Source organism: Nyctereutes procyonoides, unplaced genomic scaffold (genome assembly GCF_905146905.1).
Source record: "Nyctereutes procyonoides isolate TBG_1078 unplaced genomic scaffold, NYPRO_anot_genome, whole genome shotgun sequence".
Taxonomy (NCBI): Eukaryota; Metazoa; Chordata; class Mammalia; order Carnivora; family Canidae; genus Nyctereutes; species Nyctereutes procyonoides.
In genome coordinates this window covers 8386669-8668850 of record NW_026575131.1, presented here as the reverse complement: position 1 = coordinate 8668850, position 282182 = coordinate 8386669, and the positions used below count along the sequence as shown (strand labels likewise).

General features: G+C 46.2%; 11 protein-coding genes and 1 pseudogene across 31 annotated transcripts; 7 read left to right on the top strand and 5 right to left on the bottom strand.

The window, feature by feature from the left end:
• Positions 1-2030: 2030 nt before the first annotated feature.
• On the bottom strand, positions 2031-32950 carry LHFPL4 (LHFPL tetraspan subfamily member 4). The gene is made up of 3 exons (XM_055344079.1): positions 32514-32950; positions 6829-7065; positions 2031-4019 (listed from the first exon to the last, which is right to left on the bottom strand). The coding sequence occupies exons 1-3, from the start codon at positions 32917-32919 to the stop codon at positions 3919-3921; spliced, it is 744 nt and encodes a 247-aa protein (XP_055200054.1). The 5' UTR covers positions 32920-32950; the 3' UTR covers positions 2031-3918.
• Positions 32951-85477: 52527 nt separating this feature from the next.
• MTMR14 (myotubularin related protein 14) lies at positions 85478-131944 on the top strand. 5 transcript variants are annotated; one of them, XM_055342782.1, is made up of 19 exons: positions 85478-85743; positions 87500-87648; positions 92868-92976; positions 100100-100175; positions 100483-100543; positions 102047-102166; positions 103213-103286; positions 108375-108445; positions 109060-109134; positions 114786-114852; positions 116093-116178; positions 116459-116535; positions 116800-116836; positions 119080-119150; positions 119899-119957; positions 120131-120269; positions 120989-121165; positions 128114-128269; positions 131345-131944. In XM_055342782.1, exons 1-19 carry the CDS (start codon positions 85588-85590, stop codon positions 131526-131528), a joined length of 1944 nt encoding a protein of 647 aa, XP_055198757.1. In that variant the 5' UTR covers positions 85478-85587; the 3' UTR covers positions 131529-131944. The 5 variants fall into 5 exon arrangements, with proteins under 5 accessions (XP_055198757.1, XP_055198755.1, XP_055198760.1 ...); XM_055342780.1 differs by having other exon boundaries at positions 102044-102166; XM_055342785.1 differs by having other exon boundaries at positions 102044-102166; positions 128119-128269; positions 131345-131483.
• LOC129521411 (60S ribosomal protein L13a-like) lies at positions 97650-98455 on the top strand (annotated as a pseudogene).
• A 1329-nt stretch (positions 131945-133273) lies between the features above and the next one.
• CPNE9 (copine family member 9) lies at positions 133274-151313 on the top strand. Its single transcript, XM_055342779.1, has 21 exons — positions 133274-133379; positions 133914-133954; positions 134069-134115; positions 134216-134319; positions 134808-134844; positions 135063-135065; positions 135344-135420; positions 139039-139102; positions 139216-139319; positions 139765-139869; positions 141304-141345; positions 141658-141733; positions 141837-141890; positions 142289-142350; positions 143079-143125; positions 143979-144160; positions 144414-144541; positions 148114-148216; positions 148801-148858; positions 149253-149326; positions 150932-151313. The coding sequence occupies exons 1-21, from the start codon at positions 133312-133314 to the stop codon at positions 151115-151117; spliced, it is 1662 nt and encodes a 553-aa protein (XP_055198754.1). The 5' UTR covers positions 133274-133311; the 3' UTR covers positions 151118-151313.
• A 2497-nt stretch (positions 151314-153810) lies between these two features.
• Positions 153811-169406, top strand: BRPF1 (bromodomain and PHD finger containing 1). Of its 10 annotated transcripts, none has more exons than XM_055342773.1 (14): positions 153813-154191; positions 156141-156749; positions 160351-161310; positions 162151-162313; positions 162726-162857; positions 163274-163420; positions 164204-164513; positions 164842-165165; positions 165485-165769; positions 166264-166411; positions 166987-167123; positions 167226-167344; positions 167678-167832; positions 168543-169405. In XM_055342773.1, exons 2-14 carry the CDS (start codon positions 156151-156153, stop codon positions 168724-168726), a joined length of 3663 nt encoding a protein of 1220 aa, XP_055198748.1. In that variant the 5' UTR covers positions 153813-154191; positions 156141-156150; the 3' UTR covers positions 168727-169405. The 10 variants fall into 10 exon arrangements, with proteins under 10 accessions (XP_055198752.1, XP_055198744.1, XP_055198748.1 ...); XM_055342775.1 differs by having other exon boundaries at positions 153814-154191; positions 163274-163402; XM_055342774.1 differs by having other exon boundaries at positions 153814-154191; positions 164845-165165.
• A 1837-nt stretch (positions 169407-171243) lies between these two features.
• On the top strand, positions 171244-176522 carry OGG1 (8-oxoguanine DNA glycosylase). 2 transcript variants are annotated; one of them, XM_055344542.1, is made up of 7 exons: positions 171244-171509; positions 172164-172362; positions 172930-173109; positions 174726-174907; positions 175745-175895; positions 176032-176081; positions 176383-176522. In XM_055344542.1, the coding sequence occupies exons 1-7, from the start codon at positions 171372-171374 to the stop codon at positions 176467-176469; spliced, it is 987 nt and encodes a 328-aa protein (XP_055200517.1). In that variant the 5' UTR covers positions 171244-171371; the 3' UTR covers positions 176470-176522. The 2 variants fall into 2 exon arrangements, with proteins under 2 accessions (XP_055200517.1, XP_055200516.1); XM_055344541.1 differs by having other exon boundaries at positions 172115-172362.
• Positions 176523-176646: 124 nt separating this feature from the next.
• CAMK1 (calcium/calmodulin dependent protein kinase I) lies at positions 176647-187661 on the bottom strand. Of its 2 annotated transcripts, none has more exons than XM_055344539.1 (12): positions 187273-187661; positions 185020-185134; positions 182808-182939; positions 181513-181587; positions 181289-181427; positions 180360-180486; positions 180190-180265; positions 179377-179489; positions 178703-178781; positions 178519-178606; positions 177033-177150; positions 176647-176924 (listed from the first exon to the last, which is right to left on the bottom strand). In XM_055344539.1, the coding sequence occupies exons 1-12, from the start codon at positions 187604-187606 to the stop codon at positions 176842-176844; spliced, it is 1479 nt and encodes a 492-aa protein (XP_055200514.1). In that variant the 5' UTR covers positions 187607-187661; the 3' UTR covers positions 176647-176841. The 2 variants fall into 2 exon arrangements, with proteins under 2 accessions (XP_055200514.1, XP_055200515.1); XM_055344540.1 differs by lacking the exon at positions 187273-187661 and adding an exon at positions 185393-185496.
• A 10834-nt stretch (positions 187662-198495) lies between these two features.
• TADA3 (transcriptional adaptor 3) lies at positions 198496-209894 on the bottom strand. The gene is made up of 9 exons (XM_055344447.1): positions 209759-209894; positions 208842-209074; positions 207200-207450; positions 206975-207080; positions 205567-205708; positions 205373-205476; positions 203837-203946; positions 200898-201083; positions 198496-199033 (listed from the first exon to the last, which is right to left on the bottom strand). Exons 2-9 carry the CDS (start codon positions 209046-209048, stop codon positions 198841-198843), a joined length of 1299 nt encoding a protein of 432 aa, XP_055200422.1. The 5' UTR covers positions 209049-209074; positions 209759-209894; the 3' UTR covers positions 198496-198840.
• Positions 209895-210521: 627 nt separating this feature from the next.
• ARPC4 (actin related protein 2/3 complex subunit 4) lies at positions 210522-221970 on the top strand. The gene is made up of 6 exons (XM_055344452.1): positions 210522-210655; positions 214253-214371; positions 215576-215687; positions 217489-217584; positions 218514-218684; positions 221026-221970. Exons 1-6 carry the CDS (start codon positions 210653-210655, stop codon positions 221029-221031), a joined length of 507 nt encoding a protein of 168 aa, XP_055200427.1. The 5' UTR covers positions 210522-210652; the 3' UTR covers positions 221032-221970.
• Positions 221971-225198: 3228 nt separating this feature from the next.
• TTLL3 (tubulin tyrosine ligase like 3) lies at positions 225199-252489 on the top strand. Its single transcript, XM_055344453.1, is given in 16 exon segments — positions 225199-225313; positions 225485-225576; positions 227746-227914; positions 228055-228152; positions 229256-229384; positions 230301-230415; positions 231397-231495; positions 232779-232974; positions 236812-236960; positions 241274-241517; positions 242691-243126; positions 249172-249316; positions 250305-250545; positions 250718-250847; positions 250850-250976; positions 250979-252489. Coding segments are annotated over 15 exon segments (2412 nt in total). The 5' UTR covers positions 225199-225313; positions 225485-225528; the 3' UTR covers positions 251065-252489.
• An 80-nt stretch (positions 252490-252569) lies between these two features.
• Positions 252570-260025, bottom strand: RPUSD3 (RNA pseudouridine synthase D3). 3 transcript variants are annotated; one of them, XM_055344449.1, is made up of 9 exons: positions 259880-260025; positions 259429-259568; positions 258411-258455; positions 258177-258276; positions 257350-257457; positions 257186-257270; positions 256841-256964; positions 254572-254711; positions 252570-253591 (listed from the first exon to the last, which is right to left on the bottom strand). In XM_055344449.1, exons 1-9 carry the CDS (start codon positions 260002-260004, stop codon positions 253400-253402), a joined length of 1059 nt encoding a protein of 352 aa, XP_055200424.1. In that variant the 5' UTR covers positions 260005-260025; the 3' UTR covers positions 252570-253399. The 3 variants fall into 3 exon arrangements, with proteins under 3 accessions (XP_055200424.1, XP_055200425.1, XP_055200426.1); XM_055344450.1 differs by lacking the exon at positions 254572-254711 and having other exon boundaries at positions 253452-253591; XM_055344451.1 differs by lacking the exon at positions 252570-253591 and having other exon boundaries at positions 256841-256995.
• Positions 260026-264654: 4629 nt separating this feature from the next.
• Positions 264655-280582, bottom strand: CIDEC (cell death inducing DFFA like effector c). 4 transcript variants are annotated; one of them, XM_055342590.1, is made up of 6 exons: positions 280514-280582; positions 278434-278511; positions 277320-277473; positions 270269-270427; positions 269992-270179; positions 264655-265142 (listed from the first exon to the last, which is right to left on the bottom strand). In XM_055342590.1, the coding sequence occupies exons 2-6, from the start codon at positions 278484-278486 to the stop codon at positions 264980-264982; spliced, it is 717 nt and encodes a 238-aa protein (XP_055198565.1). In that variant the 5' UTR covers positions 278487-278511; positions 280514-280582; the 3' UTR covers positions 264655-264979. The 4 variants fall into 4 exon arrangements, with proteins under 4 accessions (XP_055198565.1, XP_055198566.1, XP_055198567.1 ...); XM_055342591.1 differs by lacking the exon at positions 280514-280582 and adding an exon at positions 278903-279038; XM_055342592.1 differs by lacking the exon at positions 277320-277473.
• Between the last annotated feature and the right edge of the window lie 1600 nt (positions 280583-282182).

Genomic DNA, 282182 nt, shown 5'->3' with positions numbered 1-282182 from the left:
GTTTATCTGAACCTCAAGTTTATCTGGGGTGGCAATGTGCCCCATTGAAAGATTACATTTTAGCTAGGTGTGCAATGTGACCCAGTCCTATAGGATTTCCAGAAGTCTCCGTCAAATGCAATGTGGACCAAGTGACTAGAACTCCAGCAGGCATCGTGGGCCGTGGAGTGTCCTTGAGACTGGAAGCCAGGGTTGAAATTGGCAGTGCAGAAAGATAGAAGCCTGGGTTCCTGATAACGCTGTGGGCCATATCGGTCATGGTCTGGCTACCTCCAGACTTAATATGAAAGGAAAATAGACTCTTGTTAAGCCACCGTGGTAGCTCTGTTAATATGCAGCCAAACCTGATGCCAATGGTAGACTCTCAACCCTCTCCGTCCCCGTGGGGTCAACTCAGAGAAGAAGCAGCCAGCATAGGTGATATAAAGTGTTTCTTTATTTGAACATCATTCCACCTGCACTGAAGCTCAAATCCAGCAGCAGCAGAAGGGGTCAGGACCAAAATAAATGTTACCAAACTGGACAATGAACAGCGAGGACACATTCAGACAGAACTTACTAATGGGGTGTAGACGACACCAAGCTATCCTAACGACACACAGCACAGGCCCCTGAGGTCTGCTGGTCAGAGCTCTGGGAAGGACTGTCCCCCTTGTTCCCTTCTCAGGAAACTCCAGGCCCACCTGAAGGCTAGCCCTGAGCCAGGCAGGGACCTACGTAAGTTTCTTGTGCTGGGAAGGTCCCAGCTTCTCCAAAGAGAGGGTTCCCTTGTCTCAATCACACTGGAAGTTGGAGAAGGCTGATTCCCCTGCTGTGTCCAAGCAGAATCTCAAGGAGGCCAAGGGATTTCTCTGCAGCCTCATCTGATATCTCTCAGCTTAGCCAGTCCAGGCCTGAAAAGGATTAATCCTACCCATGGTCCTTACCCCCTCAGGAAAACAGTGTTTTCCTTAATGGGTAACATGAAAGTTTTCATATCTTAGAGGCCCAGGACTTGACCAACCAGCGCTCTCAACCACCTCTATGTTGTGGCTGCTTCGGCCTCTCCTGAAAGTCCCCAGACGAGAGCAGAAACCACCTGTTAGTGCCAGGCCCTTCCAGTCACAACTGCACTGCTCAAAGCTCAGCTTCTTTTGAGAACCAAGAGTCCTAGAGGCCATGCTGAGGTGGGAACAGGTGATCTCTGCATCTGTCTCCTCCCAAAGGCAAAAGCCAAATTGCCGGGGTTGGCTAAGGCAAACCACAAACCTCACCTTGTCCACGACGACGGCTTCCTTGCCCCCAGAGAGCCATCAGAGTCACAAGGTGGTGGCACATCAGCCTCACGTGGGGCCCCTACCTGAAACATGTTTCTGGCTCTGCTCCCGCCTCTGCTGAAGCTTCAGGACAGGGCTATGGTTTGGTGCTCGCTCCAGCCTCCCTTCCTCCCCGGTGTTCTCCCGGCAGGCACTCCTTCAGCCGGCCCAACCCGGCTCTTCTAACCACACTCCCGGGTTCACCTCGGAGCTGGCCCTTCCTTGGCAAAGGCAACAACTGGCTGGTGCATGGCGATGGGTGGAGGCACTCAGGACCCCCTCAAAGGGGTTAACCTCCCTCTTCCCTCCCACTAACCCGCACTCTAGTGGCACCCCTACCCCAAAGGGGTGGGCAGTGGCCTGGGCCTCTGAGCGGTGGCTCTGACCTCCCCCCAGCACAGGGCTCTGGTGCCACCCACCCCTGCAGCAGGGCATCCATCCCTCAGTGTCCTGCTCCTCTGCCCAATGCAGCTCCCCTGCACCCCAGTCTGCCATCCACAGCTCACCCCTACATTTGCCTCCCTTCCCTGTCCCTATTCCTTTCATCTTCCCAGCCACCTTCCTCTCCCACCCCAGGCTCTCTGCATCACGGTCCCCTCTCCTCTCCTCTCTGCCTTTCTCCACCCTCTTCCCTCTCCACTCATTCTCACTCTCTCCACCTCAGGCTTCTCCCCCTTCCCCACCACTGGCTCCCTCCCACCCCCCACCACCCCTGCCCCCCTACAGCCTCCCGACACTGGGCTTTGGTTTGGATCTTTGAAGAACTCACTTCTGTCCCCTGCCTCCAAAGAGGCTCCCCTGACCCTCCCATTCAGCACAGCCCAGCCCTGCAGGTAGAGCCCTGGGGAGGCTAGGGGAGCACTGGGCTGGGGCCAGAGCACCAGGGGAAAGGTGTTTGCTCAAGAGGAGGGAGGGTGAGGACTTAGTGAGTTCCAGGTTTCAGGAATCCTACCAGGACCCAGCATCTGATTCCAGTTAGGGTCCGGATGGGGGTCTCACGCAGAGGATTTCTAGGGTCTGTCTTGGAAACCCTCTCAGGTCCAAGTCCTATGGAAATGAACACAAGATTGGCAAATACATGGCACTCGCTGCTTTTCTCCCCTCCTTTGGCTGAGACCCACATAGGAAATGATGACAACAAGCTTCCCCATTGGACCTGCAGAGGTCTCACGCTCCTGCTACACAGTGGATCACCACTTCCCCCCGGTACTCGAAGACACAAGCAGGCACACTAGATGAGGCCAACATGCCGCCTGAACCGGGGACTGGAAGGGGCTGTCCACACCCCAGGCCAGATGGCTCTACCACCAGGTCCACCAGGCAGTGAGGGGAGTTCAGAAACACCTGGAGTCTCCTCCATTTGCTCCCGGCCAAGGGGGAAGGAGATGCCCCCACAGTGGGAGGGGAGGGAGAAAGAAGACTCCTCTTCTGCTCTCCTCCACACACACACACACACACTCTCACGCTCACACACACACACACACACACACACACACACACTCATGCCTCAGCTCCAAGCACTGCCCATTGGGCTGCAGACCCTGGGCATAACGCAAGGCGAGAGGTGGGCAAGGAGGAGGAAGTGGAGGTGGGGATAGGGTTACAAGGCCTGGGGATGGGGGACAGGGGGTACCCTGTTCAGAGGTGACCTGCAAGTTCAAGTTATGCAGAAAAAGTATCAAAGAGGCAAGACAGTCTCTGCCCTTGGCAGATGCCCGGATTGGGGGCATGAGAAGGGGCAGAGGGGTGATGCATCCCCTAATTCCCCACTCTTAGGCCCCCCTCCCAAACCCCCAACCCTGACAACAGGGCCAAGAAGTCTGTGCTGTACAAAACAGGCCAGGGTCAAGGGTCCAGTCACTGGTGAGACATCCCAGCAGGGAGAAGGCCAGGCCAGCCCCGGGTTGAGCCCCTTCCAGCCCCAGCTGCCATGGTCAGACGCCACGGAGACAGGAGTCAGAGCGCCTCCTCCCACTGCCTCCAGAGCCTGTCTGTCCTCAGACTCTGGGCTGCCCAGGGCCCCCGTCAGCAGCTGAAAGGGACACGCTGTGCTTTCCCCCTCAGTGCAGCTCAGACTCCTTTGGGAGAGGTGAAAACAGGCTGGCGCGGGCAGCAGAGAGGCCCCGAGGAGGCTGGTGGTGCCTGGAGCTCTGTGATGATGTGATGGAACCATCATGGGTGGGGGGGGGAGGGGGATAGTAAAGAGTCCGGTCCACCCTGGGCCAGTGTCTTGAATAAGTTTCTGCAGGAGGCAGGGACCAGAGGAGGCAAGGATGCAGCCAGGCAGGAGCCCTCCAGACTGCCAGGGCCTGGGGAACAGAAACCACAGCGCCTCTTCCCCTGGAGACTCTGCAGGGGCCCCAGGCCGGGCTAGGGAGGAAGGGAGAAGCCCAAGGGCCCAGGGCTCCAGCTCCCTTAGGTCAGTTGAGGGAGGAGCAGAATCAGGCCCTCCCCCATGCTGCATCCCAGCCCCAACCTCTTCAAAGCCTGGAGCTACAGGCAGGTAGCAGGTGAGAAGTCAGTCCTGGATGGGATCTTCCCTCGGAGCTTGAATGAAGGGATGAGAGGGCAGGCAACGGGACAAGCTGAGGACAGGTCAAGTCCTGGGCTGTGATCTTAGCCCTCAGGGTCCCTGTGAGTGAGCGACGGGACAGGGGAGGACTCCCCATCCGGAGACATCACCCCCTGGCCGCAACACGGAGCTTACTGTAGAGCCCACAAAATCTACGAGAGAGAGAGAGAGAGAGAGAGAGAGAATTGGTGAAAGTCAGAGACTACCAGGGCATTGGGGCTCCCCTCGGCCACTCCTCAGGGCTGAGCTGGGCAGGGGAGTGAGCTGCGCAGACTCGGAAATCCAGCCAGGCCTCTGGTGAGTTGGATGGTCCTGAGTAGGCCACTCGAACCTTCTGAGCCTCAATTTCCTCAACTGTACAACGGGCATAAGAGCCTACTTCATAAGGTGATTCTGAGGTGTGAAAAAGTCATAAATCATTGCAGCTAAGGACTTTCCATAATGTTTAGTGCATAGTAAATCCTGGAAATGATGGCAAGTTATTTTAGTGTTTACTTTTGTCCTGGAGGTCTGGCTCAGAACTGAATTGTAAGGCTCTCACCTTGAGTTTCCAGTGAGGGATGGAGAACCTCCCAACCCCCGACACTGAAGGAAGACAAACTGGGTCTCCTTCACATCACTTTAAACACTGAGCTTGGGCACTTTGCAGAGAGAGGAGAGGACACTGGGTGCGCCCACCTCACACCAGTTACATTCCCAAACCCCTTCTTCACAAGGCCACACGGCTCTTAGTCATGCACTTCCAGAAGCTGCCACCAGAGGGCAGGCCCTGACCTCACAGCAACACCACAGAAGCCATGGGGTGGTCAGGGTCTCCAGGGAGACAGGAGCCTCAGAGAAAGACAGGTGAGCAGCCCTAAAGGCTCCCCCTCCGCCACTAAAAAAGGCCCTAAAATAGGAAGCAGGGCAGCAGCATGGAAGAGCCTGGCCTTCCAACTTGGGACCTGGGTTCAAATCCTGACTGCACTGCTTCAGTGACCTTTGAGTGAGTTACTGGGCCTCCACAGACCTCACCTCTCTTATTTGTAAAATGATGGTCATGATGCCTGCCTGGGGGGGGGGGGGTGTCTTGAGGAGTGACAGCTTCTACTGAGTATTCACCAAGTGCCCCTAAATAGACACAGTCTTTCTTCCTCGTTGGACAGGCCTGCAAGGTGGTACCGTTTCCATCACCCTCATTTGAGGAAGGACAGAAAAGTAAGGCTCCCGAAGATGAAGTCCTCAACTTGCTTCCAGCACAGTCTGCCTTCAGTCCAAGGGCTCCACCACAATACTAAATCACCTCCTGCCAGATGAGATAAAAACCCTCACTGCTATTAGCCCCATTTTATAGATGAGACTCCAAGAGAGGAATGCAATTAATGGAAAGTGCTAAATATAGACCTAGCACATGCAAATAGCTCGAGGCAGGGTGTAACTATGAAAACCACTACTCCTATTGCTCACGGCAGGGAACGCATATCCAGGCAGACGGGTGTCTGTCCACCGAAGACGGGCTAGGCCCCCCTTGCTCTGGGGGCAGGGCGGGCCCCTGACCCAGAAGACCAACCCTCCTTTGGAGAGCGATCTGGCACTATTGTTATAATACTACGTGTGCAATTCCATTTCTGGAAACACACCAAGAAAGCACTGTGTAAAAGAAGGCATAGACAAAGATGTCCAGTGTAGCATTGTCGGTGATAGTAAAATCCTAGAAACCTCCCTTAGAGTCCCTAAAAGGAAAATAGTTAAATAGTTACAGTTCCTCCATCTGACGTAATGCTAAGCACTGGATAAAAAGGGTTCTCCATAAAAGGATAAAGAAAGATCTTTAAGACATGCTTTAGGGTTGGGTACAAAAAGCAACCTTACAAGGGATTTGTTTAGGATGATGCCTACTCTGTGTTATATTAGCATATGACGCTTACTGTATGTTTTATAAAAGGACATATAATGTATGTACATGTATAGATGAACATCTGATAAGTTAGCCCACAGTCTCTGGCCTCAGGTGTAGATTTTTTTTATGGGATTTCAATGTTACTTGATATATACAAAGTTGGTATGTAATATGCAAGGTATAAAGCATCCTGTAACACCTGTGTGGGCTCACCGAGCAAGAACTCCACCAATATTTTGTACATGCCTGCACACCCCCCATCTCAAGCTCCTGGCCTCCCCTCTTTTTTTTTTTTTTTGGCCTCCCCTCTTCTATCCCAACCACAGATAAGCATCATCCTGTCTTCTGTATATATTGTTTTTTTTAATATTTTTTAAAATTTATTTATGATAGTCACACACAGAGAGAGAGAGAGAGAGAGAGAGGGGCAGAGACAAAGGCAGAGGGAGAAGCAGGCTCCATGCACGGAGAGCCCAACGTGGGATTCGATCCCGGGTCTCCAGGATCGCGCCCTGGGCCAAAGGCAGGCGCCAAACCGCTGCGCCACCCAGGGATCCCTATATATTGTTTCTTTATTCAAAAAAAAAAATAAAGACAGTATAGCCATAAATATATTTATGATTAAACCATACATTAGTTAGCGTTTCTTGGTTTTTGATTGAGCTTCATAAAAATATCACTCTGTCATGTTCTGGAGTTTGATCCCCACTGCCCCATTCCCCACCCCCGTCTCAATATTGTTTCCAGGATGTATCCATTCTGTTACCTATAACTGCAGTGCCTTCATTTTCAGTTATACCCTATTCCATGATATGAATATATCACTATTTATCCATCCTCCTGTCAGTGGCCATGTAGGTTGTTTTTTAGTGGTTTGCTATTTTGAAACCACTGCCAAGAGCATTCTTAACCGTTTCTCATGAGTTTCTACTCATAGTTGGGATTGCTGGGTCCCAGGCATGCAGATGTTCGGACTTGAGCAATAACGTCAAATTGCTTTTAAGGTGGTTGGACTGTGTGCACTTTTTCCAGTTTTTGGATGACATCCCCCCACCCCCGCCCTGCCCCGGACGTGCACTCGCCTTTGTTCTCCTGCTTGAGCTCCTCCTGCAGCAGGTCTGTTTGCCGGTTGCCCAGCACGAAGGCGAGGAAGGAGAGGATGAGGGCGTTGAGGATGCCGATGATGGCCAGGATGTACGCCCAGCGCACCGAACAGTCCCCCAGGGAATACTTCCCAGTCTTGGTCCCGCACATGTCCCGGATGGTCTCGGCGTCCCAGCCGTCGGGGAAGATCATGCAGCCCAGCACGAGGCACAGAGCTGAGGGGGCCGAGGCCGGTGCACCGCCATGGTCAGGGAGGAAGAGAGAAGGGGTTGAGTACTCCCCAGAGCCAGGGCCCCCGCAGGCCGCGCCCTCCCGCTCCTCGGCCAGTCAACCGGCCTGTTAACCGCTTCCCTTGATCTGGGCTGGCTTCTTGCCTCGGAGAGAGCAGAACTTTCCAGGGGCCCATTATGCCTCCCATCAAACAACTCCTCCGGGAAGCTTTCCTCGAAATACAAGAAAAGAGCAATCCATGATCACCTCTCTCAGCTCCCTTTAGCAAACTGACCATGCTTATTCCCTCCCATCCTCATCATTCTTGATTTTTGTCATTCATTCAACAACTATTATTGAGCTCCATTTCCTTTTCTTCAAGACACTGGACACACATTCTCATTCACGCAACTGAGCACTGTGTTCAGAGCATAGACTGGGGTAAGGTCTTTCACCTACTCAGTGTACGACTTTGGGGATTTGGCCTGTTGGTGTCTCATCATGGAAATCATGGTTACCACTACACGGGGTGGTGGCAAGGATCGAAGGATGTGTGTAGGACACTCAGCACAGGGCCTCGCATTTCCTCGCTGAAGGCCCACTGGGTGCCAGGCACTATACAAGGCAGCAGCAGGGTGTGTTACTTGGGCTTTACCCTCACAAAGCTCGTGGTTAGTGGAGGAAATGTCCATTAGGGCAAAGGAGAGGGCTGGGGCCCCAATCCTGATACAGCTTTTTTTCTAGAGGTGTGACCTCAAGCCAGTTCTTTCCCCTTGGAGCCTCAGCTCTCTCATCTGTAAAATGGGAATAATGACAGTATTCAAGTGATTGTAAAGATTACAGGAGGCAGCAAATGTAATTGCCTGACCTAGTAAATCCTGGATAAATGTTATTATTACCAAAACTAGTCATAATGATAAAAATAATAGTCACACAAATAAGGAGGTTGGAGCTTAGTGTCAGATGGTGGGGGAGGGGAGAAGAGGCGAGGCCAAGAAGCGCCTTCTATTGAAATAAGCCCCTGCTTGGTTCCCCCACCTTGGCGTCCACTCAGTCTCTGCTTAGTGACCCACCTCTGCCAATCCCAACCCACTTAGTACAGGTAGGCTCTTCCCAGAGCCCAGTCTAGTAGGTGGGACCAAGTCTGAGCCAATCAGCACATTGCATTCCTCTGGTGACCAACTGGCTCCGAGAGAAGTGCACGCCCCACACAGCCAATCACAGCCAACCGAGCTCAGTAAGCAAGAGGGGCAGTGACCTTCCCCTGCTGCCTGGCGGTGAGCAGCCTGCCAGTGACCTATGAGTGTGTCTGCGGCTCCATGTTGCCCTCTTAGTGCTTGACAGCCCCACTAACAACAAGGTGACTGTCTGAGACCCTAAGGTTCCACACCAGGCCCATGGGGTGCTTAGCCTGAGTTTTAGATGATAGTGATGACAAAGAGGGGATGGTGGCCAGTTCTGCCCTCAGTCTATGAGGTCCATCTAGTTGGGGGAGGGGACGCCCTCGTTTTTGTCAGGTCTCTCCCCCTCCTACAGTTCAAGGAAGTGTTCCCTTAGGCCCCAGACCCATCTGCCAGTGCGCTGGGGCCCCTTGCTCTAACGTTTGGACTCCTGTGACCTCCCCTGCCGCCCTCCCGTGACACGACAGTGTCCCCCACATGCCTAGGTTATGCTCCTCATCTGATGCAGGGATCCCCCACAGCACTGTGATCACACACACACACACACACACACACACATTTAAGGCTTCCTCCAAGGTGAATCCAAGCTAGAGTACAGTGAGCTGCCTGGGGGCTGGGAAGAGTTCCTGGCAAAGGGGATGGCAAATGCAGGAAGCCCGGGGGGGTGAGAATGAGCTTGGGGAGCTAAAGAACTTGATAAACTCGAAGGTGCACTTTAGACACCCAAACGGAGAGGGAAGCTCTGGGGGAAATCGATACCAGAGATGCGAGATGTGAATTCGGGAGCTGTGGGCAGGTAAGTCCCGGGCTGCCGGAATTAGGGAGGGAGACAGAAGGCTCGGGACTGAGCCCTGCGGCGCAGTATGAGGTCAACCCATCCGTTCCACACCCCCACCCCCACATCCTCGACATTTCTGCAAGGCCCTCCAGGCCCCAGGCGGAGACCGCAGACCGGAGACCGGAGGAGGGTCCAATGCCCGGGAGGGAGGGGGAAGGGGGGAAGGAGCGCCCAGGCGGTCCGGGGGCTCCCGCCCTGTGGCTCCCGCCTCCCCAGAAGGCGGGGGAGGGAGGAGGAAGGGAGCCCGAGAAGGGGCCACCCCCACCCCCCAGCTCTCCGCCCCCCTCCCGCGTGCCGCGCTTCCTCTCCCTCGCGGAGCATCCCCGTTTCCATGGAGACTGCATCCCGCCGGGCTCCCGGGGGCGGCCTCTGGGCTCCGCAGCCCCCGCCCAGCCCCCCAGGAGTTCCCTTCCCGGCCGCCGGCTCTGCGGGCTCCCGCGCCTCCCATTCCTCCCCTTCAGGGCCACCCCTTTATCTTCCTCGGTCTTTGCTCTTCACAGCCCTTCGCTCTCTCGAGGGCTGTCTCGATCGCGCTCAGGTGTGGCCTCCACCTCTTCCCCTCAGCAGGCCTCCTCCTCCTCCTCTCTCCCTGCCTCTCCTCCTCCTCTGGATCTAGCCCCTCGCCCCCTCCTCTCTCTCCGGCTCTTCCTTCTACGCTGCACGTGTAAATCCCGAGTATGTGCCGAGCATTGTGCAAGGTGTGGGGACGCTGGAGGCGAGGTCCCCAGAAGAAGAGGTGTGTGTGTGTGGAAATACAATCAAGCCAACAATAGAATAGTTATGCATGTCAAGGAGTGCTAGCAAGGAAGCAGAGAGGGGCTGAGACCCGAATCACAGGGTGCTGGGAGACGGTGGGGGTGGGGCCTCTCCATCTCTCCCTCGACTCTCTGCCTCCTCTGCTCTGCAGCGTTGTAGGTGGTGGCGGTGGGACCCCAGAGGCTGCTCAGGGAATGGGAAACACCCAGAAATCAAGCAAAATGGAGTGGGGGAGGGGAGCCTATCAGATGGTTTCCCTGGACCTGGGGTAAGAGAGGAAGAGATCACAAGGGACAGCCTAGAACAAGGAAGTGACCCCGGGGTTCAACCATCAGGAGCTGGCAGGTTTCAGCACCCTCATGTCCTAGATGAGGAAACTCAGGCTGAGGTCTTTGCAGTCTGAGTTCAAGTCTCTTTTGGAAAACACAGACACAGGTGCAGGGTGCCCTGTGGAGGAGGGCTTCTCAATGGGAACATTTTTGACACTTGACTTTGTAATTCTTCAAGATGGCTGGGGGGGGGGGGGAGCTGTCCTGTGCCTTGTGGGATATTGAGTATCCTTCCCCACCTCTATCTGCTAGATGCCAGGGGCACCACCACCATGTTTTTTTATTATGACCCCCAGTCATAATAAAAAATAGTATCTGACCTCCAGATATTGCCAAATGTCCCCCAGGGGGCAAAAGTGCCCCTGGTTGAGAACCACTGGTATAGGGGAAGGCACCCTCGGGTGGGGCACCTCTATCCATTACCCTACAGTCCACTGATTTCCCCTGCTCCAAGCGCTCTGAAAGTGTTGCGACAAAATTAATAATAGGAATATTCATCATAATGAAGGATGTCTGGGTGGCTCAGAGGTTGTGCATCTGCCTTTGGCTCAGGGCGTGATCCTGGAGTCCCAGGATGGAGTCCCACATCAGGCTCCCCGCAGGGAGCCTGCTTCTCCCTCTGCCTATGTCTCTGCCTCTCTGTGTGTGTTTCAATAAATAAATAAAATCTTTTTTAAAAAAAGGAATATTCATAATGTGATACTAATGCTAATAAATGGTATTGAGTGCCTAACTGTGCCAGGATGCAGAGCTCCTGACATCATGATCTTGTTTAATGCTGCAACAAATCTATATGATGGGAAAAATCATCATCCTCATTTTACAGAGGAGAAAACAGGCTCAGAGGAATCAAGTATCATATCCCATGTCACAGAGCTAGTCAGTGGTGGGATCTGTATTTAAACCCAGACAGGTCTTTACTTAACATTTTTCTTTAAATAGACTCACTTTTTAACTTAGAGGCATTTACTTAAAAAGTAAGCTTTATATCACTATCATAGAAAAGGAAACCAGGATCATTTGCCACAAATAGAAGGAAACTATAAATATAATGAAACCAAAACAACGTTCTTAGATTCTAGCTGGATACTTTTGCCTGCCAAATGCTCTGAGCTCGTTCTCTCTGTTTAAGAGACTTAATAGTGTGAAAGGAGTTAAAGATATACTAGCACCAAACCGAGCCTTTCTCCTTGAAGCCATGAGACACAGTCCACCTTGCATGGCCTCAACAGGAAGCTAAACTCCCATTCTTCGCTTCCCACCCATTCACTGGGTTGCTTTAGGCAAAGTCAGTTTACATCTCTGGGCCTTATTTTCTTCATCTGTAAAATGGGGGTCATGACATCCACCCTACTCATTTCATAGTGCTTTTGTGAGAATCAATTGGCAGGTGAGAAGAGATATATAAATTATTACTGGTAAAAAATAATTAATTAATTAATTACTGATGAAGTGGGGAAGGCAATAAGCTTAATTTTTACACATAATCATGATGGAGACCAGTACTTTGCTACAATGTCTTCCTTACTATTAGAAGCCCCAGTTTTTAGCTGAGAACTTGACCCTTGAATACAGAGACTGCATTTTCCAGCTTTCTTTGCAGCTACATGACTAGGCCACATGGGATGGGTAGGTAAAAATGCATGCCAATGTGTTATGTGTCCTCAAGGAAAATAACTTTATATAAACAGATTTTTTTTTTAAAGTTTTTTTTTTTTTTAAATCTTTATTTGCAGGCTCCATGCACCGGGAGCCCGATGTGGGATTCGATCCAGTGTCTCCAGGATCGCGCCCCGGGCCAAAAGCAGGCGCCAAACCACTGCGCCACCCAGGGATCCCTATATAAACAGATTTATAAGGATGCTAGAATGTGCTCTTTGCCCCTTTTTCTTAATCCATTCCTCCACCCTGTAGCCTAGAAGGCAGAAGGGATGTCTAAGGCTCTCACATTCATCTTCAACAATGAGAATGAGGACCTCACCCCACCTGAGCACCTGGGTGGCTCAGATAGTTAAACCTCCGACTCTATTTCAGCTCAGGTCATGATCTTAGGGTCATGGGATTGACCCCCACATTGGGTTCCATGCTCAGTAGGGAGCCTTCTTAAGATTCCCTCTCTCTCCCTCTCCCTCTGCCCCTCCCCCACTCATGTATGCTATCTCTCTCAAATAAATAAATCTTAAAAAAAAAAAAAAGAGAGAGAGCTCTTGACTTCAGGGCTACCATACCAGCTCTGAACCACCGAACTCTTGGGCATCTGTTTAACATAAGAGACTAGAACCTGGGGTCATTAGACAATTATTTTGTCATTAGACAATTATCACATGCAGCCAAACCTGGTCCTGTTACAATAATGTGTTATTCTTTTTTAGGTCTGTATCACATGCATGTATTGGGCAAACAGCTTTTATCTATGTGTCCTTGGACAAGTCATTTCACCTCTCTGAACTTCAGTTCTGTCATCAGAGAAATGGTGATATTTACTTCTCAAGGCCACAACATAGACTGGGTGGTCGGCAGCATCACTGTGATGGGGGTATGCCTCGTGGTCTATGGCGTGTGAAGGTGGCTCATACACTCTGCTTGGAGAACAACATGGCAATATCCATACAAATCCTAAAGGTACTTATCCCTTGCCTCAAATGTATCCCATGGCTGGGCTTGTGCATGTACATGAAAGGTGCATACAGGGTATTCACTGCACCACCGTCTTTATAAGAGAGGATGGCAATGTCTATTAAGAGGGAACTGATTAAATAAAGTATGGTATATCCATGCCACGGAATACTACAAAGCCATTAAAACAAGTGGTGAACAATCGTATATGTTGTGGAAAACCTGAGACGTATTAAGAAATTTAAAAAGCCAAGGCACACAATACAATGTAGAGTATGATCCCATCTATGGTTTTTAAGAAGGATGTACATGCTCTGGAACAGCCAGAAGGAATGAGCAGCTCTGTAAGGAATGACACAGCAAACATTCTGAACGTGACATCTGCTGCAAAGAGCAATTGTACTTTTGGGGCACCTGAGTGGCTTAGTCAGTTAAGGGTCCAACTCCTGATTTCAGCTCAGGTCATGATCTCAGGGTCCTGGTGTTGAGCCCTGCATCCAGCTCCATGCTGGGTATGGAGCCTGCTTCCAATTCTCTCTCTCCTTCTCCCTCTCCCTCTGTGCCCCCTCTCCCCGCCCTAAAAAAATAAATAAAGCAATTGTAATTTTATTTATTTTTTAAATGTTAAGTAGGCTCCATGCCTGGGCACCCGGGTGGCTCAGTTAGTTAAGTGTCTGTGTTTGGCTTGGGTCATGATCCCAGAGTCCTGGGATGGAGTCCTATGTCAAGCTCCTTGCTCACTGGGGAGGCTGCTTCTCCCTCTGCCCCTCCCTGCCACTTGTGCTCTTTTCTCTTCAATAAATAAATAAAACCTTAAAAAAAAAAAAAAAGGAGGCTCCATGCCCAACATGGGGCTTGAACTCTGACCCTAAGATCAGGACTCGGGTGCCTCATAGGAAGCGCTCAGTCTCATAAGATCAAGACTCACATGCTCTACCCACTGAGCCAGCCAGGGACCAGGGACTTGTTATTTTAAAAAGTCAAGCATGTAGTCAGTGTTTTCCGTGTTTCAGGCATTGCTCTAACTGCTCTATGTTTATTAATGAATTGTTATTCCCATTTTATAGATGAAGAAACAGGTCCGGAAAGGTTAAATGATGTGCCCAAGGTAACATAGCTAGAGATAACACAGCTGGGGTCAGACCCAGCCCATGTATGGCAGGGCCATGCTCTGAAGCCCCTCTCCTCTCTGATCTATGAACAGGTAGAGATCGTGCATGGGCACACTCCTTCATGGTTCAGAACAGCAGACGGTGGTCTACATACAGTGATGTTATTCAGCCTTAAAAAGGAACGGAATTCTGACACATGCTACAACATGGAGGAACCTTGAGGACATTGTGTTCAGTGCAATGTGCTAGTCACAGAAAGACACTGTAGGATGCCACTTACTTGAGGTCCCCAGAACAGTCAAATTCACAGAGACCGGAAATAGGATGTTGGTCGCCAAGGGCTGAGGGAGGAGTATGGGGGATTAGTGTTTAAAGGGGACAGAAAGGGGCGCCTGGGTGGCTCAGTTGGTAAGCGTCTGCCTTGGGCTCAGCTCATATTCCAGCATCAGGTTCCCTGCTCACTGGGGAGTCTGCTTCTCCCTTTGCACCCTCCATGCTCTCTCTCTCTTTCTCTCTCTCATAAACAAGTAAATAAATAAAATCTTTATTTTTAAAAATATTTTATTTATTCATGAGAGACACACACACACACAGAGAGAGAGAGAGAGAGAGAGAGAGAGAGAGAGAGGCACAGACACAGGCAGAGGAAGAAGCAGGCTCCATGCAGGAAGCCCAACACGGGACTCTATCCTGGGTCTCCAGGATCATGCCCTGGGCTGAAGGTGGCACTAAACCACTGTGCCACCTGGGCTGCCCTAAACAAAATCTTTAAAAAATATAAAAAAGGGACAGAGTTTTACAAGATGAAAAAGAGTTCTGGAAGAGAGAGAGAGGGATGTAGTACACAATATTGAGCACTTAAAAAATTGTTAAAATGGTAAAATTTATGTTCTGAGTACTTTACCATGAGGGAGTGAGAGGAAGAAAGTCAGTAGAGGGGAATGCAGAAAATGACATAATATATTCGCCTCATGAGTGTCTACGTAAATGCACAGAAAGAGATTGGGGGGAAAATGGAAATTTAATTTATAAGAGTGGTGGCCTCTGGGCAGGGAGGGGGTGGGGACTTTAGCCTCTATGAAACATTTCAGCTTTTCAGAATGAATGTCTTCATATATTACTCATGAAATTTAAAAACATCACTCAAGATATTGATTTTTTCAAAGAACACACATATAAGCTTGCATATCTATAAACGTTTATAGAAGTATACAGAAGCAATTTAATGGTGGATACTTCTGAGAGGTGGCCTGGGAAATGGGCAGGAAGGGAGGGGGAGGGGGGACACTTCATTCTGTGCCATCCTGTACTGTTGAAAGTGTCTAACATCTGCATATAATATTTTTATAACAAAAACTATATTATTATGTTCAATCCTTTTCCATCTATGCCAGGCCATATGAAATCCTCTTAAGTTTTAAAAAAATAATTAAGAAACTAAAAGACAGTTAAAAAGAAGAGTGACACTTGAGTTTTGGTAATGAAACCTGAGTGAGACCAGAAGTAGTGAAGAATTAGTAAGAGCAAATATATGATACACTCAGGTGTTTATTTTCTTTAAAGCTTGTGCTGTAAGTATGCTTTTATAGAAAGCTTTTTTTTTTCCTTAAGTAGGCTCCATGATGGGCATGGAGCCCAATGTGGTACTTGAACTCGTGACCTAAGCTGAAATCAGGAGTCAGATGCTTAACTGACTGAGCCACCCAGGGGCCCCCATATAAAGCTTTCTAATGATGCATTTTATGCGCAGCTCTTGTAATACTGTCTCATTATAACACTGTTACACCACCCTCAAAGGACATCTGCTGAGCTGGACACTCCAAAAGGGAGGCCTCTGTTTTTGTTCAGTGGCCTCTTCCATAAGGACACACCACAGCTGCTACCCTTTCCTGGGGGTCAGACCAGCTGTCCCCAGGGCTATCTGTCCCCAGGACTCCACAGAGGCTTGCTATAGACTGAACTGTGTCTCCACAAAATTCATATGTAGAAGCCTTAATCCCCAGTGCGATTGTATTTGGGGGGGGTGGGGCCTTTGGGAGGTAATTAGAGTTTGGTGAGGCCTCCTGATGGGATCAGTGCCCTTGTAAGAGAAGACATCAGAGAGCCTGCTCCCTCCCCCCACTGCCCCCACCCTCACCCTCACACCAGAGCAGGATCTTGTCTGAGAAAGAACAAACTTGCTGTGTGCAACAATTTGCTGCATCTTAGAACCATACAATTGAGAAAAAGTGTGATCCCATTTATATACAAATCAAAGGCCGGGGCAAAACTAACCTACAGGAAGAAAAGTCAGGATAGTGCATACCTTTGGGGGCAGTGATTGGAAGAGGACATGAGGATTCCTGATCTGTGTACTATTTCTATAGGCATGTTCACTTTGTGTAAATTACTGAGTCATAGAGGTGACAATTTCTGTACTCCTAAGTGTGTTATACTTTCCGTAGAAGCTGACTTTAAAAAGGCTACATACCATAGTGTGTAAGAAGTAAACATCAGAAATAACCAATAGAACACTGGTTAGAGCACATTCATGCAGTGGAGCACCAAGCTGTCACGAAAGAGACGAAGGAAGCCCTTTATGTGCTGATGTGGGATGGCATATGGGTGTGCTAAGTGCAAGGCAAGGTGCAGAGTAACAGACGTGGTGCAGGGCTAGCACTCTGTAAGGAGTGGGGAAAGTGTGTGTGTATGTGTACGTGTGTGTGTTTGCATGGACATCAAATATTTCTGGAAGTGTCTACAAGACACTGATAACCTTGGTGACTTTTTTTTTTTAAGATTTTATTTATTTATTCATGAGAGACACAGAGAGAGAGAGAGAGAGAGAGGCAGAGACACAGGCAGAGGGAAAAGCAGGCTCCATGCAGGGAGCCCGATGTGGGACTCCATCCTGGGTCTCCAGGAAAACGCCCTGAGCTGAAGGCAGGCGCTCAACCCCTGAGGCACCCAGGCGTCCCAACCTTGGTGACTTCTAAGGAGAGGAACTGAGTGGCTGGAGGATAGGAGGGGATGGAGACATTGCACTGAGAACCCGCTGCACATTTTGGATTCAGAAGCATGTGAAAGAGTTACCTATGGAAGCCATAAGGCAGGCAGGAGTTGACTACTACTAAGTGACTATTGCCAGAGATTCTCACTCGGAATTAAAGCAACAAAGAATGGCAATGCACAGATCAAATATAACTCTCGGAAATAACGGATTAATCACAAAAACATAAAAATGAAAGTCCCTAAACCTCTTTTGACTGATTTGCCAATTTCCGAGAACTTATCCTAAGAAAACACTCATGGATATGCTCTCAGATTGAACTACAAGGATGTCTGTCACATTGTTACTTAAGAGAAAAATGAGGGGCACCTGAGGGTGTAGTGGGTCACGCATCTGACTCTCGGTTTTGGCTCATGTCCTGATCTCAGGGTTGTGAGCTCAACCTGTGGCTGCCCAGCACCCCCTACACTTAGAGCCCAGCACGGAATCTGTTTGGGACCCTCCCTCACTCTCTCCGTCTGCCCCTCCCCACTGTACACACATGCTCTCTCTAAAATAAACATAAATCTTTAAAAAAAGAGAAACAAGAGGAGGAGAGGGAGAAATAATAAAGGAAGAATGGAGGGCAGCCCGGGTGGCTCAGTGGTTTAGAGCTGCCTGCGGTCCTGGGATCGAGTCCCTGCATGGAGCCTGCTTCTCCCTCTGCCTCTCTCTCCCTGTCTCTCTCTGTGTCTCTCATGAATAAATAAATAGAATCTTCAAAAAAATAAAGAATGGACAGAAAGAAGCAGCTTAACATCCAGGAATATAGGAATAGAGCTCTCTCCTACCACTCAGCTATGAAACTCTAATATAAATTTCCTCAGGTAGCTCCTGAGGAAGATTTAATGATATAGAAAATACTTATGATATGTTAGGTTTCCAGAGGCTGCAAAAACAAACATAATATCATTTCACTTTGGGGGAAAAAACACTTACTTAGTTATAGCAAATAGTTCTGTAGAACTTACCATGCCAGGCACTATAATCTTTACATTCCCTAGTTCATTTAATTTGCACAATAATCTGCATTATTATTTTCTTTTTACAGATGAGGATACTGAGGCACAGAGAGGTTATCCAAGTTATCCAAAGTCACACAGCTGTTAAATTGCAAAATTAGCCAGCAAGTTTGAACCAGCAAGAGTCTGGCTCCAGAGCCTGCTCGCAACCAGTACTTTATATTGTTAAGAGTGTAGGCCAAGCAGTTAAGAATGACTGATTCTGGGAGTGTGAGATTTTGCTCATTTCTAGTTCCTAGTTTTCTATGAAAAACAATGATAACTTTACAAAGCAGTACAGCTCTTGGAAAAGGGGAGGTACACAGAGAAGCAATCCAGCACAGAACATATGGCCAGCTGCCTGTGTCCCTGGGGGGGGGGAGGGGGCTACCTGTGTCCCTGGGGGGGGGCCCTCCCTGGGGGTAAGGAAAGGATCAGGCTGCATATGGGGCTGAGAGGAGCCCAGTGAAGAGTCTGTGTCCACACTGAGACCACAGCTTTCCAAGGGACTGCTTCCCCATCACCCTGTGCACTCGGAGCACTAGGGAAAACCTCCAACAGAATGAGCCCCTCTAAGGGACGGAGGGTGTCTATAGGCCCCTTGCTACCAAGTCTGAGCACTGGCTCTGCTCCCCAGGGCAGGTGCTTCTATTACAAGGGAGACTGAGCATCTCCTAACAGTCACCCCCAATCACTGGATTTGTAGATCCAGGCCCAACCTGAGTGCCTGTCAGCCTGAGATGCTGGCGGTCAGGAGCCCTGTGCCTGGGCTTACCCCCCCCATCTAGCACCCAGATACTCGGAGGCACCCTGACCCCCCCTTCCCCTCACCAATCCAATCCATTCCCAAGGCCTACTGGCTCAACCTCCAAAAATATCCAGAATCTATCTGACCTCCCCTCCCCATCTCCACTGCACCCATCTGTCCAAGCCGCCATGATCTCCCTCCTGGATGACCACCGTGGCCTCCTAACTAGTTCTCAGCTCCCACGCTTATCCCATCATCAGCTGTTCTCTGCTCAGTATCCATGGAAATGGATGGTACCACTCCCCTGCTTAGCGCCCTCCAAAAGCTCACCCCATACACTCAGAATAAAGTGCTGACACAGGCTGCCCACCTTCCCCTCCAGCCATTAGGCTTCCACTCCCTACCCGGGGGCCACATTGGCCTCCTTTCTGTCCCTGAAAACATGTTAAGTTCAGCTCCACCTGGAGGCCTTTGTACTGACTGCTCTCTCTTCTGGGGGTGAATTCAGTCCCCAGTTCCTGGTTCCTGATTCTCCCATGGCTCTCCCTGCAGCCTATCCCATCCCTCCAGCTTGGACCAGGCCCTTCCAGAGGGTTCTATCCCTTCTGGGCCCCCTCTGGCTCTTCTAGGCAGGTGTCCTTTCAAGGCCATCCTTCTTGGTTTCTCAGCTACTAATCTGAGCAGCTGCTCTGGCTCCTTTTCCGGTTCCTCCTCCACCTGCCTATTAAAGGTCGGTGTTTCTAGTCTCTCCCCTTCTCCCAGCACACATTCTCCACGGGGCAATTTCACCCACCCTCAGACTCATTCGATGATGCCTCACATCTCTGTCTCCAGCTGAGACCTCTTCCCTAAGCTTCCAGTCCGAATAGCCAATTGCTTGCCAGACCTTTCCTCTTGCACATCCCAGAGGGCCTGCCAACTCAGTGTTTCCCAAACTGACCTGACCTTCCCCTGTATGTATGGGAATGTCAGTCCAGAGACCCAAACATCCAAGGAGGAAACCTGGAGTCATCTGTAACACCTACCTGGTCCTCACCCCAGAGAGCCCCTAGTCTCCTAAACAGGTCTTCCCTCTTCCCCCCTCCTCTCTCTGTACCTCTTAACAGGACAATGGGCTCCTAGCCTCCCACCAAGCCTCCATTCAGTCCACCCCTGCAGCAGCCACCCTATTCATCTTTCTAAGCCCAACTTCTAGGCCCTGGTAACTCTCAAGCCTAAAAGCAAATACCCAAGTGGCACCCAAGTGGCTCAGTCGGTTAAACATCAGACTCTTGATTTTAGCTCAGGTCCTGAATTCAGGGTCATGAGATCCAGCCTTGCATGGGGCACAACACTGGGCGTGGAGTCTGCTTGAGATTCTCTCTCCCTCTCCCTCTATCCCTCCCTCTTGTGCTCTCTCTCTGTTACCTTATTTTATAGATGAGAAAACTGAGACTCAGAAATTGTGTAACCTTCTTAAAGACAGTTGATAATGCCACACTTAGCATTCAAATTCAGGTTGTCTGACCACTGAATATGCTGCCTCCAAAGGAGTGGGTGGTAGAGCTAGAACTTAAATCAGATGTCACCATTCACTCATTCAACAGACACTTAGTAAGCACCTACTATGTGCCAGGCACAGACTCCTGGTCCAGGGCTCTCATTATACCATTAAACTTTTCTGGGATTAAAGTAAGGTTGGTAATGATGAATAACAAACTGGGAATGAAAAGAAAAAGACACAAATAAGAGGCTTTCTGAATAATAGTTCAGCTCCTGTCCTCTTAACTCCTCCAACTCTTCCAACCTGTCCTCCCCATTGACAGCTGGATGTGATATGTCTCCCCCTGCTTAAAACATTTCAAGTCTGTTCTAGGTATCACACAAAACCCAGGATGGAACTGACAATTTGATTATGAGAAAAAACAAATTTCACTATGGGGAAAACATCCAAAGACAAAGTCAAAAGATCAACTGGGAATCTTTGTAACTTGTATCACAGAAAAAGAGCTAACTTTCTTAATATACAAAAAGTTCTTTTTTGTTTTAAATATTTTATTTTTAAGTAAGCTCTATACCCAGTGTGGGGCTTGAACTTACAACCCTGAGATCAAGAGTTGCATGTTCTACTGACTGAGCCAGCCAGGTGCCCCACAAAAAGTTCTTATGTATCAAAGAGGGAAAACACCATTAACTTGATAAAAAAATATATATATATAGTTATTATTATTATTACATATATATGAGCTGACAGTTTAAAGAAAAGATATATATAAAAGGTGCTTGACTGGGACACCTGGGTGGCTCAGCAGGTTGAGCATCTGCCTTTGGCTCAGTGTGTGATCCCAGAGTCCCAAGATAGAGTCCTGCATCGGGCTCCCTGCATGGAGCCTGCTTCTCCCTCTGTGTCTCTCATGAATACATAAATAAAAAATCTTTTAAAAAATAAAATAAAAGGTGCTTGACTTCACTCATAATTAGAAAAGGGCAAATTATTACTATAAGAGTATTTTTTACCCATCAGGTTGGCAAAAATATTTGATAACATACTCAGTTGAAAAGGAAGTGGGGGGATCCCTGGGTGGCGCAGCGGTTTGGCACCTGCCTTTGGCCCAGGGCGCGATCCTGGAGACCCGGGATCGAATCCCACGTGGGGCTCCCGGTGCAGGGAGCCTGCTTCTCCCTCTGCCTATGTTTCTGCCTCTCTCTCTCTCTCTGTGTGTGTGACTATCATAAATAAATAAAAATTTTAAAAAAAAGAAAAGAAAAGGAAGTGGGGTAACAGGTCCTTTTATACATTGCTGCTAGGAGTTAACTCTGTACAACATCTAAAGAGGGGACTATGGCTGGATCTGTCAAAATTGTAAATATACAGACCATTTAATCTAGCAATGCTGCTCTAGGTCTTTTTTATTCTTATACTCACATATGTGTCAAATTATTTATATACAACATTATCCACTGAAATATTGTTATAGTAAAATATTATAAACATAACTATTGATAAAATAAAGGATGACACATCTATGCAAAAGTATATTATGCAGCTCTTTTTTTTTTAGATTTTTTTATTTATTTACTCATGAGAGACAGAGAGAGAAGCAGAGACACAGGCAGAGGGAGAAGCAAGCTCCCTGGAGGGAGCCTGACGTGGGACTCCATCTTGGAACCCCGGGATCATGCCTTGAGCCAAAGGCAGATGCTCAACCACTGAGCCGCTCAGGCATCCCTATTATGCAGCTCTTAAGAAAAAGTAGTTCATTATACACTAAAATAGGATAACCCTAACAAGAGAGTGATAGTATGTGATATCTAGATTAGAGCATAAAAGGCAGTGTGATGGCAAAAACAATCGTCTAAAAGGAATACATCTGGAGGACTCATACTTCTCAATTTGAAAACTCACTACAAAACAGCAGTCATCAGGACAGTCTGGTACTTGCATAAGGACAGACACAGATCTATTCCACTGATCTAGTGGAATGGATTAGGGAGTCCAGAAATTAACCCAGATATCTATGGTTAATTGATTTTTGACAAGGGTGCCAAGACCATTCAATTGAAAAAGAATCATCTTTTAAATAAATGGTGCTGGGACAACTGGATAGCTATATGCAAAAGAATGAAGTTGGACCTTTACCTTACTCCAAATATACAAATATTAACTCAGATGATCAGACACCTAAATGTAAGAAGCCAAAACTATAAACTCCTTGGTAAAAACAGAGGTAAATTTCTTGTGCCCTTAGGGGCACCTGGGTGGCTCAGTCAGTTAAGTGTCTGCCTTCAGCTTAGATCATGATCTCAGGGTCCTAAGATGAAGCAGTATGTTGGGCTCTGCACTCAATGGGGAGTCTGTTTCTCCTCCTTCCTCTGCCCCCACCCCCACTCATGCTCTCTCTTGCATGCTCTTTCACAAATAAATAAATAAAATTTTGGGCAGCCTGGGTGGCTCAGCAGTTTAGCACTTTCTTCAGCCCAGGGCCTGATCCTGGAGACCAGGGATCGAGTCCCATGTCAGGCTCCCTGCATTGAGCCTGCTTCTCCCTCTGCCTGTGTCTCTGCCTCTCTTTCTGTGTCTCTCATGAATAAATAAAAAAAATCTTTTTTTAAAAATGTTTTTAATAAATAAAATCTTAAAAAATAAATAAATAAATAAATTAAATCTTTAAAAATAATAAATAAATAAAATCTTAAAAAAAAATTTGTGCCCTTGGATTTGCAAAGGATTCTTAGGTATGACACCAGAAGCACAAGCAACACAAGAAAAAAAGAGATAAACTGGATTTTGTATAAATTAAAAACTTCTGTGTTTCAAAGAAAACTATCAAGAGAAACAAAAGACAGCCACAGAATGGAAAAAAATATCTGCAAATCATATATATAAGGGACTTGTATCTAAAGTATACAAAGAACTCTTACAACTCAATAATAAAAAGAAAAATAACCCAATTAAAAAATAGACAAAGGATCTTAACAGATAATATCTCCAAAGAAGGTATACAAATGGCCGATAAGCACAGGAAAAGACTCTCAACACCATGAATCATTAGGGAAACACAAATCAAAACCACAAGATACCAGTTCACACCCAGTAGGATGCCTATTATTTAAAAAGTCAGATAACAACAAGTGTTGATGAGAATATGAATAGGAACCCTCATATACTGCTATTGGGAATGTACAGTAGTGCTGCCACTTTGGAAAACAACCTGGTAGTTTCTCAAAATGTTAAATACAGAGTTGCCATTTGAGCCACCAATCCCACTCCTTCCAAGAGAAATGACAATGTACATCCATGCAAAAACTTGTACACAAATGTTCATAGCTGGAGATTCCTCAAAGAGTTAAAAATAGACCTGCCCTACGACCCAGCAATTGCACTGCTGGGGATTTACCTCAAAGATACAGATGCAATGAAACGTCGGAACACCTGCACCCCAATGTTTCTAGCAGCAATGTCCACAATAGCCAAACTGTGGAAGGAGCCTCGGTGCCCATCGAAAGATGAATGGATAAAGAAGATGTGGTTTATGTATATAATGGAATATTACTCAGCCATTAGAAATGACAAATACCCACCATTTGCTTTGATGTGGATGGAAATGGACAGTATTATGCTGAGTGAAATAAGTCAATCGGAGAAGGACAACATTATATCGTCTCATTCATTTGGGGAATATAAAAAATAGTAAAAGGGAATAAAGGGAAAAGGAGAGAAAATGAGTAGGAAGTATCAGTGAAGGTGACAGAGCCTGAGAGACTCCTAACTCTGGGAGACGAACAAAGGTGGTGGAAAGGGAAGTGGGCAGGGGGTTGGGGTGACTGGGTGACAGGCACTAAGGTGGGCACTTGACGGGATGAGCACTGGGTGTTATGCTATATGTTGGCAAATTGAACTCCAATGGAAAAAAAATGTTCATAGCAGCACTATTCATAATGGCCAAAAGTTGAAACAACCCAAATGTCCACCAACTGATGAATGAATAAACAAAATGTGGTCTTCTCCATACAATACAACATCATGGCCATAAATGGCCATAAAAAGGAATGAACTACTGACACATGCTATGACACGAATGAACCTTGAAAACATTATGCTAAGTGAAAGGAGTTGCAAAGACTGCATATTGTATGATTTCATTTGTTTATTTTTTTTAAGATTTCATTTTTAAGTAATCTCTACACCCAGCATGGAGCTCAAAACCACAACCCCAAGATCAAGAGTTGCATGCTCCACAAACTAGGCAAGCCAGATGCCCCTGTATGATTTCATTTATATGAAATGTTCAGAATGGGCTAAAATAGACATTAAGTAAATTAGTGGTTGCTTAGAAGCTGGGTTGGTTGGGTGGGGGAGCTTTGTGGGGTGAGACCTAAAGAGTATAAGGCTTCTTGAGATGATGAAAATATCCTACAGTCAACTGAGGTAATGGTTGTACAACTCTATGAATATACACTTCATATGGATGGCATGGCATATGAGTTATGTCACAATAAAACCATTACCAAAAAAGAAAAGAAGAGAAGAAAAAAGAAAAAAGGACAGTGGGCAGTGTAGCTTCTTCCTTTCTCTCTCTTTCTAGGATCATTCATTCCGAGGTCTCCTGCAAACGCATGAGAGTGCTTAGAACTGGGCCCTCAGCCCCACGCCGCCTTAGATTACCACAGCCCCCGCTGCGGTCTTGGTTGTAACTTCAGGAGCAACCCTGAACCAGAACTGCCTGTCTATGCTGCTCCCAAATTCCTATGACTCACAGAATTGGAAAAAATAAATACCTGTTGCTTTAAGACACAAAGTTCTGGGGTAATTTGTTACACAGGTATAGATAACTAATATACCATTTAAGTAAAAAAAAAAAAGTTTGCATTTGTTTGTATATTTATGAGATTTCTTGAAAAAGATACTCAAGACACTGGTGACAGTGGTTGCCCCAGAGAACTCTGGGAGGATCTTTGGGGAATGGGGACAGGCAGGAAGACTGGTGATGGCTGATCATATACCTTTTTCCCCTTTTGAATTTTGTATCACTTACATGTATTAGTTATTTCCCAAAGAAACCCTTCAACAAATATAAGCTGATAAAGTCCGTAAACTCCGGATAGTGGCTGGGAAGCCTCCACAATCTAGCTTCCCCTTCTGAACACTCACCACTCCCTGCCCTAATTGCTGGTAGTCCCCAAAACACACCAGGCTATTTCCTGACTTCATGCCTGGGATCATACTGTCTCTTCTGCCTGGCTGCACTTCTCTTTCTGGCCCATCCTCTCAGACTCCGTTCAAATGCTGGAACTTTTTGGAAGACTTCCCTGGCTGTCCTTAACTGTGTCAGATGTCCCCCTTGTGCCCCCAGAATACCCTGTGCTTGATTCAGTAATTTCACATGTCATGCACAGAGAAGTGATGATCTTTTCTCTCCTGCCTCTCCCATTGCCCTTTGAGCTGTGTGGCAGTGAGGACTCTTACTCTGGATTCCTAGAGCCCAGCACAGTGCCTGACACACAGAGGAGGCTGTCAGTAAAGGACCGATGTGAGAAAGGAAGGGTGTAGGGAGGGAGGATGGAAAAAAGGAAAGAAGGGACAGTCAGGGGAGGAAGGAAGACAATGGAGCAGGCAAAGAAAGAAGTCCCTCCTCCCCCCAGTGTTCTCAGCAGGTCATGTACATACAGAAATGTTACTGGATAAATAAACTCCCAAGCCAAATCTGAAACAAACTCCCAAAGAAATGGGGAGGAATGTGGATAAATGCTTTAAGCTGAAGTGACACTGCTGCTACCAGCCCAGAGACACCTGCTGATCAAGCACACATCTGGAAGGCTGGAAGGTACTCGCCTCACCTTGGGATCTCAGCCCCCTGCCACCATCCCCAGCTTCGGTCTCTCACGCTACCTTCCACGTCCTATTCCCTGCTGTGACTCCGGCATCCAAGCAGGGCCTAAAGCACAGTAGGCACTCAGTACTGAAGGAATCACAGTCAGAATCATCTCCCTTCTGTGGGTCAAAGAGCCTCACTTTGTGATATGAACTTTTGACTCTACTTGCTGGGACTAGGTTTTTTTCACCTGTAAAATGAGGCAGTTGAGCCAGCCAATTGGCAAGACTCTTTTCAGCTGACAGTTTATGACTTTTTTTTTTAAGATTTTACTTATTTATTCATGAGAGACAGAGAGAGAGAGAGAGAGAGAGAGAGAGAGAGACAGGCAGAGGGAGAAGCAGGCTCCATGCAGGGAGCCCGATGCGGGACTCGATCCCCAGTCTCCAGGATCACACCCTGGGCTGCAGGCGGCACTAAACCGCTGAGCCACCTGGGCTGCCCAGTTTATGACTTTTTAAGGCCTTTGATCATCCCAGCAAGCCTGACCTCTTCCACCTGAGCAACAGGAGTTCCTCACAAGCTGCTCTTCCCTTAGACTACGTCACAGGAATGACGTGACCATTTATTGAATGCCTACTGTACACTGGGAACCACACTCAGGGCTTTACATCCATCATTTTGTTGATTTCTTTCTACCACCTCTGAGGTAAGTACAATAATCTCCCCCAGGACTCCTGGCTGGCTCAGTCAGTGGAGCAAGTGACTCTTGATTTCAGAGTTGGTTGTGAGTTTGAGCCCCACGTGGAGCGTAGAGGCTACTTAAAAATAAAATCTTTAGTAATAATCATCATAATCTCCCTTTTACAATAAAGAAACTGAGATGTAGAGAGGAAAACCCACTTATCCAAGGCCACACAGGTGGGAAGGAGCAGAGAGAATTCTAAGTCCTTTGCTCTTTTTTTTTTTTAAGATTTTATTTATTTATTCATGACAGAGAGAGAGAGAGAGAGAGAGAGAGAGAGAGAGAGAAGCAGGCTCCATGCAGGAAGCCCGATGTGGGACTTGATCCCGGGTCACCAGGATCACACCTGGGGCTGAAGAGGCCGCTAAACCGCTGGGCTACCGGCGCTACCCTAAGTCCTCTGCTCTTTTTTTTTTTTTTTATGATAGAGAGAGAGAGAGAGAGGCAGAGACACAGGCAGAGGGAGAAGCAGGCTCCATGCACCAGGAGCCTGATGTGGGATTCGATCCTGGGTCTCCAGGATCGCGCCCTGGGCCAAAGGCAGGCGCCAAACCGCTGCGCCACCCAGGGATCCCAAGTCCTCTGCTCTTAAACCACTACTCGGCACTACGCCTCTGGACTCTCAACCAGGCTTCCAGCCCAAGTCTCTTCTCGAGCCAGCGACCTCCCCTTGACTAACCTCACCCAGCCCACAGGTAAACACTGAGTATGAAGAGTGGACGGTTGTACCTTGTGATCTGTGTATTCCTCTCCCCAGTTCTAGTTTGGTTTTAAAAGCAGGTACTAGGGATGCCTGGGTGGCTCAGTGGTTGAGCACCTGCCTTCAGCCCAGGGCGTGATCCCAGGGTCCCGGGATCAAGTCCCACGTCGAGCTCCCTGCATGGAGATTACTTCTCCCTCTGCCTGTGTCTCTGCCTCTCTCTCTGTGTGTCTCTCATGAATAAATAAATAAACAAATAATCTTTAAAGGGGGAAAAAGCAGGTGCTAGATCCATTTAGACTTGTGTTAAGTTGCAGCTTCACTTTTCACTAGGTGTGTGACCCTTGGGCAAGTTACTTTAACAAGATGAACATGAAATGCTGTAAAGAATATGAAAATGTCTAGCCTCAAAGCTGACACCTTGTGTGTTCTCACTAAGTGGGCAAGACCAGGTAGCAGAGATACCTGGAGAAGCTGGCCCCTAACTCCATGAAGAGAAACCTGGGTTTTCTACCTCTCTACTTAACATTTGAGTCTTATATCAAAAACCTCCTGCCACTGCTCCCATCACTAATGCTCCTCTATAAATCCTTCATAAATCCCCAGGCTTTTGAGTCAGACAGATCAAGTTACCATGCTAGTTCCCCCATTTACTGTCTGTATGACCTTGGACAAATGACTCCTCTTTGAAGCTCAGTGTTTTCATCTGAGGAAAAGATGAAAAAGAGTAATTTTCTATTACAAAAGAGTAATAATGGTAGGTACCCCATAGGATCATTGTGAGGAGTAAATAATAGTATGCACATCAATGTTTAGCACATGGTCAAGCATAGAGAGAAGGCTCAGAAAATGTTAATTATTTTTCCTGAATAATAACAACAGCTGTAGTAACTCTGAACTGCCTGCTGATTAAAGACCAAATTCCCAACCCAGTATTCAAAGACTTACACACTTGTAGCCCCATCATTCCTTCCTCACCTCTCCTCCTTCTGCTCCCCTATATGGATGTCACACTTAAGCCAGATGTGGCTTTCTTACCTCTGTGTCTCTGCCCATGATCTTCCTCTCCATTCACAATGCTCTCCCACACTTCAAATCTGTCCACATCCTCACCTCCCACTCAAGCCTCACCTCCCAACTATGGGGCCGCCTCCTCAATTGCCCTGGGTTTCCCCAGCACTTATAGCCCAGCATATATTAGTGTCTAGACCCTCCAGAGTGAGGCTTCTGTCTGCACCTGTCTTACCAGTGGTCATACCTGATTTCTCTTTTCAGAACTTGACCTTTTTCCACTGTCAGTCCAGGTGCTCCAGGGATGGGAATGTGGCTAAAGCCTTGGACAAAGTCACATTGATTAACTAAGAGGTGAATCCTTGGCTAAAGCCTGGGTCAATGAGAATCAGTCCTGGATCTTTTGCTGGAACCACTAACAGATGTTCTTTTTCCACAGGCATTGACAAGCTAAAGCAACATAAATTCAGAGCTGCTAGTAGCATTTTTATCACCTTTAAGAGAGAAGTGGACTTTAAAATGAGCTGACACAGGGGAACCAAGAAATGGAGACAGACATATTCTTAATGGCATTATTTGAGAATTTGGATCCATCCATGCCTGAAGCAAGCACCCCCTTTTTTAAAAAAATTATTCATGAGAGACACAGAGGCAGAGACATAGGCAGAGTGAGAAACAAGCTCCCTGCAAGGAGCCCAATGTGGGACTCAATCCCAGGACCCTGGGATCATGCCCTGAGCCAAAGGCAGACACTCAAACACTGAGACCCACCCAGACATCCCAAGATATTCTTTTTATAAGCTTTTATTTTTAAGTAATCTCTATACCCAACATGGGGCTTGAATTCACAACCCTGAGATCAAGAGTCCCATGCTCTACTGACTGAGCCAGCCATGCACCCCTGAAGCAAGATACTCTTGACTTTTAAGTTATGTGAGCCCAAAATCCTACCATCCCTATTTTATTTTATTTTTATTTATTTAGGCAATTTTAAGTTGGATTTCTCTCACTTGCCATTGAAAGAATGCTGACCATTATAGAGATTCAACCAGATGGTAAGCTTCCTGAGAGTGGGGATCGATCGCAGCGTATAAACCTAAATCCGGGATCCCTGGGTGGCGCAGCGGTTTGGCGCCTGCCTTTGGCCCAGGGCGCGATCCTGGAGACCCGGGATCGAATCCCACGTCGGGCTCCCGGTGCGTGAAGTCTGCTTCTCCTTCTGCCTGTGTCTCTGCCTCTCTCTCTCTGTGTAACTATCATGAATAAATAAATAAAATCTTTAAAAAAAAATAAAATAAACCTAAATCCTTGGGGACCAGGATGATCTCAGTATTATAGCACCTAGCACAGCGATGATCACAGAACAAGTAAAGAATAAATAGAGGAATAAGTATCTCTGAATTTTCCTAATTGTCCAGGGCTCTACACTTAGAAGAGTCTAAAATACTTGAATAAAAGTTTACTTAAACAAGAATTCTAATTCTTATCTAATATAAACAAGGCCCTTTGCTGCTCTGCAGCTCCCCTGAGAATGACTGATTTCTTATTTTCTAAATAGAAAGATCTTGGTGATAGAGTTGTTTTAGGAGACACCCAGGGCTGAAAGAGATACTTTGAATCCACTTATGTAACTGATTAGTCTCCCACTGTAAGGATGACAAAACTGAGATTTAAGCTAAAAACTGTTGCTTAATACTGCAGGGTAGGGACGCCTGGGTGGCTTAGCAGTTGAGCGTCTGCCTTTGGCTCGGAGTGATCCTGGTCTGGGGATGAGTCCCGCATCGGGCTCCCGGGGCGAGGAGCCTGCTTCTCCTTCTGCCTATGTCTCTGCCTCTCTCTGTATGTCTCTCATGAATGAATGGATGGATGAATGAATGAATGAATGAATGAATAAATAAATAAATAAATAAACAAAATCTTAAAAAAAAAATACTGCAGGGTGAATCACCTAGGCAGAGTCGGCCAAGACCCCGTCCCATGACTCGTAGTCCAGTGCTCTAGCTTCTGTCCTGATGTCACTTCATTAAACAAAGTGAATTGGTCACTTACCCAGAGAACTCAGAAATCTCTAAGCAGAATGGAATAAACTGCTCAACTCTGTTAACTGGCCTCCTCAGCCCTCAGGTGTGGGAAAACAATACAAGGGAAAGAGCACTGGACCAGGAGTACTCCCTTACTGGCTATGAGACTTTGGATAAAACCTTCTCTCTAGTCTAAGTCTCTTATCTCTAAAGTGGGGGGAGGGGAAGGTGGGATTTGAAGGAGCTGATCTCTATGATCTCTGAAATTCTGTAATTATATGGGGTTATTGGGACACTTCACCAAATCCCTAAGACTAAACCCACATAAATTACAGAGAGTTGGAAGGCCAAGAGGTCAGCAACCCATATGCAGACTCCAAATTAAGGGTGAGGAATTGAGGATTCCAGATGAGTATACATTCTTTCCAGCTTGCCTTTGGAGGAAGAATAAAATGGAAATATGTAAAGTCACCTTCTGGGTACCACTGAGAAATATGGAGACATACCCCCACACTCTACAATTTCTCCTTTCTCAATTTCAAAGATCCTAAAAGAACCATATCTAAGTAGATGGACTGAGGCAGATTTGAAACAAGCTCATTAAAATGTCCTCATCTGAATTAACACTGCTTTCTTCAAAGTAGTCCTTTTGAAAGTTTGGGAAATTCTTCCAATGGGGCAGGAGTTCCTCCCTGTATTTGTAAAAGTCCTCTTGGGGAAGCAAACTAGCCTCATGATTTTGCTCTCATACCTTGGCTTCATCCCAAGTGACAATTCTCAATTTGTTCACTATTGTATTTTCTGCACTTGGCCCTAAGTGACTTCCAGTCATTTCCAAAAATCATATTCTTCCTTTAAAAGATGGAGGTTCCCCTCAATGATGATGTTCAAGAGAACACACCCCACATTCCAAAGACTACAATGTTCTAAGCAGTGGAGTCATCAGCAAGTGATATAACACCTCCTGCAGGGAGTATCTTTTGAAGAGGCCCACACTTGTTGAATGCCCTGAGGTGCTTATTGTGAAAGACCATCTCTACTGCAAAGATCATCATATTTTCCCTTCTCTTTCTCATCCCTAGAGCGCTCCCAACTTTACCTAACCGTACCAGCCGTCCTCCCCCATTCCTGCTATATCTTGACCTCACTTTCCCCAGCCCAACTCTCTTTCCTACCCGCAATTAGGCAAATTCCCAAGTTGCTGAATCCTCAAAATCTGCCTTCGATCAAAAGATGGGTGGGGGGTGAGGACTCTAATGGATCCTGGAATACTGTCTCAGCAGTTCTTCTTCCCAAAAGGCCCTTCTCTAGTTCTTAGGGCAAGATGTCTGCCCTATCTAAACATTTCAAAGGGCTCAGGGATTTATTACCATTAGGCATAGCACCAGAACCCTCCCTGCACTGGGTGGGGGTAGGGGGTAGAGACCTGCCCTGTGAAGACCCCCATGTTGCCAAGTGCTGTCAACCACCCGCATTTCAAATACTGGATAGACACTACTAGACACGCATATCTTCGTAAGCTCCTTTATCTTAATACAGAACTTAAAAGTTTACAAGATACTCTTTCATTCGCTCTTGGAATCCTCTTCATTGTTTTACAGATGGGGAAGCCTAGCCTCAGGGAAGTAAAGTGAAACACCCAAGTTGATAATGTCAGCAAGATAAAGGTCAAAGTCAGATCTCTGGATTCCCCCCATCTCATGCTCTTTTTGATACAACAGAAATTGCTCACTCCTAGAGTAGCTCCTCATTCAGATAATAATTTCCTGTAGGACAGCCAGAAGAGACTCTCAGAGACCCTCATAGACTCTAACATAACACCAACCCATCAGTAAATGCAGTCTGCCCATATCCAAGCACGCAAACTCAAAGACCCAGTCCTACGGTTCTGCCTCCTGCCCCAAGGTGTCTCTCTCATAAATCCCCTACCTAGTGGCTTCTGAGGGTCAGCCAAGGAGGTGTGTCTTTAGCCAGAGGAGTAGAATCTCTCTGACCCCTCCACGAAGGGGTCCTGGAAGGAAGGAGCCCCGTCCTCGGCACCTGTTCTAGGGGTCCCACCCCCACCCCTCCCCTACCTGCCAAGAGCTGCATCCAGGCGCAGATCTTGTAGACCGTGGCCGTGTTGCAGAAGAAGAAAAGCGCAAAGCAGGTGATACAGCCGAGGATCAGCACCATGGAGAGCAGCACGAAGAAGGCGGCTGCCTTGAAGGCGCCGGACGGGATGGTGCTGAAGTCGGTGAACGAGCCTCGGCAGGTGAGCTCGCGGCCCGCCAGCCCGCTGCCCACACAGTAGTGGAAGAGGCCGAAGTAGCCAGGCTTGGGGGTGCTCACGCTGTCGCCCACCCAGTAGGGCTGGATGAAGACCACCACGTTGATGATGGCGAAGCAGATGGTGAAGATGGCCCATAGCACGCCGATGGCCCGCGAGTTCCGCATGTAGTGCTCGTGGTAGAGCTTGGAGGCCTCCTGCGAGGGCAGCATGGTGCCCGGGGGCGGGGCCGGCGGCGGCGGCGGCGGCTGGCGGGGGCCGCCGGCCCGGGACCGACCGACCGCCGGGCTGCGAGGCTGACGGGCGGGAGCTGGGGACGCACGCGAGAGGCGGCCCTGAGCCAAGAACTCTCGAGGGCGGGGCCTGGGGCCTGGGGCCTGGGGCCTGGGGCCTGGGGCCTGGGGCCTGGGGCGGCGCTGGGGGGACGCGAGGGCAGGACGGGGGAGGCAGGGGGCGTCCTGAGTGCTGGGGCGGTGGGGCCGGGGGCAGCAAGCACCTCGGGGGGGGCTTCGGGAGAGGACCTGTGAAAGTTGGGGGGCTGGGTGAGGGGGATGGGATGGGGATCTGGGAGCTGGCAGTGGGGGCTGGCTACAAAGTAGTCACGGAGGTGATGGGGAGGGGGCTTGGGGGCCGGGGCTGGGAGAGTAGGAAGGAACCGTGGGGAGCTGGAATGGATGGAGGCTGAGGACCGGTATCGGGGTTGGCAGAGGGGCTGCAGAGGGAGCCTGCAAGGGAATTTGGGGCTGGTACCGGGGGTAAAAGGAGGTTTGGTGTTGGGTGTCCAGAAAGGCGCTGTGGAGGGGGCTGGTGCTTCTATGAGGGACAGGAAGGGGATACGAGGGTCTGGCACTGGGGGACCGGGAAGGTGATATGGGGGCTGGGACGGGGAGGGCGAGGTGGGGGAATCGGGGTGAGGCTAGGACTGCAGGGTCTGAACGCGGGGTGGGGGTCTAGGGGTCCCCCAGAAGGCAGGACTGGATGTGGGTGCAGGGAGCCCCGGACTGGCGGGCCAGGGCTGAGGAGAGAGGGTTTCCAGGCCAAGGGTACGAGGGCTGGGGCCGGCAGGCAGCGCGGGCCTCGGGGGGCGGGCGGGCGGGCAGGGGCTCTCCCGCCAGCGCCGGCAGCGGCCGGGCCGGCGCAGGGCCGGGGGTGGGGGTGGGGGTGGGGGCGGCTGCCCCGCGCGCAGGCTGCGGCCGCGGGGTCGGGGTGCGGGGAGACCAACCTGCGCGCGGTCCGGGGCCGCGGGTCCGGGACTGGCACGGCCTAGGCGCCCCGGCTCGGCGCTCGCAGCAGCTGCTGCCGCGGCCCAGGAGGCGGCCTCGGCGCGGCCTCCATCTTGCTCGGGTTCTCCCCGGGGCGCGCTCCCGCGCCGAGGCGCGCGCTCTCGGGCACCCGCGCGGCTCTCCGGAGGCGCGCTCCCGGCGCGGGCGTGCGGGCGGGCGGGGCGTGCGGGCGGGCGGGGCGTGCGGGCGGGCGGGCGGGGGAGGGGCGGCCCGGGTTCCGGCACCACGGGGAGGGCTGGGCACGGTCCCAGGGGTCCCCCACGCGGTCGGCCCTCTGCCTTGGGGCACCCCCTTCTTCCAGCCGGAGCTGAGGGGCTTGTGGGCCCCCGCAGAGCCCGTGGGAATGGGGGAGGGGCCGAACCGAGTATTATCTGATAGGGCTCGAGCTGATCTCCTACTCCCAAGTTGCCTTCCCTACAGCCTAAACAGTGCCTCGGGTTGCACCATTACGCTTCCAGCCCTTTAGGGACTGGAGGCGGTGAAGGTTCCCAGAGTCTCCTTGGAAACTGCCAACACCCCTTGGAGAGGGAACCCCCTAAACTGTTAGCATCCCACGCCCGCGATAGGGATTCGTTGGCCCCCGGCGTAAGGAGTTGGGCCTGGACCTCGAGACCCAGGGTGAGTATCCGGGACAGGAGGGAAGGAGGCTGGGAACGTGCTGGTTTCCCTCCCTACACTCTTCCGAGGGCCTGGCATGAAGTGAGCACATCATTAAGATGTGCTCTAAAGAACAGGGCGTCCAAGCCCGGGCTCAAGGTCAAGCCCAAGAACACCCTGGGGGCAAAGGAGCCAGTGTGGGTCATTTCTTTCCCTGAAGGGGAATAACTTTTGGCTTAGGATCTGCCAAGATGATCAGGGTTGGCATCCAGACAAACTCTGACAATTATTTACTACCTCTGTGACCTTGCACTTAGGCTCTCTGAACCTTTGTTTCCCCATCTATAAAGTGGGCAGATTAAGCCCCACTTCACAGGCACGTGGAGGTAAGGGGCAGGTTTGAAAAACAATCTCTGTCAGTGCGTTCCAAATACTGAACCCTACCCAGGGTCAATCTGATGAAATTTGCATCTATCTTCAGAAAAAAATAATAATAATAATCATGTAAGGTTGCCAAATGTCTTTTCCAGAGGGAGGGACACTGTTCTTTTTTTCTTTTTTCCCTGAGATTGTCTACTTCCTGCTTTCTTAGTGTAGAACTTCCTTTTTTAAACAAGTGTTGATGATAGTTAATTTTTTCTTTAGTTAAGTTTGTTTGATGATAGTTTTTTTTTTAATGTCCTCATTTTGGCAAAATAAAAAATAAGCAGTGTTATTTCTATCCCAAAATTTATTTTATTTCTTAGCAAAATGACTTTATTAAGAAGGCTTTGAAGTAAAAAAAAAATAAAATTCTTGATACAATTTTCCAAACTCTTAAGTCAGCTCAGCAAATATATAATCAGTAATTTAGCTGTATAAGATTAAATGTCCATTTTTTTAAAGATTTTATTTATTTATTCATATAGACCGAGAGAGAGAGAGAGAGAGAGAGAGAGAGAGAGGCAGAGACACAGGCAGAGGGAGAAGCAGGCACCATACAGAGAGCCTGAAGTGGAACTCGATCCCAGGTGTCCAGGATCACGCCCCGGGCTGCAGGCGGCGCTAAACCGCTGCGCCACCGGGGATGCCCTAAAAGTCCATTTTGATTTAAAACAAAACGTATCTTAGTTCTTTAAATTTATTCCATAAAGTACATATTTCCCTATAAATTCCCTTCCTTGATGTGGTTTCTTCTTTCCCTCTAGTTGTGGAATTTGTTCTATCAGTCCTCGGGTTGATTTCCTGGGTTTTCAGAATGATTTGACAGTTATCTAGTTGTGTTCAAAGGACAAGCCAAGCCTAGGTTCCTCCTACTGTGCTGCCATCTCTCCATCTCAAATTTTAAAACAAAATTATGAGGCTCATAAATGGGCTCCACAATTTGGGCAACTCAGACCCAATATGTGAAGTCATATCATGTGAGCACAGAGTGCTCAATAAACTTGGTTTCCCCTTTCATCGGCTCCTTGCAGAGGGCATCTGGCTGTTTCCTGAGAATCCGAAGATCTTGGAATCAAGGGTCTATGGAGAGAGTTTCATTCCTCACCTTCCCCCACCTTGGCCATTGAAGAACAGAGGCCAAAGAGGAGACTGCCTTGAACAAAGAGGTGGATTGATCCTGCCAATTAGACTGATCAACCTAATTCATTTATGCATCCATGCAATAAATAAGGGAAGGTCTCCTGTAATGTGCCGGCACAGCATTATGCTAGCCCTGGGATGAGATGGTGGGTAAAACAGATGTGGCCCCTCCCCTTCTAGAGCTCACAACTTAATGGGGAGATGGAAGGTACTGGGAGGAGGATCAGGGAAGGGGTCATCCTCAAAGTTTCCTTCTGTGGATGCTCCTAGTTTGGATACTGTTCAGAACATGAGTTACTGGAGCCAGAAGCTCCATCTTTTCTCCTTACTCTGCTATGAATTATCACCCCCCCCCTTTTTTTTTCTATCCTGCTCTGCCAAATCAGGCAGTCCAGGGGAAAAAAAAGCACAAAAGTCCACTTACCACTCTCTCTTAAGGGAAGAACTGGGATTCTTACAAAGTTGGGCCTTTAGTTCCTCGTTGGTTGCTCTATTCTAGCTCTGCAGAGCAAGCCACCCTGTAGACATCTGCCCGCCACCCATACCACCTCTGACATTTTACTCCATTCCCCCTCACTCAGTCCCTGTGTTTGGTGAGATTCAACCCACCACCACCATTTTCCTCTTCTCTAGAGAGGGCAAATGATCAGGCCTGGGCAATGAGAATACTCCATTGTTCTAATCAAAATGACTGGTTCAGGGGTAGGCCCATAAGCCAACCCAAATAGTTGAAACTGATATCTAGTTTGAGATATCTAGATTGATATCTACTTAAGATTGATATCCTGCAGTTTGCAAGAGAGAGGTATTGTCTTTCTGTTGAGTTTGTTGAGCTGAGTGAATGGTAAATTTCAGCTAATGGGAGCCATCTTTGACACCCTAAGGAGATACTTTGTCTAAGAATAAAGTGAACACATAGGAAGGTAAGATATGGAGAGAGAGAGAGTTCTGATGACATAGTTTGAACACCTGGATCCATCCATGCCTGAAGACCTGCTTCTGGATTGTTCTATTTGGTGAGCCAATACATTCAAGTTTTGCTTAAGCCAGTTTGAGATGTGGTTTTGTCACTTCCAATCAAAATCATCCTACATTACTCAACTACATCTCCCAAAAGAGAGCAGGGCCGGTATAATAGATTGTTTATATTGTGAAAGAATGCCTGTCAGGCTACTCCTGACATAGTGGAATAAAAGACCAGAATTTGAGGTCCATCTCTGCCACTGGACGATGATGCTAATCCTCAGAGCCTTATTTTCTTCCTTTGTAAAATGGAGAAAAACATACTTTCTACCTACAGATGTTGTGAGAATTAAAAGAGATAATGGATGGAAAGGAGCTTTGTAAACGGAAAATGGCTTTATAAATGTAAAGGATTGTCATTAAATTTTAATAAGTGGCTTGCCCAAGGATTAGAAATAGCAGCAGTATCGGAAAAGCACTTGCTGAGCTGTGAGTAGGTGGCACAGAATGTCTCCTTGTTTTAAAAACTAACCTTGGAGCAGTTACAGAAAGAAAGATTGAGAATGCTCTACAGAAAGAGCTTCTCTTTGACCCCAGGGAACGGCCAGACCAGAATGGAACATTTGTGGAAATGAGATGGGGATTATAGACCATAGGGCAATGATGATGCTGGACTGAGCACCTGGATGAGAAGAGAAGCCCCCAGGCCAATTCCAGCCAGTATCTTAGTGAAGAAAGAGTTGTAACTTGCTGGGTACCCTTATGCCTAAATTAAGTGTTCAATTACATTGAATGTTTAATAAGCTCTTACAACATTCTAGGTCCCCTGATCTTCATTTAACATGTATTATCTCATTCAGTCGTCACGATAGCCCTGTAAGATAGTGTTTGGAGCTAAACCATATCCCTCCCCCGAAAAAAAACACATATGTTGAAGTCCCAACCTCTAGTACCTCAGAATGTGACTGTATTTGGAGACAGAGACTTTAAAGAGGTGATGAAGGAGGGGCAGGCACCTGGCTGGCTTAGTTGGTGGAGGAGCTTGTGACTCTTGATCTTGGGGTTAAGAGCTTGAGCCCCACATTGGGTGTAGAGATTACTTAAGAATAAAAAAAAGAATAAAAAGTCTTTGAAGAGGTGATAAAGGTAAAATGAGTTCATCTGGGTGGACTGTAATCCAGCATCACTGGTATGCTTATAAGAGGAAATTAGAACACAGACAACACAGAGACCACAGGATGACTGCAGAGGACAGAGAAAGAAAGTGGCCATATACAAGTCAAAGAGAGAGGCCTCAGAAGAAACCAAACTTTCTGACATCTTGATCTTGTACTTTCAGCCACCAAAACTGTGAAAATTTTAACTTGTCTTGTTTAAACCACTCAGTTTGTAGTATTTTGTTATGCCAGCCCTAGCAAACCAATACAGGTCGGTACTATTATATGCCCATTTTGTAGAGGAGGACACTGAGGATGAATAACTTGCCCAAAGTCACACTTCTAGCAATTGGGAGAGTTGGGATTTAGCCTCAGGAGGCCTGCTCCAGAGCCCACATTCTTAATTACTGTGCCATATAGATCATTCTGAAGAGTGGACTCAATTCTTCTCAATTACCTTCGTCTCCTTTTTATATTCCTATCATTTGGTTATGAACATATATGCACTGGTATCACTATCTGGGTTTTAAGTCTAATTTCTGCAAATTACTAACTGCTTTTAAGCACCAGTTTCCTCATCTATAAAGTGGGGATGATGATAATAGTATTTCCCTTGAGCGTTTTCAGGAATGTTGAATGAGATATTGTGCACATAAAGTGCTAAGCACTTGCAAAACATTGAAAAGCTATTTGCTATTATTATTGCGTAGCTAGAAAGTGGGAGTTCCAGGATTCAAACCTGGGACTAGCTTGGCTAAAGCTACTAGTGCAATCAATCAATCAATCAATCTACTAGTGCATTTAACTCTCACATTGAACTGTCTGAAGTTCCTGAGCCCTTGCAGAGAGGCACCAGATTTATGGAGTCAGATCACCGGTAGTTGTATTCTAATTCTGAGTAGTATGTTATGTTTATTCTTTGAACGTCATTTTTCTAGTCTATAAAATTGAACAACTCCTTAACCTCACATGGTTTAAATGAGGTAAAGTATGTAAGATATTGGTCACACAACAGATGTTCCTAAACATTAGTAGAGAGGATTTTGTCTTTTGTAGGAGGTTAGGTTTTAAAACAAATGCAGTTTGGGGTGGGGGATGGTGCCTGGCTGGCTCAGTAGGAAGAGCACACAACTCTTGATCTTGAGGTTGGGAGCTCAAGCCCCATGCTGCATGTAAAGATTACTTAAAATTTTTAGAAACAAATGTAGTTGGGGAGAAATATGGTGTAAATTACCCTTTAAAAAAAAAAAAACCTTAATTTTCCATGAAGTACTATAAGCAAGTTTTCATGTATACCACCCCATCCTGTAGTTTTTAGGTACTAAAGTTTCAAAAAACTGAGATAGACTAAGGAAAATGGAGGGAAAAGTCCATTTTCAGGGGCACCTGAGTGGCTTGGTCAGTTGAGCATGTGCCTTTGGCTTGGGTCATGATCTCGGGGTCCTGGACTCGAGCCCTGCATCTGGCTCTCTGCTCAGCAATGAGTCTGCTTTTCCCTCTCCCTCTGCCTCTGTGATCTCTCTTGCTCTCACTCTCTCTCAGATAAATAAATAAAATCTTTTTTTTTTTAAAAAAAGCTCATTTTCAGATATGGAGACATTCAAACCATTCTGCCATTAACATAGTATTTCTCTTTTAAAATAGGGGTATTTTGGGCAGCCCCAGTGGCTCAGCGGTTTGGCGCCACCTTCGGCCCTGGGTGTGATCCTGGAGACCCGGGATCGAGTCCTGCATCAGGCTCCCTGCATGGAGCCTGCTTCTCCCTCTACCTGTGTCTCTGCCTCTCTCTTTCTTTGTCATGAATGAATAAATAAAATCTTAAAAAAAAAATAGGGGTATATAGAAAATTGTAAAGAATTCATATTTACTTGTAGAATTTACTCTTTATAAAGTCTCTAAAATATTACTACACAAAACAGGTTAATTTATGCTTGTAAGGAGTAAAATAAATCATGTAGCCACCTCTTCAGGAATCTATGGAATTTGTCTGTCCAGCATTTCCTTTTTCTTTCTTCTGATAATATTCAGCTTCTTTTAAGAAACTGGCTCTCCTCCCCTCTCTGGGCAGGAGTAGATATTGGTCCCAGGCCGGCCAATCATATTATCTTAGTTAGCTCAGCAGGTATTATCATAGACCGTGTGACTTAAACATGAAACATTTCTTTCTTACAGTTCTGGAGAATAGAGATCATGGTGCTGCATGGTCAGATTCTGGTGAGGACTCTCTTCCCAATTTACAGATAGCCATCTTCTTTCTGTTTCCACATATGGCAAAGAAAGAAAGAGAGCTCTAGTCTCTTTTTAGGAGGACGTTAATCGTATCAAGGGCTCTATCCTCACAACCTCATCTCAACTTAATTACCCTCCAAAGACCCTACCTCCTAATACCATCACAGTGGAGCTTAGGGTCTCAACATATGAATTTGGGTGGGGAAACAAACAAGTAGTCTGTAATACTGCCCCACCCACTGGCTTTAATCATTTGGTCTCAGGATGGGCACCTGAGCCCATCCTGGTCAAAGGATTTCTTTGGGGAAATAGAGGTAGGGGTGGGGCAGAGAGAGATGTTTGGTTCTCCATTCCTTGGATCATAAGCTGTAAAGATGCCACCTTTAGGTTGTAAATTATCACATTCACCATCCCATTGGGGAGCCTGAGGAAAGTAAGGCCAACATGTACACAGAAGGTGGATTGAGGGATACCTGGGTGGCTCAGATGGTTAAGCATCTGCCTTGGGCTTAGATCATGAACCCAGGGTCCTGAGATCAAGCCCCACATTGGGCTCCCCACTCAGAGAGGAGTCTGCTTCTCCTTTTCCCTCTACCTCTCCTCCTGCTTATGCTCTCTCTGTATCTCTCTGTCTCAGATAAATACATAAAATCTTAAAAAAAAAAAAGTAGGTTGAAAGATGGAGAGATTCTTGTTTTTTTTTAAGACTTTAATTTTTAAGCCATCTCCACATCCAAGGTGGGGCTTGAACTCACAACCCCAAGATCAAGAGATACATACTCCACTGAACTGAACCAGCCAGGCACCCCTGAAAGATGGAGAGATTCATAATATTGTTTGAGATCCTATTATTGAAGTTATACATGTCTTTACATGATTCTTTTTAAACCCCCCCCCCTTTTTTTTTGTCTACAATGGTTTGAATTACCTTTCTCTTCAATGTTCCTTCCTCCAAGAATCCTAATAAAAACTTTGTCTTGGGGCACCTGAGTAGCTCCGTTGGCTAAGTTTCTGACATTTTATTTCAGCTCAGGTCATAATCTCAGGGTCATGAGATCAAGCTTAGCATGGAGTCTGCTTGAGATTCTCTCTCTCCCTCTCCCTCTGCCCCTATCCCTGCTTGTACACACTCTCTCTCCCTAAAATAACTAAATAAAAACTTTTTTAAAAAACGTTTCTCTTCCTCTCTCAATATCACACTTTATTTCTTGCTTTTTTTAAAAAAGATTTTATTTATTTATTCATGAGAAACACAGAGAGAGGCAGAGACACAGGCAGAGGGAGAAGCAGGCTCCCTGCAGGGAGCCTGATGTGGGAATCAATCCCAGGACCCTGGGATCACGACCTGAGCCAAAGGCAGATGCTCATCCACTGAGCCACCCAGGGATTCCTATCCTTTGCTTTTTGACATGAGAATTAATCATTCATTCCTTCACTCATTCACTCAATAAATATCAGTAGCATCTCATATTTAATAGGCCCCATAGGGACACAAAAATGAAGACCCATCCCTGCCCTTGAGGAGCTCACCATCTAGAGGAGGAACAAGGGAACAGATGGGGTATAATTAGTATAACAGAGGTTTCTCAGAAATTTGGAGAACCATGTGAAGGGGCTCACTGGACTGTGATCTTGAGTGAGTCACCTAAACTTTCTGAATCTATAAACTTTTGTTTCTTTTTTTTAAGATTTTATTTATTTATTCATGAGAGACACAAGGAGAGGGAGAAGCAGGCTCCATGCAGGGAGCCCGATGTGGGACTTGACCCCGGGACTCCAGGATCACACCCTGGTCCAAAGGCAGTGCTAAACCACTGAGCCACCAGGGCTGCCCTAAACTTCTGTTTCATCTATAAGGAGGCCATCATAAAAAATACTGTTTCACAGATGATTTAAAAATAATGTGCTCTATACTTGAAGCAAACTAAAAATGTGAATGGTTCATATAATAACAAGATGCCTCAAAAAAAAAAAGATGCCTGAATAACTGTAGCATACCTTTCCTCATAAGCATCTGTATTATTCAGAACTCTTGGGTTGCAAATGACAAAGACCCAACAAACTGGCATAAGCAAAAATAGGTTCCAGTAGAATCTAACTGCTCACATGATAGGGTTAGAAATCAGCCTCTTCCCTGCTTTACTGTCCATCCTTGGCTCCATGCCTTGTCAAGATCTTGCCAACTTATGGCAAGATGGCTTTGCTAACTTTGTGATTTAAAAGAAATGGTCTATGTGATATTCATATTTTGAAATTTGTGGAAAATCCCTTTGAGCCCTAATACATGGTCAGTTTTCATAAATGTTTTCTGTGTGCTTGCAAAGAATGTGTATTCCCTATTAATCAAAGAAGTTGGGATGCCTGGGTGGCTCAGTGGTTGAGCGTCTGTCTTTGGCTCAGGGCCTGATCCCAGGATCCAGGATCGAGTCCCACATTGGGTTCCCTATGGGGAGCCTGCTTCTCCCTCTGCCTGTGTCTCTGTCTCTCTGTGTGTCTCTCATGAGTAAATAAATAAGTCTTTTTAAAAATGGAAGGAAGTTCTGTATGTTTATTAGCTATAGCCTGTTAATTGTCTTGTTCACATTTTAAGGATCATTACTAATTTTTTTTTTGTCTGAGAAGTATATTAAAATCTCCCATTCTGATTCATGAAAGGACATGAGAGAACTTTATGGAATGATGTTAATACTCTATATCTTGCTGGGCATTTAGGTTACACGGGTGTATGTATTTCTCAAAACTCAGCAAATGCATACTTAAGATTTGTGCATTTTGGGATGCCTGGGTGGCTCACTGGTTAAGCACCTGTCTTCAGCCCAGGGCGTGATCCTGGAGTCTCGGGATGGAGTCCCACATTGGGCTCCTCACAGGGAGCCTGCTTCTCCCTCTATGTCTCTGCCTCCCTCTCTGTGTCTCTCATGAATAAATAAATAAAAATCTTTTAAAAAATGATTTGTGCATTTTGTCACATGCAAAATTTATTTCAAAAGAAAAATTTGCAACTAGATAGTCAACTTCAGTTAATAGTCTTTAAGGGAAAGGATACTGACTGCAACTTACTTTGGAATGTATAAGAAAATAAGATGGGTTGATACACGGATAGAAAGAGAGATGGTGGGCAGCCCCGGTGGCGCAGTGGTTTAGCACAGCCTGTAGCCCAGGGCGTGATCCTGGAGACCCTGGATCGAGTCCCACGTCAGGCTCTCTGCATGGTGCCTGCTTCTGTCTCTGCCTCTCTCTCTCTCTCTGCGTCTCTATGAATAAATAAATAAAATCTTAAAAAAATTTAAAAAAAATAGAGAGACGGATAGTTATGTGTAAAAGCAAATATAGAGTAAATGCTACTGGTAGGACTTAGGTAGTAAGTACAGGCATGCCTTGTTTTATTGTACTTTGCTTTATGTCATTTTGCAGATACTGCATTTTTTACGAACTGAAAATTCGCAGCAACCCTGCTGTGAGCAACTCTATTGGCACCATTTTTCCAATAGCATTCGTTTGTTTCGTGTGTTTATTTCACATTTTGGTAATTCTCAATATTTCAAACTTTTCATTATTATATTTATCATGGTGATCTGTGATCAGTGATCTTTGATGTTACAACATATGCAACAACAAAGCCTGGATGACAACCCAATTGTTTATAACATGGTCTGTTGTTGTTGTTTAAAGATTTTATTTATTTATTTGAGAGAGAGAGAGAGAGCACGAATGGGGGGTTGGGTAGAGGGAGCAAGAGAAGATGATTCCCTATTGAGCAGTGAGCCAGACACAGGGCTCTCCCTCTCCCCTCCACTCTCTCTCCCTCAAATAAATAAATAAAATCTTAAAAAAAGAAATGGAGACTGGAGATGTGACTGAACTGTTGAAATCTCATGGTAAAACTTTAATGCACAAGGATTGCTTCTTATAGATAACGAAAGAACATAGTTTCTTGAGATGGAATCTAGTCCAGGTGAAGTTGCTATGAGGATTCTTCAAGTGACAACAAAAGACTTAGAATATTACATAAGCTTAGTTGATAATGCATCAGCAGGGTTTGAAAAAATTGACTCCAATTTTGTTAGAAGTTCTACTGTGGGTAAAATGGTATCAAACAGCATCACATGCTACACAGAAATCATTTGCGAAGGGAAGTGTTAATAAATGTGGCAAACTTCATTGTTTTATTTTAAGAAATTGCCACAGCCACCTCCACCTTCAACAACGACTCCGCTGATCAGTCAGTAGCCATCAACATGAAGGCAAGACTCTCTACTAGTAAACAGATTAAAAAGGTCAGGTGATGGTTACCATCTTTCACCAATACAGTAGTTTGTTTTTTTTTTAAGTAGTTTTAATTAAGGTATATGCATTGTTTTCTAGGCCTATCTATTTCACACGTAATAAACTATAGTATAGTATAAACATAACTTTTATATGGATTGGGAAACCAAAAAAATTATTTGACCCCCTTTATTGCAGTATTTGCTCTGTTGTGGTGGTCTAGCACTGAATCTGCAATATATCCAAGGTATGCCTGTATTTGGGTGAGATTTTTTCAACAGTGTGAGATTCTTTTAACTTCCATCCAGTACGTTTGAAATTTTTCATTAAAAAATGTTGGAGGAAAAAAAAATGTTGGAGAGGGGCACCTCGTGGATCAGTCAGGAAAGCATCTGACTTCAGCTCAGGCCATGATCCCAGGGTCCTGGAATAGACCCCCTGAATTGGGCTTTCTGCTCAGCAGGGAGTCTACTTCTCCCTCTCCTTCTACCTCTCTCCTCTGCTCATGCTTGCTCGCTCTCCCAAATAAATAAAATATTTTATTTTTAAGATTTTATTTATTTATTCATGAGAGAGAGAGGCAGAGACATAGATACAGGGAGTAGCAGGCTTCCCACAGGGAGCCTGATGTAGGACTCGATCCCAGGACCCCAGGATCACACCCTGAGCCAAAAGCAGATGCTCAACCACTGAGCCACCATAACATCTTTTTAAAAATGATTGTTGATTTGCCAATTTCTCCTTGTGAGTCTGTTGATTTTTACTACATATATTGAGACTGAGTTATTAGATTTTTTTAAATAGATTTTATTTATTTATTCATGAGAGACACAGAGAGAAAGAGAGGCAGAGACACAGGCAGAGGGAGAATCAGGCTCCATGCAGGGAGCCTGACGTGGGACCCGATCCCAGGACTCCAGGATCACGCCCTGGGCCGAAGGCGGCGCTAAACCGCTGAGCCACCCAGGGATCCCCCTGAGTTATTAGATTGATACTAGAATTCTTTTGGCTGTTACTTCCCTGGTGTATACTCTTTTACCTTCAGTCTTTCTGTTTCTTTATGTTTTCAGAGTATCTTTTGTAAGAATCAAAAAGCTTCAGAAAAGATATCTGTTATGGGAATCTCTGTCTTATAATAGGTAAAAATTAATCTGTTTACATGTATTGTGCTTATTGACCAATTTGAACTTATTTGTGCCAATTTTGTGTCTTACATTTACTTTACTTTTATACTGTACATTTATTATATTTACTCCACTTGTTTCTTTTATATATTTTTTTTAATTTTTTATTTTTTAAATTTATATATATATTGTAATATATTTTTTATTTTTAAGTAATCTATACACCCGACATGGAGCTTGAACTTAGAAGCCCGAGATCAAGAGTTGCATATGTTACCAACTGAGCCACCCAGGCACACCTACTTCTTGTATTTCAGTGGTCTAGTTTTCTTATCTTTTCGTTTTTCTTTAAGATGTATTTATTTGAGAGAGAGAGTGTGGGTGGGAGGGGTAGAGGGAGAGAGAAACTGAAGCAGACTCTGCCCTAAGCACTGAGCCCAACTCAGGGCTTGATCTCACAACTCAGATCAGACCTGAGCCAAAACCAAGAGCTGGACACTTAACCGACTGTGCCACCTAGGCGCCCTGGTCTGTTTTTCTTTATTCTTTTTTTTTTTTAAGATTTTATTTATTTATTCACAAGAGACACACACAGAGAGAGAGGCAGAGACATAGGCAGAGGGAGAAGCAGGCTCCATGCAGGGAGCCCAACGTGGGACTGGATCCCAGGCCTCCAGGACCATGCCCTGAGCTGAAGGCAGCGCTAAGCCGCTGAGCCACCTGGGCTGCCCCCTAGTTTTCTTTATTCTTGATTTTCCTTTTGTTGGTTTGGAAGATCTGTAATTCATACCTTGTGAGATAGTTCCCCATTTACCATTTCCTACGAGAATCCTCTTGTTTTTCAGTACTAGAACTCCACACTTTTTATCTTCGCATGCAACATTTTCTGTCCAAAATTTATGTAAGGAAATTTTGTATTTACATCCCCAAAATTCAGTGCAATGTTTTAACCAAAACTCATTGTAGAAAATATTTTAGATAATTTCCAATTGTTATTGGTACAATATCAGAATCAAGTGTTCTTTCCAAAGTGTGGCTTCCAGTCAACAAAAGGGGTGTGAAGTCAGAAGTGGTTGGTGCTGAGAGAAGCATAACTGTGTTATGCTATTGCATGAAAATTATTGTTTGCTAACAGCCGTATTATTTGTTTGGTGGTTAGGAAGCAATGGTTTTTGGATTCTGTGTATGTGGTAAAATATACAGTAAAAATGTATCCTTTTAACCACTTTTTAAAAGAGAAAGGAGCAGGAGAGGAATAGAGAGAGAATCTTAAGCTGACTCCACACCCAGCATGGAGCCCAATGCAGGGGTCCATCTCATCACCCTGAAATATGACCTGAGCCAAAACAAAGAGTTGGACGTTTAACTGACTGAACCATCCAGGCACCCAACCTTTTAACTATTTTTAAGTGTACAATTTTTTTAAAGATTTTATTTATTTACTCACAGAGACACACAGAGAGAAAGAGAGAGAGGCAGAGACACAGGCAGAGGGAGAAGCAGGCTCCATGCAGGGAACCCAATGTGGGACTCGATCCCCGGTCTCCAGGATCACACCCCAGGCTGCAGGCGGCGCTACACCGCTGCGCCACTGGGGCTGCCCTAAGTGTACAATTTAATGGCAGTAAGTACATTCACAACATTGTGCAACCACTACCACTTCCATTTCCAGAACTTTTTTATCATTGCAAACTGAAACTCTGTATCATTTAAACAATAACTGTCTATTTTTCCTATGTCCCCCAGACCTAGTAACTTCTAATCTACTTCCTATCTCTATGAATTGGCCTATTCTAGGTACCTTATCTAAGTGGAATCATACAATATTTGCCCTTTCATGTCTAGCTTATTTTACTTAGCATAACTTCTTTTAAAGATTTATTTGAGGAGGGGTAGAGGGAGATGGAAGGAAAATCTGAAGCAGACTCTGCACTGAGCAAGGAGCCTGATGCAGGGCTCAATCTTACAACCCTGAGATCATGACCTGAGTGAAAACAAGAGTCAGATGCTTAACTTACTGCACCACCCAGGCACCCTGTACATAATGTTTTTAAAGTTCATCCATGCTGTAGAGTGTATCAAAATTTTATTCCTTTGTAAGGCTAATATTCCATTTATGTATATATCACATTTTGTTTATCCACTTTTATGGTTTTTTTGTTTCTTGTAATCTCTATGCCCAATGTGGGGCTCAAATTAACAACCCCAAGGTCAAGATCAAGAGTCACATGGTCTACTGACTGTACCAGCCAAGTGCCCCTTATCCACTTGTCTGTTGATAGACATTTGTGTTGTTTCCACCTTTTGGCTGTTGGGAATAATTTGCTATAAACATTTGGGTACAAATGTCCTGCTTTTAATTCTTTGGGTATAAACCCAGAAGTGGAACGCTCTATCATATGGTAACTCTATGTTTAACTCTTTGAGGAACCAAGCTGTTTTCCACAGCAGCTACACCATTTTACATTCCAACCACCAATGTACAGGGGTTCTAATTTCTTCCCATCCTTTCCAATACTTTGTATTCATTTCTTTATATTTTATAATAGTTGTTGAAATGGTATCTTTGTTGTTTTAAAGATTTTTTTTATTTATTTGAGAGAGAGAGAGCACAGAGGGAGAGGGAGAAGCAGACTCCCCATTGAGTAGGGAGCCCAATGTGAGGCTCGATCCCAGGACCCCAAGATCATGACCTGAGCCAAAGGCACACGCTTAACCAACTGAGCCACCCAGGCACCCCTGAAATGGTATCTCATTGTGATTTTAATTTGCATTTCTCTAATGATTAGGGATATCTTTTTTTAAGATTTTATTTATTCATGAGAGACACAGAGGCAGAGACATAGACAAAGGGAGAACCAGGTTCCCTGGGAGGAGCCTGATGCGGAACTCAATCCCAGGACCCTGAGACCACACCCTGAGCCCAAGGCAGACACTTAAACCACTGAGCCACCGAGGCATCCTTTTTTTTTTAATTTTATTTATTCATTCATGAGACACTCACACACACACAGAGGCACAGACACAGGCAGAGGGAGAAGCAGGCTCCATTCCATGCAGGGAGCCTGACGTGGGACTCAATCCCAGGTCTCCAGGACCACACCCGGGACTGAAGGTGACGCTAAGCCACTGAGCCACCTGGGCTGCCCCCACCCAGGCATCCTAATTAAGGATATGTTAAAGATATTTTCGTGTGCTTATTGACCATTCATGTATCTTCTTTAGAGAAATGTCTAGTCTCTTCAATAAATGGTACTGGGAAAATTGGACAGCCATGTGCAGAAGAATGAAACTAGACCATTCTCTTTCACCATACACAAAGATAAAATGGATGAGAGATCTAAATGTGAGACAATAATCCATCAAAATCCTAGAGGAGAACACAGGCAACACCCATTTTGAACTTGGCCACAGCAACTTCTTGCAAGATACATCTAGGAAGGCAAGGGAAACAAAAGCAAAAATGAACTATTGGGACCTAATCAAGATAAAATGCTTCTGCACAGCAAAGGATACAGTCAACAAAACTAAAAGACAACCTACAGAATGGGAGAAGATATTTGCAAATGACCTATCAGATAAAGGGCTAATAACCAAGATCTATAAAGAACTTATTAAACTCAACAGCAAAGAAACAAACAATCCATGAAATGGGCATAAGACATGAACAGAAATTTCACCAAAGAAGACACAGACATGGCCAACAAGCACATGAGAAAATGCTCTGCAACACTTGCCATCAGGGAAATACAAATCAAAACCACAATGAGATACCACCTCACACCAGTGAGAATGGTGAAAATTAACAAGGCGGGAAACCACAGATATTGGAGAGGATGTGGAGAAAGGGGAACCCTCTTGCAGTGTTGGTAGGAATGTGAACTGGTACAGCCACTCTGGAAAACTGTGTGGAGGTTCCTCAAAGAGTTAAAAATAGATCTGCCCTACGACCCAGCAATTGTACTGCTGGGGATTTACCCCAAAGATACAGATGCAGTGAAAACGGCAGGACACCTGCACCCCGATGTTTCTAGCAGCAATGTCCACAATAGCCAAACTGTGGAAGGAGCCTCGGTGTCCATCGAAAGATGAATGGATAAAGAAGCTGTGGTCTATGTATACAATGGAATATTACTCAGCCATTAGAAACGACAAATACCCACCATTTGCTTCGATGTGGATGGAACTGGACGGTATTATGCTGAGTGAAATAAGTCAATCGGAGGACAAACATTATATCATCTCATTCATTTGGGGAATATAAAAAATAGTAAAAGGGAATAAAGGGGAAAGAAGAGAAAATGAGTGGGAAATATCAGTGACAGCGACAGAGCCTGAGAGACTCCTTACTCTGGGAGACGAACAAGGGGTAGTGGAAGGGGAGGTGGGCAGGGGGTTGGGGTGACTGGGTGATGGGCACTGAGGGGGGCACTTGGGATGAGCACTGGGTGTTATGCTATATGTTGGCAAATTGAATTCCAATAAAAAACATACAAAAAAAAGAGAACTTATTCACATCTTTTTCTTATTTTTGGATTGGGTTGTTCATTGTTGAGTGGTAAGAGTTCTTCATATTTTCAGAATAGTAATCCCTTATCAGATACAATTTGCAAATATTTTCTTCCATTCATGAATTGACTTTCATTCTCTTGATTAGTGTTCTTTGATACAGAAATGTTTTAAACTTCGTTGAAGTCCAATTTATCAATTTTTTCTTTTGTTGCCTGTGCTTTTGGTGTCATATCCAAGAAATCATTAGATTTCAATGTCATAAAGCTTCTCCCCTATGTTTTCCTCTAAGAGTTATATAGTTTCAGCTCTCACATTTGGGTCAATTGATCCATTTGAGTTAATTTTTGCTTATGGTATAAGGTAAGGGTTCAATTTGTTCTTTTGCATATGGCTATCCAGTTATTCCAGGACCATTTATTAAAAAGACTGTCCTTTTCCCATTGAGTGGTTTTGGCACCTTTGTTGAAAAGCAACTGGCCATATATGTGAGGGTTTATTTCTGGGTTATCTATTCTATTTTATAGGTCTTTATGTCTATCCTTTGCCAGTAATACATGGAAGCAATGGTCTAATCATATTAAATCTTAATGTGATAGATCGTTGCTTGTACGCAGGTGACACACTATATTTTATCTCTTTTGAGAAATTGTTTGGGGTTTGATGTTGAAATGTCATGAGTTATCATTTTTCCCATTTAACATAATGGGAACCAGGTTTCATTCCAGTCTGTTTTCACACAAAACATCTTATTCTAACAGATTACCGATGTAAGGCAAGAGATGCCTTTATTTTCTTTCTACCCTTTACTGGGCATCCCTACATTTTTTTTCATTTTTAAATTTAAATTCAATTTGCCAACATATAGCATGTATAGTATGCTCATCCCATCAAGTGCCCTCCTCATTGCCCATCTATCACTATACCACCAATGCCAACCAACATCATCCCTACATTTTAAAATATGTGCACTTAAAAAGAATAAAATAAGGGTGCCTGGGTGACTCAGTGGTTAAGCATCTGCCTTCCACTCAGACTCTGATCCCAGGGTTCCAGGATCAAGTCCTACATCAGGCTCCCTGGAGGGAGCCTGCCTCTGCCTCTCTTTCTGTAACTGTCATGAATAAATAAGCAAATCTTTAAAAAATAATAATAATAAAATAAAATATGTGCACATAATACAATATCTAGAGTAAATCAAGATCTCTATAATCCTCCTAAGCAGAAACAGATCTTAGAATATTTTAACGTAGGAGTGCCTAGGCAGCTCAGTTGGTTGTGTGGCCAACTATTGATCTCAGCTCAGGTCTTGATTTCAAGGTCATGAGTTCAAGGCCTGGACTAGGCTGCATGCTGGTCATGGAAACTACTTAAAAATTTTTTTTAAACATTTTTACTTAGAACCATATTCTCTGGGATGCCTAGGTGGCTCAGTGGTTGAGCGACTGCCTTTGGCTCGGGGCGTGATCCCGGGGTCCAGGATCAGGTCCCGCATCCAGCTCCTTGTGGGGAGCCTGCTTCTCCCTCTGCCTGAGTCTCTGCCTCTCTTTCTCTCTCATGAATGGAAAAAAATCTTGGGGAAAAAAAAAAAAAGGAGGGACGCCTGGGTGGCTCAGTGTTTAGCGCTGCCTTCAGCCCAGGACATGATTCTTTGAGTCCCACATCGGGCTCCCTGCTTCTCCCTCTGCCTGTGTCTCTGCCTCTCTCTCTGTCTCTCATGAATAAATAAATAAAATCTTAAAAAAACACATATTCTTCCATCTTTGTTGTTGTCTCTATGTATTTTTAGTTCCATCTTCTAACTAAAGCCCCCCAAAGTGTAAGTTTTTAAAATCAGATTTATTGAGCTATAATTTACATACAGTAAAATTCACTGTCTTCAGTATTAACAAATATATACAGTTTTGTAACCTCTGCCACAGTTAAAATCAGAACAGTTCCCTCATCCCCCCAAATCTCCTATTATCCCTTTGATGTTGGCTCCTCACCACACTCTAAACCCTGGGCAACTTGTTTGTTTCCTGTCCATATTGGTTTGACTTTTCAACAATGTCACATAAATGGAATCATACAGTGTGTACCCTTTGAGTAAGACTTCTTTAACATGGCATAATGCAATCTGCCATTCAAACGTGCTGTTGGGTATATCACTAGTTGGTTCCTTTTAATTGCTGAGTATTGAACCACTGCAGAGGTGAACCACAGTTTATCTATTTACCCAGCTGAGGGCCATTTGAATTGTTTCTACATTTTGACAATTATAAATAAGGCTGTTAGGGATGCCTGGGTGGCTCAGTGTTTGAGTGTCTGCCTTTGGCTCAGGGCATGATCCTGGGGTCCCAGATCAAGTCCCACATCAGGCTCTCCACAGTCTGCTTCTCCCTTTGCCTATGTCTCTGCCCCTCTCTGTCTCTCATGAATAAATAAATTAAATATTTAAATAAATAAATAAGGCTATTATGAGCATACATGTTTATATGAGCGTAAGTTGTTTTATCTCTGGTGGAAATACTTAAGAGTGAGATTGCTGAGTCACATGGTAAATATATATTCAACTTTATGTAAGAAACTGCCAGTTTTCCAGAGTGTACCATGTTGCATTTCCACCAGCAAGGTATAAGTGTTCCAGTTGCTCCACATCTTCACTAGGACATGGTATTTTTTGTTTAATTTGAGCCATTTGAGTGGGTATCTCATTAAGGTTTTAATTCATTTCCCTAATAACTACGATGTTGGGCATCTTTTCATGTACTTATTTTCTTCACTGAAGTGTCTGTTCAAATCTTTTGCCTACTTCTATTGAGCTATTAACTATCTCATAAAGTTTTGAGAGTTCTTTGTATATTATGGATACAAGTCCTTCATTAGATATGAGTTATGAAAATATTTCCTCCTAATTTGTAGCTCATTCTTTTATTCTTTTAACAATATCTTTTGAAGAGCAAAGATTCTTAGTTTTGAAAACTAATTTATCTTTTTTTACTTTATGGATTATATTTTTATATAATATCTAAGAAGTTTTTGCCTGATCTAGATAATAAAATATTCCTCTATGTTTCCCCCTGGAATTTTTAGAGTTTTTGCTTTTAATGTAAGCCTGTAATCCATTATTTATTTATTTTAAATATTTTATTCTGTTTTTAAAGATTTTATTTTTTCAAAGATTTTTGTTTATTCATTCATGAGACACACAGAGATTGAGGCAGAGACACAGGCAGAGGGAGAAGCAGGCTCCATGCAGGGAGCCCGACATGGGACTCAATCCCAGGTCTCCAGGATCACGCCCCAGGCTGAAGGCGGCGCTAAACCGCTGAGCCACCTGGGCTGCCCAGATTTTATTTATTCACGAGAGACACAGAGAGAGAAAGAGAGAGAGAGAGAGGAGGAGGAAGAGACACAAGCAGAGAGAGAAGCAGGCTCCCTGCAGGGAGCCCCGATGCAGGACTCAATCCCAGGACCCCAGGATCATGACCTGAGCCAAAGGCAGAGAGGCTCAACCACTGAGCCACCCAGGCATCCTGGAATCCATTTTTTAAAGACTTTTTTTATTTGAGAGAGAGAGAAAGAGAGGGAGCATGCCTGCAAGTTGGGGGAGTGTCAGAGGGAGAGGGAAAGAAATCCTCAAGCAGACTCCTTGCTGAGTGCAGAGCCTGGTGCACAGTTAAATCCCAGGACCCTGAGATCATGACCTGAGCTGAAATCAAGAGTTAGAGACTCAACTGACAGCCACCCAGCCACCCGTCTATAATCCATTTTGAGTTAACTTTTACTTGTGATAAAAGGTTAGGATTGAGGTTCATCTTTTGCATACTGATATACAATTGCCCTGGCAATATTTGTTAAAAAGACCATCTTTTGGGGCAGCCCCGGTGGCGCAGCGGTTTAGCGCCGCCTGCAGCCCGGGATGTGATCCTGGAGACCTGGGATCGAGTCCCATATCGGGCTTCCTGCGTGGAGCCTGCTTCTCCTTCTGCCTGTGTCTCTGCCTCTCTCCTCGCTCTCTCTGAATGAATGAATAAATAAATCTTAAAAAAATTAAAAAAAAATAAAGATTAAAAAAAAAAGACCATCTTTTCTCCTCTGAACAATCTTTGCACTTTTGTAAAAAATAAATTGAATCACAATGAGATACCTCTTCACACCCACTACAGTGACTAAAATTAAAAAGACAGATAATAACAAGTGCCGGTAAGAATGTGGAGAAATTGGAACCCTCATACATTGATGGTGAAAATGTAAAGTGCAGTAGCTATGTTGAAAACAATTTGTAAGTTTCTCAAAATGTTAAACATAGTGTTGCTATATGACCCAGCAATTCCTCTCCTAGCACAGGAGAACAGTAATTAGACCAGAACCTTAGATTTAGGGCACAGAAAGACTATAACAAGCCTAAGTATTGCTCCTGAGGAATTCTCAAAGACTAGCAGATGCCATGGAAAGGGATTCCCACATTGGTTCTAAACTTCCCATCTGGAGCTTTACATACCCTAAGCACACAATTCAACTTAATTTGGGGGCAACTGAATTCTCTCCATATGTTCCAAGCTCAAGTTCTTCCCAAGAGGAACAAAAACAAATGTACACAAAAAAACTTGTGCATGAATGTTCAGAGCACCATTATTCACAATAGCCAAAAAAAAGGAAACAACCCAAATGTCCATCAACTAATAACTACATGCAAAAAATATACATGCATGGTTATACAATGGAATATTATTCAGCCATGAAAAGGATGAAGTGAAAAAAAACGAAAAGAATGAAGTACTAATACATGCCACAACACAGATGGACCTTGAAAATAGTATGCTAAGTGAAAGAAGCTAGTTACAAAAGGAGTGCATATTGTAGGATATCATTTATATGAAATGTGCAGAATAGGCAAACCCATAGACACAAGAAAGTAGATTGATTAGTGGCTACCTAAGTTAGAGGAGTGGGTGAGTGAGTAATAACTCACCCATTGACTGCTAAAGGGTCTGAAGTTTCTTTTTGAGATTAAAACATTCTATACTTAGATTTTGATATTTGGTATAACCCTGTAAATATACTAAAGCCAAAGAATTATATGCTCTAAATAAGTAAATTTTATGGCATGTGAAATGTAACCAAATAAAGATGCCTAAAAAATAAGCTGATCACATGTTTGAATTGTTTCCTGAACTCATGTTCCATTGATCTGGATCTATCCTTTCATTAATACCAGTTTATCTCAACTTCTGTAGCTTTATATATATATATATATATATATATATATATATATATATATATATATATTTTAATATTTTATTCATTTGATGGAGAGAGCACCAACAAGGGGAACAGCAGAGGGAGAGGGAGAAGCAGACTCCCCGCCGAGCAGGGAGCCCAGTGCAGAACTCAAACCCAGGACTCCAGGATCATGACCTGAGCTGAAGTCAGATGCTTAACTGACTGAGGCACCCAGGTGCCCTGACTTCTTTCTGTAGCTTTATATAAGACTTGAGATAAAGTAGTATGAGTCTTCCAACTTTGTTCATCTTTTTCAAAATTATTTTGACTATTCCAGTTCCTTTACTTTTCAACTTAATTCTTAGAATTGGCTTGCTGATGTTTACCAAATTTCCTGCTAGAATTTTGAAATAGATTGTATTCAATCTATAAATCTATTTAGGAAGAATTGACATCTTAATGATATTGAGTCTTCTAATCTGGAAACAAGGTATAACTTGCCATTTGCCTAAGTTTTCTTTTATTTATTTCATCAGTGTCTTGTAGTTGTAGTTTTTAGCATACACATTTTATACAGCATTTGTTAGATTTATATCCATTTCATGGTTCTTTTTGGTGTTATTGTAAATAGTACTGTTTTTTGCATCAGAGATGAAAACTATATTTCTACTATATGGAAATACAACTGATTTTTTTATATTGACAGGTATCTAAGGACCTTGCTAAATTGCTTACTAGTTCTATTAGCTTTTTCTGTTGATTTGCTAGGATTTCAACAACCAGTGGGTCAAAGATGAAATCAAAATGGAAATAAACACATTTTTTAAACAAATGAAAATGGAAGTACAACATACCAAAATTTATGGGATATAGCAAAAGCTATCCTAAGAGAAAGGTTATAGTGATAAATACCTACATTAAAAATAAAGACAGATCTCATAGGGCACCTGGGAGGCTCACTCGGTTAAGCATCTGCCTTCAGCTCAGGTTATGATTCCAGGGTCCTGGGATTGAGCTCTGCATTGGGCTCCCTGCTTAGCAGGGGGCCTGCTTCTCCTTCTCCCTTTGCCTGCTGCCCACCTCCTTGTGTGCTCTGTCAAATAAGTAAATAAAATCTTTTTAAAAATAAAATAAAGATAGATCTCAAATAAACAATGTAACTTTACACCTCAAGGCACTAAAAAAACAACAACAAACTAAGCTGGGGATCCCTGGGTGGCTCAGCGGTATAGCGCCTGCCCTCAGCCCAGGGTGTGGTCCTGAGGTCCCAGGATCAAGTCCCGCATCCAGCTCCCTGCGGGGAGCCTGCTTCTCCCTCTGCCTGTGTCTCTGCCTCTCTCTGTGTGTCTCTCATGAGTAAATAAATTATTAAAAAAAAAAGAAAAAACAAACAAACTAAGCCTAAAGTTAGCAGAAAAAGGAGATAACAAAAATCAGAGCAGAAATAAATGAAGCAGAGAATGGAAAAGCACCAGAAGAAATCAACAAAGCTAAAAGTCAGTTTTTTTTTAAAGATAAACATTTTAAAAACTTTTAGCTAGACTTACCAATAAAAAAAGAGAGGACTCCAATAAATAAAATTAGAAATGAAAGAGGAGACAACTAATACCACAGAAATACAAAGGATCATAAGAGACTACTATGAAAACTACATGTCAACGAATTGGACAATCTAAAAAAATGAATAAATTCATAGAAACATACAATCTGCCAAGACTGACTCATGAAGAAATAGAAAATCTGAAAAGACCAATAGTGAGTAAGGATACCGAATCAGTAATCAAGACCGTCCTAACAACAACAACAAAAAGCCCAGGACCAGATGGCTGCTTGGTTAAATTCTACATTTAAAGAAGAATTAGTGTCAAACCTTCCTTAACTCATCTAAGAAGCTGAAGAGGAGGGACTACTACCAACCTTATTTTATGACAAGCACTACCCTGATATCAAAGCCAGATAAGGATAATACCAGAAAAGAAAACCACAGGCTAATATCACTGGTGGACACAGATGCAAAAATCATCAACAAACTATCAGCAAACTGAATTCCACGACACATTAAAAGGATCATGCATCATCACCAAGTGGGATTTATCCTTGGAATGAAAGGATGATTCAACACATGCAAATCAATAAATATAACACACTACATTATAGAATGAAAGATAAAAATTATATGATCATCTCAATAGATGCAGAAAAAGCATTTGACAAAGTTCAACATCTTTTCATGATATCTCTCAACAAATTAGGTATGGAAGGAACATACCTCAACTTAATAAAGGCCATATATGACAAAGCCACAGCTCACATCATTCTCGGTGTTATAAAGGCTGAAAGCTTTCCCTCTAAGATCAGGAACAAGTATACCCACTCTCACTGCTCCTATTCACCATAGTAGTAGATCCTAGCAGCGCAATTAGGCAAGAAAAGTAAATAAAAGGCATTCAAATCAGAAAGAAAGTAGTGAAATTATCTGCTGATGGTATGATCTTCTATATAGACAAATTCTAAAGACTTCCAAAACTGGGACACCTGGCTGGCTCAGTCTGTAGAGCATGCAACTCTTGATCTCAGGGCCATGAATTTGGGTCCCACATTGGGGGTAGAGTTTCCTTTAAAAAAAAAAGAGTCCAAAACATGTGAGAACTAATAAATAAATTCAGTAAAGTTTCAGAATACAAAATCAACATATAAAATTCAGCTGCATTTATATACACTGACAATGAACTATCCGAAAAAGAACCAAACAATACCACGTAGCATCAAAAACAATAAAATACCTAAAAATAAATTTAACCAAGGAAGTGAAAGATACCAAAAACTACAAGACATTGATAGAAGAAATTGAAGAAGACACAAATAAATAGAAAGCTATTGTATGGTGATGCCTGGGCTGCTGAGCATCTGCCTTTTCAGCTCAGGGCATGATCCTGGAGTCCCGGGATCAAGTCCCACGTTGGGTTCCCTGCAAGGAACTTGCTTCTCCCTCTGCCTGTGTCTCTGCCTCTCTGTGTGTCTCTCATGAATAAATAAATAAAATCTTAAAAAAAAAGAAAGCTATTGTGTGTTCATGGATTGGAAGAGTTAATATTATTGAAATGTCCTTGCTACCCAAAGTCCTCTGTAGATTCAATATAGATGTAGATGTATCCCTATCAAGATTCTGATGAGGGGGATGCCTGGGTGGCTCAGCGGTTAATCATCTGCCTTCGGCTCAGAGCATGATCCTGGAGTCCTGGGATTGAGTCCCACATCAGGTTTCCATGGAGCCTGCTTCTCTCTGCCTCTTTCTTTCTTTCTTTCTTTCTTTCTTTCTTTCTTTCCTTTCTTTCTCTCTTTCTCTCTCTCTCTCTCTCTCTGTCTCTCTCTCTCTGTGTGTGTGTGTGTGTCTCCATGAATAAATAAATAAAATATTTTTTAAAAAAAGATTCTGATGAGGATGTGGGAAAGCAGAAACTCTCGTTCATTGCTGGTGGGAATGCAAATCATACTGCCACTTTGGAAGACAGTTTGGTAGATTCACATAAACGTAAACATATTCTTACCATACGATCTAGCAATCACATACTTTGGTATTTACCCAAAGGAGTTGAAAACATATGTCCACACAAAAACCTGCACATGCAGGTTTATAGCGGTTTTATTCATAATTGCCAAAATTTGGGAGCAACCAAGAATGTCCTTCAGTAAGGGGGTGGATGTTATAAACTGGTAAATCCAGACAATGGAATACTATTCAGTACTAAAAAAGAAATGAGCTAGCAAGCCATGAAAAGACATGTCCAATCTTAAATGGACATTACTGGTAGTGAAAGAAGCCACTCTAAAAAAGGCTACATACTGTTTAATAACAATTACATGACATTTAGAAAAGGCAAACTATGGAGATAGTGGATTATACAAATACTCTACAGAGATATGTCACACTTTGTCTGGCAGGGCCTATGGATATCATCAACCCTAGACCACCTTTTTTTTTTTTAAGATGTTATTTATTTATTCACGAGAGACAGAGAGAGAGAGAGAGGCAGAGACACAGGCAGACAGAGAAGCAGGCTCCACGCAGGGAGCCCGACATGGGACTCGATCCTGGATCTCCAGGATCACACCCTGGGCTGAAGGCGACACTAAACCGCTGAGCCACCGGGGCTGCCCTAGACCAACTTTTAAAATCATTTCCTGGGCAGCCTGCGTAGATCCTGCTTTTCCTTTTGCCTGTGTCTCTGCCTCTCTTTCTCTCTATGTCTGTCATGAATAAATAAATAAAACCTTAAAAAAAAACTAAAATAATTTCCTTGGGGCTCCTGCGGGGCGCAGGCAGTTAAGTATCTGTCTTTGGCACAGGTCATGATCTCCACTTCCTGGGATTGAGCCCTGCATTGAGTTTCCTGCTCAGCAGGGAACCTGCTTCTTTCTCTCTCTCTCTCCCTCTGCCCCTCTCCACTGTTTGTTCTCTCTCTCTCTCTCAAATAAATAAAGTCTTTAAAAATATATTAAAAAATAAAATCATTTCTTTGCTTGGGATGCTAATCCCAAGGAGATGGAATGGATTCTGACCCTCTTTGCATCTTTGCATGTACCGCAGAGTTTAAGGATTCTTAGGTTAATTTTGTGACTCAACAATGACATCAAGGACCCAAGAAATTCCATCCTTCTCCCCTTCAATCCAACTGTAATATTCTTCATCATAGTTACAACCTGGCTGAAGCAAACATGGTGCTGCCTGGAGAAGAAGAAGGCATTTCTTTCCATGCATCCCTTGCTATCATAGTGGGGAACCTTTCCCAGAGTCCCTTTGCAGACTTTCCCTCAGGTCCCATTGGCCAGAACCTGCCTATAAACTATCCATGAGAGAAGCAGGAAAAGTGAATCTGGACATTTTCCAGTCTCTATACTGGGCAGTGAACTCTTGCAATGGTGAAGGAAGAACAGGTAGGAGGAGGAAATGACTTTTTAGTAGGCAACATTTCCAAACATTTCTGTGAGTGTGAACTTGGAGAAAAGATATTTTGTCATTAACTCAGTCTACCATATTGGCTGAACTCAGTATTACTGAATATGGTATTACTTTTACAATAAAATAGTACTAATTTATTTTTTAAAAATCTATCCCAAGAATCCAAGCTATTTTATTTTTTTTAAATGTTTTGTTTTTGTTTTTTTTTAAATTTATTTATTTATCCATGTGCAACACAGAGAGAGACAGAGGGAGAAGCAGGCTCCATGCAGGGAGCCCAACGTGGGACTCGATCCCATGTCTCCAGGATCACGCCCCAGGCTGCAGGCGGCGCCAAACCGCTGCACCACCGGGGCTGCCCAAATCCAAGCTATTTTAACTAACATCCTAGCCATCACCTCTAGCAAGAACCAAATCTATCTAAGCCCAACTTATTTGTTATTTTGTGCAATAAGGAAAAAACAAAATATTGGGGCTTTATAATACATTATTACCTTTAATCCTTTCAATGACCCAATGAGATGGGTGCCAATATCCCCATTTTACAGATACACAGATACTTCTGTTATTGCTGATCTGACACTCAGTCCTGGAACTGTTTTCATCCTATAATCCTACACATCCACTCTCATGACTCAGGGCAAGCTCGTCCACATCTCTCAAGAAAAGACAAGCACATCCTAATGGTTTTCAGTAGCTTGTGCCACTGCTTACACTCAAGACAGACACTGTTTCCAACTGTGGGGAGGATCTGAATGGTGGAATTGCTTACATAAAAGAAGAGACAAATCAATTAGTTTGTCAGATCCTTCCCCTCAGATAGTATGAATCCAGTGGATTCTTGTACAACAAAGCATTGTACCGCGGAATCTATAATGTCTTACTGCTTTCTGTGTTCCATTCTATGGTTCCAGAAGTGCTCATGGATTGCTTCTATATTTACAGGAGTTGCACATGGTATCCGAGAAATATTTTGCAGTATTGACAATTTTATTATTCTTAACTATACATGCATGTTTGCCTAGATGTAATGTGAGTGATATTGATACCAATTCTTTACATTGGCAAAGAGATGGACACTGGTGTTGCAACCAGAGTTGCAAATGATTTTACTTTTATTAAATTATTTAATCATATTTAATTAAATTTTTAAAAACTAATTTCAGGGGCACCTGAGTGGCTCAGTTGGTTGAGTACCTGACTCTTGATCTCAACTCAGGTCGTGATCTCCAAGTGAACTGGAGCCTCATGTTGTGGGATTGAACCCTGCATCCTGCACGGAGTCTACTTGTCCCTCTCCCTCTTCCCCTCCTCCTGCTCACTTGCTCTCTCCCTCTCAAATAAGTAAATAAATAAAATCTTTAAAAAAACTAATTCCAAAAAAAATAAAATAAAAAAAAATAAAAAAAATAAAAAAACTAAATCCAAATTGCTCTAAATAATTTTAATTGTAAAATTTAACATTCACTTAGTATAATTATATTTTGCCTTTTCATTTTAACAATTTTGCATATTTTAGAAGAAAAATAACTTGATAAAATATGAACAATTTAAAAATTTTAAATTATAATATTTTACATTTGCTTAAATTACATTTTGGATGAAAATATATTCAAATTCATATATTTTGAATAAATCTTTAACCCTATGATAGGATTACTGTCAATAGGACACATTATGTGAAAAACCTGACTTAAAAGTAATTAGTGATATTTCTGAAAGGACAGCAAGAAAAAGAAATTACTAGAATAAATACAAAATTATAGGGCAGCTCGGGTGGCTCAGCAGTTTAGCGCCGCCTTCAGCCCAGGGCGTGGTCCTGGGCACCTGGGATCAAGTCCCACACCAGGCTCCCTGCATGGAGACTGCTTCTCCCTCTGCCTGTGTCTCTGCCTCTCTCTGTCTCTGTGTCTTTCATGAATAAATAAATAAAATCTAAAAAAATAAAACAAAACACACACACAAAGTTATTTATAAATGATTTATCATTTTATTATTCTTCAAAACATCAAAAGTCTATAAACAACACACACAACTCACAATGATTAAGCTCAGTCATCTTGAATATTTTGTTGACTTTCAGTCTTACAAACTGTGGCTTTACACATATTTTTCAATTTTGACATTATGAAGGGATAGTGTCAAGGTAGGAGGATAGAGCATGTTTTATTAAACAGTTTCTTTACCTGATTTAACTGTTAAATATTTAAACACATGGTATAGGGGCCTCTTGTTCCAGGTTCTGCACATGTTCTGGGTAAAGCTTCTAGCTCGTTTCTCAGCTTTTGTCCTCACTCCAAATTCTCCACATGGAAGCCATGGGAGCCAGACAGTAATTGTTCCAAACAGGTATAGTTCAGGTTACTCCCCTACTGGAAACTCTCTAGCAGCTCCTTGTTGTCCTTTAAAAAAAGTCGAATTCCCAACAGAAGCCTGCAAGCCCACCCCTTCACGACCTGACTCTTGCTCACCTTTCCTGCCATTAATCTGCCCTTCTCACTCTCAGTTTTGCCTCTCCAAATTCTGAAAGCATCCCTTCTCCTTCTCAAATACACCAAGTTCATCCCTGCCTCAGTATCTTTTCTCTTGCAGAATGTTCTTCGCAGATCTTCATGCAGCTAATTCTTTCTCATTATTTAGGTCTCAGTTCAAAAGTTGTCTCCTTCAGGGGCACCCAGCTGGTTTAGTTGGTGGAGCATGTGACTCTTGATCTCAGGATTTGAGTTCAAGCCCCATGTTGGCCATGGAACCTACTTTATAGGTTTAAATAAATAAATAAATAAATAAATAAATAAATAAATAAATAAATAAGTAAGTAAAATAAGTAAATAAGTAAATAAATAAATAAAGTTGCCTCCTTCAAAAGTCTTTGCTTTTTTTCTTCCCACATCTACTGAGCAATTACTGCATGCCTGGCACTTTACTAAGTGCTCTATATCTGTTAACCCATTTAATTCTCCCAACAACCCTATAAGGCAGCTGCTTTATGACCTCAGAGAGTTTAAGTGATTGCTCAAGTCACACAGCTGAGAAGTGGTAGTGCTGGGATTTGAAACCAGTCTCCAGAGCCCCATTCTTAATCTTGGGCTGTTACTGTTCTGATCACCCAAAATAAGATAACGCCCTCCCTGTCCTAGTCATTGTCACATGACCCTGTCTTATTTCTTCATTTTGTCACTCTCTAAAACAAATTTGTTTGTCATGTGTTTCTTTGTGAAGATGGGGACTTTTATCATCCTTGCTTAGCACAATAACAGCAGAGCTGAGACTGGACCTGGCACACAGTAATAACTTGTATATATTTATTAAATAGGTTAATAAACAATTGAATGTAGCTTCTAAAAATAATACAAAACAAAAACTAGTCATTTTTTAAAATCTTGATTAGTTCAACATGTATGCTGAAGTTTTATTTATTTTTTTCAAAGATTTATTTATTCTAGAGAGAAAGAAAGCTTGTGTGCAAGTGGGGGGAGAAGCAGAGGAAGAGAATCTCCAAGCAGATTCCCTGCTGAGTGGGGATTCCCCATGCAGGGCTCAGTCCCATGACCAATGAGATCATGACCTGAGCTGAAACCAAGAGTCTGATGCTCAACTAACTAAGCCACCTAGGTGCCCCACTGTATGCTAAAGTTTTAATGAATAAAAGTATATCATGCCTAAGATTTCCTTTAAAATGCTCCAGGAAAACAGAAGTGTAGTATAGAGGAAATCAGATTGGTAAAATATTGACCATTGTTGAGACAGGGTGAAAGAGCCATTGGGGCCATGATACTACTGTCTCTACTTTCATATGTTTGAAAAGCTCTTTAATAAAAACTTTTGTAAAAGCGAGTTCATTATCCTTAGGACAACATAAACCCCAACTTTCAGGTCATAAGAACTTGGTTGGTGTCTTCTGGTAAGAAAAAGGAAAAAAACTAGATGTACTGAGTTTCTCCCGTCATGACGGCAAATGTTAGGGGATTCCAAGGGAGGCAATAACTAAACTCTTAAAGAAAGAAGAAAGTTTGTTACAGGCAAGATGACAGTGGATTGGGGTTCTGACTGATGAGTAGGAGTTCATCAAGCAATCAAGCATTCTAGTAGAGAGCACAGTCCATCCAAAAGCACATTAATATGTGCTTAACATATTGAAGTAGGAGACTTTCAGGGGCACCTGGGTGGTTCAGTTGGTAGAGCCTCTGATTCTTGGTTTGGGCTCAGGTCATACATGATCTCATGGTTGGTGGGATCAAGCCCTGCATGCAGATCCCCACTCAGCAGAGTCTGAGCTAATAGCTCATTCTTAGACTGTAATAGCTAATAGACTGTATTAGCTAATACAGCTAATATTATGCTATATCTTAACTGGATTAAAATTAAAACTTAAAAATGATTAAAAAAATAAAAAGGAATTGATTTGATCAATTTGGAGATTCTCTCCCCTGCCCCTCCCCCGAATTGCATACAAGTTCACTAGAATAAATAAATAAATCTTTAAAAAAATAAATAAAGGGCAGCCCGAGTGGCTCAGCAATTTAGCACCGCCTTCAGCCCAGGACCTGATCCTGGAGACCCGGGATCGAGTCCCATGTCAGGCTCCCTGCATGGAGCCTGCTTCTCCCTCTGCCTGTGTCTCTGCCTCTGCCTCTGTCTCTCTCTCTGTCTTTCTCTCTCTCATGACCAAATAAATAAAAAAATATTTAAAATAAATAAATAAATAAATAAATAAATAAATAAATAAATAAATAAACAAACAAACAAATAAATAGAAACTTCAGCAGGAAGTCTGCTTGGAGCAGGTTCTCTCCCTCTGCCTCATCCCCCACTCACTCTCGTATGCGCTCTCTCTCTCTAGAACAAATAAATGAATCTGTTAAAAAAAAAAAGTAGTATACTTTCTGCTGAACTGGGTTAAATATTAGGGAAAATTTATTATAGCTCATTACAAGACGATGAGAGGTCCATGGTTCCCGGGTTTAAGTCAGTGACTGTGTAATAACATCAAGAACCCAGGTTCTTTTCATGTCTTTAATCTGCTCTCTGAGGCAGCATTGACCTCAGGCCAGCTGCTCACATGGCTATAGACTAGTTGCTACAGTTCCAGGCATAACAACTTGCATGTGAAGAAGAAATGGCATCTCTTTCTACCAACAAGGAAACTTCTGTAGAAGCTCGCAGCAGACTTCCTGTAACTTTCCATTCTCCAGGAATGTGTCACCTGCCCAAATCTGAATCATAAGTGAGAGAACAGGGCCATCATGACTAGCTTAGAATGATCTTAATCCAGCTTTGGTGCTGGACATAGACACTGCCTCCCTTACAGCACAGAGCTTGTCAAAAGGCAGGGGCTACATTGGGAAGAGGCTTGATGGCAGGCAAAGAAGTCATGTCTTTATCTAAAAACAGTGGGGAACTATTACATTTTTATTTTTTTAAGATTTTATTTATTTATTTGAGAGAGACACTGTGCAGAGAGAGAGAGAAGACAAGAGAGCAAGCACGAGCTGGGGGGGGGTAGCAAAGGGCAGAGGGAGAGGGAGAAGCAGACTCCCCACTGAGCAGGGAGCCAAACATGGGACTTGATCCCAAGACCTCAGAATCATGACATGAGCTGAAGGCAGATTCTTTTTTTTTTTTTTAATTTTTATTTATTTATGATAGTCACAGAGAGAGAAAGAGAGAGAGGCAGAGACATAGGCAGATGGAGAAGCAGGCTCCATGCACCAGGAGCCCGATGTGGGATTCGATCCCGGGTCTCCAGGATCGCGCCCTGGGCCAAAGGCAGGCACCAAACCGCTGCGCCACCCAGGGATCCCTGAAGGCAGATTCTTAACCAGTTGAGCACCCAGGTGCCCCTCCAGTAAGTTTTAAAATAGGAATTGATTTTATTATTTACAATAGCCAAGATATGGAAACAGTCCAAGTGTCCACCAATTGATGAATGGATACAGAAGATATGGTATATGTATATCTATATATAATGGAATATTACTCATCCATAAAAAAGAATGAAGTCTTGCCATTTGCAATGACGTGGATGGAGCTAGAGAGTATAATGCTAAATGAAATAAATCAGAGAAAGACAAATATCATATGATTTCACTCATATGTGGAATTTAAGAAATAAAACAAGGGAAGGGAAAAATTGAGAGAAAGACAAATCAAGAAATAGACTCATCATTATAGGGAACAAACTGATGGTTGCCAGGAGTGAGGTGGGGGGGATGGGTTAAGGAGATGATGGGGACTAAGGGGTGCACTTATCGCGAAGAGCACCAGGTATTATATGGCAGTGTTGAATCACTATACCGTACACCTGAAGCTAATATCATGCTGTATCTTAACTGGACTAAAATTAAAACTTTCAAGAGGTCCTGTCAAGGCCTTTCTAAGTAATTATTTTACTCAACCTCTTGGCTAGGGAATGGTAACAGTTTCCTGTCACTAGTCTCAGGCACTACTTAGTCCCTCATATTTTCCTCACACCATTCCCACATCTTTGTAACTAATCCTTTTACTAGACTTTTATCATAAATTTACCCAAATTTGAAGTTCTATCCACTTTCTGCTGGGATACAAAAGTGACAAAAGACCATGCTTTCAAGAATCTCTTGGACAAAAAAAAAAAAAATCTCTTGGACAATCTGTAGAGAAGGTGAGGGGACTTCTTAGTCATTTGCTTCCTTCATCACCAGACAAGCTGTCACCCAAAGGACACAGTACTACTGGCTGGCTGCGGCATTCTCTTCCCACAAAGTAGTTTCTCTAACTCTCCACAAGGAATAGAAACAAAAGCATGAAATACCCTTCAGTATTTACCTGTTCCTCTATATCACTAAAATTTTCGTTTGATTGCTTCTTAATAATGTTTCTGTTAGAGGATAGAGGAAGCTTGCCCCAAAGGAGAAAGGAAAGTGCTAACTGGATGTCACCCCCGTCACTCGTGTTGGGATATAAGAGAAAGCAGCAACTTCAAAGGGGAGAAGCAGGGAGTTGGTGCAGTTTAGAGTATAGTGAGGAAGAATTTTTCTGTCTCAACATCCTATAAAGTGTTGAAACTGTGCCCCCAAAAAATATGTTGAAGTCATAACCCCCAGTACCTCAGAAGGTGACTTTATTTAGAAATAAGGTTGTTACAGAAGTAATCAAGTTAAAATCATGAGATCACTAAAACACGAAACTCCTAAAAGAAAATATAGGCAGTAAACTCCTCAACATCTGTCTTGGCAAGGATTTTTTTGGATGTGACACCAAAAGCAAAGACAACAAAAGCAAAAGTAAACAAGTGGGACTGTATCAAACTAAAAATCTTCTGCACAGCAAAGGAAACCATCAACAAAGTGAAACGGCAACCTATGGAATGGGATAAAATATTTGTAAATCATATATCTGATCAATATATAAAATATATAAAGCAAATCTTTTAAAAAAATCTTCCAAAAATCTTTAAAAAAATAAAATATGTAAAGCATTCACACAATTTGATAGCAAAAAAACAAGCAAACCAATTAAAAAATGGGCAGAAAATCTGAATAGACTTCTTTTTTCAAAGAAGACATACAAATGCAGGGAGCTTGCTTCTCCCTCTGCCTATGTCTCTGCCTCTCTCTGTCTCTCATGAATAAATAAATAAAATCTTAGAAAAAAAAGAAGACATACAAATGGCCAACTGGTCCATGAAAGGTGTTCAACATCACTAATCATCAGGGAAATGCAAATCAAAATTACAATGAGGGGATCCCTGGGTGGCGCAGCGGTTTGGCGCCTGCCTTTGGCCCGGGGCGCGGTCCTGGGGACCCGGGGTCGAGTCCCACGTCGGGCTCCTGGTGCATGGAGCCTGCTTCTCCCTCTGCCTGTGTCTCTGCCTCTCTCTCTCTCTCACTGTGTGCCTATCATAAATAAATAAAATAAAAAATAAAAAAAATAAAAAAAATTACAATGAGATATCACCTCACACCAGTCAGAACAGCTAGTTTCAAAAAAAGGAGATAACAAGTGTTGGCGAAGATGTGGAGGAAAGAGAACCCTCATGCACTGTTGGTGGGAATATAAACCTTTTCATCCATAAACATAAAATCTCTCTCCTTTAATTTGAGACTTCCTTAATTTTCTCAGCAAGATGTTTGTTGTTTCCAATGTTGGCAGATTTTCTTGGGGCTCTTTCTCCAAGGCTTTCTTCTCCCTGGTACTCAGCCACCCTAAATCCTAGCCACTTGATAGCCTCAAGCCCCAACCTTTGTTTTCTCTACCTATTCTATGCTTGGGTTCTATCCCATGCCTTGCAGTTTGAAAAGTGTCCTCAGGGAGAGAATCACTGGGAATGTGGGTCTCACCTTGTCAGCTTCTCTCCTCAAGAATCACTGCCTACATTAGCCACTCACTGCTGCAGTTTATACGTCGCCTAGTTTTTACAGTTAGGAATGGTGAGAAGCTAAGACTGACACCAGCTACTCCATCACAGATGAACCAGAACTTCAAAATAAGGGTTTTGAAATGTTGGTGTAGCAGCAACGGTCAGCGCACCGCCCATATCCCATATGCACTCATTCCTATTCATGCCAACAGCTTCCTTCTGAAAGCCCAGGGGCTTCCTCTGGATACAGAAACATGCCAGTGTCTGATCAGAAGGCTGATGTGCCAGGGAGTTAGAGCCCCTGGAAGCATCTATCATCCAATCCTGTCATGGTCTTCCAGAGGTACCCAGAAGAATCGAGCCTGTTTCCCACAGCAACCATTTGCTCATTAATGCATCCTGAAATGGCATTCTTTTATTTCATTTCTTCACTCCTCTATAGGTTCTTTTAGGGATCACGTCCTCATTTAACTACTTGCACTCAAACCCGTGTCTCATGGACTACTTCTGAGAAAACCAAAACTACTGTAGTTGGTCCCAGAAATAGGCCCTGGGAAACAGATCTTCAAGATAGTGTTAGCAAATTGTATGACAACGAATACCCCATTGTTAATGTGACAGGATGCTTTGTCATGCTGTAGCACCACGATTATACTTGTCTATAATGAATTGAGATGGAATGCTAGTGGAAGGTAGTGCACTAGCCTAGGAAATACCTCTGGTACTTGAAAGATACAAAGGCAGTTGTAATAATAAGGACTGAGCTATCATTTGGCTGTTATTCATTTCTAAAGAAGCTCTGAAGAAAGAAAATAAGCTCAAGCCATATAAGGTTTGATATATATAAAAGCCAGAGGGCCTTCTTGGCAGTACCTAAAAAGGCCCCTATTTTCTTTTTTTCTTTAAAGATTTTATTTATTTGAGAGAGAGAGAGTAAACGAGAGAGAAAGAGAGAGCCTGAGTGGGGGGAGGAGCAGAGAAAGAGGAAGAAAAACAGACTCCCTGTTGAACAGGGAGCCCGAAGCAGGGCTCAGTCCTAGGACTCTGGGACCATGACCTGAGGTGAAGGCAGATGCTTAACCGACTGAGCCACCCAGGTGCCCCAAGACCCATATTTTCTATAGTGAGAGGCCAGACTCTGCTCAAAACCAGACCCACTGGGCAGCCCGGGTGGCTCAGCAGTTTAGCGCCACCTTCAGCCCAGGGCCTAATCCTGGAGACCCGGGATTGAGTTCCATGTCAGTATTCCTACATGGAGCCTGCTTCTCCCTCTGCCTGTGTCTCTGCCTCTGTGTGTCTCTCATGAATAAATAAATAAAATCTTAAAAAAAAAAAAAAAACAGGCCCACAATTTGGTTAGGGTTAGAGTTAAAAAGAAGTTAAATTCTTATCTCTTCATGTTGAGATGTAGACATTTAGGTAGATTCACACTATGATCCGTCTGTGTCCCTCCAAAATTTACATCTTTAAATCCTAACCCACCATATGCTTGTATTAGGAGTTCGGCCTTTGGGAGGTAATTAGATCATGAGAGCAGAACCCTTATAAATGGGATTAGTGCCCTTATATCTAGAGAGCTCCTTTGCCCCTTTTGCCATGTGAGGACACAGAGAAAAGACAGCCATCTGTTAACCAGGGAGCAGGTTCTCACCAGAAATTGAATATTCTAGTGCCTTGATCTTGGGCTTCCCAGCCTCCAGAAATGTGTGAAATAAATTTCTTTTGTTTATAAACTATGCAGTCTATGGTAGTTTTGCTATAGCAACCCAAAGAGACTAAGTGTGCTAGAGAATCTTAAGTTTCAAACTCTCTGGAAACTTCTAAGTCAGCAGTGCTCCCCACAAACCACTGTTTATCCTAGAGAGAAGCTTCCACTGCCTGGAGACTGTAAACAGGACTCACCTGAGGTAGACTCCCATAAAATGATCCTTGTCCTTCTCCCACTCTGTCCCCTCATTGCTTCTCTCATCACTGCTTCTCAACCAGTAACTGTAGGGGTCTAGTCTCAGCATGGCCTGAGCAGGGTAGTGTCGCCTGTGCTTTGGGAGGAAAAAGGATTATTTACAAAAGAGCTATAGGTCTTGGCTAACATATACCAGCATCAACTGGGAGAACATGTCTGAGAATGGATCTTGAGGTTTCTAAACCAGGAAAAGATGACTATTAATATAGGAAAGAGATTATAGGTAGGAGGGTACTCTCCCATGACTCAGGATTCAACATCCTAAAGTCCATCCTACTCATTCCATGGGATCCAGAGAGCACCATCAACCGTTAATGAGCCTAACTACGATGACTCCCCTCCCCTTCTAGCACATAAGCCTCCCGAGTTCACCTCTTCTGGGAGCACTGAGTGACTATCTTCACAGGTTAGTACTTCCCTGCCTGACCTATAAATACATTTGGCACTTGTTTTGTTGATCACTGTAATGAATTCTGTTTTCCACCAATAGCTGCCTCTATAAAACTTGACCACCATTCCCCTAACCACCTGTTCAGGGCAGCTGGTGGCCTAACCAACTTTCTGAGTTGTTTTTGTTTTTTTTTTTTAATGAAAAAAAATAATGGAAGGATGAGTTGTGAGGCAGGAACACAAAATGAATTTGTAGGGATGAGTTGAGTGAAGAGTAATCAAAAGAGACAATGACCTAGAAAAAGTGAATGGAACTCCCAGCACCTGTCAGGAAAGAGCACATCCCCATCTGAGCTAAAATAATTGAGATTCAGATGAATCTGGGTATGTTTGGAATAGTCCTGTGCCTAGAAAACCCAATAACCCTGGCTTGGTTTTTTTTTTTTTTTTAATACAGTAGTACTATTTTCATTCCACTAAATTCTGAATGAGACAGGCAACCTCCAGTAGGGGTGTTATTGGCCTCTGGTTAATGCCAGTGTATATCAGAGGCACCCTGAGAGCCTGGTAAAGTGCAGGCTCTTGGGCCCCACCCCCAGGGCTCTGATTAGCTGCCTGGGGGTGGAGTTCAGAAATCTGCAATTTTTTAAAAAAGATTTTATTTATTTATTTGACAGAGAGAGAGAGAGGAGAAAGAGAGAGAGAGAGAGCACAAGCCAGGGGGAGCAGCAGAAGGAGAGAGAGAAGCAGGCTGCCCACCAAGCAGGGAGCCTGATGCAGGGCTTGATCCCAGGACCCTGGGATCATGACCTGAGTCAAAGACAGATGCTCAACTAACTGAGCCATCCAGGCACCCCCACAATTTTTAAGTAGTCTCCATGCCCAGTGTGGAGCCCAATGCAGAGCTTGAACTCACAACCATGAGATAAAGAAAGACCTGAGCTGAGATTAAGATTCAGTCACTTAGCCAACTGAGCCACCCAAGTATGCCTGGGAATCTTCAATTTAAACAAACTTTCCAACCGATCTAATACAAGCATCTGTGTTTCAGAGAATACTTTTTCACATTCCAATCATGCAGTTAGAACCTATGGGGCACAAGGTAGTAATCTCATGGAGAAGAAGGAGGTCTTATTGATCCCTGCATCCCAGCCTCATTACCAGACTTGTCACAGAACAGGACTCTTGGAGAATGTTTGATGAGTACTTGAGCTGCGGTCCCTGCTCAAATAGCCCTAACACCACAGAGTGGGCACCAAGGCAAGACAGTGTCCGGGGAAAGAGTGTGGGCTCAGGCCCAACCTAACTCGGATGCAGAGCTCCACTACCTTAGCTGTGTGCCCTTACTTCACACTTTCCATGCTTTGGTTTCCTTGAATGCAAAAAGGAGTCAGTTGAGGAGCAAATGAGTTACCCTATGAAAACATTACAAATTGTATACCTGACACGTAAGTAGGTAAGTACATTCCAAATACAAGTATAAACTATTAGCATCCTGATTAGTACTCTGTTGGTAGCTTCAGTAAACATCGCATATTGAACACCAATTATGTTTCAGGCACCCTGCTAAATGCTTCACCTGCATTACCACATATTGTCCTCCTAACCCTATGAGGCAGAGATTATTACACCTATTTACCAGTGAGGAAACAGGCTCAAGGGAAATAAGTTGTCCACAGTCACATATTGAGAGAGCCAGTTAACTGCCTCATGGCTATGCTATAGCAGCAGTTTTCAAAGTGGGGTTCCTGGATCAGCAGCATCACTAGAAATTTAGATATATAAATCTGAGGGCCCAACCCTAAACCAGCAGAATCACAAAATGCAAGTGTAGAGCCCAGTGCTTTTTTTAAAAGATTTTATTTATTTACTCATGAGAGACAGAGAAGCAGAGACACAGGCAGAGAGAGAAGCAGGTTCCATGCAGGGAGCTCAATGTGGGACTCGATCCCAGGACTCCAGGATCCATGCCCTGGACCAAAGAAAGGCACCCAACTGCTGAGCCACCCAGGTGTCCCGAGCCCAGTGTTCTTTAACAAGCCCTATAAGTGTCTGATTGAGTTCTGCTACAAAGTCACGGCTTATAAGTCCTATGCTAGGGGACTGTGGGTGATCTGACCAAACCAAATCATCTGCAGTTCTCAACATTTGGGAGGCTCACCAGGCTTCTCAGTCTCTAAATGTAGAAAATAAACTTAAGCAAGTGAACTTAACTGTACTTCAAGTTGCAGACATCAACTTGAACAGAGAAGAGTTGTTTTAAATGACTTTAAAACAGAGATTTAGGGGCTCCTGACAGGCTCAGTCAGTAGAGCATGCAACTCTTGATCTCAGAGTTGTGAGTTCCAGGCCCCATGTTGGGTGTGGAGCCTACTTGAAAAAAAAGAAAGAAAGAAAAGAAAAAGAAGCAACAAAGATTTAATGGGGAATCTTTAGTAAGTTATATCTTTTTTTTTTTTAAGATTTTATTTATTTATTTGAGAGAGTGAGAGAGAGAGTGAGCACAAGAGAGAGAGGGAGAAGCAGACTCCTCATGGAGCAGGGAGCCGGACGCAGGATTCTGTCCCAGGACCCTGGGATCATGACCTGAGCTGAAGGCAGACGCTTAACCGACTGAGCCACCCAGGTGTCCCAAGTGGGATATATCTTAAGGAAAAAAGAACTACAGAGCAAGCTAAAGCCGAATTCAGTAACCACATTATTGGTAATCATCTTGGTATTGCTATTTTAGAATGATTAAAAAAAAGACAACAAGTTCTACATCAAGTTATGTATGCTAAGCCCTCCATAACCATACCAAGTCTTTACTTAATTACAGTTTTGGATCTTCCAGGAAGACTAATGAAAAATTAAAGACACAAGAGGTACCTAAAACAAAGGACTCTAAGACAGACCTGACTCCTCCTACTCCCTCTATCCTTTACCTGAGCATTCACAGTCTCTTAATCCTCTCTCTGAATTGCCTTTCCACAATGAATAGACTAAAAAACCTTAAAAGCCTGCCAAGTTTGTGGTCTTACAGCTTCAACAGCTCCAAGGCCAGAAATTTAAAACACTTTGTCACCAGCTAGAACCCTTGCTGACCTGTACTGCTCTCACCTGCTTGTATCCACTGACCTTTCCCACATATTTCCTTAAACTGTTCTTTCCAACTTATCTCCCAACTCAGACAAAAGACCCAAGAGGCATAGCAACCTATAGTGGAAACCAAAACTAACCCTCAAGCAACAGCGACTGCCAGACAAAGAGTTCCAGGTGGCCCAGACCACCCCAACCAGTTTGAACTTAACCCCCACCCCCACCTGACTCACACTTGTGCAGATGGACCATGGAGTGACCCACAGAGTGGTGGACAGTATTTTACCTCATTATAATATTAAAATCTCTGTCCCAGGAAGAGCACAAGCCTCATTTACATAACATACAATATACATATAGGCATATTTCTTTAAGGTGCATAAACAACCTTATGCACACCTCTATATAGGAATGACAAAGCTCCCCTACCTAATAATCATCCTAATACTAAGTAGAAGGAACTCATTCACCTTTGTCCCAGTAGTCACGGCTTTGGAAGTTATTCCTCGTGATCTCCTTATTTGCTGCAAAATAAAGTTTTCTTGATGTGATAACCCACCTGTTTCTCTCTGTGACTCACCAAGGAGCAAAGTCACAGTAGTTAGATTTTATCTGGGCTTCCCCCATTGCACACATGTGGGAGTTCATCACTAAAATTCTGGCCCAGAATTCACTGCCTCATTTGCAGCTAGCCAGGACACTGGAAAAAAAGATTGCCCTTAAAGGTTTGAGCTAATCCTTCCACACCAACTTGAATGCCCCCATACCTACCTTTGAAGGAAGATTCTCTCCCCATATAGGCCCGTCCCAGGGTTGATGGGATTCCAAAGGATTTTCCAATAAACATACCTGTTATTCCCTCAAACGGCTAAGGGAAACTAAAATTAAAATTAATGGAAAATCTTGCCAAAATCTGGTGGATACCAGGGCCAACTCTCCACTTTGAACCCCGCTTGCTTTTAGGCTTCAGATGGTATCCTGGGAAAACAGGCAAAAAGCCTAAGGATGAGAATTCTTATTGGTGCTGGTCACCTGGATCTCTGGAGTCTGACTGAAAGGAATTGTGAATTTTCACACTGTGAAATTGTCTCTTCCTTTCCAAGTCTAGACACTTGGAACTTGGTTTGGGGGTAACCATTGGTTATCAATCCTTTCTTTCCCAGAGATAACTATTGCCTTCTTGTTTGTCTCAGTTTTTGTCCTGAGAACTTGGCTTGGCTGCCTGCTTAGGGCACATAGGTTGTCACATCTTGCAAGTACAGGCAGCTCAATAGTTAGGTTAGAAGCCAAAATTATGGCCAGACCAGAAATGTGGGTTGCAGGTAGGATCATACCAACTCTTGCCAGCTCTTGGGGGGATTGTCTAAGTCCTTTCTTTTGGCAATGTTTGGGAGTGACTCTGGTCCTGGGGAGGGTAGTAGCTATTGCACCCTCTTCTAGGACACTTCTTGCATCCATAAGGTTGTTCGATACTTTGTCCTGGATGAAACTTAACAAGATGTTTGAAAGGATTTAAGCAACTCCAATTCTCTGACAAATTAAAAAATGATTATCCTTGTCTTACAAATTGAGTTTTTGCAAGAACAGAAAAAGCCATCTATCCTTTTTTCTTTCTCTATTTTTTTAAGTTCAATTTTTTTTAATTAATTAATTTATTTATTTATGATAGTCACACACACAGAGAGAGAGAGAGGCAGAGACACAGGCAGAGGGAGAAGCAGGCTCCATGCACCAGGAGCCCAACATGGGACTCGATCCCGGGTCTCCAGGATCGCGCCCTGGGCCAAAGGCAGGCGCCAAACCGCTGCGCCACCCAGGGATCCCTGAAGTTCAATTTGCCAACATACAGAATAATACTCAGTGCTTATCCCCTCAAGTGCCCCCCTCAGTGCCTGTCACCCAGTCACCCCATCCCCCACCCACCTCCCCTTCCACTGCCCGTTGTTTGGTTCCCAGAGTTAGGAATCTCTCATGTTTTGTCACCCTTCTTTGTACCAACTTGAAAATCTTTCCTATTTATCTCAAAAGGCTCCTAGGTACTGTAAAAATTCTGGGTTTAGGGAACAACAGTCTTGTTTTGAGGAACTTGCATTCTTTGTCTTTGAAATATAAATGTTCTAAGTGGTCTTCTCTAGGAGCTGAGAACCATCTGTTTGAAATGCAAACCTTAGGAAGGTAATTCTTATCAAGAAGGAGGGAAAAGGAGGATGACTGGGTGGCTCAGTGGTTGAGGTATGCCTTCACCTCAGGTCGTGATCCCGGGGTCATGGGATAGAGTCCCACATCAGGCTTCCCACAGGGAGCCTGCTTCTCCCTCTGCCTATGTCTCTGCCTCTCTGTGTCTCATAAATGAATACATAAATAAAATCTTTTTTTTAAAAAAAAAGAAGAATCTTAAAAGCTTTTGTCACAAATATTACCAAAAAGTTTAAGCCATCTGAACAGGTAATCTTAACTCATTTCATCTGTCAGAAACACAATTTGGATTCAACTTTTTTTTTCTTTTTAAAGATTTTATTTATTTATTTGATAGAGTGAGAGAGAGAGCAAGCATAAGCAGAGGGGAGGGACAAAGGGCAAGGGAGAAGTAGACTCCCCACAGAGCAGGGAGCCCAATGTGGGGCTTGATTTCAGAACTTGAGATCATGACCTGAGCTGAAGGCAGACACTCTGCTGACTGCGCCACACAGGCATCCTAACTTTTATTTATAATGTGAATTTTGCATTATCAAACCTGTCTCATAGCTAAAATTTAAAAAATAAAAGCTAGGAGATCTCTGTTTGCATATAATATGGTTATGCATGTCTATATAAGTAGTTACAGATATGTGATTTATCTACCTCTGGACTGTGTTGCCAAAATTTATTTGTAGACAGTTCTATTTAATTGACTTAAAGAAAATCAAATATTTATATAAATCAAGTATACTCTCGGAAATATAGAAAACTAACTCAAATTTTTTTCTTTTTTAAAGATTTTATTTACTTATTTGAGAGAGAAAAGGAGAGAATGGGGGGGGAGGGCAAAGAAAGAGGCAGAAGCAGACACCCTGCTGAACAGGGAGCCTGGACTCTTAGATCATGACCTGAGTCAGACACTTAACCACTTAACCAACTGAGCCACCCAAGTGCCCCTAATCCAAATGTTTTTCAAGTTCATATGATCTAGATAACTTTGGGGAGGGGTAAACTAGTTTAAATTTGTTGGTTTAATTATTTTGTTAATTTTTTTAAGATTTATTTATTTATTTGAGAGAGAATGTGTGTGTGCATACACAAGCAGGGGGAGGGGCAAGAGAGGAAGAATCTCAAGCAGGCTCTGACCTGCTGAGTGCAGAGCCCAATGCAGGGCTCGATCTCACCATTCTGAGATCATGACTTGAGCAGAAACCCAAAGTTGGCCACTTAACTAACTAAGCCAACCAGGTGCCCCCTTGTTGGTTTAATTAAAACAGGCATGCCTTTAGAGTTAAAAAAAATGCCGACATACAATTTTTATTCTACCCAGGCTTACCAAAAGTCAAATAAATTCATGTTGATGTGGGAAACAAAGGCAGAAGACAAATTATGAAATTTCCTTACTACCTACAGCCCATTGACAAGTCCTTGAAATACTCAGAATGGCATTCCTCTAGGGACTCAATTCCCTCAATGTTAACAATTTGCTAACGGCAAAAGGCAATCTTAGCCCAATCCCCAGGATCCTGTAAGTCTATTTTAGCATATAAAAATTCCTTTAGGGGCACCTGGGTGGCTCAGTGGTTGAGCACCTTTGGCCTAGGTTGTGATCCTGGGGTCCTGGGATCCAGTACCACATTGGGCTCTCCACAGAGAGCCTGCTTCTCCCTCTGCCTAGGTCTCTGCCTCTCTGTGTCTCTCAAGATATCTCAAGTAAATAAAACCTTTAAAAAAATAAAAAATTCCTTTAGAAATTTCCTTTATCTCTAAACTCAAGATACGTGTTGGCAAACATCCCCCAAGCATATGGCCCTCCGATATATCTGAAGGGTCTCATGACTAAGGTTTTATTAGACAGTAGTAAATGACCTTTTCCCAGCTAGCCCTCTCAAGGTCCTGGAACTTTGCTTCCAAAATTCCTTAGAGACTTACACTATCCCTAACCTCCTCAATTTGAAAGCATGTAATGAGCCACTCATCATGACCCTAGTGCAGTTCTTTCTCCCCGTGGGTCTTGTCCCTGTGCTTTAATAAAATCATGTTTTTATCTCAAGAATTCTATCAAGATATCTCAAGAATTCTATCTTGGGCATCAGCTTCAAGCCCTAACATCTTTCTACATCAATATTATTTCTGTTACAGAATTTGTCAGCAAGAAAGATAACTGGGGTACCTGGGTGGCACAGCTGGTTAAATACCCAACTCTTTTTTTAAAAAAATTATTTATTTATTCATGAGAGACACAGGCAGAGGGAGAAGCAGGCTCCATGCAGGGAGCCTGACATGGGACTTGATCCCGGGTCTCCAGGATCACACCCTGGGCCAAAGGCAGGGGCTAAACCACTGAGCCACCCGGGGATCCAAATACCCAACTCTTAATTTCAACTCAGGTAGAGATCTCAGGGTTGTGATATCGAGCCCCATTTAAGATTCTCTCTGCCCCTCCCCCTGACCCCTGCTCCCACGTGCATACATAGAAAGAAAGAAAGAAAGAAAGAAAGAAAGAAAGAAAGAAAGAAAGAAAGAAAGAAAGAAAATCTTGCCATTTGCAACATAGATGGAGCTAGATTATAATCCTAAACAAAATATGTCAGTCAGAAAAAGACAAATACTATATGATTTCACTCATGTGGAATTTAAGAAACAAAGTAAACAAAGGAAATTGAAAAGTGAGGGGGATGGCAAACCAAGAAACAGACTCTTAACTATAGAGAACAAACTGATGATTACCAGTGGGGTTGATGGAGGGTGAGTGAAATAGACAAAGGGATTAAGGGTATATTTATGATGACCAGTGAGCAATGTATGGAATTGTTGAGGACACCTGGGTGGCTCAGTGGTTAAGTGTCTGCCTTAGCTATGGAATTGCTGATTCACTATATTGTACACTTGACACAAACTTCACACTGTATATTAACTATGCTGGAATTAAAATTAAAAACTTGAAAAAATAAGTTTCAATATCAAAAGTACACTAGTACAAAATAAGTATTTTGTTTTCTCTCTGTTAAAAGGAGAAAGTTTCGTTAGATTATTGGTCTTCTCTTAGTAAGAAATCACATGCAAGGGACGCCTGGGTAGCTCAGCAGTTGAGCGTCTGCCTTTGGCTCAGGGTATGATCCCAGGGTCCTGGGATTAAGTGCCACATCAGGCTCCCTGCAGGAACTCTGCTTCTCCCTCTGCTTCTCCCTCTGTGTCTCTCATGAATAAATAAAAACAAAATCTTTTTTTTAAAGATTTATTTATTTATTCATGAGAGACACACAGAGAGAGAGAGGCAGAAACACAGGCAGAGGGAGAAGCAGACTCCATGCAGGGAGCCCAATGCGGACTCGATCTGATCCTGGATCCCAGGATCACGCCCTGAGCTAAAAGCAGATGCTCAACCGCTGAGCCACCCCAGTGTCCCAATAAAAACAAAGTCTTAAAAACACACACACACACACACACACACACACACAAATTTTTCTTTACCTTTTAAGTGAATCTACCTGGAAAGTAAAGATTTTGTGTCTTACCAAAATAATTTACTGTGCTTCATGTTGTCTCTATCAGGTCTTTGATTACTGAAGAAAACCCAGTCTTCTCAATATATTTTTTAAAGATTTTATTTATTTATTCATGAGAGACACACACACAGAGAAAGGCAGAGACACAGGCAGAAGGAGAAGCAGGCTCCATGCAGGGAGCCCGACGTGGGACTTGATCCCAGGTCTCCTTCTGCCAGGTCTCCAGGATCACCCCCTGGGCTGCTGAGCCACCCGGGCTGCCCCAGTCTTCTCAATATTAAAAGAACTTAGGGTGTTTCGTTTTTAAACAACTATGTAACTTTCTGTATTTGCCTTCAAAAAGTCTTTGTCACTTTGATTCAATCGATTTATTTATTTTTTTTAAATACAGTTTTACTTGGGGTGCCTAGTCAGTTTAGTCAGTTGAGTGTCCTATTCTTGTTTTTGGCTCAGATCATGACCTTAGTTAGGGTTGTGAGATCAAGCCCCTTGCCGGCCTCTACGCTCAATGGGAAGTCTGATTGAAGATTCTCTTCTTCTGCCCCTCCCTCCACTTGTGAGCTCACACATACTCTCAAATAAATAAATACATTTTTTGGGAAAAAGTTTTACTTATTTAAGTAATCTCTACACCCAATGTGGGGCTCAAACTCATGACCCAGAGATCAAGAGTCACATGCTCCTCCAACTGACCCAGCCAAGCACCCCTAAGTGGATTTTTTTTTTAAGATTTTATTTATTCATGAGAGACACACAAGAGAGAGGCAGAGACACAGGCAGAGGGAGAAGCAGGCTCCATGCAGGGAGTCCAACATGGGACTCGATCCTGGGTCTCCAGGATCAGGCCCTGGGCTGAAGGTGGCGCTAAACTGCCGAGCCACCCGAGCTGCCCCTAAGTGCATATTTTTGACAAACTTCTCCCAAATCAAAATCTAAAAGAAGTTGTTTTTTTTAAAAAACCTTGAACTAACTTTGAGAATCTCAGAGGGTCCCTAGAACATCTCAAAAGATTTGTTCTCTCTTGCAATCAAACTAGGTTTGATTTATTAAATTGCAAAGAAGTGTAGGAAATGATGTTTAATCTCCTTGGTTTATATTTGTATGGGTGTGTTTTTAACAGAAGTGTTCCAGAACTTGTATAAAATCTGATAGACCCTGGCTTAATGTTACCATTTAAAATTTCAGGAATCATTTAAAAATTTTTTATGCCATTGAAATGAGCAAATTTTCTTGCTGATTCCATTATAATTATCATCAGATTTTTTTTTTCAAGTAGGCTTCATACTCAATGTGGGGCTTGACTCTGATATTAAGGGTCACATGCTCTACTGACTGAGCCAGCCAGGTGCCCTTAAGTATCATCAGATCTTTAAGCATAGGCATTTTAAAATCTTTTGTCATTTGCAGATAGTTATTAAATTACTCCAATGCTTTTGCAAGTGAGATTCATGAAAAGGACTCTACCAAGTACTGTTGACCACTGACACCACTGCCAAATTACAAAGTGTCAAAACTTGGGTGATTATTTCCCAACTGAAGAAGGTGCCACTTGACATCTGGTCCTGTGTGAATGTTAAAGACCTCAAAAGCAAATTAATTAGGAGGAGAAGCAGCTGACATCAAGGTAGACTGCTTCCTCCCAAGAAGTTGGATCAAAGACGTTTCTTTCCATTTCTCCCTCCCTTTCTGACCATCCTTTTCCTAATCCTTACACTATGAAGCTTTTTTTTTTTTTTTAAGATTTTATTTATTCATTCATTTGAGATACAAAGAGGGGCAGAGACACAGGCAGAGGAAGAAGCAGGCTCCATGCAGGGAGCCCAATGTGGGACTGGATCCTGGGACCGCGGGATCACACCGAGGCAAAGCAAACACTCAACCACTGAGCCACTAAGGCATCCCTGAAGGTCTCTTTGTTATGGTGTCTCTCTCAGGTGGGGGCCCCCAAATGTGGGGTGTCAATCAGGTAGAAGCCAGTGGCCTGGATGGTGAAAGGATTCACCTGAGCCAGAATAAAGGGGATAGAATCTTATTGAATATACTGCAAGGGAGTGGCAGTCAAGACAGCAGAGGAAAGACTGTCTGCAATGAGGCAGCAGGTGGGAGCTCTTTTTATTTCTTATTTATTTTTTAAAGATTTTATTTATTATTTTATTTATATATATTATTACATTATATTATATATATTATATTATATATAATATATATATATATATTATTATTATTTGAGAGAGAGGGACAGACAGAGCAAGCATGAGCAGGGGGAAGGGGCAGAGGGAGAGAGAAAAGCAGGCTCCCCGCTGAGCAGGGAACCAAAGCCTAAAGTGAGGCTTGATTCCAGGACCCTGAATCAGGATCTGAGCCGAGGGCAGACATTTAGCTAACTGAGCCACTTAGGCCTCCTGGGAGCTGTTTTCAAAGGTGGAAGGTGAGGAAGTATGGCGGCATGGTATTTTCCCTTTTTTGTTAACCATGCCTGGTTGTAAGTAGCCCATTGGCTCATAGGGCCTATGGCCATTTTGATGTGGGTCACCTGAAGGGGCCTGTCTGTATTGGGCCAGGGGGTCGATGTGGTCTCTTTCTACATTCCATTGCTCACCCCTATTTGCCTAAAAATGGCCTCTACATTTATGATTCTTTTTTCCGCCTTTTCCCTTCCCCTCACCTGTAAAGATTTGCTATGCTGCTAGTAATCCTACAGTTCTTTCTGCTTGTGACAGACTTCTTCCTGATTTCCAGTGCCTCAGTTTCTCTGGAACAAGCTTGCTCGATAAACACTTCTGTGGAAGTGGAGACACAGTTACATGAAATATGCAAAATACATAAACAAGCCAACTGGCTTAAAGAAATATTCTCAGTATTCTGGCTGGCTTGGATCATGAATATTATTTTTTGGTAATAATTATCACTGTCGGGACACCTGGGTGGCTCAGTGGTTGAACGTCTGCCTTTGGCCCAGGTCATGATCCCAGGGTCCCGGGATCAAATCCCGCATCAGGCTCCCCATGGGGAGCCTGCTTCTCCCTCTGCCTCTGTCTTATTTTAAAAAATCATTATTAAAAAAAAAAATCATTATTACTGTCTCCCTATACGTTACATTCTCCCAAAAGTTTTTTTTTCTCCCAAAAGTTTTAAATGCATGTGTGCAGCCATTGATCATCCAAAAATGATTTTTAACTGGAATGACAACAGAAAACAGGAGAACTTAACCAGTTCCAAGAATACAATCCTGATATCATCTTTTGTGAATACTATACTGAGACCTGAAGAGACAATGGTAACTGAGAGTTTATATTAATATGTTTTAAATCAAACGATTCAAGAGGATGATCAAAAAGGGAAACGGGTTAAGTAAATTCTTAGCCTTAAGATAGAACCATTCTGCCTACCAGGTTAACAAACAGAAACTCAGAACTTTCGTCTCCCTGTAAATGCTCTGCTTGACCAGAAACACAGTAGCTTTAGTCAGCCAATCCCCAAGCACCAAACCTGAAAGAGGACTTCAACCCACTCTATTGTGACCGCAAACTTTCGAATTGATTAGGTTCTTCTTTCCAGTTTATTTAAGATTCTATTTATTTATTCATGAGAGACAGAGAGAAAGAGGCAGAGACACAGGCAGAGAGAGAAGCAGGTTTCCTGCGGGGAGCCCAATATGGGACTCGATCCCAGAACCAAGACCCGAGCCCAAGGCACTCAACCACTGAACCACCCAGGTGCCCCTCCAGTTTATTTCTTAAGCAAAAGACTTTTGCAGGCAAAGTATCGGATGGTGGTAACCACAACTACCTCAAGTCCTCAATAAGGGCTGCCCCAGCCAGCCGGACCGCACCCATGACAATGATTGACCATAATTTTACTGTCTTAGGTATCCACCAACTTTTGTCCCACATTTTCCTTATATAAACCTGGAAGTTTTTGGCATGTTGGAGAGTCATTGAGATGCTAGTCAGCTGTCTTCCCTCTGTTGGTCCCGCTGAAGTAAATTCCTCTCGTTTCACTACCACTCAGTTGCTCTGCCTTTGGATTTTGTCAGTGGCCAGCCGCTGCTACCCCCCCCCCCATCCCTTTGCCCTGGCTACAAGCCAATTCGGGCTCTATACTCACTTCCTTGTTCTTTATCTATTTTCTATTTTTTCTCTTCCTTGTTCCTTATTTTTTATCCTATAAAAGCATCTTGCCTCCCACCCCATTTTGCAGTTCTCTGGACTCTTAAGAGGACCAGAGACTGCCTGCTTCAGGAGGTATTAATTAAGTAAAGTTCATTTGTATCACCTGTTAAAAAGAAACAACAGGCCCCATGTGGAGTCACTTTTGCTAAACACCATCAAGGCTTAAAACCTATCCTGGCTGCAGTTTCAGCTTCTCCCAGAATCTAATTTTAAACCAATTATTGGGGAATTTCCTGATCAGCATTAGTGAGGTAATCTGCACTTTAATAAGACCTCCCTGTCTTCCCATAAGGAAAGATCAACTGATGTACGATCCGCTCTTTTAACTTTCTTGTCCCACCTTCTGACTATAAAATCCTTCCATTTTGTACAGTTCCGCAGAGCTCCTTTCTACTTGTTACCTAGGATCCTGTCGGTTTCCTAAATTAGTTGATCAAAGCCAAATTTACTTGAATTTTGTTTTTTTAACACTCCTAGACTTTTTTTAAAAAAAATCATTTTGTAACACTACTAATCTGTTAGACATAAATACTGAAATATTCACAGATGAAATCATGAGATTTGCTATAGAATCACTCAACTGGATGAGGGGAAAGATGGATTAAACCAGATTGGCACGTGTTGGTCATTGCTCAAACTGACTAATGGATACGTGAGGGGGCCCTAATACTACTCTCTCCACTTCTGTGAATGTTTGAAATGTTGCATTAACAACAAGACAAAACAAACAAAACAAAGAAAAGAAAAAGAAAAGCACGGTGCTTTCCCATCCTAGAATTTCAACAGTCATGACTCCCGTTTCCTTCTTTGATACCACGGGCTGTCTATAGGTGCACGACAGTCGCAGGGACGTTGTGAGGAGCCGCGCAAAACTTGTCTCATGAAACGCAGTTTTATTTTTACTTACTATTATTATCACGACTGCCACACTAGTGAGAGTAGCCTCCGCGCGTGGCCGCCTCCTCGCCCTGTAATGGTGTATTCCAGCCTTCCCCGGGTTCATTCCCATAGTTCCTTCCTCCCGGTTCCCGCACGAACCCCCCTCCCGCAGCACCAATGGTTTAGCCCGGCTTCCCCAGGGGAAACCCCGAGGGGCGGAGGCCAGAGGTATCTGCGCGGGGCCGGGGCTCCCTCCCCCCAGACCACTTGGATCGCTCCTCACTTGGGGGCGGGCCGGCAGCCAGGGGGCGGGGTGCGAGTCCCGGGCTCCGATTGGCCAGGGCCGAAGTAAACATCCGGCGGGGTGGGGCGGGGCCGGAAGTGGGAAGGGAAGGCGGCGGCTGAGGCTGCTCGGGAGGTTCCGGACTCCGAGTCGGTGTCTCCAGGTGCCATGGGCAGGGCTGAGGCGCGCTGAGGGGAACGCGGGGCACCGAAGGGGACGCGGGGCTGGGCCATGGCGGGCGCTAGGGCCGCCGCCGCCGCCTCGGCGGGGCCGTCGGCTTCTTCGGGCAGCCCGCCGCCGCAGGAGCCGGGGCTCGGGGAGCTGCTGGAGGAGTTCTCCCGGACTCAGTACCGGGCCAAGGACTGCAGCGGGACGGGCGGCTCTAAGGTGAGTTTGGAGGTGTGATGACTACAAAGGGAAGCTCGTTGGCTTGAAAAGTTACGGAGGAGGGGCTGAGGTCAGAGGTCAGAGGAAAGAGAGGGAAGCTCCCAGGGTCTGGACCCGGAGAGTAGAGTTCGGGTTCAGAAACTGCAAAAGGGGAAACGAGGGTCGGAATGAGCCAAGGAAGGATGTCCTTTGGTGTGAGACAAAGGCGTTTGGTGGTGAAGGATCAGAGCTGAGGGAGCGTGTTCAGACATTAGGGGAAACTGACGGGGGTTATTCCCGTGCGTCAGTTGTGGATACAAAAGCCCCCAGGCTGAGATGGTTTAAAAAAAAAAAAAAAAGGAAAGTCTGAGGATTGCTCCGGGTGAGAGGTCACACATGGACCGAATGTGTTGCTTCCATATTCAGCCTTAGCATGACTTTACACTTAGGCCCGTCCCTTTCTTTCCCCTAAAAATTAGGAAACAGCCCACACTCACTCTATTCGCTTATCAGAAGTAAGTCTCGGTTCCTCTTTTTCCTACCCTTGGGATTCCCTTCAGTCTCCTTATCCAGACCTGGAAGGCATCCAGCCTGGTAAGGCCATTCCCATCCAAGGCACTGTTTGGCATTCAAATGGGAATCCTGAGGATCCTCCTATCTCTTATTCCCCATGTGCTTTTGGCAGGTTTAGCATCAGGCTTTTCAGTGGGATTCTGGGCCATGAAACTCTGGTTTGGCTTGAGGGGTTGTTGCTTGCTGGATTATCCTGCAGTTGGCATCCTGCTACTCTCTGGAGTAACCTAGGGAAAACTTCGGTAACGATGGGACTTTCCCACTCTCCAACCAACCAAGTGGTTTTCACAACTTAGCCTGAGGACCACCTATTTCAGCATTGTCTGGGGTGCTTGTCAAAAATAAAGGTTCCTGGGTCCCATCCAGTTCTACTGAGTCAGAATTTCTGAGGGTGGGAACCTGGACTTTGCATTTTTCAATAGGCTGCTTAATGACTCTCCTGCATCTTAAAATTTGAAAATTCCTAGTAAAAGCCACTATGAGTTTTTTCCTCTCCATTGGTCTTTTGAGTGGCGGCAGAGGGTCAGTGGCTTGCTGAGCCCCTCTTCCATCTTACACCCCTGAAGGTTAGGGTTAAGTTATACCTAACTTTCACTTCAGCTGGCCTCAAAGCCTCCCCAGGCTTCCCAGTCTCTTGCAGACTTGTGAAGATAACTGTGCATCTTACACCTTTTTTCTAGTGGACCTTTCCCTGAACTGTGACCTAAACAAGCACTTTTAAGGAGAACTGGTCCTTTTATTTGATAAATAAATGGAGTGTGGGGAGACAACCTTGTCTGTAGCTTTTACTCCATACACTAACTAGAGTGTCTAGGTACTTGTCTGTAGCTAGAGAATGGGGAGTAATCTGGAGTCAAGGGAAGATAATGGATTAATGCTAGTTAAAGTAACCTAAGAGTTCTTAATATTTTACGGATTGCGGACCACCTTAAAAATCTAATGAAAATCTAACCCTTCCCTTCAAATCTTAGCAGTTTCACTGCAACATTGAGTGGTTCAGAGACCCTCCCCAAAGCATATCGTATATAGATTAATGAACTAACATCTAGGGCCTGTGTCCCAGCAAAGTGTCTCTTCCTGGCATTAAATAATAATCACAGAGGCACATGTCATTCCCAGTGACCGCTGCAGGTCACAAACTGCCGAATTCTCATACTCAGAATTCCAGAATCTTCTTTATGCTCAGGTCTCCTCCTCTGTGCAGGTTGAGCGCATTGAGAAGAGATGTCTGGAGCTGTTTGGCCGAGACTACTGTTACAGTGTGATCCAAAATGTGAATGGGGATATCTGTGGCCACTACCCCCAGCACATCGTGTTCCTGGAGTATGAAAGTTCTGAGAAGGAGAAAGACACGTGAGCATCATGTAACTAGAGTGTGCCTGTCTGGGGAGGCTCTGACAGCTCATCCCCAGAGTCAGGAAGTCTGTAACTGGGTGGGGAACCGGGAGGGATAGACGCACTTTCCCCAGGTGTGAAAGAGTATTGGCGTCTTTGTTTCATTCAGGGTTTGATAAGTTGTATCGATGAAGCAGCATCGAATAGAATGAATGGTTGGAAGTCACAGTCCTGGACTTCTATTTCTCCCTCTACCCTTGGACTCACTGACCTAAGACAGCTTACTTCACACCCCACCATTCTGAACCGTAGTGTCCTTTTTTTAAGAGAGTGGGAGTGGGAGCAGCTATACTGTGTTGTTGACATGCTTAAGAGCACTTAACCATATGTAGAGCTTAGGAGCCTGAGGTCTCGAGTCAGACTACTTGGGTTTACATGCTGGCTGTGTAAGCAACTTGGGCAAGTTATTTTATCTCTTAGTTTTCTCATTAGTCTCTACCTCTGTTTAGAAAAGTGGCTAGTGTGATCCCAGATGATAAGTGGGGCTACTACAAGTCTGGCATGTTTATTGTAAGAGTTAAGAGTAAGAGCTACCATTTATTGAGGGCCTACCAAGGCCTGAGTGCTTTCTCTGGGTAACAACAGGTCATATAAAAGTATATAGAAAGCACCCAGCACAGGATAGAACCCAAAGGTAGTCAGTAAATGGTGGCATTTGTTTGACACTAATAAAATAATCACGGCATTGAGGTTCCAGGCTCATGCGATCTCAAAGTTTATTCCCTTAGTCTCCATGCTTGCTGCTGATTCTAAGAGAATCCAGGAGCTGTTGTTAACAGTATCTGTGAAAGCACGGCCCTGTAGATGCAATGTTGTGATGAGTGAATGGTTAATTCTGCCTGGAGTGTGTGTATTTGGGGAGAGTCCATGGTAGAAGTCCTCTTCAGCTGGAACTGGAAGGATGAACAGCAATCCTGACATGTCCTAAAAGACCAGTTTGTATATGGTCTTGATCATTAGGCCAAGGAGTGTGGACTTGTGGGTGTTAGTGGTTTTATTGTGCTAGTATCCCCTGAGCACTCACTAAAATCACAGATTTTAGGGCCCCTGAATCAGAATTTCCAGAATCTACCTTCTTAGAGAACTCCGTAGAGGAGTCTTAACATAAGCTATAGCTTGAGAACCACTGCTGTAGGCCACAGGGAGCCACAGAAGGCTCTCCAGAGAGGAATCACCAGAGGAGTTTAAGGACTAAGCCTTAATTTCCTTATCTGTAAAATGTAATGTCTATTAAGTGTGCCATCTCATGAAGTTGTGGTGGGGCTCACTGAGAAAAATGAACGTATTAGAAAAACAAATTGTATGTAGTTCATATAAATTGTATTATATCCCCAGTCGTATAATTGAAGAACTCCAGGGGTCTCTTAGCCTAAAGATTTGGGCTTTATTATGGCTCCGTTGTATATGGTTTCTCTTTCTAACTTCTTCCACAATTAGGTAGGCTTAACATCTGTATGCCCTTAAGCTAAAGTTTCTAAACAAGATCTTTTTCCTTGCCCTCCTCTTCAACCTATTCAGTGGTGGCTGATGGTTTTACCTTGGTGCCCTGATTGCATTCTGATATTAAACTCAACTGTGCTCAAGGTGGTGCTGCTTCAGCTAGACTATGAGCAAACCACCTGTGGTTTTAGTGACAGTGCAAAATCTGACTCAGTAGGTCTGGAGTAGGGTCTGAGTTTCTGCATTTTCTCACAAGCTCCCAGGTGATGCCACCCCACCATGTAGTAGAAGTACACTAAGGAACTCAATCTTGGTTGCCTCACAGAAGCTTTTCCTGGAAGGAAAACAGCTCAGTGCTGATTCTTAAGGAAGAGGAAATGAAAGTCAGCTGAGTGCCTGACACTTCACAGGTGTTAGGGTTTCATGCGCTAGCTCACTCAAGTCCTGCAACTACCCAGTGAAGTAGGTGGTATCACTTCCATTGTACCAAAGAGAAAGTTAAAACCCAGAGAAGTGGGACGCCTGGGTGGCTCAGTAGTTGAGCGTCTGCCTTTGGCTCAGGGCATGATCCTGGAGTCCTGGGATCGAGTCCCGCATCGGGCTCCCTGCAGGGAGCCTGCTTCTCCTCTCTCAGCCTGTGTCTCTGCCTTTCTCTCTCTCATGAATAAAAAAAAAAAAAAAAAAAAAAAAAAAAACCCAGAGAAGTAACTTGCCTTTCCCAGAGATCACCGAAGTAGTAAGCAGGTTGGTTTTAAAATTCGGGTCTTCACTCTACTCTGTGCGCCTCTCTGCCTTTTCTTTGCCACTGCCACCGTTCTTTTACCAGCAGGGTCGCATCTTCTAGGCTAGGGCCATGGTGGTATATTCATAATCCTAGAGGAGTTACTAAAAACTTTGTTTTTACTTTTTTACTTCTGGTAAGGCCTTGAAGTAATTTTGAGTGGGCAATGCCTTTTAGTTGAAGAGAAAGGAGTATATCCATGTTTTGGGGGAAAAAACAGAACTTTTTGCTTCTTTACATACCTAGCTTTGGTGTTAATAGGACACTAATTAGACCACATTACCCAGGGTAGAACTGGATTCAGGAGTTGGTTTAGTTCTCTTAGTCCACCTCACCAATTTAGCCCATCATCTGGGAATAGAAGCCTGGACAGGAATCTCTGACAGCCAAGACATGTGTTTATCAACAAGTGTTCATTGAGCTGCTACCACGTGGCAGTCTCCAGGAATCCACTTGGAAGCCCTACCAGATAGATGAAGTCCCTACTCTTAGGTCTTATAGCTAACACAGACCAATAAATAAGCAATAACAGTGTAACAAGAGTCAGAAATAGGGGAGTACAGATGAGGCATTGGGGAATAATGGTTAAGTTCTACATCTGATTCCTACATGGGAGGGTTTGGGGGTTCCCCCCACACCACCAGTTATCAGACTCTAGCTGGGTTTCCTACAATTCAGCTCAGTTCTGACACTATCTACCCAGAGATAGCATCAGATTGCACAGGTTAATAGCTCAGTCCCACAAGACCAACATAAATACACAAGCCTATGTTTATTCATTCAAATCTGAGTATCATGTGCCAGACACAGCTCAGTGGTTAGCACTTTAAGGAAAAGATCCTAAGGCCAAGAGATAATAAAAATAAAAACAGGAACTACTGAGAATGGAAACTGAATTGATTCTCTGAGTAGGGGAACCAGCAAAATGAACCACTAGCTAGCCTAACCAAAAGAGGTATGCCTGCTTCTACATTAGAAGAGTGCTGAGGGATGCGTGGGTGGCTCAGCCGTTGAGGGTCTGCCTTTGGCCCAGGGCATGATTCCGGGATCTGGGATTGAGTCCCACATCGGGCTCCTTGCAGGGAACCTGCTTCTCCCTCTGCCTATGTCTCTGCCTCTCTCACTGTGTCTCTCATATGTAAATAAATAAAATCTTTTTAAAAAAAAGTTCTAAGAGCCCCTAAAAGGGAAATGCTGGCGGGTTCTCCATCTTGGTCTTAGGAGTTTGCCAAATGGAAGGTCTTAACCTGGGAGAATTGAACACAGTTTCAAGGCATTTAGAACTCAGAGGAAGCTGCTAGTGTGACTCAATGAGATTCTGTTGCAATAGATGATGCTGACCAGGTTTGTGAACATGGCCTGGAGCCACCAGAAGGCAAAGAGAGTTCTGTGGATACTGCTGTATGTGCTGTTTCATACTCTTCTGGCAGCTGAGTTGGATTATTTTGTACTGGTGTGCCTTTTTATTTCATAGAGACACCAAGTGAGGGAAAGTGGCAAAACTTGGTTATCAGTGAGCCCAGGGACATTCTAGGGCCTGGCTCAGTGGCCAGTGCCAGCCTACAAGTACCTTGAAGAGGCACCCCAGCTTCAAGTTTGCCATTCGTCCTGTCTTCAAAAAAGAAAAAAAAAAAAAAAGACTATAAAATAATGTCTTAAATCAGACCATACAGAAAAATACACCTTGGGAAGTGTAAGTTCTGTTCCTTTCTCCCCTTGTTATCTTTCCAAGATCATCAAACTTGAAAACCTCTTTGAACTTCAATTTCAGACCCCCACTTGATAGTAATTATGTTTTTAGTAGCTATGACTTGCGAATATTTCTATGAACACTAAACTACTAAGGAATCAGTGGTATTTTTAAAAGACTTTATTAATCTCAACAACATCCAGATAGACTTAAAAAGTTACCCCAGATGTGTAGGAGTTGCTGAATTTACTCATTCGGAAACAATTATTTGTATGCATGTGCCATGCAATAACACATGGATGCCTAGAAGGATTAGGATATAGAAGGCATTAAATGCCCTTTAGGGCTTGACCTGGAAGCTCAACCCTTATAAAAAAGGAACATGGGCATCTTCCCTCCCTTCTACTCACTTAATCTGCATAGCTTTCCATTCTTTTAACTGTCCTACCTCTCCTTTCTCGTACAATCAAGCGCTTCCTGGCTGATTTGAAGCATTTTGTTCAGGATTGGTAGGTGAGTCTATAAGAGACCCTTTCTTATTTTATTTTTTGATTTGATTATGGCTACCAAGTCTTCAAAGCAGCTCATTTAATTCATCTTAAAGATCCTTTTTTTTTTTTAAGATTTTATTTATTCATAGAGATGCAGAGAGAGAGAGAGAGGCAGAGACACAGGCAGAGGGAGAAGCAGGCTCCATGCAGAGAGCCTGACGTGGGACTCCATCCCGGGACTCCAGGATCATGCCCTGGGCTGCAGGCGGCACTAAACCGCTGCGCCACCGGGGCTGCCCATCTTAAAGATTCTAAAATCAGGATGACTTAAATTTTAATACCTGTAGTATAGCAGTTTTTTCTTTTCCTGAAAAACTTAGCATATCCATGATCTAGAATTTAGAGATTAAAGCATTTAGTAAATTTCATTTTTTTTAAAGATTTTATTTATTCATGAGAGACAGAGAGATAGAGAGACAGAGAGAGAGAGAGGGAGAGAGAAAGAGAGGCAGAGACACAGGCAGAGGGAGAAGCAGGTTCCATGTAGGGAGCCTGATAGGGGACTCGATCCCAGGACTCTAGGATCATGCCCTGGGTTGAAGGCAGCACTAAACCACTGAGCCATGCGGGCTGCCCCATTTAGTAAATTTCAAATGAATATTCACACACACATCTGCAGACCTCACGTGGGGTCCTTGTGAACACACACACACACACACACACACACACACAATACCCCCTTAGAAGCCTGACCTGTCTCTTGCCTATGCCCTAGGTTTCAGAGCACTGTGCAGGTGAGCAAGTTGCAAGACCTTGTCAACCGTAGCAAGACGGCCAGGTGCAGAGGACGGTTTGTCTGTCCAGTGATCCTGTTCAAAGGCAAGGTAAGAATACACTATAGCCTCATACTCCCTGAGACCCTCTTCTGGGGTAAATGGCTTATGGAAAGTGTAGGGTCATCTTGTTCTTGATGTTTGCCAGCCAAGTGTTGAGTGATTACCTGGTGCCTGGTGCTATGCACAGCAGGCTGGAGAAACAGACCAATTCTTAAACCTCCTTCCACAGGAGTCTATGTAGGGAAGGGATAGTCATACCAGAGTACCCCACCCTGTGTTCTGGAGCCAGACTGCCTAGGTGCAGATCCTGGCTCTGTTACTTCCTGTCTCCACAAGGCCTCAGAGATCTTCTCTACAAAATGTGAATAATAATCATGCCTACATCAAAGGTTTATGGAATAGGTTAGATCAAGTAAGTTAATACATTGTTATTTGTTCATTCTTTCATTCATGTAATTTGCTATGCTTATTGAATATTATGTTTCAGGCCTTATGGTACATCAGTATATAGACAAAAATTCTTACCCACATGGAGCATAAACTCTAGTGACAGTTGTTAACTTAGCTTCCTGGTATGATCTCATTTACCTGTCTTTTTATAATCCTTTGGTGTAATTGATCCCATTTTGCAGGTGAAGCAAAGTGATTAATTTTGCCAAGTTTACCAAGAGAGCTGAGATTAGGACCTAATCTGGAGTTCCCTTAGGCTACCACACTGAAGTTTAGGATCCTCCAGTGTGGTGTGAAGGGGAACTCGGGGACAGCGGTGTGGAGTGACTCACTGATGGTCTAAGTGAGCAGGCCATGGCTTGAGAGTACTGCAGGAAAAACAGAAGGCTAGCTGGCAGACAGATGGGAGGGTGTTCCTAGCAGGCGACATGGGAGAAGGCATGGAGACAGGAACAAGAGGGGCCAGGACTCCTCACTGGAGTGGAAGGTTCATGCCAGGCCAGAGGATGGAAGGGATTGATTGCAGGAGGCTGAATGCTGACCAAGGTGCTTACATTTGCAAGGAGAGCGTTGTGATTTTTGAGCAGAGAAATACAGGATGAAAGTAGCTTTTTCAGGAGGATTAGTCTGGGAGGAGCACATTAAAGTAGGGGGAGCTGGGAGGAGACCCAATCTCTCTATTTGGCAGATACATGAGCGCATGCGCTGCGGTCCCAGTGGCTTGCAGAATCCAGCTGCGGTTACCCAGTGTGGGTGGTTGAGTGCCAAGGCAGTAAGGAGGAGAAATGTGAGGTTAGTTTGGGCCTCTGTGCCTGTTCTTTCCATAAAATGGGAGAAGGGCAAATGTGAAAGGGGAGTTAGGAAGAGGGCCTTGAATGAAGGCTTCCTTGGAGAGATGGATTTTAGGGAAAAACTTGTATGGAAGTTCCTGAAGTTGATCACCTTCCAGGTTTTTGTTCCCCCTCTCCCTTTGGAAAGCTGTCATGTTCCTGCACATTACTGGAACTCCAGTTTAAAGACCACCGCTCTGTGGTGTATGGTGCTTATCACTAGAAATCACATAAGTAATACTCAAACCAGTGTTTGCCATGGTGTTTTCCATAGAACGGTAGTTGAAGGATATGCTCCTGAAAAGCATTTGCCGTCAAATGGTGGATAAGGAATTCTAAATACTAGATTTGACCCAACTGCCAGGCTCCACATTCATAAAGTCCGTTGGTTGATATGTGTACATTATATAACAAAGATTCTGAGATGTTTTGTAGCAGGGAGACCTGTGTAGCTTTGTTAGGTCTTGTGTTTCCACTAGTTTTCTGCACACGATGAGTAAAGAACTTTCCTGGATGTGTTTGGGAAATGCCACCCTGAACAGATGAACAAGTGGAGTTGCTAAATGGTAAATTGTTTGCACTTACAAACTAGGCATGCCTGTGAGAAAAGAGCCCTGAGCCATCTGATTTCAGAGGAAGGCCAGTGAGTTAGAGGGATTATGCTGAGGAGTCCTTGGCATATGATGTTTATGATGGCTTTACCATTAATCCTGCTTTCTTCTCCTTTTACACCTTCTTGTCCAGGCAGCCTGATACCGTTTCACACCCTTTGGCTTCTCCTGACAACAATCAGTGTTCACTCACTTTTTACCTCCTTCCATGTGCTTCACTCTAATTGTGTGTTTGAACGTCTGTCATTTCCTCTGTGCCATAATCAGAGGTGAATAAGGCAGTCCTTGTCCTCCAGGAGGTCAGTGAGTGGCAGACAAGTGAACAGGCAGTTGAGAGGGAGATTAGGAAAGGTAGGAGAACGTGTTCTGTGGTGAAATGGGGATCTCACCTCCTAATGTGTGGCCCACGGCAGGCACTTGGTAACTAATACAGTGATAGCAGCTTTTATTACCAGTACTTAAGAGGCAGGACCTCTGCTAGGTTGGGGAAGGCAGGTGTGTTAAGAAGTGCTTGCTTCCTTCAAAACTCAGTTCAGTGTGGCTAGTGCAACTGAGGAACCAAATGTTTGATTTTATTTCAATTTATAGCTGAAACAATGTGGAATTTTTTTTTGTTAAACACAACTGTATTTGGGGGCAAGACTACTTTTCCCTTTAAATGCTAAAAGTAGGGGCAGCCCAGGTGGCTCAGTGAGTAGACTATGCGACTCTTGACTTCAGGGTCATGAGTTTGAGCCCCACATTGGGCATAGAGATTACTTAATTAAAAATATTTTTAATACATATTTTTTTAAGATTTTATTTATTTATTCTGAGAGACACAGAGAATGAGGCAGAGAGACAGGCAGAGGGAGAAGCAGGCTCCATGCAGGGAGCCCGACATGGGACTCGATCCCAGGTCTCCAGGATCATGCCCTGGACTGAAAGTGGTGCTAAACCACTGAGCCACCCGTGCTGCCCCTCCCCCCCAATTTTTTTTTTAATTAGTCAAAAAGATGCTAAAGGTAAAACATTCTAGTTGAGATGTGCTGAAAAGTGTAAAATACAGATCGGATTTTAAAGATTTTGTATAGGGGATCCCTGGGTACTCAGCGGTTTAGTGCCTGCCTTTGGCTCAAGTCATGATCCCGCAGTCCTGGGCTTGAGTCCCGCCTCGGGCTCCCTGCATGGAGCCTGCTTCTCCCTCCGCCTGTGTCTCTGCCTCTGTTTCTCATGAATAAATAAAAATCTTAAAATTTAATAATTAATTAAAGATTTTGTATAAAAAATGTAAAATATGAATGATTTTTTAAGTAATTATATGTTGACATAACATTTGGGATATAATTGGGTTAAATTAGATAAATATCAAAAAATTTTTAAAAATTCAGTTCAGGGATCCCTGGGTGGCGCAGCGGTTTGGCACCTGCCTTTGGCCCAGGGCACGATCCTGGAGACCCGGGATCGAATCCCACGTCAGGCTCCCGGTGCATGAAGCCTGCTTCTCCCTCTGCCTGTGTCTCTGCCTCTCTCTCTCTCTCTCTCTCTCTCTCTCTCTCTGTGTGTGTGACTATCATAAATAAATTAAAAAAAAAAAAAAACTCAGTTCAAAGGCTTCTGGGTGGCTCAGCTATTGAGCGTCTGCCTTTGGCTCAGGTCGTGATCCTGGGGTCCTGAGATCAGTCCTACATAAGGCTCCCCATCGGGAGCCTACTTCTCCCTCTGCCTCTGTGTGTCTCATGAATAAATAAATAAAATCTTTAAGAAAAAAAAAACCTCAGTTCAAGCATTTAAGGGCAATATGTTCTCCTATGCCATTTCCCCCCCAACACTTGTATCTGGCTTTTGAGCAATTAAAAATTGGGACAAGTCATCTTTCTCTGTTTCCTCCCTTTTTTTTTTTAAGATTTTATTTATTCATGAGAGACACAGAGAAAAGAGGCAGAGATACAGGCAGAGGGAGGAAGCAGGCTCCCCGCAAGGAGCCTGATGCAGGACTCAATCCCGGATCCCAGGATCACGCCCCTGAGCCCCCTATAGGCATCCCTCTCTGTTTCCTCCCTTAGGAGATGGGGAGTAAAGGTCTGCCACTTTTTTTTTTTTTTTTAAGATTTTGTTTGTTTATTCATGAGAGACACACAGAGAGGCAGAGATATAGGCAGAGGGAGAAGAAGGTTCCCTGTGGGGAGCCTGATATGAGACTCAATTGCAGGACCCTGGGATCACGACCTGAACCAAAGGCAGACATTCAACCACCCAGGTTGTCCTGATCTGCCACTTTTATCTGTGTGTCAAAGTTGATTACTAGATAAGCAAATCCTACAGAACCATATTCCTCATGCAGAATTAGAGGCCACTCACAATTAGATAAATGGAGAGCATTCACAGTGCACCCTACTTTTTCAGTCAGGAGCTAAGCTTAAAGTGCAGAAATGATGGAGTTTGGAGCCATGAGACTAAGGAGCAGGGGTCAGGAGTTAGAGTCTGCATTACGTACAGCTTCTGCCAGGTACCACCTGAGAATCTTCCTTCAGAGGGGTTAGTGCCTCACTTGGGAAGTTAGCCAACTTGCCTGGTCTTTTCCATCTACTTGAATCCTCTGGGTCCAGGTCTGGCTGCCTGAGTTAACTAAAAAGGCAAGGACAGATCTAAGGGATATGAGAAAACTGGGATAGAAAGAGGTATCTAAACCTAGGAAAGAGTTTGAGAAACAGTTTCAGAGCCAAAGACAGTGTGTGTGTCTGCTTGCAACAAAAAATGCAAAGAAGAGTGAGATTTGGTGTTAGCAGCTTAGATGATGGGGGAGGGTGGGCATGATAACATAGCAGACTTTCCCAGGTGGCTGCTGAAGATGGCAGAGAAACAGATCCTGGTGCTCAATGGCAGAAGCTGTCTCCTGGGCTGCCGGGTGGCCATAGTGGACAAGTAGGTGCTGCTGGGCTGGAGGATTGTAGTCATGCACTGTGAGGGCATCAATATTTCTGGCAATTTCTGCAGAAACGAGTTGAAGTACCTAGCCTTTCTCTGCAAGTAGATGGATACCAACCCATCCTATGGCCCCTACCACTGCTGAGTGCATCTTTTGGCAGATAGTGTGAGGCATGCTACCTCACAAAACCAAGCAAAGCCAGGCTGCCTTGGACCGCCTCAAGAGATCTTGCCACCCTATGATGGGGAAAAAGCAGGTGGTGGTTCTTGCTGCTCTCAAGTTTGTATGTCTGAAGCCTACATAAAACTTTGCTTTCTTTGGAAACCTGGTTCATGAGGTTGGCTGGAAGTACCAGATAGTAACAGCCACCCTGGAGGAGAAGAGGAAGGAGAAGGCCAAGATCCATTACTGGAAGGAAAAGCCACTCTTGGGGCTATAGAAACAAGCTGGAAAGATCCTGGAGAAGAAAATCAACAAATACACAGAGGTCCTCAAGCCCCATAAACCCATGGTCTGAGCCCAATATAACTGTTTATTTCTGAGGAAACGTGCGCGCATGCGCACAAACACAAAAAACCAAACCCTCAAAACCAGCTGAATGCCCCCTATTGTCTTGCTCTCAGGAGTCAGACCTCCCCACTTGACAAAACCTAGGGATTGACACTTCCCTCCTACAGTTTTCCACTTCCTGCTCCTCATGACTGGGGTAGTCTCCTTAGAGCAGCTCTTAACAGGGACTAGAGGTGGATCCATGGATGGACTTGGGAGAGTCCAGGAACCTCTAAAATGTAAGTTAACTGTGATGCATATATTTTTTTCTGTACAGCTGATCATTTTCATCAGATTTTCAAAATGCTTTTGGACCCAGAAAAAATTAAGCAGCCCCCACAAGAGAGCCCCTCCTGCTCAGACCAGCAGGAATCTCAGCCCAAGTTCTTCATCGCAGACTGCCAGGACAACCTTCCCATGAATTTCTTCTTGTTCCCAGCGCTGAAAAAACACTATATCCTGCCTTAGGTTGTATCCAGGTTGCTTTTCTATTACCTGCCCCTTTCCTAGGCTGTCAGAACTTCAAGAGAGCTGGAAGGTGACCTGATAATGCCCACCCACACCCCTTTCCTTAAGCAACAAAACTGTTTCTTTCCCATTATCCGACAGGTAGAGGAGAAGCCTTCAGGTAGTATTTTGCAGTCTTCCAGGGACCTGCTTAACATTGCCAGTCTGTGACCCATTCAGAAATGAACGTCACCCATCTCTGTCATGCAGCTGCCCCTCTCTCATGTAAACTCCCAGCCACCACCTCATTGCCACCCCTAGCTTTAGCTAAACTCTGGGCTAGTTTGTTCACCCATTACCACCTGTCTCCTCCCATTTCCTCAACCCTACTGGATCTCATCATAGTTAATTAATACAACCTTAAAATTAGATATTGAAGTTCAGGCCAGTTGCCTAGTTTCTAGGATTCTCACGCCCAAAGTGATCCTTAAGTAATGAGGAAAAGAGTAAAAAATATATATAGCAGCACAGTTACTCATCCTTGTGCTGAACGGTTTCAAACGATGATAAGCACACAGGCTTTGGAGGTGGGTGGGTCTACATCAAATCCCAGCTAACCCCTCATTGTATGGCCTTATCTATCACTTCACCTCTCTATGCCTGCCTTCTGTGAATCAGCAACAGTGCATGTCACCTGCCACATCTATCTCAGGGCTCACTGAAAACTCAGAGTGTAAATGTTTCAGTGCCAAACCCAGCACACATCCATTTACACAATCAAATCTATGCACCTACACATGTGACAGCCACTGAATCTATCCATTACTCTTAGTAACACTGGTGCCTCTTGTTTGGGAGAGATGCTCCCTTGACAGGATGTAGATTAAAAATTCTAGTCATAAAAAAAAAAATTCTAGTCATACTTTAGACTGGCTGCTGTGGCCTCTATACTGATAAGACTTTGGGAAATGCTCCTAAACCCAGAAGCTTGGCCTGGAACAATCTATGGACTCCCAGTTGTTATTTTAACTGTGCACACTTGAGAAAACCATCTTGACCATTGGCCATAGGGTACAAACTTGAGGATCTAAAGTACAGCAGAGTGATTATAGTTATTAGTATTATATTATTTGCTTGAAAGTTGCAAAGAGATGATCTTAAATGTTTCCATCACAAAAAAGAAATGGGAATTGTGTGACATGATAGAGCTGTTAGCTAACACCACGGTGGTAATGATTTTACAATCTATAGATAGATCAGCATATTATACACCTTAAACTTACACGGTATTGTATGTCAATTATATCTCAACAAAGTTGGAAAAACAAGAACAAGAAAACCCAGGAAAGCATCTGAAAATGCTGTTTCTCTCCTAGCACATTTGCAGGTCTGCTACCCTGGCTGGATGGGGAGAACTGTATGGACGCACTGGCTACAACTATATCTTCTCAGGTGAATATCAAGCTACCTCCTCTGACTAAGAACAAGAGCGCAGATGTAGAGAATAGCCACCCACGCCACAGTGGCATAGGTAGAGAGTGCAGACAAGTTGGGAGGAGAGCAGGAGCCTTCCCTTCTTCACTCAAGGAGATCCTGTGGTAAAGAAGACTGCCTGCCAGCCATATGGGACATGTGTTGCTGAGAGATGGGGGGGCTGTCCTTGGAGATGGAGATAGATTGGGGTGAGAGGAGCTTGGTCAGGAGGCCCCTGGGTGGAGCCCTGTGCAACAGCCTTGGTGCTGACAGGTTTCTCTGGCAGGGGGTGCAGATGATGCCTGGGCAGATTCAGATGACATCACAGAGGAGGACTGCGCTCTTCGGTCAGTGCCAGATTGTTACGGATATGGGCTGTATCGGGGATGGGGTATCTGACCAGTGGTGGGCATTTTCATACCAGTGGTATATATTCATCACTGGTCCAGGTGAGTACATTGGTTCCTTTCCTTCCACTGCTAAGTCCATACCCCTGAAATAGGGTGATTAAGGTCCATCCCATAGCTTCTCACCAGAGCTGATTTTATTGGACATCTGAGCCATCTGTCTCACTCCTAGGCAATATCTCAGCCCGAGGGTCTGCAGGTCTGAATCAGGGCTCAGACATCTGTGTGTGTCTTCAAACCTTGTGGTTACCATGGTATGACCAGGATACTGATAGCTTGACAGGTGTCACACAGCACACCTGGTACCAAGGCACAAGGCAAAGGCTACAGTCCCCATGTGGGAGACCTAGAGACTAGATGTTACACAGTTCAAGTTGTGATTGATGCCATAATAGAGCTTGATATAAAGAAGTATTTTAGGCCCCCTTTAAGAGAGGAAATGGGCTGGTTCACACTCTTCTACCTCTTTTCCAAATGTTTTTGGAAAGTGACATCTTAGGATATTTTGGAAAAGCTCCTTTGCATGGTCTGTACCCGTGGAAAGTCTTTAACTGGTGTCAGGCATCTCTGGAATGCACACAAGCACCCTAGTAAGATCAGCTGCCCAAAATCATGGCTTGGTGCATGAAAAGGCATTTCACTATACCCGGTTCTGCCTGTTAGTTCCAAGAGCAGCAACCCTGGCTTGTGCTCAAGAATGTTTGGCGCTTCCCCCTGAGATCAGACGACCTCTGCTTCAGCCAGGCCGTCTTCCATAGCATACGTTATTCTTGGCAAGGAGACTGCTGTGGACAGCAGAGCAGTGGGCATTAAAAAATTAATTGTGACTCTGTACTCATTCTACTTTTGCCTTTATCTGTATGATCAAGAGACAGCCTGGGGTATTAGGAAAAATTTTATCTCCTTGCTTCTTAGACCTGCTCAGTAGAGGGAATTCACTTGCTAGTATTTCACAATCAGTTGATAAAACTTCGCTAAAAAGTCCATCTCCCAACAAGTATTTCATTCACTCTGTTACATTATGACCAAATCATATGGCTAAAAATGGTCATAAATGGGAAAAGGAGGGGGGAGATGGAGGGAGATAAACTCTAATAGAAGCTCAAAGACTCTATCAGCTACCAAGCTTGCTGCTTTTTAAAACTCAGATTATCTTGAGTCTTCTGGCTTAATGTCAAGCAGTGCCAAAAAGCCCTTTCCCAGTTTCTGGCTGCAAATTGCTCCTCTCTGAAATGTGTCCCAGAGAACAGGGTAATCTCTCAGAAAGTCACCCTCCCTGAAATGAGTTGTTCTGTCATTGGCCCTCCCTCCATCTTATGGAGAAGGGAAACAGAGGTTCTTGCCAGTGACATCCATACTTCCTTAAACACGCTCCCTGCCCCGCCAGAATTCTGTGAATGAATGTGCAGTACAACTTCTCCCTCTGGCTCTCTGTTTCAGAAGTTCCGACACACATCTTTTTGATAAGGTCAGAGGCTATGACATCAAGCTGCTTCGGTACCTGTCAGTCAAATACATCTGTGACCTAATGGTGGAGAACAAGAAGGTGAAGTTTGGCATGAAGTAAGTACAGGGACCTACTGCAAAATAGGCAGAGGTGATAGGTTCACCACTTTTCCTGTTGCTGGTGGTTTATAGCAGTTACCAAGGGCTCACCACATGCCAGACCTCATGCTGAGGGCCTTCTGTACATCTTCTAGCTGTATCTTCAAACATTCTTGCAAGGCAGGTTCTACTATGCCCCTCTTGCAAGTAAGAAACTAAAGCACAGAAAGGTTAAGTAACTTGCTCAAGGTCATGCAGATAGTAACTGAGGGGCCGTGAGTTTCTAACCTGTGCTCTGCTGCCTCCTCCTCTTAGATGCTCTTGAAGTTTTGTCCCTTGGCTCCAAGTTCTGCACCATCTCTGGTAGATTAGAGTTTCTTTCTAAATGGAACAACAAAAAAAAGTGTATGACCAATTTTTATTTCACATATGAACCAAACCTTAATTAGTTGATAAGGCAAAATTTGAAAATAATGGAACCTAGGTTGATGAGATAGTAAAAGTTTTTCCAAAAAAGTTTTTCATATTGACTTTACTGATGCTGAGGTCATCTTAGAAAATAAGACATACTGAGGCCTTACAGCTCAGCTGAATATTCCCTTCTCCCCTTCATCTGTTAGAATGTCCTCAGTCTTTACCTTTCAGATGCCATTTGTCTCCCCTCTTCAGGAGTCCTCAGTGAATATTGGAGAAGACAGTAGAGGCGAGAGTCCCCTAGAAACCCCCTTTGGACAGTGTCTTGGTTACTCGTTCTCATCTCGTTTCATCCCACCCTCTGTGTCAGGGTGGTTCTGCTGCCTTCATTTGTGGGACTTAGCAGGCAGTTTGCTGCAATTGTGGGTGCTGCAGAATTGGAGAGGAACCTCTCTTGCTTGATAGGTTAGAATAGGGGGAAGGGAAGTTACATTTCTTAATTGTTCAAGTCAGCACTGCTAACGGGAATCATTCCTAATTCTGAAGAGTAGTTTCTTCAGTAAGAGGTTCATTTTACGTTGTTGTAACACTCATTGGGGAATGGTGCATATGTGTTTTGATGCCTTAACACATTGCGTCCTATCTTGTAGTGTAACCTCCTCCGAGAAGGTGGACAAAGCCCAGCGCTATGCCGACTTCACTCTCCTCTCCATCCCGTATCCAGGTAGGGAGCTCTTTTCAGGGTCTAGTCAAGTGGCAGGTTTCCTAGGAGTGGGGGCTCTTAGAGGCCATCTGCAAACCTTCTATACTTAGGTACATAGGTGCCCTGGAACTTTCCCAGATGAATTTATGTTTTGTTTTAAAGATTTATTTCTGGGATGCCTGGGTGGCTCAGTGGTTGAGCATCTGCCTTTAGCTCAGGGCATGATCCTGGTATCTGGGATCGAGTCCCATATCAGGCCCCTTGCAGGGAGCCTGCTTCTCCTTCTGCCTATGTCTCTACCTCTCTCTCTCTGTGTCTCTCATAAATAAATAAATAAAATCTTAAAAAAAAAGATTTATTTCTTTATTTGAGAGAAAAGGGAGAGAGTACAGACTACGCACTGAGTAGTGAGCCAGACGTGGGGCTCAATCTCATGACCTGAGATCATGACCTGAGGTGAAACCAAGAGTCAGATGCTTAACCGACTGAGCCACCCAGGTACTCCTCTTATGTTGATCAGCATAGGACACTGGCTCTGAGTCTTAAGCTCTTATACCTAAGTTAAGGTAGGATGCTGTCCCGGAAGGCACTTTCCACTCCAGGTCCATCCAGGGATTGGGTCCTGGCTCAGCTACTACTACTATAACCTTCCAAGTTACTTCACCTCTCCAAGCCTCAGCTTTTCTCAGGTGTCTGGAACTTGGAAAGGCTTGACTCAAGGTTTTTTGTGAAGCTTAGATGAGATCATGTTTGTGAAAGTGCTCTGTGCAGGTAAAATACTATTTCAGCATAAAACAACATCACTACTACCCTGTGTCAGCAACTAATCATGCTGTGCTGGCCTGTGTGGATGTGAACCTTTGAATGTCTGTCTTGGGGTGATCAGGTTATTTATGGAAATTACCCTAGGTGAGGCCCTCCTGGTGATGAAGAACGTAATTGCTGTGTCCCCAGTTGTACACCATTGGTGGCCTCACCATGTTGTAAAGCACTCTGGTATACGCGGGGCTAGCTGCATTTGTCTGTGGTGCATAGATCTGTATGCGACCTGTGGCCAGGGCAGTATTGTATGCACCGGATACTAAAACTGTATTGGTCCAGTTGGTAATATTTAAGCTTTCTGACAACATCTGCTTGTTCAGCAAGGGAAGCCCAGGAGCCCTAATGTCAGCCCAAGGCTTTGTCAACAGACGGCAGGAAATGTACTCTTTTTCCTTGAAACCTTTCTTCTGTTTCTCAGCATCAGCATCTGCGTTCAGTCCTCTGTTGGACCTTGTCTCCTCACATTGGAGCCACATAGCCAATAGCAAGAGCAAACCAGTGACAACAGGTTGCTGTACAGCCAGGTCTTCTCATTAGAACTACAAGTTTATCTATGTCTGGCAGGAGAGGGTATCCTCACCGGTTGCAAGCTCGTGGTATTCAAACCACAACTTTTTTTTTTAATATTTATTTATTTATTTATGAGAGAGAGAGAGAGAGAGAGAGAGGCAGGCAGAGACACAGGCAGAGGGAGAAGCAGGCTCCATGCAGGGAGCCCTATGTGGGACTTGATCCCAGGTCTTCAGGACCACGACCTGGACCGAAGCCGGCGCTAAACTGCTGAGCCACCCGGGCTGCCCTCAAACCACAACTCTTGATAGCCAGGCACTCTTACAGTACTGGCCTCCCCTGGAGTCTGTGCTCACTCTGCTCTGCCAGCTTAGTGGTTAGTGCCATGTAGAGCAGGGCATGAGTCCTAGCCCTAGTACTGTATGTCTTTGAACAAGTGCCTTAACCCCGCCTAGCACTGGCTTTATCCTCCATAGAATGAAGATAATGGTGCTTATTTCAAGGCAAAGTGCCAGACCTATCCCTAAAACGGCCTCAGTAAGCAGCAGGCTAAATGATGGGTACACATGGAGGACAGGCTCAGGGGATGTTCCTCTTTGAAAGCTGCTGTGGGCAGATGTAAACCATAATGACTCTGTGGGCTTGTCAGTATCAGAGCCATGTTGTGACAGAAGTGTCTTGCCCAGAGTGTCTGGGCTGAAGCGGTTAGATAGCTCTAAAGCTGATTTTCAGACCTAGCTCCGGACCCCCAGGAGATGTTCTGGGAGTTCACGGACCGAAGTACTCTGCCGAACAGGAAAAAAATCTGTGCTGTGTGAGGAACCACGCATCACTTTTTTTTTGTTGTTTATATTTAGGTCTTAAGTAAGCTTGGTTTAAAAAAAAAAAAGTTTTGCTAGAAGTTTGCATACTACTGCTCTCAGAACTATAGCACAATATCCTTTCTGCTGTTGTGTGGCAACTTGCTACGAGACTCCCAAAATGTTAACACTCTTTGACCTCATACTCAGCAGGACACGTTGCAGCTAACTTGGGGCTGAGGATGTTCATCATGATGTCTGTTTATACTGGCAGAACATGAGAGGCATGTTCAGTAGTCAGAATAATGATTACATAGTCATAGAAAAATGCTTAGACTTTTTGATATGAAAAGATGCTTAAGATGCTAAGCAGGACACAAAGTGTATAGTACAGTGTCAACAATGTAAAGGAAAAAGTGCTTTCACAAAAGGGTGTGAAGGAAATATGCCAAAATGGTAAGATGCTACAACCTTTGAATTTTTTCCCTGTCCTTCCCAAGGTATCTTTGTACTGTATCTGATAGTTGTGTGTATGTATTGGTGGGAGGGAAAGAAAAAGGAATCAATAGAAACCAAAAAAGCCAGAGGTGGGGGAGATGCCATCACACATCCATATAAGGGGACAGGAGAAGCACTTTTTACTTGCTATGCTTATGTTCTTGAATTTCTTTACAAGCCTGGATTAGTTCATCCCAAGAAAAGAAACAGTTACCATTACTGAAACCCCAGTGATGAACTGTGCTTTGTAGCTGTTCATGGCATCTCAGCTGAGTCCTCTGATAAGCAGGTGGCCAGACAGGAAGTCTGATGCTCTGAGTTCTAGCTCTGTCAAATGAACTTGGGCTTGGACTGGCCCTCGGGCGGGAAAAGTATTCTGAGAGCACTTCCTTCAGCACACCAAAATAGACTGAAGACTCAGCTGCACAAGTCTGATTGGTTTTTCTCCTTGAGCAAGTGGCTGTTCTCACCCCCACTCTTGGTCCCATCCCTCTTGTGTCTCAGCAGGTTCAGGAGGCTCTTCAGGTAATAAATGTCAGGCATTGCCGTAGGTACTGAATCTATTTTAATTCTGTCCATTTCTCCAAGAAATTGCCTCCGCATCACAGGCCAGCTGGATCAGTCCAGAGTCTGCAGTTTTGATCTGAGGAGGTCAAGTTTGAGAAAACAGTCCTTCAGAGGACCTCTCTGAGAGATAATTGGTGGCATTTCTAAACCTGAGCTCAAAAGCCTAGGGCCTCTGTCTGATACTTATATTTTTTCTTTCTGCCAGTGAGGCACCTTAGAATAGACTGGAGTGTGAGAGCTGAGGATAGTTTCCTGATTTCTCAATCAGCAGCAAGGCCTGAGGGATTAGTGTGCAGAAGTGTATAGGGGGTGGAAGCCAAGGATAGAGGACATGGGCTGGGTCTCCAGATCTTCCTCTCTGAAGGAACCTTTCCTATCTTCCCTGGAATGACCTCATACAGGAACCTGGCCCAAGAGTAGCTGGGAAAGTTCCATGTAATTTTTTTGGCCTGTTGCCACCTCCACAGAATTCAGACAGCTGTTGTATTGCCTTTGGGTAGGGATCTCACCAGACTTGGACCTGTGGTTAAAGTCATGTACCCTCCAAAATTTGTATTGGTTCTAGTTGAGGAAGTGAGAAAACTTTGAGAAGCTACCTTGAAGTGCCTTCTCCACTCTCGAAGCCATGGCAGCCCCAGAATGCTCACTGTGCTGTAGTATATGAGCAAGCCCATTCTCTCTGAGCCAAGCAGTTGACTAAGTTGCAGGGCTGGCCTTGTGGGTTCTTCCTGCAGCAGCAACATTGTGATAATAAACCCTATTATTTTTTTTTGTTTGTTTGTTTGGTTTGGGGGTTTTTTGTTTTGTTTTTTTTTTTAATTTTTATTTTTAAAATTTTTTTAATTTAAATTCAACTTGCCAACATAGTAGAACACCCAGCGCTCATCCCCTCAAATTAAACCCTATTATTTATAATATTAATGGCTTTCATTTGAAAGCCATCTGTACCAGTGCTTGCTAGGTGTTTTATTTATTTTTTTAGTAGTTTATTTATTCATGAGAATCACAGAGAGAGAGGCAGAGACATAGGCAGAGGGAGAAGCAGGCTCCCTGTGAAGAGCCCAATGTGGGACTTGATCCCAGGACCCCAGGATCACGACCTGAGCCACAGGCAGACGCTCAACCACTGAGCCACCCAGGCATCCCTTGCTAGATGTTTTATATGTATTGTTTCATCTTTAACCATTTTATAAATGAGAAAAATCAAGGTTTAGAGAAGGTAAACAACTGTTTGTAGTCACAGAGCTAAGTGAAAGGCTGGATTTGAAGCTAAGAATGTTGCTGAAGTCCCTTCTTTCCTCTGTTCCTCTCTGTATCCCTGAAGGCCTACCCTGGCAGAGTTTCTTATAGTTTTAGAGAGTGATACAGAAAAGTACCTCTCAACCAGGTTTGTTGGAGATGGAAATGTCTCTTGAGCACCTGTCATGTTTTAGGCACTATCTGTGGTCTTTTCCAATATGTCACTGGAGGCCTGTGAGGTTGGTGTTAGGAGGGAGAATAGTTCTCGGTTAACTAGGTAAGTGGCTGAGAAAAGTGCTGCCAGCGCTCAGACTGTAAACCATGCTTTGTTTGCTGGCTGTTGGCACTTCAGGGACATGTAGGACAAAGGGATCTGAAATCAGGGAGAAGTGACCAGTAATCACTGAGCCCAGATGGAGAGAGACACAAAGAGGTGTGCAGGTAGGCAATACCTCATCAGGAAGCCTTGTAACTAGAAACCCAAGGAGCACTGGAGACTCGTCCCCTAGCTCCTGCCTGCCCATGCTCGTCCACCCGTGGCAGCTGTGGTCTCCTAGGAGGCCCATCGGGATGGAGAAGTGCGTCAGCTGGTGGCCCCTTGGTCAGCACTCCCAGGCATCGCAGGAAACTGGGCTAGCAAAGGAAGTGTCTTAACTTCGCCCTTCTTTTCCAGGCTGTGAATTTTTCAAGGAATATAAGGATCGGGATTACATGGCAGAAGGGCTCATTTTTAACTGGAAGCAGGTACGAGCAGTAACATTCATCAGCTTGGGTCCTAATATTTCTTTGCAAAGGGCGACCATGGAGAATAGCTTGCCTTCTCTTTGGGGAAAACAACTACCTTTTCCTTTCTCTTTTCTCCCATGGATGAGTATCATTATTTTCCTTCCTCTTTTCTTTGTATGTACATGTTTAAGTTCCCCTATATACTTTCCTCTCCCCTTTTAATTTATCCATGTCTTCACAGAATTTTTCAGGGATAATTAATTAGGAAATATCCTTCCTCTGTGCTTTACCATCTGGGTAAAAAGTCGGGCCAACATTCTGTTCCTTTCCCAGTCGGCAGGAGCAGGCCACAGGAGCCTGCTGGATGCTGAATACAGATTTGTCACGTTTGTCTCAGCAGCAAACACTAGGAAAGCCCACTGAAAAACTGCACTTGGAAGCAGTATCTGGCCTCTTTGATTTTAAAACTGTCACTGTCAGGGTAGCACAGGCATCTGGCCCGGAGACAGCAAGTACTGTGGAGGGATGTCCTGCCTGCCTGTGGTAATCACAGCTTCAGGGTCATGACATGCCCTGTCGCCATGGCTTCTCCTAGTGGCCACTGCATCTCACAAGTGTCTTTCTGCCTCCAGGACTACGTTGATGCCCCACTCAGCATCCCTGATTTCCTGACTTGCTCTCTGAACATTGACTGGAGCCAGTATCAGGTGAGGGGCCTGACTCAAGCAGAGCAGGATAAGGGTTGGGTGGAGGGGATCCCTGGTGCCTGCCCCACAAGTCCTTCATGCAGGTACCAAAAAGTCTGGCTCATGCCCTCTGACCTCTCACAGCCTAGGAAAGGAGCTGCTTATCCATTTAACTCTCTCCTGATTTGCTTTTGACCCAGAAAATCAAAGCTTTCTGATCACGACTCACTCAAAGATTTACATCCACCAGCAGGTTCTGTTTCCAGATGACCTCATGGAGTCTGCTTTTCCAGCTCTGGGCTTTAGTGACTTTTTTCATTTTTCCTTTTAAATGCATGTTCTGCCAGAGGAAGTGTAGAGCTCTGTCTGACCTCGTTTGATTACAGAAACTTTAAAATTATTTCCATTGCACTCCTCTCCCCTCTCACCCTGGAAGGGGCCCCAGTCTTACTGGATGGATCCATCTCTGTACTATGCTTAGCCCAGTGTAGAAATCAAAAGGCCATCAGCAGTTTCCTTGCCACTTGCTTCATCCAGGATAAGCAGCCTTGCTCTCTCCACTGCCTTCCCCATGTCCATTCCTTCTGCCTGGCTGCCGCTTCTCATCTCCTCTCATCTAGCTGATACACAGCTTTTAGGATTCAGCTCTAGTGTCTACTAAGGAACCCGTGATGCACCTCCTCTCCCCTGTCCCCAGAGGATTAGGTGCCTGTGTCTGCATTCCCATTTACCCTGGGCATACCTGTCGTGGAATTTTCCACTGAGCTGTAGTCACTAATATCGGGATCTGCCACTCCATCTCTGGTAGACAGCTCCAGGAGGACGGGGAACCACAGCTTGTGCAGCCCCAGCACAGAAACTGGCACGGAGCCTAGAGCTGGAAAGGCCACACCAGTGAATGCCTAGGAAACATCCTGTTTCCCTCTCTTTTTTTTTGCCACAGGGTCTGGACAGTTCCCCATCCAGCCTTGAGGTCTCCCTCTGTCAGAGAGGCCAGACTCACCTATTAGGCAGCTTTGTAGGCTTTGTCATCCTGGTCTGTAAGTGGTCTGTAAAGGGAGAGGCTGTGCTTATCTTTTTTTTTTTTTTTTTAAGATTTTATTTATTCATGGGAGACACAGGCCGAGGGAGAAGCAGGCTCCCCACAGGGATCATGACCTGAGTCAAAGGCAGAGGCTCAACCACTAAGCCATCCAGGTGCCCCTGTGCTTATCTTTTATACACAGCCCCTGATTACAAAGGAGATACTATTTGAAAGAGTTCAAGTGGTATCAGGTGTTCTTGATGCAGGTGTTTCTATAAGAGGGAACTTTAGGAAGAAGAGCAGACTAGTTTTTTGTTGTGCCCAAAAGCCTGGAGAAGGAGTGGGTTGGAGGACCCTATTTCCTGGTCTCAAGTGCTAGGCAGTACCTAGACAGATTGAGTGGAAAACCTGCAGGTTTCCTTCTTGATTTCTTGATTTGTCATATGCAGAGGTGTCAAATGGGCCCTACCGCAGCCAGTCTTATTCTTCTTTCTGGCACCATTCTTCTTTTTTTTTTTTTTAGATTTATGTGTTTATTTTAGAGAGAGTGTGTGTGTAAGCCAAATAAGGTACAAATAGAAATAGGGGTTTATTTTTTTTCTTTTTTTTTTAAATTTATTTATGATAGTCACAGGAGAGAGAGAGAGAGAGAGAGAGAGAGAGAGAGAGAGAGAGAGAGAGAGAGAGAGAGAGGCAGAGACATAGGCAGAGGGAGAAGCAGGCTCCATGCACCGGGAGCCCGATGTGGGATTCAATCCCGGGTCTCCAGGATTGCGCCCTGGGCCAAAGGCAGGCGCCAAACCGCTGGGCCACCCACGGATCCCTAGAAATAGGGGTTTAATGTGTTGATGTTGCCTAGGATGTATGTCTCTTTAGGAAGGAGCCTTGTATATAGGAGTTCTGCTTAGTAGATCAAGGCTATGGATCTAGGCCCCTAGATCTAGATCTACCTAGATCTACTTTGCTCAACCCTTCTCTCAAGGCTTTGTGGTTTTGAGCAAGTAGCCTCGCTTTCCTCTAAAAGTGGAGTTGACGACACCTATTTCAGAATTGTGGCAAGGTTCAAGTATGATCACAGTATGAAAGTGGCCTCTTAACTGAAATGTCAAACCAATTTTAATGATAATTAAGAAGTAGGCTGCTAGCCTTTTGACTCAAGGGAGTGAACACTAATAAAACTCTAGGCACAAAAGTAGGAGGGCAGGGCGTCTTCCCTCTCCAGTATTGCTCAGCCCCTTGGTCTCACTGGGCCTCGTACCATCATCTTCCTCAGCCAGGTGTGGGCTCTGCCTTGTCAGCCCCTTTCAGCACAAGTGTCTAGGACTCCGTTACTCCTCCTTACCTCCCCAGGTGACCTCATCTATTGTCCATTCTGTTAGCCCACTGCTATGTCACTTGACATGGGATTCTGAGCCATGTCTTTCTTGGGGAGCCATGTCTACATCACCTCTTATGAGTGTCCCTTCATGCAAGCACCTTAAACTCAAGCTGTCTGAAATGGAATTAGCCATAACCCAGGACACCCCAGGCCTTCAACCATTTACCCAGATGCTCAAAGTCAAAATGTGCGTTTTTCTCCTCCCACATCCATTGTCAGTTCCCATCAGTTCTCTAAGTCTCTGCCCCTGGTGAAACTCTCTAGATCTTCTTGCTTCCATTTCCTGTACTGGCCTAATCCAAGCCACTGTCATCTGAGTGCATCTCATGTCTGAATGGGGGCCTCATTGAGGGAGACCAGGAAATAGTAAACACGAAGTATTTGAATGGGGCCTCGCAGATAAGAATACTGAAATGATAGAACAAGATCACCACTGTCACCTCTTCCTTAGAATTCACCACTGACTTTCCTGTTTTCCTCAGAGTACAGTCCACCGACCCTCAGTGGGCCACTCTGCTCCACACAGTCCAGCCTTGACCTTGTGACTTCCCTCTTCCTATCCAGCCACACTGACCTCCTCTCAGCCCCTTGGGGATGAATGCTCTCCAGGTGTGCACATACTTTTCTCTCTGCCAGAAAAAACTTGTCTCCTTTGCCTACCCTCTTACATGGATGTCACTCTCTTCAGGAAGCTTCCCTACTGGTCCCCGTGGATCATACTAGGCTCAGCTCACCAGGTACATGATCCTGCAGGGTCCCACAGGTCTCCTTTGATTCAGCACACCTGCAGAAGTTCCCTTTGCCTTTCCTTTCTTACAGCCCTGTTAGGGAGCTGGGGCTACCCTGGAATCTGCTGTTTACCAGGGCCAGGTTCTCCGTGATATTCACAAGTGCAGGAGCACTTTTGGCAGTATATGTATGGATGTTGCTGCCTTCCATGTAACCGGATGGAATTCCTTAGAGGTCTGCTCATTCTTTCTGTGCCATAAGACCCCTTCTAGTGGCTGCTTCTCCTCCAGCTGGCCTCTGACCATTAACAGTCAGAGGAGTAATGTTCTACAGGTGCCTTCTAGTCCCAAAGCACTAGGCCTTGTAGATGTAGAGATTCTAGGACAGCCTCTACCCTCACTAGGAAAAGAGGCAGCAACATAATCATCACCTGGGTAGTAGAGGTATCGACCAGTGGCTACTGAAGACTCAGTAGAAGATAATGGGGGCTGGGCCTTTGAAGGGTGAGTAAGAGTTTGCCAGCCGTGGGGAAGAGTACTCCAAGCATAGACATATAAGTGGTGGCATGGTGCTGAGCTCTGCCCCTAGACACTTTAATGGAGCACTTAGGAAGGGAGAATTAATGCTGAGCTTAGATTTTAGTGCATTTCTCTGGTCCTCCTCACATTCTGCAGGCCCCTCAAACTTTAGTTTCATAGTCTGCTATTAGAGAAGTCCCTACAACATAGCGTGTGACTGCAAACATGAATCTCACAGTCTGACAGGGCCGGATTCTGCCCTAGGTCAGGGTAGCTAATGACTTTGGGCCTCTCCCAACCCCAAGCTTGCCAGCCTGAGGTTCCTATCCCAGCACTGGGCACACTGAATCTACTGTCTCTCCCCTGGGCCTTGCTTCCCCTTCCAGTTGCCACCTTGGTTATTGGAGCTCTGCAGGTCACAGCCCTTGGTCACTTGCTGCCCTCTCCTGGCTACTGCAGCCTTTCCCCGGCTTACCTGACCTCTGTTTCTTTTGTGCTGCTGCAGGGCTCCTGCCTTCTCCCCTACCTCCCTCCTGCTTTTCCTCACCTTCAAAAATCACAGCTCAGAGGAAATCCATTGGCAATGGTGTGTATGACAGGTTGAGCCAGATGAGTGACGAGACCCCTGAGCTACTACGGGTAATGGCTTTATTAGTGCAGTGCTGCAGCAGCTGTCTCCAGAGCTGCTGGAAGTAGGTCAGAGCTCTCCAGGGGCTGTGGGAGGGTCAGGTAAATGAGCCTGTTTTAAATTCCTGGGAAAACCATGCCAATTACAGGTGCCATGTTCAACCCTCCCCCAGGAAATGCTCTCTTACTAGCACCCGCTGCCCACTCCACACAGCCCCAGAACATTGGTAAGCAGTTGTTTAGGAAGCTGTCCTCAGCTGGGGAGAATGAGGCCTCAGAACTGGGTCAGGCCCTTCCATGGAATTCTAGATTTCAGTAGACTATTTCTCAGACCATCTGGCCTAGACCTTTTGCTTGGGCTAGAGCGGAAGTTCCATGCTTTTTGTAGTTTTTCTTATTTTTCGTCTTCCCTATCACAGACCTCCTGTTTTAAAAAGATTTTGTCCGCCAATCAGACTGCACTTATCATTCATCAAAAGACAAAGTATACAGGGGCACCTGGGTGTTGCAGTTGAGTATCCAATTCTTGGTTTCGGCTCAAGTTGTGATCTCAGGGTCATGAAATTGAGCCCCGCATGGGGCTCAGCACTTGGGATTCTCTCTCTCTCTCTCTCCCTCTGCTCCTCCCACTTGTGCACTCACTCTCTCTCTGTCTCTAAAGTAAGTAAATCAATCCTTAAAAAAAAAAAAAAATAGGGGGTCCCTGGGTGGCTCAGCGGTTTGGCGGCTGCCTTTGGCCCAGGGCATGATATTGGAGTCCTGGGATCGAGTCCCGCATCAGGCTCCCTGCATGGAGCCTGCTTCTCTCTCTGCCTGTGTCTCTGCCTCTCTTTCTGTGTCTCTCATGAATAAATGAATAAAATCTTTAAAAATAAATAAATAAAATAAAAATAAAGACAGAGTACGCAGTGAAATAGCAGGAAAAAGTGACTAAAACATAGTTGAGAAGGTTGAAGTTTTGATATTTTCTGTGATGTTATAGTAAATGAAAGAATGGCTTTCTATTTGGCACCAGTGGTCACAGACTCAAGGCTTTTTGTTTGCTTCTATCAACTACCTAGACAGCCAAGCTGGGAGCCCAGGGTTTAGAGGAGGCTAACGTGTGGCTGCTGCTGCTGGGTGTAGGGCTATGAGTTGCCTGGCCCCTGTATGGCTTCCTACTCCTCACCATCACATTATATATTAGAATACAGGATAAGGGTGGCCCACAGGAAGAGGTGGGGGGAGCTCTTGGAGTGGGGTGAAATCTCAGATTATCTGGGATTTGGGGCCTATGGCCTATGACCAAGATCCTTGGGAATTTGTTGCCACAAAATAACTCTTTGATTTTATTTTTTAAAGTTCTCAGTCTGAGTTAAATATCGATTCCTAGACACCTTTTATTGTTCTTCAACAGAGTTGGGACCTGGTGCAACAAACACAAAACTACCTGAAACTGCTGCTTTCCATAATTAATAGCGATGGTGAGTCTGCCTCTGCTGAGCCCTCAAGCCATTGGACCTCTGGGTATTCCCAGGCCTTAGTACCATGAATATGTTTTTTTGGGATTCACACACCTACCTTTTGCTTTATAGAAGAAGGAGGTAGGGATTTCTCTTGTCCATTGGTAGCTCTATTTCACATCCTCAAAACTTTGGAAAACAAAATTGTGAGCAGCTCATTACCATCTGAACTATATACATGGGGTTTTACACTAGATCAGCTGACCTTCGACCATCAGTGTTGTGTATGGGGCCAGAATTGCCTCTTCTAATTCAGAAATCTGGAGAAAATGAGTTCTGATTTCTTATTAGGCACTTAAAAAAGTCCCTAGAGGGCCTGTTCTCTGGATAGTACTCTAGCTGCCTTGGCTGTTTTGATTGGATGGGCTCATCATGCCCAGTGTCTATAGGTTAGACTAAGTGGATATCAGTCAAGACTTCTGTGTGCTGTGGGGTTGCCCTTGCTTAAACAAGTGGAAATGTATTAGCTTATATAACCAAGAAAGCTCCAAAGCAGACCCAGGTGCCTAAGAAATGTCACAAAGAATTATTTTTCATACCTCCTTGTTTTTCATACCTACTGTCTGGTTAGCTTCATGCTGGTAACCATTCTTGTTTTCTGCCATCCTATCTCCCCCAGAAAAGGGGGAGAGTCTCTGTCCCAGAGCTCATGCTCATTGACTCAGTTTGGGTCAAGTGCCCATCCTTGAACCAGGTACTATGGCCAACTCTATAAAAAAGTCACATGTCTACATCTGGAGTTAAGTAGTGGTTCTCTTCTGGAGAAGTGGGTGTTATAGGAACTAGAGGAAGGCTACTAGCATTTGGTGGGTGTTAGCCAAGAATCCAGATGTCCTGCAGTTCCTGGGACAGCCCTGCACAGTGAATTGCCTTCCCAAAAATACCTGTAGGGACCCCTGAGGAATGCTGGGTGGGGATATGCAGGTCAGCCCCACCTAAATTACCGGGGCAGTACTGCTTTCCTAGAAGTACCTAGAAAGGTAGCCAGAAGAAAGAAGAAATACTGTGTACAGAGACAAGTGCCTGTCACCCCCGCTTCCTGGGACTAGGTTGGAGAAGAATCTTGGGGAGGCCGACCAGGAAGAGGGAGACTAGGGATGGTATGGCTCTCTGACACCAAGCCAGGGTGATGGCATATCCTCTTCTCATGCATCCATATTTGCTTTTCTTCTGGGTTTCCTGCTATGTGGTTCCTGAGTAGATGACAGCGGGCTGCTGGTACACTGTATCTCAGGCTGGGATCGGACCCCCCTCTTCATCTCTCTCCTACGCCTTTCCTTGTGGGCTGTGAGTATGGATGGGCTGGGTGATGGGGTCAAGGAGCTTGCTGAGGACATCTACTAAAATTTACTCTCTGGGAGCATTAAGACTGTCTCCAGAAATTAGAGTTTTGGAGGGAGGGACCCTAAGTGTTCAGAGCAAGTGTTAGGTTTAACACTGTTTTGGGGACTGTTGGGCAGCCTAGTTGTCACTGGGCCTGTGGTTGCTGTTCAGCTCCTGGGACAAGGCGCGGGCTTTGTGATGGCTGGAATCATCTTTCTAAGCATGTCTCTTTGGTCTCTTCCAGGATGGACTTATCCACACATCCCTAAAGCCTGCTGAGATCCTCTACCTAACTGTGGCCTATGACTGGTTCCTCTTTGGGTAAGCCTTCGGGAAGTGGCAGGTTATTGGGTGGGCACAATGCCTTGGGAGCCATGTTTCTGTGTGTCTGTGGATGTGGTGGTTCCTATGACAGGGTAACAAGTGAAGGCAGTCCCACCTCCTTGGGAAAGACTGAAGGTGGTTGTCAGGCCCCACCTGAGATTGTGGTGCCAAAGCCATGGACTGTCCCTGTCACTCCAGTCCCCCTTTGCCCTGCCATCTTGGGGCGTGGCTTGCTTTGACCTCCTCGCCTTCTTGTTTCAGGCACATGTTGGTAGATCGGCTCAGCAAAGGAGAGGAGGTGGGTACTGTGAGCAAATGCCAGGGCTCTGAGAGCAACAGCATGATGTTCTGTTTGGTGTCCATACATAGAGGGCAGTTCCTTGCCCAGTGCATGTGGGCATCAGGCAGCATGGCCATTAAAGCACCAGCACAGTAGCCCCCATTCTGAGCCCCCATTCCTCTCCTGTGCAATAGAGAGAACACTTGCCCACATGGCTGCAATGACCTCCATCTGTCAGTCCTCTTCCCCTGGCCTTTGCTGCCATCTTTCTCACAGGCGACCTTGTTTTCTGTAGTTATGGAACCAAAATTCAAGCCTTTTCCTGGGCTCCTCAGCCATGTAGCTACAACCCAGAGGCTCTTCTGTCTCTCTCTCCTGTTCACACCCATTCAGCAACTTTTAAGCCCCAGGGCCAGCTGAGCAAGCAGGGTCCTGCCCAGCTGCTCCCCACCAGCCCAGACAAACCCAGCCCAGGCACAGCCAGCTGGGCCCCAGGGTCTCCTTACTCTGGGCACTGTCCCTCCTTACTCTCTCTGCCCTTTCTACACCCCATCCTTCTCTGCTTTCTGCAGTCTTTGCCTCCTTGGCATGCTTATTTTTCAGCCTCTTTTCCCTGCACGCAGACCTGGAGTCAGACCTGAGTTTGAACCCTGCTGTCCCACCTATTACCTGATGACCTTGAGTAATGTGATTAACCTTGAGTCTCCTGGTGTTGATCGTGCTGCTTCACAAAGAGAATGAGTCCAGGCGCCCAATGTGGGAGCTGTCACACAGCATTAGTACTTTCTTTTCTGCCCTCTGTGTAGCCCCCTTTTCCTGAAGCATCTTTCTTACTCTCCTGAGGCTGCCTTCTTTCCAAGCATCTTATCTTGTGCCTCCTTCTTTTGTTCCTCCCTCTCAACGGCTCCTCTCCCCTTCTAAATCTCTTCCTCTGAGCGCTTATCGCATCTGCCAGGGCTGCAGAGCTCATAAGCCTGTTCCTCAGAGGCCTCCGTGAACTCTGTCAGAGGCAGTGACTTTGGCATTGAAATCAGCCCGTAAAGCCCCTTTGCAGCCTCTCATTTTGAGACTGACTGGCACTCCAGAACATTCTGCCCTCCACACCATCTCCCCCACCCTCAGAGCAAGCCAGATCCTGCCTTCAGAAACTGGACAGAGGATGAGGCCGAGCCCAGTGTGGTCTGGATTCAGACCCTGGCCATCTCTCAGCATAAGCAAGAAGGGTGTCCTCAGCTGGGAGGGTTGTTTTTCAGGGTGTGAGCTTTTCTCTTACCCCCACCAGACATTCTAGACGCTGATGCTTTAAAACAAAACAGAGGCCTGTTAAACGGTACTCTGTCCTCCTACCCAGCCCTTGAGATTCACAGCACACTGACATATTAAAGACTAAAGAGTCTGTGGTAAAGACACCTATTTAGTTTTATGTAACCCAACATTTTCATAGTGACCTAACCTGGGCACCCTCCCCCTTTTTTGGCGGGGAGCGGTGTTTGTGTGGGGAAATCATATGGAGCCCGGGGATACCATGTGGGTGTTTATCCAAGTAAGCGTTTGATGGACCACACCTTTAAGAATCACTGGGGAGTTTATTTAAAAACTGCAGAGACTGCCTTACGTGCACTTCATGGGGTCCATTTCACTAGGACACTGGCTGGAAGGGTGGAGAGTTTGCTGGTGGCGGTGAGTTGCAGCTAGAGATCAGGAGCGGCCTCCTGCCTCTGTCCACCTCAGACTCTAAGCCAGACTGTGGCTGCCCCTCCCCCATGGTTCTTTTGAGCTACTCTTTCTGGGTGTTCCTCCTACAAAATCTGATCCCTTTCCCTTCCTTTATGTTTCTGCAGTGTCCATTAATCTCCTCACCCCCAAATAATCTCTCTCCCAGCTGTTCTTCCCAGTTAGCCTCTCTCCTTGGGGTTCTTAGAAGAGGCTGAGGAGAAAAGCTGCATTCTCTTTATCCTTTTCAGTGGCTTGAGAACACCATGTTGAAATTGAAGACGGTTTGAAAACTCACTGGCTTACCCTAGTACATTCCCTTCCTTCTTTGCCCTAGCCCAGGCACATCTACCCTACCTGCAAAGCCCACTCTCACCCATTTATACCATTTTTAGAGCAGAATATCCAGCAGGATCCCTGAGACAGGGCTCTTGTCCACCAGGGGCTGACCAGGTGGCTGGCTGCCCTCTCCTGGGAGCTCAGCCACCTAGATTCCTCTCCTTGGAGAAAGCTGTCTTCTCATGTATGCTGCTTTTTGGTTTCTTCAGATTTTCTTCTTCTGCTTCAATTTTTTGAAGCATATCATCTCTGAGGAATTCTCTGCTCTGAAGACACAGAGGTGAGGAGAGACCTGTTTTCTCATACTGGGCAGGACACTCTGGGAAGAGTAGGCAGGGTGTCACTCACTGTCTGATTCCCTGCATGCTTGGCAAGTTGGCCTTTTGTCCCTGCCTCCCCTCTGAGGCCAGGGTGGGGATCCCTGGTGAGAGCCAATGGGAAAGAGGCTCTCCTGCCTGGGAGGCAGAGCTGGGGTCAGCCTGCAGTTACAGTAACAGAGAGGCTTTGGGGCAAAGGAGTGGTCTCTGGTGACGAGGAAAGCAGGGCATGCTGCTGCAAGGAAAAGCCAACCTAAGGACAGGAGGACCCCAACACCCCACACTAAACTGAGGTAGTTGATTCTTCCACCTGCCCTTTGCTGGGCCACTGCAGAGGTATGTCTGCATCTCTATGCAGCCCACCACCACGGACCAGAGTCTCCCTCCAGCCTGGGAAACATAGGAGTCTTGCCTGGCAGTTGCCTTACAAGCTCTGTGAGAGTTGGTGTCTTTGAATTTCACTTGCCTTCCAAATCCAAGCTCTAGGTGTGTTGGGCCAGATTGAACTCTGAGGGGCCAAGGCGAAAGGGAGGAGTCAGGCTTTCCTGGCCTTTCAGAAGCGGCCTACATTTCTCAACACTCTAGGTAGGACTGGTTTCATTGATTTGCCAGTGAATTGGAGCTTCTCAGGCAGGTAGCATGCTGGGCGTGGGAACGACAAAGAAGACCCCAGCCCAGAATATAATTCAGTATTCTGGTGTCTGTTCACAGGAGGAAGAGTTTGCCAGCCCGGGATGCAGGCTTCACTCTGGAAGATATCTGTATGCTGAGTGAGTTACAGGCCTCAGCACATTCCCCTTCCTCTGTGCATCGTTCTGAATATAGACCACAGAGGAGCTGTTTGTTCTAGACACTTCTCTTTCTGGCTGTATGGTGTGGAAGAACTAGGGGACCAGTAGTGTGAGAAGATAATGTGCTGACCAATGGCACTTGCTTCTTTCAGGACGAAAGGACCGAGGCAGCACCACCAGCCTTGGCAGCGACTTCTCTTTGGTCATGGAGAGCTCCCCAGGAGCTGCCGGGAGTTTCACCTATGAGGCCGTGGAGCTGCTCCCTGCAGGAGCACAGACTCAGGCATCTTGGTGAGGGGCCAGGCTGGAACTAAGCTCGCTCACCGCTGTGGCCCAGGGCCACCAGCTCCAGGGAGGCCCAGGAACAAAGGGGGCCCCCGACAGTAGGGCTGAGAGCACAGCTCCATGCCCTGCTGTCTCTCCTAGACCTCAGAGGCAGCCATCTGGTTGGTGAGGGGCACTGTCCGTGGTGGCTCAGGAACATAAAGGGCTGGGGCTCCCTGTGGGATGAAGAAAGAAGGCACAGAGCTGGCAGACAGGGCTGGGTGAGGGGAGGCTGGTGTAAAAGAGACTCTGTAGGGGAGCTCCCTTATGTCATTTGGCTGGGAGGTGGGGGGCCAGCTAGAAAAAAGAAAACAAGTGAGTACAAAATGATTCTGAATTGAGATCTTGTTTGAGGGTGAACTTCTGAGAATCTGATGACTCTGTCTCTAGACAAATAACTCAAACTTTTGTATAACATTTGGACGGAGGGGCAGTTACCAAGCTGTTAAGAAACTAGCATATACTCTGAGGCTAGTAGGCCAGCATTATTTGGATGTTCCACTCCCTCTATGAAGACCCAATCCTTGCTGCTCATGGCTGAGCCTGAGGGAACACTAATGTATAACCATCCCCATGTGGCATTTTCCTGGTAGAGGTAAGGACTGGGCCCTGACATTTGGTAAAAGTGGGCAGAGTGCTTGCCCAGAGTGGCCCCTTGACACACAGCCCTATTCTTTATACTGCAGGAGGAAGAGCCACTCATCCTCTCCACAGAGCGTGTTCTGGAACCGGCCACAGCCCTCAGAGGACCGCCTGCCTTCCCACCAAGGGCTGGGGGAAGCCAAGTCTTCCAGCTCCTCATCCTCGAACCATTCTGACTTTTTCAGGATGGGTAGCAGTCCCCTGGAGGTCCCCAAGCCCAGGTGAGGAGCTCCAAAGCCCCTAGTGGTAGAAGCAGTTAGCCCTCCCCTCTTAATAAGCCTGGAGATGTGGTTCCAGCCCCTAAGCTGGTGTCTTAAGGTGGTCTTGGGACAGAGTTCCTTGGCATGCAGCCTGGTGGGCAGTGTACCCAGGAGGTAGAAGGATTTGACAAGCTTGCAGGCCTACCTATTTGGAGGATGGGTTAATGTTTGGGTAAAAGCTGGTTTATAGAAAGAATGATTTGAGGCTCCTTCCAGAGCCTTAGCAGATGGAGAATCTAGAAGGAGAATCTACTGATTGTAGTGTGATGGGCAGGGTCAGGACTGCCTCTCCTTTTGCCTTTGGTGGGTCTCAGCCCCCGTGACCCTCACATTCTGCTTAAAGAGATGGATCTAGGTTCTCAAATTCCATGTCTGAATTGGAGGGGCAGCGAAGAGAACAGATGGAGAGCTGGGCTAGATGTAAATGGCTTGGACAAACCTTGGGAGACTCTACACCTGAAGAGTACTCAGCGTAACGTTACTCAGAGTAACGTTTTCTAGAAGAGATTAAAGCTGAGCAGTGGGTAGGGGTTTAGAATTGAGAGATGGTCTGGCACTTGGGGAAAGCATTTCCTGGCTAACCCCATACCACTTTTTCCATGTCATATTCACAGGAAAGAATCCTGTGAATTGCTTTGTTTTCTAAAGTCTTGAGAACGTCTGGGCCTTCTGGAGAGAACAAAGCAGTGTGTGACTTAAGAGGTCCTTGATAAATTCCAAGGAGAAAGGGGCTTTTAGCATAAAGAGCATAAGCCTTGGAGTCTACCCCAGATTTGAGCCCAGCTCTGAAACGTACTGCTCCAGAAGTTTCAGATCTTTTCTTTGTAGCAGGCCTGTTAACAGTGAGGAAACTGAGCCCCCAAGTCCCGAGCATATTACAGGGAAAGACCTAAAACTTCTGCAGCCCTCCTCCTATCCCCATCCTCTGGCTCTTCTCCATGGGCAAAAAGCAGGCAATGGAGGAAGAGCACCCTCCCCATGCGGCAAAGCAGATCAGCTGTAGGCTGGGAGGAGCTCCATGGAGTGCACTGACCAGACGAGTCCGGTGTGCTCCCTTCTGAAGGTGAGCCCTTCAACCTGGAGTGCTGACGTATCCGCCAGTGGTGTAGCCGAGCCTTCTAAACACAAACCGTGACTCCTCCGACCACACAGGAGGTTTGGAGAAGATAGCTGAACAGAGGTGGTGCCAGGCAGACCAGTCCACGTGGCTGTGCTCGCTCCTGTTCCCTCTGTGCGCCCACTGCCATGCCACCTTTGTCTGCACACCTGGCTTTCCTCAGGGCTGGCCCGGGGCTGTGGAGGCACAGCATAACCCTCGCACTTCTGGCCTGGAACTCTTGCTCGTTGTCCCCACCTCCCTTCCTGCCTGTGCAGCATTGCTGGACAGCTGGGCAGGAGACCGGAAGAGCCCTCCTAATCCTCTCGGGTCCTGCTCTCTTAACTGCTCGGGGCTCCCGCTGAGGCAGCACTCCATCACCTCTTCGCACACCCCATCTTTTTATTACTGCCCCCTTCCTGCTGGGAGGCAGTCTCAGCAGCGGTTCTCTGCCTACACTGGTGGCTCAGACTCTTACGGTTGGCCCAGGAGAGCAACAAGGCCCTTCCCTAAAGAGGGGGGTGGGGGAGAGTGCGGGTGTCCTCGGGCCTTTCAGCCCTTTGTGCTTGGCCTGGTCGAGGCTGGGAATAGCTGGGCCCAAATGGGGCACAAGGCCTTGGAGAGGCGTGGGCTGGGCTGCTTTGAAGTGTTTGGCTCTGCCAGTCTATTCTGGGAATGGCCACTTGGAGCCCGGCTGGTCTGGCCAGGCAGCAAGGTTCTGGACTGGGCGCCTGTTTGCCAGAGGTTTTGAAAGACTAGATTATTCGGATTTGGAGCATTCTAATTATGTATTTCCATTAACATTAAAATTAATTTAGTCTCTTTTATCTTAAAGTGCCTGAGGGATCCCTGCCTCTCTTAGGTAACAACAGCCAATCAGCTTTTTAATGCAGCAGAAGGAACAGTATGGAAAGAAACGCTTTAGTAAAGCTATCTGTGACAGCTGAAATTCCCCTCATAATGTGAATGCTTTGGGTTTCAAATGCTCCAAGTTCTATAAGCATATGTTCTTAAAGCAGGACTTCCCTATGAAAGGAGTCTGTAAAGCTTTGTTCAAAGTTAAGAAGTAGGTGTTGGGCTGGGAAGAAAGTTCTGTGGGGTGCTAGTTCTTAGCCAGTCCCAACCCCATACTCCTCTCTGAGAAGACACTAGTGACTTTTTGCATTATTATCTGCCACTGCAACAGTTTCTGATGGAGCTGCATTTCTGCACCATTGTTAAATCTCTCACCAACTACAGGGCTGGGGGCTGGGACTAGGCAGGCCAATGCTCTGAGCACACCAGCCCCCCAAGGTCCTGGTTAGTAAGTGGCTTAGCCACTTGGTCTCTGCTCCAGAGTCAGACATCTTTAAGGGTGGGGGGTTGCTAGCACAGCACCATCCATGCCTGAGGAGGGATGGTGCCACCACTGAGCCCAGCCTGAAGCCAAGCTGCCTAAGGAGCAGATTAACTTGGCTGAGGGACACCCAGCAGCCTGGTTGAATAGCCAAGTAGAAACACAGGAACCAACTCCCGTTGCCCAGCTAGCTCTTCTTGCGCCATCTTCTAGCACAGACCAACTGCTCATTATAAGCAGCGAGCTCTGGCCTGGGCTGTGTTTAATGATGCAGAGAAACCAGATTGATTTCTGTAACACATAGGGTTCCTGGCCCATGTTTGACATTGTCTTGCATGGGATCATAGCTTGTTACCAAGGATGAGTGGTAAGAAGTCTAAATGCATTGCCAGAAAGGACACTTAGAGCCCTAAAATATTTCTTGAGCTGCTGCAGGAATGCAGAGGTTCTCTCCCTCTTTCTTTTCCTCTCTCCCTCCTCATCCCTCCATATCTCCCCCCCCACATACACACACACACATCAATGTTTAAAGTCCAGGCTGCGGAAAACTGATGTGTGTGGATTTTTTTTTTTTCAAATGCAGTAAGAAATCCTGTCTTAACTATCTCTGAAGTCAATTGCTCTGTGAGTTCAGGACCTTGTTGAACTGAAGGATTCTTCCCTAAAGCCTCAATCCTGGAAGCAGTCACTTAGGCAGAGGCTATGGGACCATCACCTAGAGGTTTGGGGGTTTGGCAGGGAATAAGTGTAGATTAGAGGTGACATTTAGGCCTCGTCAAAGTTTGGGATTTTAGATCATGGCTCAGACATTCATTCCTTGCATGTCCTTCAGACATGTCACTTGATGACTTTGAGTTTCTGTTTTCTCATCTATGTAAACCTCTGAGGCAACTCCCAGGTTCTTCCTAGTTGTGCGCCTTCAAGCTTTCTGTGCCAGCCTCAGTTCAGGTGCTTCCAGATGCAATTAACAAAAAAAATACCATCTTAACAGGTTTAAACAATCAAGGAAAACTGGTGGTTCTTATGGAAAAGTCCAGTGGAGAATGTGACCTTCAGGTGTAGTCTGATCAAGGCTCCAATGCCATTTTCTTGTGGTTCTTTCCCCTTGCCGCCTCCCATGTACTAGCTCTGCCCTCTGGCCAGCTTCCCTAATGGTAAACAGCCACTCCTGGGACATGCTGCTTCCTTTTTCACATCCAGGAATCACATGAGGACCTCTTTTCCTTATGATAAATTACCAACTCTGTGCTTTATTCCAGTTGAAAATTATGTGCCAACCCCTGAAGCCCCTACTGTCCCTTATCCAGAAGGAAGATCAGCGTATTATGAGGCTAGTTTGGGCTGAGTTTCAGTCTCAGCTTTGCCCCTCCTAGCTGTGTGAGACTTGGAAAAATCACTTCCTTCCTGGGCTCAATTTTTTCATTCCACCTTTAAAGATCAAGTAATGATTCTGGCTTCCATACGTTTCGGTTTAAATAAGATCACAGAACTAAATAAGTATCTGGCATATAGCAAATACTCATTCTTTCCACAAAAGCTCAGTAAACTGTGGTTGTGAAGGATCTGTCCTTATTCACATATCTGAGGGCAAATGGGCCATGTCAGGGCACTAGGCAGCTAGGTAAAAGGCCAGGCCAGGCACCTCAGGGCAGACCTGTTTATTCTTGCCTCAGCTGTGTGGGTTGGGCCAGCTCTGCTTGTATGGTATTCTTGTACCTCCTTCCACAAAGGACTATCTAAAAGATAACTTTCCTGAGTCCTGCCTACTCTGGGTGTCTGGGGGGAGAGTGGGAGTTGCAGCTCTTTGGTGCTATAAAGACGGGCCTAGGCTGTATCCAGACAACAGAGTGAAATGTTGCCAAAAACCCAGTCTCCTGGGCAGAAGTGTGATCCCTCTGAGATCCAGGCATATGGACAGGTGACCTTGGAAGCATCATCGGCTCCGCAGTTCTCCAATTTGAGCATAGTTTGGCCCCATATTCCCTCTGGCCCTGTAGGTAGATTAGAAGAGCTAGAACTTGGACCTCTTTTTTTTTTTTTTCCTGCTTTGTTTGTGCTTGAGTAAAGATGCAGGACTGAAGAGTATGGGGTCTTAATAAAGCTGATGAAGTCACCTGTGTAGTGAGACTGCAAAGTTTTCCTTCTTTCATTAGGCAGGTGCAGGTACTACTTCTGGGGACTGTCTGCTTTCATCTTTAGGTGTCCCCTCCAGCCAGCTGATCCAGACTGGCACTTAGGAGCACCTCTCTGCTTAGCATAGCCCCCTGTTCTCAAACCTAGGAGCTGAACAATTGCTCTGCAATCCTTTCTTTGACAAAAGCCTCAAGTAGGAAGATTTGTTTGTAGCCTATGTGCTCACTCTTGTAAAACAGGCAAAGGATGGTTGCTTGCTGAGATGGCTTTCTGTCCCCTGGGATCATATACTGTTGCTGTCTATATTGCCTACTTCACTCCACAGCTATCCCCTCGCTACTCCAAATGTGGTTCTTGCCTGGTGGTGCTAACTGCTGGACACTGGGGAAGCAAAGTGACTAGCTTAAGGGGACCAGAAATCCTCGCATTCCATCTTTCTGTCATTTTTCCATTGGTAGTCTGAGTCTCTGATTGCCTGGGGAGTGCCAGGTGGTGGCATAAGAAACCTCCATGTTCCCAGCCCCAGGAGTGCCCCCATCCTACTCAGCATCCCTTCCATTCCCGCCTCACTCTAGTGTTTAGCAATTGTTTTCCTACAGACTGCTAAAACTGGAAGAGGAAATCTGCGCTTAAAATTTGAACAGTAGATGAGATTTGTAGCACCAGGCTGACCTCAGTGGAGTTATACTGACTGAAGACCCAGCACAACCTGGAGGAATCATAGGGAAACTACCAGACTGGCGTGTGGTTTGCCCTCTCCTGGGCAGCTGTCTCTTTGATTTACAGACTGCTTGAGTCCTACCAAGTTTCTCCATCTAGAAATAAGGAAACCCTGTTTTGTGGAGCATGAGGGGCTTCCACCAGGTAGCAAACCATGTTCTTCTCTCATCCCTGATGTTTCTGTCACACACCTTCCAGAATTTAGCAGGAATGATGAATGTGGAAGTCTCTATGTTGCAGGGGGTTCCTATTCATGGCAGCTTTAACATAGAAAACCATCTGTTATCTCTGGTCTCAAGGTGGTTCTGTTGTAGGACAAATCCATAATCAAACTTGGCTTTAAAAATCTCTTCTTGCACTCAATGGCTGTGGGACCTTGAGTAAGCGTCTTCACCTGTCTGGACTGCCATTTCTTGGTCTCAAGATAAGGATGGCTAAAGATTACCTGAGACGCACTACCTGGCCAGAGCATCACTCAGGTGGCAGTTGCTTGAGAATGAGGCTGGGATGGCCACTTATGAGGGCTGTTGCCTCAAACTAGGAGATGTTGATGCCAGCTAACTAGGTGGGCCAACACCAGCAAATGCCTTTCTCTGTTTCCCACCCCCTATACCACTACTGATGCTTCTGTCTGCTCCTGGGTCCCTGCAGAAACACTTTCTGCTATTCTTGAATTAAAGAATAAAGGGTTAAACAAAGATGTCTCTCTGGAGATGGAGACCTGCGGTAGCTGATAAAAGGGCCTTGTGTGCGGTCTTCCCATTTCCTCCCTTCCTTCCCAACCCCCACTGGGTGGGCTGTTGCCCTGAGACCGTAGAGAGAGGTTAGCTGTCCATGAGAAGGTGGTAGCAGCAGTAGATTCCCAATGCAACACTCTTCTCCCTGCACCGCCCAAACCTCCATCTGAAAAAGGCCTGATGAAGCTGTCAAGTTGCCTGCCTGATTCATCCCCACCCTCTGGGCATAGCCAGTGAGTTTGCTGGGTTGATGCTTGTGAATACAAACTACGGCTCCTGGAAGGTGCTGCAGAGAAAGCATGGAGGGGTGTGCCTCAGGGCGCTCATCACCTCACTCTTCAATCTAGGTCACCACCCTCCACTGTCCCCAAGAAGCTTGTTCTCCCATTGCTCTGATAAGACTTCATTGGCCCCTGAGTTCTGGCTTCCCCACCCTGCCAATCTGCATGCTGGGGGAATATGAGGTGATCCTGCCTCCCTGGTTCCTGGGGCATCCAGCCTTGCTCCCCTCCTTTTTGTGCTTTTGAGATTGGACTTGCTATGTCAGCCACAGGGCAGGCATCCCCTGACCTGAGGCTTTGGTTGCTGGCTCACCTCTTCTCATTCTGCTTTGCTCTTTTTCTTTTGCTTCTGTAAGTCTTTGCACACAGCATTGTCCTCACAGCTGAGCCTGCCTTATGGTCTATACTCTTCTTTCTCAATCACAACCTATCCAGCTGATTTTGTACTTTTGAAGAAAGTGGTTTACAGAAGCTCTACCAACAGAACCTTGTGGCTATGGTCCAGGACCATCATAGCCCCGCCCCACCCCCATCCCTCCAGGGCCTCCCCTGTCAGGCATATGACTGACTGTGCATCATCTTCCCTCTCTCTCCTCTCTGCCCCAGATCAGTGGACCATCCCCTGCCCGGATCCTCTCTCTCCACAGACTTTGGCAGCTGGCAGATGGTAACAGGCTGTGGCAGTATTCAGGAACGGGCTGTCCTGCACACAGACTCCTCTCTCCCTTTCAGCTTCCCGGATGAGCTCCCTAACAGTTGTCTGTAAGTGTCTTGCTTGAGAAGACAGGATGCTCCCCTGCCCATATCAGAAGCTGGTGAGCAATCAAGAGTGTTGGTTAGGAGTGAGGCAGCAGCTGGCCCTGGATCCTTGCCCTTCCCCAGTGTCTCAGCTAAGTATATACCTCACTGTTCCTGGACTCCTGAGGTATGAAAGAGGCCTTATGGGCTGCTCAGTAAGTGTGTTGCACTGTGTGTTCACTCTCCAGAGCCTCCAAAATTCGTCCACAGGTGCCTTGGGGCACACCCTGAGGGAAAGCTGGCTGGACTGTAACTATAGAAGGTTCTATTTCTGTCTGAGGCTCTGCCTGACATGAGAATCCTTTGAAATCAGAACAGTGGGGTAGTGAAAGTAGGTGTATGGTGGAGACCAGAGCCAGATTGGAGCTAGGTTAATTCAGGGGCTGTGTTGCTCCTAGTAAAACCAAGGGTTCTTTGCCATCCTCTTTCCCCTTTTGTCTGCTGCATTTGCCTCTGGTCAGGAAAGAAAATTGGATGGGGATACTAAATCCCAAAGCCTATAAAATCCTCTCACTTCAAGGCTCCATTACTGGGCTTCCAACTCTTAAATAGTGTGTCTGCTTGAGTGGCTGCCTCTGTGGCAGCCCCCTGCCCCTTGCCTGCTTTACTGCTTCATGGATGTCAAGCAGTAGAGCTTCTAGTGGCCTGTGGAGAACAGTGCCTGCCCCTCCCCATGATGGGTTGAATGAACCTCAGGTGCTGGGGATTCATCACCACCACCAGAATTTGGCTCATACGCACCAGGGCTGACAGGTCAGAGGCATGTTGCCATAGGCTGTTAAGAAGGATTCTCTGCTGAGGGCAGACAGAGCCTGCACCTTGGGGTTCCAGGATGGCGTAAGCCCAGGAGCCATCTCTGGAGGAAGCAGACATCTTCGCCCCTGCTTGATAGCACCCCCTCACTTAACTGGCATTAACCACTGAAATAGGCAACTCCAGCCCCAGGTCCTACAGTTTATACCTTGGGCAGCTCTCTTGAGCTCCTAGCCAACCCTCAAGATCTGGGTGGTTGCCAGAAGAAGGCTAGGTTCTGTGTGTTCTCATGGCCTCCAAAATTGCAGTTGTAGGTGTGGGGTCAGGGTTGATTCCTGCTGAGATCATATGGTATGTGGATTTGGTGCTTGGGCTTTGTTATCATTCTCTGATAAATTTCTCATTTAGTCAAACTCCTAGCTGTTCTGCTCACCAGCTACATCTTAGGATGTTAGCCCTGACCTCTCTGAGCCTGCTAGCTCATCTGTCCAGAGGGAATGGCACTAGAGTATCTCTGCCTGCCTACCCCTTGCCTGCTGTGTATCCTTAAGTGGATCATATATCCTCTCTGGGCTCCAGTTTTCTTTGTCTCTAAAAAGGCTGATCTCTCCCTCTTTTGCCTCCCAGAAATAAGGGACAGTGAGAATGCATACGTTTGGACCTTTGGATATTCCCTGTGAATACAAACTACCACTCTGAATTTCTCCTGGTTATATGCTGTAAGGAAAAGCTAAAGAAGAACACACGGCCTCTAGCCTCTGTGAAACCTAGTTTAGAGAATAAAGATCTAGGACCACATGTCTCCCCCAAATGCCAAGAAAGACTTTGTTCACGGTGTTGGAGGAATCAAGCATCAGCTCTATTTTCCTAGAGCTGCTGCCAAGCTGCTTGACTTTCCTTCACCCTAGAACCTGCCGCTTCTCTGTCTCTCTCCCACACTTAGTCACCCACTCATACATACCACTCGCACCAGTCTACATTCCCTATGTCTGTTCTCCCCATACATACCCCAGGACTGTCGTTTATCCTCATATCTCCATCTGTTCCCTCCAGGCCCTGGGGTACAGTCATTTGGGTTTGGGAATTGGAGACATTGCTGTTACTTCTGACAAATTCCTGGGAGGGATCATACAGAGATTGGTCTCTTGGGGGAAATTTTGGTGTAAGTTAGTGGTCAGGGCTAGTCTTGATTTTTCAGGTGGATGGGAACATGAGGGGTCGTGTCATATAGATCTGTGACCCCTGGAGAAAGCCCTCCAGGGAACAGTTAGGGTGAACACCATATGAATTCCTGACCTTTCCTCTGATTCTATGTCCCTCCCACCCCTAGACTGCATACCTTTTAGTTCATAGGTTGAATGTGGCTGGTTCCTTAAGCCTCTTCTATCAAAGACCTTTCAAAGTGTCAAATAGCCTCATGGAATTCTTTGATAAGCCTCAGTTTTCATGCACTTCTCCTCCCTGCCATTTTTTTCACTTGTTCCCCTTCTTTTTTTTTTTTTTTTTTATTCATTTATGATAGTCATAGAGAGAGAGGCGCAGAGACACAGGCAGAGGGAAAAGCAGGCTCCATGCACCAGGAGCCTGACGTGGGATTCGATCCCGGGTCTCCAGGATCGTGCCCTGGGCCAAAGGCAGGCGCCAAACCGATGTGCCACCCAGGGATCCCCAACTTGTTCCCCTTCTTGACTTGTATTTCCAGGCCAAGGAGAGAGGAGGGGCTTCCTGTCTTCCACCTGTGATCAGTATCTGTAGAGGCCAGGGAACAAAACAATAGAATCAGAATAGGAATCCTGCTAGCTACTTGGTTAGGGAACACAGCAAGTGAAGATGTAGCCAGAGCCTCAGGGGTTTCCAGTTGAGGACTCTGGCCTCTCTAGAACATTGACAAGAACTTCCTTGCAGGATGCTCCAGGTCCTGGCCTGAAGAAGGCTGAGGCCTTTGGTCAGCCAAAGCTTGATGCCTCATCTTGTGGTCTCTCCTTAAGTCTCAGATTTGTGCCTCAGTGCAAACCTCCCCCTGCTCACCTTCCCCTTCCCCAGTGCACCATTAAAACGTGCTGCTTCTAGGTAAGAAGAGTAACCTGAGAGCTGAGAGGAGTGGTTCTTGAGGGGAACAGGACAGGTGTTTGGGGCCTGAACCACTGGGGTAGTATGGCCACAGGACATGTGCTGGCCTGTGCAAACAAAGGCAGAAGAATAGGTAGTATGGTGTGAGGATAAGGATGTTGGATCCTGCCCCAGGGTAATACATTAATTCTCCCTCCTTTCCTTCCCCCCTCATAGGCTTGCAGCCCTAAGTGAGCGGGAGACTCGGCTGCAGGAAGTACGCTCAACTTTCTTGGCCGCATACAGCAGCACAGTGGGGCTTCGAGCAGCAGCCCCCAGTCCCTCTGGTGCCATTGGGGGCCTACTGGAGCAGTTTGTCCGTGGTGTTGGACTCCGGGGCACCAGCAGCAGCACCTTATGAAGTAGCCAGCCCACAACAATTTCCTGCTCCTCTCACCTGAGCCCTGAGCGGAATCAAAGCCATGCCTGGACAAGGGGTGCTTCAAGATAGGAGGGAAATCTTCTCACTCCTCCTTCTCCATCATGCACATGGCAGCCCCAAAGCTAAGCAGGGCTAAGGATAGGGTTCTCCAACCCCCAGCTTCCTGACTGGTGACCACCACCCCTCTTGTCATTGCCTTTCACCTACCCTAGTCTTTGTTGGGATTCCCATCAATTCTCAGAACTGTGTGGGGTTTCCCTGGGGCCTTGTGGGGGCTGAGACCTCATGAAAGACTCCCCTCTTCCCATTCTTGTTTCCTGGAGAGGAGGGATCACCTGCACTGAGAATGAGACAGTTTGACACAGATCACAAAATAAAAATCTTTTTGAACAACTGCTCTCTTGCATCCTCATTTGGTTGCTCTCTTTGTGGAGTTATTTGGAAGGTTCTTACTGTTCTTCCTTGTGCTGGAAGGGGTTGGGGTAAGGGTCAGATAAAGCAGAAAGACAACTGAAGAATGGGTTGTGTCTTTTAACATGACAGTCTCAGACCGGGACATGCAGCCACAGGCTGTCAGTGGGCCCTAGTCACCTAGGAACCTATTTATCCACACAGATTCCCAGGGCTGCCTGAAATTTAGACTTGGGGTTGCTGAGATCTTCATTTAGCTAGGAATGGGCAGGGGGTGGGGGTATTCTTCATTTTAAACAAGTTCTGCAGGCAGCTCAGTCCTGGTACAGGTGACTCACAGCCCCTGCCTTATGGAGCCCTGACTTTGGCGGAGGGATTGACTTCCGGGACTTTAAAGGCAGTAATTGGCGTGGAGAGAATGGACCTGGCTGACTACCACCCTCATCTGCAGTGTGACCTAGATAGAGGAGATTGCATCCTCACAGTATGTCTGCATCTCTAACACCATGAAGTCAGAGTTCAAAGACATGGGCAGAGGGCTTTTCAGAATGCTATCACACAGTCACCATTTACTGAGTTCTGGCCCTTAACACAAAAGAGGTCATCAATATGACTGCCTGGAGGAAGGAAATAATATCAGTGAACGTTGCTTAAGTACTTACTGTGTACAATCCCGTGAGCTACTTCATTTATGTGGATTATCTCAAAATTTAACAACACCCCAAGTAGGTGCTATTCTGGCCTTCCACTGATGAGACTGAACCACAGAGATGTTGAGTAACTTGCCCAAGGTCACACAGCTAATAAGAATAAATGTAGAACTCTTCCTATTTGGAGACCCAGGAAGAGCGGAAGTGGGAAGGGGAAGAAGCAGATTGTTCAGGGAGCAGCTCAGGAAGAGGAAACGTCCCTAACACCCACCGGGCACCCCAAACCCTTCAGCACCGCGGACAGCTCTCAGGGTTTTGTGTGTGTGTGGTTTTTTTGTTTTTTTGTTGTTGTTGTTGTTTTGTTTTGTTTTTTGCGGAGGGAGGCGCGGGTTGACAGAATGAAATGCGCTGGCTGGAGTTGGGGTCGGGGTTAGGTTGCCAGCCGGCTCGAGGCTGCTCCAATGGGGCGGGGGCCACCCGCAGGGCCGGGCGGGGCTAGGTTACCATCTGGAGTCGCTGCTGCCGGCGGCGGCCACAGTCAAGGCTCCATCGGCGGGAGTGCGAGCAGGGCTGGAGGGAGTGCAGCCGCCGCCGCCGCCGCTATCGCGGCGGCACATGGACCAGCCCCATCGCTGCCGCCGCCCCTAGCCCGGGCGGCCCCCGTCTCACAGCCTCCCGCAGCTCCGGCCACTCGACCAGCCATGTCTCTCAGCGGAGCCTCCGAACGCAGCGTCCCGGCCACCAAGATTGAAATTACCGTGTCCTGCCGGTGAGCCACCACACTGGGGAGGGCGTAGGCACTGCCCCTGCCCGAATCAGCAATGGGGCTTGGCGCGGACAAGAGCTAGTCCCGGGGGAAGGGAGGGGGAGAAGCATCCAGGGCCGGAAAATCTCAAATTCAGACTTAGGGGAGTCGCTGGCGGGTTCGGGGAGGGGGTTTCTTTGAACAGCTCCACCCGCAAAAGAAAGCTCAGCCTGCAGGTTCAAGGGATGGGTCATGGGGACCCAGTAGGATCTGGGCCCCAGGAGGACAAAGTTCTGGGGCTAACCCTCTTTCCTGGGCCCTTGAAGACTGTGGACGCAGAGATAACAATTCTTGAGCTGATATTTCCGGTGCTGTCCAGGGTGCTGATAACGCGGACCCCCCCCCCCCACCTCCCCTCTCAACAACTCTCCACTCGATGTAGTAATGGGGGAGGGAGATACGATTTGAGCCCCATGCCTACCCTGGGTGCCCAATTCAGGGCAGAGTCGAGGTACTGGGCTCCAGAATGACCCACCCTCTCTCTGTTGCTTTCTCTAGGAACCTGCTGGACCTCGACACCTTCTCCAAGTCGGACCCCAGTAGGAGGCGCCAGGGATGGGAGGGGGAACTAGGGTCCTGGCGCGACTGTGGGGTGGGGAGGGGTTCGGGCCAACCCAACATCCTTCCTTCCCTGCCTCCACTCTCGCCTGCAGTGGTGGTGCTTTACACGCAGAGCCGGGCCAGCCAGGAGTGGCGAGAGGTGAGTCTGAGAGCCCTCTCCCAGCCAAGGGCTGCCCTCCTCTCCCCCATTGTCACCTGCCCCCTTGCAGGCCCCTTCTGACTCTCCACCCCCTATCCAGTTCGGAAGGACAGAGGTGATCGACAACACGCTGAACCCAGACTTTGTGCGCAAATTCATCCTCGACTACTTCTTTGAGGAAAAGCAAAACCTTCGCTTCGATGTGTGAGCCCCGCCCAGAATCCTGGGTTGGACCGCCCCTGCCCCCCGACCAGGATCCAAGCAAAATTCTGGCAGGCTCCTCCCCAGCCCGGCCTCCCAGCCTAGCTTCTCCACCAGGCCGTTTGGTTCCAATCTAAAGGCCTCCACTCTAGTCTTAGCTCCATCCCCAAGTCCAGCTTGGCCCTGCCCTTAGATGAGATCCAATCCAGTTCACTCCCCAGACATAGTAGGGCCCAAAGCTTTGCACTCTAATTTAGCTCAGGCTCCATCTAGGTCCCAGCCCCTGACATGACCCCATCCCCAACAGGCCCCAGACTTGGCCTCATCCCTGACTGCAATCCTAACTCCTGCCCTAAAGGAGATCCTAATTGAATCTGGATCCAAGTCTACCCCTCCCTCTACCCACAATTTTAACCAGGATTCAAAACCCAAAACCTTTTCCAGGCTGTCCCTGCCAGCCCCACCTTATGCTGATTCCACTCTCTTCCCAGATACAACGTTGACTCCAAAACCAACATCTCCAAACCGGTGAGCGAGCGTCCCCTCGCGGGCTGGTCAGGCACACAGGAGGCGCTCAGTGTTAACCAACCTTCCTTAGTACCCTCCTACCCCTCCACCCCAACTCTACCTTCTTGGGTCCAAACCTACCCTCCCAGCCCTCCTCTCCTGCTCCTGACTCTTGGTTTCCCAACCTTGTCTTTTACTCACTGTTCCTCTTCCTTCTCGGCCCCCTCTGGGACATACAGAAGGTGAGGCTGAACAGGGCTGGCTTTGGGATGGTGGGGTGTGGAATGGAAGGTGAGGTGTGGGATGGCATTGTGGAGAGCAGCTTAAACTGACAGCAGGACCAAGAAGCAGAATTGGTCTGGGGACCCCTTGCCCCTCCTTTAAAGCACAGGCAGGGCGATGCTTCTAGCATTCAGCCACCGTGGAACACAGTGGTTGGTGCAGCAGTATCGCCAGGGCTGGGCTGGGACGCTGCATCCACAGCCTCTCCTGGCCTTCCTGACTCCATGTCCTGGTGCAGGATTTCCTGGGACAAGCATTCCTGGCACTGGGAGAGGTGATTGGCGGTCAGGGCAGCCGTGTAGAGCGACCCCTCACGTGAGCTGAACAAGAAGGGGTGCTGGGGAAGGGTGGGTGCCTCCAAATTCTCCTCCCAAAGATACTGTTGACCCAATAGCAGTGAAGCCTGGGACTCCCCCTACTCAGGAGCCTTCAATGGTTCCTATCACCCTCCTAGGAAAGACCAATATCTAGGGCTCCATTCAAGTCAGTCTCAGGCCTGATATGTCTTGTCCTCTCTCTCTCTCACCTCACTCTTTTTCTAAGTCTGATTCTATCCTTAAGGTCCATTTCTAAGCTTTTCCTCCAGAAAGCTTCCCCTCACTAATTCAAGACCCCTGGAATTTCCATTACATTCACTCACTAACTATTTATTAGCATATTTTGTATAGCATACCCTGTGCTAGGCACCAGGGACTCATCCATTCCATAAATACTACTGGGCATGTACTCTATGTCAGCCACTGTTCAAGGGGCTTGGGTTGTAATGATGAATATAACAAAGGTTTCTGCCCTCAGGGAGCTTATACTATAAAAGGAGGGGGATGAGAAACTAAAAATAGCCATAATAAATAAGTAAATTATATATTAGAAGACATTAAGTACTATGGGAAAAAGGCAAAGTAGAGCAGAATTAGGAGGATTGGAAATGCTGGGTGGGTGGGACTTGTATTACTCAGCAGAGTGATTGAGTAGGCTTTATGGAGAGGTAACCTCAGAGCAATGACCTGAAGGAAGTAAGGAAGTGAGCCATGTAAATATCTGGAGGTCGAATGTTCTAGGCAGAAGAAGCTGCCAGTACAAAAGTCTGATATGTTCAAATAGCAGCAAAGAGGCCAGTGTGGTTATAGCCAAGTGAGCAAAAAGTAAGAATTAGGAGATGAGATTGAAGAGTTAACAGTTTAGTGTCTTGTAGCCACTGTAAGGACTTTAGCTTTTACTCTGAGTTAGGAATCGCTGGAAGGCTCTGAAGACACAAGTGACATGATATGACTATGTTTTCAAATAATGATTATGGCTGCTGGATTGAGAATAAACTTTGAGTGGACAAAGACAGTAGCAGGGATCCCATTGAAAGGCTATTACAGTAATCCAAGGTGATAGCAGTGAAGGAGAGTAGTGGTCAGATCTGGTTATAACTTGAAAGTGTAGCCAACAGATCCCTGGCGGGTTGAACATAGACATGAGAGGAAAAGAAGAATCAAGGATGACACCAAGTCTTTTGGCCTGAACACCTGGAAGGAGGGAGTTGCCATGAGATGGTTAAAAAAAAAAGTGAGTGAGAAGTACATTGCAGGGGGATTTAATCAGGAGTTCAGTCTGACTCCTGTCAAATTTGATAGTTTTTATTAGACATCCTAGCAGATATGTCAAATAGGTAATACAATGCATGAGTTGTAGATGCTCTTTCAGACCAAGAGACTAGATGAAATCACCCAGGGAATGAGCAGAGAAAGAAAAGACCAAGCACCGAGACTCCATGAGTTGGAACTAGAAAAGGAGACTGAGAAGGAGCATTAATGAAGTAGGAGGAGGACCAACAGAAGGGGTGTTGTCCTGGAGGCAAAGTGAAGGTTGTGTATTGAGGAGAGAGTGACCAGCCATGTCATATGCTGCTGCAGATCTGAAGTTCTGAAGAAAGAGGTGGGGGTGACAGCCTGGTTGGAGAGGTTTAGAAGAGAATGGAAGAGAGGAATGAAAGTCAAGAAATCTTTCATGGGGTTTTGCTGCATAGAGAAGAGAAAAGGAGGGATGGTTAGGGGAGAAAGTGAGGTCAGAATAGGTTTGCATTTTTTAACATGAGAAAAATTATACCACATTTGTATGTTAAGGGGAATGACCCAGTAGAAACTGAAAAATTGACATAATAAAAAAAAGAGAATTGCTGGAATAATGTCCATGTGCAGGCAAGAGGGTGTAGAATGTAGCACACAGTAGAGGGATAAATAGGCACACGGATAGTCATTTATAGCAACAGTTGCGTGGGTGAAGATACTGGAGGCAAGGTAGGTGTGGTGGTAGGTCTGTGGACATTCTCTTCTAGTTGCTTCAGTTTTGTCAGTGAAGTATGAAACAAGGTCATTGGCTGAGTGAGGATGGGGGAGGAGGCTTTCTGAGTTTGAGGAGAGAGGAGGAGTGAAACTGCCATCTAGCAGAACTGGAGAGTGAAGTATGGATAAAGACCCTCTTGAGGTTTATGGTCATGCATTTAAAATGAGACCAAGTAGGGGCACCTGCCTGGCTCAGTCAGTAGAGCATGTATGTGACTCTTGATCTCAGGGTTGTGAGTTTGAGCCCCACAGTGGGTTTAGAGATGACTTAAGATAAATATTTTAAAAATGTAAAAAAAAAAAAAAGTGAGGCCAGTTAACAAGATTGTGTGTTTTTCTCTGGCCATATTCAGTTGCACAGGTGCAGTATGGATTGGGCAGAGAATTGGATTTAACACGGCCTGTGGTTCTTCCAAATAAGGGCAATGGATAAGGGGTAGGATGCAAGGGACTGATTATTATAATCATTGACTAGAATTCACACTGGGTAAGGAGGTGAGGGAAAACATTAAGGAGGCAAAGGAAAGAGAGAAAGCAGTAAGATCAGAGACTTGGTCCTAGATGTGCAGGTGAAGTGTCCCTAAAGTCCTCATACTCTTTTTAAAGCACAAAGAGTTAAAAATTGAGGGAGCCAAATAAATGGTTCAACATTCATGTTAACGATAGGAAAAAAATCACATAGTAAGTTGGAGACAGGATTTGAGCCCAGAACACTCCTGACCTAGCATTCTCTCTGCCACACTTGGGATCACTTTGGGGTCAGGGTTCACAGGCCCTATCAGCAAGGTCCCTGACCACTTGGAGACCCAAGGCAAGGCACGTTGAGGATGGGTGTCCTACTATGTACCCTTCAAATACATGAAAGTGTCCCTTCTTGAGTCAGAAGGGGCTTGAGTCATAAGGCTTCCCTCATCTTTTTTATTTCACTCTTCACATTTCATTTCAGTCTTCAGAAAGTACAGCATCTTTAATCTAACAAAACAGCCTTTTGCCCTGGGTCTGGATAGAAATTCTTCTCCCACATTCAGGCCCGCTACATCACACTCAACGTGCCTATTGGCTTTGACATCTCACCTCCTTCTGGAAGCTCTCTGAGGGCTGTCTAGCAGAACTAGAGAGTGCCAACTGGCCAATTCATACCTAGCACAGTGCCTGACATATAGTAGATACCAAGGTCTGCTTTGAGAAATTTAACCACCTTCTTATCAATAAAGCTTCCCAATTGCTTGTCCTTCCATGCACTCATTCAGGTCTTTTCACAGCCCCGAGACGTGGGCATGATTCCTATTTCATAGTAGAGGAAACTAGGACCCAAAAAAGAGGAAATAACTTACTCAGGACTTTAAATCCTATGTCTTTCCCAAGCTACCATTATAACACATCCACCTAAGCCAGATTAGCCCCTTCCTTTCAGACTACAGACCTCTTCCCTATTAAAGTCAGGCCCTTCCCCACAAGGAACCATCCAGGACAAAAAGGGATACATTTAGAGGACTGCCAGTAAATGGCATATTTAATTCACTGGCCCACCTAATCCCAGATCGGCTACCCCAATCTCCATTGCCTTCTCTCCCTCCCCTCACAAAGAGGCTTTTTCTGCTTCCAGGGGTGTACCAGGAAAGAAGTGTGGGACCATATTGCTGACTGCAGAGGAGCTTAGCAATTGTCGGGTCAGTAAGGCCATATGCTGGACCCACAGGCTCCCTTCTCTCCCAAACTTCCTTTAATGGACTGTTTGACACTATGAACAATTTGGATGTCAACAGCCAAACTTCATCCCTAGGACATTGCCACCATGCAACTGTGTGCAAACAAGCTGGACAAGAAGGATTTCTTTGGGAAGTCAGACCCCTTCCTTGTGTTCTATAGAAGCAATGAGGATGGCACGTGAGTCAAAGTCTTCTCCAGCGGCACCCACCCCTGCTCTGCTGTGACCATGGGCCCATTAGGGCTCTTAGGCTGGATGTGGGGCATCTTAGACTCTACCAAGACCTGAGCTCTGAATTCACTCAAAGCAGCACACTATATGTGTTTAACGAGTGGATAGGGGCACCTGGGTAGCTCAGTGGTTGAGTGTCTGCCTTCTGCTTGGGTCATGATCCCAGGGTCCTGGGATCAAATCCCACATCAGGCTCCCCACAGGAAGCCTGCTTCTCCCTCTGCCTATGTCTCCACCTCTCTCTCTGTGTCTCTCATGAATAAATAAATTTTAAAAATCTTAGGGAAAAAAAGACAAGCAGGGAGATCCCAGGAATGTCCAAGAGGATGAGGCTCTGTCTCTGGGCTCAGTCCTACCACCAAGGCAGGTTCCAGTCCTCTTGCTCCTCTCCAGGTTCACCATCTGCCACAAGACAGAAGTTGTGAAAAATACACTGAATCCTGTGTGGCAACCCTTCAGCATCCCTGTGCGGGCACTGTGCAATGGAGACTATGACAGGTCTGTTTCGGTGTAAGCTAGGGAGTAAGGGAACAAGGGTATAAGAATGGGTTCCCTGGGCCACAGAATGATGGTGTGTCACATGGTGTGAAAGTGTCACAATAGTTTTGGAGGATCCTGCTTGGTGAGGCAGAGTTTTGGGCATGGAGATAGGTAGATAGGGAAGCAAATGGATGGCCACATAGATGGACAGGAGGATGTATAGGTGGAAGGGTAGATGAAAGGGTAAATGAACAAATGAATAAACAGATACATGGATATAGAGCAGATGGATGGATATGCTGATGGACGGGTATATAAGAGGACTGGGGGGTGGGTAGAAGCAGATATGAATGAATGGGTAAAAGATAAATGGATAAGTGGACTGATGGGTAGATCATTAGATGGAGAGATGATGGATGGATTAATGGATGAATGAATAGATGGATGGGTATATGAGAGACTGTTAGATGGCTGGAGAGGCAGAGGGATGATTGAAAAAGCAGGAGGATAAATAGGTAGAGCAAAAGGTAGATTGGTAAATGGATGGCAGATGGATGGAAGGACCAGTAGATGAATTAGCTGATTAATGAGTGTAAAGTAGATGGATAGACTGACCATATGAAGTAATAAATGGACAATATGAAGACAGGTGAGTGGGTCAAAAGATGGATGGGCACATAAATTGATAGTTATGTAGATGAATAGATGATCATATGGACAGATGCAATCGTTGGGTGTTTGGTTAGACAGAGGAATGGACAAATGGATGCCTACAGACATCAGTAAGTCAGTGAATGCCTGGATGTATAGTTAGATGGGTAGATAAAGATTGGGATTAATAGGTAATTAGATTAGCAAATGTATGGGTAGGTGGGTGGCTAGATGGATAGTTGTATGGACTGCAACATAGATATATGGTCATATAGGAAGACTTAGGCATAGTAGTTAAGAACAAAGTCTTTGGAACCAGGATGTCTGAGTTTAAATATTAGCTCAATCACTTACTAGTTATGGTCCTTAGTCAAGTTACTGGGTTTTTTTGTACCTCAGTTTCCTTATTTAAAAAAAAAAAGAATAAAAAAATAAATAAATAAAAAATAAAAATAAAAAAAAGAATAATAGTACTTACTTTATAGGATGGTTGTTAAATCAAAGGAGTCAAACTATGAAAGTGCTGGTAACAATGCCTAGAATATAGTAAGACTCAACAAATAGTAAAGAATAGTAATAGTGGTGTAAACAGCAATAGAAGAAATAACAGAAGTGGCAGTAGACAGTTGGGTATGTGCAAGGACTGATGAATGAATAAATAGGATGGATGGGGTGTTGGGAGGAAGACTGAAGGAAAAACAGATGGGTGTATGGGAGGATGATTTGTGTATTGTTAAGTAGGTGAGGGTGTTTCTAGGATTTATCATACACACTAGCCTATGTTTATCTCCTGCATTTTAGGACAGTGAAGATTGATGTGTACGACTGGGACCGGGATGGAAGGTAGAATTGCCCCACATAGTACTGTCTTCTCTTGTAGTTAATCCAAACAGCTTCCTATAATGCACAGCACATTCACTAGGAACCCAAAGTGGCCTTAGGAGTCAGGAAGGGTGATAACAGATGCCCGGACCTTGAGTACAACTGATCCTCTTGGTTGCATCTTCCCTTTTTCCTCTCGGCCTCTCTTCTGGGCCCAACCCCAGTGCCCTGCAGCCCAAGTAGAGGCAGGGGATAGTGGGAACAAAAGACTAGTTTCAGGGCTGGCTCCACCCAACAGTAACTGCTGCTCACTCACCCCTGGCCTCGCTGCAGCCATGACTTCATCGGTGAGTTCACCACCAGCTACCGGGAGCTGAGCAAGGCCCAGAACCAGTTCACAGTGTATGAGGTGAGAACTCCAGCCCTGTTCAGGTTGCCCAGGCCCTCCATCCCAATGTGCTCAGTCTGTAGCTCCCATCCTCTGTTTCCCACCATCACTGTTATCTTCTTAGGTACTTAACCCTCGGAAGAAATGTAAGAAGAAGAAATATGTCAACTCGGGAACTGTGAGTGCTCCCTGGAGCTTTGGCCCTCCTTAGATTCTCCTGATTCTATTCCCAATGACATAATATGACAAATGTAGGGAGTACAGGAAGGCTTGTGGGCACAGATTACTCAGATATAGTAATGTTGGGCACAAAGTAGCTCCATTTAAGTCTCTTTTGTTGTCTCACCTGAGGAAAATTGTTTGATCTTTGCTGCTTTGACAATTTTTTTTAGACTTAAGTTGTATTTTCCAATTCAATACACTTTTGGAAATTGAGATCTGTTTCTGACAGCTTCCTCTGTTTTGCCCTTTCAGAAATTAGACAGGGTTGGGAATATGGGGTGGAATCATGTGCCTCCCTGCTCTGCCACCCAACTGTCCTTTCCAAAGTAGCAGGGCTGCCTCTCTGTCCCACAGGTGACGCTGCTCTCCTTCTCTGTGGACTCTGAATTCACTTTTGTTGATTACATCAAGGGAGGGTGAGTCACAAGCCAGGTTCTGGGATAAAAGCCCAGCATTGAATTACTTCCCATTCTAAGCCTCAGTTTTCTTATTTATGAATGGTTAGGGTCCATGGAGATAAACTTTTAAACACTTGGCAAACTTTAAAGTGCTCTGTAAAATGCATAGTGTTGCCCATCTTAGTTCTCTTCATGGAGCTGCCTTTCATCCCTAGCTTCCAGTCCCCCTATGGGAAGATGCCAGACCAATGGTCTTCAAAGATGGATCCAGTAACCTAACTGGAGTCCAGATAAAAACCATGGCCAGGCAAGAGGGAGAGGCCAAGAGAGAGGGAAAACCCATGCAGACAAAGGGGACATTCCACTTGGTTCAGTAGTGGTGGGCAGACCTCTAGGTAAAGTACTTTGCTTCTCTGAAGCTCACTTTTCTCCTATGAGAAATGGCGATGTTAATTACTACTTCAGGGCTATAGTAAGAATTAAGTTAAATGATATAAATTACATACATTTGTCACACAGTAGGCATTTAATTCTGCTACCCAGAGTGTTCTCCATGGACCACCAACATCTGCATCATCTGAGAGTTTGTTAGAAATGTAGACTTTCAGGCTCTACCCAGACCATCCAGATCAGAATCTGCATTTTAATACTATCACTAGGTGATTCGTTTCTATACCAGTGTTTGAGAAATCCTGGTATAATAAATATTGGTTTCTCACTTCTCAATCCATCTACTTCCCCAACAGGACACAGCTGAACTTCACAGTAGCCATTGACTTCACAGCTTCTAATGGTGAGGCGTGGATGGGGGAATGGGATATGGAGGAATTTTAAGTAATGCAGTAGGGATTGGCCTGGATTCTGACCTGGGGATAAAGGTTTACCTACTCAGTAATCCCAGGCTTGAGGCAAAGTCCAGCCAGGCTGGTACTGGGACAGTTTTGGGGAGAGTTTATTGGACATAATGGGAGTCAGAGGGTACAAGAAAATAGGTGGGTAAATGAATCAAAAAAAACGTTGAAAGGAGAGATACCTCAAGAAGTGGATGAGTAAACGAATGGATAGGAAATAATAGGGGTACAAAGAGAGATGAAGAGGTAAGTGAGTGAGTATTGACTGGGCGGGTAAATAGATGAACAAACCAAGTGGTATATGGGTTAGTGAGTACAATAGGTTGGACAGGTAGATGAATGACTAGGTGGACAAACAGACATATGTTTAAACTGAAAAATAACAGGTAAGTAGATAGGATAATTAAATGAGTGGATAGGTGGATGAAGTCCATATGAAGACAGGATGAATGGAAATGAATAGGAATGATGGATGGCTGGTAGTTGGGTGGATACTGGATAAGAGAATGAAGAGGCAGATGGATAGAAATGGATGGGTAGACTGAAAGATGGATTTATGTCCAGTGGATGGGAAAAATGGATGTATGGATAAGTGTATAAATTGATGGATAGATACAGGGGTTGGTGGATGGGTAGAGGGATAATTAAACATATGGATGACTGGGCAAAATAATGAGGGAGTATGTGGGTAAAGAGTTGGTGAATGGATAAGTGGTTGGAGGTATACAAGGCTGGACAGGTGAATAGATAAATGATCAAGGTGACCATGAGGCTGGGGGTCTTGTGTCCCTACAGGGAATCCTCTGCAGCCCACCTCCCTGCACTACATGAGCCCCTACCAACTCAGCGCCTATGCCATGGCCCTCAAGGCAGTGGGAGAAATCATCCAGGACTATGACAGTGACAAGCTCTTCCCAGCCTATGGCTTTGGGGCCAAACTGCCTCCAGAGGGACGGATCTCCCACCAGTTCCCCCTGGTATAGTATAGGCCAGAGCCTACAATTCATGCCCTGGCATCTGGCCCACTCAAGTTGGTGAATTTCTCCTCAGGGTCAAGTACCTGCAGAGAACCAGGAAACAATGAGAGGGTAGCAGAGCAGAGAGGGGAGCAGGGCTGGAGTTTGGAGGGGAACATGAGAGAGAGAAATGCAAAAAAGGAATAAGCTGGGATCAGAGCACTCCTGGGTATATCCTGCCTGGCTCAGCCCAGCAAGGCCTCCTCCCTGACAGAACAACAACGATGAGGATCCCAACTGTGCAGGCATTGATGGTGTGTTGGAGAGCTACTTTCAGAGCCTGCGCACAGTGCAGCTCTATGGGCCCACCTACTTTGCTCCTGTCATCAACCAGGTGGCCAGGTAAGGGAACTGGGTGGGGGCCAGGGGAAATGAGGGGACACAGACAGGGGACTGATTTCCCAAGGATAGTCAAGACCACTCTTGAGTGAACCTGGGCTTTAGGGAAAGGGTAAAATTTTCAGTGTTGGCCAAGTTCTGCTATAAAGAGATAAATGCCTTATTCTGAGGTAAAGAGGGTGTCAACAAACTACCCCAACCCCACTCTCTGGGAACAACAATTCAGGTCTCAAGTTTGGGGAAAAGAGACATAGTCCTATAGCACAATGGTTAAGGCACAAGCTTTCGCATCAGACCTGGATCCACCACTCACTAACCATGTGACCAACCTTAAGCAAGTTAGCCTCTCTAAATCCTCATTCTATCCCTATAAATAAGTATAATAATGGATAACAATAGCATTTCTTTATAGGGTTACTGGGAGGTTAAAATTAGATAACAAAGTAAGAATAATTAGCACAGTGTCTGGCCCATAGTAAGTGGTTAATAAACGGTAGATTAAAAAACAAGAAAGTAATTTCCAAAAATAGAAGAGTAACTCCAGGGGTGCCTGGATGGCTCAGTCAGAAGAGTGTGAGATTCTTGATCTCAGGGTTGTGAGTTCAAGCCCTACGTTCTGTGTAGTGATTACTTAAATGAATAAATAAGTAAAAACTTAAAAAAAAATACCCTCCAAATTTTCAGAATAAAAAAAACAAGATCACATATCAAATCACTTTCTAAAATGCAAATAAAATAAAATGACAGAACTAAAATGAATATATCATCAAGCATAAATTGGATAAGTTCATCTATTAAAAGAAAAAGATTCTCTGATTGAATAAAACAATAAGTAAACCCTATAATATGCTGAATAGAAAAGACCTAGCTAAAACAAAGTACCTCAGAAAGCTTGAAAGTAAAAAAGATAAAATTTTTAAAAAGAATATAAATGGAAAGATTTCAGGGAGATTAATATGCCTATAGATTTCCCTTTTCCCTAATAACAATGGTTTATGTAATTCATAATGAAGATAATAGTTTCTTTCAATTATGAAAGTAATCCAACATTGCTGTAGAAAATTTCAAGGATGGATACATGAAATAAGAAATCACTCAGGATACTGCCCATGGAAATATGGATGTATATACAGTTCTTGACAGTTTTTTCCTTATGAATCCATAATTGTAGTCAAATTACATTGCAGGAGCACCTGGCTGGCTCAGTCAGAAGAGCATGAGACTCTTGGCCTCAGGGTCGTGAGCTCAAGCCTCACACTGGGTGTAGAGATTACTAACAAAAAAAAAATTAATTAAAAAAAATTACATGTAGGGGTTCACTACTGATTTTTTCACTTAATACTGGAGACTGAGCATATTTTTGTTGTTATTAAACAGATTTCTTACTATTATCTTAGTTCATTCATTCATTCATTGAATAAACATTCAATAAAGAGGCAATGTAGTATGAATGTGGGCTGTGGAGCCAGACTGGCTAAGTTGATACACCCGCTCTACCACTCCCTAGTTGTGTGACTTTGAGCAAGACCCTGAACCTCTCTATGCCTGTTTCCTCAATTATAAAATGAAAATAATAATAGCAATATCATAGGGTTGTTGTGAGGGCTAACTAAGTTAATATATGTCAAGCACCTAGTGCCTGCTACATCATAACTGCTATAAGTGTCAGCTATTACTGTTACTATTATTATCATTATTACTATTCAAAGGGCATCTGCTGTATGCTCAGTTCTCTGCTGGGGCACTGGAGACTCACAGATGAATCAGATCTAGTATCTGCCCTTGGGAGCTCCCGCCCTGGTGCAGGAGACAGAAATATAAATAAATCATTACTTTCCGTAGGCCAGAGCTTCCCAGACTTTTCCAGCAAGTTGCCTGTTGGCAAAGGCAAGCAATTGCTTCCCCCAGGGAAATCTTAGGGGCACAGCTGAAAGCAACCAGGCTGAAAATGTCTTTGAAGGAACCATATTTATCTTAAAAATTCATGCAAATTTTACATTCTCCTCACGTTGTGTCCATGTTTGCTTTACTTTGGAGGGGGAAAAAGGTATTTTAAATATACTTAGAGTCATCTAGCTTTATCCACCAGATCATACAGTAGAATGGATGCTCCAGGTATCCTGTGACCTTGGGTCTCTGCAGACACACATGCTGGTACCCTCATGGGTGTGAAAACCCATGTGGAAGGGCTGACAGCCAATCCTGGAGGGCAGTATCCTAGAAGGCAGAAGGAGAGGAGAGGAGGGTATAACTTAGTCTGAGAGACCCAAGGCAGCCTAACTTTTGGAGAGGACTGCAGGGCAAGTTGGACTTTATCAGAGAAAGATGCAGAGTAGGCCTGGCAGAAGGAAAAGCATGTGAAAAGTACAGAACCATAAAGGGGCAAGCTCAGGAAACAGTAACAGTATATTATGGCCAGAATGTACAATGTGTGTATGGAGGAGTATCCAAAGAACAGGCCAGGAATGGAGAGTGAAGGAATCAAGAGCTCAGGCTTCAGGCTTAGCTGCGTTCTCTTACTGAGCACTTGAAAAGTAGCTCAGGTGAACAAGGAACCAAACATTTACTTCTACTTACCTTAATTAATTTAAATTTCAATGGTCACATGTGGCCAGGGGCTGCCTTATTGGATAGTGCAGCTCTGTCCTTTCCAACCCACTAAGGGCCTAAGACTGGGAGTCAGGATACCAGGGTGTACCATGACCTTTGTGCTCTCTGAAGGTCACATTTTCCTTATATGTAAAATAAGGGGACTGGACTCAATGACTTCTGAAGTCCTTTTCAGATGGAAAAATCTTGGATTCAAAGATTGATGGTGAGAGAAGGAAAGGAGTAGCTATTAGACTGGCTAAGGACTCAGCAGCATAGGCAATGGGAGATGGCCAGCAGAGAGGAAAAGGAACACAGAAGGAAAGGAGGCCTTTAGCTTTTGGTCTTGCTCATGTATAAAAAACAAAATCTTTCCAGGGGCTGTCAGAGCCCTGTGTGATCTGGCGCCTGCCCCATCTCAGCCCCATGGTCCACTTTGCTTCCCTCATTTTCTGGGCTCCAGACATATTGGGCTTCCTCCAGTCCCATCACAGGGCCCTTGTTTGTGCTGCTCCCTTTGCCCGGAATGATCCTCCCCTTGGTTTAGCTTCTCCTTCAACCTCAAACATTGTTTCCTTAAAGAAGCCTGCATTGACCTGCTGGACCATGTCAGGATCCTCTACTAGACACTGTCATACCAGTGTCCCTTTCCATCACAGTACTCATCAAAAGAGTAATTATACCTATTTCTGTGATTTGGGGGTTAATTGTCTTTCCTCGAGAGGGCTGGGATGAATTTGTTTTTTTCTCATTGTGTACTTCTAGTGCCTACTATAACACAGTACCTACCATAATAAGTTCTCCATAAATGTTACTGGAGGATGTCAGGCAGGTGCAGGCATCCAGGTTTGGGAAAGAAGCATGAGCTTCAGAAACCTGAATCCCTGCCCACTGCTTATAAACTGACTATGGAAGCTTTAGGGGTAGGGTGTTCCCTTGGCTTTTCTGAGCTTTCAGCTGAATTCTGATCTTGGACTCTTAACCAGGGCGGCAGCCAAGATCTCTGATGGTTCCCAGTACTATGTTCTGCTCATCATCACTGATGGGGTCATCTCTGACATGACACAGACCAAGGAGGCCATTGTCAGTGTGAGTCTAAAGAGGTGGTCTTGGCATGGAGGGGCACTATTAACAATTGTGAAGGGCTTGAGATTTTACCCTACTTGCAAGCTAACAAATTAGCCTACCAGTCTCATGGATGCTGGCAGAAGACACAAGACTCCTGGATTGGAGACAAAGGACTTTGTTATTCTCAGCAATTCTTAGTAGCTTGATTATCAGCATTTTCTCTGATTCTAAGTCCCAGTTTCCAAAAGATGATGTGAAGAGGGTCAAATGATACCTGAATCCATAGTGGGATGTATTATAGATCAGAAACTCTGAGCTTAGGATATCTGAATCTTTTATAATGGGCAATAAGCATGCCCGCCCTTTATTCCAGTGTGAGATACTTTATTAAGCAAACCTGACCTTTGCTCCAAAGGAAGATACTCTATCTTTCAAGGCTATTTGATATGCAGACATCCTTGAAAAGATATTCTGGAACAAAGGGAATCAGTGCCTCTGCTTGCAAGATGTACAGAAACATGATACATGCACAGAGAATTGTCCCCAACAGTTACCTCCATTGTTATGACTGCTCACCCCTACCATTCAACCTCTTTCCCTCACAGGCCTCCTCACTGCCCATGTCTATCATTATTGTTGGTGTGGGACCAGCGATGTTTGAAGGTGAGTAGGATCGGGGGTATCTGTAAATGAGACCAAGAACTGGAGAAAATAGGGGAGGATCTGGGCACCTGGGCCTGCCTCACATAAAAGATAAGATGGATGACTATATTAAGCCTTGGCCAAGTCCCAGCCCTTCTCTGAACCTATTTCCTTATTATAACCAAGGCTGTTGATATGAGTATTTCCCTCTTGGGGTTCCTGGGAGGATGGAATGCATGGGAAAATATAATAACTCCGTAGCAGTGCCTAAAATTTGTTAGGACTTGAATACACCATTAAAAATTTTCATGAAAAAAATATTTTCATGATGACTCCGAAGCGGAGCTAACAATGAGGGGGGTAGCATGGGTTGGTGTGGGAGAGGGCAATCAGCTGAGGAGTGTCTTCTCTGCAGCAATGGAAGAACTGGATGGTGATGATGTGCGCGTGTCCTCTAGGGGACGCTATGCAGAGCGGGACATCGTTCAGGTAGACCTAACCAGGGAGAGGAAGTCATGGAGCCAAAAGGCACAGTGGGAAGGACAGGCTAAGTTGGCAGCCACTCTCCCTTACTGTCTTAATCACCTACTTTTCTCCCTGTTACTCCTTCAGCAGTCCTGCATTCATTGAACAAATTCTTTTTGAGGATCAGGCAGGTTGCCGCAGCCCTAATGTATCCATAGAATAGGAGATTCCCCAAAGCCCCGCCCTCTAGTGGAGGCAACCAATAATAATCACACAGCTAAACAACTCTACATTGTGTTAAGTGCTACAGAGGAACAGCAAAAGTCACCGTAAGAGCCTGTAACAGGGATCTGACTTAGTAGGGTAGTGAGGGAAGGCTTCTTATAAGGAAATGGCCTTTGAGCCGAAACCTAAAGGAAGGTTGCTCTACCTAGGTATTGCAGGTAGAGGAGTAGCATGTGCAAAGTCCCTGAGGCTCAGAAGTATTAGCTCAAACATGGAAAAGGCAAGAGGCCAGGGTGGCAGGATCCCAGTAAATGTGAAGAAGAGGGAGACAAAGCCTTGCTGATTATGATGAAGATTTGGAGTTTTGTTCTAAAGAACTGGAAAGCTCTTGAAGGATTTTATATAGGGGACTGAGGTGGTCAGACTTACATTTTAAGAGGAGCTCTGCTGCATGGAGAGTTGACTGCAACAGGGTGAGAGAGAAGGCAAGTATACAGACCTGTCAGTGAGGAAGACTTTGAAGCAGTAGAGGAGAGATGACAGGAATCTGGACAGGAATGGAAGCAATGGGGATGGAGAAGAAGCAGGTTCAAAAGATTATTTTAAAAAAATTTTACAAGAGTTGATGCTTTGATTAAATGGTGATGGGGACTGAGAAGAGCTTCATGGATGACTCTGTTTGCTAGCTTAAGCAACTGGTTGAGTGACAGTCCCATTTATTGGGAAGGGGAAACCTGGAGGAGGAACCATTTGGCAGTCAGGGCCAGAATTCAGTTGTGAACACACTGGGTTTGAAGTATCTAAGACAAGTGATATGATATGGGCAACTAAAATGTGGCTCTGGACCTTTAAAAAAAGAGGCCAGGGATGGATGTATAAATTTGGGAGTCATCAGACTACAGTTTTTAAAGTCATGGAAGTGTATGAAATCAACACAGGAAGAGAACTGAGAGAGAGAGAAGTGATCAGGTTTAGAAATCAGGTAGACCCAGGGGAATGGGGGTGTAGGGAAGGAGCACCCAGAAAGGAACGAGAAAATACAGAAGAGTGTGGTATGTCAAGAGTGGGATGTGTCTAGGAAGATTATGGTAAAATGTAATGAAAAGCTAAAGAAAAGTCAAGCAAGATGAGGACTGACAATTATTGCCCACTGGACTGATTTGGGAATATAGGGCTATTACATTGCCAAGAGCAGTGTCAGTACTGCGTGAAGCCAAACTGAAGTAGACTTAAGGTGAAAAGGGGGGAGGGGAGAAAGTAAATAATGGAAAGCCGTCCAAGATCAGAGGAAAAAGATAGTGTGGTGTTCGGAAAGAGATGTTAAGGGTCAAAGAGGCAACCTCCTTACTGCTCCCCTTCCCATTCCTCTCTTCCCTGGCCATTATCTGATTGTGCCTGTCTCAGTTCGTCCCATTCCGAGACTATGTCGACCGGTCGGGAAACCAGGTGCTGAGTATGGCCCGACTAGCCAAGGACGTGCTGGCTGAGATCCCAGAGCAGCTGCTGTCCTATATGCGCACCAGGGATATCCAACCTCGCCCCCCACCTACTGCCAACTCCAGCCCAACCCCAGCTCCAGAACAGCCCTGAGAAGCCTACCCATTCAGTAACTAGCAGTCTGCCTGCCTGCCCACCCACTGCTTCTGCTGAAAGCCAGAGGCACCTGGAGCCCCGGACCTCACTGAGAGTCCAGCTTGGAGGATCAGTGTGGGCTGATCGAGCCCTCTGTCCCCTCACCCACAGAAGGGCCTGGCAATGTCACCACCTCCCTGCCTTCATGCCAGTAATAAAGCTGATCTTTATTCCACTTGTCTCATGGTTCTTGGGAAAAGAGACTGAGGGACCCAAGGGCCTGGGGTTACACCAAGAGAAATAAGCAAAAACAGCTTCAGATAAGGTTCATCCTTTCATCCATCCATCTAATCACTTCTTCACACATTCTTCAAACACTTTAAAAATGATAACAGAAGGGCACCTTGAGTGGCTCAGTTAAGCCTCTGTCTTTGGCTCAGGTCATGATCTCAGGGTCCTGGGATCAAGCCCTGTATCAGGCTCCAAGCTCTGCAGGGAGTCTGCTTCTCCCCCTCTGTCTCTCAAATTAAAAAAAATTTTTTTAAACAGAAAGTTTCTTTTTATATATATAAAAACTTTATTCATTCATAAGAGACACACAGAGAAAGCCAGAGACATAGGCAGAGGGAGAAGCAGGCTGGGACCCTAATGTGGGACTTGATCCCAGGACCCCAGGATCATGACCTGAGCCAAAGGCAGACACTCAATCACTAAGCCACCCAGGTGCGCCCAAAAAAAGTTTCATATTAAAAAGAAGAAGAAGAAGAAGAAGAAGAAGAAGAAGAAATGATAAGTAAAACTTTGAGTGTGTGCATGTTTTTTTCTGAGGAGAGGCCCATAGCTTTTGCCAGGTTCTTTTTTTTTTAAGATTTTATTTATTTATTCATGAGAGACAGAGAGAGAGAGAGAGAGAGAAAGAGAGAGAGAGAGGCACAGGCAGAGGCAGAAGGAGAAGCAGGCTCCATGCAGGCAGCCCGATGCAGGACTCAATCCTGGGACTCCAGGATCATGCCCTGGGCCGAAGGCAGGCGCTAAACCGCTGAGCCACCCAGGGATCCCCCTTTTGCCAGGTATTTAAAGGGGTTCCTGACCTCAAAAGGGAGTCAGCTTTACAATGACTCTGTCTCACTCTGCTCTGATCCATTTATTCTGAATCTTTTAATGAGGATAATAAAAATAGCTAAATACTTGAGTATTCATTATATATGTAGGTGATTTATAACATGTTCTTATTTAATCCTCACTACAATTTTGTGAAGTAAGCACTATATTTTATCTCCACTTTATACACCAGGAAACTGAGGCTCAAAGAGGCTAAGCCACTTTTTGAAGAGAAATCATTAATTTGACTCCAGATCTCAAGATATTACCCAGCAAACATCTTCCTGGAGTGTCACTTTTATTAGAATGTTTTTCAGAAAATATTTATGACAACACATACGTTACAGTGGGTCGAATGCAAGGTTTGCATTAAGGTATAACAGAAACTTCCTTTTGCTTCTAACTTTGCCTCAGAACCCTGGAAGACCCTTTCATGTTCTTCTTTGGATGGGAAAACTGAAGAGGCTCAGCAACAAGCATTGCTTAACCAGTGGACTCTTCCCAGCACCTAAGTTCACCAAAACCCCCAAGAACTGACAATAGTTTTCGAGCTCCCTTTTATAAATACGAAATTTAAGGTAGGAAGAATTTAACAACTTGCTTCACATAGCTACTAAGTGGCCCAGTCACATTAAAGCCAGCTGTCTGTTTTGACACGATCTTCCAACCTCCCATAGCCATGATGCATTTTCCCGCCACCCCTAAAGGGTTCCCAGCATCTGAATCCCATTCTACCGTGCACAAGTCTTTTCAACCAGGCTTCTATACCAACTTCCGCCCCTTCCTTCAATCCACAGTACTGCCGCTTTGCCTCTCCCAAGCTCCCTCCCTTTCCTTCAGCAACTCCCGTTATCCTAGACCTGGTCCCGCCCTTTCCCTCCAGCCCCGCCCCTTTGCCTTTTCCAAGCCCCGCCCCCTCACTTCAGTCCCAGCTCCGTCCTTTCTCCCCAGCCCGGCGCCTTCCCGGCCCTTCTAAAGCCCCGCCCTTTCTTTCCTGAGGCCCACTCTTATGTTTAGCTCCACCCTTTTACCCCTGTTCAGCCCCTATTCTCCTTACTGGGGCCCACTTTACAAATGTCCCCGCCCATTCTCCGCAAACTCCGCCCCGTGGAATGGTTTCTTCTCCGCCAGACCCGCCCTACCCCTACCCAGAACTCCGAGCCCTTCCTTAGGCTCCAGCCGGCGTCGCTCTGGCTCCCGGCCCTGCCCCCAGTCCCGCCCCGTGGCTCCAGCCCCGCCTCGCCGCCTTTCTCGGAGACCAAGGCCAGGTCCCTACTGCAGCCGCGGCGCCAGCAGGAGGGAGGGAGGAGGCAGAGGGGGAAGGGAGAAGGGCGGGCTCCTTAAGCCCAGCCCCGCGCTCACCGTCCGTGTCCGCAGATTCGCCACAAACGGCCCGACTACTCCGGATGCCAAATACCGCGATTTCAGTCTACAGAAACTCAACTCTAAGATGGAGGTGCTAGAGAGGCCATGTGGGGTGCCCAGGGGCTCTTCCGAGTTCCAGAGAATGGCGTCTCGAGGCTCAGCAGCCGGGCGGGGATCTGTGGCGAAAGTGCAGCTCAGCAGCGCCGAGGCGCCGAGTTTACCCTGCGCAGACGCCGTCGCCGCCGCTGCTGCCGCCGCCGCTGCCACTGCCTTTGCCGCCACGGTCTCCGCCGCCGCCGCCGTCCCCGCGCTGCCTCCGGGAGCCTCCATTGTTCCGGCAGTGTCGGGTCCCGAGGCCAGACCACCTAGCGGCTTTCGAAACGGGCGGCGGCCGACGGAGTTGAGACACCAGGGCGCCGGCGGGACCGGGAGCGGCAGGGGTCAGCGCGGGAATCCCGGGGAGCCGGGGGCAGAGCGTGGGGCGGCAGGGAGCCGGGGTGGCGAGGTCTGCGGTCTCCGGAGTTGGGGCTTTCTCTCCCCGGCCCGTCTTTCCCCGCCGGCCTCCCCAAGTGGGGTCGGAGCCCCGGCGGGCGCCCCCGGCGATGAGCCCGGACTCGAGGTGGCCGGTGAGTGCGGGCCTGGGACCAGGGCGGGAGTGGCCAGCGGGGAAGGGCTAGGCTACTTTCGTGGGGTGTGCACTGAGCAGCCCGACCCGGGTGCCCCTTGGGCCACTCCAGCAGCGAGAACTGACAGTGCATTAGCTCCCAGCCCGCGTCCCAGGGCAACAGAGTATCCTCCAGGGCTGCCTGGGCCAATGGCAGGAGGGGAGCCTTGTTTAACATGTTACACTTCGACAAAAGGGAAACGTCGCCGCATCCGGGAGAGGGCTGCGGGCACCGCCTGGGCCCGGCCTGATCGCTCCGGCCCCCGCCCCCTACTTCCTCCAGCCCCCTGAGCTCCGCTGCCTTACCCCCGTGGGCTCTGAGCCTTCCTTACCGTCTTCCAGTTTGAGTTCTTGTTTCCACCCCTTGTGCCTCTGTCGCCCAGTCCCAGCGGGACATCTGCCGGGGGCTCTGTGCTACTTTGGGAGCCAGGGCGACAGAGCCACAGAGTACACCAGGGACCCATCGTTGAAAGAGAGGAGCTTGCGTGTTCCTCTGATTGGTTTGTGTTTAAAGACACAGCTGCAGGTAGGAAGTAAAAGTTGAAGGAGGAGTTTTACAATGTAGAAGTCAGGGGCTTTGACAGAGAGGCTGGAGCAGCCCACCTGGCTTAGCTAAGTTGCAGGAGAACAGGCCAAGAGGGGTCACTGTTTGTCTGGGAGCTCACGGTGGCTTTACCTGGAATGGTGCCAACACCCTGGCTGAACTGCTGAACCCAACTAGGCCTAGAGAAATTGGGGCAGTATCTGACCAAGCTGGGCTTCCTGGGGGCTGGTGCCATCTGCTGTCACTACTCACCCAGGAACATTGGAGAAGAGGAGGAAGGGAAGGCCCTGAGGACCGTCGTGGAGCTGAATGTGCCTAGATTGTCATGATCCTGTTTGTACCCTTAATACCTGGTGTCTAGGGCCTAGACTCCCAGGGCCAGGGTCTGGTACCACTCCCAGAGCCAGGGTTAGGACATAGGCTTCCCCCAAAGACCTCAGAAATGAACTGCTTTTTTCTATAATGCAGTGATTTCTGCTGGTGTCCAGAATTAAATCATTGGCTACCCATTCAGCTTCTATATGGGTTAACACTAGCCTTCATCCATCTGTCAGCTCCAAATCTGGTGATACCCTCATTTAGTTATTCATTCAACAAGTTCTTCACTCATTTGCCAAAAACTGTCCACTACATGCCAGATACTGGGGATATATAGAGGTGGGTAGGCTCTGATGTCTCCACTGCACAGTACCCAGTCTAATGGGAGGAGACAATGAATTTCCAATGTGGTAAGTGCCATGCCATCATAATAGAATGATGAGAATGGAATCATGTAGAAATACAGCTCCCCATGGGAAAAACAAATCATAACAAGAAGTGACAGCTGGGTTTTGAAGAACAAGTAGGAGCTCACCAATTAGGATGGAAACCATTTCAAATAGAGATCATCTTGCAGGAATGAAAGGTTATAATATTCAGAGTATGGCAAGTTGCCCTGAGTAGACAGAAGCACAGCTGTAACTAATGAAAAGAGTCTGGACAAGAGGACTAGGGCCAGACAATGAAAGGAGTACCTTGAATTTCATCATAGGGTATTTGGATATTATCCTGAAATAAGTGGAGAGCATCCGGAAGCTTTTAATCAAAAGATTGACATGATTGTTGCTACTTGGTAGAAAGATGACTCTGGCCACATGATGTGAGATTAGGCTAGAAGAGTTGAGATATATAGGGTAGGATGACCAGGCAGGAGGTGATGAGGCCCAAAGTATAGCCGTGGTGTGGAGGCAGTGGCATTTGGAGTCACTGTAGAGGTGGTCTGGCCAGAAAGTGAGCTCTCCTCTTGGGGAGAAGGAGGGCTAGAGAGAGTAGAATGGATGGCCAGGAACTCATCCCTAGGCCTATACTAACTGATCTGTACATTCTAGATGTGACAGCATGGGGGTGGACTTTGATGTGAAGACTTTCTGCCACAACTTGCGGGCAACTAAGCCACCGTATGAGTGCCCTGTGGAGACCTGCCGCAAGGTCTACAAGAGCTACAGTGGTATCGAGTACCACCTATATCACTATGACCACGACAACCCACCGCCCCCGCAGCAGACGCCACTCCGCAAACACAAGAAGAAGGGGCGCCAATCACGCCCAGCCAACAAGCAGTCTCCCAGCCCCTCAGAGGTATCCCAGTCACCGGGCCGTGAGGTGATGAGCTACGCACAGGCCCAGCGCATGGTGGAAGTGGACCTGCATGGCCGTGTCCACCGCATCAGCATTTTTGACAACCTGGATGTGGTGTCAGAAGATGAGGAGGCCCCTGAGGAGGCTCCTGAGAATGGCAGCAACAAGGAGAACACTGAGACACCAGCTGCTACTCCCAAGTCAGGCAAGCATAAGAACAAGGAGAAGCGCAAGGACTCCAACCATCATCACCACCACAATGCTTCTGTGAGCACCACGCCCAAGCTGCCAGAGGTGGTATATCGGGAGTTGGAGCAAGACACCCCTGATGCCCCACCCCGGCCAACTTCCTATTACCGGTAAGGCCAGCTCCACCTCCCAACTCTGGGAAACTGGTCAAGCAGGGCTCAGATGCAGGAGAAGTAACAGGCAGATAAAGGGTAGCAGAAGCATACTGGTCCTGCCAAGGCAGTGAGAGGAGCAGTGCCCAAGCTAATGGTGGTGGCACTTACTATATACTGCCACATGCCAGGCCCTGCACTGGGTGGGTACCTTATAGCCACTTCCTTATTTTATTCTCACAATTCTATCAGGCAGGTACTGTTCTCATTTCGCAGATGAGGAACCCACAGTCCAGAAAGGACCAGACTTTGAAAGTCACATGCTAGTAGATTTGAACTGGGATTCAAATCCAGGTTCTCTGACTCCAAAGCTATACAGTTTCCACTGTAGCAAAAAATCCTGCATCTGATCTCTGACACTTTCTACTCCATCACTATGTAACCTTGAGAGAGGACTCTTGTGTTCTAGTGACACCATCTGCAGTGCAGGTATAACGTTCCTCCCCACCTAGAGGTAGAAGACTAGGCATACTGATTTCTTAAGGTCCTGAAGGCAATTTGTAAGTCTACAAAGGTAATTCTCCTATTATTCTGTTATTGTCACCCATCCTTTAGCATGTATAAGCATTATTTTCATCACCTATGTTTTGTACTCCTCCATTGGCCCTTTTACTTATTTGTTTCCTGGTATCTCACTTCCTTCCAAAATTAGTCATGGTGACTCCTAAAAAGTCACAGGCATAAAGCTAAATTCCTTTAACACAAGGTAAAAAATGAAGGGGTAGGGACAATGTGGTGGAGAAGCTACTTAGAGAAACTTTAGCTGAAGGATGGATCAAAAACAAAGTGTAAAACTTCTCTCTGAGTCTTGGCATTCAAGGCAAAGAGGGCATTCGGGTAAGTTAAGGAGCAGTGTTTGGTGTCAGCTAATCAGAAGGCCTGATCTCTGAAGAGGACATGTACAGGTTTTTATATGAAAAGTAGTTTTTACCAAAAATGCAACCATGTGATGGTATATTCAGTCTCAGTTCTTTAAATCAAGTCTGGGGCAGGGGATAAAAACAAATATAGGGCAGCCTGGGTGGCTCAGTGGTTTAGCACCGCCTTCGGCTCAGGGCGTGATCCTGGAGACTGGGGATCCACTCCCGTGTTGGGCTCCCTGCGTGGAGCCTGCTTCTCCCTCTGCCTGTGTCTCTGCCTCTCTCTCTCTCTCTCTCTCCCTCCCTCCCTGTGTGTGTCTCATGAATAAATAAAATCTTAAAAAGAAAAAAAATATATATATAAAACAATAAAATCAAGTCTGTTGGAACTCAATTGATTGGGCCTAGTAAGACACTTTGGTCTCTCCCCTGTTCACATGTTAGCCAGTCTCCTTTTCTTTTCTTAGTCTGTCCAGCCCAGCTCTACCTCCTTCTGGCTTTCCACTGCTTCTCTTATGTTAGCACTTACTGCTGGGCCCACCCCTCAACACACAGACCCCATCTGGGCCTGCCCTCCCTCCTAATGGCTCTTCAGCACTCTCTGCTCTGATAGGCAATCCAAACCAGTTCATTCCACCCCCTTGCTTCCCTCTGCTCACATTCACCCTTTCCTCCTGGGGTTCAAATCTGTTCTCCAAGAGAGCAGTTCTCAGCTAGGTACATTGCAATCAGCTGGGAGGTATGTTGCATGTCATTTATTACTACTGTTGACAGAACTGTCCAAATTTTGTAAATGTTATTTTTTATATATATAAATTTGAGAAGATTTGAGGTCATCTAACACCACCAATTTTTCTTGCTTGCATCTGCTATGCTTTCTTGGGGGGAAGGAGGGTGGAGCGTAGGCTGGTGTGCCAGGAATTGTACATGACATGCAGCCTACATTATCTATCTGTGCCACAGCCTGTAATCTGGGTACACTGTGGGAGTGTGTTATGTAGCATCATGTAATGTCACATGTGTCATGGCAGAGAAAAGGTTGAGAACAGGTGCCAAGGCCTGGAAGTGGCTGGATGGTTCATGCAAGCTCTGAGCCACACCCTTTTTCAGGGATGAGGAAATTATAGCCACTTTAGGGAAGAAGTAACAGGCTAAGGAAGAAACTGCTTCCTGTAGACAGCAGTATTTTAGTTTTTCTCCTCCATTCCTCCCCCAAAATGCCTTTAAAATGAACAACACTGTGCCTATTTCTGTGTAGTGAATCAGATATGGTCCTTGCCTCTAGCCTATAGTGGAGGAGTTAGACACATAAATAGTCATAATTCAAGGCAAGATAGATCAGGGCTGCAAAAGCTAATAATAAAGCTAATGTTTATTGAGTACGTGCATCAGGCCAGGTACTGTTCTAAGTTCTTTACCTGTATTAACTCATTTAATACTCATAACTGCTGTGTGAAATAGGTTCAGGTTAGCATCACCATTTTTACAGATGAGGAAACAGAGGCCCAGGGAGGTCACCTTATTTTCCTGCTGTCCTACAGAGCATGGCTCCGGAGCCTATGCTCACCTGGCCTCCTCTAGCACCCAGAACCCCATTTCCCTTGTGGAAAGGGAAGGAACAAAAACTATTTATTTTGGTCCTGCTATGTTGTACCACTTTATTTAGCCCATTCATTTTTTGAATTCCATTTAATCCTGAGAGGTGTTTTTGGTAGCATGTTTATCCTATCATCAAGAAAACAGGTTCAAGAAAGACCAGTGATGACTTAAAGATCACAAAGTGGCAGAGCCAGGATTAAATCCATGTTTGTCAGAAACCAAAGCCCCATTCTATTGTAGCTCCCTGTAGCTTTATAATACCAGAGTCCAGGCAACCTAGAGCATAGCAGGGGCATGAGGAGGCTACTCTACATGCCAGGCACCTGGAGCAGCCCTCAGCTCCAGTTCTGCTGGTCCAGTGAGTGCTGTAGGGTAGTTTGAATTATAGCTCTGCCACTTCTGGTTGTATAATCTATGTGTGTTAGGCAGTTAATTAACTTCTTAAAGCTTCATTTTCCTCACCCACAAAATAAGGGCAATAAGAACATTAATGCTATGGCTGTGGTGAAAATGAGTGTGATAATAGTACAATGCTTGGCTTAGTAAATCTTACCTATTCTTTTGTCTTCCAAGGCTATCCAGGGAACAGACACAATACCTAGAGTTTGAAGGAGTCCTTAGCTGCACCATCCAACAGAAGACTCATGATAGCTCAATTCAGGACACTGCCAGCTGGTGCTAAAACTTACATATAATTTGCAGGTGACACGTGAGGAACTTCATTCTGACTTTTTGCACCATAATTCAGACCAACCCAATAGGGTCCTAGCTGCCCCACCCTCCTCCCTTCAAGAGTTTGATTGAACCTCTGTGCCTCAGAGGAGGTGGTGTAGTAGCTAGTAGAAGCTTTAGAGTCGGGAGGCCTGGGTTCACACCCCACCTCTACCACTTACAAGGGAGCTAGGACAGGTGAATTAACTCCCTAAACCTTAGGTTTCTTTTTCTGGAATAATTATAATACCTGGAGTTAAGGTGAGGATGGAACAGGACAGCATAAGTAAAGGTACAGGCCTGAATAAGTGTCCAGCAATTGTAGCCCATTGTTTTTGAGGGAAGGAAATCTCAACCACATGACAATGAGCTGCCTATGTGCACTGCAGGTACATTGAGAAGTCGGCAGAAGAGCTGGATGAGGAAGTAGAGTATGACATGGATGAGGAGGACTACATCTGGTTGGATATCATGAACGAGCGGCGGAAGACGGAGGGTGTTAGTCCCATCCCACAGGAGATCTTTGAGTACTTAATGGACCGGCTGGAGAAGGAGTCCTACTTTGAAAGCCACAATAAAGGTGACCCCAATGCACTAGTGGACGAGGATGCCGTGTGTTGTATCTGCAATGATGGTGAGTGCCAGAACAGCAACGTCATCCTATTCTGTGACATGTGCAACCTGGCTGTGCACCAAGAGTGCTACGGTGTCCCCTACATCCCTGAGGGCCAGTGGTTGTGCCGCCGCTGCCTACAGTCACCCTCCCGTGCTGTGGACTGTGCCCTGTGCCCCAACAAGGGTGGTGCCTTCAAGCAGACAGATGACGGGCGCTGGGCCCATGTGGTGTGTGCCCTGTGGATCCCTGAAGTCTGCTTCGCCAACACAGTCTTCCTGGAGCCTATCGACAGCATTGAACACATCCCACCAGCCCGCTGGAAGCTGACCTGCTATATTTGCAAACAGCGGGGCTCAGGGGCCTGCATCCAGTGCCATAAGGCCAACTGCTACACAGCCTTCCATGTGACATGTGCCCAGCAGGCTGGCCTTTACATGAAGATGGAGCCTGTGCGGGAGACGGGTGCCAATGGCACCTCTTTCAGTGTCCGCAAGACGGCGTACTGTGACATCCACACGCCCCCAGGTTCAGCACGCCGCTTGCCTGCCTTGTCCCACAGTGAAGGTGAGGAGGATGAGGACGAGGAGGAGGATGAGGGTAAGAGTTGGAGCTCAGAGAAGGTCAAGAAGGCCAAGGCCAAGTCCCGGATCAAGATGAAGAAGGCACGGAAGATCCTGGCAGAGAAGCGGGCAGCAGCACCTGTAGTGTCAGTGCCTTGCATCCCACCACACAGGTATGTGGGCAGCAGTTAGTCTGCTAAGGGAAGAAGCCCTCCTCAAGACTAATAGTCCTGAGTGGAGTGACAGGGTTTGGTTCTCTTACCAGGAGCTTCAAAGAATTTAAAAGACACACACACGCGCGCGCACGCACGCACGCGCGCACGCGCGCGTGCCAGATTCCAAAAGAAGTTAGTTCTAGTAGATCACCCGACTTTTACATTGGGAGTCAGAACTTTAGCTCTTATGTAGCAGACCTAAGTGTTTTCAGCTGCCCTTCATTTTGATGGTCTGGTTTAAGTTATAAAGAGGATGGAGTAGCTACCAGCCACAGTGGCAGAAATGGTCTGACCCTGAAGGGAGAAATGGAACGAAAAAGGGGGAAGGAAATGCTCAAGGAGTTGTGAAATCACTGTCACAAATGAATCCGGATGAGGGCTACCATCATCAGTTATTTTTAGCTCTCTCTTATGCTATCTAGTTGATTTTCTGTAGTTTATTGCTATACAATTGTACTTTATCCTAAAACCTACCAAGACTCCATTTGAGCGGGGTATCCCAGGGTTAAATAGTACTCTGGGCTGCCATGACAAGAGCAGTCTTCAGGGGCCAAGCTCCCTGGCACCCTTCTCCCATCCAACTTCATGAACATCGTTAAGGATCTGGCTTCATGCTGGGAGCTTGGCTTCCTGTCTGGTTACCATTTGCTCTTTGCATTAAGCCAAGTGTCAGGCCTTTTTGACAATAGACTTACTCCCGATTCAGCCCTATTCAGGAATTCTTGCCAGCCAGAGACCCTGTTCTACTTAAGAAAATCACGGCCCAAGGGGTTTCCCTCTTTATTCCCTGCTTCCCAGGCTCAGTAAAATCACCAACCGCCTGACCATCCAAAGGAAGAGCCAGTTCATGCAGAGGCTCCACAGCTACTGGACGCTGAAACGGCAGTCCCGAAATGGAGTACCGCTGCTACGTCGCCTGCAGACACACCTGCAGTCTCAGAGGAGTTGTGACCAAGTCGGGGTACCGTGTCAGATTCTCTGTGGGCTCTGGGAACCAAGGCCAGGGACACAAGAACTAAGATTTGTGACGATAGCATTTAGTGTCCAAGGGCTTAGGCTATTTCTTTAAGCTAGCCCTCAAACAAGGCTCAGGTGAAATCCTTACAGATTATTGGCTCCCTAGAAGGGCACTGTTCCTGTGTTTCATGCATCTATTCACTCAACAAGCATATACCAAGCATCAATTCTGTCTTAGGCCTAGTGGGCACATAGGTTGAGGAACCTTCCACTTTAGCTAGCAAGCCTGCCAGTAAATTACTGTGCCCTTTCCTTAAGGTTTACCTGCCCTTGATCCAAGCTTACTGGGATTTCCTCCCCTCTGGCCTTTCTTCTGGCTCCCTCATCATCTCCTGATCCCCTTTTTGCCTCTACAGAGAGACTCTGAGGATAAGAACTGGGCCCTCAAAGAACAGCTCAAGTCCTGGCAGCGGCTCCGGCATGACTTAGAACGGGCTCGGCTGCTGGTGGAGCTCATCCGCAAGCGGGAGAAACTCAAAAGGGAGACGGTGAGTGCTCCTGGGCCAACTCTTTCTTACAGAAGAGAAAACAGTCCTGGGACAAGGAAAAGCATGTGTCACCTGGCCAGGAAGCAGCAGGGTTGATGCTGGAGTCAGATTTCCTGGCACCCAGTGTGTTCTCAAGCTCATTGCAAGCAGAACGTCACAGGAGAGGATGAAAGGGACCCTAAATTATGTCATAGAAGTAGCTGGCACTGGGAATTCAAGGAAGGGAAAGGCTAGCCAGAGTAGTCAGGGAAAGTTTCATCATGTTGGGCCTTTTTATAAATGAGACCTGAGTGAGTACACCCAGCTGTGGGCAGGGGAAAAGGACGGCAATATCCCAAACCAGCTGCTACCATCCCCTCAGACCTCTGCCAAGGGACTGGCCTGGGCCTGGCTGATCGGGCCTTTATATATGTCAGATCAAGGTTCAGCAGATCGCCATGGAGATGCAGCTGACCCCTTTCCTCATCCTCCTTCGCAAAACCTTGGAGCAGCTCCAAGAAAAGGACACAGGCAATATCTTCAGCGAGCCGGTCCCTCTGTCTGAGGTAACCGAATTGGACGAAGTAAGAATCCCTTCCCCTCACTCCACCTTCTTTCTGTTCCTCTCCCAGTTGGACCCCTGCTGCAGGTCTGGGCCAGGGACTAGAGGGGACCATGAAGAGAGGGGCTGGTGGCTCTGGGGCTCCAGGATAAAATGGAGCCACATGCATCACCTGGACTCTGTCTTGTCCCTGTCATACCCCAAGGGCCCAGAATGGGAGGCAATCTGCACTCCTTCCCCAGAGGCAGGGACTGAGTCTGCCAAATGAATAATCCCAGGGCAGGAAGACACTTTCGGGGTGCTGAACCCTAGAATGGAGACTTTAGAAGGCTCAGCACCTAAAGAACCAGCTCTGAAGCCCTAGGTCCTGACTGGCAGACTCTTCTCTCTAAAAGGTATAAAACAAGAGGCCTGAAGCAGTAGCCTCCTTATAAGTCTTAATAATAAGTAAAAAGAGCTATAGGAATGCAAGATGGTGTTATTCCAGAAGATTACCGTAGCCATGTTCTTACTGAAGTTCGTATGGTTAACAGGAGGTAGATTTGACTGTAATTTTATCACCGTTTTCCAGGCGAGGAAAAGAAGGCCCAGAGAGGTTAAGAGACTTGCCATGGTCACACAGCTTGTGACTGGTAAAGTCAAGACTAGAATCCAGCTTTCCTTTCCCCTGTGCTAAATGCCTGCCTCTAACTGTGGTGGGAGGAGGTTGCTGGATGCATTTCAGAGGGTGGGGGTGTTAGGAGCAAGGGTTCAGGGGGAATGAGGAGCCTACCTCCACTTAGCCACACCTACCCTACTCTCCCAGGTACCTGACTACCTAGACCACATCAAAAAGCCCATGGACTTTTTCACCATGAAGCAGAACTTGGAGGCTTACCGCTACCTGAACTTTGATGATTTTGAGGAGGATTTCAACCTTATCGTCAGCAACTGCCTCAAGTATAACGCCAAGGATACCATCTTCTACCGGGCAGCAGTGCGACTCCGTGAACAGGGTGGTGCTGTGCTTCGCCAGGCCCGGCGCCAGGCAGAAAAAATGGGCATTGACTTTGAGACGGGCATGCATATCCCCCATAGCCTGGCTGGAGATGAAGCCCCACAACACACTGAAGATGGTGGGTGATAAGTCATGCTACACACATAGAGGCCAGTGCCAGGGATGAACAGCTTTCCAAAAGTCTCCTACTGGGAATAGGCAGTATAGGCAGGAAGTAGCTAGGCTGAGCAGTGGCAAGCTCTCCCCAGGAATGCTCCCCAAAAAGCCAGACTGGGTGAATGGATAACAGTGCCCACCATTCCACATCTTGATGCTGCTGTTTTACAGCTGTTCCTGGTGAGAAGCCAAAGGGAAGAGAGTGGGTTTCTTGCTGCATGCCCAGGTTCAGGGAGCCCAGAGTACTGCCCTGAATCTGACCTTTCCCCACCTTCCATGTCCACTCCTAGCAGCAGAGGAAGAGCGGCTGGTCCTACTGGAGAACCAGAAGCACCTGCCAGTGGAAGAGCAGCTGAAGTTGCTGCTGGAGCGGCTAGATGAGGTGAATGCCAGCAAGCAGAGTGTGGGCCGTTCGCGACGTGCAAAGATGATCAAGAAAGAGATGACTGCACTGCGGCGAAAGCTTGCCCACCAGCGGGAAACTGGAAGGGATGGGCCTGACCGGCATGGCCCCACTAGCCGGAGCAGCCTGACTCCTCACCCGGCAGCCTGTGACAAGGATGGGCAGACAGACAGTGCCGCCGAGGAGAGCAGCAGCCAAGAGACAAGCAAAGGTCTGAACCCCCTAGCAAGGTGGACCCCAAAGCAAGCCAGGCTTGACTCTGTAGCACACACTCAGCCCCTGCCATCCCCCAGGCAGAGGTTTCTTCTACACAGCTAGCTGTACTTTCTCCCTCAATCCCCATTCAGGGGCCTCTCAGCTGCCTCTCTGGCTATTTATGTAAGGGACAATGTTCCCAATTCCATACCCCCCAAATCATCTCCCAACTCTAGCTGGAGTAATGGTCCTATAGACCCAGGGTATACCCGGGGCATCTACCCTTACCACGTCAGGCCCCTCACCAACTCTCCTTCTCTCTTTCTCTGCTCCAGGCTTGGGTCCCAACATGTCCTCAACCCCCGCACATGAGGTGGGCAGGAGAACCTCAGTTCTGTTCTCCAAAAAGAACCCGAAGACGGCTGGACCGCCCAAGAGGCCGGGCCGGCCCCCCAAAAACCGGGAGAGCCAGATGACCCCCAGCCACGGAGGCAGTCCTGTGGGGCCCCCCCAGCTCCCCATCATGGGCTCCCTACGTCAGCGCAAGCGGGGTAGGAGCCCCCGGCCCAGTTCGAGCTCAGACAGCGACAGTGATAAATCCACAGAAGACCCCCCAATGGGTGAGCCTCACCATCACCCAGCCCCCAAGAGAGTGAGCTAAGCTGCCATCATTCCCGACATAATTCCCACTTATTCCTTCATTTGCCCGTAATATATCAGAGCTAGAAGGGCCTTTAGGGATCCTTTAATTCAGATTTTACAGATGGGGAAACTGAAGTCCAGAAACACTGACCAAGCTAGATTTCTATCCAGGATCCCCTCCATTGTATCACTTTACCTTTTCTCTTCTCACTCTCCTTGGGGATTTCCTGCCTTTTAAGCCATTTGTGTCTTAAGACCAGTAACTGCCAAGGGAAGTGCGAGGGGTGGGGCAGGACTATGGCCAACTGTGGCGGACACTGCCCAGAACTGGCTCTGCTGGCCAAAGTTGGAGGAATTTTCCAGCACAGAAGGGAAAGCTAAGCTCCTAGTCCCTCTACCCTACCCCTATGCCATCTCTGATCTACATCTTCCTGACCGATTCCTTCCCTCCTCCCCCCTCCCACCAACCAAGACTTACCAGCCAATGGCTTCAGCGGCGGAAATCAGCCAGTGAAGAAGAGTTTCTTGGTATATCGTAATGACTGCAGCCTTCCCCGGAGCAGCTCCGACTCTGAGTCCAGCAGCAGTAGCAGCAGCAGCGCTGCCTCAGACCGAACCAGGTACCAGCCCTCCAAATCAAGGCCTGTCTCCAGGATGCCCTTCCAGGTTTCCCTATGCAAGTGGGGTGGCAACCACCCCACCCTAGATTAAGATGGTTCAGTCCCAAGATTCTCTGCAAAATAAATGGCATTAATAAGAATGTCACCATAACAGAATAGGGGGGAACCATCCTGAGTTAAGCTGACATAGAACAGAGTGTAAACTGATACCTTCAGGCCTGGATTTGGCCTGCAGACATATTTTGTTTGGCCAGCATGATGTTTTTTAAAAAATTAATCTACTACTGCCACATAAAATTCCTAGTGCCTGTATTCTCTTTAAAAATCAGATCTGGCAAATCTAGCCAGTGCTGCCTTTAGACAGGGGGTGCACTCATCACCCCACTGCTAAATCCAGCCTGTGTCCATCACATTGCTGCCAACCTCCTGAGGACATCTGGGTTTGAAATTTTTCAAGTGGTCTCAATTTTCCAAAATTCTCAGAGCCTGGGAGTTTAAAGAGAGGACATCTACCATGCCATTACTCATTCTTCCCCCTCCTCCTTTAAGCTGAGTTCTTACTGTCTTGTCCACAGCACAACGCCCTCAAAACAAGGCCGGGGCAAGCCCTCCTTCTCTCGGGGCACATTCCCGGAAGATAGCAGTGAAGATACCTCAGGCACTGAGAATGAGGCCTACTCCGTGGGCACTGGCCGCGGCGTGGGCCACAGCAGTAAGTACCCTCATCCAAGGTCAGGGATGCTGGGGGCCCAGTGTCAAGGCCTTGCCAGCCCCCTGGCTGCTGATCCGCCCCCTCTCTCCCATTCCTGTGAAGTGGTAAGGAAGAGTCTGGGAAGGGGAGCTGGCTGGCTGTCAGAGGATGAGGACTCGCCCCTGGATGCTCTGGACCTGGTGTGGGCCAAATGCCGAGGATATCCATCATACCCAGCTCTGGTAGGCCTTCCCTTTTATCATCATACCCCTTGTCTCCCAACACTGGATCGCAGACACAGTTAGCAAACGTTACTTACTCTCTGCTGAGCTGCAGAGAACAAGGGTCTTTGGCAGATAGACACTTAAGAGGTTCCTGGTTAGTTTTTCCTTGTTTCCTTTTTCCTTCTCTTTGCACCCTGGGGTCTGAAATAGTTCATCTTAAGCCAGGGGTCAGCTTTGCAGGCTAGTAACTTTCTGTGTCCTCACTTCAGAGATAGTCTCTCAGTTCTTAGGTAAAGTAAGCCATGCAGAAGAAGGGGACTGAACCAAACAAAGGTCTTATTACACCCTCAGATAATTGATCCAAAGATGCCCCGGGAAGGTATGTTCCACCATGGGGTTCCCATTCCTGTGCCCCCACTGGAGGTGCTGAAACTTGGGGAGCAGATGACCCAGGAAGCCCGAGAGCATCTCTACCTCGTCCTCTTCTTTGACAACAAGCGAACCTGGTAAGGGAGAAAGGGAGCATTTGGTATGACTCATAGCCACAGATGCAACCCTGGGTATAGGGGCAGGCTGCCAGGAAATTCCAGCAACAGACAGACTGGGCTATAACAAATCAGTGGGGGAGGGACTTAGATCTTTGAGCAAAAGGGTTGTGTTGAAAGAGTCTGAGAGACTTAGTGGGCAGCAGCTGACAAACAGCTGTAGCTAGAAGCCAAAGGGCCATTAGTGACTGTGACAAGTGTGCTCCCCACCCAGACTTAGGTGGCTTCTAGACTTAGTTTTCCCACCTCTGCCTCCATGGTGACAAAATGGGGATAAAACAGGCATAAACATTCACGCTCTGAGTCTCTGTTCTGTCACATGTACGTAATGTAGTGTTTTTATGTGTTGTCTACAGAGGATGTTTAATGTCAGTAAAGTCTGCCTGGAGCCAATGGGACAGGGTATCTATTTCAGGTTAGGTCACAGTTCCTCCTTTTTGCACTCATAAATACCCTGTGGTTATCCTGTAGTGTGTCTTTTAACTGGGCTCTTTTCATCACTAAACTATAAGCAGTTCCTTGAGGGTAGGGACTGTTTCAGTCTCAGTAACCCTGCTGCCCACCAGAGCCAGGCCCAGAGTGGGTGCTCAGGAGGTGTTTTTGAAGGAGTGAAGGCTCATGCTTGTTGCTTTCCCAGAGATTACTTATGTGGTCCTCACCTCGTCCTACAGGCAGTGGCTGCCGAGAACTAAGCTGGTTCCTCTGGGCGTGAACCAGGACCTCGACAAGGAAAAGATGCTGGAGGGCCGCAAATCCAACATCCGCAAGTCAGTGCAGATTGCCTACCACAGGGCTCTGCAGCACCGCAGCAAGGTGCAGGGCGAGCAGAGCAGTGAGACCAGTGATAGTGACTGATAATGCCCAGCACAGCCCAACCTACAGTGCCCTGCCACCGCTCTCCTCCCCCTTGGCTCACTGTCCTGGAGTGGCACCGGCCTCTGCACTGACTCATTCCTGGTCTTGGGGCCAGTCTCAGGGGAAGCTGGGTGGGGGAGGTCCCTCCCGCCCTGAGTGCAGCTGGACTGTACAGAACACTCCAAGGGCCCATGGTGGCTCTGCGTAAGGAGAGGGGAGGTGCCACTGGCTAGAAAGCTCCAGAGACCTCACAGCATTGTAGTGCGGGGTGGTGGGCCAAGGTTAGGACACTGCATAAAACAGGCCATCCCACCACCTCTGCCTGCTCTGCTCGGTCCAGGAGAATCTGTAACTGCCTAGTGGCCTGAGGCCCCCTGCAGGTGGTGAGGTGAGCGGGCATCTGCCCAGCCTAGCCGTGGGATTGATGTCTGTCCAGCCCGGAAGAGGGGCACTAGGTGACCCCCTCCCCTGCTGTTGTAAATACTGTAATTAGCGGAGAATTTAAATTATTCTCATTTGTAACTGCGTTTCCGGGTCGCGCCAGAGTCATTTGGTACTAAAAAAAGACTGGGGCCTGTCCCCACTTCCCTTTTTCCCCATAGATTCCCCCACCTTTCAAACTGGTTTGTATTTATTTCAAAGGAAGAAAATATATTGATTCTTAGAAAATAAATGGTCTGTTTGGAATTCTTTGGTTCTTACCTTCTGCTAGGGCAAAGGGATGAAAAGGGAGGTTCATTTCCCCAGGGATGGTAAATAATTGGGCTCAAGGGGTTGCTGTGCATGCTGCATTTGTAAGACAACAGCAAAGACAGTATGACACCTCTCATTTCCCAGGCATTGAGTGGCAGGCCTTGTTCTAAGCACTTTTAGATACATAATTTCATGTAATCCTTGCCATGACTCTCGCTCTGGGGAGAGCTAATAGTAGGGTGGTTATCTCCACAAAGACACTGAAGTTTAGAAAAATGAAGTAACTTGCCTAAATTCCCACAACTAGGAAGTTGAAGAGGTAGGGTTTGAACTCAGGTCTGTCTGTCTGCAAAGCTGGCTCTTTAACCAGTATGTGGAAGTGCTGGAGGAGGAGTCTACCGCCCATCTCTTCGTGAACTTCAGACGCTCCAAGTCCTCTGCCAGTAGGATAGTCCGAGTGCTTCAGAGTCACTATAGCTGTGACCTTCCCCGGTTTAACTGGGGCACAGCAGGCATGTAGAGGATTGCTCGTCATTCATTCCCAACCTTGGCACCCCCTTTACCGATTCAGTTACTGAAGGAATGCCTTCCAAGTGCTAGGCGGGCCTGGAGGGGAGAGCCACAGGAGGTAGCCGCCCAGGGCCTTGCAGCTGCTGAGGAGCGGAGCGGAGCGGAGCGGGTCGGGTAACTGCTCGTGGTGCTCCCTACCAGGCGGGACTGTGGGTCGGACATCAGCTGCACACATCCTGTCCTGGAGTCTGCAGTCCACAGACCCAGGAACCCCAAACCACTGTGCTACGAGGTGAAAAGCGGCCCAGATACAGCTCCTGTCTCTCAGCTCCTCGCTCACCGTCTCCCTCCGCAAGGGAAGAAGTTACGAGACCCATCTTTCCTCGGCCCAGGCAGCCAGCCCTGGAAACCCGGCGAGGCAGAGAGGCTGCCTCCGGGCCACAGGCCCCACTGGGCAGGGCAGGAGAGGGTCGAGTACTGGTGAGGGAATGCCCGAGACCCGAGGGAGCGGCGGGGCGGCAGTCCGAGGAGCCCGGCCTCCTGGGAGCGGAGTCTGTGAGGAGGCCTGACGGCCGAGTCGAGGCTCCATGAGGCCTTTTGGAGGAGAGCGGCCCGGCCGGCCGGTGCGAAGACAGGATCCGCAGGTGACAGATGCTGTGGAGACGACTCACGGGGCCTCACCGGGGCCTCGAGCCAAGTTCGGCTCCGATTCTCCGTCAAGAGGGCGAATCTGACTGGAGAGGCTCGGTATGGAGAACGGCTTTCTGAGGACGGTGAGGGACAGGCTTTGGTTCCGCGGGCGGGCAAGCCCTGAGGAACTCCGGGGCTCAGATCAGGCCGTGAGGATGGGAGCCCGCGGGCGCATTCTGCGGCCGGTCCGCGGGGCGCGGGGATTGGACACCCTGGCGTGCCGAGCGCAGATAGCCCCGGAGGAGAGGCCGACAGCGGGCGGCGAGCCCAGCGCGCGCCAACCGCTGCGGCGCCCCGGAGGGACCCGCCCACCCGCCGCCACACCCTATTCTCTTTGGCGCCTCTTACTTCTCCGCGGATTGGCTACCTCGGGACCCAATAAGCCAGGCCTGAGTCCTACTTCCGGTGAGAGCGAGTCCGCCCCCTGGAGAAGCCGGAAGAGTGCGTTTGCTCGCGCTTCCTAAGTCGGCAGCTGAGAGCCCGGGGGCGGGGGCGGGTTGTGCGCGCCGGGAGGCGGGGCCCGGGGAGGATATATAACGAGGAGGGGGCGGAGGGGCGGGGCTCAGGAGGCCTGGAGGGGCGGGGCCTGCGGGGAGTGGAGGAATTAAATGAACCTGGGCGGGCCTTACGTAAACTTTCAGTGGCAAGGGCTTGGTGGGCGAGGCCTTAAGGGGCTGCCTGGGCGTGGTTTGTGGCAAAAGAACTCCGGCGCCGAGTGGGCGGGGCGATTGTGAGGCGGAGCCTAGCGTGGAATGGTTAGCTCGCTCCCCGGTGCCGTGCAGCATGGGACATCGCACTCTGGCCTCTTTCCCGGCCCTGTGGGCCTCCATCCCCTGTCCACGCTCAGAGCTGCGCCTGGACCTGGTTCTGGCTTCCGGACAGTCCTTCCGGTGAGTGACCCCGACTCCGGGCCCCTGGACACTGTAGGCCTGGAGTAAAGGATGAGGGTGATGGAGGAAACCTCAGGGTACAGAAGAGGAAACTGTGGCACGGGGAGTGAGCCTGTTTACTTACCTCCTTTACAAAGTGGAGGTAAAAAGCCAGTGCAGGGACGCCTGAGTGGCTGAGTCGATTAACCATCCGACTCTTGATCTCTACTCAAGTCTTTATCTCAGGGTCGTGAGTTCAAGCTCAGCATTGGGCTCCACGCCCAGCGTGGAGCCTACATTATTAAAAAAAAAAAAAAAAAGAGGGATCCCTGGGTGGCGCAGCGGTTTAGCGCCTGCCTTTGGCCCAGGGCGCGATCCTGGAGACCCGGGATCGAATCCCACGTCGGGCTCCCAGTGCATGGAGCCTGCTTCTCCCTCTGCCTGTGTCTCTGCCTCTCTCTCTCTCTCTCTCTGTGACTATCACAAATAAATAAAAAAATTTAAAAAAAACTTAAAAAAAAAAAAGCCAGTGCAGTATTCTGAGGAGTTATGGTAGGGTGGGAGGGCCCCAAAGAGTGCAAGAAGGAAAACTGAGCGCCAAGGCTGCTGTGTGCCTGGGGGCTCAGGTGGAGGGAGCAAGACCCTGCACACTGGACTGGCGTGCTGGCGAACCAGGTATGGACATTGACCCAGACTGAGGAGGAGCTCTACTGTACTGTGTACCGAGACGACAACGGATGGGTTGGCAGACCCACACCAGAAGAGCTAAAGACTGTGCACCAGTACTTCCAGCTGGATGTCAGCCTGGCTCAACTATATCACCATTGGAGTTCTGCAGACCCCCACTTCCAAGAGGTTTCACAGAAATTCCAAGGTGAATTCAAGGATTGGGGCAGGGATCGGAGTTCTTGTAATTTGATTAAATTTACAGTTTCACCATCTGTAAAATGGGTATTATACCCACCTCATAGAATTTTATGAGGATCAAAGGAGCTAATACGTCTAAAGTTTTGCTTAGAATAGGGCCTGACACATAGTAATTATCATTACTATTATTATTGTTCTGCTGATTACCAGAATGTACTGACAGGATAGTGAACCAAATCTTGGCTGTGTGATCTGGGGCAGGTGACGTCATTCATTCTGTAAATATTTATAGAACATCTGCTATGTGATTGGGAATATATCAGTGAACAAAACAGACACAAATCCCCATCCTCATAGTGTTTACATTGTGGTTTCTATGTCTGTGGAATGTAATGATAGCCCAGACCTCACCGATGCCATGAGGAATGAGAACTCTGGTATTGCCTTCTCTGACATCTCAGACCCTCATTCCCTAGGGATCCTTCTAGATCTTTGGTGCCCAGGATCTGAGGGTGGAAAGAGGCCACTCCTGACAGTAGGTCTGTATCCTATCCCCTACCTTTCTGGTCCCCAGGTGTGCGACTTCTGCAACAGGACCCCATCGAGTGCCTTTTCTCCTTCATCTGTTCCTCCAACAACAACATTGCTCGCATCACTGGCATGGTAGAACGGCTCTGCCAGGCCTTCGGACCTCGGCTCATCCAGCTTGATGATGTCACCTACCATGGCTTCCCCAGCCTGCAGGCCCTGGCTGGTGAGTAGATGGGTCCCTCAGACCCTCCAGTAGCATTCAGGGTCTCTTCAGTTCTTCCCTGGACCATCTCCCATCTCAAAGTGGGTCATCTCAAAGTGACATCTCCCACTGTCCTCCTCCAGAACCACCTTGCCTGGTCTGATCAGCTTCACCTCATCCTCCCCATATGTCCCTGAAATGTTAGCACCTTGCCAGTCTTTGCTTCATACCCCAGGAGTTCAATGCTTCGTCAAAAAAACCAACTGTATATGGTATACAGTACTTTGGGGTTAAGAGCACTCATTCTGGAGAAGACTGCCTAGGTCTGTCTGAATTCTGCCTTTGGCACTTGGCGTCTAACTATATGACCTTGAGTACATTATTTTGTCTCTCTGTGTCAGTTTCTTCATCTGTGGAACAGGATAATAATGACACCTACCTACCAGTTGCCACAAGGGTGAAGTAAAGAAATACACATCCTGTACCTAGGGCAGTGTTTGACATCCAGGAATTATGCAAAAAATTTAAGTTGCTATCTCTACAGTGAACCCAACAATTTTGCATTCAAGAACATAAGTGTTCTTCATAGCAGCTCTGTAAGGCGAGTATTTTACAGAGGCAAGTATATCAGTTGGCAGATGTGAGAATAAAGCTAGGAGAAGTGCTTAGGGACCACAGAGCAAGAAGATACGCCACCTAGAGAAAAGAAAATGTTTTTGGTACTTAGAAACCCAGTCTTGAAGGGAAAAAATAGAAACCCAGTCATGGGCCTCAGCCCCCAGTTTAGTAGTTATAAGACCAAAAGAATTGATTTACCTATTCAAGCTTCTCTTGTTTGTAGGATGGGAATAATCCTTTCTATCCAGAAGGATTTGAGTGGTGAGCAAAGCAGTCATGAGGTAGGGTACTCTAATGGTCTAAGAGCAGGGGCTTTGGTTTCCCAGACCTGGGTGCAAGATCCCATGTCCTTTCTTGAGCAAGTTATTTTTTTTTTCTAATTTATTATTTATTTTTAAAAAAATTTTTTAAAGATTTTATTTATTTGAGCGGGAGAGAGAGCAAACACAAGCAGGGGGGAGAGAGAGAGAGAGAAGCAGACTCCCTGCTGAGCAGGGAGCCCCACGATCCCAGGACCCCAAGACCGTGGCCTGAGCAGAAGGCAAATGCTCAACCAACTGAGCCACCCAGATACCCCTCTTGAACAAGTTATTAACCTAAATAATGGTATTGTTATCAGGGTCCTTGAAAAAAGCGTGATAATATACCTAAAGCATTTTGCCAGCACAAGATACCCAGCACTTGATAATAGAAGCTATCATTATTATTATGGTTATTATTTGAGATTATGGGCGTGAATGTACTTTAGAAGATTCCTCCAGGGCAGCGTGTCCTTCTCAGTCCCTTTTCTAGTACCCAAAACTGGGTGGTAGGTGCTCAGAAAACATTTGTAGAGGGGTAGAACCCAAGTTTGAACCCTTTCCTTTGCACATGTAAGTGTCCTGGGGCCTCCCAGGGGGCGATGAGGTGGGAGAGGGGTGCTTAGGAAAAGCATTCCTGTGGGGAAGAGGTTCACACACTAGCTTGAAGATAAGAAGTATTTGAAGATGCCTGAATCCTACCCTCTGTACCCCCAACAGGGCCAGAAGTAGAGGCTCAGCTCAGGAAGCTGGGCCTGGGGTACCGTGCCCGCTACGTGAGTGCCAGTGCCCGAGCCATCCTAGAAGAACAGGGCGGGCTGCCCTGGCTGCAGCAGCTGCGCAAGGCCCCCTACGAGGAGGCCCACAAGGCCCTGTGCACCTTGCCCGGGGTGGGCACCAAGGTGAGGTCCCAGGGGGATAGGAGCTACCCTTATCACCCATGCAGAGAGCAGCAGAGGAAATAAGGCAGGCCTGAGAGCTGGTACATGCTGGGCTTCTGGAGGCAGAGCAAGAAGAGAAAGGATATAAGCAGATGTTTTACTAGAGAAAATGCAAATTTCAGAAAGAGTATAGAGAACATTGTCCCATGAGTGTATTTTTTAAAAAGGTCATTTGTTCAGGTGCACATATACAATGGTATATTTATGCAGAAATTTCCAGAAGGAATCCTAGGAAACTTAATACTGGTTACCTTTGGGAAGACAAATGGAAAGATGTTTCCCCTTTTCATGTTCTTATCTTGAAATTACCTGTACTTATAAGAGTTTTTGTTTAGTATCAACAAGGTTTGCTAGCAGTAAGATGATTGGGAATTGGCCATTTATTTCCTTCTTTATACTTCTCTGTAGTTTAAAAAATGAATTTTTGTTTAAAAAACTTTTTTTAATAGACTCTGAACTTCAGCCTAACAGTAAATCTGGGTTCTACTTCTTCCTGGCCATGTAACCTTGGCCAAGTCCCTTCGCCTTTCTGAACCTCCATTTTCCTGTTTGTAGAATGGATATAGTACTGTCTTCTTCCAGGTTATAATGAGAACCTGGCCCACGTAGATGTTCACGCAGTAGAACTCTCATCATAGCTATTTTTAAAGCTATTACAAGAGGGTATATATTGATGGAGAATATAAAATAATAGTAACCTCAGAGTGGAGAAGGAAACAGCCAGCTTTGGGACCAGAAGCAGGATACTGGCTGGATCCTGTCATTCCTCCTCCGTGGCTCACTCTTTTTCTCTCAAAGGTGGCTGACTGCATCTGCTTGATGGCTCTAGACAAGCCCCAGGCCGTGCCCGTGGATGTCCACGTGTGGCAGATTGCCCAGCGTGACTATAGCTGGCACCCCAGCACATCCCAGGCCAAGGGTCCAAGCCCCCAGACTAACAAGGAACTGGGTAAGGAGAGAGTGGGATGCTGGGCCTGGTAGTGGGCTGAGGTGGTAAAAAGTTTTCACACCTCTCCACAAAATCCCACTCCTGTGGACTGGGAATAGGAGGGCCAATTAATTTTGCCTTATCACTTCTGGTGTAGGAAACTTTTTCCGGAGTCTGTGGGGACCTTATGCTGGCTGGGCCCAAGCAGTAAGTATACAGAAGCTTCTGCTCCTCCTCCGCCTCCTCCTCCCCCTCTTCCTCTTCATCTGGCCCAGACTCCTTAGGACTCCTCCCCCTCAGCCCTGACTCAGTCCACTCCTCCACCACCACCACTATTCCAGGTGGTCCTACAGGACTCTTCACCCATCCCAGCCCTGACTCTAGTGGACGCTCCTTGCCCCAACCCTGCTCCCCCTGAAGTCTTGTACCTCTCCACACTGCCACCAGCCCTACCAGCTCTGACCCCGTATACCCTGACCTCACACATTATCCATTCCTCTGCCCCCAGGTCCTGTTCAGTGCTGACCTGCGCCAACCCCACCGAGCTCAGGAGCCATCAGCAAAGCGCAGGAGATCTACAGACCTAGAAAGCTAGGTGGGGGACACTGAACAAAGGGATTTCCCCAAGTACCTTTCCCAACTTCCCTCCGCCATCCAGCCTCTTGCTGGGAAGGGAGCTTCCTGCAACTACCTCAGAGGCCGGGTCCACTCAAATGAAGCAGTTTGCACAGCAATGTGGGGTGAGGATTATCTGGGGAGACGGCGCTACCTATGTTTTTATCTCTTCCCTTTATTACAAGAAAAAACAATAAAATAGAAACATTTGTATGGAAAATGCAGTGGAGGAGTGATAGGGAAAGGGGTGGGGAGGCAGTGGAGCAGGGTAACTCTCCAATTTGGGGAGGGAAGGGGAGCAGGCTGCCCCAACCGCTCCCAGACAAAGGGGTCGGACCCTGAATCTAGGGCCCTAGAACTTCGGGGGCAGCGTAGGGGACAGTTCTGGGCCCGGCTCCACGCAGCCATCTCGACAGCAGCAGCCAGCCGCTGGCCCTACATGGGGAGAGAGAACAGAGTTGGCTACAGGAGCAGACCCTCCACTCCAGCCTGGATGCCTCTTCAGGGACCACTTATGCCCTTCCACAGAGCACTGGTCCTCACCCCCAGCTGCTGGCGTCAGCAGCTCCCCGTGGCTTGCCGTCGGTCCCTGCCCCTCCTGACTGGTGCCCAGCTGGAGCTTCCTCATATGCCGCACCACGGCCGTGGCATTGAAAGCTTGCTGTGGGGAGAAGGAGAAGGGACTTTTGAGAGTGGGAGATCATGTGACAGGTCTACTGGGGGATTCTTACAGTGGTTTTATTATTTTCATTCAGGTGTTATTGGTTGATCCCCTAAGACTTCCCTGAAACCACTACCAGGCTTTATTAAATGACATACAGCCATATTATATATTCATACAAACATATATGCATATATATAAGATGGGTATGTGTGTGTGTGTGTGTGTGTGTGTGTATGAACAAGTATATATAGCCCTTTATGTATAATTGATTCATATTCACATCATTGCAAACCCTTAATACAACATTATATGTCAGGCACTGTTCTAAGCACTTTATTTAGCAATTCATTTAATCTTCACAGAGGTCTTTGAGGTAGGCAATGTTAGTGTCACCATTGCCATAGGAGAAAACTGAGGCACAGAGAGGTTAAATTACTTGCCCAGATGTGTGTGTATCATTTTCTCTTCAACATATCCACAGAGGTGTCCTGCATATCCCTCAAAACCAAAATTATCACCCCCCCCCAAGTATGTGCCCCTGGAATCCCCATCTCAGTGATAATACCACCATTCACCATTTCCCTAACCAAGATATTAGGCCACCCCTTGATCGCCTCTCTCTGCCAATGTCTCTTCTACCATCACTTCTTGTCATTTCTACATCCTAAAGGACTCCTGAGCCATCTGCTATTCTCTGGTCTAAGCCCTCACCATCTGCCCACATCTCTACCATAGCCTCAGAAGGGGTCTCCCAGCCTTAAGTCCATGCCTCCCTCTGCATTCTGAGAGCCCTTTCTGGAAGGCAGATTACTGCTGAAAATCCTTCTGGGGCTTCCCCATTATCTTCAGGACTGAGTCCGTTCTCCACTGTGACACTTGAGGCCTCTACCTGCATTTCCAGTCTGGGTTCCTGCCCTGCAGCCCCTCCAGTCCATCCAGGCTTACTGAACACTTGCACTTTCCTGAGTGGCCACACTCTTTCTCTTGCCCCTGACCTTCTGCATACCAGTTCCCTATGCCTCAGACATGATTCTGCTGTACCTGGCTAATTCCCACTCAGCTGTCAGGTCGAATAGGTCTGTCAGGCCATCAGCAACCCTACATCCATCCCTTCCAGGACCTCATAGATTAGAGTAGATGTCTGTAAGAATTATATTGTTCTCCCTCTAGACTTGGACTGTCACTGGTGTAGAGTAGGTGTCAGGGAGTGTTGAATGAATGAGTGAATGAGATTCTTCAGTAAGCATCCCTGAGCAGTTACTGTGTGCTTGACTTGATGATAGGTGCTGTGGGGGCTGAGGTCTGGAGTGGGGTGGGGAGGAGGCCTGAGGATGCTGAGACCCAGGACTAGGGATGTGGGCTCACCTTCCACTTGCTCTTGGCAAAGTTCTTCTTGATCTGCTCACTCACGGACTGGTGAATATTCTTATCCAGAGCCGTATCTCCTGCAATCCTAGGATGGGGGTGTGTGGAGGGTTGTCTGTGAAGGCAGAAACAGGCTTGAGGGCCCCAGACCCCACCCCAGCTTGCAGCTTGTGGGAGCTCTCACCACGGGTGCTGCAAGGCCTGTTCACAGGTGAACCTCTTCTCTGGATCCTTCTCCATCAAGTGCCGGATGAAGTCTTTGGCTAAACCCCCAAGACAAAAGTAAAAACAGAAACAGCATGGTGGTGCCTGTGGACACCCCCAAAGACAAAACCCACCCCCTCAGGTCTGGCCTGGCACTTAAGCAAGACGAGAGGCCAGATTTGTCCATGCATCACCCGATCCCACCTGTACTCTTTCTCTAAGCCCTCTGCCCACCCCAGCCTTCCAGCTCTCTCCGTTTTCCCTTATGAAAAACTTGTTCTTAAAGAAGATTCTACTCAGTGCATTCACACTGATGTTCAAGTGCCTGATAATGGCTTCACGGGTTTGCCTCCTAATAGGAGGCACTAAAGGACAGATGAAAACCTTTATGGCAGTGTTTCAGGCATTAAGAAGTCCACAGGTGAGGTATTTTCAAAAATCCTATTTTTGAAGGCTGAATGAATGCATGCCTACAAGCTTCTCAGACTGGAGGCCAGGCAGAGGGAAGCACCTGGGGTGGGATGTCTAGTCTCAAAGACAGCTCTTAGTTTGGGGCTGGGGAATGTGACCAAGGCAAGCAGTGAAGAGACCCCAAAGCAGCTGAGAAAGGCACCAGAGGTAGGGCCCAGGGGAAGAAGGCAAAGCCTCAAATACCAGAATCAGAGATGTCGTCCCAGTAAGGAGAGTCAAATTCGTACTCGGCCTTCAAAATCTGTTCAAAGAGTTTGGCATCATTCTCGTCATAGAAGGGGGGGTAACCGCAGAGCCTGGGCAGGGAGAAACTCATCCTCATATCCACTTTCAGGGCACCCATTGGCTCCAGGATGGAGCTTTGGGGCGATCTTGGGTCAAGTAGCACCCAGAGGAAGGAGGTCCCCCTTTTACAAAGAGGGAAAATGGAAATCTGACCCTCTCTGATTTTTTCATCCCTGTCCAGCTACACTGGCCTTTCTGTTCCTCAATTTGCTACCATCTTTCCTTCCTCAGGGCCTTTGCACTTGCTCTTCCTTCCGCCTAAACCATTCTTCCCCCACACCTTGAATGTCTGACGCCCTCACTTCATTCAGGATGCTATTCCAATGTTGCCTCCTAAGAAAGGACTTTCCTGACCTTCTTATCTAAAATGGCATCCATCCCCATCTCCCTACCCTGCTTGATTTTTCTTCATAGTATTCTACTACCTAGCATTATTTTATAGATTTATTTACTTGTTTATTGTCTTATCTCCCCTACTAGTGGCTTTGCTCCCTAAGGGCAGGCACTTTGTTTTGTTCTTTGCTAAATCCTCAGTGCTTAGCACAGTGCCAGAAACAGTATGAATTGAATGAAGTAAGCTTAAGCCATTAATGGGTAGATATAAACATAGATGGCAGGAAGGAAGAAATAGCAGAGAGGAGGAAGAAAGCAAAGTAGGGGAGAAGAGAACGTTGGAGCCACACACGCCCCAATGGCCAAGCCCCCACTCACAGAATGTAGGCGATGACCCCAATGGACCAACAATCTACTGCCTTGCTGTAGGGCTTCTGGGCCAGGACCTCAGGGGCTATGGAGGGAAAGGCAAATAGTGGTGACAAATCTCTGCCCTGCAGCTCCCCATTCCTCCCCCACCCATGGCCCTAGCCCAGGGTGCTCCATACCCACATATCCTGGGGTTCCACAGGCTGTGGAGAGCACACTGCCAGGGTCCTCCATCTTGGAGAGGCCAAAGTCAGAGATCATGATCTTGGAGTCTTCATCCAGGCTATAGTACAACAGATTCTCTGGCTTGGAAGGCGGAGGGTAAAAAAGAGGCAGAGATGGCCAGAGGCTGGCAGGACCTTCTGCCTCCCCTAGCACCCCTCAGAAATTGAGCCTTCCAAAGCCACTGTGGCTTCATGGCTGCCATCTTGGTTGAAGGCACAAGAAACTCAAGGAAGTTCTCAAGGAGGTTAAAAGTACCAGAAAGGACAAGGGCCTCCAGAATGTGAGAAGGAATTTTCTATAAACTTCGGGTTTGTATTGTGAAACCCTAAAAAATTGTTGAGCACCTACTGTGTGCCAGCATTCTTACCACATCCCTATCAGGCCAGTCTGAATAATCCCACTTTACAGATAAGGAAAACAGATGCCTTTTGAGGCAAAGTGACTTGCCTAAGAAACTACAATTAGGGAGTAGCATGGACAGAATTCCAGCCCAGAACTATCTCACCCCAGCCCTCTTCTAGACCTAATGAGATGTACTACAAAATGTGAACCCATCCTAGTCACTGAGGTATAGGACTTCAGGGGTTTCTGGCTTCTTTATGTTTTTCTGTCCCCTTCAAGTTTTCTACAAAGAGCAAGGGGGACTTTTATTAGCAGAAAAAGATCTAGACATTATTGGATAAAATATCAGCACCATTCACCTTTGTATCCATTTGAGTGTCCAAACTAGAATGGGCAGAGGCAGTTTAGGCTTTACAGGTACACTTTGCAGATGGGAAGCCAAGGCTCGGGGAGGGAATAAGAGTTGCCCCAGGCTGCACAGTGAGGGGTTTGTGGAGGCCCCATCTGGCACCCCAGCTCACCACACACTCTCACACCCCACCTTGAGGTCTCGGTGTACGATGCCAAGGTCGTGCAGGTACTTGACAGCATCCAGCACCTGGAAGATGAGGCGACTGGCATCCCGCTCTGTGTAGAAGCCTTTCTCTACGATGCGGTCAAACAGCTCCCCACCAGACACCCTGCAGCCGGGGACAGGACACTCTGGCCACAGAGGGTAGGGAGGGGTGGCAGGGAGAGGTATGAGCAAGGGGTGAGGCCACTCACAGCTGCATGATGAGGTAGAGGTGGCCCCCACTCTCATAGATGTCATCCAGGGCTACAATGTTGGGGTGCTTGATCCTGAAAGGAGAAATGAGGTAGTTCAGAGCTGAGGGCAGCCATCTTCCTATGCTCACCTCGAAGAACCACCAATGCAATGCCCTGTCCGGGCAGGACAGACCAGAGCTCTGAGTCCCAAAAGGTAAACCTGATTTACCATAATTTATTATGATGTAATGGAAGGTAGGAATGAACAGAAATAAATAAAACAGTGGGCTCTGGCATCGGACAGACCTGGGTCTCACCTGCCTCTACTGTGCTATTTGGGGGCAAATCTTTTTTACCTCGCAGCACTGATCAATATATGATTTTAAAATATTCCTGTGTTTATAAGTTGGTCAGCCTCTGCCACCGGAACGCCAACTCCAGGATACCAGGAGCTTTATCTTACCACTGTTCCTCCTACACCTGGTGTAGAGTAAGTGCTCACTTATTCATTGAGTATTAAGCTTCAGTTTTCTCATCTGTAATATGAAGCCAATGATAGTACTTCCCTCAGACAGTTGGAGTGAGAATCATTGAGAAAATGCAGGTAAGAATCTCAGCACAATGTCTAACACACAATGAATGCTTGATAAATGAACCAAAGATGGTGGCTGAGCTTGTTGGAAGCCATGGCTCTGCCACAAAGTTGTTGTGTGACCTTGGGCAAATCCCTTTCCCTCTCTGGGCCTCAGTCCCCCTCCTCCACCCAATAGTGGAAATGACCATTTCATCCCTGCCCAGGGTAGTTAGAAAGTTCAGGGGAGAAGATGCAAGTGAAGCTTCTCTATAAGCTTTCCAGTGAGGGCAGCAGGTTTCACATCAGTATGAGCAAATCATAGACCAGTTGGTTACTGATTTAGTCAGGGGGTCATGAGACAGGCATTTTTTAACTTCCTGAGTGGCTTCAATATATAGGGGGGAACTTGAGGTAGGTCTACAACAGCACCAGTTGAGATACATTGCTCTGAGCCACATTCAAGGACTGACTTTTAGATCTGACTGAACAGATTAAACCACTGTAAATAAGCAGTGGCATTTCAATCACATCTGTCATGTTAGCTGTTGCACCAGACACATGAAATAAAGAAATCTCTAATGCACTCCACAACCCTACCAGGTAGAGATTATTACCCTACTTTGTAAGTGAGCAATTTGAGGCTCACAGGTTAAACCCTTTGCCCAAAGCAGAGGTGGGAAGAGAATGGGAGGAGTCAAGGCAGGGTCAACCCAGGCCAGACACACTGTGGCCCACGCACTTGTGCAGGACAGCGATCTCATTCTCCATGCTGCCCTCCTTGCCCTCCAGAGCCTTCTTGGCGATGCATTTGATGGCCACCAGCTTGTGAGTTCTCTTATCTTCTGCCAAGATTACCTCTGAGAAGGCCCCCCTGCAGAGAGAGGGGATTCATGAGGAGGGGAACTGGAACCTTAGCTTCCCTTCAGCCCCTCCTCCATACCCCTATGGGTTAGGTGACCACTTGTGAACCAAGGATGTGGGATGAGCCTCCCTCCATCACTCTTCCACCCCCTCGTCCTTGAGGTGGTCACATGACCCAGGTCTGGCCAATCAGAGTAGTCTATCCCTGGGGACAGTAACTGGGTCCTGTGCAAGCCATTGGCACTTTGAAAATGAGCTGCTCTTTCCTCCCAAGCTGGTAAGATGCGAGTCTGGAGCTAATAGTAGTTCTCTTTGCCACCACTTGAGAAAAGCCTGCTTGAGAATGAAGGTAACACAAAGGAAATCAGAGCTAAGAAATACCTGATGACAATTTCCTGATAACATCATGTGAGCCCCTGGATCCAGCCATTCCTGAAGTTTATGCCCTGGGCTTTTTGATTGATGCATAATTGATTCATTTATTTTTCTGCTATAATCAGTTTGAGTCATGGTTTATTTAATTTGAAGAACCATCAACTTTTTTTTTTAATTTTTTTTATGTATTTATGATAGGCACACAGTGAGAGAGGGAGAAAGAGGCAGAGACACAGGCAGAGGGAGAAGCAGGCTCCATGCACCGGGAGCCCGACGTGGGATTCGATCCCGGATCTCCAGGATCGCGCCCTGGGCCAAAGGCAGGCGCTAAACCGCTGCGCCACCCAGGGATCCCAGAACCATCAACTTTTTAGAAGTGTAGAATCTCAGGCCTCAAAACCAGACCCACTAAATCAGAATCTGCATTTTAACAAGATCCTCAGATAATTTGTACGCTCACTGAAATTTGAGAAGCAATATTTTGCAACAAGCTCTTAGAAAAGAACAAATTCATTTGCACTAAAGTTCACTATAAGGAAGATTTACTGGAATATTCTTTCTAGGACTTTTTGCTTTCCCTGGGAAAAGAGGAAGTCATATGTCAAAAGTATCTTTCATTCTGAAATCTCAATCATCAGAATAACTAGTGACTGTGGTAGCCTCATTGCTGGTTTCTAGTTTTGTCCCTCCACAATTTACCCTCCATGCTTAGGCCAGAGTGACCACTCTGGATTGCAAACCTGCCAAGATGTCTTAAATGTCTTCACATGGCTCATGAGATAAAGTCCAACCTCCATAGCTTGGCTTTCAAGACCTGTTATCTCCCCCAGCCTCTTCTTATACTCTTCCCCCAGCCTCTGATTATGAGCTCTACCATTCTTTACCTCTTTCCACACATAACCTGCTTCTCAGACTTTGCTTATGCTCTTCCTTCCTTCTGCAGAAAGGGTTCCCCTAGGCAGAAGCCACCATTCTGAGCTCTACAGAGTCCTTATTCCTGACTTTAACAGGAGCACATAATAAACCCTGTTGCAGGATCCCTGGGTGGCGCAGTGGTTTGGCGCCTGCCTTTGGCCCAGGGCGCGATCCTGGAGGCCCGGGATCGAATCCCACGTCGGGCTCCCAGTGCATGGAGCCTGCTTCTCCCTCTGCCCGTGTCTCTGTGTCTCTGCCTCTCTCTCTCTCTGTGTGTGACTATCATAAATAAATAAAAATTAAAAAAAGAAATTAAAAAATAAAACCCTGTTGCATTTTCCCTGGGTGTGTTCCCTGAACATGTTTAGGATCAACTGGAGGGGCAGAGATTAGGTTTGAGTTATTTCTGGATTTCCCCCACTGAGAAAAGAGCCATGCCCAGCTTCAGTTCCTAAACCTAGGCCAAGAACAGCTCTTGGCCAAAAGTTGGAAAAACTGGCTCCTTCATCCTCCTCTACTTTATTCTTTTCACAGGAACCCAGAGCTGCAGCCAAGAGCAGCCTCTGTTCCACCCACTGTCAGCCAGTAGTGAAAAGATGGGCTGGACCAGGCCGTGGCAAGGCTACCATGGGGCACGGACTATAGGGAACAGGAAGCAGTGATCAAGTGACCAGAGGAAGTACCACCCTGGACTCAGCCTCCCCAGGCAGTCAGGCCCAAGAGTGAGGACCTTCTCAAACCACACCCCAGTTCGGGGACAGCCTCACCCTCCACCCCCACTTGCCTGCCCTGAGACTCACGTTCCCAGAACATCGCGGAAGTCGTAAATGTCCCTAATGTCCTCCACCTGCTTCCAGCTGGGGCCGTCCACTGCCCCCGGCATGGCCCACTGCCCCCTGGCCACAGCCAGGGCTCCTGAGAAGAGGAATGGAGGGAAAAGACTCAATGGGGCCCAGGCTTCCATGTTGTAACTTAGGCAACTGAGACCCCATTCAGTCATCAGCCTGCATGTATTCATTCCTTGATTCATTCATTTGACAAAGTTATTCAGCAAATTCATACATTTACCAGTCATTTGTTCCACAAATCTGCATGCCTAGAGGAAAATCCTTCAAGTGGCAGCAGAGTTCTTTTTTCAACACAGCCATTTGTTCATTCATTTATCCAGCTTACCTCCCAGTTTCTCCCTCTCCAAATCCAAACACTCAGAAGGACACTGACCCCCAGGAAGACAGCAGAGAAGACCCTAGAGCAGCTTGTAGAAGCCCACAGTTCTGGAGCTTCACCCTGTCCCAGAACCAGCAATGTCTCAGCCCCACCCTGGGAATTGCTGGGGTGTCTCCTCTCCTTCCTCTTTCTTCTCCCACCCAGACTCTCGGAAATCAGGTTTCCGGCAGCCTGGGCTTCCAGCAATATCTCAGCCACGTTTTTAAATAGCTCCTTCTACACTGTTACCATGGCAACAGCAGCCACAGCTGGAGCTCCCCAGGCCTCCCGATACCCCCTCTCCCTCCTGGCTCCCTGTTTGGGTCCCAGAAGCCTGAGAAATGGTACCACCCAGCCTGTCTCTTCCTGGCTTCTTCTGACCCTGATCCAGCCTGTACTATTTTCCACTGAGACCTCTGCTAGCCGGAGGCTGGGCATTCTCTCCCCATTTATCAGATGGAGAATGAGGAGACTGCGGTTGGTGATAGATAGGGACTGGGTCCATTGGTGCCCAAATGATGACTGGCTGGGGTCTAGCTAAGCTTGCTGAGGGCTTGTTAACCCCACTGTGATGTGGTCTCTCTTAGCTGGCCTTTCCAGTAGGCAGCCAGACTAGAGCCTATTCAGAGCCCAGAATGCTGTGTGACCTCAAGGAAGGCACTTTCCCTTTCTGTTTCCTCTGTGGGAGAATGAGGGATGGTGTCCTGAGTAGAGTCAAGGTGTGAGATCCCACTCCTTGGATGGGACCTGGTTCCCAGGGGAGCCTGGCCACCCACCCATCCCAGGGTCAGAAACTTCTAGGAAAGGAGACATGATGGTAAGCTCTAGAGGCAAAGTTTTAAAACCCCCCTGGAGGCCTGGCAAATACAAGCCCTCATGGGTCCACAGACACACCACACCAAGCTCCACCCACACCCCTGAACCAAAATACCTGCCCTCAGGTTCAGTACAGTCCATACCCAGACACCTCAACACCTGATCATACATGTACACCCAGACATCAGCACACATGTCCAAACACACACTCCCCCAGATATCCTCATACGCAAACATCCCTCCCCCAGTTCCCTCTTACACCCTCAAAACACATCTGCACATGCTTAGATGAGATCTCTCTCTCTCTCTCTCTCTCTCACACACACACACACACACACACACACACACACACACACACCTACTCCTCACCTATGTACCGAACATCCCAGATTCACTCATACCTGACTTCATCCTGTTTCTGTACACCCTAGAAGCTCCTGTGCTCCAAACTGAACCCCAACTCCTTACACACCTAACTTCAAACATCCTCAGTACATGACCGTATAGCCTCAGCTCTTGAGCCAGATACCAGCATGCACAGCACCTTAAACACATCTGCAACAGAAACACTGATTCCCAGACATCCCCACCCATAAGGACACCTTTACATGGCAACTCCATATCTGAGCCGCCCTGCCTGTGCTAGGACATTAGCACACCCCAACACAGCCCCCACACATCTAGAGCTCCAAATGCCAAGTCCTTCCATATTCAGGCCCAGCTGAACCCAGGCGCACAGCACACACACAACACACACACACACACACACACACACACACACACACACACACACACCCCTCCCCACCTTCCTCTAATACCCACTCAGTTCCCCACCGGCTGCCTGGCACCTGCTGGGCCTGGGGCTGAGGCTGGAGAGAAAGGCCCTGCCCTACCCTACCCTGCCCATCCAGAGTCCAGCCCGCCCCGGCACCCACTCCCACCCTTGGGGGAGGGTATCCAGGGACTGGGGAGACCTAGCCGCCCCTCCTGGGCGCCCCGGAGCATGGGCGGGATGGGTCCCGGGGCTTTACCTACGGCTGCCCCGCCGCGGGGCTGGCTGGGAGGCCCGAGGTGGCTGGCGCCGAGCTCTGGCTGCCGGTTGCCGGTTGCCGCCCGCCGCCGCTGCGCTCCTGGCTCGCCCGCCCGCTCTCTGGCTGGGGCTCGGCTCGGGCTCTGCTGGCCCCCTCCGCCCGCCTGCGGCTCTGATGTCAGTGGAGGAGGAGCCTGCGGCGGAGGGACGAGGGACGGGGAGGCTCCGCGGCGCTCCCGGGCTGGGGAAGGGGCACGGTAGTTGAGGGGGAACCCGCTGGTTTGGGTCAGCTCTTCTGGACTCTTCCTTCCCTTCCTCTCTGCTGGGGCCCCCATTTCACAGAGGGGACAACTGAGGCCCAGAGAGACGAAGGGTTCAAAATCAGCAGCTGGTCAGAGGCAAAATCAATTCGAATCCAGGTCTGTGCGATGCCAGAGTCTGGCCGGTTCCACCAGTCGTTTGTGGAGTTTCAAACCAGTTCTGGGAGCTCCCTTGGGGATCTTGGGCTCTGTCTCCCCACCTTCCCCCCAGTGCCCAGAAGGGAATTAGGCCCTCAAAAGGGCTCAGGAGACTGAAGGGGGCGGGGTGGAGGGTAGAGAAAGGGCAAAGCAAGAGTAGACAGTGAAAAGAATGGGTGAAAGAAAGTTATAGGGTGGTGAAAGAAAGTTATAGGGTGGTGGCCCCAGTTGACAGGCAGGAGGAAAACAGACCTGTAGACCCTGCAGTGTCCCTGGGCCAGTGCCCTGCACCAGCCCCTCAAAATAGGTGTGGTGCCCCAAGGCACTGCTATGGAGAGGGGAAGGGAGGAGGGAGAGTTAAATCAGGATCCTGGAGGAAGCAAGCCAAAGACCAAAGTGCCATGTGACTGGGTCAGTGCCAGGGGCTGATGGCTAGGGGCCAGGTTTGGGGTAAGGGAGGAGCACAAACTGCTCCTGGGGTGCAGGCAGGGGCCAAGGGACCTGACCGAGGTCCTCTTGCACAAGGTTTTCCTTGGGAAGAAATCTGGTGCAGGGGAAGAGGGGAGCAGCTCAAAGGAAGTAGGGTGGGGCTTGACTGGGGCCAATTAGAGAAGGCACATTGCTGTGACCTCCACTCCACCTCCATCACCTCCCACTGCCCAAATTTCTGCATTTTCCAGTGGGACAAAGGAAAAGGGCAATGCTTACCCCAACTCAGTTTCAACTGACTTTTACCTCTCTTATCCTTGGGACTAGGTCAGGGATGGTCGATGTACTGTGCCCATATTACAGATGGAGAGGATGATGGCTGAGGTTCCTAGAAGGCCTTTAAAGACTGGCTTATTTGAGTCACACTTCACCTCTCTGAGACTCAGTTTTTTCATCTCGAATATGAGAATATAGATGACCAACTTAGAATTCTCCTGAGAATTCCATGAGATAATGAATGTGAAGTGCCTGGAATATTGTAAGGGTTCAAATATGAGAGTTAGACTTAATGTAATCTGAGGCTCAGAGAAGGCATCTGATTTATCCAGAGGCAAGGGAGTAAGGGACAATTTCCTTGCTCTGAATCTCAGTATCTTAGACTTCCTAGTCCATGGAAAATCACATTTCCTGCCCAGGGCTGAGCCCCTACTCTCCCCTACACCCACCTATTTAGCTAGAATTGTTTGACCGCAAATTCCTGCTTATCTCATTGACAACGATCCTAAGGTGATAAGGTGGCCTCTGTCCTGAGGACTTGTACAACTTTTATGCTCTGTTTTACATTTTGCAGGCTTTTGAGCATGTCTGAGTGCACTTATACTTTCTTTTTCTTAACAAACACATTCTCTGTCTTTTTAAAAAAATATTTCTGAAAAAAATATTTCTGATATTAAATAAGAAATCTTATCAGATTCTTTCACTTGCCAAGTAACAGAATCCCAACCTAAGCCAGCTTTACCGAAGAGGAACCTGTGGCTCACAATAGCTGATTGCAAGATTGAACAAAAAACACCATGGATCAGGGTCTTGGAGACTGGAACTGGAGACACAGTACTCATAGGATTTGCTTTCTTGCATCCCTCCTTGCCTCATTGCCTCAGTTTCTCTGCCTGTTGGCTTCCCTTCCTCTTCAGAGTGATCTCTCTGCCTGGCAGAAAACATGATGTGAGGTAGACCCATCTTTCCAAATGAACCCAGCAGGAGAGGCATACCCAGTTTGGCTCTGGGTCTCATATACCAGTCTCAGGGAAGGAGGACTCTGATGAGGTCTGCTAGAGCAAAATGCCTACTGCTTGGCCCCAAACAAACTATTGCCAGGGAAATGGGATACTATATGGGGCAAATGTACTGTCATGGGCAGCCATACCATGGGATGAAGAGGGATATCTTGCCAAAAGGAAATAAGGGTGCTGGCCAGGCATGAATAACAAATCCATCCCAGCCCCACTCCCATCAATCAGGAATAATCAGTATTAGTATTTTTGGTATGTATTCCTCCAGACGTTTTGGGACACATACATATTCACACTTCCTCCTACAGTCCCCACCCTCAGTGAGCATATTTCAAGGTACTAAAACAAAAAGTCAAAGAAAATCAAATATATGAAGGATAAAAGGAAATAATCCTCTTCTCCTCTTTGTTATTAAAAAGATGACAAAACAGTTCAGACATCTCCATCAATTCTTGAACCTGACACTGGAAGGGCAGGCAAATGGTTTTCTAAGATTAGAGAAAATGGAAAAATTCTTTCTTTTTTTTTTAAGATTTTTATTTGAGAGAGAGAGGGAGAGCAGGAGCAGGGGGAGGGGCAAAGGGAGAAGGAGACAGACAAGTAGACTCCCCGCTGACTGGGGAGACCAATGCAGGGCTCAATCCCAGGACCTGAGATCATGACCTAAGTTGAAATCAGATGCTTAACCCACGGACCTACCCAGGTGCCCTAAATATGGAAGAATTCTTATGGAAAAGATGGACATGGTTATTTACAAAACAGGAAAAAAAAAACATTCTTTAACTTCTATTGCTGGAAACAAACAAAAAACTCCTACCCTACTCCAGAATCATATCCAGCATTAAAAGGCACACTTCAGACTGGGGAAACGTCTTATACACAATGGGTTCATATTTCTAGTATGTGAAGAAAACCTAACATTGATCACAAACAGACTAAGAACCCCAAAACTGCTCATTAGAGACAAAACACAATAAACACGGGACATTTTCTACCTCACAAGTAATCAAAGCAGTGCAAACTAAAAGGCCATTTATAGCCTTTCAATTTTGAAGTTTAAAAAACTGTTGACACCAAAGACTGTTGTCAGTGTGAGCAATGGATGCTTCTACATTTCTGGTGGGAAAATGACTTGCTAAAATCTTCTGGAAAGCCATTTGGCAATATGCATCAGGGGCTTAAATAATGTCCAGGCCTTTGACCCAGGCATTCCTCTTCTGGGAATTAATTTCAGGGAAACAGTCCTAAATTAAGACAAAGCTATATGCCCCAAGATATTTGAAGAAATATTTTTCTAACAGCAAAATTTAGAAGAAATCACCAAGAAGGGAATGATTTAAAAACATAAGGTATGCTTATGAGATGTAAAACTTCACAGTTGGTAAACTGACAGTAATACAACCTACTTAATAAAAGGAAAAATATGCTTATAATGTTAAGCAGGTACACAAACCATACATTATTCATAGCAAAGAGTGGAGAGGTACACCACAAATGATAATAATGGCCCCCAAATTATCTGATTTTGGTTTTTTTCTTCTACTTCTCTCTATATGTCTGTATTCTCTCAACTTTGTTGAATATGCTCAAACTTTATGATCACAAAATCATTTTTATTTTTTTTAAGATTTTATTTATTTATTCACGAGAGAGAGAGAGAGAGAGAGAGAGAGAGAAAGGGAGAGAGAGTGTCAGAAACAGGCAGAGGGAGAAGCAGACTTCCCACAGGGAGCCTGATGTGGGACTCAATCCCGGGACTCCAGGATCACGCTCTGAGCCAAAGGCAGATGCTCAACCGCTGAGCTACCCAGGCATGCCTCACAAAGTCACTTTTAAAAAAATTTTTAAAATTATGCCAGGAAAAAAAAAATTATACCAGAGTGGGATCCCCGGGTGGCTCAGCGGTTTAGCGCCTGCCTTTGGCCCAAGGCGCGATCCTGGAGTCCTGGGATCGAGTCCCACGTCGGGCTCCAGCATGGTGCCTGCTTCTCTCCCTGCCTGTGTCTCTGCCTCAGTCTCTCTCTATGTCTATCATGAATAAATAAATAAAATCTTAAAAAAAATTTATGCCAGGGATGCCTGGGTGGCTTTGAGCCTTTGGCTCAGAGCCTGATCCTGGAGTCGAGTCCCACATCGGGCTCCCTGTGGAAGTCTGCTTCTCCCTCTGCCTGTTTCTGACTCTCTCTCTCTGTCTCTCATGAATAAATAAAATCTTAAAAATAATATATATATATATATAGTGCCAAAAGATGGTGGGAGTGTACCAACTTGGTGTTCAGTTTTTAAAGCTTTATTTTAAAAATAACAAAGAAATAGAATGGATTTAAATGTCATATCCACCAATTCTTTTCTGTCCTACTATTGAAACAGTGATGGTAAATTAAAAGAAATTTTGGGGTATGCGAGACCAGGCTTCAAACTCAGTCTCTAATCCTTACCAGCTATGGGACCTTGGACAAATCATTTCACTGTTCTGAGCCTCAGTTTCTTCTTCTATGACCAGGCATAATCATATTGATAAGCATACCTAAAACTTTGTGGGGTTATTCTGAGAATGAGACAGAAAGTGCCTTTCAGCCAGTAGGCTAGTTCCTTCATTGTCACTTGAGTTTTCAGCATGTACCTGTTGCATAATAGATGCTCAGTAAGAAATGAGACAGAAGAGGGGAGTTTTCGTCTCCTTTTATAGACATTGGCTACCCTGAAACAGCTGCTTTTTTTTTTTAAACAGCTGCTTTAAATATTATTTTTCCTTCCATTCTTGAAGCCCCACGTGTTCTAGTCAAGCTCCAAATTTGGGGTTTCCTGTCTGCCCCCATGGTGCCTACCCCTACTTCTCTTCCATTCTAGTCAGGAGCAGCCCATCTCAGGAGGTTCAGAGGTCTCCCTAATATTTACCAGGTCTCACTGATTTCTCTTGGCTAACACAGGCATATTCTAGGGCAATGATTCTTATGCTTTTCTCTGATAATCAACCTATAATTTTGTATGTGGTGGTGCTGGCAGGCCCAGAGAGGGACACTTAGAATGGGGCCTCTAGAGTCTACAAAACTGGCTTACAAAACTGGTTCCCCACCAGCTATCTGATCTGGCTCTTCCCCTTTCTGCATCCTAGTTTCCTCATCTGTAAAACAGGGTAATGTTCTTGCCTGCTCTGACATAGAGTTATTGAGAGGAACAAATACAAAAATTCATGTAAAATGCTGGACAGTCTGGGTGGCTCAGCGGTTTAGCATTACCTTTGGCCCAGGGAGTGATCCTGGAGACCTGGGATCGAGTCCCACTTTGGGCTTCCTGCATGGAGCCTGCTTCTCCCTCTGCCTGTGTCTCTGCCTCTCTCCCTCTCCGTGTCTCTCATGAATGAATGAATGAATGAATGAATGAATAAATAAATAAATAAATAAATAAATTAAGAAAGAAAGAAAGAAAGAAAGAAAGAAAGAAAGAAAGAAAGAAAGAAAGAAAGAAAGAAAAAGAAAGGGAAGAAAGAAAGGAAAGAAAGAAAAAGAAAGAAATCGCCGTGTGAAACTCAATCTCCACTTGCTGTCAAATTTATGGAGAATATTATCAATATATGAATCCAGTGGAGAAATTTCTCCAGCATGAGAAATTATGCAACTTTTGGTCAGGAAAACTGGGAGATGCCCTTTTCTCTGATACCGGATGTTCTAAGACTTCATCTTATCTCCATTTTGTCTTGGCTTCCAGGAAGCTTAGAGTTAATCTGATGCTTAATGACAGCAGTTCCATTAAACCTGATGGGATTAATTTTATATTTGTATTTCATGAAATTCACTGTACACATCCTCAATTATGAGCTTTCTCAAAATTCTTTTGAGGAAGGAAAGAAGGGAAAAAAGAAAAAGCAAGCAAGCAAGCAAAGGAGGGAGAGAGGAAGGGAGGGAGGTAAGGAAATAAGGAAGAAAAAGAACAGAGAGGGAGGGAGGAGAGAAAGGAAGGAATCGGGTACATTTTGAAGAGAGTATTTGTTCTACTGTTGCAGCTAAAATATAGATTTGGTTTCCCTAATAGACACTCAAAATAGTTGTGATTTTTTAAAAATATTTATTTTTTTATTTATTCATGAGAGACACAGAGAGAGAGAGAGGCACAGAGACACGGCAGAGGTTGAAGCAGGCTCCATGCAGGGAGCCTGACGTGAGACTCGATCCTTGGACTCCAGGATCACGTCCTGGGCCAAAGGCAGGTGCTAAACTGCTGAGCCACCCAGGGATCCCCAATAGTTGTGATTTAAATAAAATGGAAGTGTATACCAGTCTGGCCATCATCAGTAGTCTGAGGCTGGTATGATGACTATAAGGTAAGAGGGATCCTGGCTTCTTCTTACCTTGTTGCTCATTGTTCCCATGAGGACATGACCACATGCTCTGACCACATGCTTCAGGATGGCTTGCCACCATGTCTCATCCCAGCCAGAGGCAAATGGGAACATGGAAGGCATACACCCCTTGAGACTCATGACCTCATTGTTACACACGTTTCTTCCACTCACACCCTATTGGCCAAAACTTCATTACATGATCACACCTAACTGCAAAAGAAGCTAGGGTATTTAGTCTTTGAGGCATATGTCCCATTAAAAATCAGAGGTTCTATTAACTATTGAGGGAGAACAGGTTTTGGAGGACATCTACCAGTTTCTGCAGCATCCACCGTCTCAGATGTATTTCTTTGCACATGATCGCACTCCAGTCTGCCCTATTTCACTCTCACCTCCTCTAATCAGTCTGGTTTCCATGGTGCTATCAGGGTGCTTCCCAATTCAGAGCGCTATTACGGCACTCCTCTGCTCACACACCACTCCTGAGTCCCTACTATGTACAAAAGTGATTCTCAAACTTTAATATGAATCAGGAGTCACCTGGAGAGCATGTTAAAACAGAGATGACTGGAGCCCATCCCCCATCCCAGAGTTTCTGATTCAGTAGGTCTAGGACCTAAGATTTTGCATCTTTAGTAAGTTGCCAGGTGATCCTGTTGCTGCTGGCCCAAGGACCACACTTCTTTTTGTTTAAGATTTTATTTATAAGTAATCTCTACACCCAATGTGGGGCTCGAACTCACAACCCTGAGATCAAGAGTCACATGTTCTGTTGACTGAGCTAGCCAGACCCTCTCAAGGACCACACTTAGAAAACCACTGACCTTGAGAATAAAGCCCACGCTCCTTAACCTGACATTCACAGCTAGCCTGGTTTCAACCTACTTTCCAGCTTCATCATTTGTCCTTCCCCTCCCCCCACACACACCTAGGGCTCCAGCCACAGTGATGTTCTCACCTCTCTCTAAGCAGGCCAGCTGTTCACACCTCTGTGCCTCACTGTTCCTTTTGTCTGCAATGTCTTCTGCCTGGTAACTTCCTTTCCACAACCTCCCTGAAGCTTTTCCTGACCTTCTAAACTGTTATTAAAGCATTCTGTGCTCCCGGGTCCTTGCAGACTTTGTACATTCTTCCATTATTCCTCTTATTGCCTTGTGTTTTGATTGTCTTTCCAGCTGTCTCCCTGTTTCTGGAGCCTTAGGTGACTACAGAGCTCTCAGCCATGGCAACAGGCTCACTGAGTGAGGAAACAAAAGTATGAATGAGGAAAGGGAGGCAAGTAGATGGAATGAATAAAAGAAGGAAGTGAGTGAAGAGAAGAAATGATAAGTGAGTTAGTACATGAACAAGTGAGTTATGGTTCATTTGTGTCTCGTTTTCTCCATTGAGTCCTGAGCTCCAGAGCAGGAAGGGAATCTATACTCTGACCATGTTGCCACAAAGTTCCTTTGCCAGCCATCATTTCCTTCTTACAGGAGTTAACTGGGACCCAGCATCCATCAAGTCAACCCCCTCACCCCCAAAGTGCTCAGGAGTTGGCAGGGGCTGAGGACCCACGCTGGATTCCCAGCTGAGTTCCTGACCCATTTCTGACATCAGGGCTTAACCTCCACCCAATCCTCCCTATTCTTAAATGCATCCTGTTGTTTCCGAAAGTCAGTTATAAGACATTTGGGACACTGGAGAAACAATGATGGTGGATGCCTCTCAGGGCCAGGACACAAAAAGTTTTTTCCACCAAACTAGTGATAAGGTGTCAGGGTTATTTCAAATTGAATTGTAGGCTTGAGATGCTGGAACTACTCTCCCCCTCCTCACAGGGAACCCAGCTTCCTCCAAACACTGTAATGGAGGCCTCCTTTGACTCCAGCAGACACAGATGTGGCCTTAAGAAGGGACTCCTGGGCAGCCCGGGTGGCGCAGAGGTTTAGCGCCGCCTGCAGCCCAGGGTGTGATCCTGGAGACCCTGGATGGAGTCCCACATCAGGCTCTCTGTATGATGCCTGCTTCTCCCTCTGCCTGTGTCTCTGCCTGTCTCTATGAATAAATAAATAAAATCTTAAAAAAAAAAAAGGGGACTCCCTAGGGACGCCTGGGTGGCTCATTGGTTTATCCCTGCCTTCAGCCCGGGGTGTGATCCTGGACTTGCAGGATTGAGTCCCACATTGGGCTCCCTGTGTGGAGCCTGCTTTTCCCTCTGCCTGTGTCTCTGCCTTTCTCTTTGTGTCTCTCATGGATAAATAAAATCTTCAAAAAAAAAAAAAAAAAGGGGGGGGGGACTCCCTGGCCCACTGTGGTTGTCAACTCAGGGATGGTGCTAGCTGAGCTGTTCCTGAACCAACGTTGTGTAGTCTCAGAAGGCATTGTACTCTTTGAGCTTCAGTGTCCTCTTCTGCAGGGTGGAAATATTTCTACTTACCTTGTGGGTGTGTGGTGAGCATCAAATAAATAAAACATGAGAGTAGACAGCCCAGCACAGCACCATCCAAATAGTAGGTGTGCAATAGAGAATAACTAGTGTCTCTCAACTGATCCTTGAAAGTCTCTTCCCTAATGCATTAGCACCACTCAGGCTTCAAGGTTTTTGGTTTTGTTTTTTTAAGTAGGCTCCATGCCCAACACGGAGCCCAGCACAGGGCTTGAACTTACAACCCTGAGACCAAGACCTGAGCTGAGATCAGGAGTCAGACGCTTAACCAACTGAGCTGCTCAGGTGCCTCTAGGTTCTTCCTTATATTTTTAATACTTGCCTTCCTCTCTCACAATTCTACCTAATTTGGGGATCTCAACTCTCATTCTACTTCCTCCACACAACTGTCTCTGCTCCTGGAACTCTCTACCAATGATGCCTACCTTTCTTATGGTCTGGCTTAATAATGAACATGGAAGTGAATGGTTAGTCAGAAGCAAGGGTCTGCAAGCAGAGCTGCCATGTATGGCTGCACAGGTTATCCAGTGCCCAAACCTAGGAGTACCATTCATAGAGATGTAAGGAGGTGGGGTCCCAATGAGTTCCATAATAAAGGAGCTCTGTCTGTAAATAAGATAGACTGTTTGGATCTTGGCTCAACCACTTAACAATTGTTTGATCAAGCAAAGTATGTAATCACCCAAGACTCAGTTTCCTCACCTGTGAATGGGATGTTACTAGTACCTACCTAATGGGGTAGCTGAGAAGATTTGGTAACTTAGCAAGTTTAGAACTGTGCCTGGCACAGAGCTAACATATACTGAGCACTTAATTTCCTTAATTCATTGATCAAATTCATTGATGAAATTAGGTGTAGGTGTCTTTTCTGAGTGGCTAGGCTCTGCACCTAGTGGGAGGCAGGGCCTCTGGTGTCCTCTCAGAACTCCACTCCAGCCTTCTTTTTTGCCGAAGTCCACTTTTATCAGTCAAGCCTTTTTTTAGTTGATAAATAATGAAACTCCAAAGGGGAACTAGCTTAAGCCAAAAAAAGTATTTGTGGGCTGATGTAATTGGGAGGTCCAGGAGGATGAGGCTTCAGCTATATCATGAGCACTTTATCTCCTTCCCCATCTCGTGGCTCTGCTCTTCTGAATTGGTTTCATTCTCAGGCAGGTTCTTCCACATGGCAACAGAGTGGGTCAGAAGGTAGTCTAAGATTACATTCTAAGGTCTTTGATCCAAAAGACAAACCCTCCTTTCTCTTCATCAAGACAGTAAGCTCATGGAAGGCCTCTGATCGTCCAAGCTCAAGTCACATGTCCATTTTTTGGACCAACTGTCATGACTAAAGAATAGGGTGGTGTGACTGGCCAAGCTGGGATCATGTATCCATTCAACTTTGACAGTCCCACAAGAGCCACATGGAATGGGGATGGGGCAATTCTCTTAACAGAAGTGTTGGGCATACCAGAATGTTGGCCGTCCTTACCATCTTTCTTTATGGCTCAGTTCACAGGTCACTTCCTCAGGGAACCCTCCCGTCCCTGCTCCGGTGTCTAGTCTGGGAACAACCTGAGGCAGGGATGAGAGCACATTTGCTCATCTGTATCAGCTGGACCTCGTTTTCTGCCCGGGTTGTGGAAGGGACATTATTGGTAGACTATCCAGCATCCATTTCCCCTTCCTACTTAGATTTTTATTGGCTTTCCCCCATCACTCCCCACTGCCCTGGGCTTCGTGGGGAAGCAGACTCCACTCTCACTACTTAAAACCCAGTAGAGTCATCCCTTGCCACAGTGACTCATTCAGGAATGGGCATGTGAGACTTAGCTTGAGCCACTGAGACATAAGGGTATTTGGGAAAGGCATCTTGCTCTTTTGGGTAGGCCAGGAAAGCCAGCTGGCTCCTTCCTGCCCTATTCTGTGCTAGATATCAATTTGGCCTCTGTCAGCTGCTACTAGCTGCACAGCTGGAGGAAAAACCATTTTAGGCAAAAACTCACATTGTGGAGGGCAGTACAGAGATAGCTGGACCTTTGATGGCTTGGTCAACCCTGGAGGCTGCCTTGCCCCAGGACCACTAAGGCCCAAACAAACACACTTCCTTGTTGTGAATCCACTTTGAGCCGAGGGTATTCTGTTAACCTGCAGCCCCTAACTCTCATAGAGTTGTTCCTGAATGAATGACATATTCCTGAATGAGCTGCCAAAGGCTGAGAGCCCCCTTGCCCTCCTTTGCCACCCATACCAGTTCTTCTCTACCGCACAATAACAGACATTCAAGGATTCTGAATGCTTTTTAAAAAACCACAGCAGTCACTTTACTTTTAGCTTTGCACTTTACAAAACCACAAGGGAGAAGTCCTTGGGGGAGAGAGGAGTAAGAGTGGGGGACAGTAAAGAGGGGAAGCCCAGTGTGGGCTCCAGGCCAGCCCAGAAAGGCCTCCCATGTCCTGACTGTACAGAGCTAGGCCAAAAGACCTCAGGGAATGGCCATAGTCCTCTAGAGACTGTCGCGATTTGACATTTAATAGGCAGCCACAGGCCTGAGGTTCAGGCAGCAAGAAGGAAGTGAGTGGGCTTTTCATCCCTCCTTCCCCCAGGCCAGGGAGAGGAGGCTTGCAATCAGGGGTGAGGGCTACCCATCCAGCAGCTTTAGGATGCTCTCACGTTCCTTCAGAGTCTTCCAGGCCTGGTCCTTCTCTTTCTTGGTTGGGGTCCGCTTCTTCTGCCGGGCAGCCATGATCTTCCGGAAGGCGTCCATGACTTCGTTGTCTGCCATGCGGACCCGCTGCCTCAGCTCCTGCCGGCTTACCTCCTCTTTTGCCAGCCTGTGGAAACCAGCCAGCCAGGTGCCATGGGAAGCCCACCTCCACAATGGGGCCGCCCTCCCTCTTCCAGACTGAACACACATACCACCCCAGGCTGGAACTACTGTGGAATGTTTCATACCTAAAAGCAAAGTTATTGAACCACACTGATAGGGTACTATGTGCTAGATACAATCTTAAGCCCTTTCAAATATGTCAGTAGAATTAATCCTTATAACAATCTTATGAGGTAGGTACTATTATCCCAATGTTACCAGTGATGAAATGGAAGTCAAGGAGAGTAAAAAACACCCCAAGATCCCACAACTAGTGAGTAGATATGAAGACAGAAGCTGGCTCCAAACAATCTTCTTTAAAAGGTGTTCTAATGTCAGCAGAAGACTCGCTCACTTCAGTATCCAAATTCCAGCGCAACCTAAGCTTGGGCTAGGTAGCCTAAAGTCTATGTGAAGCACATAAGATGCCAAACCAACCCTTGTAAATGAAATCTGACCTATAAATTCCACTGTTAGTGGAGCTGGAAGGTGGCTTAAGATATCTGCCCTAGTCCAACCTGTAAATTTTCCAGAAGGGGAAGCTGCTGCTCAGGCCAGGGGATACCTTGCTTAAGGCCCTGAAGCTGGTCCATAGCAGAACCGAGGGCTGGACTCTGGCCTTCTGACAACGTAAGCCAGTTTGTTCACTGTCCACTACCTCTATCCACACATCCTTGTTTCTCTCTCTTACTCCATCTCTCTCTTCTCTACCTCACTCAGTACCTCTTTCATCTATTATTCTCCTCTTCTTGCTCTTGCAAGAAAGGGAACTAGAAAGAGGTTTTGCATGTAGCCTTGGGCTCAAGTTGCAGCTTGGTTGTTTACTGGCTGTATGACTTTCAGGAGAGTACTCACTTCATTGGCCCTTTACTTCCTTATCTAGTAAACAGGGAAAATACCTCTCCCCCAGAATGTAGTGAGGATTCAACAGGGGGGTGTATATAAAGCCCCTGGTACCCCGTAGGCACTCAGTGCACCCTTAGCAGCTTGTCAGCAGTTCCCTCACTTTTTAATGGTGTAACTCTTCACCAAAGCTCATTTGTAGACCACAAGCCTTTGCTCTGCCTCTCCTCCTAACCCCCAGGACAATGTATAAGAGACAGGCAGAACCAGCCAAATCATGTGTGTCCTGCCTTGTTGGAGCTATGTGAAGCGAAGACACATAGCTTGCCAATGAGGCTGCTTCTCTACCTTCCCTCAGAAAGGCAAACAACTACCATAATCTCCCTCCAGATGTCACCTATACTTTTGTCATGACCAACACAGGGCAAGATGGATGGTAGTCAATATAAAATGAAAGATATTGTGACCAATTACCTAAATAACAGATAATAAAATACTGGACAATTTCAGTGAAGGGCCAATAATAATCACAGATGTCCAACAAAATTGTTAACAGTTGATAAATCTAGAGAGTATATGGTATTTATTGTACTGCTCCTTCAGATGTTCTGTATTTATGAAAATTTTCATAAAAGTATGTTGGGGGAAAAAGAAAATAAGCATAAAAAATAAGTCACACAACAACGTGAATATAAGTAATACCACTGAACTATACACTAAAAAATGGCTTAAAGAGCCAATTTTATATGTTTTTTTTCCACCACAATTCCAAATAGGTAAATAAATCAATCACAGATGCCTGAGCCCTAGAGTCTGTGGTGCCTGGCAATGATGTTTTTTTCAAAGGCTCTCTAGATGATTTGGAAACCCTGCCAGGTTTAGGAAACCTGTTATAAAACCCCCAGAAGGTGACTGGCAGCGGCCCAGGCCTTCTCCCTAGGGCACCCCCCCACCCCCGCCCGGCCATGTAACCCATCCACACTCACCTCAGCAGGTCATGCTTCTTGGTACGGTTATGGGCACTGAGTGCCTTCAGCTCAGCCTGCCGTTTGCGCAGCTCAGCAAGGACTTCATCCTCTGAGTCCTCTGCAGGGCGGTCCTCAGACTCCAACAAGCCCTGGGCAATCAGCTCCTCCTTGATGCGGCTCTCAAGGGACTTGGTATGTGGCACACTACAGAGGAAGGGAATCCTGAGCTCAAGAGCCGCCTTAGATGGGGGACCCCTGAGAGGTTCCAAGGTTAGTGAACACATTCTTTTCTCTTTGGGTACCCCCTCTCTATCTAGGTATAAAAATATAGAGAAAATGTTAAGGGCTGAAATCATGAAACTCCTAGAAGAAAATCTAGGAATAAAGCTCCTTGACATGCGATGGGTCTTGGCAATGACTTTGGCTGTGACACCTAAACCACAAGCAACAAAATAAACAAGTGGGACTACATCAAAAAACTACTTCTGTACAGCAAAAGAAATCATCAACAAAGTGGAAAGATAACTTACAGAATGGGAAAAAATATTTGCAAATGATGTATCTGATGAGAAGTTAATATCCACTATATATAAAGAACTCCTATAACTCAAAAGCAATAAACCCACTCAATTAAAAACTGGGCAAAGGTCCTCAATAGACATTTTCCCAAAGAAGATATACAAAAGGCCAACAGATATATGAAAAGATGCTCAACATCCCTAGTTATTAGAGAAATGCAAATTAAAACCACAACAAGTTATCACTTCTGGCCTATTAGAATGGCCATCATCAAAAAAACAAGATCACAAATGTTGGCGAGGATTTGGAGAAAAGGGAACCCTCCTGCACTGCTGGGGAAGGTAAACTGGTGCAGTCACTGTGGAACACCATGTGGAGGATCCTCAAAGAATTAACAACAGAACTCCCATACGATAAGCCACTTCAATTCTGAGAATATGCATAAAGGAAATGTAAATAACTAACTTGAGAAGATATCTGAACCCCCATGTTCACAGCATTATTTATAATAGTCAAGATACAAAAGCAACCTCAATGTCCATTGAAGGGCAAATGGATAAAGAAATTGTGGTATATATACAAGATTATTCAAACTAGAAAAATTAGGAAATCCTACCAATTGTGACAACATGGATGGACTCTGAATGCATTATGCTAAGTGAAATAAGTCAGAGAGAGAATAACAAATACCATACAATCTCACTTCTATGTGGAATCTAAAAAAAAAAAAAAAAATCAAAAAACAAAAAACTCAAATTCATAGAAAAAGAGAGCAGACCTTCCATTACCAGAAGCAGAGGATGGGGGGAGGACAACTGGAGGAAGGTGATCAAAAGGTACAAACTCCCAATTATGAGATAAGTCCTAAAATACCATATACGACATGACGATGGTACCTAACACTACTGTATGATACATAGGGAAAGTTATGAAAAGTGTAAATCTTAAGAGTTCACATCACAAGGGGAAATATTTTTTTTTCTTTTTCTTCCTCGTGTATCTATGTGAGATAGATGTTAGCTGAACCCATTGTGGTAATCATTTCACAAAACACGTAAATCAGGCCACGTGCGTGTTTTGTACATGTACACCTTAAACTCACACAGGGATGTATATCAATTATTGTTCAATATGCTGGAAAAAATATAGAGACAGACACATCTGGTCTTGTTTCAAACACAAGCCAACACATAGCCATTGTCAAAGAATATAGAAAAACCTATAATGCCAACAACTTAGAGAGAACCACTATCTTTTTATGTTACTATCAAAAACATTAGTTATTTTGCTATTAATGTTACATATACAAAAATTATATTTTATGATATGATATTCCTTATATACCATACATACTTCAGATTTTGTTACCTTATCTCCAATCTTCTTTTCTTTTTTTTTAAGATTTTATTTATTCATGAGAGACACACAGAGAAAGAGGCAGAGACACAGGCAGAGGGATAGGCAGAATCCATGAATGGAGCCCGATGTGGGACTCAATTCTGGGACTCCAGGATCATGCCCTGGGCCGAAGGCAGGCGCTAAACCGCTGGGCCACCTGGGCATCACTCTCCAATCTTTTATTACACATTATTTTATTTTTTTTCCCAATGTGCACACATTTAAGTATATGCTGAGTAAAAACAGGATCAAACCCTAGTATGCTCAACTGACATGTTCTCCTTTTAGCACTCTATTGTTTACAGATTTTCACATCAATTAACTATGTTTCTCTAAGATGATTAATAGTTACAAGTTATTTCATCATATGGAGTCACAACTCTTTATCCAACCAATCCCCTTCAGATGTACATTTAGGTCATTTACTATATGGAAAACACTATGATAAACAACCCTGTACTTAAGTCTATGCGTGCTGGGACGCCTGGGTGGCTCAGTGCTTGAGTGTCTGCTTTTGGCTCAGGGTGTGATCCCGGGGTGCCGGGATCGAGTCCCACATCAGGCTCTTTGCATGGAGTCTGCTTCTCCCCCTGCCTATGTCTCTGCCTTTCTCTGTGTCTCTCATGAATAAATAAATAAAATCTTAAAACAACAAGAAAAAGTCTATGCATGCAGAAATGCTGGGTCTTTCTGCATATTTAAAACTTTCATTGGGGGATGCCTGGGTGGCTCAGTGGTTGAGCACCTGCCTTCAGCTCAGGTCACGATCCTGGGATCCTGGGATTGAGTCCTGTATCGGGGCTCCCTGTAGGGAGCCTGCTTCTCTCTCTGTTTATGTCTCTGCCTCTCTCTGTGTCTCTCATGAATAAATAAATAATATATTTAAAAATATATACATATATATTTTAAAAAAGAAACTTTTATCAGGCTTCATCAAAATGCCCTCAACTCTTTTAATGAAGACCTCCCCATGCTGGGATGTGACCAAGTCAATAGAGACAGGGGCCAGATAGTAGGATATGGACAGAGTTGTCACTCACCTGAAGGGCTTGTTCTGATTACGGGGAGAGGTGCTTGCCCCATCTGCTCCTGATTCCTTCCCAGACATGTCAGGAATAGGAGAGTCCTCCATAGGGGAAATGATATTTTCCTAGAAGACCACAGGAATGGGATGAAGGGAGTAAGAGTTACAGCATTTCCATCTTCTTGTTCCTCTCTAACCTGCAGTTAGAGTCTTCAGGCTTCACAGAAATATTCTTTTATTGTTCCCATCCTCTGGGAAGCCTTCTCAAACTGATACCAGAAAGCTCTGATCATTATAGAAATCCCGTTTTTGTACTGATACCAAAAGAAGGGAGCACAGAAGAGCAATGATAACACTCAACAAGAGTAAAGAGAAGAGCTAAGCGTTTGCATTGACCAGGCACTGTGCTAAGTATGCTGCGGCATGAGCTGCTGGCTGTCCAAAAGCCATTCCTCACCTTTCTGTAGTGAGGCTTATGGCTGCCCAGCTACACTATACTTCCCAGCTTCCCTTGTAGTCAGATGTGGTCATGTGACCAATTCTCTCCAGTGGAAAGTGATCAGAAGAGATAAGAGCCACAGTCAGTCATGGCCCATAAACCTTCCTTCACATTCTTCCTTGCTCTTTTTCTGTGGGCTTGGAGCAGCAATCACACCTAGAATGACCCTTGTGCAGAGTGCATGTTTAGGGTGGCAAAGCCCCCATAGCTGGGGTCCTTGTGTGATGGTGTGGGGCTGAGATCTTCCCTCACTTCCACCTCAGCCAACTTGGAACCCAGCTCAGAGTATTCCATGAGAGAGAAAAACACTACTGTGTTGGAGCCAGGGGGAAATCTAAGGCTTAACGAGGTAAAAGATGTACCTAAAGCCAGACAAAAAGAAAGAAGGCATAAAGAAAGGGACTCGGGATCCCTGGGTGGCGCAGCGGTTTAGCGCCTGTCTTTGGCCCAGGGCGCGATCCTGGAGACCCGGGATCGAATCCCACGTCGGGCTCCCGGTGCATGGAGCCTGCTTCTCCCTCTGCCTATGTCTCTGCCTCTCTCTCTCTCACTGTGTGCCTATCATAAATAAATAAAATTTAAAAAAAAAAAGAAAAGAAAAGAAAGGGACTCTGCACCTGTGGTTTGAGCCTGGCTTCTACTTATTGGCTGTACAACCTCAGGCAAACAGTTCCCTTTTCTGAGCTTCAATCTTCTGGTATGCAACATGGGGCTAGCCACTGTCCTTGCCTCCAACAAGAGGATGTGTGGAAAGCCCTTGCACGGGGCTCAGCCCTTAACCAGCATACTGGTTAAGGCTGACAAAAGTAACTGTGGTGTAGTGGCTACTTTTAGGTGAGGTTAGAGTCTGGGAGAGGCATGAGAAGGGCTCCAGGATACTTTATTTTGTGATCAGGAGACCAGATATACAAGTGTGCTCATGTGTGAATATTTATGAGTGTATACATTTTTAAGATCTACGTTACCTTTCTAAATGCATGATAGACTTCAACACAAAATAAAACATTAAAACAGCAAGTAAACATAATCCTTGTTTTGAATTAGGGTGCTCACCTCCACCAGGGCCTGTAGGAGGCGCTGCGTCAGAGCACCAAAGGGGCACCCATCTTCAGGCTGCTCATGCTGGGCCTCAGACTTCTTCAGCAGGGCATCCACATCTGAAGTGAGCAGAGAAACGGTAGACAGGTGGGCTGAGTTCTGCAAACTCAAGTCCTGGTCTGGGGTGGGCAGGGAGGTGAGGGGCCTACCTTTAGTGTCCAGTTCAGTCAGTGGCCCCATAAGGCCTTTCTTCTTGTCAGCCACTGCTGCGGCTCGGGCCCCATCCTTCTGTTCCTCCAGCAGGTCCTCCTGCGCCCAGCGTTGGGAGTAGTGCTTCCCCAGGGGTGGGATCTGTGGGGAGATGACACCCAGCCGAAAATGAGTAAGCACTGGCAAGCCATGCCCAGGGTGAGTGGGGGCTCTCTGTGCACTTGGGCACTGCTAATAGGCTCATCATCCATCCCTTTACTGTCTCCCAAGGACCTACCCCCAGGGCTGAGGTCTGTGCCTTGTGTATGTGGGAAGAAATGAAGGAGATAAAAATCTCTATGCTCACAATCTAGCAAGAGAGACAGGTACATAACCAACTAAGACACACATGGGAGCCAGTACGTAATAATCTCCAAGATACAGGTGCAGAATGGTATACCTATGTGGACCATCTCAGGTCACAGCTGTTGTCCCTAGAGAGACCCAGGAGCCTTAGCGTCAAGAGGCTCTCATTTGTATTACCTAAATTTACTACTACCTATATAATTTTTATTTTTAATAAATAAATAATTTTTATTTCAAATACATTTTTTTAAAAATTCAAAGAACTCAAGTGCTAGAAGTAGGTCAAGGTGTTGCACACGACAGAGAAACTTTCTGGGGGGAGTCTGCAAAAGTGTTTGGTGGAGATAACAAGGGATCAGTGTTTTAAAGGATGTTAGTTTGGTAAGGGAAAAAGAGCATGTATAGAGGCCCAGGGATTAGTAAGGAGCCTTGGTGGGCCTGGGTGAGGGCAAGGTGCTTGGTGGGGTAGTAAATCCAACAGTGACAAGGGGGCATGGCTGAGGAAGCTGCAGGGGGCCGTGGGGCTGAGTCACCAAGGACCGAGGTGTTAGACTCCACCTTGTGTGTAATGGGAGCCAGGGGATGCGTGGGAGCAGGGCTGGGTCACATCCGATCACAGTAGCTGACCTATTGGAGTTCTCCCTGATGGTTTTCTGTATTTTGTACATTTTCTTTAATGGAACCTGTTTTATTTACATCACAAGAAAATTAATATATTAAAGAAAGAAAACAAAGTTCCTCTGGAGGCAGAGAAGTATTAAGAGACTATTTGGGTGAAAACTAATGAGGGCTTGAATCAAAGCAGAGGTGATAGAGATGTTGGGACAAAGGACAGTGTCACTGAAGTAGATGCTTTAGGATGTATGTGGTGATCATCTGGATGGGGTAGAGGAGGCAATGTAAGAAGAGAGCCGAGAATTAGAGCCTAGGTGTCTGGGTGGATTAAGCAAAGTAGGGGTAGAGTAGGGGAAGGAAGATGGTACATGACTTTGGGATCTGTGATTCCGAGGCACCTCTGAGCCCTCTCACTCACCCCCGTCTACTGAGGCCCAGGGTTTCTACCTTGTAATGTTCAGCCTCATCTTCTGGGGGTTTCAGTAGTTCCTCTAGTGTGCGTACTTCCTCACTGGTGATATCAGCACAGTAGGGCTCTACAGAGGCCCAGAACCTGCAGGGAGAAGCAGATCCTGAATGGGTACCTCCTATCCCACCATCCTCAGCTCTAGGCCCCTCCACAGCCTCTACTGTCTGAATCCCAAGGCCCCTCTATGCTCTCTGGCCCAGAACCTGTTGGGGGCATCATTCTTGGGGATCCGTGGCACGTCAATTGGGTCATCAGTGAATTCATATTCCTGGATCTTGGGCTGAAGGTTTTTGGATTTGGGACGCCCGGGACCAGGGCCCGGCCCATGTCCCGCCTTCCCTTCCAGTTTCTGCTTCTTCGGCTTTCCATGTTTTGGGGGAGCTCCGAGCTCATGGTCTCGACCCAACTTCAGGAATCGTCGATCACCTTTCTTATCCTGCCAGTCAGTGAGGATCTGAAATTCACGAGAGACTATCACTGAGAGGAAGAAGGGAAGTCATAGGACAAGTTTTTCTCCCAATGAAGAATTAGGATTTAGAACTTGACAAGATGCCAAGGTCTTTTTTATTTATCCATCCCCCTTTCATTTAGTAAACTCCTACTCACCCTTCAAAACTCAGTTCCTTTTCACAGGACTTCATTCATACACTTCTCATCATTCCATTTGTCTGGACTGATTCACCTCTATCACCTAAGCCAGTCACACAGTGTTTAGGTCAAACTAATGATCATGCCCCAGTGCATATCAGCGCTGGAATATGCTGGTGGTAACTTTTTGGTGAATGCAAACAAGACTCCCAGTAAACCTTCACTTGAAATGTCACAACTGGGAAGCCTTCTCATCAGTTACCCAGCCTCTTACACGCTAAAATACAACTGAATTTGCCCTGCTCAAAAAGCTTCAGTGCACTCCCACGGACCACAAGAAACTATTAACTATTCATCCTTTGAGGACCAATTAAAATGGCTTCTTGGTCCCCTCTGAGTCTCTGACACTTTGTACCAGTAGAACTGTTGGCCTAAATGTGTTGTTTGATCATACTGGAACGAACAGCATACCTTGTCTTTGTAACTAGAGTATAAGCTACTGGAGACCAGGAAATTCATTTTAACTGCCTCTGTTCCCCAGGATCTGGCATAGCATCTGGCACACAGGGCTCAGGGAATGCTTATGTCGTAAACAGAAATATCAGAGTAATATCGATAATTAGCATTTGAAATACTTAGTGTCAGAAGTTGGGCTGAGGCTTTTGCAAAAAACAAACAAACAAACAAACAAAAAACCTCTCTTTTAATCCTCACAGAAGCTCAGAGGTAGCTCCTATTATTCATTCCAGTTTGCTGATAGGGAACCAATGCTCAGTGACAGGAGGCAACTTTCCCAAAGTCACATAGGTAGGAAAAAGTAATACTAAGCAAGTGCTTAGGCCAGGATTCAAATCCAGGTCTTCTCAATCCAGTTTCCCTAGTACTTTTAACCATAACACAACATCACCTGGTATCTGTCTGCTCTCCCCCCCTTTGAGTTAGCAAACTCCCTAAAGGCCAGAAGTGTCATTACCTCTCTCTAATGACTAGCAGAGGACCCAGAACATAACGGGGGGGGGGGGGGGAGGTGCGGTGGGGTCAATAAATGCTTAGCAAATCGGAAATCTTGCAATTTATGAGGATCATGCATGTTCTTACATATTCTATGCATCACATGAGTGCAGTGTGGGTCTCTCCTTACCCCTGTCTCTAAGCTCCTGTATCCTGGGCCTCAGCGGGGAGGTGCTAACTCAATGATCTAGCCCGAAACTTGTCACACAGTCCACCCCTGGTGATAACCTCTCTGTAGAGTATCACCTGGGTTTCGGCCTCGAGAACCCGCAGGCGCCGGCTGGCAGAGGAAAGCAGGGTCTCAAGCTCCAGCTGCAGAGTGTCCAGCTCTTCAATGCCGATGCCATCATCCTCAGAGCGGGCTAGCACAGCTGTGTAGCGTGGACAGACCTTCAGGTGGTCCACAGACTTGAAGTCATGGAACTGCAAGGGGCAGTCCTTCAGTTCACTCATGGCCCAGGATATGGGACCCTGTGGAACTGGAGAGGAGAGAGCCATTGATAGGAGATAAACTGGCACGAGAAAAGTCCAAGAGCTCCCTCCATCCGGGGACAGACTCCAGGAGAAAGCCAGGCTTCGGTACCTAACTACAAGGTTGATGGCGCAGCTCCTACTCACAGGACACTCGCTGTACATCAAGCCAGGTACAGACACTTTACTGGCTTCTCACTGAATTCCTCACCCAACCCCATGAGCAGGGACACTGGCGACCTACACCTTACAGATAAGAAAACTCAGACTCTGTAAGGGTGGGTACCTGCCCACGGTTACCAAGAGGCAATCTGAATGAATCAGGGTAGTTTTGAGTCTTTGCCCTGTCTTTCTGATGCTTTTCTGTCCTACTGCTCCCGGGTTTGGCTAAGCCTCTAAGCTCCAAACATCCCATTCTTACAACGCTCATTGTTCTCTGTGCCTCCTAGCTTCTTCTCTCACCCCCTCCCGTCTTGGTCCCTTTTCTTGGCCGCTGACAGTGGTTAGGAATATGGGCTGGTAAGCCAGGCAGGCACAGCCTTTACCATTCTCTAGTTATGTAGCTCCAAACGTGTTATTTAGCCTTCCTGAGTCTCGGTTTTTCCATCTACAAAATGGGGACGAAAGAAATCTGGGTCTGTCTCCCCATAAGAAGTCTGAATCTGTAAAATGGGGATCACGATAGTACCTACCTCCCCGGGATGCTCTGAGGATTATGAAAGGATGCTTGTCAAGAGCCCAGTTCAGTGCCTGGCACAGAAGTGCGCCTGTTTAGTGGCTGGCCCCTCCTGTGGGTCGCCCCAGTGACTTGCCTTCGGGGCCCCCGTCCTCTGGGGACCCCCTAACGCGGCCCCCGCCCCCTCTACCTCCTCACTGCAGCCTCCTGCTGCCTCCTACGGCCCCCAGGCCACGGGAGGGGGCGGGGAGTTCCGGTTGGTGGAGCAACCGCCCCGGAACTGGCCAGGGGCGGGCCCCCCGCGGAGGACGCGGGGGTGGGCGACGCGGGCGGGAGCCCACTGCGGCTTGCGGGGAAGGGTGGGCAGGCCGCGAGCGAGCCTACTGCAGGTGGGGGAGGGCTCGGCCTCAGGCCCACTCTGGGGATCGGCCCGAGGCTGGGGGCGGGGCCCGGCAGCCAAGTTCTCCGCCCGGCAGTTCGTCCCGCGGAGCCCCGGGGGCTGCAGGTAGGAGGGGCCCAGGGCGAGGCGAGGGGCGCAGAACCGGAAGGAACGGAGGGCTCCTCCGCCTCGCCTTGTCCTAATATGGTGCCCAACCCGAGGCCGGGCCGCACCACTGCCCGACTATGGGGAACGACGAGAGGAGGGCCAGAGCCGCAGGCCAGAGCTGCGTGGATAACGGCATGAGCTCCCGCATCGATTCGAAAGTTCCGCAGTCTAGAGGTGTGAAGACAGTCCTAGCGGGGAGACCTGCCAAGGACCGGGGGCTCCCAGGCTCCCCCTCCCCGCTCGGGCATAGTGGTCCCGTCCGGAAGTCCGGGCGCCGACCGAGGCTGCGCCCCTCGCGGAAGGGCAGGCGTCGCGGGCTGGCCACTTCCGCACTTCCGCTTTCCGGCCCAGCCAGCGCCCGCGATGGTGAGCGAGCCGGGCCCCGCGCCAGGGACCCCCGCTGTTTTGCCTCAAAAGCTGTGGGGCTGGGGGCGATGCGGCTTTGCAGCGGAGAGCCCCGGGGCCGAGGGCTGCTGCGGGGTGTGGGGGCATGATGAGGCTGGGAGAGAGAGGGCGGGGCGGGAGCCCAAGTGAGGAAGGGGCGAGCGGGGGGCGCCCCGGGAGGACGCAGGCCTTGCAGGTTCGTGGTTTGTCTTTCGGGCCAGGTGGGGAACTGGGAGGCGTCGACAGGGCGCCGGGAGTGGGGCCTGGGAGGTCGGCGGGAGAGCCTTGAAGGCACTCAGGAGGCTTCCTCGCCCGTAGTAGGGCCGGCGTGGCAAGGGCGCCTCACCCAGGGTAGAGCTTTGCTAAATACACTGTCCCGTCCTCTCCTGCCCGCTTGACCCCGCAGTTTTCCAAAGGAAGCGTCTCCACTTCCTTATCCCACTCTTCTCCTACTTACTTCCCTGCCTTGCTTCTGCTCCACGGAAGGATAATGCCGCCACCACCCAGACCTCTTCCTGGTTAGAATTCCACCGTGTTAACCTTAACCAGAGTACGTGAGCTCTGTGCTACGGATCCCTCCCTTCCTGGAAATCCTCGCAGCTGATACATGTCGGTCTTCCTGGGAGTTGAGGCTTTGGTTCCCCACCTTCCTCCTCACATTTTCCCTAGTGGTGCCTGTCCATTCCCGGCTTCGATGACCTTGTGTATTCTGGTGGTTCATGAGTCTGCCTTCCTAGCTCTCTTGTAGGGTTTGCCTGGATATCTTGAAGACACCTTCAGATCACACCTTCAGATCGAAAATCATTTTCTCTGAACCAGCTTTCCCCATGTTGCTTATCCTGGCTTTGTGGCATCTTACCTCAGCTAGCAGCCTGGATTTTCTTTTCTTTTTCTTTCCTTTTCCTTTTCCCTTTCCGTTCCTTTTCTTTTCTTTCTTTTTTTTTAAATTTTTTTTAAATTTTTTTATTTATTTATGATAGTCACACAGTGAGAGAGAGAGGGGCAGAGACATAGGCAGAGGGAGAAGCAGGCTCCATGCACCGGGAGCCCGACGTGGGATTCGATCCCGGGTCTCCAGGATCGCGCCCTGGGCCAAAGGCAAGCGCCAAACCGCTGCGCCACCCAGGGATCCCTCTTTCTTTCCTTCTTTCTTTCTTTCTTTCTTTCTTTCTTTCTTTCTTTCTTTCTTTCTCTCTCTCTCTCTCTCTTTTTTTCTTTTCTTTTCTTTCTTTTCTTTTCTTTCCCTTCCCTTCCCTTCCCTTCCCTTCCCTTCCTTCCCTTCCTTCCCTTCCTTCCCTTCCTTCCCTTCCTTCCCTTCTCTAATGGAGGCCATACCTCTTGGATTTTTTTTTTAAGTCAACTGTATTGAGGTATTACATGAGAATGCATTTATTTTTTCAAAGGGCAGGTGTCATGGGGCTTGCCACCTAAAAGTCACCCTTTTTAAGTTTATCATCTGTGAGTTTTGACAAACACAATCCTGTAACCACTACTACAGTCAGATTAACCATGTTTTCTCAAAAAGCTCCCTTTAGTCTCTCTGTTAATCAGTTGTCTCTCCCCATTCCAGGCAACTACTGATTTGATTTTTTTTTTCCTTCTATAGTTTTGCCTTTTCTGTATTGTCATATAAATAGAAGTCTTCAGTATGTAGACCTTTTGATGTGGCTTTTTTTTTAAATTAAGTTGTTTTTTTTTTTTTAATAATTTCTGCACTCATGGGGGGGGGCTTGAAGCAATGACCCTGAGATTGAGAGTCACAGACTCCTTAGACTGAACCAACCAATGTGGCTTCTTAACTGACCATAATGCATTTGAGATTCATCCATGTTGCATGTGTCACTACTCCTTTTTCTTGCTGAATAGGACTTCATCATACGAGTGAGCTACAGTTTATTGAAAGGTGTTTTTTTATTCCATTATCCTCTACATTTATGACAGTCCAGCTCTTGTGATACCCTTTGCTTGTCCTCACCACTGCCCCAGGCTCTCCTCACCCTTCCTTGAATAATCCTCTCTGCCTTTTGTCTCACTTCCCTCCAGTCCATTTTCTGCAGAACCACCATGCAACTGGTGAAGCCAGATAACTTCCTCCTCAGAAAGCCCCAACAATTCCTTACTATCTTAAAAGAAAAGCTAAAGTCAGCAGCCTGGCATTTGAGATTACCCATGAATCTCTAGGCTACCATTGCAGCATCATCTACTCAATCTAAAATGCTTTCTGTATGCAGCAACACTGTGCTCATCACTACTTCTGGAACTCCTAATATTTTTTTTTTGCAGTATTCTAACCTTGCTTATGGTATTCCACATGATACTGTATAGAAAAGGAGTAAGACGTTGCATATGTTAGATACTGAGCTAGGTGCAGGGTATGTTGATTTGAATAAAGAGACATGGTCTGTTAAGCATGAATCTTACAGTCTAGTGAAAAAGAAATCACTGTACTGAAATATGAAGGATGTATTGTTGTAAATTGTAATAAATGCTATGAAGGAGGAAGTCAAGAAAGGCCTCTCTGAGGAAGGAAGGGGCCTTCCCTGAATACACCAAGGTCTAAGGGATGACTTAAGTCAAGAAAGAAAGGCCTGTATAGATGAATCAGCATGTGTAAAGCCTTCAGATGAGAAAGAATGTAGATAATACAAGGAACTGAAGATAAGCCAGTGTAGGTAGGAGCTGGTCTGTCTACTGGGAATATCCTTAGTCTACTTTTTCTTATTGTAGAATCCTCCTACTAATCTTATTTTCATCTTTATTTCCAAACCAATTTCTTCTGGAAATGTAATTTATGAGTTTGATTATATCCTGTTTCATTCTCCTTTATATCATATGTTTTTTTTTGTTCTCTACCCAGTTGAGCTATTTAGGGGTAGAGATGATCTTTAAAATCTTGACATTTAAATTAGTCCCTTGACATTTAAGTCAGCCCACAGACTTATACATTATTGGCTCAAATACAGATTGAGGATAGTCATTCACCTGTATGCCTTTAGACCAGAATTTCTCAACCTCAGCACTATTTGGGGTTGAATAATTCCTTTATTTTTATTAATTTATTGTTTTAGGCTTTATTATAGAGAGCAGGGGAGGGGGCAGAGAGAGGGGGAGAAACTCTCAAAGGGACTCTGCACTGAGCTCACAGCCTGATGTGGGGCTAGATCCCACAACTCCGAGATCATGACTCAAGCTGAAATCAAGAGTCAGACATTTGAGCCACCCAGGCACCCCTGAATAATTCTTTGTGCATTGTAGGATGTTTAGCAATATACCAGGCCTTGACTCGATGCCAGTAGCACTCCCGCCATATGCCAAGTCCTGTCAATGAAAAATGTCCCTACATTGCTGCATGTCCGCTGGCAAGAAAAATGGTCCCCTGTTGAGAGCCACTCTTGACTTAGAATCAAAGGCACCTTGAAGGCCCAGTCTATTTGGTTCACTGTGGTGTCTGAGAGCCAGGTACTCTCAGTACTGCCTGGTTACCATGTAGCTGGAGGAGAGTTTGCTAAAACAGATTCTGTTTCAGTTGTGGGTTTGCTAAAATAGACTGTGATTCTCCCTTGGGTTTTTTTCCTACAGACTGCCACTCTCCGCCCCTACCTGAGTGCCGTGCGGGCCACACTGCAGGCTGCCCTCTGCTTGGAGAATTTCTCCTCCCAGGTTGTGGAACGACACAACAAGCCAGAAGTGGAAGTCAGGTAGGGAAGAAAAAGGTCAAGGTGGGGGTGATGAGCTCAGTCCCAGAGATGGCAGTTATCTGGAGTTTGCCATGAATTTCCATTCCAGAGTGGTCAAGCCAACTATAGTTCACATATTTTGTATTGTTGCCAGATGAGCAGTGGTTCCCAATTTGCAGTTCAGAAAATAGGGTCAGTGGGTTGGCAGGACAAAACCCAGGGGAGAAGCTCCTCTGGAGCCAAGATTGGTTGACACAAGATCTGGCTTCTCAGAGTAGGACTGCTCGGTAAGAATCTCCTGTGTCATTATTGAACCCAATTTAAGGAGATAGTGGAGAATTTTGTTTGATGCCGTCTCCATCCTCTTGGAATTTAAAGATCAGGGAATATTTTTTCTCTGACCAACCCGGACTGTCTCATCCCTTACTCTAAATACTTCATATTTTGGGTTATTTTCTCTTACCTAGTTATGTTTTGTTAAATTATTCTGTTCTCCTTTAAAGTTTAATCTGATACACATATAACTGAGATAAGCAATATTACCACACCATGTTCAAATGATTTGAATTAAAAATACTGACAAGATGTTGGCATTTGTTGTGTTGCTCTACTTAACACATGTGATTTCCACTGGGCATTTTAATTACCATTACAAATACCTAGAGATTTCAGAGGCATCAAAATGGAAGCTGAGCTGAGAGGGGTCTTAATGCTAAATAAGTGAATCATTCTGGATTGATAATTAAAGGAGACCAAACTCTGTTTGATTTTAGCTTATCCTTATCGCAGCTTCTTTTCTCATTCCCTAAATGGTATATGGGTTTGCCTGTAGTTATTAAAATAAGAGCTGTCATTTATAAAGCTCCTACCATGTGCCAGGCACTCTTAATAGACAATTGACCCTTTCTGATCTCTCTCAATCCTCACCAGTGAAATAGGAATCAGTCATTTTACAGATGAGGAAATTGAGATTCCAACAGGGTAACTTGTCCAAGGAAAGTAACAGAGGAGGCTGGATTTCAAAACCTTATCGCCCTGACTCCAGAGCCTTGCTCCTTCTGTTGGAGAACACACTCGCTGGCCCCCATCTTGGAGCACCCCTACTTGTGAGTCTCCTATTCCTTGGACTCTGTGGTCTCAGATAGAGATTCCAGGGCCTGCTGTGGGTTTCTCTGAGCATTCTGTTCCTCTGTAGTACAGATGCCTCTGTGACATTGTATTTCAGGAGTAGCAAGGAGCTCCTGTTACAACCTGTGACCATCAGCAGGAATGAGAAGGAAAAAGTTTTGATTGAGGGCTCCATCAACTCTGTCCGGGTCAGCATTGCTGTGAAACAGGTGAGCTCATTACTGAGCCCTGCCTCCTAGGAGGTCAGGGATCCCCATCTGAGAGATCGTCATGCCAGATTCAAGGTGCAAGGAAACCCAGGCGCCATTTCCTTGACTGTACCCAGGGAATGGTTCTCCAGATTCAGCAGGTCAGTAGAGACAGCAACCATATCTTCAAGGCTTGCTTTAGATTAGAAGTGTGGAAAAGTTGCAGCTAAGGCCATGGCCAGTTTGGTGTCAGGTCAAAGAATCATTTATAAGGAAAGCAGAATAAGTCCAGTTTAAAAAAATAAATAATAGGGCAGCCCAGGTGGCTCAGCGGTTTAGCACTGCCTTAAGCCCAGGGCGTGATTCTGGAGACCTGGGATCGAGTCCCACGTCGGGCTCCCTGCATGGAGCCTGCTTCTCCCTCTGCCTGTGTCTCTGACTCTCTATCTGCTTATCGAATAAATAAATAAAATCTTTAAGAAAAAAAAATAAATAATACCAGTATCAATTTAATAGCCATAAACTTTGAAATAGAGATTTAGCATGAAAGTGTAATCCTTTTCCTTTTCTTTCTTTCTTTTTCTTTCTTTCTTTCTTTCTTTCTTTCTTTCTTTCTTTCTTTCTTTCTTTCTCTCTCTCTCTCTCTCTCTCCCTCTCTCTCTCTCTCTTTCTTTCTTTCTTTCTTTTTCTTTCTTTCTTTCTTTCTTTCTTTCTTTCTTTCAATTTTGTTTATTTGAGAGAGCAGAGCAAGGGAGAGCACATGGGTGGAGAGGAAGGGCGGAGGGAGAGGGACAAGCAGACACCCCGCTGAGCAGGGACCCTGATGTGGAGCTCAGTCTCAGGACCCTGTGATTATGATCTGGGCCAAAGGCAGATGCTCAACCACTGAGCCACCCAGGCATCCCAGAAAATGGATTTTCTTAAATTGACTTTTCTTTTACTTAAATTTGTTTGAAAAAGAAACTTTATGCCATAATGGAAAAACCGTATCACTTGTTACCTAGGGAGAACTCTAAAAAAAGTAAATTTAGTGAAAGAAAATAAAGCTGTTACTTAGACTGGGTTCTGTTGCCTATAGAAAGCTCTATCTTTAGGGTCTGCTCTGTTAAAAAGGGAGATTAACAAGTGTTGGGAGGTGTTAAGGGCATACCTGCCAGCACCCAGCTGCAAAATCCTTTCATTAGAACTAGTAAAGAGTCCAGGCAGCCTGGGTGGATCAGCGGTTTAGCACTGCCGTCAGCGCAGGGCGTGATCCTGGAGACCCAGGATTGAGTCCTGCGTCGGGCCTGCCTTTCTCTCTCTCTCTCTCTCTCTCTCTCTCTCTCTCTCGAATAAATAAATAAAATATTAAAAAAACAACAACTAGTAAGAGTTCAGCAAGGAAAAACTTGGGGATTATTTAATATTCATTGTTATTGAAGCGAAAACCACCTAAGCTTATCTCTGAGAACTTCAGATGGTATATATATATCATAGACTTTGGGAAATACAGCACTAGTGAAATGGGAAAGGGAGAGACTGCTTTCAGTGTAGGTATGGCCTCTGCAAGGAGCAGATAAAAGACTCGGGTTTGCCAGAACTACCGCTCTGGAATGGGTGAAAATGAAATTGTAATGCCCTATTGAATTGAAGAGGCTCTCAACTGCCGACATTCTGTTGGCAGTCACCTGCCCCATGATTCAGGTAGTCATTGCTCCTGATGCCAAACCTCACTACCTGCAGCGAGTCTGGGGGAAATTGAGGTCAGAAGACCAGGCTACAGGTTTCTGTCGGCCTGTATTGTCAGATTTAGGGAGCCCTGTTTGTTTTTCTCTCTCACTAGGCTGATGAGATCGAGAAGATTTTATGCCACAAGTTCATGCGCTTCATGATGATGCGAGCAGAGAACTTCTTTATCCTTCGAAGGAAACCAGTGGAGGTGAGACCATGTGATCCACATGTTCATAATACCCAAGATTCTTCCACCAAGTCTACCGTCATTGCCCTGGGATTGTTGGTAGAACCAGGATTGCTGCTCTTCCAGCGTAGGTCACCCACTGTCTGAGAGTTGGCCTTTGTTTCGGCCAGAGTGAGAATAAGGAGCATCAGAAGCTTAGGAGAGATTGCGTCTGCCTCAACCATGGAAAAGGCAAAAAATACAGGATGCATTGCTCATCTTTTCAGAGCCTACAGTCTAATGGCAGAAAAGACACAATGAATCAGAAATCCTTTCTAAGTTTTGTCACCAACCAAATTGTTATCTTTCAGGGCCACAGTTGACATTGGCTTAGTTGTTGCCTGGCTTTGTTCTTGAGTCCTCTTCACAGACTCCTTGCCAGATCAACTTCAAATATTCCCAGTGACTGAGAAACTATCATGCAGAGCAACATGTTCCATCAGACATATTGGCCAAACTCGTCCTCATCCTGAACTAAAAATCTCTTTTCTTCCTAAATCTAGTCTCTGGGGCCACCCAGAACAAATAAGAGTGCTCTTCCACACATTACCTAATCCCATTCTCCTCCCACAGTGTCTCTTCTCCCTGTTTCATTAGAGTCTTCTGTAACAAGATTTCAAGTTCCTTCACTCTCCCATGACTCCTTTGGAATGCAACTGTTTTATAACAGGTAGTTTTCCAGAGATGCCTGACACAAAATTCTCACCTGGGTCAGTTATTTGGACCCCGCATAGACACCCTAGCAGAACAGGCAGGCTGCTGCCTGAAGGTCATGAGACTTGGGAGAGGATCATAGCCAGCAGGAAGCATGTAGCTGAGTGACCCGAGAGGACATGGCCAACTAAGTGCCGTGGGATGCTAATTCTCTCCTGTTTCTTCTCTTTCTCCTGTCTACTGTCTTACTTCCCCAGGGATATGACATCAGTTTTCTGATCACCAACTTCCACACAGAGCAGATGTACAAACACAAGTTGGTGGACTTTGTAATCCACTTTATGGAGGAGATTGACAAGGAAATCAGTGAGATGAAGTTGTCGGTCAATGCTCGTGCCCGCATCGTGGCTGAGGAGTTCCTCAAGAATGTAAGTGGGGGCCTTCCTGGTGTCCCTCCAGAGGTGAGAGGAGCTGTGGGTTGAGAACTTAGCATCTGGTGGTAAGGGAGTGCCTATAGTTTGGATATTTCTTGAGGCCTTTGAGACCTCCTGGTATGTGGCACATCAGCTCAGTGCTATGGGGCTGGAGGATCTGGGGTTCATCTTTGGGACCTGCAGGGCCTCTTCATTTGAGTGCCTCGAGGACACCTCTCTTAGTCTCTCATGGGGACTTAGACGCTCCTGTCTATATCTCAAAATGTACACAGTCCTTCCCTACATCTAGCTCAAACCCCTGGCGAGGCAAGTTAAATATGTGGGAATTTTCCAAGAATATAGGACAGTTAACCAGTGTAATTCTACTTTTCAAATAGACTTAAGTCTTATTTCAGCATCTGTTTCTTAGGCTTAAGGTCATGCTGTTTTTGACCTGTTTTCCATTACTTTCATGGCCTCAGTACTCCAGATTCCTCTTCAGTTGTTTGTCTTTCCAACTGAAAGGATGACAGCCCTCTGAAGAGGAGGAACTGTTTACACCAATGAGCTGATGACACATTTGTTCTTATTTAGATATCCAGGACATGCTTTGTTTTTTTTTTTCTCCCTCTTCTAAACAGTCTTTGGTTTGTTGACATGTTCTGCTCAGAGTTAACTCTGATCCCTAGGTGGTAGATTTAGTGTTTACTCCTACCAGTGCATACAGATCCACCCAGAAGGAGTTCAGATTCCTAAAAATGGAAATTACGCCTTCTTCCCCTGGGCTTTAATTATATTGAGGGCGGCCAGTGTACAAAGTAGCTGTGCTGTGCACACAGGATAGCATGCTTGTTCAGATCACACAGGCTGTGCAGTCATACCACCTGTGTGTGTGTCCAGCTTTGCTGCCCACTTGGGCATGTTATTGAATCTCTGGCGAAGCCTTGGTTTCCTCAGCTGTGAAATGAGACGATTAATATGTACCTTTCGGTATGGCTGAACATTAAATGACACATATACAGAGCAGATCACCTGGTACATAGTAAGCTTTCTAGGCATTGTAGCACCAAAGTTTTATGGCCACAGCAGTAGGAAACTTCTATATTTAACTGCAAAGGAAAATAGTGTTTTGTTTTGTTTTTAAGATTTTAAAAAATCTATTCATGAAAGGCACAGAAAGAGGCAGAGGCATAGGCAGAGAGGGACCCTGATGGGGGACTCGATCCCAGGAAGTTCAATCACTGAGCCACCCAGGTGTCCCAGGAAAATAGTTCTTAATTTAATTTTTGGCTGGTTCATTCACCAGTCGTTTAATTATGGTAACTTCATTTCTATAATTACACAGCTAAGCACATTTATATATCTCATTTAATCCCTGAGACAGTCTTTGATCGTGTTATCCCTATTTTATGGATGAGTGAACTGGGCCCTACCCAAGGGCCCTCAGCCCTCCTCCTCCTCCTCAGAGGAGAGGAGGAACTGGGACTTAGATTTTGGTTTTCAGATTCACAGATCAAGATAGTACCATGGCATTTGGCATTGGTCACATGTTCAGGTGCGTGCGGGGGGGTCAGGCAGGTAATACATGTGAGTGAAGTGGGTTCTTGGGGACCTGGCAAGCATATGCCATATCTGAAGAAGATTACTACAACAGAGCTCCCACGTGTTACAGTTTCACCTTCCGCAATTCAAAAAAAATCCCCAAATCTGGATTTGTGACATCTCCCATATTTCCAAGGTTGGAAATTTAAAAAAAGAAAACTTTGTGGGCCAGACTGCACCCATTATTGGGCTGGGTACAGCGTGTGGGCTGTTGGTTCACAGTTTCTGATCTATAAAATGTCCTGGGGATATTCTGAACACCATGGGGGGGATACTTGAGGGCAGAAAATATTTCAAGGGCCTGTTACGGTTGGAGAACCACACAGAGCTTGACACAAAGTACCAGATTCTGGGTCTCCTTCTGCTCTTGGTCCCCTAGTCCAAAAGCCCTTGCAGGTGAGCGCCGCCCCCCCCCCCCATCATCTCTAAAGAAGGCAGCCTCAGTTCAGGCACCACACTACTGACAGCTTCATAGCAGCCTCCACGATACAGTTAAAGGGAGCTGTGGGAAGGCCTACCTCACCCTTAATTTTTCTGTCTTGTCTATTGCTAGGTTTAAGGCTAGTGTCCTGAACGTCATTGCTGAATGCTGGCTGAATTAGAAAGTGGGCGCCCACAAGGTGTGCTGCGACCCAACCCTATCCCTCAGAAATCTGAGCACAGTGGTAGCTCTCAGATCAGCCTACCTCCCCAGAGCAGGCCTGCTAGGATACACCAATAACCGGTATTCACTGCCTCTTGGTTCTTTTGACAGTTTTAAACCATCTGGCTGGATCTCAAGGCCTTCCCCTCCAGACTCCCCTGTGTCTCTGCAAAGGCATCCTGGAGTTATTCCCCAGAGTGGCAGCAACGATGACAGCAGCAGCAGAGGCGGGGAGCTGGGTTGGGGTGGGTGTTAGATATGGGAGGTGGGTGGTATGCTTGCTAGCTGGGCAACAGAGCAGCAGTGAACCTGCCCCAAGGCCACACGTGCCTGGTCAGGCTGGCTTCTGATGTTCAGTCCCCTGGGCTGGGACAGATTTTTTTTAACGTCTTGAAACTTAAATTCTGTGCTTGTAGGAGACTGTAACCTTTTTGTCTTTTTTTTTTTTTTTTTTTTACACGAAACAACTTCCACCTCCAGTGGCTGTGACTGGTCCCAGTGATTGTACCATATTGGTCGCTGTGGGTCTGGGCGGGCCTGGAGCCAGAAGGCGACTATTGTGTCCCCCCCCCCCCCCCCCCCCGTCCCCAAACCCCAAGTCTGGGGAGAGGGAGGGAAGGAGGAAGGTTTCAGACTCCAGTTCTTTCCCTTGCCCTCTTACTCCTGAGCCTCCTTGGGCCCAGTAGAAGTTGTTGGGACTCTCTGCCAGCTTCCTGAGCTCTTCCTGAAGATGGCCATCCAGCACTGGTTGGGGACAAGGGCTGAACTGATGGCCACCAGCCATGCCTAGGAGCTGGGCCCTGAAAGCCAGGCACCTCTGGCCGCAGGGGCCACTCTGTGCCCTCCCAGCTGAAAGGGGCCACTCTTTTCGCCTTGTCTGTCAGTGCAGTGCCTGTGCAAGAAGTGGAGGGGTGAGTCCTCCAGAGCTTCCTGAGCTGGGGTTCTTCACCTGCTCTGGCTCCTCTGCTCCAACGCTCGCTGTACCTTTTCTTATTTTGGTGGATCCTGCCTCCTCCCTTGATTAAAGTCTCTTTTTGCCCCTTTGGGGCTGCATGAGGTCTGTGCACTGTGTATATGAAAGGACGGGTGCGGTGGGGCTCTTTCTTCCCAAGACCATGTAGCTGGTACTTGGGTGTGGGTGTCCCCATCACAGGTAGTCTCCTGATTGGTTTCTGAGGTTAACTGTGCCAAAGGCCCTGACCCAGAGACTCCCATTACAGTCCAAGCACCATTCATTTCTGAAATTGGTCTATACCTATATGGAGCTTTGGTCCTTTTCACATAATGAGCTCATTTGGCCTAAAAGTAACCTCTGAGAAATAACAATTCTATATCCTGGCTAAGGAAACTGGTTCCTTGAGAGGAAGAAGCATGCCCCAAATCTGGCTAGTGAGCAAGAAGGTAGACTTCTAAGACTTGTGCCTCTGTAATCACTAGCCACAGGTGGGTATTTAAATTATTAAAATTTTAAAAAGTTAAAGTTCACTTCCTCAGTCCCACCAGAGACATTTCAGGTGCTCAATAACTACAAATGACTAACTCCTATCATGTCAGAGTACATATGTAGAGCATTTCCATCATTGGAGAAAGTTCTGTTGGACAGCACTAGACTTTGGTGACTCCTTGAAGTTAAAAAAACACTCGTGCTTGAATCCTGACTCTCAAGGCTGAATTAGCGTGAATTCCTTATATTCTGTGCTTCAGTTTCTTAATCTATCAAGTGGAGATAACAGGCAGACACAGTACCTGCCATATTACTGTATTAATAAACAACAGCTGATCTTTCCACCAGCACAGTATCCAAACATCATTTTCATTGCACTAGGCATAGGTGGTTGGGAGGGTGGGTAGCCTTCTCCCTGTCTTGGAGGGACTTTGCAGGGGGTGGGTAGTGAAAGTTGGGTGTTTCAATAGGTGCACTGAAGTCTTTCATATTCACACAATCTGTGGTGGTCTGGAGGGTGTATTTATGGAATGGATGTCAGGGAAAGTTTCAGAAGGGTTTGCCTTTGAGCTGATCCTTCAAAAGGTTCTTCAGATCACCAAAGAAGTCTCTTGAGGTGGACAAGGTAATGTTAAAGAGAGGAGGGGTTGGGAGGTGGGGGCAACTTGGACAGCTATCATTCCCTTTATGACATTACCTCTGTGACCTCCCCCTCCTGCCTTACAGAAATAGGGGTGCCCTCTGGGGCACATGGCTATGTCCTAGCTTTTGCAGTAAATGTTAAAGGTGCTCCTGGTGAAGCTGGGTGTTCAAAAAGAGCATGGCAGCCACTCGCTCAACCCTCACAGGACGGCATTGCCTAGGTGAGCCAGCCTGTTTGTCAGATCCGTCTCCCAGGACCCAGAGCCCCTAAAACTAGATTTGCAGACTGATGAGAGAACAGAATGGATGGTTGCCATTTAGCCTGCCCTCTTCCAGGGACATGCCTTTTGGGAAGCTCAGTCCTCCAATCAAGGGGGTGGGGCGGGGAGTGATCTCAGGTTGAGATTGGCTGGATAGTTACCTTGAGTACCTACCTTCATTGTATAGGCAGATCTATCTGGTAACTAACGAAGCTGGGTTCTTAGACCAGAGTACTCTTACCTGGTCTTACTTCACTCTGTTTGAGCACTGCTGGAATTTGCACCATAAATTGCTCCTTTGGTACTTCTATGACTAATAAGTAATTCATCTGAGTGATAACATGTACTTATGTTAAGTAATGTTTATGTAGAAGAGTGGGATTTGGCGGTGAGATCAGAGTTCCAGTGCTGGCTCTACTGTGATTTTAGGCGAATTAACGTCTTGGAGCCTCTTTTATGTCACATAACTTTGGAGGCTCACTACCTCCAAAAAGATTCCTTACAGTCTTTACAATCTTGAGGGCTGTGCCTAACTGCTCTATTGTATTTTTTTCTGCAGTTGACTCAAATGATAATCTCTTTTCTATTTACAAGTTATTGAGGGCGGGGATTGTGCTGCACTCTACTTTCTCATTGTTTTTCCAATATACTGCCCTGGTTTTCAGATCAATCCCCAGGGACCTTACCCTGAGTTCATCCGCCACGCCCTGCAGATCTGGTCAGCCTCACCAGGCTCCAGCCACACTGGCTGCTTTTTAGTTCCCAGGGAAAGGTTCTCACCCTTCTCAGGGCTGTTGCTGAGACTTTCCCTGGAATGCTACTCCTACCCTCTTCCTTAGCCAACTCTTGACGTTTGCGTAGGCTTCACCTTAAATGTCACCTCTTCAGAGGGGACATACTTGTAAAGTACACAAGGAAAAGTACGTCCCCTTCCTGGTGTCAGTTTGCTGCTTGCTCATTGCCCTTACCATACCTACAGCTGTTCATTTTTTTTTAAAGATATTTATTCATTCATTCATGAGAGACACAGAGAGGCAGAGACACAGGCAGAGGGAGAAGCAGGCTTCACGCAGGGAACCCGACATGGGACTGGATCCCCGGAACCCAGGGTCAGGCCCTGGGCCGAAGGCGGCGCTAAACCGCCCAGCCACCCGAGCTGCCCACCGACAGCGGGTCTATTCCTTTGTTGCTTGCTATGTTTGTTTCCCCTCCCCTGGGCTGTAAACTCCATGAGGTCAGGGATCATCTCTAGCTTGTTCTTCCAATCTCCAGCACCTAGCCCACTGCCTAGCACGGTTGTGCTCCATCAATCCTATGGAATGACTCAAGGCACAGGAACCATGACCCTGAAATTAACTGGCAGCGCAGTGTTCTGCGCTTCCACCTTCGGTACCCCCACCCCCACCCCCACCCCGACCCCGCTCAGCCGTCCGAATTTCAGCCCGCAAGAGGGAGTCCCCGAACCCACTACAGGAGACCTGATTGTGCCAGGGGAATGGTTTCCAGGGCGACAGCAAGCAGGGGGCGGGGCGTCAGAACGAGCGGAGGGCCCCGCGAAGGCCGAAGCAGGGCCCTCCCGACGGGGTTGGCGCGCAGAGGGGCGGCGGGCTCTCACGCGCCGGGAGGGCGCGCGCGGAGGGGCGCATGCAGGGCCCCGGCGCGGCGCTGCTCCTGAGCGCGGGGGAGCTGGGGGTCGCGCCCCGGGGCTCCGCCGCCTGGTACTGCCGAGAGGGCGGCCGCACCAGTTCCCCCGCCCCGTGGCCCTGGCTGCGCCCCTGGCCGTGCCCCTCGGAGTTCCGGCCTCCCGAGACGCAGCCACGGCCCGGGCCCGCCTGCGCCCACCCCGACCGCGCTCGCCCGAGCGGCCCGCGCCCGAGCGGCAGCCCCGCCCCTGCGCGCCGCCTAGGCCACGCCTTCGGGCCGCCCGCCCGCGGCGCCCACGCCCAGAGCGCCGCGGATCCCCGCCCCTTCGGCTCCCCGCGCACCCCGGCCCCGGCTGAGGCTCGGCTGCAGGACGGTGAGGCCCGTGGCGGCCCGCCCTTCCTGGCCGGAGGTGCTGGCAGGGACCAGGAGACTTGGGGTGGAGGGGACGAGGGGTCGGGAGAAGCGCTGGGTGCGGGCATCCGGATGAAGGGTGGAGAAAGGAGCGTGGGCGTCGGAGGCCGGGAGGGCCGCTAGGCTGAACCCCCAGCCCGCCCCGTCCCTGCTCCACGTCTTTCTGCAGGTTCCCTTGTCCTGTGGCGAGGATTCTCCAAGCCGTCTCACCACATGGGCCGGCTCAGAAACGCCAGGATCCACGTGGAGAGAGCTGTCAAGGTCGGAGGGGCTCGGGGGTGTCCAGAGAGGGCCCGGAGAGTGGCTTAGCTTGCTTCTCTCCATTGTTTTCTTATATCATTTAAAAACGAACAAAACGAAAAAACTTGATCCCACACCTATTTTAAAATATTAGCAATTTTTCAGTACCCCTTCTTGGAATCGTGTAACTTCTTTACCTGGGATTCACCCCTTTAGCTCTTATCACTCTGGTTCCTAGCCTTTACCCTCTCCTGTCAGGAACCATTCCAGTCAAGGTCATTGGTGACCTCCAAGGAGCCAAATCCAGCAGACCCTTTTTTTGTCCTAATCTTGGTCTGGAAACTCGTGTCGTTCTGTACTGCTGCCCCACATACCCTGCCCCCTTGGCTGTCTGCACACCCCTAGTTTTCCTTTCTCCCTCCCTGGCTGCTGCTTTACAAAGTTGCCTTTGAAAGCTCCTTGGGGTTTTCTTGGTTCCTGGGATCCCTCCCCACACTTGGCTGTGAGTCCAGTAAAGGTGCTGTGCCCTCTACACGCCCTTTCCAAGCCTAGCCTCTCCTCCGACTCCACACGCCTTAAATCCAGCCCCCTACTTGACATCTCCACCCAGAGAACTTAGAAGCATTTCCTCCTCATGCCCCACACCATACTCCTTATTTTCCTGACCAAACCTGTCGTCCTTCCTAATCTCCTGTCTTCCTCATCAACCAATTGCTCAAGCCAGAAATATGATCTTTCTGTTCGTTCACCCACACATCTAGACAATCACAATTTTTTTTTTAAATTAAGCTCTTTTTTTAATTAACTCACAATCCTAAGATCAAGAGTCACATACTATACTGAGTCAGCCAGGCATCCTTTTCATCTACTACACATCTAATCCCATCAGCAAAAGCAGTCACCTCTGTTTCCAAACCAAGTCTCCAGTCTGTCACATTCTATACATTTTCACTCTTATTCTAGTTATTGTGATTTTTCTCCTGCATAAATCACAACAGCCTTCAATTTTATTATTTTATTAAAAGCAGTCACCTCTATTTCCAAACCCAAGTCTCCAGTCTGTCACATTCTATACATTTTCACTCTCATTCTAGTTATGGTGATTTTTCTCCTGCATAAATCACAACAGCCTTCAATTTTATTATTTTATTATTTTATTTATTTTATTTTATTTATTTTATTTTTACAACAGCCTTCTAACTGGTCTCCCTGTTTCCCTTCCCAGCTCCTTCATCCGTTCTCTGTATGGCAGCAAGCCCAACATATAAAGCCTCCAGTCATATCATGCCCTCACTTTGCCCTTATTGCTTCATGCTACTCTTAATATAAAATCCAAATCTATTCAAGGCCTGTAGGGCCTTCCACAATCTAGCCACTACCTGCTTCCTCAGGAGCTCTCCCCTCAGTTTTCATACCCTACTGTCCCTGGCTTCCTTCCACTTTCTTCTGACCTCTGTCCATCCTCAAGACCTTTGTACATGCTTCTCCCTCTGCTTGAACTGCCATTTGCCCAACTCTGTCCACTCATGGACATGGATCCTTTGGGTCCCATGGGTCCTTCTTCCCCTCCCCACATATGTATTTTTAGTCTCTTTGAGTCCCCATTAGGTATCCAGTTTTGGGAACCCCACCAGCCTGGATTTAAATCTGTGCTCTTTCACTTAATCACTGTGTGGCCAAACTATTCAACCTCTCCATGCCTCTGTTTCATAACAAGTTACATGGAGATAATAGCATTTATTAAAAATATTATTGGGGTGTCTGGGTGGCCCAGTAGTTTAAGTGTCCAACTCTTGGTTTCAGCTTGGGTTGTGATCTCAGGGGTTGTGAGATTGAGCCCTGCATCGGGCTTCACACTCAGCGCAGAGTCTGCCTGAGATTCTCTCCTTCTCCCTCATGTTCTCTCTGTCTCTAAAATAAATAAATAAAATTTTTTAAAAATACATATTATTGTTAGTAGTATATACACACTAAGCAGCACATAGTAGGTACTCAATAATTGTTAGCTATGAGTATTATAATTATCACTATACATATTTGCTTCTCTGCTTGTTTATGATCTGTTTCCCCTACTGGAACATAAAAATTTCCTGAAGGCAGAAATCAGAACTGTCTGGTTCCCTGCTGTATCCTGTATGTCTGGCACTGGGCTGATACTTACTGACCAGATATTCCTCTCTCACCTTACAGCAGAAGAAGATCTTTATGATCCAAGGTCGCTACCCAGTGATACGGTGCCTCTTGCGCCGGAGAGGCTGGGTGGAGAAGAAGATGGTCCATCACTCGGGCACCACCCTGCCACCACCCCAGAAGGATCTGGATAGCTCAGTAATGGGTGATAGTGACACTACAGAAGATGGTAAGAGCTCCCTCCCTTTCCACAGGCTCCCCCTCCTGAAGCCCTTTCCTTTGGTTCCTGCTGTCTCAGAGTTGAGACTTTGGTGTGGGTCTGTGGGGCTGGGACAAGGGCCTCACTGAGTCCGGGCTCTACATCCACAGAGGACGAAGATGAGGACGAGGCATTTCAGCTACCGCAGCTGTTTGACTTTGATGATTTACTGGAATTTGATGACCTGGATGGGACACATGCTCTGATGGTGAGGGTCCCCGGGGGCTGGCAGGGAGGGGCTGAGAGGAAGAGCACTAAAATCCAGCTGGGTGACCTGAGAGAACTCCTTTCCCTCTGTAGGCCTCAGTTTCCCCATCTGTAGTAAAAACTGATTGCTTCTCTAAAGCCTGGATGGGTGAGCAGAGTGGTGAGGGACACAGTGGGGCTCAGACAAGGCTGGCCTGGGATCAGAACCCTGCTAGGTTATACCAGAAGCCAGCATAACCTCCACACCTGGTAATTCCCCCTTCTAAATAAAAACCTCATATTCCACATCTTTCCTTTGCCTTTGGCAAGTGAAGGCTAGAAGGAAGGGCTTAAAAAGCTCTGAAAGAGGCTGCTACAATGTTGTGGGGGTGAGGACACCTCTGTGTTGAAGTGAGGACACTTGGCTTTGAATTTTGGCACCACCACTTACGAAGCTGAACTGTAGCAAATTGCCATATCTGTTTGTCAGGAAAGGTTGAACGCTGGCAATTTCATATGGCTCAACTGTGTGAGCTCTTGGACAAATCACTTGCCCTCCCCGTGCCTCAGTTTCCTCATCTGTGAAAGGGGGAATAAGAGTAAGCACCTATTTCATAGGGTTGTTGTGAGGATTAAATGAACCGATATGAAAAGCACTTAAAAGAAAAAAAGAAAGAATGAAAGAAAGCACTTAGAATAGGTCTTTGCCTATTAGTAACTCTACGTCCCAACTGTGAGAAGGATGGAGGGGTTAGAGCCCTCTCTTAGGACTTTGTCACATGCTCTGTGCCCATCAGCTAGAGTCACCATCCTGTCACTGAGTAAGTCACTGATAGCCACAGGCCAAAACAAAGATATAGCATTCAGTTGTGTGGCTTAGTCACTGCAGAGGGACACCTGGCCAGAGGAGTTCTACAAGCCAGCCTGTTCTTTGCTCACAAGTGTGTGCCCTGGAGGAAGAGATGTCTTTCCTTAGCATACGCAACGATAGGGTGTGGCCTGGAGGCCATCTTGGAAGCATCTTCTCCTTCTATTAACCGCCCCCTGCTCAGCAGGCTAGGGAGAAGGTTCCTCAGACCTTGTGCTGCCCATGCCAGCCTCCCCTGTCTCCTCTGCTCTCCCCAGTCCCGCATGGTTCGGAATGAGATCCCCTATTTCATCTGGACCACTCGGCGGGATGTGTTGGATTGTCGCTTTCTCTCCAAGGATCAAATGATAAACCACTATGCCCGGGCTGGCTCCTTTACTACAAAGGTTGGTTCCCCAGAGGAGTGGGCATGGCAGCCTCTAACCCACTAGCCTTTGGGCCAGCAGTTCCGCTCCCTGCTTACCTTGTCAGGGAGAGAGAGTTCTCAGGAGGTGGAGAGGTATCTAATTCAGTGGGATATGGAGTCATGCAGGCCTGGGTTGAAATCCAACCCCTGCAGCAAGTCTGGCACCTGTAGACATAATAACTAAAATGGACTCCAAGGTCCAGAGAGGATCTAGAGCCAGAAAAACACCAAATCCAATGGCCATAAACAAGAAAGCCCTTACCAGTTAAGCAAGGGTGATCTGGCTGATGGAGCCATTCTGTCTCAACCTGGGTTTATTAACAAATGACTCCACCTCTCTGAGCCTCAGTTTCCTTGTCTTTTTTTTTAATGATTTTATTTATTTATTCATGAGAGACACAGAGACATAGGCAGAGTGAGAAACGGGCTCCCTGCAGGGAGCCCGATGCAAGGCTCTATCCTGGAAGTCTGGGATCACGCCCTGAGCCAAAGGCAGACGCTCAACCACTGAGCCACCCAGGCATCCCTCCTTGTCTTTAAGTGAGAACACCAGTAGGACCTATCTTGTAGGGTGTGGCAAGAATGAAGGGCTTTATTATTGGAACATGCTATTATTTATTGGTGTGGGCTAGGAAGGCTTCCTAGAGGAGGCAGGTCTTTAAGAATGGAAAGGGTGGATAGGAGGGATGTGGGCATTCTTGACAGAGCAAACTGCATGGGCATACACATGGAGATGGATATGAGTGAGTCAGGCCTAGGTAGCAAGTGCGGCAGAGGATCTGAGAACACTCAAGCTGGGTTTCCCTGAGCCGTCTGGGTGTGTGCCGAATGTCGGGAGTCCCTCGGAGGTGCTCTGGGCAAGTCCCACTGTGCCTCCTCAGCAACTAACTCCATAGGTGGGTCTATGTCTCAATCTCCGGAATTTGCCGTGGTTTGATGAGGCTGATGCTGACTCCTTCTTTCCACGCTGCTACCGTCTGGGGGCTGAGGATGACAAAAAGGCCTTCATAGGTAAGGAGATGCCAGGCCCATACCTGGACTCCCGGGCTGAAGCATGATGGCTAAAACCCTGGTTCATGTTAAACGAGAGCAAAGGGCCTCTCCTTATGCCCTCATCTACCCCAGGAGATTTCCTTCTCCATCCCATATCCTTGTTTTCCCTAATATGCCTCCCTTAATGAACTGTCTGGCTTGGGTCAAGCCAGACCTCAAAAGAGTTTAGATAGCTTAGATTATATTCTTTTTTTAAAATGATTTTATTTATTTATTCATGAGCGACACAGAGAGGCAAAGACATAGGCAGAGGGAGAAGCAGGCTCCATGCAGGGACCCCCATGCGGGACTGGAACCTGATATGGAACTCGATCTTAGGACCCCGGGATCACAACCTGAGCAGAAAGCAGACACTCAACCGCTGAGCCACCCAGGCGTCCCACTTAGATTATATTCTAAACCAGGTTGTAAAAGTTGGTCAGTGGGTTGAGTTTGGAGTCCACAGGATGTCCTAGGTCTGTGTCAGAATCCACTGCCTAGACTGGGTTGCAAATCTAGAAAAGTCTCTAGTCTTTGGGCTTAGGCAAAATAGTTTCCAACTTCAGAACATTGTCTAAATTTAGGTCAGAATTTGTGTTAAAAAAAAGAAAGAATTTGTGTTCAGATTAGCTGTTAGGTTTAAATTCATCTACAAACCTGACATAGGTTTTGTGCTCAGGTCCGGTTCTCAGGCTAGAGTAAGTATCAAAAGTGGATCAGGAACAGAAGGGGAAAATGAGACAACAGATTTAGGCAAGATTCCAAAGGCAGAATATGAGCCATGTCAGATTCTAGGCCCAGTTCTACAGCTGAACAGGAGCCAGGTTCTAACTCCAGAGTGTAGAGTCAGAAGGTAGTTAGGTTCTGGATCCAAAGTGGGGCAGGTTATGATCGGGTTCCGGAACCAGAACAGGCCTCGAGCCTAGGGGCTGAGCAGAGTATCCCCTGCCCTGGGAGCAGAGGACTTCTGGCTGACGGCTGCCCGCAGCGTTCTCAAGCTGGTGGTAAAGTCCGAATGGAAGTCATACTCCATCCAGTCAGAAGAGGAAGAGGTCCCAGGTAAATACCATGGTTACCTGCACTCCCCACCTGTTATATTTATCCTCTTACTCATCCATCTGTGCAGTTATACATCTATGTATTAGCCACCTCCATCTGCCCCCTCCACCACCCTTTCCCACCCACCTATCCATACATCTACCCACCCACTCGTCCATCCATCCATCCACTCATCCGTCCACCTTCCTACTCACCCAGCCCTACCCACTGAACTCATTCACCTGCCCATACATTCATTCATACATTTCACCCATCACCCCACCTATCCCCCCACTTTTGATTATTCACCTACCTTCTCTCATCTCCACACTCCTTATCCATCTGTCTACTTCTCCACCTTCCTGCCTACCCTCCCACAAACCCATCTACCCATCTCTCTCCTTGCTTTTCTGTTTCCCTGTCCACCACCTCTGTATCCTCCAGTCCACCGACTGATCTATCCTTTGTCCCACCCACCTGTCTTCTGATCCATTTGTTAATTAGTCCAAGACATCATTCAGCCCTCCACGGGCCTGGTATGTGACCGAGTGCTTTAGAGAGGAAAAACTAAGAAGACATGGTCCATCCTTGCCTATGGAGAGCTCAGGTCTCTGATGAGGAAGAAGCAGGGAACCATGTAGTTTCACGTGGTCTGAGGATCCCTGTGCTGTGTGAATGGAGGACACAGAGAATCCCCTACTGCATGTTGGCCCAACCCATTGCTTGCCCTTTCTGTCTCTGAAATTAGTTCTTACCTCAAAGTGCCCATCCCATAACCAAAGGGCCCATCAGCCATGGATTCAGGGAAGTAAGGGGCAGCTCTGCTGGATGGAGGAGAATTCTTGCCTCTTCCAGAGAGAGAGAGAGAGAGAGAGACCTCTCCATTGCTGTCTCCTGGGTGTGTCAGGTGCAAAGAAGACTGTTGTGTGCCATGATCAGGGACACAAGGGCCTCAGGTGTGTCAGAGGTCCCAGGAGCAGAGAGGCTGCAGATGTGTGCTGGGGCTACAGGTACAGAGTAGCATTGGGGTGTTTAGAGTGGTACCTCAAGTTTATGACAGGTCCTGGGACAGTGGAGGCCAAGGATGAGTACTAAGGTCACAGGAGAATTTAGAACAAACCCTCAGGTAAGTAGATGGGTCCCAGGACAGTAGGGGATATAGTAGGGGACACCTGTGCTAAGCTTCAGGTGTAGTCAAGGTAAGGCCTCGCGTAATTGACAGGCCTTGGAGCAGTGGGGGCTATGGTGTGTGTCATGTTACAAGCCTTGTGTGTGGTTAGCGACAGGCTTCTTCCTGTCTGTAGGAGACAAGCAGCCCAGGAAACAGGAGAAGAAGCCAGTGACAGTGTCGCCAGAGTTTGTGGATGAAGCTCTGTGCGCCTGTGAGGAGCACCTTAGCAGCCTGGCTCACGTGGACATCGACAAGGACCTGGGGGCGCCACTGTGCCTCAGCCCTGAGGGCTGGTCCCTCTTTCTTCAGCGCTACTACCAGGTGATCCAGTGAGTACCTCTGCCACCAGGGCTGTGGAGTGGGGTTGGGTGGCGGGGGTGCTCCCCTTGCTTTCAGGGGACTTCTGTGTGCTGAGCTGATGCTCAGGGACAGACCCTCTCTTCATAGCATCCCCCCTTCCTCTCTAGGCCTCCCCCTTTGGTTTGCCCTGCTCTTCCTGCTCAAGAACCCTCAGGGATGTTCACTGCCTGCACAATAGGTTCCAAACCATTCCATTTTTTTTTTTTTGGATTTTATTTATTTATTTGACAGAGAACACAAGCAGGAGCAGCAGGGAGAAGGAGAAGGAGGCTCACCACTGAGCAAGGAGCCTGATGTGGGGCTCGATCCTGGGATCATAACCTAAACTAAAGGCAGACACTTAACCAACTGAGCCACTCGGTGCTCCCCAAACCATTCTTCCTGAATCTTGGCATAGCATAATGACTGAGATCATGGCTTGCACTGTCCAATAGTCCTGACTTTGCAGCTTCCAAGCTCTTTGGCTTTGCCAGCATCACTGTCTCTCTGAGCTTTACTTTTCACGTGCAAAATAGATTTTTTATTTTTTTAATTTTTATTTATTTATGATAGTCACAGAGAGAGAGAGAGAGGCAGAGACACAGGCAGAGGGAGAAGCAGGCTCCATGCACCGGGAGCCTGACGTGGGATTCGATCCCAGGTCTCCAGGATCGTGCCCTGGGCCAAAGGCAGGCGCCAAACCGCTGCGCCACCCAGGTATCCCGCAAAATAGATTTTTTAAAAACATATTTTATTTGAGAGAGAAACAGACAGAGATAGGGCATGACCAGGGTAGGGTAGAGGAGGCAGAGGGAGACGGAGAAGCAAGCCCCCTGCTAAGCAGAGAGCCTGACATGAGGTTCGATCCCAGGACCCTGAGATCATGACCTGAGCTGAAGGCAGACACTTAACCAACTGAGCCACCCAGGTGTCCCCACATGCAAAATAGATTTTAAAATAATGTCTGCCTCAAAGGTAGGATTGGACAGGATAATTTGTGTCATGTGCTCAGCATGGACTCATACTATTCACTCACAAAATGAGATCTATTGAGTTGTCTAGGTTTTATCCTAGAGACCGGTGTTCCCAAAGGATGTTACATAGGATGCTTAGTTCTGCAGGACAGAAATCAATTTTATGAAAGAAAGGCTTTTGTGGTCGATCTGAAAAACATTGGGTTAAACAAAGTTCTTTAATTCAGATTTCCTTGATGCAGGACTTTTCAGAACCTGTGGGTGTTGGTGCCCTCCAAGAGAGATGCAGTGTGCAGTATATCCTATACTTACATGCCCCCGGCTCCCTACCCCACCCCAGGCTTCCTGGGGGGTGGTGTTTTCAGAGCATACTTTGGGAGACAGTTCTTGATCAGAGGAAGGGAGTTGAGTTGAGACCGGAATTTGATTCAGCAGAGGTGTGCAGGAGAGAGGGAGAAGAGCCCTGAAGACAGGAGAACACCCAGCATTTGTTGAGCACTTCCTGTGTGCCCAGCATTGTGCCAGACTCCAGAAATGAAGTATAGCCCCTGCCCTCAAGGGGCACATAGCTCAAGTAGGAAGGCTCACAGCAAGCCAGGTGGGAGTACTAAAGGGCCTCAGCCAGAGTGGTATCAATAGAAAGGAATGGGCAGACTGAATGATTTGGAAGGGCAGACGAAAGAGCTACTAACTGAACTTTGAGCGAATGACACACTAGCAAACCTGCATCATTGATAAAGAATTCATTTGTATCTTTTTTAGATGTTAGAAATTAAAAACTGGATGACCTATGCTTTCCCCTTAACCGCCACCAAAAAAGAACCAGAAAAGGCTACCCTTCTTAAACCAAGAATTATCAAGATTGAGTTAGAGCATTAGGTGTAAAGAATATGAGTACTTTGTATTTCTAGATGTGGGCCAAGTTCTAGAGAGCCACAGGTACTTCTCAAAAGTCAGGATTACATAAAATATTACATCATATAAGGATGCTTGGCTGGCATCAGTCAGTAGAGCATGTGACTCTTGGTCTTGGGGTTGGGAGTTCAAGCCCCATGTTAGACATGGAGCTTAACTTACAAAATTTCTTTTTTTGCCTTGGAAACATTTGTCAAAAATATATGTATTTTAAATTGCATCATGGGCACCTGGGTGGCTCAGTTTGTTAAGCGTCTACCTTCAGCTTAGGTCATGATCCCAGGATCTTGGGATCAAGCCCCACATCAGGCTCCCTGCTCAGCAGGGAACCTGCTTCTTCCTCTGCCACTCCCCCTGCTTGTATGCAAGTGTGCATGCGCGTCTCCCTCTCTCTTTCTGTTAAATAAATGAATAAAATCTAAAAAAAAAATAAAATAAAACTACATCATATAACAAGTAGTGTTAAGTGGTTCATTCACAGAAGTTATAATTAGCTTTCATTAATTCATTCAATATTTACTGCTGTGTTTTCAATTATTTGGAATAAATCCATGACTTACCAGCTTCACTTTTATCACAATTGACTACCCGCAAGAACACTGTTTGCTTTTTTCTTTTTGTTAAATACAAAAATCATAATGATATATCTAATGTACTTTTTCAGATTGCACATGCATGCTCCTGCCACCCTTTTATGATACTTTCCTGAGCCAAATACACATTTACTGAATAGCCCACAGAAAAGTTGAGAGCAAAGCCTCTGGAAATAGAAGGGTCTGGGCTTAGGTGGGAATAGACCTGAGAGGTGTGGCCAAGCCCCCTCCATCTGACTGCTATCTCTGCTCCTGGTGCTGCCCCAATGGGTGCTGCTGCCTCCTTATTAAAAGATCTCTAAGTCCTTTGTGGCTAGAGATATTTATAAGGCTAAAATGTAAAGGGGGATTAGCAGCTTGTGGAAGCTTCCTTCCTATTTAGTCAGAGGGAGAAGAATGGGAGAGTGTGGATGAGGCTGCCATCTTAGGGTATTATGTAACTTGGTTTAGTTGAGGACGTTTGTGTCTAGTAAGGAACAGAGTCCCTCTCTGTCCATGAACCCTTACCTGTACAGCCCAGTGCTAAGGCAGGCAGCCATTCATCCAGTCAGCAGCCTTTGGCGGGAGCACCTAAAAGTGCTAAGTACACTGCTGGGGGAGGGGAGACTATAAACAATGCTCCTGTTCTTAAGGAGTTTAGACTCCAGTGATGGGAGACAGACAAGAATCAAATGAGCGTAGGTGTAGGGTGGTAAGTCATGGGAAGAGAGACAAGACAAGGGGGTGTATGATACAGATGGACTTGGAAGGAATTAGACCAGGATGGGAGCCACCTATCAACCAGTTGTAGGTCCAGGTTTGGAGGGGAATGAACCCCCAAAAGCACCTGTAGGTGGCGGAGGGATCAGACAGGACAGAATTTGCATCCTGGCTCAGCCACTGAACCCAGTGTGTGGCCTTGGGCAAGTCTTTAAACCCTCCCAGCTTCAGCTGACACTTCTCCCAAGTGGGACCAGCAATACCTCCTAGGCAGGGCCATAGAAAGAATTGGTGATAATATATGTGAAGCCCCTGGCACTGTGCCTAGCACATAGTGGTGCCTTGTTGTCAGATGCTGGTGTGATTCAGTTCTGCCAAAGGCAGTTTTATTGTAATAGAAGGGAGGTGGTGGGAGGTGGAGTGTTTGAGTGGGAGGGGGTGTAAAATGTAGAATTTTCCCCTGGTCTCCTATTCCAGCATCCTCGGACAGTGCCCTGGGCCGGTTAGAATTGGGGTGGGGTAAAGGCTTGGAGGAGGCCTCTCTGGGTCTCTTGGGGAAGGGCATGACCTAGGTTGGTTGGACCATGGCCAGGGGGTTGTGTGCCCCCAGGCCCAGCCCTGCCCAAGTCCCATCATCTTCCCACAGTGAGGGGGCGGAACTCAGGCACCTCCACACTCAGGTCCAGCGCTGTGAGGACATCCTGGAGCAGCTGCGGGCTGTAGTGCCCCAGATGGACATGGAAGGAGATCGCAACATCTGGATCGTGAAGCCGGGAGCCAAGTCCCGAGGACGAGGTGGGAGTCCGCCCCTGCTTCCTGCACTAGCGCCTCTCCCAACTGGAGGCCAGGGAAGTTAATAGTGCAGGTTGTGTGGGAGCCAAACTGCTTGAGTTTGAATCCCACCTGTGAGGGATGATAATAACCTCCTATGAGGTGAGGATTATTATTATTTTTTAAAGATTTTATTTATTCATTCATGAGAGAGAGAGAGAGACGCAGAGACACAGGCAGAGGGAGAAGCAGGCTCCATGCAGGGTGCCTGATGTGGGACTCGATCCTGGGACCCCAGGATCACACCCTGGGCTGAAGGCAGGCACTCAACCGCTGAGCCCCCCAGGCGTCCCTGAGGTGAGGATTAAATGAGGTAGTGTGGGGATCCCTGGGTGGCTCAGCGGTTGAGTGCCTGCCTTCAGCCCAGGGCATGATCCTGGAGTTCCGGGATCGAGTCCTATATCAGGCTCCCTGCGTGGAGCCTGCTTCTCCCACTGCCTATGTCTGCCCCCCTCTCGTTCTCTCTCTCTCTCTCTCTCTCTCTCTCTCTCTCTCTCTCTGTGTCTCTCATGCATAAATAAATAAAATCTTAAAAAAAAGATTAAAAAAATAAAATAAATGAGGTAGTGTGTCTAGAGCTCAGCATGGTGCCTGGCACAGAGTAATCATCCCATCAGTGTTGGCTGCCGTGATGACAAGGATATCTCTCCTGCCCTCAGGGTTGGGTTAATGCTTTAGGTGTGTCTGGTGATACATGTGAGCAGTAGCCTGTCATCTAAGGGCCCTCTGATTTGACCAGTGCATCCTTGTCAAGTATAGCATAGTGGTTAAAGGTGTGGATGCTGAGAGCCAGACTTCATTGGGTTAAGCCCAAGCTTTGCCTCCTACTATCTGTAAGACTTTGGGCAGGATGTTAACCTCTTCTCTACTTTTCATCATTTGGTAAATGGAACCAATGCTACCTTTTCAAGAGGATTAAGCAAGTATAATATGTGCTTTTACATAGTAACTGCTATATTATAGTACTATTATTTTTAGCTATGATTGTCGGCTACTCAGCCCAGTGAGTGGAATTATAACAGGAGAGCCAGCTTTTTGATTCTATTGTTTCTATTGGGGTGGTGCATTAGCCTAGCCTTAAGAATGTGGTTAAGGACTCACAAGATGTGGAAAACAGACTTCCAGATTCTTCCAAATACTGTCCTTGGGTGAGTTTGTTCATGTCCAAGTGGAACTGTTGAAGGTCCAGACACTGTGGGACAGTCTTCTTAGGGATATCACTTCAAAACTAGCATATTGGTCTTTTCTTTTCCTTCCTTGAAAATGCTTATTTTTTTCAATTATGAAATTATGTATTTATTATTTATTTAAAAAAAAACCGAGGTGCCTGAGTGGCTCAGTCAGAAAAACATCTGACTCTTGATTTTGGCTCAAGTCATGATCTCAGGGGTCATGAGATCGAGCTCTGCATTGGGCTCTGCTGGGTTCTCTATCTCCCTCTCCCTCTGCCTCACCTCCACCACCACTACCCCCTGCCCTGCTCTGGAGTGCGCACGTGCTCCCTCTCTAAAACAACAAAAAACAAAAAACCAGGCAATACAGATAAGCAGGAAGGAAAAAGCAAAAGCCACTCTTGGTTTTACTGAGATAACTTCTGTTAACCTTTCGGTATGTTTCTTTCTATACCTTTTTCTATGCATTTGAGGAGAGAGAGGGAAAGGGAGGGTGCGTTTGTTTTATTTTCAACAACATATTATTCTGTAGCCTTCTTTTCTCATTTATTATATCTTTCTATATCAGTATTACTTTTTTTTTCATTTTTCCTTTTCTTAACAATAAATCTTAGAAATCAGTTCGTTTCAGTTCATCTAATCTTGCCTTTCCTTTTTTTCCTATTTTTAGCTTATTGTTACGGACACTCTTCCTTTTTTTTTTTTTTTTTAAGATTATTTATTTGAGGGAGAGAGAGAGAGCACACGCATGTTGTGAGTGGGGAGAGGGGTAGAGAGAATCTTCAAGCAGATTCCCTACTGAGCATGGAGTACAATGCGGGGCTCTATCCCATGACCCTGAGATCACCACTTGAGCCGAAAACAAGAGTCGGACATTCAACTCAGACACCCAATGGACACTTTCAAAATACACAGAACTAGAGAGAATAACAGTGAATTCCTGTGTACCTTGTACCAAATTTCAACATTTTATTTCCAGTTTTTAGGGAAGTTTAATTGAAATATGCATGTGGTGCTCCATTTAAAAGGGTATATACATGGGCAGCCCTGGTGGCGCAGCGGTTTAGTACCACCTGCAACCTGGGGTGTGATCCTGGAGACCCAGGATCGAGTCCCATGTCGGGCTCCCTGCATGGAGCCTGCTTCTCCCTCTGCCTGTGTCTCTGCCCCTCTCTCTCTCTCTCTCTCTCAAATAAATAAATAAAACATTAAAAAAATTTTTTTTAAAAAAGGGTATATACATGATGTGAGTATACAACTCAACAAATTGTCAGAAAGTGAACACACTTGTGAAAATAGTACCCAGATCATGAAATAAAATATTACGTGCAACCTAGAGGGACCCTCCCAGGACCCTTGCATTCTCTATGTCCCTGAAATTGTTGGTAACCACTATTCCGATTTACAGTATTATAGATTAGTGGTGCCTAGTTTGGTATATTACATAAAAGTACAGCATGTACTGTCTTCTTTTTTTTTAAGATTTATTCATTTATGATAGAGAGAGAGAGAGAGAGAGAGAGAGGGGCAGAGACACAGGAGGAGGGAGAAGCAAGCCCATGCCAGGAGCCTGATGTGGGACTCGATCCTGGGACTCCAGGATCGGGCCCTGGGCCAAAGGCAGATGCTAAACCGCTGAGCCACCCAGGGATCCCCCAGCATGTACTGTCTTATCTCATTTTGCTTTACAGCTGCATATTCCACTCTTTTTTTTTTAAGATTTTATTTATTTATTCATGGGAGACACAGAGAGAGAGAGAGGCAGAGACCTAGGCAGAGGGAGAAGCAGGCTCCCTATGGGAGCCTGATGCAGGACTCCTGGGACCCCGGGATCACACCCTGAACTGAAGGCAGACGCTCAACTGCTGAGCCACCCAAGCGTCCCATATTCCACTCTTGTTTAGATGTACTGTCATGGGTTTACCTAATTCATTTCTGATGGATATTTAGATGGCTGCCAGTTTTTTTCCTATTGATTGATTGCTGTTACAAGCAACACTATAATAGACATCTTGTGCAGATACTTTTGTGGCCTTTCCATTTATTTCCTTAGTATAAAACTTCTAAAAATGAAATATTTGGGTCAAAGGACATAGCAGCCTTAATTTTTGTTATGCAAGGCATCATGTTCTTGGGATTCTTGGTGATCATTCTGGCCATTTGAGAAAGGATATGGCTTGGGAACCAGGCACAGGTTATTCTGTGCCATTAGCAGGTGATCAGGCTGCTTTGGGGGCCAAACAATGAAGGAATGAGATGGATTTGTGAATATGTATGTTTGCAACAGGACTCTGATGATTATCAGCATTAAAATAATGCTTTATAAGATACATAATATCACTTGTTATTAAAGAGATAAAATTAAAATAAGATAATTATTTTCTACCTAGAAAAATGGCCAAAATAATCAATAGTGTTGGGTAGGATGTGGGCAGATACATAGTATCATACACTTGCCGGGAGTGCAGGTTGGTAGAACATCTTGGGTAATACAAAATGAAAAAGTGAACGTATCTGTGGAGGCAGCAGATCTACAGGTAGAAATTTATTCTACAGGTAACTAATAATAATGATAGGAATTAACATTTACTGAATGCTCACATCGGCCAAGAACTATTCTAAATCTTTAACATGTTTAGATGTTTAGAATCCTATACATCTACGGACTTGTAGATTCTCCCAGAACCTGGAAGGATACCTGTTGGACCTGGAAGCAGCAGTTACCTGCCTCTGGGAAAGAAGTATTTTTTATTATATACCCTTTTGTACTGCTTGCTTTTTGTTTCTATTGTTTTGTGTTTTGTTAATTATTGGGAAAATACTACTCAAAGTCGTATATGCACATGTTTTTTTAAAAAGCCCAATATGGATTGAGTTTTTATCTGTGCGTATATTCTTTTTCAATCAAACAGAAGTGGTTAATTAAAAAAAAAAATTGATCTTCAGCAGATTCTCAGCTTTCCCAAAGGGAACAGGGTTCTGAGGGAAGCAGCCTTCTCTATCAGTTCTGCGGGAATGAGGGCTTCAGCTAGCTATATGTGGTCCCGTAGCCCTTCTCCTAGTGCAAGCCTGATTTGATCCCTGACCACCCTGTTTCCCCCTTAGGCATCATGTGTATGGACCACCTGGAGGAGATGCTAAAGCTAGTAGATGGCAACCCCATGGTGATGAAAGACGGCAAGTGGGTGGTACAGAAGTATATTGAGCGGCCTCTGCTTATCTTTGGCACCAAATTTGACCTGAGACAGTGGTTCCTGGTGACTGACTGGAACCCACTTACCGTGTGGTTCTACCGTGACAGCTACATCCGCTTCTCCACACAACCCTTCTCCCTGAAGAACCTTGACAAGTGAGCCTCACCCCTTACCTCCTCTGAGCACCCCATCTAGCTGGGGAGCTGACAATGAACAAGTGGTTCCCCTGTGCCACGCTGGGCTCCAACACAAACTCTGCAGGCAGGCAGGTCCTCCATCCACCCAATAGATGACCTACCAAGGGTGTTCTAAGCACTTGGGATACAGCAGTGACCAAACTAAGAGCCTGGTTCTCAAGGGGTCACATTCCCATACGTAAGCTGGCCGTGTAATGAAATGTGTCTGCCCACTTCCTACCCAACAATGTTGATTATTTGCCATTCTAAGTAGAAAATAGTTATCTTATTTTAATTTTATCTTTCTTATAATGACTGGTGTTAAGTATCTTATTCTTATGCTAATGCTCCTAGATAAACAATGAATGTAATAAGTAAAATTATCCAATAGGTTGATAAGTGATACCTGGTTTAAAAAAAAGTAGAACAGGGTCAGGAGGTTCAGGAGAAATGTGAGTGGAGAGAGGCAGGTTGCGGTATTAACTTGGGGGGTCGAGAGAAAAGCCTTGTTGAGTCCTGGGTTCAAATTCCATCTCAGCAGTTGCTGAGCTGTGTGACTTTGGTCATGTGAAACCTATTTAAGCTTCATTTTTCACATCTGAACAATGGAGGCAGTATTACAAAACTCCTAGCTGTCCATTACTGAAGGCCTCTTATGTGACAGGTACTAAGCACTTTATGCATATTGTCTCAGTTATTCATGAAAACCCGGGAAGTGGGTCTTATCACTGCCCCCATTTTACAGACGTGAAGGAGCACTTGGGTGAAAAGATCTCTCAACTAGTCGGTGGTGAAGGTAGGACCTGAGCAGTCTTGTTTTTTGTTTTTGTTTCTGTTTTTAGCAGTCTTGTTAATTACAGGGCCCATTCTACCCACCTTCTTAACCCAGTTAGCACTGGGAGGGCTCACATTAAAGCATGAAATAGTGTGGCCCCGTAGGCAGTGCCCTCAGAGGGATAAGACTGGTTCTGGCCCTAGGAGAATGTAGCAGGCTCCAGGCCTTTGTCTTTCCCGTCCTTCCCAGAAGAGCCCCATCTCCAGGTGAATGGTCCAGAGTGGCCCAGGGCCTCCTCCCAGGTTTGCCTGCCCTCCCCATGTTGGGCCGGGAGAGGCACAGGGAGCCAGACCCCAGCTGTCTGCTCTCTGCCCCAGCTCAGTACACCTGTGCAACAACTCCATTCAGAAGCACTTGGAGAATTCATGCCACCGGCACCCACTGCTGCCCTCAGATAACATGTGGTCGAGCCAGAAGTTCCAGGCGCACCTGCAGGAGATGGGGGCCCCAGATGCCTGGTCCACTGTCATCGTACCCGGCATGAAGGCTGCCGTGATCCATGCCCTGCAGACCTCCCAGGACACTGTGCAGTGTCGGAAGGCCAGCTTTGAGCTCTACGGTGCTGACTTTGTGTTTGGTGAGGATTTCCAGCCCTGGCTGATTGAGATCAATGCCAGCCCCACCATGGCCCCCTCCACTGCTGTCACTGCCCGGCTCTGTGCAGGCGTGCAAGCCGACACCCTGCGTGTGGTCATCGACCGGCGGCTAGACCGCAACTGTGACACGGGAGCCTTCGAACTCATCTACAAGCAGGTGAGGTCGCTGCACCCAGGCAAGATCCCAGGGTGTCTGTCCCCTCTTCCAGGCATCCCTATGGTGAAGCCCAGGGCCCTGCTATCAGACAGAACTGGGTCAGGTTCTGGTCCTGCCACAGTGACTCTGTACAGCCCCTTCTAACCTTGAGCCTCTATTTCCTTGTCTGTAAAATTGAGATGCCATTACCATCTTTCTCATAGGGTTTGTGAGGATGAAAATGAGTTAATATGTGTGGATCATCCCTACGATCCAATAATTGTACTCCTGGGTATTTACCCAAAGAATACAAAAACACTAATCTGAAGGGCTATATGCACCCTATGTTGATTGCAGCATTATTTACAATGACCAAATGATGGAAGTAGCTTAAGTGTCCATTGATAGATGGGGGTGGATAAAGAAAAGGTGGTATATACAGTGGAATATTAGTCAGCCATAAGAATGAAATCTTGCCATTTGCAACAACATGGATGGACTTAGAGGGTATAATGCTAAGTGAAGGAAGCCTGTCAGAGAAAAACAAATACCTTATGATTTCACTCATATGTGGAATTTAAGAAGCAAAACCAACAAAGGGGGAAAAAAAAAAAAGACAAACCCAAAACCAGAGTCTTAAATAGAGAACAAACTGATGGTCACTAGAGGGGTGGTGAGTGGGGGGATGGGTGAAATAGGTGATGGGGATTAAGGAGGGCACTTGTGGTGAGCACAGGGTGACTTATGAAAGTGTTGAATCACTATATCCTTATATATATACTTGAAACTGATAGAACACTGTATGTTAACTACACTGGAATTTTTTTTTTTATTATTTATGATAGTCACACAGAGAGAGAGAGAGGCAGAGACACAGGCAGAGGGAGAAGCAGGCTCCACGCACCAGGAGCCTGACGTGGGATTCGATCCCGGGTCTCCAGGATCACGCCCCGGGCCAAAGGCAGGCGCCAAACCGCTGTGCCACCCAGGGATCCCTACACTGGAATTTTTAAAAATTAATTGTAACACTAATATCAAAATTAATTTAATTATTATTTTAAAATATTTAAAATATATTTAATTATTTATTTTAAAATATATTTTACTTATTAAAGAGTGTGCATATGCACCTATGAGCAGGGGAAGGGCAGAGGGAGAGAGAGAGATTCTCAAGTGGAATCTGCACCAAGTGCAGAGCCTGATGAGTAGCTAGATCGCATGACCCCAAGACCACAACCCAAGCCCAAATCAAGAGTCAGATGCTCAATGGACAGAGCCACCCAGGCATTCCTGTTTTTGTTTTTTAAACTAACATGTAATCAAGATTCACACTTGGCATTGGTTATTTTGTCCTACTTTGTCTTTTTTTCTTTTAGAAATACTCTCTAAAGTATCTCTAAAGTATTGCTTCCTATGCAGGAATCTAGCTTGGCGCATATTTCCAGTTTTGCTATTAGGATCCATTGTTACTTCCTGTTCTTCGTGGCTCTTGCTTCCATCCATTGGGATCTCACTTCAGTCCTGAATCATCCTTCCTTTCCCATGAACATCCTCCATAGTTCTTAGTCTCTTACCTGCTCATAGAAGTTTGGGGGTACAGAGCCTCATTTATTTCATATTGTATCTGTCCTTTTCAGTCCAAGTGGATATTTTAAAAAATATTGTGGGTTTCTTGTGTATCAATTCATAATCTGTTCTATTACACAAAAGCCATATCCACAAATCTTAGAGATAACTCTTCTCCCTGTGAGGCTGCTGTTGGACCACAGCCCTCACAATTATAGAAACCCTACTGCTCACAGAGACTGCCTATAACCCTCTCTTTAACAGTTCAGTTTTTTTTTTTTTTAAGATTTTATTTATTTATTCATGAGAGACAGAGAGGCAGAGACACAGGCAGAGGGAGAAGGAGGCTCCATGCAGGGAGCCTGATGTGGGACTCGATCCCGGGTCTCCAGGATCACACCCTGAGCCAAAGGCAGATGCTCAACTGCTGAGCCACCCAGGTGTCCCTATAACCCTCTCTTAAGAGTTAAATATAAGACCTATTGGTATGCCTTGGGATGCTTAAAAGATGTAGCTGCTTTAAAGGACTTAGATCTCGCTAAAGTTTTTTCTTACTGAGATATAATTGGCATGCAATGTTATATTCACTTAAAGTATACAACATAACAATCCAGTATTTGTATATGTTGTATGGTGATCACCATACACCAAGTTTAATTAACATCCATAACCACACAGTTATAATTTTATTTTCTTCTGATGAAAACTTAAAAGATCTACTCTCTTAGCAGCTTTCAAATATGCAACACGCAGTATTATTAACTATAGTCACCATGCTATACATTACATCCGTGATTTACTTTTTTTTTTTTTAAAGAGAAAGAAAGACAGAGAGCAGGGTGGGGAGGGGCAGAGGGAGAGAGAGAATCTTAAGCAGATTCTGCCCTTGACGTGGGGCTCAATCTCACCACCCTGAGATCATGACCTAAACCAAAATCAAGAGTCGGCCGCTTAACCAACTGAGCCAACCAGGCAACCCCATGATTTACTTATTTTATAACTGGATGTTTGTACCTTTTGACCCCCTTCATCCATTTTGCCCACTGCCTCTGGCAACTACTAATCTGTTCTCCATCTATGAGTTCAGGGTTTTTGTTTTAGATTCTACATATAATTTACATCATATTTGTCTTTCTCTCTCACTTACTCCACTTAGCATAATGTCCTCAAAGCCCATCCATTTTGTTAAAATGGCAAGATTTACTTTTTTTTTTTAAGATTTTATTTATTCATGAGAGACATAGAGAGAGGCAGAGGGAGAAGCAGGCTCCGTGCAGAGAGCTATGGGACTCGATCCTGGGTCTCCAGGATCACGCCCTGGGCTGAAGCCAGCGCTAAACCGCTGAGCCACCCGGGCTACCCGATTTACTTCTTTTTTATGGCCAAATAATATCCCATGATCGCTAGCTAGACCGACAGTCACATTTTCTTTATTCACTTATCCATTGATAGATGCTTATGTTGCTTCCATGGTTTGGTTATTGTAAATAATGCTGCCATGAACATGGGGGTGCAGATATTTTTTTAAGGTAGTAATTTTTTTTCCTTTGGATAAATACCCAGAAGTGGAATTGCTGGTGCTTCTGTCTTTAATTTTTTGAAAACCCTCCATACTACTTTACACAGTGGCTGTACCAATTTATATTCCCACTAATAGCTCACAAGGGTTCCCTTTTCTCCACATCCTTACCAACACTTGTTGATTCTTATCTTTTTGATAATAGCTATTCTAACATGTATGAGGTAATATCCCATTATGGTTTTGACTTGGATTTCCCCCATGATTGATGATGTTGAGCACCTTTTCATGTGCCCATTGGCCATCGGTGTGTCATCTTTGGAAAAATGTCTATTCAGATCTTCTGCCCATATTTAAATCAGATTATTTGTGTTTTTGCCATTAAGTTGTAGGAGTTCTTTATATATTTTAGATGTTAGTCCCTTATCAGATATATGGTTTGCAAATATTTTCTCCCATTTGGCAGGTTGCCTTTCACTTTGTGGATGATTTCTATTGCTGTGTAGAAGCTTTTTAGTTAGATGTAGTCCCATGTGTTTATTTTTACTTTTGTTGCCTTTGCTTTTGGTATAAGTCCAAAAAAAAAAATCATTGCTAAAACTGGTGTCAAGGAACTTAGCACTGCCTATGTTTTCTTCTAAGAGTTTTATGGTTTCAGGTCTTAAATTCACTGTAATCCATTTTGAGTTAGTGTTTGTATGTGTTATGAGATAGTGGTCTGGGTTCATTCTTTTGCACGTGGTTTCTAGTTTTCCCAGCACCATTTATTAAAGATTGTCCTCTCCCCATTGACTATTCTTGCACCTCCTTTGTCATAAATGAATTCACCATTTTGTTCAGTTGATGTGTGTGTCTGCTTTTATGCCAGTACCACACTATTTGATTACTACAGCTTTGTAATATAGTTTGAAGTCAGTAAGTGTGATGCTTCCACTTTGTTGTTCTTTCTCAGAATCGTTTTGGGGGTTCCTGGCTGGCTCAGTCAGTGGATTATGTGATTCTTAATCTCGAGGTCATGAGTTCAAGCCCCATGCTAGATGTAGAGATGACTTAAAAATAAAAATCTTAAAAACAAAAAAGAAAGATTGTTTGGACTGTACAAGGTCTTTGGTGGTTCCATATGAATTTTAGGATTATTTTTGTGAAAAACGCTTTGGAATTTTGAGAGATTGCATTGAATCTGCTTTGGGTAGTGTGGACATTTTAATAATATTAATTCTTCCAGTCCATGAGTACAAAATTCCTTTCCATTTGTGTCTTCAATTTTTTTCATCAGTATGTTTTCAACACAGATCTTTTACTTCCTTGGTTACATTTATTACAGGTTTGTATTCCTTTGGTGCTCTTTAACCTCTTTATTTATTTATTTTTAAAGATTTTATTTATTTATTCATGAGAGACAGAGACATAGGCAAAGGGAGAGGGAGAAGCAGGCGCCCCCCAGGAAGCCTGATGTGGAACTCGATCCCTGAACTCCAGGATCACACCCTGAGCCAAAGGCAGAGCTTAACTGCTGAACCATCCAGATGTCCCTCTTTAACCTCTTTTAATGTAGAGCAGCAGCACTGCTTTCTTCCCCTATAGTTTGTTTGGATCTTTTGAAAGGGACCAGGCTGATTGTTTTGTAGAACTGTCCCACATTTGGGATTTATCTGATTATTTCTTTGTGGTGCTGTTTAGCTTGTTCTTCTGTTATCTCAGTGTCCTGTAAACTAGAAGTTAGGCCAAACAGCTTGATGAGGTTCAGGCTAAACATTTTTGGCAAGAACACCTGAGAGGTAATGCTGAGTACCTCATATGGGATCACAAGGCACACACTGTTGGAGTGTCTCCTGATTAGTGGTGCTAAGTCTGGCCATGGGGTTAAGGTGGTGGCTACGAGACCTCTCTATTGTAAGTTGTATCCTCCCCTTTGCAGTGATCACTTAACTTTGTAAAGTGATACCTGGGCTGTGTGCACATGACACATTTTCCTGCCATCCTTTTCACCTACTTGTTTTGATACTCAGTTTTGATTCTTGCCTCTTACCAACTGGGCTTTGTGGGAGCTCTAATATTTGGTTTGGTTTTGTTTTGCTTTAGTGGTGTTTTGTTTTTTTTTAAAGACTGTATTTATTTGAGAGAAAGAGTGAGAGAGAGAGATCATGAGCAGGGGGGAAGGACAAAGGGAGAAGCAGACTCCCTGCTGAGCAGGGAGCTGGATATGGGATTCTATCCCAGGTCCTTGGGATCATGACCTGAGTCAAAGGCAGACGCTTAAAGGACTAAGCACCCAGGTGCCCTGACATTTGTATTTTCAACAAGCTCCAAGTGACTCTGATGTTTAGATAGATTCTAATTAGGATCCTTTGTTGATACAGAAAATACCTCCAGCTAGCTCAAGGCTGAAAGGGGGTCGTTAGCAAGACACAGGGGGTTCTCCTGAAGCCCAGCTACAAGATGTACAGCTGGCTTAGTAGGAACTGAAAATTGTTCCTCTCTTGGATCTTTTTCTCTGCCTCCTCCTACAAATTTGCTACCTCATTCTCTCAGTAGAATGTCTTCATTAAGACTCTTAGCTTCTACTTCTCCATAATGAGTTCATGAAGGGCTCCGGACAGGCTCCAAGCCTCTTATCTGTCTGGGTGACATAACTCAAATTCTGTTTGCAGAGAATCTGGCTTAACTCAGGAAGCTGTCCATCAGCAGTGGCTTGTGGAGCAGAGCCATACACATTCCAGCAAGGGCTTGGAGAGCTTAGGAGGGTAGAGGGTTAGGGGATGCTGGCAGTAGCATGGCTAAGATTCCCTGACTTCACGGAGTTACTAGTCCCAGGGGCTCTGTGACTTCCTAGGTACAGGCCCCCAGAACCAGACTCCTTAGAGGACAGCGGTGGGCCTCCCCAGAAATTAATTTTATCCATCTCTGCCCTGATTCCTTTTGGACCTAGGATTCCAGCCAGCATCACTGTCTGAACAGGCCTCATCTCTTCTTTCCCACAGCCTGCCGTGGAGGTACCCCAATATGTGGGTATCCGGCTCCTAGTAGAGGGCTCCACCATCAAGAAGCCCCTGGCAATGTGTCACCGGCGGATGGAGGTCCGCCCAGCACTCCCTCACCTGCTGACCCAACAAGGCTCTGGGGAAGGCAAGGACTCGAGGCCCCTTACCCACAGGTCAGCTACTAGAAAAGTTGCTGGGCCTAGGAGCCTGGAGCACACTGAGAAGCCAGACTCCACTGCTACCACCTCAACCCCCGGAAAGGGGAAGAAAGGCAAGGCAAAAAGTGCCACAGCCCTGGTCCACCCCAGTCTCTGGAAGTGGGAACCCCCCAGCACCAGGATGGGCTGCATTTTCACTATGACCTTTGCTAGTGGGGACAGGCAGCCCCACCCCTTGAACAGATTGCCACTGAGTCTGAAGAACCCCCAGACTCTGAGTAAGACCATTCCCCCCAAACACCCCAGGGGCCCAAGGCAATTTCTTCCTGCTCTCCAGAGCCCCTCCTAACCACCTAGACTTGCCCCCCAACTAGGGCTCCACCAGACAGAGACTAGTAGCAAGTAAAAGCTGCCACTTACAAAGCGTTTTTTAAAAATGTGTGACCATATGAGTATTGTTCCCTCCAAAGTAGCTACCCTGCAAGGCAGTTGGATTTACTTCAGATGCCAGTACTCAGTTCCAGGTCCCTCCCTCCAGAGCCCAAACCTTTCCTGCTGCAGTAATTCTGTCTTTGCCTCCATGCAAGTGCCTCTGGGGGAAAGGAGCTAAATATTTGTATAGCATTTACCAGTTTGCACTGTGCCACTACCTAACCAGCTCCCTTAGTCCTCATGACCTAGGAAGGTAGGTGCTATCATCCCCGTTTTCCAGACGAGGCATCAGGAAGTTTAAGGAAGTTGCCCGAGGTTGCACATCCCAGAAGGGGCAGAGCGGGGATGCAGACCCAGGTCTGTTGGACTCCAAATCCTATGTTCTTCCCACGGCCTCTGGAGGAGGAACTGGGAGGGCTCCTTCTGCCATCTCACAGCCCAGCCCTCCTCTCCCCCTCCTGCCCACCCTCCACACACACCTTGAGGGGCAGCTGGTCAGCCTTGGCTGGACCTGGGCCCTCATGGCCCTTCTTGCTCCCACAGCCCCTCCCCACGTCCCCAGTCTCCACACCAAGGCCCGGCTGCCTTCTCCCCATGTGCTCCGATCCCAGGGGGGGGTCCTCAGACTGCAGCACAGCAAGCTGGTGGGCTCTAGGGCCCTGTCGACCACAGGCAAGGCCTTGATGACTCTCCCTACTGCCAAGGTTTTGATTTCCTTCCCATCTAACCCTGAGCTCAAGTTGGCATCCAGCGTCCTGAAACCAAGAAAGGTGGGCCTTGAGCTGTAACTTGCACCCTGGTGGGCAGTGCCTAATCCTGGGCTCTGGGGTCAGGGCTGGAGGGCACAGGTCAGGGCAGGTCCTGGGCTGGCTGGAGCCCCAGGGGAAGGGTTTTTTCCCTCAGAACCCCCTTCCTAAACAGATTTCCTGATCATATCTCCCCCCTCCCATACCAAGGCTATTATTCCCCACCGCCTTCGTGGTCCCCATCCTGAAAGTGCCTTGTGGCCTCTACCCTTCGAAGTTGGAACTCTTCCTAATACCCACAGGAAGATCAAGGCCAAAGGCAAGTTCAAGGCCAGACTCTATGACAAACCCAAGGCTGAGGCATGCCTCATGAAGACACTGAGCCTTCCAGGACCCCTGCCCTTTATCAATGCATACCATGAGCTAGGGGGCATGGGGGACGTGAGGCTGGAGAAGTCCTTGCTTCAGGCCTCACTGCCCCTATCCTGGATGCAGCGCCAAATAAAAAGGAGCAAGTGAAGTATTCTGGGCTTGGCTCCGTTTCTGTTGGAGGGTGAAGAGAGGGTAGGCTGGGGCCCTGTACCTCAAGGTCCAGAATGAGAGCTGGAGGCCATCAGCAACCCTTCCACAAACCAAAGGGCCAGAATTCCACCCCCTAACAGCAGACATGGGGCTTCCTATGCAGGGATTCTCTGACACCTCTGATCCTTGGATTGGGGGGAATAAGCCTCACTTTGTGGATGAGGAGAAACAGTCTGAATGAGGAGACATGGCTTGCCCAAGATCATGTGGCAGTGAGAAAACTAGGACACATTCCCAGACTGCTCACCACTGGGACATCCCCAAGCCCCAAGCGCAGGGGAGAAGCCAGGATGGCAGCAGAGTGACATCTAACGGGGGTCAGATTTATAACATGAGATGGGGAGGATGGGCCATGCCAGCAAGGGGCGACAGTTGCCTAGAAAGGAAATATCCAGCCAGCCACACCCATCTGAAAACCTCTGGTATTTCTTAGTTGTAGTGAGTTGAATGGTAGCCTCCCTGCCCCCAGAAGATAACATCTGCTTGGAACTTGTGAATAAATTCATTTGGAAAAATTGTCTTCATAGATGTAAGTCAAAGACCTTGAGGTGAGAGTACTCTGGATTGTCCAGGTAGGCCTTGAGTCCAATGACAAGTGTCCTTGTAAGAGCCAGAAGACAGAGACACAAGAAGACCATATGAAGACGGGGCCTGAACTGGTGTGATGCAGCCATGAGTCAAGCTTCACAGCTACCAGAAGCTGGAAGAGGCAAGGATTCACCCCTACAAGCTTCAGAGAGCATGGCCCTGTCGATACCTTCATCTCAGACTTCTGGTCTCCAAAAACATCTCTGAGAAAATCAGTTTCTGTCATTTTAAGCCACTCGGGTTGTAGTCATTTGTTACAGCAGTCCTAGGAAACTAATATGCTAGTCAAGTGAAGATACATCTACTCTGCCAGCAACTGTTGTATAACTGAACCAGGAAATGCAGACTGGGACACACCAGTGTTGTGCTAACAGCTGAATGGTAAAAACAATAGAAGGGATAAACTGTTTTAGTCTTGTGCTGGAATTCAAATCCACACTATACATCACAGACACATTTCACAGTGTGGAACAAGAACAAAGCACAAGAGAATATATATATAGCATGACTCCATTTATGGAAACTTCAGAATAGGGCAAAACAAAATATATTGTTTAGGGGTCCATATGTATGTGGAAAAACTTAAGCCAGGAAAGTTCCCATGTCAGGGGAGGGCTTCCCAACCTAGACTGAACAATAGAACCCCTTCAGGAGCTTTAAAAAAGATTGATGCTGGAATTTCCAGCCCAGACTGATTAATGGGGTGCAGAATCACAGGGAAGGGGCTTTCTTAAAGCTTCCTGAGGGGGCTTCTAATGTAGAGCCAGGGTTGAGAACTGCTACCCTAACAAGGAAGGAGAGGCATGTTTCTATTTCGTGCCCTGAGTGGTAGTTATATGGGTGTTACCTTGTAATTATTCTTTAAATCACAGAGCTGTTTATGTACTCTTCGTATGTTTGTTAGATTTCTTTTTTTTTTTATTTTTTTATTTATGATAGTCACAGAGAGAGAGAGAGGCAGAGACACAGGCAGAGGGAGAAGCAGGCTCCATGCACAGGAAGCCCGATGTGGGATTCGATCCCGGGTCTCCAGGATCGCGCCCTGGGCCAAAGGCAGGCGCCAAACCGCTGCGCTACCCAGGGATCCCCTGTTTGTTAGATTTCATAACTTAAAGTGAAAGATCTAGTCCCCAGAGTAGTCAGATCCATAGAGACAAAGGAGAGTGGTGGCTACTGGAGGCTGGGAGGAGGGGGATGGGAAGTCACTGTTTACTGGGACAGAGTTTCAGTTCTGCAAGATGTTGTGATGTGACAGTTGTACAATAATGTGCGTGCACTTAATGCCACTGAACTGTTCACTTAGAAATTTGCCCAAAATGGGCAACCTGGAAAATACACAGGTTGTATTTTACTACAGTTCAGCAACAACAAAAAAATCAAACATTTCCTCTCAGCTAGAATTGAGACAGAAACAGCCAAATAAAAGACCACATACTGAACTCAGCAGAAACCAGCCTCCCTGATAAACATTTACCTCCTCAGCAAATCCTCAAAACCATACTATGAGGTAGGTACTTCTGTTAACTCATGTCCAGAGAGGTGAAGTTATTTGCCTAACACCATATGGCCAAGTGGCCTAGCCAGGCTTTGATCTTAAGTTTGTCCGAATGCAGAGCCCAGGATCTGCAAGCAAGGCCTTACTGCATGGTGGGCACTGCCCTCATTCTCCTCAGGCCCCATCCCCACTGCTTTCCAGTGGAAACAGAAGGAACAGAAGGAGGACTATTGCTGGCGCAGCCCCAGGCACTGGAGGTTCCTGGAGAAATAAGGGGGCAGAGGTGCCAGAAGCTTCATGGGGGCCTCCCTGGGCCTCATGCCTGGAAGATGGAGACAATGCAGGTGGAGATGCAAAGGCAGCTGGGCAGCCTGGGAGGGGGTCAGGCGGAGGCGTCTGAGGAAGGCTTCATCTAGGACCTGGGGTGGAAGAGGCATGTTAGCATTCAGCCAGGTGAGTTCCAATCAGCTCTAACCAAAATGGAAGTAAGAGGTACCTCCTCCTTTCCTCCCTCCGTGTCCATAGTTCTTCATTTCTCCTCTACACAAACACATACACATAGTCATACTATGGCAAAGACCAGCTAGGTTTCACCAAATCAGTTTCCACCTGGCACACAGCTAAACATTTCTGAGTCCCTCTCGCAGTTGGGTGAGGCCATGTGATAGTTTTAGCCATGGAACAGGAGTGCAAGAATACACCACTTCTAGACCTGGCTCATGAAAACTTCCCACCTGGACCTACACTGTACTATTTCCATCTGCTGGCTGGATAGCAATGGCCTGGGTCCCTGAGTGACTGGAGTAAAGCCCATTCCCACCGCACTCCCATGAATTAGATTTATTATTTTTTTTTTAATATTTTTTTTAATTTTTATTTATTTATGATAGTCACAGAGAGAGAGAGAGAGGCAGAGACACAGGCAGAGGGAGAAGCAGGCTCCATGCACTGGGAGCCCGACGTGGGATTTGATCCTGGGTCTCCAGGATCGCGCCCTGGGCCAAAGGCAGGCGCTAAACCGCTGCGCCACCCAGGGATCCCCCATGAATTAGATTTAATGTGGAGGGAAATTACTGTGTTAAACTCATACTTTGGGGTTACGCTAACACCCACAAACTGTGTTTACCCCTCATACCAAAGAGACCTAAAGAACAGCAGACTTAGAAGGGCCTTGAGAAATCAGTCAGTTCAAGTTCCTTATTGAACAGATGGGCAGAATGAGGCCCAAGCATGGGGATGTTACTTGCTCAAGGCCACACAGTAAGACAGGGCTAAGACAGCCTTGGAAGCCAGAAGGGCTGCCACTCCGTCCCAGACTTCATAGCTAATGTCTGAAGGTGTTGCCCACCCTCATCCCACAGCCTACCCCCCAAAACAGCAGGAAGGCAGGTTTGGGTACCTGTCTTTGGGGCTTGGTGCTCTCAGCTGGCAGTAGAAAGCGCTGGCCCAGGACAGTGCCCACACGGGCGGAGTATGTGTGATCCCCAAGCACAGGGCAGAGCTGTAGTACCATATGTACCTGGAGCTGACTGGGGAATACTGGGGGACAGGAGATATAGGATAGATGGTGGGTAGCTGGTGTTTCTGTCCCCCCCGCCCCCAGATCATCCCTCCTCCTTTCACTGGGGAAATAGAACCACTCCTGTTCCCAGATCTGGTGATTTCAGAGAGGTCCATGCAACTAACCCTGCCTCCAGAGCAGGATGCAAGACCCAGTCAGGATGGTCATAACCATCAGTCCACCTAGCCTGTGGGATTTGCTCATGAAGAGATACAGCCCTGAATTTACTGTTGAAGCTACTAGAAATAAGGAATGCTTCTTCCTGGTGGGGTACAGGCCCGGAGCTACTGGAGCCCCTGGCCATCTTACCTTCACCAGAGGAAAGCCTGTGGGAGAAAGATGCCAACATGCAGGAGGCAAGAATAAATGAAGAAAGAACTTCCAGAGGACATCCTCTGAGCCTCTAGATCAGACTATGCCTAAACTTTAAGTTCTGTGAGCCAATACATTCCCTGTTTGTGGCTTACACTAATTTGGATAGGTTTTTGGAAAACTTGACAAATAGAGAAATGGGGGGCTATGTGCTAGGCATGGTACAAAGTGCTTCACATATGTAAATTTCTTAAATCCTCATGACAGCCCGATAAGGCAGGTCCTATCATCATTCCCATCTTACAGGAACACTGAAGCTCAAAGAGAAGTGACTTGCCTAACCACCATAAGCTGGGATTCAAACCTAGGAGCTTATTCTCCTTCTATGTCTGGCAATAAGGTGGACTGGATAATCTAAAAACTCTTTTGCTATAAACCACCTAGAAATACCAGAAAAATGTAATAATCATCCTTTTAAATATGCAGCTGGGTATATTTAGGAAGTAAGGTCTCCAAGACTAAATCTAAACAGAAAACAGCACACAAGAGCCTTTTTACCTATTCTAGGGATGCTGTAAATCTTGGTATCCAGGGGCCTTGGGTTTAAATAGCTACCTAGGGGCCAAGGATGAAGCTCTGGTACCCAAATGAAGACCTAGAAGGGCTATATCTTCAGTGAAGGAGTAGACCAGGAGGAAAAGCCAGCCACTGATGAAGGCAGATGATTACTTTAGGTTTGGACAAGGGGAATGAAAAAGTTCCTCTGAAAATTCACAACATGAGCCTGTTCTCACATGGATTTGGGACTCAATACTAGAGTGACCTGTGAACTTCCAGCTGAGACATTAATATTTAGATCTTGAAGTAGTGACAGCTCTGGGGCATTTGGCAGAAGCAAAGGCAGAACTTTTCTTGAGGGCCCTACCTACAGTGAGGCAACAAAAGATTTCCACAGATAAAGGTCCAGCTGAACCTGAAGTCACAATCCTGAATCAAAGAACAATGAAACAACCTACCAAGCATGAGAGTCAGCATGAAACACCATAGGATTAGGCCCTCCAGAATTTCCAACAATGAAAACATAGAAATACAGTATCTCTATGTTTTACTTGACTAAAGACAAAAAAGAACAAATAGTATGAGAAAAAATGCTATATATATTTTAAAGGCCATTTTTACTTGTAAAACAACCAAATAGAAATACTAGAAGTGAAAAATACAGCGAACGGATGGGCTGACCTGGCAGATTAGATCCAACCGAACAGAAAATTATTCACCTGGAAAATAGGTCTAAAGAAATTACCCAGAATGCACAGGGATGAAGAAATATGAAAATGTGAAAGAGACCTAGCCAGTGAGTGAGGTCAGACCCATCTCTTAGGCATTGAAAAGGAAGAGAATAGAGGAAATGCAAGAGGTACAACATGTGAAGAGAACTTTCTGGAATTGCTGGAATATATTAATTTTCAGATTCAGGAAGCAAAGTGAATTCCAAGCAAAATAAATAAAACTCAACCCACACACCTAGATTCGGCAAGTGAAACCACAGAATACCAAAGGCAAAGAGAAAATCCTGAGACCAACAAGTTAGAGAAAAAAAAAAATAGATGGGCTACAAAGGAATGCCCATCAGTCTGATACAGCAGAAGTGCTGCCTCCTCCAGCTGGGCCTGACTACCTTGACCCTTAGACTCCATTCAGTGCTCCCCACGCTGCCATTTATGCCACCACCTTCTTCCCACCCCGCGTTCCTCCCCCAGCCAAATACAGCTGTGAAGGCTGGCTAGGGACCCACCAGTCAGTGGCTGCAGCTGGACCAGGGCACAGCCAGAGCCCATGGCCACCACATGGAAGTGGCTGAGGGTCCTCTTGACACCTTCTTGGAAGTCCTTTCGGGATGGAGACTTCACTGGAATTACCTGCAGTGTCAGCCCCCCAAGAATAAACATGCTTCACACACCTGGCAGCTACACCCAGACCCTCTCTGCCTCCAACAGACGGAGCCATGGTATAAGCAGTGGTCATTTGCCTGTTTTAGGGGACAGAAAAGCCAGCCACCCCAAGTCTATACCCTTGACTCCTTTGTAGGGATAATATATTTGGAAAGTCCCCTCCTGTTCCCTCCCAGACTGTGACTCACTAGATCAACACCATCAATGTGTTCCAACTTCAGAGCTGCTTGGATATTCCCCTCAGAAGTAGCTGGGATCCCATCGGTGATAGCCCTGAGAAAAGCAGGAGCAGGTCACAAGGTGACTTGCCAGGACCTCCCTACTGCCATGGGAGCCTCCCAGCACCTCTCACCAGTAGGTGGCTGTGGGTCTCCGGGCTCTCCGTGAGTAGATGAAGAACTTTTGGAGGTGGCTTGCTGTCTGAGGACAGCTGGAGAGGAGTACAAGCCCAGAGGTCTCTCTGGAGAAAGAGGATAAATCACAAAAGTTAAAGTCCCTTGGGCTCACCCACAAAAAAAGGGAAACCCCTTGGAAGGAACACCGATGTCCTTAAGACCAACGTGGTCACACCGGTACTAAAACCCAGACTTCCTCTTGAGAAACAAGACTTCTTCATGTTTGGTAATAAGACTACATAATTTAATGTGTTTTTCATCCTCTCTCGGTCCCCAAGGAGCTCAGAGCCAAATGTCATAACAATTACCACCAACTGCTGAATGTCTACAATGTGCTGGGCGCTATAATAGGAATTTTGTATACATTGGTTCATAATTAAATTCCCCAGGAGTCTATGGGTTTGTGGAATTTCAGAAATATTTCATCTCAAGTACCAGCTCTAATTGATGGCAGTTGGAGGAAAGAATATCATGGATCAACTAGCAATGCCTGCCATGATCATGGGTTTGGAGAAGTGACTGCACATTGTGCATAGGTATGATTTGCTCTATTTTTATGATTGAGGGAACTGGGGCTCAGTGAGGCTTCATGCTTTGCCTAAGATCACAGTTTGTGCACACGGATTTGAACCCAGATCTGTCTGTTCCCTCCTTTTCCTTGCATCCTTCCTCTGTGATCCCAAACCAGCCTATGGAAAATGTCTCAGCTTACTCCCAAGCAACTGTTCCCTCACCCAAGACGGAGGCCTGTCCCGCTACCTTCCTATCACTCTCCACCACTTACTTCCCAGATGCTTGGACAATCTGGAGCTCCCGATCCCTAAGCCCCAGGGACTGGCTCAGCTCTGGCAGCACAGAGAACAAGGTCAGCTCCCCTGGTTTTCCTGGGGGAAAGAAAAAGAAGTATAGGTTTTTCTCAGAGGCCTCTGGCTTCATGCCACCACCCCCTTCTTTTCCTTATCTCGACCTTCAGAGCCCTCAAACCTTGTTCCACTGCATCCCCTCCTCCAGCCCATACCTGTCACTGGTAGACCCGGTGGCTTATTCAGCGTCACAAGAGGTCCTAGAACATACATTACATGAGCATCAGTGACACAGAAGCAGCAGTTAGAATTTATAAAATACTTTTTAATTTGGCTTATCTGTGGCCCATTACAGCTCTCAGACATGAATTATCAACCACATCCTCAACTGAACTTCTTTCTGTCCTCGGCATATACTAAGCTTGTTGCCACCTTAGGCTTTTTTTATACTTGCTGTTTCCTCAGTCCCAGATTTTCACCTGTCTGGCTCTTTCATATAATCTTGGCTCAAATGTCACTACTACAGAGAGGCCTGAATCCCCAATCTAATGTCTGCCACACGGTCACAAAGTCTTGTTTTATTTATAGTACCGATCAGTAGTAAGTACCTTGTTCATTTATTTCCTAGTTAATCCATTTCTCCCACTAAAATACTGGCTTCCTGAAAGCAGGAACCATATTTATCTTGTTCGGCACTGTCTAGTTGTGCCTGGAACAGAGCCTATGCTCAATAAATAGTTGAGAAAATTAATAAATCACTGGAGACTCAGAAATTTTCCTAAAGTCACACAGCAAGCTGATTACAGAGCCTAGATCTGACTCCAAAGCCTGTGTTTTGTCCATAAATAATTTTTTAAAGATTTTATTTATTTATTTATTCATGAGAAACACAGAGACATAGGCAGAGGGAGAAGAAGCAGGCTCCTCAAGGGGAGCCTGATGTGGGGCTGGATCCTGGGACTCTGGGATCACGCCCTGAGCTGAAGGCAGACGCTTAACCACTGAGCCACCCAGGCGGAGGATAAATTTATTATAGCAATTCCTATGACCAAGTGCCTACTACGTTCAAGGCTCTGTAGTTATTTGCACCCTCACACCCCTATCCCCAGGATGCTGAGGCTCAGATTATGTGGCTGGTTCCAGGTCACACCACTAGTGGGAGACAGAACCCGGATATGACCCCCACAGCTTTGGTAGGGAGCCCAGTCGGCCCGCTCCCCTCCCACCCCTCACCTCTCTGGTCCACCACGGCTGCCCTCAGCGCGTCAACCAGCCCCTCCCGACTGAGGTGCTCTAGCTGCAGCAGCCCTGGGAATGGCTGGTCCCCCAGGGGCCCCGACCGTTTGCTGGATCCTCGATGTCGCAGCTGATGTCTGAAAAAGGTAGGTAAGCAACAGGAAGGTCACTCGTTTCCTGAGGTGTGTCCACTCATCTCCACACACCTTGAATCCTGCCACCTCCTACACATGCCTCAGAATGCCTGGATGAGCTTCCGGAAAATTCAGGTACAACTGGCCCCATTTTGCAGAGGAGGGAACCGAAGCTCAGAGAAACCAAGGGAGTAGTTGAGGGTCCCACAGTAGTGGCGGGTCCCACGCCTTCCTGACTCCAGATCCCCTGCACACCTTACCCCGGGCCCCTCCCCATCCCACCCACGCGGAGGGGCGGAGGGAGACGTAATCACCGGGCTTCGGTGCCAGAGCCTGCGGCCCTGGACGCTGCGCGGACCCCCGGCCCCCGCCGCCAGCCACCCCAGACCTGGCCCAGGACGCGACAGCCACCCATCTCTGGAGCGGCGACAGTGCGCATGTGTCCAGAAGCCGGCCCGGCCGCCGCCGCCGCCGCCGCCGCCCGGCCCCGGCCGCAGCGCGCTGGTTGGTCGGCTTGCCTGTCAATCAGCCAGCAGGCTGGCTCAGAGCGGTAAGAGGTGGAGCTTTGCCTCCGCCCAGGAAGAAGGTGCTGTACCACGTGTCTGTGCTTTTGGGGAAATCGAGGCACGGAGCAGAGAAGGAATTTACTCGGGATCAGAAGACCTGTCTTTTTTTTTTTTTTTTTAAGATTTTATTTAGGGATCCCTGGGTGGCGCAGCGGTTTAGCGCCGCCTTCAGCCCAGGTTGTGATCCTGGAGACCCATGATCGAGTCCCACGTCGGGCTCCCTGCATGGAGCCTGCTTCTCCCTCTGCCTGTGTCTCTGCCCCTATTTATTCATGAGAGACACAGAGAGAGAGAGAGAGAGGGGCAGAGACACAGGCAGAGGGAGAAGCAGGCTCCATGCAGGGAGCCCGACGTGGGACTCGATCCTGGGTCTCCAGGATCACAACCTGGGCTGAAGGCGGCGCTAAACCGCTGAGCCACCTGGGCTGCCCAGAAGACCTATCTTAAGACAAAACAGGAACGAAAGATTAAGGTACTCTGATTACCATTCCAATTCTTAGGAGTCTCTGACTTCAAAAAACCACCGTTGTGCCCAATTTTGTAAAGTAAGTTGAGAAAAAAACTAAGACACTCTGGTCCAGTAAACTTCCAAGAACGGCCTGGTGCATAATCAATACAAAAGGAGAAGAGGGCCAGAGGTAGAATGAGATTCACTACAGCATTATTTATCAAAACAAATCTCAAAACTGGAAACATAAATTGTCCTAGAATAGGTTTATAAGGGAAATCTAATACATCGCCAATTCAACTTTTTTTTGTTTTAGATTTTATTTATTTATTTATTTATTTATTTATTTATTTATTTATTCATGAGAGACACACAGAGAGAGGCAAAGACATAGACAGAGGGAGAAGCAGGCTTCCTGTGGGGACCCCAGGATCATGACCTGAGCCAAAAACAGATGCTCAACCACTGAGCCACTCCGGTGCCCCTGATTCAACATGTTTTAGGGCAAACTCTATGTCAGACCCTGGCATCTTTGAGTTGGAAACAGAGATCAACAAGACTGAGGTGGTGCCCACTAGAAGTTCACAGAGTGCACACAGTCAGATCACAGCATCACAGCCCATCTTCCTAAAACCCATGCAGATGCTGAGAGAGTGAAGGGAGAGGAGCCAAGTGAAATCAGGGAGCAAGTCCAAGCATGCTTTGTGATGGAAGGGTTGTGAAAAACTAATAGTAATTCACCAGAAGAAAAAGTTATTGGGAGAGGGGAGGCAGAGGCATGGAACAACAGGAGAAATGAGATGTTAAGTAAAAAAAAAAAGAAAAAAGAAAAGAACAAAATGAGTTCTAGCCTATAATTAAACTATACAAAATTTACATGCAATCAGTATATTTTTTTCCTTATTTACTAAGAGCATTGTAACTTTCAATTCACTGTTTGCATTAGGAAAAGACTGCAAATGAAACTAATTCAACAGAGGAGTGGCTACTTATTGTAGCATATCCATACCATGCAGCCATTAATTCAGGAATGTATATGTCTATATGTGCTGATAGGAATTAGTCTCCAAAATGTATTAAAGCAAAAAAGGAAAGAGAAGGACAGTGTAACTAGAAGATGCGTGTGTGTGTGTGATTTGCATCTATTTATTACATTTTATTTCTCTGCATTTCTGAAAGGACACACAAAAATGAGATGGTATTTGCTTCTGGAGAAGGAATCAGAGGTAAGAAGATAAGTAATGATTTTTACTCTTTGGAATTGTGTAATTTTTTAAAAATCTCATTGAAAAAAAAATAAAAAAAAATCTCATTGATATACTTCATCTACATACACATGAAAACCTTGGTTAAAATCTAAACCATGGGGGAATCCCTGGATGGCTCAGCAGTTTAGTGCCTGCCTTCAGCCCAGGGCACGTGATCCTTGGGTCTCAGGATCAAGTCCCACATCGGGCTCCCTGCATGGAGCCTGCTTCACCCTCTGCCTGGTCTCTACCTCTCTCTGTGTGTGTCTCTCATGAATAAATAAATAAATAATGTTTAAAAAATAGGTATAAATAACTTTTAAAAAGACTATATATGATTCTACTCACATAACATTTTAGAAAAGGCAAAGTATATTGGCAGAAAAAAGTCAGGAGTTGCCAGGGGCTTGAGTGGGTGGAGGATGGGGATCAGAAAGAATATAAGGAACTTTTTGGCATGCTAGAAAAGGTGGTTGCATAACTATAAATTTGCCAAAACTGGGGTACCGGGTGGCTCAGTTGGGTGTTCAACTCTTGATTTTGGCTCAGGCCATGATCTCGGGATTGTGGGATCTAGCCCCACTATGGGCTTGTGCTCAACATGGAATTCGCTTGAGCTTCTCTCTCTCCCTCTCCCTTTGCCCCTCCATCTGAGCATGTGCATGCTTATGTACCTGTGTTCATCTGTGTGCTCTCTAAATACATACATACATACATACATACATAAAATATTTTTAAAAATTGCCAAGATTAAAAAAATTTTTAATTGTCCAAACTTAATTGTCTATATCTTAAAAAGGAAAATTTTATTGTATATAAAATAAATATAAATTGTACATCAAGTGACTTTTTATTTTTATTTTTTTTTTAATTTTTATTTATTTATGATAGTCACACACAGAGAGAGAGAGGCAGAGACATAGGCAGAGGGAGAAGCAGGCTCCATGCACCGGGAGCCCGACGTGGGATTCGATCCCGAGTCACCAGGATCACGCCCTAGGCCAAAGGCAGGTGCCAAACCGCTGCGCCACCCAGGGATCCCTCAAGTGACTTTTTAAAAAAAATATATTTTATTTATTTGTTCATGAGAGACACAGAGAAAGACAGAGACATGGGCAGAGGGAGAAGCAGGCTCCCTGTGGGGGACCTGGGATCACCACCTGAGCCAAAGGCAGATGCTCAACCACTGAGCCACCCAGGCATCCTGAAACTTATTTTTTTAATTCAAAGATTTAAAATAATTTTTGGATAGATGTACACAAATAGAGACAGAACTGGCAAGACATTTGGCAAGAATAGAAGCGGTTTTATCTTGTTATGGGTTCAGACAGTACTGTGCTTTGTCATAAGGCCCCACAGCATTTTAGAACCACTCTCCTGAAAGGCCTCCTGTGCTTTCATAAGTACCAGCTTGAGCAAAAGTGGAAAGACTAGGGCCTGGGGGCTGGAACACAGTGTGCCTGAACTGCAATAGTCCCCATCTTGGCTGTGGCACTTGGGCCACAGGAGGGGCCATTCCCCCACTTGGACTGGCCTCTGGCTCTCCTGAGGCCCTGTGCTCTCTGGAATCTTTCTTTCATATACCCTAGCCTCATCAAAGGCTGCCCTCTCCTGTTCACTGCCAACAGCTGCTTAGTCTCCAAGTTTCTAGAAGAAAAGAACCTAATTTTCCCTGGGCTGAGAGTGCTCAGTGCCAAGAGACCATGGTCAGTCACTCAAGACTCAGTTGTGAGGGTGCCTGAGTTGGCTCAGGTCATGATCCCAGGGTCCTGGGATCAGAGCCCTGGATTGGGTTTCCTGCGCAGCAGCGAGTCTCCTTCTCCCTCTCCCTCTGCAGCTCATCCCTCTCTCTGTCAAATAAATAAAACTGACTACATTAATGTAAAGAAAAAAAAAAAAGAGGAACAGGTAGGCCGCAGCCTCTGCAAGTGTTGACCAGGAATAGCTTCTATGCTGGTGATTATGCCTCCATGCCGGAAGGCCTACTCCACAGAGCCAGGATAGCACAGCACCAGGCCTCTAGTCATAAATGCAAGAGCAGGAAAACCCAAAATAGAAAGTGTTTCTGCTAGCTCTGCAGCTCTTCCCACACATGGCTGCAGGTTTGGATCAGCTGCCAGCAATAACTTTCCAGACTCTAGCTTTGGTAACACGGGACTTTGTATCTAATAAACCCAAATAGATTTTATATGCAGAGGCAGAAATGACATGTTTTGAATCTGAGAGTCACAGAAAAAAGCAGGGTCCACCTACAAACTCAGCCTTTCATGTTTTTATCTTGTTTGAGTTGCTCTATATTGAAAAATGCCAGCTCACACTGATGAGAAACTAATATTCTTTGAGGCTAAGTAAAAGCTCATTTTGAAATCTGAAGTTGTTATGAAAGATAACAACAAGAAACATGAAAGATAAGTTGTCTAGTAAGCCAGGGAGAGCATTGATGGAGGGTTGTGTTACAGCCTGAGTAGTACTTTCTCTGCTAAATACTTAAAGGGTTGTAATAAAATGTTATGAGAGAAGTGCCTTAGTCCTACCCTGCCATTCAAAGCCCTTCTGATGGTCAGATTTCCTTTAGAAATTGAACTTTATCATATTGATTTACATGGTCTGCTCAAGTCTCTGATTAAGCAGACATTAGTTCTAGAATCAAATATCTTTTTGGTTGGTAGAAATATTTTTGTTGTTGTTGGTAGAAAAAGTCCTGTTTCCTGTAACCCCCACGTTTGGGAAAATGGCTTGACAATAGATTCCTCTCGTCCCTTAGACCTTTCCAACCTTGCAGACAGAACTCCGGACCCTCACCCACAAAAAACACAGGCAAAGATGGATCAGCATAAATAATGTAATGTGAATTCTCTAGTATCATACACAGTTCTTTCAGGAGCGTTAGGGCTGGTTGGCCAGGAGGTGGGGAGCGTGATGAAAGTAGAGCATGTGAAGACAGGAAGCTGAGGGGCAGACTTTCTGACAAGCAATTCTCAGGTTTCTGCCTTTTTCCCCTCGGAAGACTTCATCATTCATGGTCCTAGTTGGGTGAGGAGGGTGTGGCAAGGTAAGAGGCTGTCTAGCTGCCATCTTGTGGATGCTACTAGCTGAGCATAGGGGCCACATTCTAGTCCTTGTCTGGGGGAATGCCTCCAAGGACTCAAGCCTTCACTGCAGCATCTTCAGAGAGGTCGGGATGAGCGATCGGGCCTTGCCCTCAGGGGGCTGCCCTCCCTCTGTGGCATCCAGAAGCTGCTGCATGTAACAGGAGGTGCCGAGCAGCACATGGCCTGTGGTCTTCATGCTGAAGAGGGCCCAACGAAGAACTTCCCTGGGTGGAATAAAAAGGCACTAGAGTCAAAACATGAAGAAAACCCCTCCCTGCTATCCAACCCTCCATGCTACCTCCATAATTTCACAAACCGCAGAGCAATGTGCCAACAGGAATGGATGGTGCCTTCCCTCAGCAAATGCGAAAGATCTATAAGCATTGCCTGCAATCATAATTTAATGGAGATGTCCATTACCTCCTTATTTTCTCATGCAAAATTCAAGCTAATTTCATAAGGCCTTTAATTTTTGTAATACTACTTTGGGCCAGCCACCTTAATCTCAGTACCATGTCTCTGTGCTTTATGACCTCTGTTCTAGAGGCTGAGGCATTTCCAAGTCATGCGTAGTGTAGCTAATTTTCAGAGCACTGGACACATGAAGATCCCCGTGCTTGGTGTTGCAATGTACTGAGAACAGAGCTTAAATCAGAGAGGCCAGAGTTCTTTTTTTTTTTTAATTTTTTTATTTATTTATGATAGTCAGAGAGAGAGAGAGAGAGAGAGAGAGAGAGAGAGAGAGAGAGAGAGAGGCAGAGACACAGGCAGAGGGAGAAGCAGGCTCCATGCACCGGGAGCCCGACGTGGGATTCGATCCCGGGTCTCCAGGATCACGCCCTGGGCCAAAGGCAGGCGCCAAACCGCTGCGCCACCCAGGGATCCCGAGAGGCCAGAGTTCTAATCCAGTCTTACTAGCTGTGTAAAGCTTGGCAAATTATTATAGTTCTGAGCTTCCGCTTTCTCATCTGTAAAATAGGATTATACCATTTTGATCCCTCACAAAGTTATGAGATTGAAATAACATAAAGTCACTTAATTTGGAGCCTAATAGATGAGTAGGACAAAACATTGAAACAAGAGTAGCTGGTTGAATGCTTGACTACTTTAACCAAGTTCTTTTCCAAATATGTTTAAACGAGATAAATGGGGGCACCTGGGTAGCTCAGTGGTTGAGCGTCTGCCTTGGCTCAGGTCATGATCCCAGGTCCTAGGATCCAGTCCTACATCAGGCTCCCTGTAGGGTTCCTGCTTCTCCTTCTGCCTATGTCTCTGCCTATCTTTCTGTGTCTCTCATGAATAAATGAATAAAATCTTAAGAAAAAAAAAAGATAGGGATCCCTGGGTGGCGCAGCGGTTTGGCACCTGCCTTTGGCCCAGGGCGCGATCCTGGAGACCCGGGATCGAATCCCACGTCGGGCTCCTGGTGCATGGAGCCTGTTTCTCCCTCTGCCTATGTCTCTGCCCCCCTCTCTCTCTCTCTCTCTGTGACTATCATAAATAAATAAATAAATAAAAATTAAAAAAAAAAGAAAAGAAAAAAAAGATAAATGAGGGTTACTAGGGGTGTCTAGCCCTAAGGGGAATCAGGGAAGAGAAAGCTAAAGAAAAATAAAGACTTTCTAACTGGTATTAAAATTTTCTTTTTTAAAAAAATATTTTATTTATTTATGAGAGAGAGAGAGACAGAGAGAGAGGCAGAGACATAGGCAGAGGGAGAAGCAGGCCCCCGGCAAGGAGCCCAAAGTAGGACTCGAACCGGGATCTGGGGACCATGCCCTGGGCCGAAGGCAGACACTCAACTGCTGTACCACCCAGGTGTCCTGGTATTAAAACTTGCAAACTATTAACCTTTATCTGATAAATGAACTTATGGTTGAGGTATAGGGAGGCAAAAAGATAATTAGAACTATAAAGATCTACACTTGAAAATTCTTTAAAATGGGGATCCCTGGGTGGTGCAGCGGTTTGGCGCCTGCCTTTGGCCCAGGGCGCGATCCTGGAGACCCGGGATCGAATCCCACATCGGGCTCCCGGTGCATGGAGCCTGCTTCTCCCTCTGCCTGTGTCTCTGCCTCTCTCTCTCTGTGACTATCATAAAAAAATAAAAGTTAAAAAAAAAAGAAAATTCTTTAAAATGTTATTGATTTATTTTTTAAAGATGTATTTATTTATTTTAGGGAGAGAAGGAGTGTGAGTGAGAGAAGGGGCAGAGGGAGAAAGAGAGAGAATCTCCAGCTGACTCCTCACTGAGCCCAGATCCCAATAAGGGAATCGCTTCTCAGCCTTTTGGCTAAGATCAAGTGCAGATCCCAACAAGGGGATCTCACGACCTGAGCTGAAACTAAGAGTCGGATTCAATCAACTGAGCTACCCAAGCGCCCCTTCTTTAAAAATTTAAAGGCTCTACCTGAGAAGTATACCCATTTCTCAAATTACAGAACTAAGGCTTAAAACCAGCTATCGAGCCATAAATAGGAATGAAAGTCTGACACATGCTACAGCGTGGATGAACCTTGAAAACATGCTCGGTGACATAAACCAGTCACAAAAGGACAAGTACTGTATAAGATACCTAGAATAGGCAAATTAACAGAAAGAAAGCAGAACACATGTTACCAGGGACTGAAAGAAGGTAGGGTAGAAAGTTAGTGTTTGGAAAGTTAGTGTTTAATGGGTACAGAGTTTCAGTTTGAGATGATGAAAAAGTTCTAGAAATTGATAGTGGTAACTGTTGCACATTGTGAGAGTACTTAATGGCCACTGAATTACACACTTTAAAATGGTTAAAATGGTAAATTTTAGGGGCGCCTAGTTAAGTGTCTGCCTTCGGCTCAAGTCATGATCTCAGGGTCCTAGGTTGGAGCCCTGCATCAGGCTCCCTGCTCAGTGGAGAGCCTGCTTCTCCCTCTCCCTCTGCTGCTCCCCCTGCTTGTTCGTTCTCTCTCTCTCTCTCTTTCTCTCTCTCCCTCTCTCTCAAATAAATTTTAAAAATATTTAAAAAATGGTTGGGCAGCCCGGGTGGCTCAGCGGTTTAGTGCCGCCTTCAGCCCAGGGCCTGATCCTAGAGACCCGGGATCAAGTCCCACATCGGGCTCCCTGCATGGAGCCTGCTTCTCCCTCTGCCTGGGTCTCTGCCTCTCTCTCTCTCCCCAACCCCTCTTTCTCATGAATAAATAAATAAAATCTTTTAAAAATGGTAAATCTTATGTATGTTTTACTATAACCACAGTAACAGTAATAATAAAACTAGCCGACACCACTAATTCACCACACCTACTCCAGCTTGCTGTTTTTTTGATACCAACATGTCTACTGTGTTTAGGTCTGAGAGTCCTACTTCCCCTTAATGCACTGAGTTTACAGGCTGAAACTTCTTGCTCTAGATTTTGAAATTTGCAAACTACTGGCAGCAAGCCCAGATCAAGATGGGGCAGGATATAGAATAGGACGGACCCCTGGGTGCCTCAGCAGTTAAGCTTCTGCCTTCAGCCCGGGGTGTGATCCTGGAGTCCCGGGATCTAGTCCCACATCGGGCTCCCTGCAGGGAGCCTGCTTCTCCCTCTGCCTGTGTCTCTGCCTCTCTCTCTGTCTCTCATGAATAAATAAATAAAATCTTAAAAAAAAAAAAAAAGAATGTAGACTAGGAAGAACGTGGGAATTCTAGCCACAGAACTAGGTTCAAGTCTGTCATTGAATGTCCTCTCTGGCAAGCAGAACACCTCCGGTCCCTCATCTACAGACTGGATATGCACAGAAGAAATTCAGAAAGGCAAGAAGGTCCGGTGTACTCTAGCTATATATGTTCTGGCAGAAGTGTGGGGATCCTATTTCTCAGGAGGCCTCTAAGAGCAAGGATCAAATGCATCTTCATTCATTCTACAGTTTTTTGAATTACTGCTATGTGCCAGCATTTATCAAGGTACCGGAGGCAATAGAAATTCTTGCCAGCGTGGAGCTCATTCTGACATTTTGTTTATCTCTGAATCTTTAGCTTACATCACAGGGCCAGGCACACTGTGGATGGCTCAAGAGATGCTAAATGAAGCAATTGGGGAGGAGAAGAATCTGTCAGAAGAAACGGGCAAGAGGCCATGGTCTGCTACTCCCTAGCTTTGTGGCTTTGGAATAGTTGGATGCCTCTGCCTCAGTGGCTGCATCCACCTGATAGGGTAAGAATTCACTAGACTGGAGCAGCTGAAATTGGGAAACACCACCACAACAATCCTTGTCTTATGATTTAACATATTCTCATGCTTCCTGTATTACTTGATTTCAGAAGTACAGTAAAAAGTTTAAAAGAATTTCATTAGATAATACAAATGACTATTTTCCATGGACATGCAAATTAATTCCTTCTGTGGAAGGACAATTATTTCATCCCTCCCACCCGCATGGAAAAATCCAATTTTGTGTCTATGAATTTATCTCAACATTCTTTTTTCTTTTAAGTTTTGTTTATTTATGAGAGAGAGAGAGGGAGGGAATAGGGGCAGAAGCAGAAAGAGAGAAAATCCCAAGCAGACTTCCCAGGGGCAGAAGGCAGAACCTGAAATGGGGCTTGATCCCATCATCCTGAGATCATGACCTGAGCCGAAGCCAGGAGTTGGCCACTCAACTGACTAAGCCACCCAGGCACCCCTTATCTCAGCATTCTTGATGGACCTATATATTGGTTAGATTTTGAATTCTCTGAACTGATTTTAACTGCTTGCTGGTTCTCTCCTTAATTAATGAGTTCAATACAATCTTTGACACGTGTTCACTTTTAAAACATTGATTAAAATACTACTTAGGAAAACTTATTATTTTAGGTGAAAAAAAGTAGTTGTTGTAGTGGAAAGTAATTAGAAAATAATGGATCCCTGTTCCACCTGGAAGAGTATGTGTATCCCTTTGACATATGCAAAAGCACTAGTTCAGCCATAACGTTCTAGACAAATGCTAACTGTTATGCTTTGTCAGAATCAACACTAGTCCCAGGTCCTAAGAAGCTGAGGTCCATATGAGCAGAGAGGTGCTCTCTCCTTGCTGAATACCCACCCTATCCCCAGCTAATCCCAATTCACTCACTTCATGATGCGCTTGGCCCCGTAGCAATGCAGGTCATAGGAAAGGGAGTATGTGCCATAAAGAGTGGCCTTCACATTCAGGCAACCAATGAAGTCCTGTGGGTTCATCTTGTATAGGTCAAAGGTTACTTGAGCCACATCAATCTTCTTGGCAGGCTTATGGGAGAGGGACAGTTGGTACCTAGAACCCTGTGTCAAGACAAGCCTATGGTTGGTACCTTCCCAAGGACTTCTCCCAGGCATCCAATGTTCTCCCCATCACACAGGTGGGAACTCACCTTTTCTGGTGGGGGCTGCCATTTCTGCCCCTTCTGGAGGACCATGAACACTGTGTCATCTGCCAGGGCTTGGAAATACTCTTCTGTTTCTACAATTGTACCGTCTTCCTCCAGCACCAGGTAGAAGGGCTTGTCTGCCAGCAGCAGGGTGTCCCGGACCTAGAAATCAGATCAGTGATGCTTCTGCTATCCCCATGTAGCCACAGAGCATGAGGAAGACCCATATTACATCATCTTAACTGCCAGGGAAAGAACAAGTGGTTAAGGATCTATGGGAAATGGGACTGGAACCCAGGCTCTTGCTGTGGGATCGCCACCCAAAGATTCTATATTATGGTCCTACTTGGTACCTAGCTTCATGGTTATGTTGTAGAGCAGTGCTGCCCAATAAAAATATAGTGGGAATCACATATATAATTTTTTATTGTGATATAATTCACATGCTATAAAATTCACCCATTTAAATGATATAATTCAGTGTTTTTTACTACATTCACTAAGTTGTACAACTATCTGATTTCAGAACATTTTCATCATCCCAAAAAAACCCCAGTACCAATTAGCAGTTATTTCCTATCTCCTAACCCATGGCAACCTCTATGTTTGTCTCTATGGATTTGCCTAGTCTAGACATTTCATATAAATGGAATCATACAATATGTGGTCTTTTTAGAATGGCTTCTTTTCCTCAGTATGTTTTCAAGGTTCATCTTTGTTGTAGCATGATTCATTTCTTTTTATGGCTAAATATTCTGCTATATAGATATAATCACATTTTTAATCCATTCATCAGTTGATATAGACACTTGGGTTGTTTCCATTTTTAATATTATGAATATTGCTGATATGAGTATTCATCTACAAGTTTGTGAATAAGTATCTGTTTTCACTTTTCCTGGGTATATCCTAGGGATGAAAATGCTGAGTCACACAATTAACTGTATGTTTAACTTTTTGAGGAACTACAAAACTGTTTTCCAAAGCAGCTGCATCATTTTATAATCACTAACAATGGATGAAGATTCCAATTTCTTTACATCTTCATCAGTACTTATTATTGTCTGTCTTTTATTTTAGACATTATAGTGAGTATGAAATAGTTTTAATTTGAATTTCCTTAAAGACTAATCACATTGAACATTTTTTCATATGTTATTAGCCATTTAAATATTTTCTTTTTAAAAAAGAAAAATAAATAAATATTTTCTTTAGAGAAATGTCCATTCCAATTCTTTACCCATCTTTTTTTTCTTTACCCATCTTTTAAAAGATTTTATTTATTTATTAATTTGACAGAAAGAGCAAAAGCAGTGGGAGCAGCAGAGGGAGAGGGAGAAGCAAGCTCTCTACTGAGCAGGGAGCCCGATGCAGGGCTTGATTTCAGGACCTGAGCTGAAAGCAGATGCTTAGCCAGTTGAGCCATCCAGGCACCCCTCCTTACCCATTTTTAATTGGATTGTCTTTCTTTTTTTTTTAAAGATTTTATTTATTTATTCATGAGAGACACACAGAGAGAGGCAGAGACACAGACAGAGGGAGAAGCAGTCTCCCCATGGGGAGCCCCAATCTCAGGACCCCAGGATCATGACCTGAGCCAAAGACAGATGCTCAACCACTGAGCCACCCAGGTGTTTCTGGAGATAGGGTCTTTAAAGAGGTAATTAAATTAAAATGATATATATTTTTTAATAATTTCTTTTTTTTTAAGATTTTATTTATTTATTCATGAGAGATACAGAGAGAGTGAGAGAGGCAGAGACACAGGCAGAGAGAGAAGCAGGCTCCATGCCGGGAGCCCAAAATGGGACTCTATCCCAGGTCTCCAGGATCACGCCCTGGGCTGAAGGCGGCATTAAACCGCTGAGCCACTCGGGCTACCCTAAAATGATATTATTAAGATGGGCCCTATACCAGTATAACTGGTTTCCTTATACAAAGGGGAGATTAGAACAAAGAAATATACCCAGAAGGAATACCCTGTAAACATGAAGACAACCATCTATAAGTCAAGGAGAGAGGCCTCAGAAGAAACCAAACCTGACAGCACCTTGATCTGACTTCCACCCTCCAGATTTGAGAGAAAATAAATTTCTATTAAGTATCAATCTGTGGTATTTTGTTATAGAAGCCCTAGCAAACTAATAGAGTGAGTCTATCCTTTGTCAATACCACAGAATTGATTACTGTAGCTTGGTAGTAAGTTTTGGAATCAGGAAATGTAAGTCTTCCAACTTTGTCTTTTTCCAAGATTGTGTTAGTTAGTTTTGGTCCATTGTATTTCTATATGAATTTTAGCATCCACTTGTCAATATCTAGGAAAAGAGTAGCTGCAATTTGATGGAGATTGCATTGAATCTGCAGATCAAGCTGGGGAGTATTGCCATCTTAACAACATTAAGTCTTCCAATCCCTGAGCACATTTGTCTATTATTTAGATCTTGTTTAAATCTTCAGTCTAATTTATTTTGCCAATGTTAATTTTCAATCTATAAGTCATATACTCCTGTTAAAGTTATTCTTAAATATTCTATTCTTATTGATGCTATTATGAATGGACTCATTATTTATTTAAAAAAAAATTATGGGCAGGTGACACACCCAGCATGGAACCCAATGTGGGGCCTGAACTCATGACTCTGAGATAAAGATCTGAGCTGAGATCAAGAGTCAGATGCTTACCCAATCGAGCCACTCAAGTGCCCTTCATTTCTTAATTTTATTTTCAGATTATTTATTGCCAGTATATAGAAATACAATTGATTTTTGTATATTGGTCTTACATCCTGCAACCTTATATCATGTAACCTTGCCAAACCCATTTATTAGCTCTAATTGTGTGTCTGTATGTGTGTGTTCTATAGGGTTTTCTGTCTGCAAATAGGAATAGTTCTACCTCTTCCTTTCCAATCAGGATGCCTTTTATTTTATTTTCTTGCCTAATTATCCTAGCTAGCACCTCCAGCACCTTGTTGTATAAAAGTGGCAAGAACAGATATCCTTATCTCATTCCTGATCTTAAGGGGAAAGTTTTCAGAATTTCCCATTAAGTATGTTGTTACCTGTGAGTTTTTCATAGATGCTCTGTATTACACAATTGTAATTTTAAATTTTCTAATAGCCACATGATACTTGTCATATATTTAATTCCATCCAAAATATGATCTCAACATAAAATCAATATAAAAATATGAGATTTTACATTTTTTATTAAGTCTTTAAAATCTTGTAATTTATACTTAAGCACATTTCAGTTTCAACTAGCCTCATTTCAGAGTTCAGTAACCACATGTAACTAGTAACTATTGCATTGGATAGTCCATCTCTAGGTTTAAAAAACCTGGGTTTGAATTCTAGCTCCCTTAAAATATTATTCGGAATTTAGGAAAGTTATTGCATTTATCTGAACTAGTTTCATCATCCAAAAAGTTGAGGCAAGTATAGTCTTAGAGTCCTCACAATGGTTAAAGGCAAATGTGTATGAGATGATGGCCTGAGTTTATTTTATTTATTTATTTTTAAAGATTTTATTCATTTATTCATGAGAGACAGAGAGAGAGAGAGAGAGAGAGAGAGAGAGAGAGAGGCAGAGACACAGGCAGAGGGAGAAGCAGGCTCCCACACAGGGAGCCTGATGTGGGATCTGATCCCAGGACTCCAGGATCATGCTCCATCCAAAGGCAGGCACCAAACCACCGAGCCACCCAGGGATCCCCTACAGCCTGAGTTTAAATCCCAGTGAAGGAACTTGACCTCTGCTTCTAGAAAATGAAAATAGTAGTAACTAGGGATCCCTGGGTGGCGCAGCGGTTTGGCGCCTGCCTTTGGCCCAGGGCGCGATCCTGGAGACCCGGGATCGAATCCCACGTCGGGCTCCCGGTGCATGGAGCCTGCTTCTCCCTCTGCCTGTGTCTCTGCCTCTCTCTCTCTCTCTCTCTGTGACTATCATAAATAAATAAAAAAAAAAAAATTAAAAAAAAAAAAAAAAAAAAGAAAATAGTAGTAACTACCTCAAGGTTATGATTCCAAGAAATACTAGAAGTTATCCATTATATGCATTTACTAAATTTTATACTATATTGATTAAAATGGAAGGAGTTCCATGACCCATTCATGCTAGAGAATGAAATGAAAAGTCAGGTGGCATACTACATAACTGCCCCATTTAAGGAAGTTATATATAAGGATAGACTATTTAGGACATTCACGACCACATCATCTATCTCTTGGGATAGCAGAATTCACACTTTAGTTTTCTGGCTTTCATTTGCTAGAGAACATTTTCTCTGCTTAAAATTCTTCAATAAAGTTCTGGGATCAGCAACACACCATTAGCAGTGAACACACCTAACTCCCAGATCTTAATTTCTGAATACCATTCTCCACTAAAATGAAGCAGATCCCCTTAGGAGAAATGGCCAATTCAGGGCTGGGGCAAGTAAAATACAAAATAAGCTTGCAATACTTCATCATGACTGAAAGTCAGAAAGCACTGAAGAATAATAGGGACTTGAAAAAAGGACACAAGTTGACAGGAGTCCCACTGGCTAAATCTTGGACCAATTTTTTTAAAAAAAGATTGTATTTATTCATTCATGAGAGACACACAGAGAGAGGCACAGACATAAGCAGAAGAGAACCAGGCTCCCTCTGGGGAGCCCAGTGTGGGACTCAATCCCAGGACCCCAGGACCACGACCTGAGCCAAAGGCAGACACTCAACCACTGAGCCACCCAGAAGACCAATCTTGGACCATTTGAGCATCAAAAAATAATCTGTTACCATCCTCATATCCCATGAAAAGAGAAATAGTTTAATCCCTTCTGACACAAGTAAATGAAGAAATTGAAATTTGAGTGCAGAATGAGATATATATTTAATACAAAATACCTCTATAGAAAATAATTGACACAAAGGGAAAAATAATAACTTTACATAGGGAAGCCTGGATATACCTCCTTATTCAGATAATCAAAGTTAGACAGTAATGTGACAAAGTTATTTGCAATTTTGCAGTGACAACCTATTTTTATCATATTCCTGCCAGATATACAGGCTGAATTGAGGACATAAGCCATGCCAAACTGAAGCACAGTAAACAAAACAACAGGCTTATAATATTCAAAACAATCAAGGCTATGAAAGTTAAGGAAAATTGATGAACTGTTCCAGATTGAAGGAGACTAAAGAGACACACAATTAAATAAAATACTCAATCCGGATATTACTGGGATGATTAGTAACATTTGAATGAAGTCTCAGAATTAAACTGTGGTCATGTAAGATTGTATGTTTCCCAGTTTTGATGGTTCTACTTCAATGATATAGGAGAATATTCTTGTTTGTAGAGAAGAGACACTGAAGTATCCAAGAATAAGAAGCATCAGGTTGGCAACTTACTCTCAAAGATTTAAGAAGTGCTGTATTGTTCTTGCAACTTCTGTTAGTTTGAGATTCTTTCAAAATTAATTTTTTTAAAAATCCTCCAAAGACTTACTGTGGTCTTTTAAAATGAAACCCCTCTGTTCTTTACCATGGCCAATCAAGGACTAATAATCTGGTCACTGCCAACCATATCATCTTGCCCTTTTTCCCCTCACTGTCTCTGCTCCTTTCTTTATATATTGCCAAACTTGGAAAAGCAGCAGATAGGTTGATGTCCTCCCTGCTCTATCAGTAAGATTCATTTATTTTTTTTATTTTAAAGATTGTATTTATTTATTCATGAGATACACAGAGAAAGGGAGAGAGAGGCAGAGACACAGGCAGAGGGAGAAGCAGGCTCCATTCAGGGAGCCTGATGTGGGACTCGATCCCAGGACTCCAGGATCACGCCCTGGGCCGCAGGCAGGCGCTAAACTGCTGAGCCACCCAGGGATCCCCAGTAAGATTCATTTCTGACCTGTGTTCCATGTTGGAAAAAAATGGACCCTCACTGTTGTTCCTCTCTGCATCCTTTAGAGTTAGGATTCTAACTCAGTGTCCCCAAACTAAGTGACTAAGAATCTCCTGAAGAACTCACTAAAAATGACAACTCCTGAGCCTCACTCATCACCTAATCAATCCTAGGGAGGGCATTCTGGGAAGTCATGGGCAACAAGTCCACTTTGGTACAGGAGGTGGTCCCCAGACCTCAGGTGAATAACACTAGTAAGTTTAGACTCCAATGTAAAAGAGAATTTTTGATTCAGGACATAAGAAATTGGTGTGTCATTGCCACAAGTCTCACAGGAGAGGGAAAATTGACTCCCATGAAGAACAATAGACCTAATTCACAGAAGCAAGGGAGGGACTTTGGACTCAGGTCAGCTATGATTTCTATATGTTAAACTCTAGACTCTAGTGATCAGAAGCCTAATCCAAATGTATGATCTGTGCCAGGCAACTGGGTTTGTATAGGAGCAGGGCTCCCCTCACATGGAGCTGATAAGCTAATAGGGCAGTGAAGCACAAGATTAATAAAGAACCAGATTAGATGAGGCTGTAGAAGAGGCAGTGGGAGAGAGGGAACATAGAAATAGGGAAGGGTGTTACTCTTGCCTGCTCTTATTACTGTCCACAGAGCTGTGTGTCTTTGGTTTCCTGCTCTGGAAGCTTGAAATAGTTTGAAGAGAGTCTTCCATAGCTATTCACTAAGCTTTCCATGGAAGGCCAGTGTAGGAGACAGATTGAAGACCTGCCCTGGCTAAAGGGAGGAGATGGGAAATAGAATCTCTAAGATTTTGCCTATTTCTGCAACTTCCAGGCATGTGTACAATGGAAAAGGGAACTTATAGGTCCTTCCAATAAGAAAAATATACTCTGAAAATACCACGGACCTACTATTAGCATAGGGTGGCAATATACTGCCTTCCGCCTGTCACTAATCCATTAGACAGCACTATAGCAGGCACTACTGACCTATTAGAGCTGGCATCAGAAAGGAAATCTTTTCACCATCTAACCCATGAGCTGCATCCCAGCTGAACTCCCAGCTCACGACCCAGAGGACAGAAGCAGCTCTCAGCCACAGTCCCAGTGGTTGGGCTGTGTTGAGGGCAGCCCCTTCCCTCACCTTGTTCAGGAGGTCCTTGAGACTGTGTGCGATGATGCCCTTCCGCACACTCCGGTCAGCAGTGCTTACTCTACAGGGCCGGGCCTTGGGGGCCTCCAGGCTGGACTTCGATGATAGCTGCTGGGTCACCACTGAGGTGCTCACTGCCACATGCCTGGAGACAACTTGGAGCATTAGAATGAGCTGTCTGCTGCCTCTGAGCCATTGCTCCACAGCAGGAACCTAAGTCCCATCCCCCAGAGGTGGAGCTCATCATATTTCTCCTCTACCACCCACCAAGCCTGCTCTAATCTTTCTAGTCTTACTCAAAGGCCTGCCGGATCACTACATCTCACATTTTAGTGACATATATGTCCTCTGGGGATCTGATTCCGATTCTGTAGGTCTCAGTGGAGTCTGGGATTCTATATGTCTAATAAGTTTCCAAGTGGCATTGATGCTGCTCGATGACACTGACCATGATGAGTAGCAAGGTGATTGGAGACCCATCCCACATTTCCCCAATACCACTTTCCCCTCTTGGTCTCTCTCTTCCCACCTGTAAAATGAAATGAAGTGGTGAAGTGGCCTGGGTTTTTGTCAGACTCAAGCCTGAATCCTGGCTCCATTACTCATTTGCTAGGTGATTGAGAATACCCACTCTGTGCTTCAGTACCCCCATCTATTATTATACGTAAAATTGGGTATAATAATCTCTACTTCCCAAAGTCGTGATCAGGTTTAAATGAGATCAAGAATGGGGGCACCTGGGTGGCTCAGTTGGTTAAGTGTCTGACTCCTGATTTCAGCTCAGGTCATGATCTCAGGGTCCTGAGACTGAGCCCTGCTTTGGGCTCTATGCTGAGCATGGAGCCTGCTTAAGATTCTCTCTCTCTCTCTCTATCTCTGTGTATGTGTGTGTGTGTGTGTGTGTGCGCGCCCCCACCCCAGCTCAAGTGCTCCACTCTTTCTAATTTAAAAAAAAGAAAAAGCAAAATATTAGGTCCCACTCCAGACCTACTAAATATACATCTGCATTTAATAAGATGCCCAGGTGACTTATGAGCCTGTTGAAATTTGAGAAGGTCTGCCTTAGAGGTAGCTCCCTTTTGCTTTTACCCTTGGTTCTCCTCACCTGGACAAGGACTTGGGGTAGAGAAGGCTGAGGGACTTCATGGCATATTCCATCCTTGTCACCTGGATAATGTTGGACCTGGGAAGGAAGCAGAAAAGCTAGTTAGGGTAGGAACAGAAGGCTCCCTCTCACTCACCTTTTGACAGAGTGTAACCCCACCCCCATCCAGCTAACCTACACTCTGGTTTCTCCTCTCAACTCCCACACACACCTTTCCAGCCCTTCTCTTATCCAATCCCACACACGCCAACTGGGACCAAGCTGGAGACCCCCTGGAGACCCAGGCTCAACCTACTTGGCAGCTGCTCCTCCCTCCCTAGGACTACTCACTCCATGTTTCTCTGACTCTGGCTCTGGTCACACTGATCAGGGATTCCCAGTTGGGGCTGAAGAGGCCCTGCCTGGTTGATTCCTATCCCTGGGGCCAGAGTCTACTTCACGCTGGCAGGAGGTGAGTCATATCACCTACCTTTTCTGGAGACTGTTTCCTCATCTACAGCCCAGAGACCTCACAGGCCAGGCTCACACAGGCCAGGCAGCTCAGTCCAAGCAGGCTCTCTCCTGTGTCCTTGAGCAATCTGAACCCTTTCTGAGACTTCCCACTGGCCAGAGGGAATTTCTGTGATGACGGATGTTGGAGATGTTCTATATCATTTCTCCCCAGTACCAGAACTCCTAACTTCATGTGGCTACTGAGGACTTGAAATGTGGCTAGTACAATTGAGGAGCTGGATTTTTAACTTTGTTTAATGTTAACTAATTTAAATCAAAATAGCCACTGTGGCTCCTGGCTACTGACAACCATCCTGAACATAGAGATCTAGCTGATAACCCTCAGCTCACCTGCCAGCTTTCTCTTCAACCTCTCTACTTCAGCTGTTGCATGCTCCAAGTCTTTTTTTTTTTTAAGATTTTATTTATTCATGAGAGACACAGAGAGAGAGAGGCAGAGACATAGGCAGAGGGAGAAGCAGGCTCCCCATAAGAGCCCAGGACCCCTTGATCACAACCTGAGCCAAAGGCAGATGCTCAACCAGTGAACCACCCAGGTGCCCTTGCATGTTCTGAGTCTTTGGAAAGACAGTTCCTCCACCTGCAGTGTCCTTCTCCAGCCTAGGGCTAAACAAATGCAGCCTTGAAGACTCAATCTCACTACTTTCCACTCTTTGGAAAGCTTTTTTATTTTTTTAAAATTTTGTTTATTTATTCATGAGAGACCCACACACACACAGAGGCAGAGACACAGGAAGAGGGAGAAGCAGGCTCCGTGCAGGGAGCCCAATGCCGGACTTGATCCCGGGACCCCAGGATCACGCCTTGAGCCAAAGGCAGACGCCCACCCAGGCGTCCCTACATACGTAAAATAAAAAAAAAAAAAGGCTTGGGATACCTGGGTGGCTCAGCGATTGGGTTGGGCGGCTGCCTTTGGCTCAAGGCATGATCACAGGATCCCAGAGATTGAGTCCCTCATCAGGCTCCCTGCATGCTTTTCCCTCTTCCTGTGTCTCTGTGTCTCTTAAGAATAAATAAATGAAATCTTAAAAAAAAATAAATTATGTATGTATGTATGAATGTATTTTCTGATAAGAAAAGTTTTATATGAACAACACAGACTGGACAAGAATGCTATAAATGAGAAAAGCACAGACCCTGGAAAGCCTTCTTAGGTGGTGCATACAGTTCCCCCTTCCTCTTGCTCTTCCTACTTCCAAGCCAAGTGTGCCTCAGTGTCTGTTTCTGCCTTAGCCCCACCAATCCTTGGATGCCTTGCCCTGAAATGTTCTTTGTATTCCCGGGGCAGAGAGGACCTGGCACAGGGCAAGGGGCTCAAAGAGTGGTCATGGAATGAGGAGCCCTCTCCTCAGGCAGGTAAAATCCCTCTTTCCTTCTAACAACTTAGGGGGATTTCCTAGGCCCGCCCATCTGTGAACTCCCCCAGTTAGCACTACCCATGTCTGTTGTTTCAGCCTCCCTCCTTAACTCTCCATCTGAAGCAAAACTGCAAAGCCCTCCTCACCTGCTCACCAGGAGCTTCTCACCTGCTCTCCAGGAGTTTCCTCCCCAAGTCCCAAACACTTACCGCCCCCTCACAGCCTCCAGTAAGATATTGCCCAGCACAGCACAGCCCTTGCTCCATTTTATTTCCAGCTCCCAGAGAAGCCCCTCCCCTGGCCTTCAGTTCCAGCTGGGGGAAAGAGCATGGGGAGTAAGTGTGCAGCTCTCACCCTTGGGACTTCAGGACAGCCTAACATCCAGAAAAGGCTCAAAAGGAGGGAAAAAGGCAAGTTTCAAAAGCTCTGGGACAGGGTATGGCTCAGGATGTGATATCAGGCACAGAGTGCACAGAATATAGGGGCATGTGAGTTGTGGTCCCAACTCTACTCAAGTTCACTGTTTGAGTGTAGACAAGCTATCTCTGGGAACCCGTTTCTCTCCCCTGTACAACAGCAATACAATAATGATTCCTGTGTTAAAGAATTGTGGTGAGGATTTGTGATAATAAAAGTAAAAAGCTGGGATCCCTGGGTGGCGCAGTGGTTTGGTGCCTGCCTTTGGCCCAGGGCGCGATCCTGGAGACCCGGGATTGAGTCCCACGTCGGGCTCCCGGTGCATGGAGCCTGGTTCTCCCTCTGCCTGTGTCTCTGCCTCTCTCTCTCTCTCTGTGACTATCATAAATAAATAAAAATTTAAAAAAAAGTAAAAAGCTTTGCAATAAAAACAATTAATAGATAGAAGGGAATATTGGTGTTATAATTATTTAATAATACTAGAGACTAAGGCTAGCTAAAATGTGTAATGTTTAATAGTGAAAGATCTAACCCTTGATCCAGCAGTCCTACTCCTACATGTATTATCCAAGAGAAATGAGGATATATGTCCACGCCAAAACTTATACACAAATGTTCACAGTGTTATTCACAATAGCTAACAGATAGAAACAACTCGAATGCTCATCAGTTGATGAATGCATTTTTTAAATGTGGCACAGCCATAAGTGGAATATTACTTGTCAATAAAAAGGATTACGGGATCCCTAGGTGGTGCAGCGGTTTGGCGCCTGCCTTTGGCCCAGGGCGCGATCCTGGAGACCCGGGATCGAATCCCACGTCGGGCTCCCAGTGCATGGAGCCTGCTTCTCCCTCTGCCTGTGTCTCTGCCTCTCTCTCTCTCTCTCTCTCTCTCTCTCTCTGTGTGTGACTATGTGGCTAAACCACTGCGCCACCCAGGGATCCCAAGTGTTTTTTTTTTTTAAAGAGTTCAAGGGGCATCTGGGTGGCTCAGTCAGTTAAGCATCTGCCTTCAGCTCAGGTCCTGGTATCTAGCCCTGTTTCACTCCCTGCTCAGCAAGGAACCTGCTTTTTCCTCTCCCTCTCCCTCTCTCTCTGCCCCCAACTCATGCTTACTCTCTCTTTCAAATAAATAAAATCTTAAAAAAAAAAAAAAACAAGAGTTCAAGCTCATCTTTTTTTCAGCTCAAGATGTTTCACACTGTGTATCATCAGTGTCCCCATCACCTGGACAGCTTGTTAAAATTTAGATTGCTGGGCCCCATCCCAGAGTTTCCAAGTCAGTATGACTGGGGTGGAGCCTGAGAAACCACTTCTAATAGGTTCCTAGGTGATCCTGAAGGTGTGACTGCTCAGGAACCTCACTGTTGAGCTAGAGGTCTAGCATTAGCTTTATGATGTAACTCTTCTAAGCCTCAGTTGGATCTGACAAATAGGGATTAAAAATAGCTCCTACCTCAC

What these genes read in the sequence shown, in the direction of transcription:
- LHFPL4 (XM_055344079.1), bottom strand. Translation starts at nt 32,919, where the DNA reads ATGCTGCCCTCGCAGGAGGCCTCCAAGCTCTACCACGAGCACTACATG. An exon ending in CTGGATGCAGCTCTTGGCAG is followed by an intron (nt 7,066 to 32,513) that starts GTAGGGGAGGGG and finishes CGGCCCCCTCAG; the next exon opens with CTCTGTGCCTCGTGCTGGGC. An exon ending in GCTCAAGCAGGAGAACAAAG is followed by an intron (nt 4,020 to 6,828) that starts GCGAGTGCACGT and finishes TCTCTCTCGTAG; the next exon opens with ATTTTGTGGGCTCTACAGTA.
- MTMR14 (XM_055342780.1), top strand. Translation starts at nt 85,588, where the DNA reads ATGGCGGGCGCTAGGGCCGCCGCCGCCGCCTCGGCGGGGCCGTCGGCT. An exon ending in TATGACTGGTTCCTCTTTGG is followed by an intron (nt 116,536 to 116,799) that starts GTAAGCCTTCGG and finishes TTCTTGTTTCAG; the next exon opens with GCACATGTTGGTAGATCGGC. An exon ending in CTGGAGGTCCCCAAGCCCAG is followed by an intron (nt 121,166 to 128,113) that starts GTGAGGAGCTCC and finishes TCTCTGCCCCAG; the next exon opens with ATCAGTGGACCATCCCCTGC.
- CPNE9 (XM_055342779.1), top strand. Translation starts at nt 133,312, where the DNA reads ATGTCTCTCAGCGGAGCCTCCGAACGCAGCGTCCCGGCCACCAAGATT. An exon ending in CCAGCCAGGAGTGGCGAGAG is followed by an intron (nt 134,116 to 134,215) that starts GTGAGTCTGAGA and finishes CCCCCTATCCAG; the next exon opens with TTCGGAAGGACAGAGGTGAT. An exon ending in CGTGTAGAGCGACCCCTCAC is followed by an intron (nt 135,421 to 139,038) that starts GTGAGCTGAACA and finishes TTCTGCTTCCAG; the next exon opens with GGGTGTACCAGGAAAGAAGT.
- BRPF1 (XM_055342769.1), top strand. Translation starts at nt 156,151, where the DNA reads ATGGGGGTGGACTTTGATGTGAAGACTTTCTGCCACAACTTGCGGGCA. An exon ending in CCTTGCATCCCACCACACAG is followed by an intron (nt 161,311 to 162,150) that starts GTATGTGGGCAG and finishes CCTGCTTCCCAG; the next exon opens with GCTCAGTAAAATCACCAACC. An exon ending in GGAGTTGTGACCAAGTCGGG is followed by an intron (nt 162,314 to 162,725) that starts GTACCGTGTCAG and finishes TTGCCTCTACAG; the next exon opens with AGAGACTCTGAGGATAAGAA.
- OGG1 (XM_055344541.1), top strand. Translation starts at nt 171,403, where the DNA reads ATGGGACATCGCACTCTGGCCTCTTTCCCGGCCCTGTGGGCCTCCATC. An exon ending in GCTTCCGGACAGTCCTTCCG is followed by an intron (nt 171,510 to 172,114) that starts GTGAGTGACCCC and finishes CTGGGGGCTCAG; the next exon opens with GTGGAGGGAGCAAGACCCTG. An exon ending in CCAGACTAACAAGGAACTGG is followed by an intron (nt 175,896 to 176,031) that starts GTAAGGAGAGAG and finishes CTTCTGGTGTAG; the next exon opens with GAAACTTTTTCCGGAGTCTG.
- CAMK1 (XM_055344539.1), bottom strand. Translation starts at nt 187,606, where the DNA reads ATGGGGGCCCCAGCAGAGAGGAAGGGAAGGAAGAGTCCAGAAGAGCTG. An exon ending in TCGTACACCGAGACCTCAAG is followed by an intron (nt 180,487 to 181,288) that starts GTGGGGTGTGAG and finishes CCGCCTTCCAAG; the next exon opens with CCAGAGAATCTGTTGTACTA. An exon ending in CAGGCCTTGCAGCACCCGTG is followed by an intron (nt 178,607 to 178,702) that starts GTGAGAGCTCCC and finishes CCCCCATCCTAG; the next exon opens with GATTGCAGGAGATACGGCTC.
- TADA3 (XM_055344447.1), bottom strand. Translation starts at nt 209,048, where the DNA reads ATGAGTGAACTGAAGGACTGCCCCTTGCAGTTCCATGACTTCAAGTCT. An exon ending in AATCAGAACAAGCCCTTCAG is followed by an intron (nt 201,084 to 203,836) that starts GTGAGTGACAAC and finishes CTTCCTCTGTAG; the next exon opens with TGTGCCACATACCAAGTCCC. An exon ending in AAGAAGCATGACCTGCTGAG is followed by an intron (nt 199,034 to 200,897) that starts GTGAGTGTGGAT and finishes TGGTTTCCACAG; the next exon opens with GCTGGCAAAAGAGGAGGTAA.
- ARPC4 (XM_055344452.1), top strand. An exon ending in AAGCCAGAAGTGGAAGTCAG is followed by an intron (nt 214,372 to 215,575) that starts GTAGGGAAGAAA and finishes ATTGTATTTCAG; the next exon opens with GAGTAGCAAGGAGCTCCTGT. An exon ending in TCAGCATTGCTGTGAAACAG is followed by an intron (nt 215,688 to 217,488) that starts GTGAGCTCATTA and finishes CTCTCTCACTAG; the next exon opens with GCTGATGAGATCGAGAAGAT.
- RPUSD3 (XM_055344449.1), bottom strand. Translation starts at nt 260,004, where the DNA reads ATGCGCACTGTCGCCGCTCCAGAGATGGGTGGCTGTCGCGTCCTGGGC. An exon ending in AGCCGTGGTGGACCAGAGAG is followed by an intron (nt 258,456 to 259,428) that starts GTGAGGGGTGGG and finishes TGTATGTTCTAG; the next exon opens with GACCTCTTGTGACGCTGAAT. An exon ending in ACCGGGTCTACCAGTGACAG is followed by an intron (nt 258,277 to 258,410) that starts GTATGGGCTGGA and finishes TCTTTCCCCCAG; the next exon opens with GAAAACCAGGGGAGCTGACC.
- CIDEC (XM_055342590.1), bottom strand. Translation starts at nt 278,486, where the DNA reads ATGGAATATGCCATGAAGTCCCTCAGCCTTCTCTACCCCAAGTCCTTG. An exon ending in TCAAGGACCTCCTGAACAAG is followed by an intron (nt 270,428 to 277,319) that starts GTGAGGGAAGGG and finishes TCTGATTTCTAG; the next exon opens with GTCCGGGACACCCTGCTGCT. An exon ending in GGCAGCCCCCACCAGAAAAG is followed by an intron (nt 270,180 to 270,268) that starts GTGAGTTCCCAC and finishes GTCTTGACACAG; the next exon opens with GGTTCTAGGTACCAACTGTC.